Source organism: Sorex fumeus, unplaced genomic scaffold, assembly GCF_029834395.1.
Source record: "Sorex fumeus unplaced genomic scaffold, SorFum_2.1 ptg000075l, whole genome shotgun sequence".
Lineage (NCBI taxonomy): Eukaryota > Metazoa > Chordata > Mammalia > Eulipotyphla > Soricidae > Sorex > Sorex fumeus.
In genome coordinates this window covers 25195041-25464503 of record NW_026606132.1, presented here as the reverse complement: position 1 = coordinate 25464503, position 269463 = coordinate 25195041, and the positions used below count along the sequence as shown (strand labels likewise).

At 50.7% G+C, this 269463-nt stretch overlaps 3 protein-coding genes and 1 pseudogene across 7 annotated transcripts; 1 reads left to right on the top strand and 3 right to left on the bottom strand.

Annotated features, from left to right (window-relative positions):
• Positions 1-56147: 56147 nt before the first annotated feature.
• On the top strand, positions 56148-180228 carry CD99L2 (CD99 molecule like 2). The gene is made up of 10 exons (XM_056130174.1): positions 56148-56317; positions 139943-140008; positions 150436-150504; positions 152138-152218; positions 154612-154674; positions 176280-176318; positions 177002-177121; positions 178408-178425; positions 179195-179260; positions 179588-180228. The coding sequence occupies exons 1-10, from the start codon at positions 56248-56250 to the stop codon at positions 179635-179637; spliced, it is 642 nt and encodes a 213-aa protein (XP_055986149.1). The 5' UTR covers positions 56148-56247; the 3' UTR covers positions 179638-180228.
• An 83-nt stretch (positions 180229-180311) lies between these two features.
• On the bottom strand, positions 180312-252865 carry MTMR1 (myotubularin related protein 1). 5 transcript variants are annotated; one of them, XM_056130173.1, is made up of 17 exons: positions 252598-252714; positions 247116-247221; positions 230562-230585; positions 229976-230002; positions 224442-224517; positions 221139-221233; positions 220327-220434; positions 214658-214759; positions 214079-214162; positions 212693-212842; positions 211263-211451; positions 202311-202496; positions 201361-201567; positions 195773-195865; positions 187127-187240; positions 183147-183323; positions 180312-181752 (listed from the first exon to the last, which is right to left on the bottom strand). In XM_056130173.1, exons 5-17 carry the CDS (start codon positions 224485-224487, stop codon positions 181594-181596), a joined length of 1710 nt encoding a protein of 569 aa, XP_055986148.1. In that variant the 5' UTR covers positions 224488-224517; positions 229976-230002; positions 230562-230585; positions 247116-247221; positions 252598-252714; the 3' UTR covers positions 180312-181593. The 5 variants fall into 5 exon arrangements, with proteins under 5 accessions (XP_055986148.1, XP_055986144.1, XP_055986145.1 ...); XM_056130169.1 differs by lacking the exons at positions 229976-230002; positions 230562-230585 and adding an exon at positions 228332-228382 and having other exon boundaries at positions 252598-252865; XM_056130170.1 differs by lacking the exon at positions 229976-230002 and having other exon boundaries at positions 252598-252864.
• Positions 240770-242481, bottom strand: LOC130038327 (40S ribosomal protein S12-like; annotated as a pseudogene).
• A 13304-nt stretch (positions 252866-266169) lies between the features above and the next one.
• LOC130038385 (melanoma-associated antigen 4-like) lies at positions 266170-267642 on the bottom strand. Its single transcript, XM_056130264.1, has one exon. It carries the CDS (start codon positions 267640-267642, stop codon positions 266170-266172), a length of 1473 nt encoding a protein of 490 aa, XP_055986239.1.
• Positions 267643-269463: the final 1821 nt, after the last annotated feature.

Sequence of the window (269463 nt, the reverse complement as noted above, 5' to 3'; positions counted from 1 at the left end):
CTCTTCCTCCTGCGCAGCTCGGGTGCCAGGTCATTTGTCATTGCACATGTACCAGCTGGTGGCAAAGCCAGAAGCCCCAAGCACGCCCTGGACCCCACCTATTGTCTGGAGGCATCAGCAGTGTCTAAACAGGGTAGTCTCTGGAGACTAAGAGCACAGCTTCCCCGGGGCAGTGACAGCGGCTGGGACAAGCCCTCTGGCATGAAGAGCAGGTTCCAGAATTTGGTCAAGGTGCTGCTTCTCCAACTCTGCGCCTACATTCAACGCCACGGTGTTCGACATGTGAGCATGGTGGCATGGAGCCTCCAGCCACCCCACCTTGCCCCTGGGCCCTTGTCTTTTAAAAAAAATGTAAAAAAATTATTTTCCTAAAGTTGTTCACAATAATTGATGACAGTCAATATTTCAACCCCAACCCCACCACCATTACACCTTCCCACCTCCATTATTTTGTATTTTCCCACCACCACTCAAGGCTGCCCCACAGGCCGATGCTAGATCATTTATTTTATATTGCTTGTTATGAATAGCATGAGAGGGCTGGAGTGGTGGCACAGCAGGTTTTGCCTTGCACGCGGCCGACCCGGGTTCAATTCCCAGCATCCTCTATGGTCCCCTGAGCACCGCCAGGAGTAATTCCTGAGTGTATGAGCCAGGAGTAACCCCTGCGCATCACCGGGTGTGACCCAAAAAGAAAAAAAAAAGAAGATGAAGAATAGTATGAGATGACTGTAACGGTCTATCTCACAGTGATTCAACAAAAAAAGCAAAAAAAAAATGTATGCGATGTTGCATGACTGCGAAATTGGCCGGGTGCTACCGGAATTCTAAAATTTTAAATAATTGGGGTCCGGAGACATCTCTGCTGTGAGTTGCTGATTCCGAGATTCATTTATGAGTCTCTGGATCATGTTTGCTAATGCGCTTAGATGGCACCCGGATGGGCCCTTTCTTACTCCGCAATTCACACCCTGTCCGCAGCCCAAGGTCTTTCACAGGAAACGCAGTTGCGAACTGAGCACCCGAAGCTGTAGGCTGACCCTTCCTTCCGGCTCGGACAGTGCCAAGGAGGGCGAGCGAGGGATGTGGTCTGGCCCAGGCTGGAAAGTGGCAGGGCGATGGCAGGAAAGCCCAGCTGCCGTCCCCTCGTGAGTACTTTTGCCATCCCAGTGACCCATTCTTTCCCACTTCCCGTCGGGGACAACCCCTGGGAATCACTGGGAGTTCTGGTGGCTCAGAAGTGCAGAGGTTGGGTCTCCCTCTCCACATGCTCCTCAGCCCTGACTACTGATCACACCAGACTCCCCAAAGGTCCCAGGCCGGGCCCAAGCCGATGCCCATGACTCTCAGACTGTCCCCATGCCGTGAGCACAGCAGCACCGGCTCCCTCGGCCTGCAGTTCCCAGAAGCAGAAGAAAAGGGCAGCACCGAGTCGCACTCCGGGCCCCTCGTTCCCTGGTCCCTGCGTGTGTGATGGGGGGGTCAGGGGCAGCGTCGAGGGGCCCTAGTGGAAGCATCCTGGCCACTGTAACAGCTGCTCGAGGCCAGAGTCCCTCGAACAAGTGCAAGTTCGCAACTGCGCTTCCTGTGAAAGACCTTGGGCTGCGGACAGGGTGTGGATGGCCCTAACCACCAGCATCCTTAGAAAAGGGTATTTGGGTCTGGAGCAATAGCACGGTGGGTAGGGCGTTTGCCGTGCACGCGGCCGACCCGGGTTCGATTCCCAGCATCCCATATGGTCCCCTGAGCACCGCCAGGGGTAATTCCTGAGTGCAGAGCCAGGAGGACATCACCCTAAACATCACCGGGTGTGACCCAAAAAGCAAAATAAATAAATACATAAATGGGTATTTATGACAGAGACATAGCCGAGGAAGGTGGTGGAAGACGCGGCCGAGGCCACAGGCAAGGAGCCGATAACCCCCACCGCAGCCAGAGGGACCGTGGTCCTGTCCCGACCCGATTTCTGCTCAGTGAAACCCACTCGGGGCTGTTAGACTCACGAGGCAGGAGGGAAGACGTTTCCAGGACTGTGGGCATCCAAGTTTGGGGGGGAATTTCATAAGGCAGCAACCCGGAAAGGCCCCGGGCTCGAGAGCAGGCCCACCCCCAGGACTGCCCCCAGTGGGACGCTCAGTGGAGTCACCTCTCCACTACCCAGAAGGCAGTCCTGGCCCAGCCATCTCCAGATGCCAGAGACCCCTGTGTGCTCGGACTGTGTGAGGAACCCCAGGCTAACCACTTCCCCATATGGGGCTCCCCCTCCCGCACCCGAATCACTGCAACAACTTCCTGCTGCCTTTGCAACTTCCCACTTTGGTTTCAAGATCTAAACGGGGCAGAAAGGATGTGAGATTTCGGGGGGAGGGGTGCAAACTTCGCAGGGAACGTTGCTTACTAGGTTTCCCTGTGTAGGCCCGTGAGGGTGGGGGGGGGGGTCACAGGGCATAACCGTGGGAGGCGCCTGGTGTGTGAAGACATGTAGGCCATGAGCCCACGAACATGTTGGTGTTGTGGTACTTGTCAGGGGCGGGGGTATGGGCCCCTAGGCCCGGGGGTTTGTGGGATGGTGAGGGCTGGTGTGTGCAGGACATGAGGAGGGTGTGCATGAGTGTATGTGGGGCTGGACACATGACAGCAGGGGGGGCGGTCTCTCATGCAGGAGGGAGCAGCGCGACCTTGTCATCCAGGCTCCAGCCGCGGGGCCCTTTCCTGCCTCTGCAGCCCTGCCAGCTCCGTGACGTGGGACTTGGCACGGCAGCTGACACACCTGGTGACAGCCGGGGGAGGGGGGGAACCCAGGCATGCCTGCTCGCAGGATGTCACCAGCCTGGTGGCCCTGACTCCAGGGTGTGCTTCCTGCTCTGGGCAGCCCACCAGGGCCAGACCGGCCTGTGACCTGCAAGCTAAGGAAGAGGAAGTGGAGGGCTCCCAGCTCCAGACACGCAGGGAATGGGTGGGCGCCACGACTGCCCTCCTCAGAGGCCCTGCTGACACTCTTCCAGGCCAGGCGCGGCCCCACGGGAAGTCCCTGGTCAGCTCTGGTGCCTCCGTGGCAGCGTTTTCCCCGCATTTTCCCTGCGGGGAAGCGGTACAGAGGCTCCAGCAACACGGCCAGGGTGTGTGCGAGCACCACACGAAGGAGGGAGCCGGAAACTGTGCAAGCGGGGAGCAAGGCGCCAGGGAGATCGGCACCCCACCCTTTGGGTCCTCTGAACCCTCAAATTATGGTCCCCTAGAGGAGCAGGTGGGGAGGGCGTGCAAGTCCTCCAGCCTGGACCTTCTGGGGGGCGGGCTCTGTTCACGGCTTAGCTCCTGTGCCTCTTCTGAGTGCCAGCCTCTCCCTGCCCTGTTCTCTCCCTTCCCTCCCTATGCCAGTCCCCACAGAGACCTCACTATTTCCCGGGTTGCAGAAAGAAGAGGGAGGCCGCCGTCATCCCTGAGCTGTGCTCCTTCCTCTGCCCGCCCCCCGCCCCCCAGTGGCGCCTCCCTGCTGGCCTGGGCGTCTGTCCCTCTTCCCACCTGAGTCCAGGGACAGAGCTTCTAGTGTCAACGGAACCCGTGGGGGCTGGGGCGCTGGGACACGGGGAATCCCACGGGCGCTGTTGGCTATGGCCCCAAAGAAAAGAGGCAGGAAGGGAGGACGGGAAGAAGGAAGGAAATCATTGCAGCTCAGTCACTAAGTGCCTTCACAGCGGGAGAGTGCTCTCGTCTTCTGAAGAAGCTGAACTCCCTTATGAAAAGTTCGGGTCGAGGAACATCCCTTAACTGCATCTGCAGAAGACTCAGGCCTGGGCCTTGTGAGCGTAAAGGTAGAGGAAGGAGGGCGGGAAAGGGAAGGAGAGAACTAAAGAGGGAGGAAAGAGAGGAAAGAAGGAAAGGGAGGGAGGGAGGCTGGGAGGGAGGGAGGGAGAGAGGGATGAAGGAAAGTAGAAAGGAAGGGAGGGAGAAACAGAGGGACGGAGGCTGGGAGGGAGGGAGGGTTGGAACGGAGGAAGAGAGGAAGGGAAGGAGGGAGGGATGAAGGGAGGGAGGGAAGGAGGGAGGGAGGGAGGAGGGAGGGAGGGAGGAGGGAACAGAGGAAGGGAAGGAGGGAGAGAGGAAGGAAAGAAAGAAAGGAGGGAGGGAAGGAGGGAGGGAGAGAGGATGGAAGGGAGGGTGGGAGGGAACAGAGGAAGGAAGGGAGGGAGGGAGGGTGGGAAGAAATGGAGAAAGAGAGGAAGGGAAGGAGGGAGGGATGAAGGGAGGGAGGGAAGGAGGGAGGGAGGGAGGAGGGAGGGAGGGAGGAGGGAACAGAGGAAGGGAAGGAGGGAGAGAGGAAGGAAAGAAAGAAAGGAGGGAGGGAAGGAGGGAGGGAGAGAGGATGGAAGGGAGGGTGGGAGGGAACAGAGGAAGGAAGGGAGGGAGGGAGGGTGGGAAGAAATGGAGAAAGAGAGGAAGGGAAGGAGGGAGGGTGGGAGGGAGGAAAAGAGGAAGGAAGGCAGTAAACCCTGAGTTTTGCCAGGTATGTCTCCAAAGCAAAAGGATAATGCGGTGTGATACCATGGCCAGTCGTGTGCCTCCCCCCGAGAAAGCACAAACACTAATGCAAAGTGTCCTGGCACACACACACACACACACACACACACACACACACACACACACACAGAGCACAGCACCAAAGCTAAGAGTAAGAGTCCAGACCCTGCAGCCTTGAGTGTAGTGAGTGCAGTCACCAAAGCAACAGCACGCACACAAAGGGAGAGTGATGGGGGGCAGGGCCCCAGAAGCCAACGTGAAGGCAGGCCGCTGATCAAGTCTGGGGCGACAGGACCCTGGAGCATAAAAGGGTCGCAAGGTCTAGGAAGTCCCGCGGGGAGTAAGCCGGAAGCAGGAGCCCACGGCGGCCCTATCGAACACGGAGGTGGAGGGGCTAGACTGGCTGTCGGGAAGGGCAGAAGAGACGACGGCGTTAAAAGCGTTAAAATTCTACATTTGACAACCGGAGCTGGCATGGTAGACTGAGGCAGGTAACGGGACGGGAGGCAGACATGGGTGGGTGGGGGCCAGGCGTGGGCTCAGTGACAGCACGTGCCTCACGCGTGACGCCCCGAAACCATAAAACCGATTTTAAGGGGGAGCAATTACACCGCTAAAAACACCTCCGGTTCTTATTACTTATAAACCCACAAATACAAAGGCTTGCCAACTCCGCCGCGAGTGGAAAAACTGGGCAAACCACCCCGGAATGAAATAATCAAGTCAACCCCCCCAGGAGCTGGGTTGCCAACTAGCGGGCCGGGCTCCACCCAAGCGTGGGCTCGGAGCAGACGGGGGTGGGGGGGGGCAGAAACGCTCACAAAGCAGACACCGAACTGCTCAATTCAACGGGTGGTCCGAGAACCACTCGGGGAGCAGCGCAGAAAGAAGGGGTTGTGTGGGGGCTGTTGCTGATGGCAAAGGGGGGTCTATAGGTTGCTTCTGAAACCAAGGACGTTAGTGATTTAGATGTACTGCAGAATGACATGGAATCGTGGCATAAATGTAGGTGTCCGTGGGCAGAGTCAGAGCAGCGCATAGGGTGCCCATTGCCATTCACTCCCCAGCCACGCAAGACTTCCCTGAGCAATGCCAGGGGCGAACCTTGAACCCAGAGCCTGCAGTCTGCCCTGAACCGCTTGGAGAGGGTCCCCCAAACACACAAAAATATGTAAGCGGCCAGCCTGTGGCGGCGTGTGCACTGGCTAGGCACAAGGGAACATAGAAAATGCTCAATGAAGGATTTATTTTTATTTATTTATTTATTTGCTTTTTGGGTCACACCCGGCGATGCTCAGGGGTTACTCCTGGCTCATGCACTCAGGAATTGCTCCTGGCAGTGCTCAGGGGACCATATGGGATGCTGGGAATCGAACCTGTGTCGACCATGTTGGCTGCGTGCAAGGCAAACACCCTACCCGCTGTGCTATGGCTCCAGCCCCTCAATGAAGGATTTAGAGGTAACAAGTATCACAGCAGCAAGGAACCCGGGAATGGTTTTGCAAAAATAACAATGCTGTGTGTGTGTGTGTGTGTGTGTGTGTGTGTGTGTGCGCGTGCGTGTGTGCATGTGTGCGTGGGGGTGTAAGTGTGCATGTGCAGAGAGAAAAGGCAGAGACCCATGAGGCCAATATGGTGAAACACTGGTGATGGGGAAATCCGTGGCAACGGTCTCCGGTCTCCGGGAGTTCTTTGCGCTATTTTTGCAACTTGTCTGTGAGGGCTCGCTGACTGGAAATCATTTCAAAAGGAAAAGTTTGGTTTGGCGAAAAGAAATGATCTCAGGTCGGCCCTGGGTGCAGAAGTAGACTGCAGTGCTCCAGTAAGACTCACTGTGGTACGCACGGCTGCCCACCCGTTAGTGGGTTTTTGCTCGGAGCTATGCTGGGCCCCAAACAAACAAGGCCGGGTTTGGTGACTCACCGTCAGCCTTAATTTTCTTTCCCACTTGGCATTTTCTCATCGGTCCTGATCCTTATTCTTCAACCTCAGGCTTTCGAGCAATGAAACCCGTGTTCAATGCCACATTGCTGTTTCGGTTGAGAGAGTCACCAGACCTCGTCTTTGGGACGAAGCCTTCGCACTTGGCCTACTTGGGTGCCACCCCGAGGCCTCCCTGGAGGAGGGGACAGGCAGGGCAAATGGCTCCTTGTCCTAATTCCGGGAACCCCTGGATCTCTCCTTTCACAGGTCAAAAGAAATTTAGCTATGAGTTGGGTTGATGAGCTGGAACTAGGGTCCTGGATGGGGGGGAAGGGGGAGGTGGCCAGAGAGGAGTAGCTACTGGCAGGAAAGGTGGGAAATCTCCAGAAGCCGGTAAAGGCAAGGCAAAGGATTCGCCCCTGCAGAAGGGACCAGTCCTGATGACACCTTAACTTCAGCCTGGTGAGACCCGGTTCAGACTTGTGACTCCAGACACGGGAAAGGAACGTACGTTCTTTTAAGCCAGAAAATTGGCGTCAGTCGGTTCCAGTGGCATGACTGTCCAGTGTGAAGAAGGACCCACCCTTTCTCCAAGGGGCTCCCTTGGGGGGCTCTGACCTCAGAAGACACCGTGAAATGTTTGAATTCCCTCAGACAGGAGATGGTGAGGGTCCAAGGAACCCCGTGCAAGGCCTCGTGGGCAGACTCTGGGGGACTAGCATGGGCCCGGTGGAAATATAAGCGAGCGTTCCCACGACGGGTGGGGGCGACGAGGGGCGTGGAACGTGGTCGTTCAAGGCCTGGAAAGGGAAGGACGGGGACACTTGGCACCTCGGGGCCTGTCAGAGTACACGTGTGTTGAGCATGCAGGGTAGGGCTCAGCTGTAGAACATGCACTGCGGCCCTGTTTGGGGGGGGGGGCTGCGGAAAGGAGGAGCAACAGCCTAAGGTGGTAGGACACCTGCCGTGCAGGCTTTCGTGAGGTCACAAGTTCGATGCTGGTGCCAGCCCATCTCACTGGGTGGGAGCCTGGCTCTGTGACTACAATCCCTGGAGCACGTAGTAGGTGATTTCTGACGCTCCATGGAGGAGGGGGAGTCCAGGCAGAAGGCGTACGCAGGGATGGAAACATTCCAGATGGTGACCCTTGCGTTACACACACCCCTGGCCACGCCGCCGAGCCCCTTCAGGTCACCGGCTGGCACCTCTACAGTGCCGGACTGCCTTTGGGTTAAGATCTCCGACAGGCTCGGAGCACACACCGGGCTTGGAAAACCTCCTGGAAACTCATCTGGAAGCCTCCATGGGTTTTTTTTCCCCCACTAGCTCAAACTACAGAAGAGGCTGATAGGAATGTTTTGGTCCACAGACGGGTGGGTCTCCCCAGGGGGGAGCCCCCCCGAACACAGATCTGTCGCCCTACCCCAGCCGCCGTGCAAACAGAAATAGCATCCGCGAGAGGCAGGGATCAGTCACCAGGTAGCGGACGTCAGAGCAGGGTGTGGGGGCGCAGAGCGAGGGGGCCTGGGGGAGCTTGTCACCGCATCAGCCCCTCCTGCGCGGTCGGCTCCCTCCCCTCCGTCGCTCCTTCAACTCAATCCATTACCTTCTGTTTGCAGCCTCTTCAGACAGTTTTCCTTGGCTTGATGCCAAGCCAATTTGAATGAATTTTCCAAGCATGACCCTGTGAGTCACTATATTAAATGCCTTCCAGATAGTTCTCCTTGCTGCATACGCGACCGACCATCTGCAATCACAATGAGGTGCCCAGCACAGCGGGGCAGAGCCCGGGAGGGATGCTGATGCAGGCGGGGAGGGGGGGGCGCCCTGCACGGCATCCTTTATATATCTACCTGGGGGCCACACCTGGGGGCCACATCAGGGCTCAGTCCTGGCTCTGGGCGCAGGGTTCAGGGCCCATAGGTAGTGCAGGAGCTTGAACCCGGCTCGGCCACTTGCAAGCCCAGTGTGCCTCCACCTCCACCATCTCTCCATCCCCCACCCCCCGGGAGGGGCCGTGGCAATCTTTCCGAAAAGAGCATTTTTTTTTTTCGCTTTTTGGGTCACACCCGGCGATGCACAGGGTTTACTCCTGGCTCATGCACTCAGGAATCCCTCCTGGCAGTGCTCGGGGGGACCCTATGGGATGCTGGGAATCGAACCTGGGTCGTCTGTGTGCAAGACAAACGCCCTATACGCTGTGCTATCGCCCCAGTACCCCGGAAAACAGCTTTCTTGATCCGACTGGCACATTCGGTTGTTGGGTCTGTGGCAGCACCCTTGTGGCCACCTCAGAATGCTTCCACATTCCCGGAGAAACCCTGTTCTCCTTAGCTGCCCGCCCCCAGCTGACTCCCTCCCCTCCCCAGTCGCTGGCCCTGCAGATGAAAGGAATCTGCCTTCCAGATGACAATGGGTAAGGGGCACAGAGCCGGGCTGAGATGGAGGGGCTGACCAGATCCTCGACCTCGGAGCATTCGAGGTGGGGAGTTACCAGCCTTTCCCCCTCCCCCACACCTCTAGATAACTAGTCTTTCTTGTGCTTGCAGCCACCCTCTGGGCCAGCCGGGCAGGCGCGCTCCCCCCAAAAAAGGAGAGGAAAAGCGCTCCTTGGTCCATTCTGCAAAGGAGGCTGGAGGGAGATGCATGATGCACATATGTTGACATAGGCTGTGCCTGTATGCTGACCCCCATGCACACTGGCAAAAGCACATACCGCCCACGTGTGCACGCAGATCCTCTCGTGTGTGCCCACGGGCGCACCCACGCCCACATCCGCTCACACATGCATGCATGTCCACGCATGTGCATACTGACACAGACATGCTCCGGCACTTAGAAGCAGCAGAACTGCTTAAGGGCACGGTGGTTTCCGGAAGTGGCCCCTTCGCTCTCCACGGTTCTCCTTGGTCTTTCGCCAGCACCATGGCGAGGTTCTTAAAACCCCAGCTTGAGCGGGCAGCGGGGGTGGAGGGGGGCTCCCACACCGCCCCCCCCCCACAGGAGCTCGGCTCTACTCGGCTCCTCTCAGTGCCCAGTTCAGCCCGCCCCACTGTGAGATTCACTGCTCAGGCCCCGGCTTCTCTGCTCACTCTGAAGAGACCTGAAGACACGGAGCATAGGGTGCACACCAGTGGTGCTGGGGGAGGGGTTCTGGGGGTCCCCTCGGGGCTCTCACGTGCTAGGTGTTTGTTCTACCTGGTGGGAGGAAGCCCCGCCCCTGCTCCCGAAAAGCTGAGTGTTTGCATCTCACATTTGTATACAAAATATCCGAACAGTTACCTATCAGAACAGATGGCAGATGCCTTAGAAGGTAATTGGGTTCCTTCCCAGGCCAAAGGCTCCCTCTGAACCCTCTCGCCAGGGGCCTGCAAAGTCTTCACCTTCTTGGTAGACAGTTACTAGAGCCGCGGGAAAGGTCCTGTGTCCTGTCTGATTGAGTCTAATGTGTCTATTCTGCCTTTGGCCACTTGTCCGTTGGGTGGTTCTAAGAGCCCATGCCCTGGCCCATGCTGCCAGATCCCATCTGTTTTTCTCTAAGAACTGTCCCAGGTTACCCCTTCTGTCTGGGTCTGCTCTGTTTAACTCAGTAGGGGGCCGACACCACTCTTGGGCAGAGAAATCCCTAGTTTGCTCAGCACTGCTTGGAGAAAGGAGACGATTCTCCCCTGGAGTTGAGGCTTCACTATGGAGAAGCACGACCACAGCGCTGAGACTCACTCGAGGCTGTCACTGTGTTTGTGTGGCCATTCTGGGGCAGACACAATCACTGTTTGTGTGGCCATTCTGGGGCAGACACAATCACTTCTTCAGGGTCCCCGAAGTGCTCTGGGGGGCCAGGAAGTGGAGGAAGCACCGGCGGGGACACATGCTTACAGATGCATCCTTGGAAGCAAGTGAATTTCTCAATAAACACCGTTGTATTCCCTACGCTTAAATAATGTTGCATGTTACATAGGGTTTCAAAAACATTGCTGCGATGTGATTTTAACTCGGATGAAGCCCTGCCTATTTTTCCTGTGGATTTAGGATTGTTTGTGGATTTAGAATTGTAGCATTCCACAGGCCCTGGCAATTTCTGTTTTTATTGTTCTGTTATTTGTGCGGGGAGGTACACCTGGCAGGTGCTCAAGTCTTAATCCTGGCTCTGCCTTAAGGGATCACTCCTGGCAGCCTCGAGGGACCAGGTGGGGTGCAGGGACTGAACCTGGGTGGGCAGATTGCAAGGTGAACTTTTCCTGCCCCTTCTGTTTCATTTCCAAACCATAACCTATAGTTGTCCCTTCCTATTTAAAGCTCAAGTGTATGGGCTTGTTTGTTTGACCTCCTGGGCTCAGAGCCTCACTAAGGTGATTATTTCCTTTTGAGTAGCTGAGGAAGGAAAGAAAGGCTCACTCTTTGGTTACAATTTGACTAAGAGTCTTGCAAATCAAAACAAGGTTCCAGCCTCAGGGCCTGAGCCTTTGCTGCCTTCAGTTCCTAATAGAGAGGCTGAGAACCTGGGCTTTGGGGTGAAGAGGTGGGGAGTGGTCCTACCCCACAATACCTGGGGGCTATTTCTGTTTCTGTGTTCTGGGGTGACACCTGATATGTCAGCCACCAGGGGATGTACCAGATGCTGTGTTCAGGGGAAGCACCATATGCAGTGTTGGGGAGTTTGCAATTCAGGGGTCCTGAAGAAGTAACTGTGTCTGCACCAGAATAGCCACACAAACACAGTGACCGCCTCGAATGAGCCTCAGCGCTGTGGTCATGCTTCTCTGTAGTGAAGCCTCGACTCCAGGGCGGAATCTTCTCCTTTCCCCAAGGGGTGCTTAGCGAACCCCCCAACCCCTGCCCCCCTCACAGTTCCAGCCCCCTGTTCACATCAGAGGGGAAGAGGCCTCCTGAGCGGACAAAGCCACAGCTGAACTCCAGTTCCCGTTTCCTAGCTCAGAATCCCACATCTTTGCTCTTCTGCTCTGATAATCACATAGAGTGAAATCAACCTTGGACCCAGGCCACTGGGGCCAGATAAAAGGAAGGTGAAAGTGCAGCCGACTTCAGTGAGTGTCTGCTAGCAATGAGCGACTGCACATAGGAGAAGCTGCTGTGTCTCTTCGGAAAACTGCAGTCGGATGCAGTGCCGGTAATTCCTAAGAAAGCAAGCCCTGCAGAGAAAGTGGAAAAGAATTGAAATGAGTTCGCGTGCTCCAAAGGCCCAAGGAAATGAATGGTGTTTTTGCCACCGTCTGGATGTTATGTTCCAGAACTATTGTGTACTTGCCCTGAGGACCAAATCAGAGCAAATGCAATGAACTTCCATCACAGAGGGAGAGAATGAAATGAACTCCAAAGAGGAACTTAAAGGAGTAGCGCTGTCGACTAAGGCCATTCCTCAGTGATGGCCCTGACAAGGTCATCAATTGCTCTCCCTCCTCTCTTGGGACAGGGACCAAGTCAGTCTTGAGCCACTGGAATCTGAAATGCTGTGCAAGGAGGTGACTCCGGGATTGAAGGCACCCATGCCTCTTGACACCTCGTGGGGGAGGGTCCAGACACCGGAAGTGGACCTACTCCCATAGCATTTCCGACGGGTCAAGCCATGTACTGGAGACAGAGCCACTCTGGTGGCTGTCCTCCTGGAGGCCACAGCAACTGCTCTACCAAAGAAGCAAGTGAATGGTAGTTGGCTTAATGGCCAGTGTCATGAGCAAGGTGTCCCTACAGCTCAGGACCTGGGATTCTCTGACCTGAGATGATAGAGTGGGATGCTGCAGATGTCATTAAGTCAGGGATCTTCGGGCTGTTTTGGTCTATCCTGAGGGGCCAAATGCAACCACTGGCCTTAGAAGAAGGATGTGAGGGTCAGAGTCAGAGAGAGAACAAGAGCGAGAGAGAGCAGAGAATGCTGTCCATCACTTTGTTGTTTGGAGGAAGGGGCCATGAACCAAGGAATGCAGGTAGCTCCTAAAAACCCCACTTGTCTCTTGTCATCCCGTTGATCATCGATTTGCTCAAGCGGGTGCCAGAATTGTCTCCATTCATCCCTGTAGCATGCTGGCATAGCCCAGTGGTGTATTGGAGGCTCTTTCAGGGTCAGGGGAATGAGGCCCATTATTGTTACTGTTTTTGGCATATCGAACACGCCACGGGGAGCTTGCCATGCTCTGCCGTGCGGGCAGGATACACCAGCTTGCCGGGCTCTCTAAGAGGGACGGAGGCTTTATAAGCCTCTAAAAGCCCCAAAAGGCAAAAAGAGTTGGGGATTTTGAGGAACTCCTTCTTCTAGAACACCTATGGTTGTGTGTAGGGCTTCTGGGGAGGGAGCCCCGATTGTGTGTGCTGTCAGAGAAGGGCTAAGCCATAAGGATAGGGGTTCCTGAAATCATCAGCGAAAGGCATTTTTTTCCCATTTTTTTTAAGCTCTAGCACAGCGGGTAGAGAGTTTGCCTTGCATGCGGCCAACCCGGGTTCGATTCCTCTGTCCCTCTTGGAGAGCCTGGCAAGTTACCGAGAGTATCCTGCCCACATGGCACAGCCTGGCAAGCTCCCTGTGGCGTTTTCAGTATGCCAAAAACAGTAACAAGTCTCACAATGGAGACGTTACTGGTGCCCGCTCAAGCAACTCGATGAACAACGGGAGGACAGTGCTATGTTGCTTTTGAACCTTTGTTTCTCCCTTGCCGTGCATCTTTAAGTCCTACATATGAGAGAGATCATTCTGTATCTATTCATTTCCTTCTGACTGACTCCGCTCAGCATCGTTTCCTCCAATTTTATCCTGTCAGAACAAATTATGTGGTTCCGTTCTTTCTTAGAGCCCAGCAGACATTTTATCTTATTTTATTTATTTATTTTTTATTAGTGAGACGCCATGAGGTACATTTGTAGATGTACAAATTTTTGTGCTTGGGTTTCAATTATACAATGATCAACTACCCATACCTCCACCAGTGCCCATTTCCCACCACCACGGATCCCAGCATCCCTCCCACCCCCCATCCCCTCACCATCCCACCCTGCCTCTGTGTCAGGGCATACCCTTTTGTTCTCTCTCTTATTGGGTGTTGTGGTTTGCAAAAGAGGCATTGAGTGGCAATCATGTTTGGTGCATAGTCTACTTTCAGCATGCTTCTCCCATCCTGGGAGGATCCTCCCAACACCTTTATTTGGTGTTCCCTTCTCTATCTGAGCTCCCTTTTCCCCTAGCACGTGTGGTTGGCCTCCAAGCCATGGAGTAAAATTCCTGGTACTAATCTCGGCCATTCTTGGGTGTTAGTCTCCTATTTTGTTACTTTATGTTCCCCAGAAGAATGCAATCTTTCTATGTCTATCCCTTTCTTTCTGAGTCATTTCGCTTAACATGATACTTTCCATGTAGTACCACTTGTATGTAAATTCCGTGACTTCGCCAGCAGACATTTTAGAGCATTTCCTTGATCCCTCCAATATGAAAACAAAGTCCTGGGTTAGAATGTACATCAGTAATAGAAGACTTGCCTTGCATGTGCGATCCTGGTTTAGATACTTCCCCAGAACCACAAAATAATAATAATTAATAATAATAATAATAATAATAAAGGGGCTGGAGAGATAGTGCAGAGGGTAAGGTGCTTGCTTGTCTTTCACACACATCAACCTGGGTTTTAATCCCCTGCTTCCCACATGACCTACTAGGAGTGATTCCGAGCAAAGAGCCAGGACTAAGCCCTGAACACTACCGGGTGTGGCCCCCGAAACAAAATCAAATCAAATACAAAACCAACCTTGTCCCCTTACATGTTGCTTTTGCTTTCATCACCCTTGACCTCCAGCTCATTTAGCCTTTTTAAAAATTTTTTAATTAATTTATTTATGTTTGCTTTTTGGGTCACACCCGGCGATGCTCAGGGGTTACTCCTGGCTTTGCACTCAGGAATCATTCCTGGCGGTGCTCGGGGGACCATATGGGATTGCTGGGAATCGAACCCAGGTCGGTCACGTGCAAGGCAAATGCCCTACCCGCTCTGCTATTGCTCCAGCCCCATCATTTAGCCGTTTAAATGATGATTTTATCTGTTTTTATATAGTCATCATGATTTGCAGTATTTTTAATATCAGAGTTTCAGGCAAGCAATGTTCCTACTCCACACTCACGACCAATATCAATGCCCCGTCACCAGTGTTTCAAGGCCCACTCTCCCCCCCTCCCCCATCTGCCTGGTAAGCTTTTCAAAAACCTATTATAGCTCAGGTGACATGTTTATAACAATGCGAATGCTCATTGTCTTGGAATTTAAACACCTTGATTTACAGCGTTGTTTATAACACAGTTGTTTCAGGCATCGGTTTCTTCTTTTCAGAAACATAGATACTTCATAGCTACCCCTACCCCACAAGACTCATATGAAAGCAAAACCTGGAGAACAGAAAAAGTCAGATGCAAGAAAAACTGGTTCATGGCATTTGATCTGCTTCCGGACTTTCTGGGTTTTGAGGGTCTGGCTGCCTCCTTTGTCTGTGCATCAAAGATTCAGCGTTGCTGTCGTCGTCGTCGTCGTCGTCTTCGTCGTCGTCGTCGTCTTCGTCGTCGTCGCTGTTCTTCCTGTTCATTCTCAAGCAACATCAGCAATTTGGTCTCTTCCCAGGCTGGGAAGAGCCTTTGTTATGGTTTTTGCTTTCAAACCTCCATTCCCCACAATACTGAGGTCCAGTTTTCCATCATCCTTACTTCTTATAACTTTTAGTCCTTGCAAAAGCATATCTCATAGACTTTGATAAAGAGGTTTTTCAACACAGTCCAGTAATTTCACTCTTTCAAGTATTTCACAATTTCACCTGATTTGTTTTTCTCAGGAAAACATGTAAAGTCCCTCAAACTTGTAATATTTTCTATCTAGTTTTGGAATCTCTGACATACTTGGGGTCTTTCAAATTATCTTCCCAAGAATGGTGGCTGTTTCAAAATCTGGAAACAACCCAAGTGCCCTAGAACAGATGAGTGGTTAAAGAAACTTTAGTACATCTCTACAATGGAATACTATGCAGCTTTTCGGAGAGGTGAAGTCATGAAATTTGCTTATAAGTGGATAGATATGGAGAGAATCATGCTAAGTGAAATGAGTCAGAAAGAGAGGAACAGACATAGGACTGCACTCATTTGTGGAGTATAGAATAACATAACATGAGGCTGACACCCAAGGACAGTAGATACAAGGGCCAGGAGGATTGCCCCATAGCTGGAAGCCTGCCTCATGAGCAGAGGGGAGAAGGCAGATGGAATAGAGAAGGGATCACAAAGAAAAAGATGGCTGGAGGAATCGGTCGGGATGGGAGATGTGTGCAGAAAGTAGATAAAGGACCAAAAACGATAACCTCTCAGTGTCTGTATTGCAAACCATAATGCCCAAAAGTAGAGAGATACCATGGGGAATATTGTCTGCCATGGAGGCGGGGGGAAGATGGGGAGATTGGTGGTGGGGAATGTGCACTGGTGGAGGGATGGGTGTTTGATCATTGTGTGATTGTAACCCAAACATGAAAGCTTGTAACTTTCTCACGGTGATTCAATAAAATTTTTCAAAAAAAAAAAAAGAATGGTGGCTGTTTAAGTCACTGGATTATGCAATAACCAAGTATTTCCAAATCACCACGTCTTGACAGGGCCATGCCATTGTGTGTGTCCATGCTGGTGAACTCCAAAGTGCCATCGTGACATGTCTTCGGGTCTTCATTGTACTCTTTGTGATTCCCTTCTGGGCAGTAGCAATGAGCCGGACCATAATAGACCAAGGACACCTGGTCAGGGGTTTTGATGCTCAGAAGAGAATTTGAGGCCTTGATATCTCCATGTGTGGACTCATGCTCATTCCATGCTCATGCTATATTCTATTCCATCTAGACAATAAGTTACATCAACTCATCCTCAGAAAAGTGCTAATGACCCCCCAACTGTGTGGACTCATGCTCATGGTTATATTCCAGAATATCCATCCAGACAATAAGTTACATCAACTCATCCCCAGAAAAGTGCTAATGACCCCCCCAACTTAGTTCAATCCAGTCTACCTTATCATTCACTGCCACCCACTCTCCCCCTCCTTACTCGGCATTTCCAGTTCTATAACCAGGGTTGAGAGTTTGTCCTCATTTTAAACCTTCCATTCCCTTGTCTTATTTCTCTGTATTCCACATGAGTGAGATCATCCAGTAATTTTCCTCCTACCTCTGATTTACTTCATTGAATATGATACCCTCTGGTTCCATCCAAGTTGTAGCAAACTGCATGAGTTATTTATTTATTTATTGCTTTTTGGGTCACACCCGGCGATGCACAGGAGTTACTCCTGGTTCATGCACTCAGGAATTACTCCTGGCGGTGCTCAGGGGACCATATGGGATGCTGGGAATCGAACCTAGGTCGGCTGCGTGCAAGGCAAACGCCGTATCTGCTGTGCTATTGCTCCAGCCCCGCATGAGTTAATCTTAAGGCTGCATAGTATTCTATTCTCTATATAAAGCACCACTTTTTTATCTATTCATCTATTGTTGGACATTTAGGGTGCTTCCATGCCCTCGTTACTGTACCTACTAGAGGCTGCAACGAACACAGATATGTACCTATCTTCTCAAATTAATGCTTTTGTCTTTAGGAGGAAGAAATCGATAAATGGAATCACCGGGTGATATGGAAGCTGTATTTTTTTTGAGAAAATCTGTATAATATTTTCCATAGAGCATGACCAGACAACATTCTCGCCAACAATGAGTTCATTGGTTGTTTCTAGTCCCCATATGCGTATTTGGGCCAAAGTTAGTGATGCACAGGGCTTACTCCTGGCTCTATGCTCAGGAATCACTCCCGATGGTGCTATGGGGACCACATGCAGTACCAGGCACCAAATCCTTGATGACTGAGTACAAGACAAGCATCCTGCTACCTGTCTTATCTCTCAGATCCCGTTTCTGGCCTTTTGATATCTATCCATCTCACTGGAATCTCACTGTCATTTTGCTTTTCAATGAGCTCTTTATCTGATGTTTTATGTGAAAATGTTTTATAGGTAAAGCGTCTTCCTATTTTAATCCAAGTACTTTTGTCATATAGAAACATTTCCATGGTAGGGGGCCCACCAGGCAGTGTTCAAGGACAACTCCTGGTTCTGCACTCAGGGGTTATTCCTGGTAGTACTCAGGGGACCTTATGGGGTACCAGGAATTGGACTGTGTTGGCCACATGCTGGAGCGCTAGCACAGTGGCTAGGGTGTTTGCCTTGCTCGTGGCCAGCCCGGGTTTGATTCCTCCACCCCTCTCGGAGAGCCCGGCAAGCTAGTGAGAGTATCTCGCCTGCACAGCAAAGCCTGGCAAGCTACCTGTGACGTATTCGATATGCCAAACACAGTAACAGTTGTCACAATGGAGACGTTACTGGGCCCGCTCGAGCAAATCAATGAACAATGGGAGGACAGTGACAGTGACAGTGGCCACATGCAAAAGCTTTAATTGTTGTACTATCTCTGCAGCTTCAATTTGATGTAGTTCCACTTGTTTTTTATTTTATTTTATTTTGCTTTTGCCTCTGAAGTCAAATCACTGAAGACACCTCTGAGGTTCAGATCCTGGAGTTTGCCTGTGTTTTTCTCACTGTACTTAATGGATTCTGGTCTGAGCTCTAGGTCTTTAATCCACTTTAAATTGAATTTTGTGTATGGTATGAGATATGGATTGAGTTTCTTTTTTTTTGCATGTGACCATTCCGTTTTCCCAACACTGTTGGTTGCAGAGACTTTCCTTGCTTCAGCTCCTTTGTCATAGATCAGCTGTTCATAAATCTGAGTTTGTTTTTGAACTCTCAATTCTATTCCATTGTTCTGAGAGCCTATCTTTATTCCAGTTCCAAATCCAGCCAACCGGCCTTAAGTACTTAAGTAACTGTTTACCTCCTTTCTGTTGCTATAGATTTTCTTGCTCTGGACTTTCATAGCAATAGAATCTGCGGTTATGCGTGGTCTTTTGTGTATGATTTCTTTCATATAGCAAGTATCTGGGTTTTTTGAGGGGGAGTTGGGTCACACCCGGTGATGCTCAGGGCTCTGTGCTCAGAAGTCACTCCTGGTGGACTCAGGGGACCATGTGGGGTGCGCCCAGAATTGAACCAGGTCAGCTGTGTGTAAACACTATACCCACTGTGCTATAGCTCCAGGCCCCTTTCTTTCTCTTTCTTTCTTTCTTTCTTTCTTTCTTTCTTTCTTTCTTTCTTTCTTCCTTCCTTCATTCCTTCCCTTCTTTCTTTCTTTCTTTCTTTCCTTCTTTCTTTCTCTTTTTCTTTCTTTTACTTTCTTTTTTCTTTTTCTTTCTTTCCTTCCTTTTTTCTTTCTTTTACTTTCTTTTTTCTTTTTCTTTCTTTCCTTCCTTTCTTTTTTCTTTCTTTTACTTTCTTTTTTCTTTCTTTTACTTTCTTTTTTCTTTTTCTTTCTTTCCTTCCTTTCTTCTTTCTTTCTCTTTTTCTTTCTTTTACTTTCTTTTATCTTCTTCTCTTCCTTTTTCTTTTTTTTCTCTTACTCTATTTTTCTTTTCTTTCTTTCTCCTTTTTTCTTCCTTTCACTTTCCTTTTTCTCTCTTTCACTTTCTTTCTCATTCCTTCCATTCTTCCTTCGTTCCTTCCTTCGTTCCTTTGTTCCCTCCCTCCCTCCCTCCTTCCCTCCCACCCTTCTTTCCTTCCCTCCCTCCCTCCCTCCCTTCCTTCCCTCCTTCTCTCTTTCAATCTTTCAGGTCTCCTAGCTTGAGGGTGATGCTTAAGGGACTAGGGTGTGGTAGGGATCAAAGCCATGCCTTTATCATGCAAAATCTGCTCTCTAGTCCTTTGAGCTACTATCTAGGTCCTAGTCCTTTAATCTAGCATCTTGGCCCTTAGCTTGTGTTTTCAAAGTTCATCTATGTCATAGAGTGGATCTGTACTTCAGTCCTTAGAATGACAAAAAAAAATTTCACTGAATGGATAGAGCAGTTTATCCATTTATCTGTTGACTGGGATTTGGTTGTTTCGGCCTTTTGCCTAGTATTTAATACTGCTCTAAACATTTATGTACAGTCTATATCCTAGCTCAGTCTGCTTGATGGAGACCAGCTAGGAGATTTGCTGTTCTGTGGTGTCTGCAGCTGTATACATTTCTTTATCTATTATCAGTTTGGCTGGACAATAAAGCCTGCTGGGCTGTTGGCCAGGCTCGAATATAAAGGTCCCAGAAGGAACTGCTTCTTAAAGTTCTAGGAAGCAGACAAAAGGACCACACAGTTGGTGCTGGATGCGAGGAACCAGCAATTTGGTCCCTACCAGAAAGATATTGCCAAGACTGCTTGGAAGGCAGCATTGTGAGTTGAATTGTGTTTTCTCCAAAGATATGCTGAAGTCCTAACCCTAGCTCTGTATGAATGCGAGTTTTAAAACTCCAGTGATTGGGAAATCGGGTTCCTTACAGATGTGATCAAGTTGAGTTCATCCTCGGTTAAAGTAGAGCCTGGCGCCAGTGACTGGTGTTCTCACCAATGACACAGTGAAGGGCCGGCATGCAGAAACCAACGAGAAGGAGGGCATGTGAAGACAAAGGCAGATACTGGAGTGCTGCTTCTAGAAACCAAGGGAAACCAAAGCTTTCTGGCAGCCACCAGAAACAGGAGACAGGCCTGCCTCACATTCTATCCTAGCACCTTCAGAAGTGGCACGGCCTTTGGTCACTGCTGGGTGAATGAATAAGCAAATACAGCTCACGTTTGAAGCGCAGGAGATGCGAGGACACAGAGTTGAAGCTCACGAAGGCCTGAGGGTTGCTCGAACAGCTGGGCAACTGCCACCAGACCCATTTCTGGAGTATAGAACCTGCAGAGTAGGTTCGTTAAGGAATCAAGGAATACTCATTTGGGGGGACAGGCCACAGCCAGGGATATTCAGGGTCTATTCCTAACTGTGCTCAGGAGTGTCCTCTGTGGCACTCAGGGGATCATATGTGGTGGCAGGGATTTGACTTGCGAGAGGCGAGGAAAACGCCTTACTCCCTGCAGTAATGCTCCAACCTAAAAGGACACTCCTTTGGGCCACACGCCACCTGCATAGGGCAGGTGGCACCTGGGCAGAATAGGGCAGAAAAGACTCCGCCATAGTCCCAAGCTAAGGGAACAGAATCCTATACCTTGGCAAGCTGGTCCGTCAGGACGGAAGTTACAGCTCTTTACCACGTCTCCCATCATTCCGTGGAATATTCCAAATGTTCCAAATCAGTTGGGGCACTACACATAAAGGAATGCCGTCAGGTACGTGTAAACTTGCCTCAGCAAGGAGCCAATTGACACGGAGTGATCTTCTCCTGAGCCGTGTTCTGTGGCAAGAGTGCCTTCTTGAAGCATGTCACTGCAGGGGAGTTACTTTCATTTCCTTTGCCTGCTGCTTATAAATTACCACTGACTTGGTGACTTCAAATAACGCAGACTTAGTCTCTTAAGTGTCCCTACGTCAGAAGCTAAGATCCGTCTCCCTCAGCCATGGTGTCGGTTGGTCTGCCCTCCCCCGGGAGGATTTAGGGAAGAATCTGTTGGCTTGTCTTTCCCAGAGTCTAGAAATTCCCCATGCTCCTTGACTCACGGCTCTCGCCAGGCTCCAAAGCCAGGAGCCAAGCACCTTGCGTCAACGGTCCCATCGCCTCCGTGTATCCCGTCTGCTGCCTCGGTCCACCTGGACGCTCTTGAACTCGGTCTCGCCGGAAATGTCTCAGACATTCACCAATTCTCAATTAGGCTTCCCAGATCAGTGTGAACCTTCTAGCAAAACAAACAGAGGTGAATACATGTGCCTGTGGAAGTGAGGGACTCCAGGATCGCCTTTTCTGCTGCTCTGAGTTACGATGACACCACTTAGAGCTGCTCAGGCAAGGGGCAGATGGCCACCACTGCTCATAGGCCTTGGGGGACCCCTGAGCAGCAAGTCAACCCCAAATTCCTGGAGTCCTGCCTGCAGATCCTTTGCCTTTCTTTTGTTTTAATTTTATTTATTTATTTATTTATTTAGGTCTTGGGGTCAGCCCTGAGCATTGCAGGATGTGACTCCCCCCCCCCCAAAAAAGAATACTTTCCTTAGAGGAAAGAGTGTGAAGATTATTGTATTTCACCCAGGGGCCATTAAGCCCTTCTATAAGAGATCACGAACATGTTGTGAAAGGTTGAGCCTTGTGTGCTTTTAGCCATAGCACAGCGGGTAAGGCGTTTGCCTTGCATGCGGCCACCCTGGCTGACCCAGGTTCGATTCCTCCACCCCTCTAGGAGAGCCCGGCAAGCTACTGAGACTGTCTCGCCCGCATGCCAAAGCCTGGCAAGCTACCCATGACGTATTGGATATGCCAGACACAGTAACAACAAGTCTCAAGATGGAGATGTTACTGGGCCCCCTCGAGCAAATCAATGAACAACGGGAGGACAGTGCAGTGCTTCAGTGATCTGGGGACCACAGCCGGTGGTATTCAGGGCTTATGCCAGGCTCTACGCTTGATCACTTGACATCCTGTTACTCATCAATTTGCTCCAGCGGGTGCCAGTAACGTCTCCATTCATCCCTGTCGCATGCTAGTGTAGCCCAATGGCTCTACACTGAGGCATCAAAACTTCTTTCAGGGGCATGAGGGCAGCCAGCCTGCCGGAGCAGGATCATCCTGTGTCCTGCCTGACTGCCCAGCGCAAGCCCCTCATGCCCAGGCTGCCTCCATCCCATCGAGGAGATCCCTCGGTGACCCCACACTGCCAGGCCTTAGCTGGCTTCCAGCTTTCTATGATCAAGGCCCGCAGACGGGTCTGCCCCGTCTCCACCCTGCCCACCAGCAGCCATTTTATCTGCATCCGACGCTTTTCCCTGCTTCGAGACAAACCGGCCCGGGCCACCTTTGTGCCTCTGCTCATGCCATTCCCTCCGCCTGGACCATCCGTGCAGGGGCTCTGATGCTGCGCATGCGCTCTGCTTTCAGCGCATGTTGGTTTGAGAGCAGGGAGGAGGCGGTGCATGTCTCGGTTGGCACAGGAACCCCGCCAAGGAAGGAAACGCCAGTCCCCATTTCGTTGCCAATATTCAAACCAAAGTTCCGAGATAACAACAAAGTGCTCAAGGTTGCCAAGCTCGTGGAGGACGGAGCCTAAGAGGGCTGCATCGGGCCCCCAAAGATACTCATATCCCAACCCCCAGAGCCGGTGGCTTTCATTGTGTGTGTCTGTTTGATTGGGGCCACATTCAGCAGTGCTCAGGGCTTACTCCTGACTCTGTGCTCACGGATCACTCCAGGGGGGCTCAGGGGACTGTACGGGGTACCGGGGATCAAACCTGGGTCTGCCCAGGCAAGGTGAGCGCCTTCCCGTGTACAAACCAAGGTGTCGAAATAGAGGATCCTGATCTGATCCTAGGTGAAGCCACACGTCCTTCTGAAAGGGAGACAGGTTCGACCCTGAAGAGAAGGACATACATATCACCATGGAAGCCAGGGCTCAGGGAGATGCAAGGAAGGAACGGGGACCCAGGAATATGAGTGGCCTCGAGCAGCTGGCCAGGGCAAGGAACCACTCTCCCTAGAGCCTCTAGAAAGAACACAGCCCTACCCACCAGGCCCTGATTTGATAGTCACGGTCCTCCCGTTATTCATCAATTTGCTCGAACGGGCCCAGTAACGTCTCCATCGTGAGACTTGTTGTTACTGTGTTTGGCATATCGAATACGTCAGGGGTAGCTTGCCAGGCTTTGCCATGCGGGCGAGATACTCTCAGTAGCTTGCCGGGCTCTCTGAGAGGGGCGGAGGAATCGAACCCCACTCAGCCGGGCCCTACCGCTGTGCTATCTTTTGTATTTCATCACCTTGAGTTACAAAGTTCCTCGTGACTGGGTTTTGGACCTACGCTGTTTCAATATCCATCTCTTCACCAGTGTCCCCTTCCCTGCACCAGTGCCCACCCCACTCGTCTGTCTCCCACCCACCAGCCTGCCTCCATGAGGGGCACTTTTCCATAAGTGTGGCTTGCAGGACTGTTGCCAAGAAAGATTTTTTTTTTTTGCTTTTTGGATCACAGTTGTCAATGCTCAGGGGTTACTCCTGGCTCTGCACTCAGAAATTACACCCGGCGGTGCTCAGGGGACCATAGGGGATGCTGGGAATCGAACCCGGGTCGGCCACATGCAAGGCAAACGCCCTACCTGCTGTGCTATCGCTCTGGCCCCAGCCAAGAGGGTTCCATGCAGAACCCTTTACCACCTTTCAGACGCCCCCGTCAAACGCTTCCCTCCCCTGCAGATGTAGTGCCCCCTTCCCTGGCCAGCATGCCTTTATTTTTACCCAGCGAGATCCATTGTCAACTTGTGATTTTCGAAACGGGAAGGGAAGAGTTGCCCGTTGCCTTTGGCCAACGCTCCCCGTTTGATTGGCTGCAGTGATTGCAAGAACCTCACATTAACTGAGTCGGAATGGAACCAGCAGGCCAGGCGCACACTTAAGCTTCTCCCCACAGAGCTTCCCCAGGTCACAGCCCTGGGACCGTCCCATCACCATTCCTTCCAAAAGAAAATCTGTCTTCCTTAGTGTCCAGGAGTAGAGACGGGGGGAGGGGGGGAGAGGGAGAGAAGGCAAGCATCTGCCATAGAGCCATAGAGGCAGGCTGGGGTGGTGGGGTGGGGTGGTGGGAGGGAAACCAGGGACATTGGTGGTGGGGGATGGACACTGGCTGGGTCTTGGAACACTGTATGACTGACACCCGACCATGAACAGCTTTCTAACTCTGTATCTCATGGTGACTGGATTCGCTTAATCACTTAACTTCCCGTTAGTCATCGAGTTGCTCGAGGGGGCGCCAGTAACGTCTCCATTTGTCCCTGTCGCGTGCTAGTGTAGCCCAATGGCATCTGTTCCAGGTGACTGGATTAAAAAATTTAAAAAAAAAATCCGTCTTACCTCCGTTATTTTTATTTATTTATTTATTTATTTTGCTTTTTGGGTCACACCCACCAATGCACAGAGGTTACTTTACTCCTGGCTCTGCACTCAGGAATCATCCCTGGCGGTGCTCAGGGGACCATAGGGGATGCTGGGAATCGAACCCGGGTCGGCCGCGTGCAAATCAAACGCCCTACCCGCTGTGCTATTGCTCCAACCCCACCTCCGCTATTTTTGCCCCTCTCTGTGCATCTGAGGTTTTGTTCCTTTTGTTGCGTCTGGGGGCTACACCTCGTGGTGCTGAGCTCTGTGCTGGGGGATGACTCCTGGCAGAGTCTGGGGAGCGTTTATGGTACCAGGGATCAAAGCCACGGAGCCAAGAAAGAACACAGAAAGAACAGAAAGAACTCCAGAAAGAACACAGTTCTTTCTTCCTCTCTGCTCCAACTCCATCCTCCACGTCTCTGTTAGGCTTCCTTGTTTGCTTTCGAGTTTCTTTTTCTAAAAAAAAAAATATTTCTTTCTTGGCTTGCTTTATTTCGGAGCCACACCCAGCTGTGCTCAGGGGCCACTCCTAGCTCTGAGCTCAGGTGTGTCCTCTGGTGAGCCTTGCAGGACCCTATGCGGTGCCAGGGATCAAATCGCAGTTGGCTGAAGGGCTCAGGCAAGGCAAGTCTCGTGCTGCCTCTCAGCCTCCTGCTATTGATTGCAAAGGCCTGTGGCACTGCGACACTAGAAACTCCTTCAGGAGGGGACTGAGTTGTATCCTTAGCAACTGCCAGCGGCTCTCAAACTCAGGAACGGCTAGATCCAGCTTAGTGGGCTGGTGGGCAGTGGGCGGCCGCCTTGCCCGACACTACGGCTATATAAGTGCTGATGACGCTCAGAATATTTCTCCCATCCCCAATTCGCCTGTGAAACCCTCTCCCCATAAATGTGATGACGTTCTATTAGGAGATGGGGGCCCCCACGGCCCTGGGTGGGGGGAGGACAGCGGGGAGGGCTCCAGCCTCGCAGGCAGCCAACTTGGATTCAATTCCTGACACCTCATAGGGTCCCCTGCGCCCCAGCAGGAGTGACCCCTGAAGGCAAAGTAAAAAGTAAGCCCTGAGCACTCCTGGGTGTGGCCAACAGCAAAAACTGAGCAAAACCACAGAAAAGAAGTCAGAGATGCAGCCATTCCACATCTGTCCCTTTCCATAGCCAGGGAAAACAGGGATCAGGAGGACTGCACAATGGTTGGAACCAACCACACGTGTGTGTGCGGCTGAGGGTAGGTAAGATAGATAAGGGACCAGTATGACAATGATAGCTGGCAATAATCACGCTGGACAAGAGCTGAGGGTTAAAAGTAGGTAAGGGATATCGGTGAAGGGATACTGGTGAAGGTATGGATGTTTCATTGTATGACCGAGACTTCGAACCAAAAGTTTTGTAACTGCTCTCACGGTGATTCAATTTTTTTTTTTTTTGCCCTCCCGTTGTTCATCGATTTGCTCGAGCGGGCCCAGTAACGTCTCCATTGGAGACTTTGTTGTTACTGTGTCTGGCATATCGAATACGTCACGGGGAGCTTGCCAGGCTCTGCCGTGCGGGCGAGATACTCTCGGTGGCTTGCCGGGCTCTCCGAGAGGGGCGGAGGAATCGAACTCGGGTCGGCCATGTTGGCTGCGTGCAAGGCAAACGCCCTACCGCTGTGCTATCGCTCCAGCCTGGTGATTCAATAAATAAAATTATAAAAAATGAAAAGAAAGAAAAGATTAAGTCATGAAATTTACATACAAGTGGTACTACATGGAAAGTACCATGTTAAGCGAAATGAGTCAGAAAGAGAGGGATAGACACAGAAAGATTGCATTCATCTGGGGAACATAAAGTAACAAAATAGGAGACTAACACCCAAGAATGGCCGAGATTAGTACCAGAAATTTTGCTCCATGGCTTGGAGGCCAGCCACACATGCTAGGCGAAAAAACAGCTCAGCTAGAGAAGGGAACACCAAATAAAGGGTGTTGGGAGGATTCTCCCAGGATGGGAGATGCGTGCTGAGAATAGACTTTAGACAGAACATGATTGCCACTCAATGCCTCTTTTGCAAACCACAACACCCAAAAGGAGAGAGAGAACAAAGGGGAATGCCCTGCCACAGAGGCAGGGTGGGATGGGGGGATGGGGGGTGGGAAGGATACTGGGATCCGTGGTGGTGGGAAATGGGCACTGGTGGAGGGATGGGTATTTGATCATTGTATAATTGAAACCCAAGCACAAAATTTGTAAGTCTACAACTGTACCTCATGGTGTCTCACTAATAAAAATTTTTTAAAAAAATAGGTAAGAAATATTGTTGATAACCTTTCAGTATCAATATTGCAAACCACAATGTACAAAAGGAGAGAGAGAGAGAGAGAGAGAGAGAGAACACCTGGTAGGGGTTGGGGTGGGGGTGATGGGAGGGAACCTGGGGACACTGGTGCTGGGAAACTCACACTGGTGGAGGGATGGGGGTTGGAGCACTGTAGGACTGAAACCCAATCATGAGCAGCTTTGGAAGGGTCTATCTCACAATGATTCAATAAAAAAGTGTTTTTTTTACATTTTTATTAGTGAGACACCATGAGGTACAGTTGCAGACTTACAAATTTTTGTGCTTGGGTTTCAATTATACAACGATCAAATACCCATCCCTCCACCAGTGCCCATTTCCCACCACCAAGGATCCCAGTAATAAGTTTTTTTTTAAAAAAAAGAAAGTCATGGGAGGGATACTGGGATCCGTGGTGTTGGGAAATGGGCACTGGTGGAGGGATGGGTATTTGATCATTGTATAATTAAAACCCAAGCACAAAAATTTGTAAGTCAGCAGCTGTACCTCATGATGTCTAACTAATAAATAAAAATTAAAAAAAAATAAGAAAGGAAGTCAGAGGGGCTAGAGCGATAGCACAGTGGGTAGGGTGTTTGCCTTGCACGCGGTCGACCCAGGTTTGATTCCCAACATCCCATATGGTCCCCCGAGCACCGTTAGGAGTAATTCCTGAGCGCATGAGCCAGGAGTAACCCCTGTGTATCGCTGGGTGTGACCCAAAAAGAAAAAAAAGAATTCAGCGATGGAGAGATGGCCCAGGTGTCAGGGTCTCGCCTTCAACCACCCCCAGCATCAGTTATGGTTCCCTGAGCCCCGCCACAACTGATGGCGCAGAGTTAGGAGGGAACCCTCAGCATCACGAGATATGGCCCCAAAATCAAAAGAAAAAGAAAAGAAAATGGGCCTTTGGGAGGTGACTAGGCCATAAGTCACACAGCTGGGTATGACACTGGATTGGTGGTCTCATCTAAGCAGTCTGTAGTCCCTTCCCTCTGCCATGGAAGGACAGAGAGGGACAGTGCCAGCCATGTCCCAGGACTCACCCATGCCCACTCCCTGAGCTTCAACTTCCCGCCTACAGAACTGTGAACAGCATGTGCATTTCTCTCATCTGTAAGCTGTTTATTGAATCACTGTGTAGACTGTTACAAAGCTGTTCATGATCAGGTTTCAGTCATACAGTGCTCCAACACCCATCCCTCCACCACTGTACACTTCCCGGCACCAGTGTCCCCAGGTTCCCTCCCATCCCCCACCCCCACCCCCTGCCTGCCTCTTTGCTTCTATTTTAGCAACCCAGGTCTTTATTTTTTTTACTTTAGAAAATTTTGCTTTTATTGCTCTTACTATTGGAGTCATATCCATATATGTCATGGAAGCCAGTAACTATGAAGTGTTTTCTTTCAATGTATTTAATTGATTTGTATCAACTAAATTTGGGGGATTATCATTTGCCAATGGTATATGATTCCAATTTTATTGTTTTCCTTGTTGCTAACCATTTTTTTAAATTTTTATTAGTGAAAAACTATGAGGTACAGTTGTAGACTTATAATTTCAATTATACAATGATCGAGTACCCAACCCTCCACCAGTGCCAATTTTCCACCACCACTGATCCCAGTATCCCTCCCACCCCCCATCCCACCATCCCACCCTGCCTCTGTGGCAGGGCATTCCCTTGTGTTCTCTCTCTCTTTTTGGGTGCTGTGGTTTGCAAAAGAGGCATTGAGTGGCAATCATTTTCGGTCTATAGTCTACTTTCAGCATGCATCTCCCATCCTGGGAGAATCCTCCCAGCACCCTTTATTTGGTGCTCCCTTCTCTGTCTGAGCTGCCTTTACCCCTAGAGTGTGCGGCTGGCCTCCAAGCCATGGAGTAACCCTCCTGGTATTTATCTCGGCTATTCTTGAGCAGCCCAAGCCTTACTCTTTCTCCCCCCACAACCCACTTTATCTAGACACCGTGGTTTACAAAGTCGGTCCTGATGATTTGTTCCAGGCATTCACTATTCCCACACGAATCCCACCATCACTGTCACCTCCCCTCCACCACTGTCCCCATTTTCCCAACCACCTCTCAAGCCTGCCCCCATAGCTGGCCCATAATGCTTAATCACTTGATCACTTGACTTCCCATTAATCATCGATTTGCTTGAGCGGGCACCAGTAACGTCTCTATTTGTCTCTGTTGCGTGCTAGTGTAGCCCAATGGCGTCTGTTCGCTCTAGGAACACGAAGAGCCTCAAACCGATCATTCAAGGATCTTGATGAAGAAGTCTGACCATCTGGTAGGTGGGCGGCCATGTGGTCTTTTGACATCCCGTGGAATCCAGTCAGTAACGGCTCTAGTCCAGCGGTTGTCTCCAAATCTCATTACGAGTCCAGTCCATCTGATTTTTGACGCCTTGGCAAACGAGACAGCGTCCCTGATTCTTGACTGTCGATGGAGGCCGGAACTCCGGATTCTTTCTCTCATTTGAGTGAAACGTGATACTCCACGCATAGCTCTTTCGATTCCTCTTTGGGAGACCCGAAGCCCATGCATTTCTACGAAAACAGAATCAGGCCCATAATAATTTATTTTATATTGCTTGTGACCCCAAAGGGCTAACGAATTGATCAAAAATATTGCCGTAGAAGATTTGTGAAAATTGTTGTATCTCACCATGGGGAGACACACATTCTTCCTTTAGCACAGTGAAACTTCCCCTGGGTGGGTGATATCAGCAGGGGACCTTGGGCTGCCCCCCAGATCGCTCCCAGTGGTGCTCAGGAAATTCCGCAGTGCTGGGCTTTCAACTGGGGTCTGCCACAGGCATGGTAAGCATGCAAGCATCCTTCTCTGCCCTATCTCTCTGACCCCTTGCCAAGGAGCAGGCAATATATTTTTTTAATTTCTATTTTTTAAATGAATCACCGTGGGATACAGTTACAGACCTACAAACTTTCATGCTGATGTTTCAGTCATACAATGATCTAGTACCCATCCCTTCAGCAGTGCCCATTCTCCACCACCAATGATCCCAGTATCCCTCCCACCACCCCCAAATATTTTTTTCAATTGAGATTAAATTCACACAAAATGTAAGAAATTGTAATACATACTAAAATGAATCTTCCAAACATGATGCTCAGTGAAAAAAAAACAAGACAGATATAGACAAATATTATCATATTTATCGAGGGAGTACTAAGCAGTGAAGCTGGTAGAGATAGAAAGTACAGTCAGGGTACCGGAACGATAGTACAGCAGGTAGAGCATTTGTCTTGCACGCAGCCAACCCAGGTTCGATCCCCGGCTTCCCATATGGTCTCCCAATCACCGCCAGGAGTAATTCCTAAGTGCATGAGCCAGGAGTAACCTCTGAGCATCGCTGGGTGTGACTTTGCAAATTTTTTTTAGGAAAAAAAAAAGAAAGTACAATAAGGTTTTTCCTAGGAGAGAGGGGGGTCCTGCAGAGGTCCTACTTTATAGGGTGGGAAAGCTCTGGCAATTAATGGGGGTAACAGTTATAGGAGAATGTCAATGTGCTTAAAGCCACTAAATGCATTAAAAATGGTTCAAAGGGCCCTGGCCAGGGCTCCATCGGTAGCCCCACTGAATTCAGTGCCCAGCCACTGCCCACACCCTGGCTACCAGCTTCAGGCACAGCCACTGGGATCTGAAAGCCCCTGGCCAGCCCCATAACCAAGTGTGCAGTTCCCGGTGACCCCAACAACAAAGGAGAGAGGAGCACGCAGAAACAGGCTTAAAGGTGAATTGTATGTTATGAATATTCTCCACCATAAACGATTTTTAAAAGAATACCAAACTTGCCACATTCGCCTTTCCCGAATGTACTTTCCGGTGGCTTCCAATGCATTCACAGGGTTGTGAAATGACCACCATAATCATCTTTAAAGCATTTTCATGGCTCCAAAAAGAAACTGCACATTCATTAAGCAGTCATTCCTCATGACCTCTCCCTCCCAGCTCCTGGCAACCACTAATCTACTTTCTGTTGCTATGAGTTCCCCAATCTCTGTTTCACAGAAGCAGAGCCATCTGATACGCGGTCGCTTGCGTCTGACTTCTCCTGCTTAGCGGAGAGCTTTTCAAGGTCTAACCGTGCTGTCGCCTAGCTCAGTTTTCCATTCTTTTTGAAGACTAGAGAATATTGCATTCTACCAGGGGCCAGATCTTGATAATCTCTCTGTGACTTAATAGACACTTGGGTGGTTCCATATGGGCTGTTCTGAATAATGTTGCATTGAACGTCCATGTGTGTGGCCACCTTGTATGTGGAATATTTTCACTTCTCTGGGGTAGATGCCTAGCAATGGTCCTGCTGGCTCACTGACCCGTTTAAAATTTGTAAAGATGCACCATGAGGCAGAAGCCAGTGCAAGCCTAGATGTTTACAATAGATAATTGGGAACCAAAAAGCCAACAGCAATACAAATCATCACCTTTTGCTCTTTTGTTGGTTTGGGGGCTGACAGCAGCTGTTTTACTCATGGCTCTGTGCTCAGGGATCACTTCTGACACACTTGAGGAACCCTATGGGGTGCTGGGAATTGAACTCAGGTTGGCCCCGTGCAAGACAAGTGCCTTACTGGCTGGAGTATAGGTCTGGCCAGAAACACTCCTCTTTTTAGTGTCTATTTCCCTTACCTGCCCTCCCCAACTGCTCTGAGGTTGCTGCCATCATGAAATGTACTAGTGTGAGTTTTACAAGTGACCACCCCCCAACACCCAAGCAGAGTTCCAGTGGAGGGGTTTATTGATCCGGAGGTGATTTTTGCTGTGATGTCTCTAGTCTCTGTCAGAGTCTCCAGCCCCTGGGCCTGGCTGTCCTCACCAGGGCCCCCTGGAGGGGGGAGGGTTGAGTTTCTCTCCCCCCTCCCCGCCCCGAGCAGAGACCCAGCAGCTGAGGATCTCTGGAGCCAGCCACGGCCATGCTGGGACCACTCTCCACATGTCTGGACGGGCCTCATGCATGAAAGAACCGGCAGAGGAACCCAGGCATGCGGGTCCCGGGGCTGAGGTCTCCAAGCCTACTCGGATTGGGACTGGGCTTTCTCCACCCAGACCCCCCATCTTCCAGTAGGTAGGCGTCACACCCACCAGCTGCCGCCAGCGCCAGGTTGGTCCCATCAATGGCCAAGACGCAGAGACTATAAAACCCAGCTCCTGGAAGCGTGCGGCCGCATTGACAGCCGCACGACAACTTATTATCTTATTTTTCCTTTGGAGAATCTGGCAGGCTACCAAAAGTATCCTGTCCGCACAGCAGAGTCTGGCAAACTTCCCGTGTCGTACTCAATATGCCAAATACCAGTAACAATAATGGGTCTCATTCTCCTGATCCTGAAAGAGCATTGAAATGGCTCTTTTAAAATCTCAGGGCTAGGAAGAAGGAGACGTTACTGGTGCCTGCTCGAGGCAATCGACGAACAACAGGATGATCGTCCGTGATCCTCTCTAGTCATCCCTTTAGGCTGGAAAATCTTTGCCTCAGACCTGTTGAATGAAAACTAAAGCCACCTGTGGTAAAGTTGTTCCCACAAATCCTGATGAGAATTTGTCCACTCTTAACACGCACCTAACTAGTCTGTTATTGACTCTTCCTCAGCCTAGAGCCATTCCAGTGAATCTTTTTGAAGACATCGCACTTAAATTTCAGGGTGATTCAACAGCAGCTGAATACTTCCAAGAGCAACCTGTAACGATTTCTCCATTTTAACAGTCGTTGCCCTGAAACATAGACCTGAAACTTGTGAGTTTCAGGGGACTCCCTAGTTGGAGATTATAAGGAAGCAAAAATGCTTTGTGTTGTTGGTTTATTCTGTTCTCTCTCTCTCTCTCTCTCTCTCTCTCTCTCTCTCTCTCTCTCTCTCTCTCTCTCTCCAAGTGAGGCAAGCCAAGCCTAAATAAGACCTACTCCTCTGATCAAGAATTAGCATCTGTACTTCCAATCAACCCACAGGAATTAGCATCTGTACTTCCAATCAACCAACAGGAAGAGGCCATAAAAGAAGAAAATTTCACTTTGCAAATTATTATCAGTTGTTCCCCTGTCCCTGTCCCTGTCCTCCTATTGTTCATCGATTTGCTTGAGCGGACCCAGTAACGTCTCCATTGTGAGACTTGTTGTTACTGTGTTTGGCATATCGAATACGTCACGGGGAGCTTGCCAGGCTCTGCCGTGCGGGCGAGATACTCTCGGTAGCTTGCCGGGCTCTCCAAGAGGGTGCGGAAGAATTGAACCCAGGTTGGTCGGGTCGGCCGTGTGCAAGGCAAACATCCTACTGCTATGCTATCGCTCCAGCCCCAAATTTTAATTCAGAAACCAACACCCTTTCTAGTGCTTCCGCCAGAGAAAATCCAGTCATCCCTGTTGGCTAAGTGACTAGTCTTTCCTGTCATTTAGTTACAAGCAAGACCCTTGATGCTAGCTACCAACGATTCTGCTGGATACAAATTTGGCAAAAGAAATGGCTACCATGGGGAATGCCAACTGGTCCAGGCTTTTGGGAAAACAATATGGATAGTGCTTCAAAAACTGGAAATCAAACTTCCATATGACCCCCCAATATCACTTCTGGGAATATATCCCGAGGGTGCAAAAAAGCACAGTAGAAATGACATCTGTACCTATATGTTCATTGCAGCACTGTTCACAATAGCCAAAACCTGGGAACAACCCAAGTGCCTGAGAACAGACGATGGGTTAAAGAAATCTTGGTACATCTACACAGTGGAATACTATGCAGCTGTTAGGAGAGATGAAGTCATGGAATTTGTTAGTAAGCGGATAGACATGGAGAGTATCATGCTAAGTGAAATGAGTCAGAAAGGAAGGGACAGATATAGAAGGACTGCACTCATCTGTGGAGTATAAAATAACACAACACGAGACTGACACCCATGGACAGTAGATAGAAGGGCCAGGAAGACTGCTCCATAGTTGGAAGCCTGCCTCATGAGCGGGGGTGGGGGGGAAGCAGCTGGAATAGAGAAGGGATCACTAAGAAAATGAGGATTGAAGGAATCAGTCGGGATGAGAGACGTGTGTTGAAAGTAGATGAAGGAGCAAACCTGATAACCTCTCATTATCTGCATTGCAAACCATAATGCCCCAAAGCAGAGAGTATGAGGAATACTGTTTGCCATGGAGGCAGTGGGAAGGTGGGAAAGGGGGGGGGGTATACCGGGGATATTGGTGGTGGGGAATGTGCACTGGTGGGGGGATGGGTGTTTGATTATTGTGTGATTGTACTTCAAACATGGAGAAGCTTGTAACTATATCTCACGGTGATTCAATAAAATAAACAAATAAAAGGAAAAAAATAAATGGCTACCATGAGAAGCCCTTAGAGTTGGAAGGAGCAGTTTCAGGAGTGGCCCCAGAGGGCCACTGAAGGCAAGAGGCCTCTTTTAAGGGGTGTGTGGTATGTATGTGTGTGTATGTGTGTGCGTGTGTGTGTGTGTGTACGCACGCGCACTTGTAAGTACCACAAAGAGGTATGATGCCCAACAAATACCTGAACTGAAAGCTATGAGCCCAACCCAGCTGGAGTGCAACTCCCAGCAAGCGCATATGCAGACTCTAGAGAGGAGGTCCCCATAGCAACAGCATCAGCAGCAGCAACCAGGGGATGATTCTGTTCATGAGTTTGTGGACTGTTTGTTTTTCCCCCACTTTTTGCTTTTGCTTGTTTTGTTGCAAGGCCACACCTGGCAGTGCACAGGACCTAATTCCTCTGAGTTCAGGGATCACTCCTGGCAGAGCTTGGGGGACCGTATGGAGTGCCAGGGATCCAACACAGGTTGGCCACATGCAAGCACCGTGTCACAAGCACCGTGTCCAGGGGAGTGCTTGTGAAAGCGGTAAGTGAAGAACTGAGTAACAGTGAAAGGTTTCTGACTCTGCAGTAGGACTGCAGTGAATTCCAAACCATGTCATGAATTTCTCCTGTTGGATTTCTTACTTTGCATTTCTTCAGCAAAAGGACACAAAGGGTTGCAACCGGACAAAGCTCAAGGCATCTTGGGGGCTGGAGAGAAAGTGCAGTGAAGTAGGTACTCTGCCCCGCTTTGATGGACACAGAGCCAGCAGTAAAACCTGAACATCCCCGGATGTGGACCCGAAAAGAACAAAAACCTGGAAAAAACAAAACAAAACAAAACAAAAGAACAGAAACCTGGAAAAAAAACAAACAAAAAACCAAACCAAACAAACAAAAAAAGAACAAACCTGGAAAGATCTAGATGGCCTTGATAAAGCACGCCTCCTGAGTGGGTTCCTTCTGGCGCCTGGTCTCCCAGGTTTGAAGAGTGCAAGGTCAACTAAGGGATGAGAACAGTGGATAGGACATTTGTCTTTCGTGCAGCTCATCTGGGTTTGATCCCTGGCATCCTATATGCACCCCCCCCCCCCCCGCCGAGACCATCAGAGTAATCCCTGAGCACAGAATCAAGAGTCGTCCCTGAACACTGCCGGCTGTAGCCCACAAACCAAAAAAGAAAACCAAATAGGTCAACGAGAAGCTGCTGGTTTCGAAGCCTGGGGTCCCAGGGGCCGAGGGCAAAGGCTGAGGGTGTTCAGCGTGGCCACAGGGCAGTCGCAGCCCTGACTGATGAATAACATAGCAAACTCGCTCGGCTTTGCTCGAACAATCCTGAAAGGTGCTGCCCTGGCCCACAGCTGCTCTGGGGTTCCGAGGGGCCATCAAAGGGGTCTGGACAGTCAGGTCTCAGCACCCGGCAGAGACCAGCTCACTCTGCCCCGGTCAGGCTTTTCGATCTGTTCTACAAAAGGCAATTACTGCACGCGACAGGGACAAATGGAGACGTTACTGGCACCCGCTCGAGCAACTCGACACTTGATCTACAAACGGCTCAGAAGCTGCTGCTCAGAGCTGGCCCTGTCAGCCTGTGTGGCCCACAGTGGAGCTTCACGGCCTCACGAGGCTCTGAGGACCCGTGTTGTTCCTCTTTTTTCTGTTGATTCTGGTTTCTTTGACTCTGTTTGCCAGTCCCGACATAGGTTGTGTGCCAAGGTGACTGGGCGGCAAGGCCACGCGATCTTTGAGTCAGGGTCACAGCCGGGAGCCGCTGTCACCACCTGCCCTCAGCGACACCCAGCACGAGCCCATGTGAGAGCCCAGCATTGGCTTTGGGGAGCCCCTTAGCGTCTCGGGGAGCCAGGGAAGGTGAGGCGATGCCCCCTTTGCTCCTCTCCAGACCCACTCCTGGGGGCTGGGCCTAGTCCTTGAGCTCAAATTTCAAGGCTGATCCTTCCAGGGCTCTGGCCCTCTGGCGACGAAGCCCTGCTTCCCCTGACAGGGCCTTTGTAAACAGGATCAGGAGGGATTATGCTTTAGAACACCCTGAGAAAAACAAGCGCGTATGTTGGAGTCCCCTGGAGGCCTTCTTCTGGATTACTCATGAGGACCCAGTTCTGTCTCTTCTAACCTGTGGTACACATCCCTCTGCCCAGGGACACAGCCCAGGGCAGGGGGCCTCTCCAGGGAGCTGACAGAATGAGTGGCCCTGGGCAAGCTGCTTTGCAGTGCCTCAGTTTCTTCAGCTGTAACATGGACCAAAACAGGTACTTCTTCGTACAGAGTCACTAATCCCAGCTGAGTGGCAAAAGCTCCTGCCATTGCAAATGGAGGCCCCAAGTCCGATGCCCAACACCGCCTCACATGCCAAAGGCCAGCACGGTGGCACAGCATCGCTCTTTGGGATGCCCAGTGCTCCCACACAGTGTGTGGTGTCTGGTCCAATGTAGGCAAATATTTAGTAGGACCCAAAAGGTCATTCCTATTTTGGACAAACTTGCAGGCTATCGAATGTAGCCTGCTCACAGGGCAGAGTCTGGCAAACTCCCCGTGGCGTACCAAATATGCCAAATACCAGTAACAATGATGGGTCTCATTCTCCTAAATAGCCTTGAATATAATTTCACGGCTGGGATGAAAGAGACGTTACTGGGGCCTGCTCGAGGCAATCGACGAATAACAGGATGATGAAATGAAATGAAAAAAGGAGGAGTGTGAACCAGTCATGACAGTCACATGCACAACAATGGGAGGGGACTGAGAAGGGCACTGATCCTATTATAGGGGACCCCACTTATGGCCTCATCGAACCCTCATCATATCGGGTGTTAGGGTGTCAACACGAGCCCTGCCAAGATACAGACACTCATGGCACAGCACTAGGTCACCGAGTTTTGAGGACGTTTTGGAACTGAATTCTGGTAAACATTACTTTTCTCTTTGTTTCTAGGCCAAATCCTGGGACACTCAGGGGCTACTCGGCTCATTGCTTGGGGTTTACTTCCGGTGGTACTCAGGGGACCACAAAGCACCAGGAGTCCAACCCAGGATTTCTATGTGCAAAACATGAGCTCTTCCTGATGAGTTTGCTCTCCTATCTCAATTCTGGGAAAATACTTCCTGAGATTTGGGTATATAGGATCACGATCACGACCATCCTGTTGTTTGTCGATTGCCTCGAGCAGGCCCCAGTAACGTCTCCTTCGTCCTAGCCCTGATATTTTTTTTAAAGTGCTATATTCAAGGCTCTTTCAGGGTTAGGAGAATGAGACCCATCCTTGTTACTGGTATTTAGCATACTGGGTACGCCACGGGGAGTTTGCCAGACTCTGCCATGTGGGCAGGCTACATTCAGTAGCCTGCCAGTTTGTCATATAGGTTATATAGGATAATGGAGCAATATGCACTTCTCATTTGGTTTTTCTTTACAGCTTTCTTGAGATGAAATTCATGTCCTTTATAATTCACCTTTTAACATTCACCTTCTTTCTGTCTGAAGAGATAAGTCATGTGTCTTGCATGCAGACAACCCCAGTTTGAATCCCTGGCCCCACTTATGGTTTCCCTGAGCACCACCTGTGCTCACTCCTGAGCAAAGAGCCGGAAGTAGTCCCTGAGACCTGCAGGGGGACACCCACCTCCCCTCCCCTTACCAAATTATATTTATTTTATATGTTTATTTTTTTTCTTTTTGTTACACTTGGGTACCACAAATGACAGTGCTGGGAGGCCATGCTGTGTCAGGATTAAACTCAAAGTGTTGAAATCAGATCTCCTGCCCTTATAAAATTCATTTTCTCCAAGTGTACAATTCAGTGAGCTTTAGTATATTCATAAGCTGTGCAATTGTTGCTGCTATCAAACTCCAGGGCACATCCGGCTGTGCTCAGGGTTTATTCCTAGCTCAGGAGTCACTCCTGGAAGTGCTTAGGGGGCCCTGAGGGATGCAGGGTCCTATGGTCACTGTTTCATACTTGATGAGGAACTCCCAAATGATTGGTCACAGGGGTGATAAAAGACTTTGGCTATAGACTGAATATCCATGTCTCCCCAAATTCCTGGCTGAAATCCTAACTTCTGAAGGGATGGCTTGCTCTCCCAAATGAGACCGATGTCCTTAACAAAGAGATCCCGAAGAGCCCCTTGTTCCGTGCACCGTGTAAGGACACAGGGGTCACCTAGGAACCGGAGAGAGGTCTTTAGCAGACACTCGCCTTGGACTTCTCAGCACACAGGTTGGAGTGAAAACTTCTGCAGTCCATAAGCTGGCCTGTCTGTGTGTCTGTGCTGTTCGGCCATCGCAGCCGAACGTCACTGAGCCCGCGATCCTGCGTGAGGGACATCTTCACGCCCCCACCGACTCTCACCATTATGTCCCTTTTGGACGGCAGCCTCCCGAGTGAGTTGGCAGGGCCGTCACAGTGCTCTCTTTAGAGAGGATTTACTGGTTCCAGCGGGCAAGGCCCCAAGCTGGGAGGAGCCTGAGGAGAAAGGCTTAGAGGGCAGGTGAATCATTCAGAACTTGTGGCAGGTGGTCAGATGTGTCAGGAAGCGAAATGGCCTCAAATGAACCTATCTCATCTTGGCAAAAAACAATTTTCCCCTAAGTGCAGTCTTCACATCATCGGCAGTTACCAGATGGCGGGGTTGCCGTGACCTCACGCTCCTCAGCCTCAGCCTCTCAGGGGGCGGGGAGCAGGGTCACAAATGCAGATGCTCAGGAGTTACTCCTGGCCTGGGGCTCGAGGGTGACCCCTGGTGGTGTTCAGGGGTTCAAATGTGGTTCCGGGGATTCCAATCAGTGTTGGCCACATGTCAGGCAAGTGGTTTCCCCTCTGCAGTATATCTCTCTAGTCTTAAGAGATTTCATCTTAAAAACAGGCTATGGGGGCTGGAGTGACAGCACAGCGGATAGGGCGTTTGCCTTGCACGCAGCCGACCTGGGTTCGATTCCTGGCATTCCATATGGTCCCCTGAGCACCGCCAGGGGTGATTTCTGAGTGCAGAACCAGAGTAACCCCTGTGCATCGTCAGGTGTGACCCAAAAAGCAAGAACAAAACAAAACAAAACAAAAAACAGGCTATGGGGGCTGGAGTGATAGCACAGCGGGTAGGGCGTTTGCCTTGCAGGCGGCTGACCAGGGTTCGATTCCCAGCATCCCCTATGGTCCCCTGAGCACTGCCAGGAGTAATTCCTGAGTGCAGAGCCAGGAGTAACCCCTGTGCATTGCCGGGTGTGACCCAAAAAGAAAAAATTAAATTAAAAAAAACACAACAGGCTGGGGGCGGGGGGCTGGAGCAATAGCACAGCGGTTGAGGCGTTGCCTTGCATGTGGCTGACCCAGGTTCGATTCCCAGCATCCCATATGGTCCCCTGAGCACCGCCAGGGGTAATTCCTAAGCGCAGAGCCAGGAGTTACCCCTGTGCATCACCGGGTATGACCCAAAAAGAAAAAAAAAACCCAGGCTGTGGGCCATACCGATAGTAGGGAGTTTGCCTTGCATACAGCCGACCTGGGTTCAATCCTATCTATGGTCGCCCGATCCCTCCAGGAGTGATTCCCTAGATGAAAAGCCAGGAGTAAAGCCTGAGCACTGCCGGGTATGGCCCCCAAGTGAAAAAAAAAAAAAGCAAAATCGCACTGCATGTCCGAGTTGGGAGAATAAAAGAAAGAACTGCTTTAGGGCAGCCTTTCTGATGCCAAGAGGAGCAGGAGTGGGACTAGAGGCTGTGGAACCAGAGACCAGCTGGCCCAGTGACGCTGAGGCGAGGTGGTGACCACTGGAACCAGATCAGAGGCAGTGGTGGCACTGAGGAGTCCCCAAGACACCAGACAGCGAACATCTCCAAGCGGAGCATTTCACCATCATTTCTCACAAAAAGATAGTCTGGGAGAAAATTCAAAGGTCAGAGATTCCAAAGGAAAATCCCCAGAGGGAGGTTCCATTCCTGTGCTCTTCTCCCTGCCCCCTAGAGACCTGCAGGGACTTGAGTGTCACAAGCAGTTCAACCAATCGTGTCATTTCAGAGTGGAGAGAAATACCAAGCACGACATGGCTGTGCTTCCAGACACTTTGGCTCCAGCCAAATCGAACACCAAGAAACAAGGAAGGCATGGGAAGGGCTCCACCATCCCACCGGATGTGACGTGATTTGGCACAGGACTCAGGTCCTACTGGGTCTCCCAGGGCCTGCAGGAAGGGATCCATGCGTGTACCTTGGTCTCTGGGGACATCAGCATTTGGAAGTCATGCCAGAGAGGTGAAGGGAAGGCACAGTAGGCAGCTGAAACCCCAAAAGAAGAGGCGAGGAAGATAGGAGGGCGTGAGCTTCCAGAGACAGCTGGGTCATCTGTTGGCCTGGTCCCGCTGGTAGTGGCCAGGCAGTGGCCAAGGGTACCAGATGCTTTCCACCCGCAGGGGGAACCAGCAATCAGGACGGAGCCATCACAAGGCTGGAAGAAGCGCAGGAGGGTTCCTCCGTAGGGCTCTGGGGTGCATCCGGGTCCTACTGACCCCCAGCATTCTGAGCTGCTTCTGCGTGAACCCTCTAAATAGAGAGTTCTGCAATGCGCCCAGGGAATCCATTAGCATTTCTCAGTCAGTAAACTTCCCAGTTTTTCACAGGAAGCTCCCTGCTGAGTCCTGAAATGATTAAGCGGGATCTGATGCAAGGGCAGGTGATGGTGTCAGGCCCCTCACAGCTGTGGGCCGGTGCCACAGAACCCAGAGCCAGCTACCAGCTGCCCTTGTTCTCCTCAGCCACCTGAGGTCTTGGCTGAACCAGCAGGCACTTGGCCTGTCCCTCTTCAGAGAAGGAACGAGCTTGACAGGATGCGTCTATGAAGCCTGGGCGACTCACTGGCTTGCAGCGCGATGAGGCAAAAGTCATTTTTTTCCCCTCTCTCTGAAGATTCGTTGTGCTAGCTGTGAAAGCGTGACACTAACAAACACCTCAGTGGGTGACACAGGTGACTGTGATTGGCATTCCGATAGCCAGACAGCTCTGAACAGCTAGGGACCTTACTCAGTCTTGCCCCATGAACCCATTTTATAGAGAGGAAAAACAAGGCCCCAAGAAGAATGACCTGCTCAAAGTCTCCGTGTGGTCTCCCAACACCTCCTGCTCCTTCTAAAACCCGCTCGAAGGCTGGCGGCCTGGACACACCACGGCCGGGCACCACACACCTGCCCCAAACAAAATGCACCAAGCCCCAGTGCCCGGGCACGTGTGCTTCCGGGGCAAGAGTCTGTCAGTGGATGGAGAACAGCAAGCAGGATCAGGAACAAGAGACCTTTAAATGGGGGTGCATGGGGCCAGCATGGCTTTTATGAATTCCTTCACAAATACTTTCTCTGGGGCCATACCTAGTGGTGCTCAGGGACCACTCCTGGCTCTGCTTGCAGGGATCACACCCAGCAGTGCTCAGTCAGGGCCCATTCTTGGCTCTGTGCTCGAGAGTGAAAATTGGTGGTGCTCAGGAGGTCCAATGTGGTGCAAGGGATTCAAAGGGGTTGACCACATGCAAGGCAAGCGCCCCTCCCCTTGGACCCCCTCTCCAACACCCATGGGGCTTTTTAAAATGATATATGTTAAATTTTTAAATATATATAATATATATTAAAAATGCACGGCAGAGCCTGGCAAGTTCCCCGTGGCGTATTCGATATGCCAAAAACAGTAACAATAACGGGTCTCATTCCCCTGACCCTGAAAGAACCTCCAATATGGCAGCGTTGGGAAAGACGAGGAAGGAGAGGCTGCTAAAATCTCAAGGCCGGGATGAATGGAGACGTTACTGGCACCTGCTTAGGTAAATTGATGAATAACGAGATGACAGTGATACAGTGATATTAAAAATATATATAATACATATAAGTAAGTAAGTAAAGGCCCTCCCGTTGATCATCGATTTGCTCGAGCGGGTCCAGTAACGTCTCCATTGGAGACTTTGTTGTTACTGTGTTTGGCATATCAAATACGTCACGGGGAGCTTGCCAGGCTATAATACATATAACTGTATATAATTATTTAAATTTAAAATCATATCTCTACATACAGATAAAACCCTGGCCTTTATGGGAATAACTGGGTAACAATTCCTCAATGGTATAGCCCGTTTGACATTCCTTCTAGCTATGGACTTGATTTAGAAATGCAAGATGTGGACATCAACCCTTGAAACTGTCAACATGTTCAGCTTTAAAGAAGCAAACTCTTCCATACAGAAATTCAAAAAAGAGGGCGGGGGGTTGGGTGGGTGAAAGGGGCCAAAGTGAGCGAGATGGCTGGAAATTGGACTTTCTGTGAGTACACGGAAGTGGAATCCCGCTGTGCGCCTGCACCTACAAAATGCAATGAACCAAACTTACTTCAATAGTTATTTTTTTAAAATCGGAACTAAAAGGTCAGTAATTTACATATGAATAAATAATTTCACAAGGAGGTCAATAAAGATCTAAAAATATCATCTCTGATTTACAGTGAAAATAAAAGTAAAACATTCAGCTTTGTGGGACCTCTAGTCCCTGGTAACACAAAAGCAACCCTGGCCACCGGGGTAATGCATGAATGGCATGGCTGTGTGCCAGGGAGACTTGGTCTACGGACACTGACGTTTGAAAGCTGCTTCCTTCTCTGCAGGACATCATTTTTTCTTCCTTTTCCTTGTTCTGAAGCAATTTGAGATTCCCAGTTAGTGCCTCGCTCCCAGTCCAATGTACCAAAAAAGCCTCCAGGAACAGGGCTAGTAGGAGTCATTTTAAACTGTGCCCTAAGGGGCCAGGAGTAGGGCTCAGAGTTAGGGCATAGAGCTCACATGTGAGGTCCTGGGTTTAATCCCTGGCGCCACACACCAAAACGTGCAACATCTGTATTGCAAACCATAGTGCCGAAAATGAGAGAGAGAGAGAGAGAGAGAGAGAGAGAGAGAGAGAGAGAGAGAGAAGTGCCTGCCATAGAGGCAAGTGGGGTGAGGGGTGTGGGGGTGGGAGGGGAAACTGAGGACATTGGTGCTGGGATATTACACTGGTGTTGGATGAAACATTGTCATGACTGAAACCCGATCATGAAAAGCTTTGCAATGCTCTCACGTTGATTCAATAAAATAAACAAAATTAATATGACCCAAAAAAGTGTAACCAAAGCTCTCCCATATATTCCCAGCGATTCAGGGAGAGCCATACAAGAAATAAAAACATCATCCACGCAAAAACTTTCAAGAGCGTGTTTGTGAACTGAAATCACGCTAGGCGCAAACTGGAAACATTTGCTCAGGTCCTACGGACCAAAGACACGAATCCAGCCACTCAGCGGCTCCAGGCTCTAACCGAAGAGCTGGACCACATTTTCCCAAGCACAAACGGGCCATCCCGCAGCCACAGATCAAATAATTTCTCTGTGGAAAATGTTCACAGTCACAAATCTACAAGAGAGAAAAATCTCCATGGAGGTCCAAGGGGAACACGATGCATTGGGGGGTCAATTTCCTTAGGAGGAGTTCCAGAATTCAATAGAGGGTAAACAGGATGGGTCAATTTCCTGGGTGTGAATTTCACATCCATTTCAAAGAAAAACAAAAACAGCTAACTTCTTGAAGTTACCTAGTGTCCTGGGCCAGGACACAAGATACAATCACAAGATACAATTTGCAGTTGGAAAACAAGTTCGGAAATAGCCTTTCTGATGCGATCTGGTCAACAAGATGCAGAACCAGGAGATCTGTGGAAAGAGACAGAAAAGGTGATAACAACATCCAGCCACCTGTGAGGGGGATGCCCCCAGGGGGAAGGATGTGCCCCCCCCATCCCTCCTGGGCCAGGAGGCCTCAGTAGGTTATCTAGCAAGGCAGGAAGTGTAGCCCCGAGCCAGCCAGGTCAGAGGGAGGTCACTGGGGACCCTGGGAATGACAGGCAAGCGGGGAGCACAACCTGCAGAGGCCAATCCAGATCATGCGGACTGGTGTGGGCCCCACACAGGAAGTCGGATGCCCCGGGAGCTCCATGACTTGGGCTGACGTGTAACCCTGTTACATGACTTGGGCTGACTCGAAGGTAGCGAGTAACTTGCTGCTAGTTGAGTTTGTAGCTGTCCTCGCTGGTTCCGGGGGGGCCACAGGCAGAGCTGGGGCTGGGTACAAGGTTGCCCTGAAGGTAGCATTAACCGGACTTGGGGAGTGAATGCGTGAGACCCAGAGAGGGGGCCCAATAACGGGCCTTCAGCCAGATGGGGCTGTTCGGAAGAGTAGCAGTGTGATCCGGGGGACAATGACGGACCCTTCAGACAAAGTCATCAGGCGGCGCAGAATGGGACTTGCACTTCCTTACCGGGGTGAGGGAGAGAAGCGAGGCTGGAGTGGCTAGGAAAGGTGTTGTGGGGATGAATGACCCAGGAGAGGGCCAAGCAGAAGGAACAGAGTGAGCGGAAGCACAGAGGCAAGAAGGAGCACTGAGGATACTACATGGAAAGTATCATGCTAAGCGAAACGAGTCAGAAAGAGAGGGACAGACATAGAAAGATTGCATTCATCTGGGGAACATAAGGTAAAATAGGAGACTAACACCCAAGAATGGACGAGACTAGTACCAGGAATTTTGCTCCATGGCTTGGAGGCCAGCTGCACATGCTAGGGAAAAAGGCAGCTCGAATAGAGAAGGGAGCACCAAATAAAGGGTGTTGGGAAGATTCACCCAGAATGGAAGATGCATGCTGAAAGTAGACTATAGACCGAACATGATTGCCACTCAATGCCTCTTTTGCAAACCACAGCACCCAAAAGGAAAGAGAGAACAAAAGGGAATGCCCTGCCACAGAGTCAGGGTGGGATGGGGGTGGGTGGGAGGGATACTGGGATCATTGGTGGTGGAGAATGGGTACTGGTGGAGGGATGGGTACTTGATCATTGTATAACTGAAACCTGTTAGGTCATGGCTCTGGATCTCTGACTGCAGACAAGCAGCACACAGGAATGCAATCAGCAAGCAGGCAGTTTATTAAGCTGGCTAGCCAGGGCTGTGCACCGCACAGAGCGACACCCAGGTCCCGTGTGAGAGGCCAGACCCCGACCCAAGGTACAGGGGTTACTTATATAGGCCCAAGTCGGCCGTTACAGCAGAAGCCCGCGCACTCCTCAGCCAATAAGTTCATAATTCGACACACTTCTTCCTCCAATCCCACTAGACTCATGTGCTTGTCCAGCCTATAGATTTGAAGGTCACAATTTACGTAAGTGCCCGCTTTGGGCTTCACGCGATACCCGGGTTCGAGGGCTGAGCCCGGACCCCTGACAGCCATCCGGGTCCGACTGCTGAGCCCGGACCCATGACAACCATCTGTTTCATATCTCAGGGGCCCATATATTCCTCCTGGAACAAGCAGATAGTAGAGGCCTGAGTGGGAACTGTACTCTCTTCTTTGTCCTTGGCCCAGTCCGAGGCTGTCCTGGCCTAACAACATGAATCACCCAAGCGAGCGTTCAACCTCTCCAAGATACCATAAAAGCATGGCCTTGGCTCCATTGACATCAACGGCTCCCCACAGAAGCCACGACCAGGGGGACGGGGAAGAGAGAAGAGAGACTCTGAGCTGGTGTCCCTCCTTGCCCGGCCCTGCTCTCCTGGCCTCTCTTCACACCACACAACAAGGGATCTTCCCCAAGTGCCAGGCAGGCTCCCAGCCACCCCCTGCTGAGCCCCCACTGGTTCTTCACATCTGGGATAAACAAACAAACACTGTCTTCCCGTTGTTCATCGATTTGCTCGAGCGGGCCCAGTAACATCTCCATTTTAAGACCTGTTGTTACTGTGTTTGGCATATCGAATACATCACGGGGAGCTTGCCAGGCTCTGCCATGCGGGCGAGATACTCTCAGTAGCTTGCCGGGCTCCCCGAGAGGGGTAGAGGAATCGAACCCGGTTCGGCTGGGCTGGCTGCGTGCAAGGCAAACGCCCTACCGCTGTGCTATCCTTCCGGAAAAAGCGTAGTTGACTCAGGGCTATGCGCCTCCAACGTCTTCAGTGCTCCTTTTTTTTTTTTTTTAATTTTTATTTAGTGAAACACCATGAGGTATAGTTGTAGACTTACAAATTTTTGTGCTTAGGTTTTGTTAGGACAGGACAGTCTCGGACTGGGCCAAGGACAAAGAACAAAGTACAGTTCCCACTCAGGCCTCTACTATCTGCTTGTTCCAGGAGGAATATACGGGCCCCTGAGATATGAAACAGATGGTTGTCATGGGTCCGGGCTCAGCAGTCGGACCCGGATGGCTGTCAGGGGTCCGGACTCAGCCCTCGAACCCGGGTATCGCGTGAAGCCCAAAGCGGGCACTTAACGTAAATTGTGACCTTCAAATCTATAGGCTGGACAAGCATATGAGTCTAGTGGGATTGGAGGAAGAAGCATGTTGAATTATGAACTTACTGGCTGAGGAGTGCGCGGGCTTCTGCTGTAATGGCCGACTTGGGCCTATATAAGTAACCCCTGTACCTTGGGTCGGGGTCTGGCCTCTCACACGGGACCTGGGTGTTGCTGTCTGCGTGTGCACGACCCTGGCTAGCCAGCTTAATAAACTGCCTGCTTGCTGATTGCATTCCTGTGTGGTCCTTGTCTGCGGTCGGAGATCCAGAGCCGTGCCCTAACAATGTTAGTCAATTTCCGTTCAGACTCACATAACCAGTGAGTGGCACATCCATGCAGCTCCCCCTGTTCTCTGACTCAGTTTACCCATAGCAGGTGATAATAAGCGTGTGGTCAGACAGGCTGGATGCTTGCATAGACATCAATGGGGATGTCCTAACAGTGGCGTGGAATGGGTGAGTGTGTGGGGAGGGGATGAGAAGGATTGGTTCCTGAAAGGGGAAGCAATGGAAGTGCCCGTGGAAGACCACGACCAACACAAGCTATTGGGGCGCAGAGCGTGCCACTTTCTTTCTTTCTTCTTTTTTTTTTTTTTTGCTTTTTGGGGGTCACACCTGGCAACGCACAGGGGTTACTTCTGGCTCTGCACTCAGGAGTTACTCCTGGCGGAGCTCAGGGGACCATATGGGATGCTGGGAATTGAACTCGGGTCGACTGAGTGCAAGGCACACGCCGTACCTGCTGTGCTATCTCTCCAGCCCTGAGCGTGCAACTTTGAACCCATGCCGTTTTCCGCGCTGCTCTTCTGTGGCTCTCCTTGGGAGGGTGAGTGGGCTCTGATGACCTGAGGCGCTGTCTCCAGGCCCAGTGCTGGTTTCTTCAGCTGGAGTCTCCAAAAGGCTTCATTCAGGGAGACTTCGCTGCTGGGTGAGTGAGGGAAGGTGTCCCCACCCCCACCCCCCAAATGGCGTGTTCAGAGGTGATGGTGAGCTTCTCTTCCTGCCGAGGCCAGAGCTACCTTGGCAACAGCACAAAGACGTAAACTATGTCTTGCCAAGTGTTTATGCAAATTCCACATTAGCTTGCCTGAGCACTGGAAAGAAATGTCCAGAACGGCGTTGCATTAGAAAAACACGCAGGTAAAAGGTTTTGCCCTGCTTGACTTGGCACGCCGGCTCCCGGTAGCCGGCTGGGTGTTCTGCATTCGCGTCACCCGGGAGGCGGGCTCCTTCCCATGCTAATGAGTCTGGAAGCTAAGCGCTGGCTGACCACCGGCACTGGGCACCTTCCGCCTTTGTCACCGCGGCCCCTGCTCTCCTTATCGTGACTGCTGTGTGCCTCCTGGGGGGAGGGGGAGTGCGAGGAGTGCACCTCAAACCCCGAATGGCAATTCCAGTAAGAGGGATGAAGGAGAGGGGGACTCGTGATGGCCTGGTGATGGGTGGCATTCCGCGACAGGACAGGCTCTGCAGAACCAGCCCGCTCACCATGGAGTCCTGTTCCAGGCAGGCCCCCTGGGTTTTCTGTGGCCACCTCTGGACCAAGGAGACTCTGCCTACGTGCCCAGCCCGATCTCTCCCCGTCTCCCTAGCTCTGCTTACTGCCTCGGCTCCCAGCTCCTCAGGCAGCATTTCTGGGGCCCGCCACGGGGTGCACACAGCAAGCCTGAGGCTCCCTGGAGACAGGCAGCAAGGCCAAGCTTCTGTGCTCTCTGCCTAGTGTGTCCCCCTGAATGGGACTGTGTGTCTGCGGCCTCTCCTGGGGGCTGTGGTCTGTTTCTCTCCTCTCCTCCTCCGCCACCCGATTGAGGATTTTTTTTTGTGGGGGGGGAAGGCAGGGGAGGGTCCCAAGTGGTGCTCAGGAAGCCCGAGATGCAGTGTTCCTGGGTCCCTGTGGTGTGTGGGGTGACGTGGGCTACCCCAGTAGGGCTTGGGGACTTCCTGGGATACATTGGCGAAGCTCAGGGAGCCAAGTGGTGACAGGGATCAAAGGCACAAGGCGCAGAGGTTAACACCTGGACTGCTCCTCCGGGGGGCCCTAGCACCCTAGCATGAAGCCAGGGGGGGTCTGAGAGCTGGAAGAAGGGGAACAGAGGAACAGAGAGTGCAGAGGGCGCAGGAAGTCGGGCCGGAGGAGAAGGAAACTGTTCCCTTATTTTATTTGATCATTTTTGGGCCACACCCAGCGATCTCAGGAGTGACTCTTGGCTCTGTTCCGGGGACCCTGTAGGATGCCGGGGATCAAACCTGGGTCAGGCTGCGTGCAAGGCAAGCTCGGCCCCTGCTGTGCTGTCTCTTTGTCCCCAAGGAACACTCATTCTCTTCTTTTCCTCCCATTCCCTTTATTGTCATCCTTGTGACGGTGGGGACGACACGCACCTGGCTGTGGTGGTCACCCGAATTGCCCATCAGACTGTGGTGCTCACACACATGCTCGCTGGCCACCAGGTTTACTTCCAGAGCTTGCTAGGGCCCTTGAAGCTTGCACGCTCTGAGCTGTGGCACTCGTCCGTTTTTATCGTTGGGGTGCTTCCGCGGGTTGTACCCCTTTTGTGGTGGCGCTCCCACAGTAAGCCTGAAGCTTCTCCGGACTTACTCCTGGCTCTGTGCTCAGGGATTACTCAGGGATCTAAGCTCAGGGACCGTAGGCGGGGGGGCTGGGATTTGAACGTGGGCAGGCCAAGGGCAGAAAATCGTTGGCAGTGCGTTCTACCTAGGTTTGGGATTTTCCCGTTCACAGACCAGTTCCACAAGGGAGGATGCAAAAGCCAAGTGACAAACGCTGGGGACACAGACAGCAGAGATGGGCTGAGGTGTGGGCCGCCAAGGCACTGCAGATCTCTAGGTAGCCAATCAGAGTAGATGATGGGATGGCTGGGATTTGGCCCCAGCAGATAAAAGGCAGCCCCCAGCCCCTTATCTTTCCCCTCCCCCTCCCCCCGCGCTCCCAGACACTACTCGGGGGCAGGCACACAGGGGCAAGTACAGGCAGGGTACAGGGCTCGAATACCCAGGTTGCGACAAGGCGCTGAGCACAGGACTCTCATCCCCACGCATGTGGCCCTGTGGAGACAAGGAAAGCGAATGCGGGATAGAGAGAGAGGAGAGAAGTTGTTCCCAAGACAGGGCAGCGTGGGACAGGACCGGTGACTTAGTTCCCGGAGGCGAGTAGACTGCAAGGGACAGCACTGGGAAGTCGATCATAGGACTGGGCAGTATCAGCGACAGGACTGGTGACATCATTCCTGGGTAAAAGAGAGACCTGGACATCTGGGGAGGGCCCTGGACCCTCCTACCTTTATCTGTACAATAGCACTGTCCTCCCGTTGTTCAGCGATTTGCTCAAGCGGGCCCAGTAACGTCTCTATTTTTGGGACTTGTTACTGTGTTTGGTATATTGAATACATCACGGGTAGCTTGCCAGGCTTGGCCGTGCGGGCAAGATACTCTCAGTAGCTCGCCCGGCTCTCTGAGAGGGGCAGAGGAATCGAACCCGGCTCGGCCGGACCAGCTGTGTGCAAGGCAAACGCCCTACTGCTGTGCTATCACTCCAGCCCCTCTGTACAATAAACTCTAATTTTCACATACCGCCTTTTGTATGCAAATCTTTCATACAATTCTCAAGAACCCACCAGCTGAGGAAAATCGGCTTTCCTGCTAACAAAAGGACAAGAGTCGAAGCACTTGCCTTGCATGTAGCTGATCCTGGTTCCATCCCTAGCACCTCCTAGGGTACCCTGAGGACTGCAGATGTCTCACCTGAGCGCAGAGCCAGGAACAGCCCGAGCACTGTGGAGCGTGGAGCCCAAACAGAAGAAGATGCGTGCGGAGAGAGCTGAGTTCCTCCCCCGGTGAGCACATGTGGGGTCCCCAGGCACTTGACCTCAGGGTCTGCCCATTTGCAAGGCCGGAGCTCTCAGCCCCCACGCTATTCCCTCGGGCCAGGAAACATTGATTAGAATTCACTTTCGGGGGTTCCTTTTATCCCTAGAGTGTTTTCCCAGACTCCCGAGAGCGCAGGCAGCGTTGCTGCTATGCAGAGTGGTTCCCAGACTAGTGAATTTTTCTGGCAAGGAGATTGCTTTCTTTCTCTCGCTCTTGTTCCTAATGGGCGATCTGTAGGGTAGCGCCCGACTTTTTATTTTGCAAAGTAAGCACATTAAACAAAACACTAGAATCTTCTCAGGAAAGAAAGAACTGTTGTATGCCTGAAGCAGCCCGGGACTTGAGGAGAAAGGTCGCGGCACTCAAAGTTCTGGGAGGAGGAGGGGGGACTCCCTACTTGCCACAACAACTTCATTTTTCTCTTTTGACCTGGGACTGGTGAGGACTTGCTTCAGCAGGGCTCTGGGGTTGGAGCCATCCCGGGGAGCTCCCGCTGAGCTGCGGGGAGCCTTTGTCTGCAAAGGGGCCACCAGGGGAGCGAGCAAGAGGGAGTGCATGGGGGGGGACCCTCCCCTACAGGACTGGGGCCCTCACAGGAGTTCGGAAGGAGGCTACAGTCCAAGACCAGGAACCCACACTGAGGCCCGGCCACTTGGAGCCCATCTCCTGGTGGGAAAGTGTGTTCTTACAAAAGCCTGGAGCAGGGGCTGGAGCAATAGCACAGCGGATAGGGCGTTTGCACGTGGCCGACCCGGGTTCGATTCCCAGCATCCCCTGAGTACTGCCAGGAGTGACCCAACCCCGGTGCATCACCGGGTGTGTCCCAAAAAGAAAAAAGTAAAGAGCCTGGAGCAGACCACTATCCTTGCCACCTTCTCCGCTGGCTCAGGGCTGAGGAACGGTGGGAAGGAGTTGCTCAGAGCAAATGGTTTTCCTGAGAGGTTCTGGAAGGGCGGAGATGGGGAGTGGCAGAGGGTGGGGGGGAGGCTGAGCCAGGAGCGGCTTCCTAGAACTGCATGCGGCAGTGGCAGTCAGGCGAGGACGGAGGCGCGCTTGGCCATGCTGTAGAACTTCCTCGGTGGATTTCGACTCCACGTTCTGCCAGTTCCAGGCTTCCCCGGTCTAGCGGGCCCGGGGCCTGGATGGCATCCGCCCTCTTACACATGCGCAAACTTATCTTAAAAGAGCTTAATCTAGGCCAGACCCCAGCTGGGGCGTTCCGCAGGGCCACTCTTATCTGGGAGGATGACTGATCCGACTTGAGCGATCCTGGGATGGCCTTGAAGTTGCTTGAGGCCCACAGCCAGAGGTTCTCAGGGCTTCCTCCCGGCTCGGTGCTCACACTTCAATCCTGACTGTGCTCGCAGGGGGGCGTATATGGTGCTAGCAAGCGCCCTGCCCCGTCCTATCGCTCCAGTCCTGCCTATATATTTTTTGTTTTTGCTTTTTGGGTCACACCCGGTGATGCTCAGGGTTTACTCCTGGCTCTGCACTCAGGAATCACCCCTGGTGGTGCTCAGGAGACCATATGGGATGTTGGGAATCGAACCCGGCTTGGCCGTGTGCAAGGCAAAAGCCCTACCCACTGGGCTATTGCTCCAGCCCCCCATAGTCCTGCCTAATTTTTATGAGGAGGTTTCTTCTTTTGGAACCTGGTCCCTTACTGTGGATTCTTCCTGGCTGTCGCCTCCTGTGTCCAGGCCGCCCATCTGGAAAGGTGCGTCTTCTAGTTCCACCAGTTTAAGTTTTGTCCTTACGCAAACTGCCGTCGGGGAGGTCTGTCAACTTTTGCTGTTGAAGGCCAGGGAGAAAATAGACTTTGACCATGGCAAGTCTCCCACTTCCACTTCAGGGCCGTAAAACGCTCCAGCGGACCACCCGGAAGAGAGTGGGGAGGTTGGGTTTCCACAAACGTCGCAGAGGTTGACACCTGTATTTTGTGTAGCTTTCCCAGGATGCGAAAGTCTTTTGAATTTTCTCCTTATTGAAAAGGGTAAAAAAAGCAATCTTGGCTTGTTTTTGAGAGGAACAGCAGGCATGTGGGATTTGGCTGTTGGGCTGATCTGTGCCAACACCCCTGGGCCAGGGGCTGGTCGGAAGATTAAAGCTTCTCCACTAGGTGGGATTTAGGCGTCTCCACTGCATGGGCACCAGTGAGAGCTCTGGCTGGCTGTTCCTGGGGTCCCCCAGCACAGATGGTCTTGATTTATTTCATTTTAGTTGATTTGGGCCACACCTGGCAGTGTCTGGGGCTCATTGCTTAAGTATCACTTCTGAGAGGCTTGGGGGATCCTCGGAGAGATAGGGATTGGACCTGGGCCGCTGCGTTCAAGGCCAACACCCCTACTTTGTGCCCCTGAAGATGGGGTCAATTTTTTTCCTTGAATGTAGGAGTCAAAAATCAGATGGGTTGGACACGTAATGAGAATTGGAGACAACCACTGGACTAGAGCCATTACCGATTGGATTTCATGGGATGTCAAAAGGCCGTGTGGCTGCCCACCTACGAGATGGTCAGACTTCTTCATCAAGACCCTGAACGATCGGTTTGAGGCTCTTCGTGTTCCTAGAACGAGCAGATGCCAATGGCTACATTAGCACGCGACAGGGATGAATGGAGACGTTACTGGCGCCCGCTCGAGCAAATCGATGAGTAATGGGATGTCAAGTGATTAAGTGAATGTAGGAGTATTGCTATTTATTCAGCCATTGATTACGATGATTGAACTGGGCATGAACACCACATTACTTTTTAAAATCTTTTAAATTGGGTATCATTGAGATACACCATTACAAAGCTGTTCATAATTGGGTTTCAGTCATACAATGACCCAACATCCATCCCACCACCAGTGTACATTTCCCACCACCAATGTCCCCCGTTTCTCCACCACCATTCCCCAACCCCCACTACCCACACCCCCAGCCTCCCTCTATGGGAGGCGCTTTCCTTCTTGCTCTCTCTCTCTCTCTCTCTCTCTCTCTCTCTCTCTCTCTCTCTCCTTTAACTTTTATGTATTATGGATTACAACACAGGTGCTAAGAGGTCATGGTGTTTGTTCTGGGCATTCGGTATTTTTATCGGGGCGGTAAGGCTGGAGTAGCTTTTCAATTGGGTGGCAGCTTTGGGGTGTGGATGTGAGTGCCAAGGCTTCCAGAAGTACAGGGAGATGAAGGGAGGTAGTCCGTCCTGAACCCGAGAAAGCCTGGAGATTTCAATCACAAAACCCACACACCCAAATTATCAGCAGATTATATCTTGGTGAGGTCCGTCCTGAGATGGAGGAGTCAGGCCTGGAGTATGGCGGTGATTTTGGATTGTGAACGTAAGTGGCTACCGCGGGCTCTGCTTGGGCAGGCACAGGCCACCCCCCCCTTCCGATTTATTCCAGTCTATTCATCCATGCACGGTCCGAGCTTAACTGCGGCTTTTGATCTTTTTCAAGATTTATTTATGGGTCTCTGAAGCAAAGTCGGGAATAGAGTTTACAGGGCGGCACTGGAGTTGGTTCATGGGGGTCACAGCCAATGCTTTGATAAAGGTAAAGGTAAAGGCCTTCCCGTTGTTCAACGATTTGCTCAAGCGGGCCCAGTAACGTCTCCATTGGAGACTTTGTTGTTACTGTGTCTGGCATATCGAATACGTCACGGGGAGCTTGCCAGGCTCTGCCGTGCGGGCGAGATACTCTCGGTAGCTTGCCGGGCTCTCCGAGAGGGGTGGAGGAATCGAGCTTGGGTCGGCTATGTTGGCTGCGTGCAAGGCAAACGCCCTACCGCTGTGCTATCGCTCCAGCCCTAGTGCTTTGATGGGGTCAGTTTTTTTTTTTCCTTTTTGTGTCACACCCGGCGATTCTCAGGGGTTATTCCTGGCTTTGCACTCAGGAATCGCTCCTAGTGTTGCTCGGGGGACCATATGGGATGCTGGGAATCGAACCAGGGTCGGCTGCGTGCAAGGCAAACGCCTTACCTGCTGGTGCTATTGCTCCAGCCCCTGATGGGGACAATTTTAAGGCTGCATTTTCCTCCCTCATCATGCCTCTTCTGCAGAAGTAAATATGCCAGCATGTGCATGTGTGTCTTGGTTCAGTGCCTAAGTGCTCCTCTGGCGCAGGGCAAGTGAATGGCCTAAGAAACCTGGGGTCTGCAGAATAGCGGGGCCACAGCTGCGAGCTGCAAGAGTTGCCTCTCCCTGTGTCCCTCATCTCACTCCCTTCCTCCTCCCTTTCCCCCTCCTTCATTCTTTCTTCCCTTAATTATTTCTCCCTACTTCATTATTTCCTTCCTTCATTCTCCCTCCCTCCCTTTTCTTCCTTTCCTTCCTTCTTTCTCCCTCCCTTCCATCCTTTTCCATTCATTACTTCCTTTCTCCCTTCCTTATCCTCCCTCCCTCCCTCCCTCCCTTCCTCCCTCCATCCCCTCCTTCTTTCTGACCCTTTCTTCATTACTTCCGTCTTTCCTGTGACCAATGAATGACTAGAGCTGTCCCCCGACTGACATGCAGGCCTCTCAACCCTGTCATTTTCTTCTTGGCACCATGTTCAGTGGGTCCAGCTAGGAGGCGTGGCTCTCAAGTCCACGTTCCCCGGCGGTCACCTGCCAGCGGTCTTAGTGACCGCCACTCTGCCACTATGGGGCCACACTCCCCTCAGGTCTCAGGGCCTCTGCTTTCCTCCCTTTCCCTTGTTAATTACTGACGCAGCTGTGAAGTTGCGGTGGCATAAAAAGGGACAAATGTCCCGGATGTCTCACGTCCCTGAATGTGCATTCCACCGGCACTAAGGGTTTCTGGAATTCTCCAGCCAGCAAGCAGCCACTGCTCTGGGCCCCGGGGAGCCCCAGGGGGGCTGGGGAGCTCCTGGGAGTCTGGGGCAACCCAAGGCTGACCCCCGGCCTCCACTATTGCTCAGGGAGGTGGTACACACAGGGGGGTCTCTGGGGAAGGGGTAGGCTCAGTGGGGGGGCGACCTTCCGTGGGGCTGTGGCTGGGGCAGAGATGGGCTCCTGGAGAGGCGCTTTCTCTTTGTCCTCGAAAGCGGGCTGCAGTGCAGTGTTGGGGAGGCCTTGCACGTCCAATGCGTGGGCGAGAGAGGGGGCGTTCACGCGAAGGGGGCTGCAGCTGCTGGCGATCGGCCAGCACCTTCACGGAGGGGCTCTGCAGACGTGAACTGGCGCTTCCTGTGCATCGATCACAGCCTTGGGATAACGCCCCCGTCCACCCCCCCCCCCCCAGCTGGGCCCGTCCCCGCCTTCTCGGCATGTTTCCTCCGGACGTGCCGCAGTTCACCAAGCGGCCCGTCACGGAAAGGCACCCCCTCCTTCTCTTTCCCCCAGGAACCCCTGGACGGGGTTGCGCTCTGGCTCCCAGGAGGGACGCGCAGGCGCCCGCAGAGGCGGAGCGCGGCTGGCCCGACCCGGAGGTGCGGCGGGATGAACGCCCGGGAACAGCCTTGGCAGGACACCCTGGCCAGAAGCGGGCAGAGCTGTGTGCAAGGTCACCCAGCTGGCCGCGCACAGCTGGCGTGGGGGCTGCCCTTCCCCGGGTCCTTCTGGGGGCTTCCGGAAGGCGTCAGGGGGGGGGAGTCCGGGTGGAAATCGGCGCCCGTGGCCGACGCCTCCCGCGCTCCGGCCCCTGACAGCCCACTGCTGGGGGGGCCCAGCCCAGGCACTTCGGTGGCCGCGACCCGGTGGGAAAGGCCGGGAGGGCGGTGAGCCGGCTCTGGCCCCGCCCCGCCCCGCCCCCTGGACTAGTGGCCCCGCCCCCAGCTGCAGGCGCTTCCCGTGGCCCGGAGAAGGCGCCCAGCAATGGGGACGGGGCGGGGGCGGGGCCAGCGCTGGGGGCGTGGCCCTTGCGGCGGGCCTGGCTCCTCCCCCGGCCCCGCCCCCGCCGCGCCCGCCCCGAGCGCCCCCTCCGGCGCGCTGGTGCTCACTGTGGCCTCTGGGCCCCTCCGCCCCGTCGCCACCATGCGGGCCTGGCGCGTGGCCTTCGTCGCCGTCTGTCTGTCCGTGTCCTTGGCCGCGGTGGTCCCGAGAGGTAAGGTGGCGGCGGGGCGCGCGGGGACCCCGCCCTGTGGGCCCGCGGGGCGGGGGGCGCGGCGCCGTGGTGCGCATGAGCGGCCTGTCCCCCGCCTCCACGGGCCTGCGGTGGACGCTGCGGGCGGCCGGGCGGGGCCGTGCGGGGCCGTGCGGGGCGCGGGGGTGGGCGCGCGACCCCGGAGCCGCGGGGTCCCGCGGATCGCCAGCGGGGTGGCCCCTGAGTGGGACGCCCGGGCCGGCCGGGGGGCACCGCCCGGGCCCGACAGCTGTGCCCGCACGTTGCCTTTGGGAGAACCTTGAAGGCAGCGGCCAGGCCATCTGGGGCACCTGCGGCGGCCGCGCCCGCGGGGTTGCGGGTGATGGGGACGTGCAGGATGGGCTGGCTGGGCCTTAGGTGCCGGCTGGCGTCCCCCCCGACTCCCCTCGCTGTCCAGCCTTTGGGGCTAGGTGGCCAAGGATGGGAGAGAGACATCCTGGCCAGTCACTCCTCCTGGTGTGGTCCAGGGCGCGGCAGCCTCTCAGGCCCGTCCCTGACCTACTAAGTGAGATGCTGCGTTTTCTCCATGATCGCCATCCCTCCCCCCCCCAACATTCGTGTTTGAGAAGCATCTTTTAGAACATACGCAGCTCGGAGTTAAAAATAGGGTCTTCAAAGTGTAGCAGCGGAATCTTCTTACACTTATTTATATCGACGCCCAGAAAGGGGTTGAAGAAAACGCTAATTATACCCGGAATCGTGCACGGCGCTTCCTGACAAGGAAGGCGGATTCACCAGCGAGAAACACATGAGCTCAGCAAAACTGTCGTAGCACCCAGTTTGGGTGCGATTTGTGCTACATCTCCCGGCACGCTGAGAAGTGCTTCTCCCCAGGGCATGTTGGGAAAGGATGAGGAGAGGGGGTCCTGCTGGGCAAGTCTCGGCTTGGTCTCCAGACTGGGGGAGGGGGGGATGGCAGATGACCTGTTTGACATTCTCCTAAGGGCCCAGGTGCAGTTCTAGACACTGATGATGTAGCTGTAACAGAACTAGGACTCTGCCCTGAGGGAGCACTCCTGGCTGGCGTCCTGGAGGTGGTGGTAAATGAACTCAAACATTGCAGCCTGCACCATATTCACGCCGTGACGGAAAATGAGAGCAAGTTACAGCTGTTGAATTTTTCTGTTTCATGTTCCTCTTTGCACTGAAAAAGGTTTCGACTCGGATGCCTTTGTGGACAAGTGGAGAGTCATTTGGTTGGCTGGTGTGCACTGAGAGGGAACATTTGGCAGGGGAAGAAAAAGCCCTTAGAAAAGGGATAGTGCTGAGGGCCTGCATCTGGTCCCCAGCATGGAGCCCCCTGTCCCCACATCTCATCCCCGGGCCTGAGCACGGAGGCACTGGCGGACTGACAGTGGCCCTGTGCACCCCACATCCCCTGTGCCTTGCTTGGAAGGCCCCCACCCCTCAAAGCCCTTCTCCTGAAAGGCTTCAGGCTGGTACGGACACTGCAAGTGAGGAGGAGGGGCCAGCTCACAGTGCTGCCTTGAACGCGTTAGGTCGTGGGTTCAAATCCCTGGTGTAGCACATGCACAGCACGGAATCCTGGCCGCTCTGCTCTCTGCTCTCCCTGGAACCTTAAATAGTTTCTGGCCACACCGCAGCCCGGTGCGTTTAAGCCCCCCACAAAGGGCCATGAGTCCCAGAAGACCCTGCCTGGGAAATGTAACCCCTGGCCAAGTGAGTGAACCCCACAGAGACCCCAACACTGTAGCCGCTCTTGGGGGTCTCATTCAGCTGGGACCCCAGTACACATAGCCGAGAGCACAGAGGCCCACTTTCCTGCCTGCGTGTGCCCACAGAACCATGAGCTGCTCTTTGAGGCCATAACAGTCACAGTCACGGTCACGGTCCTCCCGTTGTTCATCGATTTGCTTGAGCGGGCCCAGTAACGTCTCTATCGTGAGACTTGTTACTGTGTTTGGCATATCGAACATGTCACGGGGAGCTTGCCAGGCTCTGCCGTGTGGGTGAGATACACTCGGTAGCTTGCTGGGCTCTCCAAGAGGGGTGGAGGAATCGAACTCGGGTCGACCCTGTTGGCCGCTTGTAAGGCAAACGCCCTACCACTGTGGTATCGCTCCAGCCCTCATAACAGGGCTCCATTTTCCCAGTGCCAGCCCTGTGCTCAACCTGTCTCTTCTCTCGGCTCCCTCCCTCCATTATTATCTTGGTCCCCCCACCCTCCGTTATTGACACCCTTGTCCTGATGTCCCTAATGGCCTTGAAGACTAATGGGCAGAGACGCATTTCTCTGCTACAAAGCGTGCAGTCCAGAGAGCTTTGGGGTGCCGAGATTGCTCTCACTCACCAAAGCCTGTGTGTCGAGGCAGGTGCCTCCTGGGACTGGCAGGGGAGAGCAGTGAGGAGTGTGGCAGGCTGGTGACAATTAGCTGCTTCTCCTTGCCAGCCTGTCACCACCACAGGCAAGTCCCACGCATGCCCAGTGCCTCCATTTCCTCATCTATAACACCGGAATCTCGATGCCCTTCACCCCGCGGGGTGCTCGGTAGGGTTAGATGAGTGAGTGGAGGCAGTTGTGGGCCTGGACTAAGATGGAAGAGTCACGCTAGAGAACAGGCAAATGGTGGAAGGCTGGGGAGGGCTCAGAGGCCCGCAGCCAGGCCTGGATTGCAGTTCTGAGGCCCCCATTGATTCCCCGCCCAACACAGTTCCTGAGCTAATGGGGGAAGACCTGCACAGACTGAGTGAGGTCTGAAGCCTTTTGGGCGGAACCCGCCCCCCCCAATAGACAACACAAGCTGACCTTGAATGCATGCCGGGTGAGAGAGGCCAGCGGCAGAAAGCCACCTTTTGTGTGATTCTGCTTATCGGAAACATCCGAGTGGCACATCCGGAGAGAGAAAGTGCTTTGTGATTACCAGGGCGCGGGGGTTGGGGGGGGCGGAATGATAGCTGATGGGGGTGATGGGAATGTTCTGGAGCTAGAGAGGTCAGAGCAGCCCAGCTTGGCGACTGTTCTGAGCAGTGCCGAGTTGCCTGCTTTTTAGGAGGGTGAGTTGTAGTTAGGGTGCTGGCTTTGTGTGCACTGGAAAGCATGAATTTTGTTACCGAACCGTGGTTGCCAGTTACTGATCGTTGAGTCTGAGCCACAAGATCCCACCATCAGTGTCAGCTTCTCTGTCCCCCCCCCCCCCGTGCCCCCATGCGCCCTCCCCCACGCCACCTGCCACCTTGCCCGTCACGTTGCAAAGTTCAGTGGTTGTGGATCTCATTGCTTCAAGGGATGCCGAGTCCGGGCTTTGGATGGACAGCTCTGCCACTCTCCCGTGTCACTTTTGGGGATCTTCCCCCCAAACCTAATGACATTCATTCCGCAGGACACGTGTGCGTTTTGGTTTGTGTAAGGCCACGCCTGACTGTGCTCAGGGGTTCCTCCTGGCTTTGTGCTCAGGGATCCCTCCGGGCGGGCTCGGGCACCGTGTGGGGGTACCTGGGGTGGAACCTGGGTGGGCCGTGTTCGTGGCAAGTGTCCTGTCACTCTGGCCCTTGGCACTGTGCTTTCAGCAGCGCTGCGTTTAGGGGACCTCTTGGAAGGGGGGGGGTGTGCGGCCCCTGATGCCAACCCATGCACCACACAAAACCCAAACCCAGACCAGCAGGGTGTGATGTCAGTCGAACCAAGGGAACAAGTGGCTGCGGTGGGCTTCGGGCGGGGGGCACCAGGCTGCTCTCCAGGCTGCCTTAGGTTCCTGGGTCTGCAGAGGGTCCCAACGGGGTTGACTGAGCCGAATTGCTGCAGCTCACCCACCTGAGGTCTGGAAAGTTCTGGGGGGGGGGGGGCTTGACTTCCATTTTCTGGCTCCTCTGTGGACTGTGCCTCAGAGACAGTACACTAGAGTGACTGGCCCCCTGCACTCCCGGGCTTGGAGTGTCACCCCATGGGGTTGGCTCTGTGGCCCTTTCTCCCCACTCCCCCAACCCCTGGCATCATTGCCAACACCAGTGAGCTCTACTTTAGGTGGTTGATGATTTACCCGGGAGATTAGCTGGCAGGTAGGTCACGTGCTGTGCATGTGACTGGGTTCAATGCCAAGCACCCCATAGAGTTGCCAGAGCACTGCCAGGAATGAACCCTGAGCATCAGCAAGAGTAATCTCTGAGCACTGCAGAGTGTGCCCACAAAAAAAAAACCTCCCCCATAAAAAGAACAAGAAAGGAGGGAGCTGCTGGAGAGGGAGCACAGAGTGGGAGGCGTGTGCCGACCTGGGGAGGATCTCGGTAGGCCTTAAGGCTCCCCAAGCCTTCCAGAGTGATCCCCGAGTATAGAGACAGGAGTAAGCCCTGACCAAGCCGGGTGGAGCCCCAAAAACAAAATAAAAAAATATTCACTCGACTTGATCACTTGACATCCCGTTACTCATCGATTGGCTCGAGCAGGTGCCAGTAATGTCTCCATTCATCCCTGTCGCGTGCTAGTGTAGCCTAACAGCATCTGCTCGATCTAGGAGCACAAAGAGCCTCACACTGATCGTTCAGGGTCTTGACGAAGAAGCCTGACCATCTTGTGGGTGGGCGGCCACACAATCTTTTGACATCCCGTGGAATCCAGTCGGTAATGGCTCTAGTTCAGCGGTCGTCTCCAAATCGCATTACGTGTCCAGCCCATCTGATTTTCGATGCTTTGGCAAACGAGACAATGTCCCCGATTCTTGACTGTTGACGGAGGTTGGAGATCGGAACTCCGAATTCTTTTTCTCACTTGAGTGAAGCGAGATACTCCAAGCATAGGAATCTTTCGATTCCTCTTTGGGAGACCCGAAGAGCGGGAAAAAAAAAATTTAATTATTTTTTCTGTGGTGCCATCATGGAACTTGGGATCTCTCATATGTGCCAGGACAGTGATCTACCCATACCCAAGAGTCAACCTCAGTGCTCCTCAGAGCAGGTGGCACCTCTGAGGACAAAGAGGCCTTTCACCCTCTCTGGTGGCGGCGAGGAAGTGGTGTGGGGCCTGGTGGTTTTGTCGCGGGTGTGTGTGTCCACTGTCTGGCCATCCCAGCTGTTTTGCGTGTCCGGCTGTGTGGCCACTCTCACCTGTGGTTCTCGAACATCTTCCCCTGTGGCGCTTGCGGTGCGTGGGGGTGTCGGGTTCGTGGTCACTGTGCTGTCCCAGGTGGAGCTCAGCCAGGTGTGCTGGAAGGCCCCTCCTGTTTGGCATGTGACAGTGGACAACCCCCCAGAAGCACAGTGGGCAGGAGACTCTGACAGGAGCCAGGGCCAGCAGGGTCTCCCGAAGGTGTCCTCGTGGCCAGCTCCGAAGCCTGGTACTGTTAGGCTCCGGGTGGAGGGGAGAGTCTTCTGGGCCGCCTTCATCAGTGATGGATGGCCGAGAGGGTGAGGGTGCTCGGGGAGATGGCCTGTGGCCCCCGCGGAAGACACAGCTTCCCGCTCCCCGAGAAGTTAGCCATCCAGTCCCGATGGCCAGGCAGGGCATGTCGGGGTCTCCTGCCACCCTTGCCGGCCCTTGGCCCCGTGGATGGGGCTATGCTGAACCTCCCCTTCAGCGCCGGCCGGGCCACTTTTGAGCTCCCTGGGTTTTCTCGGCGTCTCCGAAGTCCGAGTCCTGCGACTTTTGCTGCATGAAGTCCGAGTCCTGCGACTTTTGCTGCATGCCTCTGTTTAAGGAGCTGACTCAGTGGACCGAAGGCGCCTTTTGCATGGGGGAGGCCAGGATGTGAGCCCGCAACGCTGCCTGGCCCCCACCCCCAGACTCTGCCAGGTGTGGCCCCTAAATTTCAAACAAGAGAAAACTCAGCATAGGGCTCAGCCAACTCTGGTTGGCGTTGTGAGGCCAGGGGCGAGGTTCCATCAAAGGCACAGGTGGCTCCGTGGGTCTCGTGGCTGCTTCCGGTAACCGGGGGTGGGAGGGGGAGTGGCGGCGTGAGCAAGGGCCTGTCTTCCCCGCGCCCTGCCCTGCACTGTTAGGGCCAGGCCCGTTGCCGTGTGAGGCGTCAGCCCCGTGGACTTGACCGAACTGGCGCCGCCAGTGCACAGGTGGGGCGCAGTCAGCTGTTAGCAACCTCGGCTCCGGCCTGGCCGGCCTGGGTTCACGGTCTTGACCATTCGGCTGCATCCCTCCAGCCCAAACCAACAAGCAAACTCTTTCACTGCATCTTTTCACTCCTTGGGATTTGGGGCTTCCCTTCTTTTCCGCCCAGGCCTCGATTCCCACCGGCAACTTTCAGCCTCTTGCCCAGGGTCACTGGTGGCCTTTGTCTTTGGCAGCTTTGCTCATCCCGGGAGTCATCTGACACTGCGGGGCCGCTCCCTCCCTCAGAAGCCCTCTCTCCCCTTCCCTGATCCCAGGGCTCTTGGAACTGTGTCCAACTGGATTCTTGCTGGACAGCCACCCCGCCTTGCTCCCTGTTTCCCATACCAGCCTCAGGGCGACTCTGCCTGCACCGACACCTCTCTCCCCGCCCCCTCCCCGCCCCCTCGCCTGGCATCCTGGCTCCTGATTTCTTTCCCTCCTTACAGCTGCAGGTGGTAACCCCCCCCCCCCTCCCTTGACAAACCTGATGTCACCAGGGCCGGCACCTGGCCAGTGGAGACAAAGCCGGGAAGGGAGGGGACAGAGTGACAGGGCGGGAAATGAAAGGCCTGTTGACAGAATAGGGGCAGGGCTAAGGGAGGTCAGCAGGAGGAGGGGCTCCCTGTCCCCGCAGAGCACAGCAGCCAGGAGGCAAGAGCCCTGCAGGCCACGGAAGAGGGGAGGAGAGCGTCAACATCCCGTCGCCAGGAGACACCCACCTTCCAAGATGATGCTTCTGCCTCTGGTGGCTAAGCTCGGGCCTCAGACTCTGCTCGCAGGGCATGGCCCCGAGCGCTGGGTGGCTGTGCGGGTTGGGCCTTTGGAATCTCCGAGAAAAAAATGAGGCCTTTGGAATCTCCGAGAAAAAAATGAGGCGCTGGCGTAGGTCACGGTGCCACCGATGCTTCTAAAATGGCCCAGGCTTGGCTCACGAGCCAGGCTGCCAGGTGTCCCCGCTGGCCGAGGATGCTGGGACTCTAGCGGGGCCCCTGGCCGGGACTCAGGAGGAAGTCAGCAGGCACAGGACGCCCTGCCCATGGCGTGTGTCTGAGTGGCAGGGGCCGGCAGCTGGCAGGGAGCAGGCTTAGATGCAGCTGCTCAGGGCTGCCTGAGTGCAGGCTGCCGTGGATACAAGGGCGGGGGCCGCTCCGGGGCTCACGGTGCTTCCAGCCCAGGGCTGAGGCTCCGTGGAAAGTGCTCCGTGGAAGGTGTCTGCCTGGAAGGTGCTTTCCTCTTGAAAGCTGCTTTGTCGCCTGTTCCTGTGTGTCATCAACTCCTGTGCTAACTTAAGGGGTTAAACATTAGCCCCTTAAGGCCAGGGAGATAGCACAGGGAGACAGGTATTCGCTTTGAATGCAGTTCACTCTGGTTGCTTCCATCCTGCCGCCACTTTCGCCACCCCTTACCCCCAACACTGCTGGGTGTGGGCTTGGAGACCCCCACCTAGGACCAGGCAGGCCCTGCTTGGTCCCTGACATTGAACGTCTAGCCTGATTGGTTCAGAATCTCGGGGCGGGGTCATGCTATGGGTCCCCTGAGCACTGCCGGGGAACACCCCGTCTAAGAAAATCAAATCCCCCGAGCATTCATTGTGACACACGCTGATGATCAGAACACCGGGGAGTGCTGTGCTGTGCTCCCCCGAAGTCCAGGAATGCAGCTAGGGAGTTCCACGGTTGGAATCATCTGGAAGCGTCTCCACGCACATGTTTGAAAGGCTGGGCTCAGCCTGGGGCTTGTATTGCCCTTCGTGGTCCCGAGGACTCTGCTCATTTTGTTTGGGAGGGCCACCGCCTCTGATGCCTAGGGGTCACTCCTGGCAGTGCTAGAGGACCATATGGAATGTCCCTGCAGTGGGGCGGGCTCTGCCTGCCGTACTATCCAGCCCCTGGGCCACTGTGCTTAAGTGTTCCAGTGCGCAGTTAGAGGTGGCCATCACCTTTATTTTGGAAACTTGGTTATTGGGGCACACCCAGCAGTGCCCAGGGGTGACTCCTGACTCTGCACTCTGGGATTTCAGACTTGGGGGGACCCTATGGGATGTGGGGAGTGGTACCTGGATTGGCCACAGGTGAGGCAAACGCCCTGCTTGTTGTACTATGGCTCGGGCCCTGGGGCAAACACGCACAGAACCTGTCACAGGACTAGTTTCAAGTGTCCAATTGGTGGCATAAGTATGTTCACTATGTTGTGAGGCCATCAGAACGATGGTGTACCAGGAGCTGGAGAGATAGCACAGTGGGTAGGGCGTTTGCCTTGCATGCAGCCGACCCAGGTTCGATTCCCAGCATCCCATATGGTCCCCTGAGCACCGCCAGGAGTAACCCCTGAGCATCGCCAGGTGTGACCCAAAAAGCAAAAAAAAAAAAAAAAAAAAAAAAAAGAACGATGGTGTTCCGAACTGTCCATCATTCCAACAGAGGCCTGTCCCTGTGGGGCACTCACTTCCCTGACCTCTGCTCCCTGCACTGCGTCTGCTTCCGGGCACTCTGCTTGGCCTGTACTGCCTAGAGGCTCGGACTTGGTCAGATCTTTGTGACTGGCTTCTCTTAATTTAGTGGGACGATTTTGGGATTCGTCTGGTTGTAGTGTGGATCACTGCTTTATTGCTCTTTAAGGCTGAGTGTTCGGCTCACCGTATGCAGAGACCACCCTTGACTCGTCGGTCCTTTGGTCCTTCGGTGGATGGACATTGGGGTTTTTAGCCCTTTGTGTGTGTGGCGAGAGCGCGGCTGAAAGCATCTGTGTCCATCCAGGCTTTGGCGGGATGCTTGATCTTAATTCTCTGGGGGAGATGGCAAAAGCCCACACAGCATCACTTTTGTGGCCTAGGAACCATTGAGAGATTGTCCAGATTCAAGGCAGTACCTGATGCCTCCCTTGGTGGGAGAGCGTGCAGGGTCTGCCAACACAATTTCTCACTGCCGCCCGCCTCGGCTGCAGTTCCGGGTGCCCAGTGAGATGCGGCATCTTCTGTTCTCCTGGCCGGTGCTGGCTGCTTCTTGTGGTTAGAGCACACTCTTCTGTGTTCGCAAGTTCTCCGTGAGGTAAGACTAGGCTTGGATGTTGTCCTGGTTAATGTCTTTGCTCCAGGCCTGTGCCTTCCCAGGATGTCACTGTTGTCAGCAGCAGGATTCGGGCTACTTGGCTCCGAAGATCAGCACTGAGGTCGTAGGAGCTGGAGCGACTTTCTTTGCGTAGGTTTCCTGCTTGGAGCATTGCAGGCGGCTTCTCTGCCTCCCCTCCCCCTCCTGTCATGCCAACTCCAAATGGCTCCAGGCATTGCCCAATGTGCCCTGGGTACACTGTGGCCAAAGGCCAAGGCCATTGCTATAGAGAGACCTTGACTCACTGAAGTTTTCAGTCACTGTCACATGGTCACAAGACAGGTGTGTCACAGCTCACAGCCAGTCTTGGTGGATTCATTTCTACTCCAGCCCCCTTAGGAATGCATCCTTAGGGCTGGAGCGATAGCACAGCAGGCAGGGCGTTTGCCTTGCACGCGGTCGACCCAGGTTCAATTCCCAGCATCCGATATGGTCCCCTGAGCACCGCCAGGAGTAATTCCTGAGTGCATGAGCCAGGCGTAACCCCTGTGCAATGCCAGGTGTGATCCAAAAAGGAAAAAAGGAATGCATCCTTGGGGGGCCAGAGCGATAGTATCGTGGGGAGGACATTTGCCTTGCTTGTGGCCAATCCGGGTTTTAGCTCTAGGATCCCATATGGTCCTCCAAGCCACCGCCGGGAGAGATTCCCCTGAGCTTCGCTGGGTGTGATCCAAGAAGGGGGAAAAAAAAGAATGCATCCTTGGCCTTCTGAGCCTTGAGCGCCTCCTAATTTGCTCCAGGCTTATTGTCTGCACAGATTCTTAGATGACTCGTCTTACCCATCTTGTCTTGGTCATTATAAACTTCAAATTTAGATGGTGACCTTATGTTTATTTTCAGTGCCTCTTACTGATTTTCTGAGAACCAGTGGGGGGAAAAAATGAATTTACACAGAAGAATGAGGGCAAGCGTTGGCCAGCTAAGGCAATTTGTCAAAGAAGAAATAAAACCCAGCATCACTTTTATGTTAGTTGTCCAGTGTCATTAGTAATTGGGGATGCAGATTCGAGGGCAATAAGAGAAAATTATCTTCCCTCCAGTAGGCCAGAATATATAATAAAGTCTGACACTTCCAGGTGTTTACCATGTGTGTCATAGAAAATTTTGGAATTAGAAAACAGGAAAGGCCAACCCTATAATTCAGGATTAGCCACGGCAAACATATCCGATTACAGTCTTTGAATATTTTCATCGGTATAAATACGTATTTCACATTATTGGCGTCAAGCGATCGAGCTGACTTTCCCCCTTTGTTGTGAAATAAGACATCAATCCCGCGAAGCCTGCAAGGCTTTGAATGAAAAGGGAGAAAAAGCGCAAATCTGTCATTGCCGTCAGGTAGGAAAATAGGAGGTTGGCAGCGTGAGGGTGACCTCCACTGCGCCTCCCGATCGCACCCTCCCTTCGCCGGGCCACCCCTCACCTGATTTTTTTGTATGGTTTTATTTGGGGAGGGGGCGCGCACACACTCAGCAGGGGCTTGGGAAAACATATGGGGTGCTGGGGATGGAACCCGGGTCAGCCCCCTCCTGCTTCCCGGCCCTCGCTTGAGGTTGACGCTGTCTCCTTGCTCTGCGTGATTATCCTGCCTGCCCTTCTAGGCTGGATTTCTATTAATTATGCATGTGCCCCAAATAACATCGCCTCAAAACTGGTGGAAATGGAATGGCACCATATTATGGTCTTCTGTGACTTGCCTATCCCAGCTCTGCTAATGATGTTGTTTGTATTTCATTTTCATTCATTTGTATCAATATACCGCAAGCTTTTTTTTTTTCAATTTAATGCGCTCTCCTCTTGATGCGCATTTGGGTTGGTTCCAGTATCCGACCGCAGGGCTGCCCTAATTTTGGGGGTTCCTTTCACTCTGCTTCCCACATCCCCCCACCCCCGACTCCTGCCACCCCTCCCCGCCTTATTTCAGGTTCTGTCAATCAGGTCTCAGGGATTGTCTGCATTGGGGATTTTTGAATCCCGTTCCCAGTTTCTTTATGCGCTGGGTATAAGCAAGAACATCTGGTGTTCATCTTTTCTGACTCGTTTCGCTTAATGTGGCACCTTGTCTTGGACGTGCTCATGGGGACCCCAGGAAGGCTTCTAAGCCTTTTCCCGCAAGTTTTTTTTTTTTTTGCTTTTTGGGTCACACCCGGCGATGCACAGGGGTCACTCCTGGCTCTGCGCTCAGGAATTACCTCTGGCGGTGCTCAGGGGACCATATGGGATGCTGGGACTCGAACCCCGGTCAGCCGCGTGCAAGGCAAACGCCCTCCCCACTGTGCTATCGCTCCAGCCCCATTCCCGCAAGGTTTAGCTCTTTGCACGGTAATATTATGATCTTGTCTTTTCTCACGAGGGTACAGTGGCGTTAGCCAGAGGTGAGACCTATCGTATGTCATTGCTGCGGAGGTGAAAGGACTGTGTTTTTGAAATCTATATTGTGCTTTTAAATTTTTTCTTTAGACACAAACATTGATAAAGTTGTTTAAAATAGGGTTTCAGGCATACAGTGTTCCCATGTCCAGGCCCACCACCCCGTGACCCCATCTCCCCGACAATCACCCCAAGTTCTCTGTGTTTTTAAAAAATTCATGGGGGCCACAACTAGTGGTGGTAGGGCCCCTGGAGCAGTGCTCAGGCTGTTGGGGCTACAGCTGACATGCTAGAAGCTGTGCTCCATTGCGTGGCCTCGTTCTCTGCCCCCCTGGTTGGTGAGTTTTAATATCATTTTAGAGGCTGATGTAAATGGCAAGGGATTTAACCTCCCTAGACAAAATCTCTGGGATTCTAAATATTTGTATCTGCAGAGAAAGGCCAGGAAGCATGAGGATACTGGTATAGGATACACTTAGGACTCAAATTTCTGGCCTTTGTGGTGTCCGTCCCTTTAGCTAGTAGGAGTTGCCGCGCCGTCTTCCACGTTGCTTGGACACTTTCTGGGCTTGTGTGTTTTGTTTCAGTCTTTCTCACACCGGCTGTTGATGTCTAAGGTTACCGTAAACTGCTGGGTTTTGCAGATTTATAGTATTACGGTTTCGTTTGTTATCTGTCCATTTTCTAATGAGTTTGAGGAGCTTGCCATATGTTACTATCGAATCTAATTCTTTAATGGGAATGGCGTGGCCAACTTCGGTTCATCTTTTGGATTTTGTTTTCTGTTTCTTTTGTTTGGAGATTCATCTAGCGAGTGTCTGGGGGCTCCTCCCAGCTCTGTGCTTGGGGGTCACTCACGGCAGTACCAGATGGACCGTGTGGTGTCGAGATTTCAACCCAGGTCTCCTAGCTGCAGACATACACTCCAGCACTCTGAGCTGTCTCTCTGACCCTGCCATTCTTTCTTGACGGATCTCCCGGATCCTGCTTTCTTTCCGCCTGTAATTGGTTATTATTTTGTTGGTTTTCTTTTGGGGGCCACTTCCTGGTGGTGCTCAGGGTTTCCTGCTGACTCTGCGCGCCGAGATCACTCCTGGTGGCCGCAGGGGACCACCATATGAGGTGCCAGGGGTCGAACCCAGGTTGGCTAATCATAAGACAAGCACCTTACTCTCTGCACTAGTTCCACGGCCCCTGGACTTGGGTATTTTTCACTCGGTACTGCTCATTGTTCTCGACATATACATATGCGGGACTCCGAAGTTTAGTTTCTTGCTGAGAAACAGATGTTTGATATTAAAATCCTTGGAATAGGGCTGGAGAGATAGCACAGCGGGTAGGGCGTTTGCCTTGCATGCGGCCGACCCGGGTTCGATTCCCAGCATCCCATATGGTCCCCTGAGCACCGCCAGGAGTAACTCCTGAGTGCAGAGCCAGGAGTAACCCCTGAGCATCACCAGGTGTGACCCAAAAAGCAAAAAAAAAAAATCCTTGGAACGTTCCTAACCAGGAAGCACCTAAAATTGTGTGTGTGTTTGTGTGTGTGTGTGTGTGTGTGTGTGTGGACAATATCTGGTAGTGCTCAGGGGTGATTCTGGCAGGCTTGGGGGGCCATATGGGTGCCAGGGATAGAAACTGGGTTAGCCACTTGCAAGGCAAGTGCCCTAGCTGATGTCCTCTCTCATCAGCCCGGGGTCTAACGTGGCCCCTTTGCTTCTGCGAGTACCAAGTCAGTGTGTCTCGTAGCCCTCCGGAAGTTGAAGTGGAGCTGCAACTTTGTCCCATTACCCCCAATAGCGATGGGGCCAGAGTCTTTCGGCTCAGAGTCTTCAATTTAGGTGGCCAGAGGCATGGACTCAGGGCCCCTTTTCCTGCTTTGAGAGGTTGATAAGATGCTGGCAGAGGCCTGTCCAGGTTAGCACGTGCTCTCGTGGCAGCGTGCCGGCCGTGCTGTGCGCTGCTTTTGCATTTATTTCCCGGGGTGGGAAATTGCTGGGGCCTTGTTCTAGTTCTTGTTACCATCTTGTTGGTTCTTTGGTGTTTTCAAGAGGGTTTTTTTATTTTTTAATTTTTTAATTTTTTTGCTTTTTGGGTCTCCCATCCAAGTACTAACCAGGCCCGACCCTGCTTAGCTTCCGAGATCAGACGAGATCAGGCGCGTTCAGGGTGGTATGGAGGGATAGCACAGCGGTAGGGCGTTTGCCTTGCACGCAACCAGTCCTGCCAAGCCGGGTTCGATTCCTCCGCCCTTCTCGGAGAGCCCGGCAAGCAAGCTTCCGAGAGTATCTCGCCCGCACGGCAAAGCCTGGCAAGCTCCCCGTGATGTATTCAATATGCCAAGCACAGTAACAAGTCTCAAAACGGAGACATTACTGGGCCTGCTCGAGCAAATCGATGAACAACGAGAGGACAGTGACAGTGACAGAGCTTTTTGGGTCACACCTGGCGATGCTCAGGGGTTCCTCCTGGCTCTGCACTCAGGAGTTACTCCTGGCGGTGCTCAGGGGACCATACGGGATGCTGGGAGTCGAACCCAGGTCGGCTGCGTGCAAGGCAAACACCCTACCTGCTGTGCTATTTCTCCAGCCCCTGTTTTTTTTTAAATACATTTTAAAACTTTTATTGAATCACTGTGAAATAGGCCCCTATAAAGCTGCTCATGATTGGGTTTCAGTCCTACAGTGCTCCAACCCCCGTCCCTCTGCCAGCGTGCATTTCCCAGGACCAGTGTCCCCAGGTTCCCTCCCATCACCCCCCCCGCCCCCCCCCCCCCCCCCGCCTGCCTGTATGGCCGGTGCTTTTCTTCTCTCTCAAGAGGGTGTTTGATTTCTGCCTCTCCCTGCCCTTTGTTGCTGCTCTGGTTGTGACGACCAGGGTCACACGTCTGATTGTGGTACTTGCACACTTGACCACAGTTACCGCCCCCCAGGGGGCTACACACTTTCACTGTGGAGCTTGCACGCGAGCTCGGTGGGGGCTCTCTCGGCTGTGTTGGCTTGTTTGCATTCTGGCTTGTCGGTCCCAGAGTTGCTGGGGTGTTCACAGCCGCGCTTGCCTCACAGCGGCGGGGCCTCCCTCTTGGTCACAGGGCTTGCACCCCATGTTTTGGGATGGGGCCCTCCCAGGTGGAGTCTAGGAGGGCTGGGCCTTCTGCTCTGGCAATTCTCAGCCCACCACGCTGATGGGTTCCTGACAGGATGGGCCTGAGGATGCGGCACCTGTCAGATTCTGTGGTACCAGGGATGACCCAGGCCGCCTTGGCAGTGTGGAAGGGCTTCCAGGGCTATACCTGGTGGTGCTCGGGGGCATCAGAGCTGCACCTAGTGGTACTCAGAGGACCCTGTGGTGCCCGGGATTGACTCAGAGTCGGCCACATGCCACCCATGTGCCTCAGCTCTTGCGTGATCTCTCCAGCCCTGCAGATCTTTTCATTTGTACTTACGGGAAGTTGCGCACCCCTGGCTTTGCGCCTGAGACCTCACGCTCCGTTGTGACGCTGGGGGTCACAGACAGTGGAGTCACCAGAATGACCCCTGGTGCTCGTGAGCATCCCCGGGAAGGGGACTTACTCCCTCACTCTTGCAAGGCTGGTGCTTTTAGCCACAGCTATTTCCCTGCTTCCTAACGGGGAGGTTTTTCAACTCAGCTGTGTTCCCGGCAGTGGCCCTTGGACCAGGGGGCTGCCTGTTGCTTCTGGGCCTGCACCCACCCTGCTGCTAGTGGGGCCGATGCTGCCAGGCGTTGAATCCTGCCCATGACCCCGTGAGCTTGGAAGCGGGGGATACCAAACACAGTGAGTCTGGGCCTCGTCCACACGGAGCACTTCCGTTGTCACTCCAGGGATTAAACAACACTCTGGCGTCTGGTTGTCATCTGGATGGCAGCTTAGGAGAACCCGAACTCTTGCTTGGCCTCCTGCCCATGGCCGTGCACTCCTGTGTGCTCATGTGTGTGAGGTGTATGTTCGGAAGCCCCCGAAGGGCCTGCTCCGTTGGCCACTGGCTAATGGCCTTATCTCTCACCTGCTCACCCTCTCAGGCCTCTGCCCACTGGGCCCGGTCACTGTTCCTGAGGCTCTGCTCATCAGTGGCCTCCAGGGTCACAGCCACAGTGCCCTGCTTGGCCGAGTCCACTTGCGTAGGATGGGCCCGTGGCTGTCCACCAGCTCAGCACAGCACACGCAAGTCTGGGACAAGCCACAGCCCCCGCCGCTGGAGAGCTCTGCTGAGTTTGCAGTGGCAGTGAGGATCATGGGCCAGGGACCCCAGGAGAGGCGGTGAACCCAGGCAGGCAGGAGGTGGGCTCCATCTGCCGCCTGCTCCTGCACGGCCTCTGGAAGTTGTCCTTCTCCCTCTGGCTTTTTATTTTATGCTTTTTGGGTCACACCCGGCGATGCACAGGGCCCACAGCTCCTGGCTCATGCAATCAGGAATTTCTCCTGACAGTGCTCGGGGGACCATATGGGATGTTGGGAATTGAACCTGGGTCGTCTGTGTACAAGGCAAAACCATACCCGCTGTACTATCGCTCCAGCCCCTCTTCCTTTGGCTTTTGAATGCGCCCCCGGAGGACTGATGTCGCACTTGGCACCCGCGTCAGTCTCCTGCTTCATGGTCCTTGGCTTTGCTGCCACAACGAAGCATCTCTTCAACAACTGGCATGAAGCAAACTGGACAGTCACCTATGGGAGAATGAAGCTAGGGTACCCCCTAACCCCATGTACAAAACTCGGCAAGATGACTTAAATGCCGGGGATGTAACCCAGCAACATAACACTTGTCTCGTGTGTGTTTGAGGCCCTAGGTTTGATCCCTGGCACCTCCAGGCAGAAAATGGATGGAAGGCTGACATAAAACTCGAAGCCATACAGAGAGCAGAGGGGAAGCTTGCTGTGATATTAGCATTAGTGATGTAGTGGGGACCTCAAGCCCCATAGTAAGGAGAGTGAAAGTCAAGATAGATCATTGGCACGTTACACTGGAAAGCCTTAATACAGCAAAAGTCAAGACAAATAGGAATAGAAGAGGTAGTGTAGGAGTTTAGGCCAATCTAGTTCAGTTGCTGGCATGGCATACAGTCCTCTGACCACTGCCAGGAGTGATCTCTGGGCACAGAGGCAGGAACAAGCCTGGAGTACTCCTGGGTGTGACCCCCCCAAAACTGGTAGAAAAGGAAATAGAAATAGAATGAAGAGACAGCCTATTAGAAGTATGGACCAAGTGCTCAACTTATTTTATGAACAAATTTTATTTCAATAAATTCTCTTAAGCAAATGGCAAAGAGAAGAAAAAGCAAAGGCAAAGAAAGGCCAGGAAGCCTCTCAGGGTAGGAGAGCAGGGCCTCTAAGCAGGATTCCTACAAAAGTGCTCCTGATCGCTGATCATAAGGGAAATGGAAATGAATGCTATAGTGACATACCACCACACAACTGTGAGATGACTCACATCAGCTGCCGCATAAGAGGAAGCGTAGGAGAGGTTGTTGAGGAAAGCCAGGAATTGCGCACTACTGGTAGGAATGGAACTTGGTGCAACCAGTTTGAAACATGCTTTGAATGAAGAGTCTTTATGAGGCTGCATATAGGCCAGATAGTGGTAAGGCGCATGCTTGCGTGTGGATGACTCAGGTTCGATCCCTGGCATCCCATTTGGTCCTGATTCCAGTAGGAGTGATCCTTAACATGTGTGTGTGTGTGTGTGTGTATAATATTATAATACTAGCCGGCAAGCTACCGAGAGTATTCGATATGCCAAACACAGTAACAACAAAGTCTCCAATGGAGACGTTACTGGGCCCGCTCGAGCAAATCGACGATCAACGGGAGGGCCTTTACCTTTACCTTTATAATATAAAGTATATAATTAAGTTATAAATTATTTATAATTTAAATTCGGAGAGCCCGGCAAGCTACCGAGAGTATTCGATATGCCAAACACAGTAACAACAAAGTCTCCAATGGAGACGTTACTGGGCCCGCTCGAGCAAATCGATGATCAACGGGAGGGCCTTTACCTTTACCTTTACCTTTAGTTGGAAATGATCACTCTGGACAAGAACTAAGTGTTGAAAGTAGGTAAAGGGATATACATGATAAGCTTTCAGCATCTGTATCGAAAACCTTAATGCCTAAAATGAGAGAGAAAGAGAAAGAGAGAGAGAGGAGAGGTGCCTGCCATATAGGCAGGCTGGGGTGGGGGGGTGGCTTGAGGGGTGAGAGGGAAACTGAGGACACTGGTGCTAGGAAATGACACTGGTGAAGGAATGGGTCTTGGAACATTGTATTACTGAAATGCAATCACGAACAATTTTGTAATGTGCTATCTCACGGTGATTCAATAAAAAATTTAAAAAATGTATATTATATATATATTAGGGATATATTATATGTATCAGGGAGATATCTTGTATACAAGGGATATATATTATATATTAGGGATATCTCATATACTATGTAAGATGTATATTATATGTGTCTTATATATTTATATGGGCTGGAGTGATAGTACAGCGGAGTGGGCATTTGCCTTGCACACGGCCAACTAGGGGTTGATCCCTGTCACCCCATATAGTCCCCTGAACACTGCCTGGAGTGATTCTTGAGTTCAGAGTCAGAGTAACCCCTGAGCATTGTCAAGTATGACCTTCCACCCCCCCACCCCCCACACACTAGGAGCTAAAGATAGAGCTACTGTGTGATTCCACAGCCCCACATTCTATGCAGAGCATACACAAATATGTTCTAGACCCCAGAGTTCACTGCATTGTTATTTATGGTGGTTCTCATGTGGAAGCAACTGAAGTCCCTGTCCATGGATGATTGGATAAACAAGGCATGGGACCTGGAGTATATTCAATAAAAAGGAGAGACATGCACAAACGGAGCGCTTGGCATGGTCCCAGAAGGGCACATTCCAGAATCTACAGCTCCAGACTGCAGAAGGTCTTTGTGTAGCAGCTCCACTCTCTTGCCTTCCTATTCGGCAAAGCCCTTTCATTGCACACAACATTGGACCCACTGTTTAAAGCAGAAAGAACAGTATTTCTTTATAGGTTTGTTGTGCTGAACTACCATCTACTCCTGAGTTACTCATTATTACTGTTAGAATATTTTTTTGGTTTTTGGGTCATACCTGGCAATACTCAGGTACTCCCTGTTTTTTAAAATATAACCCCCCCCAACAGGACCTTTTGGGGGGATTAGAATGTACCATACTCAGGGCTTACTACTGGATCTGTGCTCAGGGTTCAATCCTGATGATACTCAGGAGGACCATATGAGGGGCTGGGGATTTAACATGCATGCAAGAAAAGTTCTCTACCCACTGTCTTATCTCTCCTAGCTTTATGTTTGATAATATTATGTGTGCTGCTTAATTATATGCAGTAAGAAATAAAATATTGTTAATAAAAATCCCTATGGATGTTAAGAAAAACACCTGATCTGACATAGACCTTTCAATATAAACAAAATGTTTATTCATTGTTTGTTGGATAACATTAGTTTGTCCTTGCTCCTCCTGCTGGGCTGGGCTGGAGCGATAGCACAGTGGGAAGGGTGTTTGCCTTGCACGTGGCCGACCCGGGTTCGGTTCCTCTGCCCCCTTGGAGAGCCCGACTAGCTACCGAGAGTATCCCGCCTGCACGGCAGAGCCTGGCAAGTTCTCCGTGAGGTATTCGATATGCCAAAACCAGTAACAACAAGTCTCATGATGGAGACGTTACTGGTGCCCACTCAAGCAAATCGATGAACAATGGGAGGACAGTGCTACAGTGCTCCTCCTGGAGGGGGCTTAGGTTTACTGAGTTGCACCCATCATGGTGCTCTCTGCTGCCGAGGCACACCCAATCCCATCAGGCACTAATAATCCTATATAGCTTTTTCTCCTTCCTTATGTCCTTTGCATGGTTTAGCAATGTCCTTTTTGTATAGACACAGGAAGACAGTTGATGCTATGCTTTATAACATGGGAGTTCATTGACTCCAAATAATATTCACTCCTGGCACCTATATTTACTTGACTTAAGCCTCAGTTGCCCTTACTTCCTAACACGCCCAGAAGGAGGGTCCCAGTGAGGGACTTGGATGGAGCCAGGGCAAACTGTAAGCTACCCCGGCATCGAAAAGGGACAAGCTAAGCGTCATAAGAAATATAATATTATAAGAGCATGATCGTGGACAAACTCTGTCATGACCCCAAAAGAAGTAACTGAGTAAGGACCCTGCTGGGGTTAGGAAAGACTAATCTGGCCTGAGGACTGTGGTCTGGGATGTGTAGTGAGATGCTCCCAGGACGAGGCTCCTTTAAGCTTAATATCTCTTGCTCTCTCTCATACAAAACGACTAGAAATAAATGAATTACAAGCTCAGGAAAGGAGAAAGCAGTACGCCCTAGATGGAATCCCTCCCTTGAGAGGATCTCCTAGTAATCTAGAGTGCTGAACCCTCAGATGAGATTTTGTCCTTGAGTAAATCTCCTAGAACTTTCCCTGAAGGAGGGACTTGACATCTGTTTATTGTTATGGTAATGTTCCACCCTACCTATGTGTACCCCACCCTTCAGGACTTCTATATAACAACTAACGCTGTGATAGGAGAGAATAAATGGCCATTGGTTACCAACCAGCTTGTGGCCCTGTTCCTTTGTTCCCTGTCACTGTGGGCCAGCTGAGGTAGAGACGGCTCTTCACCACCAAACACATGTGTCGTGCACCTACAGTTTGCATGCACAGTTGTTGAAAATTTATAAAATCTCTTAGTTAGCTAGTAATAAACTTTTTTTTTGCTCTTTGGGTCACACCTAGCGATGCTCAGTGTGTTTATTCCTGGCTCTGCACTCAGGAATTATTCCTGGCAGTGCTTGGGGGACCATATGGGAGGCTGGGGATCGAACCCAGGTCGGCCGAGTGCAAGGGAAACGCCCTACCTGCTGTGCTATCGCTCTGGCCCCTAGTAATAAACTTTTGTATCTAGGAGAGGGGGTGGAGCGATAGCACAGCGGGTAGGGCATTTGCCTTGTACACAGCCGGCCCGAGTTCGATTCCTCCCTCCCCTCAGAGAGCCGGGCAAGCTACCGAGAGTATCCCGCCCACACGGTAGAGCCAGGCAAGCTCCCAGTGGTGTATTCGATATGCCAATCACAGTAACAACAAGTCTCACAATGGAGATGTTACTGGTGCCCGCGGGAGCAAATTGATGAACAATGGGAGGACAGTGCTACATCTAGGAGAGAGCAGCCGTACTCACTGCCAAGTCTGAGAAGTTTGTGTTGTCCATTAAGGAAGCTCCTTTAATGCTTCTTGTCCTCAAGGCTCTGAATTCCCGCAGCCATCGCCTGTCCCTGAAGCTCTGTCTCATCCCCTCAAATCTGAATGATAATCAACTGGGTAGAGTGTTCTTGGTGATGTGCTCATTTCATTGAGCTTCCTGCTTTTCCCTTCATTCTCTTCTGGCTTGGAGAATCTCACTTGAGAGATCTGCTGTGAACCTTCCGGCCTTTCCTTTGCGTGTGAGGTCTCTATATATTGCGCTTTCAATATCCCGTCTTTGGCTTTTGTCGTTCTGAGCTTAACGTGTCTTGGGGTTTTTCTGCTTGAGTCTGTTTTTGATGGAGTCCTTCAGGTAGCTTGGATCTGGGTGCCTGTATTCTTCAACTCCGGGAAATTTTGATCTATGGTTTCGCGAACTAGTGATGCTACATGCGTTTGCCTTCCTGTACTTCTGAGACGCCGGTGATTCTTGGATTGTTCCTCTTGAATGAATCCCATAGTTCTCTGGACTGCTGTTCATTTCTTTTCGGATTTTTTTTCTCCATCTTTGGTTGTTTGTAGAGGTTTCTTGCATCTCATCTTGGCAGCATTCGATCTGTTTCTCAGCTGCTGTTATTCTGCTCAGTTTCTATGGAGATTTTTTTTTTTAATTTCATCTCCCATCCTCTTCATTTCTGTCACTGCTGTGTGTAGTTTTCTCATCTCCATTCTCAGGCTTTCTTGTGCTTTGCGGAATACCTGAGCCATCACTTCTTTGGGCTCATTAAACATCTTCATTATGGTCTCACTAAAGTCATTCTCTGAGGATTTACGGTGCTGGTTGGTGCTGCTTGAGCCTTCTGTACTGTTGTCTGTGCTCTTTGAATTTGGTGGCTTTACACGCGTCTTCCCCGTTGGATTTGCCGTGTTCTTGGCGTGCTGAGGGTGAATCTTTGCAGTTAACCCCATTGGGACTCTCTGAAGCATTAGGCTGGACGTTACTCTTCCCCTACCCTTCCTGGACTCACCAGAGCTGTAATGGAACAGTGTGAAATTTGCTAAGTTGAGCCGTCCCGGAAGGGGACGGGTGTAAGCAGAGGCTCAGAAGTCAAGCCAGGACTGTTGATAGGGTGATGGAGGCTGCCTGGACCTAACCAGATTGGAGGGACATCTGTCTGCCTCTGGTTCCGACAAGGCCCTGGGGATTAATCTCACCTGGAAGGGGGCGGGAGCGACAGAGGTTCAAAAGATGTGGCACTGAGGGCTGGAGCGATAGCACAGCAGGTAGGGCGTTTGCCTTGCACGCGGCCTGACCTGGGTTCGATTCCCATATGGTTCCCTGAGCACCGCCAGGAGTAATTCCTGAGTGCAGAGCCAGGAGTAACCCTTGTGCATTGCTGGGTGTGATCCAAAGAGCAAAAAAAAAAAAAAAAGACGTGGCTCTGGGCACATTGATCTGGTGCTGGTTTTGGAGGGAAAACACCTGAATTATAGAGAAAATGGCACTTCCTTGGGGGTTTCCTTTGACTCTACCTGGTGACTTTGGAGTGGGAGGATGCTTCTGGGCATACGCTCATTGGATCATGCTCTTGAGAGAAAGTCTGCCCGTGCAGTGATTGCTCAACTGGGAACTACCCGGGGGGGAGGGGGCTTCTTCATATTCCTTCCCAGACCTCTTTTTACGATAAGGCACCCTCCTCCTCCAGATCTCTGCCCCACTCCTTCCTCTTTGGAAGTCCCTTATTGTCTCTGTCAAACTGACATTTGCCTCCACTGGCCTGCTGCTGAAATGTTTCACTCAGGTCAGCAGGGTAACTGTGTTTTCTTAAGTCGAAAGTTAGAGGGTCAAATTGTTAAGGCCAGTTGCCTCTTTGCGGTGTGGGATTAGAAGGAAGGGGTGCGTCTCCCACTTCGTGGAGAGTTCCTGGGAAGACACATGCAGGCAGCCTCCTGAATTAGTTTAGGGCCGGGCAATGGAAATAGCGGGCAGAGAGCCAGTAACTCAGAATTGGCGGTGGGAAATGCTTAAACTCATGGCATGCAAACCATGGGCCCCAGTGTCCTTTCTCGTGGCCTGTCTGTAAACACAGTGATGTCACCGCGAAGTTCAGGCTCTGCATAAAAGACACGTATTTAGCTGTTGCTCTGATTTTTCAATTGCAGAAAGCTTAGGCTTGGGTCGGGAGGGCTTTTCTTCAGTTCTGCTTTTGGCACTTCCATCCGCCCCCTTGGATTTTTAGCCATAATGATTTTAGGACCATATTTTAAAGTTAACAAAAGTGCACTGGAATTGTGATTTAGAATTTAGAATCTTTTTTAGATTTTTATTAGTGAAACACCATGAGGTACAGTTGTAGATTTACAAATTTTTGTGCTTGGGTTTCGATTATACAATGATCAAGTACCCATCCCTCCACCAGTGCCCATTTTCCACCAGCACGGGTCCCAGTATCCCTCCCACACCCATCCCCCCCACCATCCCACCCTGCCTCTGTGGCAGGGTATTTCCTTTTGTTCTCTTTCTCCTTGGGGGTGTTGTGGTCTGCAAAAGAGGCATTGAGTGGCAATCATGTTCAGTCCATAGTCTGCTTTCAAAAGAATTGCATTGTCTTGATGGGTTAACTTTTACTTTTTAATTTAATTTAGTTAAAAAAAATTTTTTTTTGCTTTTTTGGGTCACACCCAGCGATGCAAAGGAGTTACTCCTGGTTCATACACTCAGGAATCACTCCTGGCAGTGCTCGGGGGACCATATGGGATGCTGGGAATCGAACCTGGGTCATCCAGGTGCAAGGCAAAGGCAAATGCCCTACCCGCTGTGCTATTGCTCCAGCCCCTAGTTTTTTAAAAAATTTTTAATTGCTATACAGTTGCACAGTTGTTGTGATTGGGTTTCAGTCACCTGTCCCTTCACCAGTGTACATTTCCCAGCACCAGTGTCCCCAGCTTCCCTCCCATCACTCCCCACCTACCCCCTAAATTGTCTCTATGGGAGGCACTTTCCTTCTCTCTCAGCAGTACAGATACTTAAAGGTTATCAGGTATATCCCTTTATCTACTTGACCCTGCGCTGGGATGAGTTGACTTTTGAAGAGTTTTTTTTTCTCCTTAGTCCATCAGCTTGACCATACGGCCGCAGCTACAGCCTGAAGAGCTTCTAAAAACTACTTTAAATTTTATCACCCAAAAAGTGGTGTCCTGGGTTATTTTGCATTCTGTAACTTTCTTTGCTTTTATATTTCACGTTGAGTTGACTTATTCACAAGTGTTTTTATAATATTTGTGTGTATGTATATCTCAAATGGAATTTCCCCCATTAAGTTTTCTAAGTCATGGCTGTTGGTATCTGAGAACGCCACTGAATTTTGTCCAGTCCGTCCCCATGTAACGTCATGAAATGAATCTTAGAAATTGCAACTTAAAGCAAAAGGATGTTGAATGAAAGCAGATCCTCGAGTAACGACTGCCAGATCAATATTATCACAAAGTCACATTATTCAAGGGACAACCATATCTTTTTAATTATCAAGTACTTCAGTACTTATTTCTACCAGTCTTTCCCTTGGCGGTTGTGATTGTATCACCTGCCAAGAGTGAGTATTCAGGCTTGCTCTTCGCAGCGTTTCTCTGCGTTGCGATCTCTTGGATTCTCCTGGCTGGCATACCCAGGGTAATGCTAGGTCCCTGCTTATTGGTGACTTTGGTTTATAGTACAGAGTTTTGGCAGGTTAAGATAAATCCTCACTTTGTTTTATAGAGGATTTGGATTTTTTGAAAAGTAGTCATGTTTAGGAGTCGAGGAGAAAACTCAAAGAGTTGGGAGTGCCTGCTTTGTGTCCAGGAACCCTGGTATTGATCCCCATAATCATGTGGTCCTCTGAGCCTTGTGATGGATATGCCCCCACATAAAAACTTAATAAAGGGGCCAGAGCAATAGAACAGCAGGTACCGCTCTTGCCTTGCATGCAGCTGACTCGGGTTCAAATCCTGGCATCCTACAGGTCCCCAGAACCCTCCAGGAGTGATTCCTGATTGAAGAGCCAGGTGTGACCCCAAAACAAAACAACCCCCCACACAAACAATAACAAAAATCAGACTCAACGATTGAACTTTAAGAAGGGGGTTTTGGCCTCCACGACATTGAAGCTAACGGTATCTTCAGAGATGATATGCCACTGGTCAAGCAAGTGAAAACAGAGATAGACAAATAGAACTATGTTAAACTAAGAAGCTTCTGCACCTCAAAAGAAACAGTGACCAAAATACGAAGACAGTCTATAGAATGGGAAAGGATATTCGCCCAATCCCCATCCAATAAGGGGTTGATATTAAGGATATACAAAGCACTGCTTGAACTCCACAAGAAGAAAACATCCAACCCCATCAAAAAATGGGGCAAGGAAACGAACAGAAACTTTCTCAAAGAAGAAATCTGAATAGCAAAAAGGCACATGAGAAAATGCTCTACATCATTAATCATCAGGGAGATGCAGATCAAAACAACAATGAGATATCATCTCATACCACAGAGACTGGCCCATCCAAAAGAACAAAAGCAACCGGTGCTGGCACAGATGTGGTGAGAAAGGGACCCTCCTTCACTGCTGGTGGGAATGCCGACTGGTTCAGCCCTTTTGGAAAACAGTATGGACGATTCTCAAAAAATTAGAAATTGGGCTCCCATTTGACCCAGCAATACTACTCCTGGGAATAGATCCTAGAGAGGCAAAAAAGTACACTCGAAATGACATTTCTATGTCATTGCTGCACTTCTGTGTTCATTGTTGCACTGTTCACAATAGCCAAAATTTGGAAAAAACCTGAGTGCCCAAGAACAGATGACTGGTTAAAGAAACTTTGGTACATCTACACAATGGAATACTATGCAGCTGTTAGAAAAGATGAAGTCATGGAATTTACATACAAGTGGTTCTACATGGAAAGTATCATGCTAAGTGAAATGAGCCAGAAAGAGAGGGACAGATATAGAAACACTGCACTCATCTGGGGAATATAAAGTAACAGAATGGGAGTTGAACACCCAAGAATAGTTGAGATAAGTACCAAGAGGTCTTCTCTGGGGCGTGGAAGCCGGCAGCACATGCGGGGGAGGGGGGGAAGGCAGCTCAGATAGAGAAGGGAACAGCAAGTAAAGGATGTTTGGAGGATTCCCTCGGGATGCGAGATGTGTGCTGAAAGTAAACTATAGACCAAACACGATGGCCACTCAATACCTCTATTGCAAACCACAGGACCCAAAAGGAGAGAGAGAACATAAGGGAATGCCCTGCCACAGAGGCAGGGTGGGATGGGGGGACGGGGGGGGTGGGAGGGATGCTGGGACCCATGGAGGTGGAGGATGGGCGCTGGTGGAGGGATGGGTATTTGATCATTGTATAACTGAAACCCAAGCACGAAAGTGTAAGTCTACAACTGTACCTCATGGTGTTTCACTAATAAAAAAAAGAAGGGGTTTTGGTACTCTCTTCCCAGGCTGCCTGCCTCTTCTTGGCCTGTGAATCATAGAAAGTGCTGTCCCTCCTGGAGCCCCCAGCTCACTGTGGCGTGGATGCGTTCCGGAAGGCGTGGTGGTTCTGTCTGTGCATCCCGATGCCTTTTAGTTTCCATAGTGTTTTTGTGTTGGTTGGTTTTTAGGTCAAATCCGGCAGTGCTCAAGGCTTACTCCTGCCTCTGCTCCCAGGGATCACTCCTGGCAGGTTTGGGGGACCGTGGAGGGTGCCGGGGATTGAACCCAGATCGACCGAGTGCAATGCCGATGCCCTCGCCCCTGGACTATTGTTCTGGCCGCCACTTGACTCCTGAAGCAGTGTTGAGAAGCGAGGCGGCCGGGTTGGGGCTCAGCGTGAGAGTGCTCACTTTGCCTGTGTGATGCCCCGAGTTCGGGCCATGCTGTGCCGCCTTTCACGGGGGCTTCCAGAGAGCCGGGTGTGCTCCACGTCGCCCCACTCCCGGCCAGTGCTGACCCTGGAGCAGGCCTCAGTCTCCAGGGGCTGCAGTTGGGTTTCTGCGGCTTGAGCCTGGCTGAGATTTCGCAGCGGTGGGTGGCCAGAGAAACGATAGCACAGTGGCGAAGGCGCTTGCCCGGGTTCGGTCCCCGCTACCACGTAGGGTTCCCAGAGCGACCCCGGGAATGATCCCCGAGCAGAGAGCCAGGTTGAGCATAACCAGCTCTGACCTCCCCCTCCCTCCCCCTCCCCAAATAAAACCACCCCAGACTGACAGATACGGAAGGATCCGCACTTGATCTAGTGCTGTGTGAAAGCGGGAATATTTTCCAGATCCCTGACTCACTGCCAAGTCCCCTGAATTAGAGCAGGTAGAGCACATGCTGGGCACCCATCCAGTTTTCCAGAGGAGTGAAAGGAGGAGGAAGGGATGAAGTCAGAGGCCAGAGTAGGGGAAACTCGTGTCATTCTTTCCCTTTGTGTTCGTCTTCCCTTCTTTCTCATCCCCCGTGGGTGTTGGGGATGTGGGGCACAGACCCCCTCACTCCTAATCCAGTCTTTTGCTTCTCTGCTTCCTTGAGAGCGCAAAGAGGGGTTTGTCTCCTGGGGATCCCTCCTGCCGACCCTAAGGCTCAAGGAGCCGGCTGCAGTGTGCGAAGGTTCACTTCCTCCTTCTTCCCGGCAGGAGGTGGGGTGACATCTCGACAGAGCTTTCTTTATTTTTTAAAAAATTTTATTGAATCACCATGAGATAGTTACAATCTTTCATGTTTGGATTATAATCACACAATGATCAAACACCCATCCCTCCTCCAGTGCACATTCCCCACCACCAATATCCCCAGTATAGCCCCCCTTTCCCACCCTCTCCCTGCCTCCATAGCAGACATGATTCCCCATACTCTCTCTCTACTTTTGGGCATCATGGTTTGCAATACAGACACTGAGAGGTTATCGTGTTTGGTCCTTTATCTACTTTCTGCACACATCTCCCATCCCGACCCATCCCTCCAGCCATCTTTCTCTTAGTGATCCCTTCTCTATTCCAGCTGCCTTCTCCCTTTGCTCATGAGGCAGGCTTCCAGCTATGCAGCAATCTGTCCCATGTACCAACTGTCCTTAGGAGTCAGCTTCATGTTATGTTATTTTATACTCCACAAAAGAGTGCAGTCCTTCTATGTCTGTCCCTCTCTTTCTGACTCATTTCACTTAGCATGGTACTCTCCATGTCTATCATTTTAGAAGCAAAATTCATGACTTCATCTCTTCAGACAGCTGCATAGTATTCCACTGTGTAGATGTACTAAAGTTTCTTTAACCAGCCATCTGTTCCCGGGCACTTGGGTTTTTTTTTTCCCCAAATTTTGGCTATTGTGAACAGTGCAGCAATGAACATAGAGGTGCAGATGTCATTTCGAGTGTACTTTTTTGCCTCTCCAGGATATGTTCCCAGGAGTGGCATTGCACCAGCTATGTTCTTGTAGTAAAATCTACTGGGGGGGTTTGGTAAGAAAAATCATCAGAGACAGCACGTTGACGTATTGAGCTGTCTATATCAATACAGTAAGCTTGGAGCATCTGTTTAGAAGAAAATCTTGATTTTAAGGGGACTCAGGGTTCAGACTCTGATGACTATGGTCCAGCTATAGTTGATTCCAGTTAGATGATATATCTAGCATGACGTCCTTGTGAGTGTTGTGGGGTTAGGCGCAGCTGGGGGGAGCGGAAGGTGGGACAGTGGTGGGCATGGCTGGAACAGGGCAGCTCTGGGATCCTTCTGCCAGTGGAGCTTGTGACTGTGGTGGTGGGGAGCTTTCACTTGCTTGCATTTAAAATATTACTAGAGAGAAAAAGTCAATAAGACATCTTTTATTGAAGAGTATTTAGTATACTCTTTAGGACACGTAATGAGATTTTTGGAGAGGACTGCTGGACTAGAGCCATTGCCAACTGGATTCCACGGGACGTCAAAAGACCCGTGTGGCCGCCCACCTACCAGATGGTCAGACTTCTTCGTCAAGACCCTGAATGATCAGTTTGAGGCTCTTCGTGTTCCTAGAACAAACAGACACCATTGTGCTACACTAGCACACGACAGGGACAAATGGAGACGTTACTGGCACCCACTCGAGCAAATCGGTGATTAATGGGAAATCAAGTGATCAAGTGATTTAGCATGTATTTATAAAGCATAGATTGTATCCTGGGTTGGAGCGATAGTACAGCAGGTAGGGCGTTTGCCTTGCATGTGGCCGACCTGGGTTCGATTCCTCCGTCCCTCTTGGAGAGCCTGGCAAATGAGTGTACAGGTGAAAAAAATCCCGTCATACTTACTGCACACACTGGGGAGATAGGAATCACATGCGTGGCGTGTATTGATGTCAGTATCCTGCTTGTCCCAACATACTGCAGTTCTGTGTAATACGACTCTTGGGGCCATAGCAGAAACCGTGACGGAGATCTACCTATGCTTAATCCTTGAGGCTGGGGCTGGATTCTGACACTGAGGCCACTCCCGGTGATTCTGTCAAGTGGACAGTGCGGTGCTTGGGTCTGGTGATAGGGTGTTGCTGGGGGACCAGGGGCGACGAGGGCTGTATCTGCTGGCATTTAAGGGACCGCGTGGCACTGGAGATGGAATCAGGGCCTCGTTCATGCAAGGCATGTGCTCCAGCCTAGAGGACCGCCCCCCCCCCCCCCCCCCCCGTCTCCTATTTCTCCCAGCTGTAGAGAAATCTCCAAGTTCAGCTTCAGTATCAGTTGAAACCAGCAACGCCTCAGCAGCAGCAAGCCGCCTGGAAAGAGCCCTGTAGGCATCTCTTTTAATAAGCCAACACAGTCACGAGATGACGCGAAATGGTGTCTCAGGGAAGGAGAAGCCTGGGAAGGAAGAGTTGGCCGCGGAGCACGGTCACTCGACAGAGCGCGGCCCCCGACCAGGTGGAGGGTGGGGATGGGAGCCCCGGGTCCCAGCACTCTGAGACTGGCTGTTTGGACTGTGGGCGAAAGGGCAGGAGGAGAAACCCAGGGACAGTCGTGGTGCCCTGCAGGCAAACCTCTGGGGAACCCCAGAAGCGAAGGGCTGGACAGAGGCAAGAGAGGGAAGAGGCGGAGAAGGAACGTGTGGACCGCAGGGCCAAGTGTTTCTGGGAAGGGGAGTCACTGTGTCCCCTCCGCCGGGGGCCAGGGAGGCCGAGTCCTGTGGCGGCCGTGTGCTGGGCCGCGTGCATTGCTCCCCAGTGCCTACTCTGTCGGTGGGCGGGTCACCGCGCTACCCAGCTGCCAAGGATCCCATGTAGGTCATCCCCGGGCCTGCCACTGCTGCGACTCCTCTGAGCTGTCCCCCTTGGCCTGTCCCGGTCTGGCCTTCCTCTTCCTCTCTAGCCACTCTGTCACCCTCTCTATCATGGCCCTTCCATTTTCTCGAAACTTCCTCAGGGGGGGTCTCCCCGCTCCCAGAAAAGTGGCCTCTCTCAGGCGATGTCTTCTGTTCCTGGGCAGAAGCTTCTGGAACCTTCGTCCTTGAAATGTCCGGGCTCTCCTGAGCATGGGCTCTCGAGTTCTTTCTCTCATCTCTCTCCCCCCAGCGGCTGGCATCTGAGAACTCTTGCGAGTTTGTGACGAGGCCGCCCCGTGCTCACTTTCTGCTTCCAGTTCTCCGTGACAAACTGTCCCTACAGCATCTCCTGTGATGCCTGCACCTTGGAGCATTGGGGATCGGATGGGCCCTGGAGAAAGTGGCGTTGAGGCTAAGCGTGATGGGCCCTGGAAGGGTGCTAGCAGCCGGGTGCAGACGCCCGGGCTGGTGGGACGCCCGGGCTAGGGACATGCCACCTACCTGCCAGCACTCGCCCTCCGCCCTGCCCTATGCTCAGTGTCCTTTCAGACTCAGGTTCCCTGAGAACCTGTGCTCTTGGAGGTCACTGGCCTCTCCTTTCAGGGTAACCCGCACACCCCGCAGCCAGCCGCTTCACTGGCTTGCAGGGCTGTGGCATCAGCTAAATCCTAGTGTCTAGTGTCAGGATGCTCTAGTGTTTTTCTCCCAGCCAGGACGTCTTTCCTGCTTGCGAAGCTTCCCAGACACCTCTCACGCAGCCTGTGACTTTACCCCAGGCTCCCTCTGGTCAGGGATCAGCCCGTCATTCCCTCTCCTGGCGCGACCACGTCGCCCACCCCCCCTCCCAGAAGTCCGTTCGCTTGGGGCACCCTTTCGTGCGCGGTTATCCGCAGGAGTGATGTCAGAACTTGTCCCACTGGCCATTGCGGGGGGAGAACTGAGGGGTTCCAGGAATCCCTCTGGCCAGCTGGTAGGGTTCAGAGCCGGGTGGGGGGGCAGCCCCTCCTCCCTTCCGCTATCCGTTCCTCCTCATCCCTGGAGGAGGCAGAGTGGCTCCTTGCAGCGGCCCTGCCTTCTTCCGGACGGGATGTGCTCCGGAGCCCATCTTAGTGTTTCTTCGTGTTCCCGTCTCAATGGGTAGAGAACGACCCTCCTAAACAACCCATGCCCGCGCTCACGGACGGACAGCTTCTCCTGGGCCCGAGCACTCCTGTCCCCCCAGGCCCTGCCATGCGTTTGAGCCACTCTGCGCAGACTTCCCGGGGATGCGTTCTCATTAGCGTACAGCCGGCGTGCAAGGCGACGCTCCCTTCCCCAAACCCGCGATACTGTTGCTGGCACTTCTTGGGAGATGCTTAAACATTTGTTCACGGACGTCGAATTTACATACCGTGAAATGCGAAGAGTTTAAGGTCCTTACATTCAACCTGTTCTGATGATTAGCAAGACAGAACATTTGTAAGGGCCCAGAATGTTCCCCTTCTGTCACTGCCAGCCTCCTTCCCTCCACCTTCGCAGCTCCGGCTAGTCGGCAACTCCCGACACTTCTTACTGCCGAGGCCTTGGCCCCGGGTGGGCCGCGCGCTATGCCTCCCTGTTCTATTCCTGCACCCCCAGGCTCTTGCTTTGCAGGCTCACGGGTCAGGCTGCCACCGGGAGCAGTTGCACCCCAGACGCCTGCGAGCTCACGGGACAGGGATGCATTCAGGACAGGGCTGGGACACTCGCCTTGCATGCATGCCCTCCTCCGCCACCCCGAGCAGTGCTAGGAGCAACTTCTGCAGCTTCTGCCCGGACCCCCCGCACCAACACCACCCAGACAGACTTTCAAAGAACAAAAGCTCGCATGTTCCCCCAGCGGCCGCCCTGTCCCCGTGTTCTGTGTCCTTCAGGAAGTCGAGCTGCGTGTAGCTCACCCCTCCTACCCCTTGTCTGCTGCCACTGCCTTTTGCCCGGGTACCCCCGGTGCGCTCCTGGGGGGCCATTTCGGGAGACGGGCTGTTGGCCAGCGTGTGCCTGCTCTGGCCTCCCCTGGGCCGTTGCAGAGACCCGCTGCAAGAGTGCGCCCCACTCTTCCTCGTTTCTGCCATTGTCTCGAAAGCAGCGACGAATAACAACCCTGATTTCTGTTTCCGCCGGAGCCTTCGAACAAAGGGAAATTAACCTTTCAGCCCACACTCCACCACACGTCCAAGAATAACTTATTTAAGAGGAAATGGGACTGGTGACATTTTACACAATTTTAAATGTTAAAGACCTTTTCTTGGGTGGGATCAGATAGAAAAACTCAGTTCGAGCCCGAGGGTGGCGGGCGGGTGAGGAAATCGTTCCACTCGGGCTGGGACCCCCTCCCCCCCACCCCATGCCGGGGCTCCAGGCTGTCAGGAGAGCTGTGATGTGTCGCTGCTGCCGTCGTGGGCCTTCCCTGCTCTCTCCTCAGGCTTTGTGACTCCAGGGATGGCAGGGGGGAACGGTGGCCGGGTGGGCGGGGCCCTAGTGGATCCAGGTGATGCTCCTGGCTGGCACGACCTCTGGGCAGTCCCTGACGTAGGGCCTTCTGGGTCTGCACTGGGGGTCAGGGAATGCGACAGGGACACCTGTGGGGACCAGGCCTTCACTCGTGGCCCCTGACTTGCAGCTGTTCTTGGGGCAGGGCTTTGCCCAGAGCAGGATGGCTAGACACGGAGGTACCAGCGTCGCTGTGCGTGGAAGGAGGAAGAGGCTTTCTGAGAGAAGCCCACTGCCTGGCAGGGCAGCCCAGAGCCAGGCCTTTCACAACTAACTGCTCCTCGCCCAGAAGCTGCCGTGGGGGTGGGGAGAGTGGGGAAGAAACCTAATTATGCAAATTTTGATCTTAAAGCTTTATTCGTATGTTTCCTGGCAGGCTGTTCTTTAATCTCAAGTGCAAGATTGCTCAGAATTACCATATATTCTAGTTAATTGCATTAAAATTATAGCAAAGGTTGTTTTTGCTATAATCAAGAGTGATTTTGATTAATACTTATGAAATCAAACGCCTTGCCAGTGGTGGGGAGGACAATCTCCTCCGTCAGCCTGCCCTGCGCTCCCCTTCCCTTTCCAGAGGCCAGAGATGCAGGCGCGCTGGGAACGGTTTTCTGCTTTAAATCCGCGGTACAGCCATAGCCATTTGTCCAGAGAATTTTTCTAAGAAGAGAGGCTGTTTTCCTCTCTCTCTCCTTAGTGCAAAGGTTATTGCATAATTATTTCTTTTCACCACTCTGTTGAAAAAAAAAAAAAGGAAAAGAAGCCTCTTTTGTGAGGAAGGCAGGGAGGGCCCGCACACAGCACACAGCTGGTGACCGTGACAGGAGCACACACCATCTCCTGATTGGCGGCGAGGCCGGGGTGGGGTGGGGGCTCCAAGGGGCGCCGTCTTGCTGGCTCACGAGAGCACCTGGGTCCCATCCAGAAGCAGCCTGGCACCCCCAGGATGGAGATGTTGGACTTCCCAACCGACCAGAGATGAAGACGAGGTGGAGTCGCAGCCGGAACATGCTACAGGCGTGGGGGTGAGGGCTGGCCGCAGGACACGTGGTGGGTTCTCAGCCACAGCTGACGGCTCTGGCCTGAGTGGGGGGTGGGGGAGCAGAAGTTCAGGTCAACGTGGCGACCACCTTCCTAGTCTGCGTCGAAGTGTCTGCAGGGCCCACCAACGCAGCTGGCCCAGAGTTGGGGAAACGGATTTGCTGGCTTGGCGAAGCGGCCAGCGGGCCCTGTGTGGACTTGGATGAGCCCCCCTGGGCAGAGGTCGGCGCAGGTGCAGTCTGGGCCTTGCAGGTTGAGGTCGCACAGTACCTGGTGAACGTGAAGGCCTGTGTGAGCCGGCCAGGCTCATCCAGAGCCGGCCTGACGCTGTCTGAACGGGAACATGCCTTTGCCTGGACATCGGCTGAGCGCCTCGGAGTTGGACTTGGCAAGGAGGCACAGACCGCCAGAGGCCCGTGGGTGAGCTGTCCCTTCACGGGATAACGTGGGGGGCTCCTAATGTTTCCGAGCTTTTCAGCACCTTTTGGCCTTGAGGCTCCCGGCTGTGTACTGAGCTGGGCCTGTGGCACAGGGCAGCTCTCCTGACTCAAGCCGGAGGCGCAGGGCGATGAAGGGGTTAAGGACCGCAGAGACTTGTAGCGCCTCCTATATGGGGGCCCTGGAGCCAAAGCATTCGGACTGAGGAAACTCAGCCTCTTCTCAGGCTGGAGGGGGTGGCGGGGGAAATGGGGGACCTTGACGGTAGGAGATGGACACTGGTGGGCGGATGGTGTTGGAACACTCTATGGCCGAAACCGGATCATGAATAGCCTTGTAACTCTGTATCTCAGTGACTCTTGACCACTTGATCACTCGACTTCCCGTTAATCATCGATTTGCTCGAACGGGCGCCAGTAACGTCTCCATTTGTCCCTGTCCCATGCCAGTGTAGCCCAAAGGCATCAGTTCGCTCTGGGAACATGAAGAGCCTCAAATCGATCGTTCATGATCTTGATGAAGAAGTCTGACCATCTGGTAGGTGGGCGGCCACGCAGTCTTTTGACATCCCGTGGAATCCAGTTGGTAACAGCTCTAGTCCAGCGGTCGTCTTTAAATCTCATTACGTGACCAGCCCATCTGATTTTCGACACCTTGGCAAACGAGACAGCGTCCCTGATTCTTGATCGTCGATGGAGGTCGGAACTCCGGATTCTTTCTCTCATTTGAGTGAAACGTGATATTCCAAGCGTAGCTCTTTCAATTTCTCTTTGGGAGACCCGAATAGTGACTCAGTGACTCAATTAAAAAAAAATCAATAAAGGGGCTGGAGCGATAGCACAGCGGGTAGGGCATTTGCCTTGCACACGGCTGACCCAGGTTCGATTTCCAGCATCCCATATGGTCCCCCGAGCACCGCCAGGAGTAATTCCTGAGTGCAGAGCTTAGAGTAACCCCTGTGCAATGCCGGGTGCGACCCAAAAAGCAAAAAAAAAAAAATCAATAAACATTGTTAGAAAAACTTACCAAGCACCTTCTGCGTGCCAGATAAGGAAAACTTGGTGCAGGCCCTTCCATTCTGACCACGGGGAGGCTGAGGCTCATGAGTGACGGGACACACAGAAGTGCTGGCGGCCTGGGCCCGACACATAAACTGGGAGGTTGCAGCGTGATGTGGAAACCCAGACGGCGGTCAGGGCACGGCGGCTGGGTTAGAGCTCGGAAGGCGCTGCCCGTCTCCAGGATTGACGTGAGGTCAGGCTTGGTGGGAAGGCAGCGTGCAGCCGTGGAGATGCGCCCCTGAACCCCTCCACCAGCTGCTTGAGGGGCTGGGGAGGGCAGAATCTGGGAGCAGCCCTGGAGACTTGAGCAGGAAGAGGGTGGGGAGGAGTACAGGAAGACGCCATCACTCTGGAGTGCTCCCTGCACACCAGGTTGATATGGCCCAGCCCACCTTCCTCCTGGGGGCAGGATGGGAGGTTCATGGGGAGGTGAGGGAGCTGTCCAGGGTCACAGCTGGGGACAGTAGAGCTTCCGATGCACTTGGCGCTGCCTTCCCCACGGGGCCAGCTTGCAGTAGGTCCTTTCATCTTGGAGCGTCCTTCTTACTCTTTGCAGATGGGAAGTGTAATATTTAAATGACTCCCCCTTCTCCTTGGCTTGACTGCCTCTTTTCCAAGCTCATGGCTGTGCAGCCGTGGGCAGAGCCAGTCAACTGCAGAGGAGAGAAGGGGTGGGGCTGGAGAGATAGCACAACGGGTAAGCCGTTTGCCAACCCAGGTTTGATTCCCAGCATCCCATATGGTCCTCTGAGCACCGCCAGGAGTAACTCCTGAGCACAGAGCCAGGAGTAACCCCCCTGTACATTGCCGGGTGTGACCCCCCAAAAAGCAAAAAAAAAAAAAAAGAGGAGAGAAGGGGCACCAGGGCTATATACAGTGGGTGAGATGCTTGCCTTGCATGGGGGCGACCCGGGTTCACTTCCCTGAACCCCAGAGCCTGGCAGGAGTGATCCCTGAGTGCAGAACCAGGAGTATGCCCTGAGCACTGCTGTGTGTGGACCCAAAACCAATCCTCCTGGAAAAAATGGAAGGGGGCAGAGAGACAGTACAGTGGTTAGGGTGCTTGCCTTGCACTTGGCCAACCAGGGTGTGATCCCCGCTATCCTAAATGGTCCTCTAAGCCCGCCAGGAATCAGTGCTGGAGCAATAGTACAGCAGTTAAGGCATTTGCTTTACACACAGCCGACCCGGGTTCGATTCCCAGCATCCCATAGGGTCCCCTGAGCACCGCCAGGAGTGATTCCTGAGTGCAGAGCCAGGAGTAACCCCTGAGCATCGCCGGGTGTGACCCAAAAAGCAAAAACAAACAAACAAAAACCCAAAACAAAAAAAGCCCACCAGGAGTGATCCAGCAGAAGTGATCCCTGAGTGCAGAAATAGCTGTATGGCCTGAACACTGCGGGGTGTGTCCCCAAACCAATGCCCCTGAAACAAAAAAGGAGAGAAGAGGCCGGAGAGATAGTGCAGTGGTTAGGGTGCTTGCCTTGCACGTGACTGACCACAGTGTGATTCCTGGTTACCCAAATGGTGTCCTGAGCCCACCAGAAGTGGTCCCTGATCACAGTTGGATATGCACCCCTCAAACAAACAGAAGGATGAGGGAACTGTGGGGCTGCACTCCGCCATAATTGGAGGTGTGGTTGGGGCCTCCCTGGCTGCTTTATGGAACCTCAGCGACGCACACAGTTGATGCTCTTGACCAACAGATCACTAGGCCTGCCAGCCCCATGAATCCGGTGAGCTGATGGGCACAGGCTGCCCTGCTCACTACACCTAGGGAAACGTGTGCCCAGCCCCAGCGCGGGAGCCTGGGACTTCACACCCTCTTACATCACCTTGCCTGGCCATTCTTTCCTTCTATCAAATCACGTTTATCACCATGTCCCGTTGCTTGAAGCCCAGGAATCTGCCCTGTCTGTGCTCTCTTCTATTGATCATGTTTACCCATGCTGTTCTATTCTGTAGATCAACTTTGAGCCTAAATTCACCAACCATGCAAGTGGTCCCGTATTTTAAATTCTGTTTTCAACATAATCTCTTTTTCTTGGTGTGTGTGTGTGTGTGTGTGTGTTCTGTTTCATTTGGGGGCCACACTTAGCTGTGCTCAGGGCTTACCCCTGGTTCTAGGCTCGGGATTATTCCGGCAGTACTCAGAGAACCGTATAGGATGTCGGGGGTCAGACCTGGGTCCACTGTGTGCCCTCTGTGTGCTCTTTCACTCCTGATTCCCCCTTTTCCATTGTGATGCCATGATTTCTAATACTGTCAATGACAGTTTTATGCACACCTTGTGCCAACACCACACCTCCTACCAGAGTGCCCGTTTCTCTGCACCCGCGTCCCAGTTCCCTCTCAGTCACTGTGTCCTCCCAGGGAAGCTCAGCTCTGGGAACTAATTCTTCAGTTCTGTTGCCTTTGGCCAATTGTTGCTCCCTGACTATGCATCTGTCTGTCTCCTCTTTTATATAGCCATAAACATAGTGGGGGGTTGACGCAGAAGTTTCTTATTTATTTGTTTATGTTTAATTTCCAAGTGTTTGACTCCACCCGTTTTCTGCTTGTGCTTTATTTCCAATTTGAAAACATGGTGGTCTGAGAGGAGGAGGGTTGAGAGGATTTCTGGCTCTTGATTGTATGGAGAAATGCTCTGTGAGTCAGCATGCGTCTCTCTTGGAGAAGCCCGTGTGCCCTGGAGAAGAGTGTATTCCACGTGTGGTAGGCAGAGGATGCCCTGTATATCTGCTGGGCCATCTCTCCCAGGTGGAAGTGGTCGTTAAAGCAGATAGCTCGGGGTTGTCATGATCCCACTGACACCATCGTGTGATAGTCACTGCTGTCCAATCCCAAAACCTGGATGGAAACGTGTGCCCACGAATGGTCACTATCTCCAGGGTCCTCACTCGGTTCTATTTTGTTGAAACTTGCCTCTTTTGAATGTTTCTGAGAAAGGGGCCTGTGTCTACTGTTGGATAACATTGGTTTGTCCTTGTTTCTCCTGCAGGGAGCTTAGGTTTGTTGAGTTACTCCCATCACAGTGCTCCAGAGGCACACCCAATTCCATCAGGCACTGATAGTCCTATAGAGCTTTTTACTTCCTTTATGTCCTTTGGAGGTTTTTTTTTTTTTAGCAATGTCCTTTTGATATAGACATAGGGAGACAGTTGATAATATGCTTTTATAATAAGGGAGTTAATTGACTCTGAATAGTATTTAGTGGGAATCCATCATATTTACTTATCTTAAGCCTCCGTTGCCCTTACTTCCTAACTGTCCCAAAAGGAGGGTCCCCTGGCGAGGGACTTGGATGGACCCAGGGCAAGTCCTAAGCTACCCTGACATCGAAAAGGGACAAGCCCAGTGCCCTAAGAAGTAAAAATTAAGAGCACAGTCATGAAACAAACTCTATCATGACCCAAAAAGAAGTAACTGAGTAAGGACCCTGCTGGGGTTAGGAAAGACTAACCTGGCCTGAGGACTGTAGTCTGGGATATGTAGCGAGATGTCCCCAGGAAGAACCACCTTGTAAGCTTAATATTGTATCTTACTGTGTTCATACAAAATGACTAGAAATAAATGGATTACTAGCTGAGGAAAGGGGAAAGCAGTATACTCTGGATGGAATCCCACCCTCGAGTGGATCTCTTAGTAATCTAGAGTGCTGAACCCCCAGGTGATGTTTTGTCATTGAGTTAATCTCCTGGAAGATCTTCCCCTGAAGGAGGGACTTGACATCTGTGTTACGATCGTCTTCAACCCCACCTATGTGTACCTGCCACTCTCCAGAGTCTCTGTGTAACTTTGTTGAGAGGAATGGGAATGAATGAACGGTCACTGATCACCAGCCAGCCTGTGGCCCTGTTCCTTCATGTCTTGTTCCTTCTTTCACCCGTCGCCATTGACTGGCCCAAACAGGTGGCTCGTGGCCACGTGTCGTGCACCACGCTTTGAACTTCCACTCTACACTCGTGGATTTGGCCTCTGTGACTGAGCACAGTGTAGTGTTTCCAAGTGCCACCCAGGATGCTGGAGGCGCCAGCCCACTGAGGGGACAGCCCCTATTCGTCACTGCTTTCCGTCCACGGGTGCAATGTTGGTCCGAATGCCTTTGAACGCTCCTCCTCACTGTGGGTTCACTCGATGTGTCTGAGCGTGGATGTCTAGACCTCGACGAGCGCTTTCTCCTGGTGGTTTCTCCTTTTGGGCTTCAGTTCCCAAGGGTAGTGAAGGGCGGGCATGCCATCTCTGAGTGCAAGCAGAGCTGCTTCCCCACAAACTGGCCGTGAGGCGAGGGGTCCAAGGTCTTGTTCTGTGTGTGGGAGCAAAATCTGAAGGTACGCAAGAATCTTTACCTGCTTTAGGTGAGAGAAAGACCTTTTTTAAACTTTACTGAATCACCGTGAGATACTTAAAAGCTTTCATGTTTGGGTTTCAGTCACACAGTGATCAAACACCCACCCCTCCACCAGTGCACATTCCCCACCACCAATGTCCCGGTTATATCCCCCCCCTTTCCCACCCTCCCCCTCCTCCATGGCAGACATGATTCCCCATAATCTCTCTCTACTTTTGGGCATTATGGTTTGCAATACAGACCCTGAGAGGTCATCATGTTTGGTCCTTTATCCACTTTCTGCACACATCTCCCATCCCGACCGATTCCTCCAGCCATCTTTTTCTTAGTGATCCCTTCTCTATTCCAGCTGCCTTCTCCCTTTGCTCATGAGGCAGGCTTCCAGCTATGGAACAATCTATCTGTCCCGTGTATCTACTATCCTTAGGTGTCAGCCTCATATTATGTTGTTTTATACTCCACAAATGAGTGCAGTCCTTCTATGTCTGTCCCCATCTTTCTGACTCATTTCTCTTATCATCATACTCTCCATGTCTGTCCATTTAGAAGCAAAGTTCATGACTTCATCTCTCCTGACAGCTGCATAGTATTCCATTGTGTAGATGTACCAAAGTTTCTTTAACAAGGAAAGACCTTTTCTTTTTTTTTTTAATTTTTTTTTCTTTTTTTATTAGTGAAAAACCATGAGGTGCAGTTATAGGCTTACAAATTTTGTGCTTGGGTTTCAGTTATACAATGATCAAGTGCCCATCCCTCCACCAGTGCCCGTCATCCATCCCCAGAAGAAAGACCTTTTCTACATGCTTACTTGCATAGTTCTTGGGCTGGACACAGAATCCAACTCCCCTCCCCACTGCCAGAACACCAGGCTCAGCTCATGAACCTCCGCCGGGACTGCACAGAGACATTTACTACTTGCCACGGGAAACCTTGAGCTCATCACTTAGGAAAGTCTTACGTATTGGAGCTGATGGCGTAGGGGAGCCAAAGAAGAGCCACGGATTTGGCAAATGGCAGAGGGAAATCCTAGGAGTTCACTTGCTTGTTGATTCTGCTGTGTGTCGCCAGTTTAATTCTCGGCCAAGAGCCCTGCCCAGTGCTCCAGGCAGAGGAGGAGTTTCCTCTCACAGCTTCTAGCCTGGACACCCAGGCACAGAAGAGGGTCTAGGGACCGAGCGAAATTTGTCGAAACGATGCCTTGAGTAGTTTCAGAGTTACTGTCGCGGGTTCCCATGTGTCTCGCATCCGCTTTCCTCCCAGGGACATATTCTATCAGTGTGGCACATTTGTCACCACAATTCATGTCTCATTAGTAACTAGAGTCTGTGCTTTATTTTCCTTTCTGTATTTCCCCTAATATCCACCCTGCCCCCCGCCAGCAGCCTGCCTCTATGGCAGGCACTGTCCTCTCTCTCTCTCTCTCTCTCTCTCTCTCTCTCTCTCTCTCTCTCTCTCTCTCTCTCTCTCTTTCTCCTGTGTCTGTCTGTCTGTCTCTCTCTGTTTCTGCCTCTGTCTCTGTCTCTCTCTCATAGACAGGCACGCACACCCCTTAGCTGGCATTTCCCATCTCAGCATTCTGGATCTGCCTGGTCAGGCTGTCTTACACCAGGCAATTGGAGAAGAGTCAGTGGCTAAGGAACATGCCCACTCAGGGGGAGACCTTGAATCCTTGAATGCGATCCCTGTGCCACTGGCACGTGCCAAAAAGCGCCATCCTGGCGGCCCTGGCAGCTCTGCCACCTGTGATTACCCCTCGCAGTGATTTTCTTTCTTTCTTTCTTTCTTTCTTTCTTTCTTTCTTTCTTTCTTTCTTTCTTCTTTTTGCGTCACACATGGCAATGCACAGGGGTTCCTCCTGAATTACTCCTGGCAGTGCTCAGGGGACCCTATGGGATGCCAGGGATCGAACCAAGGTCAGCTGCGTGCAAGACAAACGCCCTCCCCGCGGTGCTATTGCTCCAGACCGCCTTGCAGTGATTTCTAGGCACACAGCAGCCAGGTGTGTGTGAGTACCCCGACTTCAGGGTGCAACTGCATGGTGGGGGATGTGTGAACCCCTCCCCCCCCACACCACCAGCAGATGTTCGAGAACCACAGCAACATCAGCTGAGGGAAGGGAAGAGGAAGAAATCATAGTCCTCCGAGAGTACGGGCTTTAAACCAGAATTCTAACCCCACAGCTCCCCTCAGGAACGTGAGCGGGTGGTGGCTGACTGAAGTGCAGTTTTGAAAGTGCTGTTCCCCAGTGCCAGTGCAGGCGCGTCTCTCTCCTAGAGTGGGAGACATGATGCTCTTGGCAAGGCCCGGCCGCCCGGGACTGGAGACACGAGCTGGGCCAGTTCACCTTTCTCACCGCACTGGCCGTTGCTGTATGTGCCCGCCATTTCCAATGCCTGTCTTTTCTTGATGCCAAGTGCCCATGTGCACTGTTGATTGGCAAGTAGAGAGCACAGTGGAGCCAGTTCACACGCGTTTCTGGTTTCTCATCACAGGATCCGCGCACTGCTTCATCACCTGCTTCTGTTCAGTTCCTTGCTCTTCCTGACCTGCTCGCTCCTCTCAGGATTGCTCGAGAAGCACTCTTCATCTCTGTTTCATGGGAAACTCCTCATCTCTGGACTGGTCAGTTCCTGCCGTAGCTTCTTCCTGAGCTTGCTTCAGCTGTGTCACTTGTCCCTTTTGGACTCCGTTTGGCTTGTCTTTGGCCCTTTTTCAGCCTGAAGGAGCTGGTGGATCCCTTAAGACTGGCTGGCTATGGGGCTGGAGTGATTGCACAGTGGGTAGGGCGCTTGTCTTACACGCGGCCGACCCGGGTTCGATTCCCAGCATCCCATATCCCCGAGCACCACCAGGAGTAATTCCTGAGTGCAGAGCCAGGATCCTGTGCATCGCCAGGTGTGACCCAAAAGGAAAAAAGAAAAAAAACACAGGCTGGCTGTGTCTCCGTCAGGTTGCTTCTGCAAACCCTCGTTTCGTCTACCTTTGCAACATGTCTTCGCTCCTAAGCTCTGTACCCAGAGCTCAAGCCTGGACACCTCTTTCCAGGCTGTGGTCTTTTAAATTCTAGAAACTTCTCTCGAAGGCCTCCAGGAAGCCTTGTTGGCTTAGCTCTGTACATAGGTGCTCGATCCTGGCATTTCTTTTCCTAGGGCTACTATAACTCAGTTCCATAAACTGGGAGATTTCAAGAGCAAACACAAATTTTTCTCCCATCCTAGTGGCCGGACATCTGATACCAAGGTGTTGGCTTGGCCACGCTGCATCACTGCTGCTTGGAGCCTGGGTGGAACCTTCTAGCTGCTGGTGGCAGCCTCAGCCATGGTACCTGAAGTCTGCAGCAGTCTTTCGAGGCCTTCTGCCCTTGGACATGGGCTGGCTGTGTCTCACACAACCCAGACCGAGGCTTGCTCTAACCCAGCGCCAGGGGCCCAGAGCGATAATACAGCAGGTTGGCCTTTCCTCTTGCATGCAGCCGACCCGGGTTCGATCCCCAGCATCCTGTCCCCCGAGCACTGCCAGGAGTTCTTTCCTGAGGGCAGAGCCAGGAGTCACCCCTGAGCATTACTGAGTGTGACTAAAAACAAAAAGAAAGGTCTGATCCAGCACGAGAGCATCTCACACTTGGAACTGCGGAAGCCCACTTGCAGCTAAAGTTACAAGTTCACGGTTCTGGGTGAACACAGATACGGGAAGCCCACACTTGAGGCCAGTGGAGCGCTAGTGGCAAAGTTCACACAGCAGAGGTCTTGTCCCAACGAGGAGGCAGGCGGTAATGGCTAAGCTCTTGAGGCAGTGCCACAGGTGGCTTCGGCCAAGTGACAGTCCCCCGTGGACACTGCGGCCTTGGAGGCTTCGGTGTTGGTCGGGGGTTCCAGCCCGAATGCAGTTGAGTGTGAAGTCGCCAGATGGATAGTTGTTGCTTCTGCACCTCGAGCTGATCCCCGCTGGAAGCCCTCTGCCACGTTTTAGGGTAGAGTCACCGAGAGGGTTTTCTCTCGGGTAAATAAAAGACTCCGGTTGGCCCACCAGCGTTTGTCACCTCGGCCTGCATTAATGCCCTCCAAGTACAATAATTGGAAGCCGCACAAATGACAGAACAGTGGTGTAACGCTCCCAAATGCCAGTTGGAGCAAGGCTCTAATAATATACTAGGCGTGCATTATGGACCATAATTAAGGCCTTTGTCAGTCATTTTATCCAATTAGAATATACCTAATTGTAAGTCTGATTTTTTTTTAAAGAATAATTGCGTGCTGAAAGTGTGACATTCTGGGGTGAGCAGAATCAGGTCTGGAGAGATCGGCGAGTGAAAACTGCAAGCCTTTTCCCAGAAGGCCTGGGCACTGGGCCACTCTCAAACATGCCAGCTGCTTTGGCCTCTGCTCAGGGAACTGGGAACACAGCCCCTGGCTGTTGTCTGCAGAAACAGCCAGCAGAAAGTTTGTTGACAGAACAGATGAATTGGGCCAGAAGAGAAAGGAAGGGAGAATGCGAGTCTCGCTGCAGAAACACAGACCCACCAACTTACGGGCTTAAAGTGACACAGATTCTGTCTGAATGTCAGTGCCGCGGCGTCCAGCTTACCCGTGACAGTTTCAGGCGTCCAGTATTTCAACACACTCCCCTCAGCAGTGTCAGCTTGCCTTTCCTGCCCTCCAGCTCCTTCCTCGGCCCCAGCCTGCCTCCTCACAGGCGCATTTGAGACTTTGATTCTTGTGTTTTGGGGCCATGGTTAATGCTCCTGGTTCTCTGGGTTAGAGAGGTACCTGCACCGCCCTTCCATGCCAACACGGTGTCCAAGGCTGCTGCCACTTGCCCCTGTTACTTCCCGCCCCCTCTTCTTGCTCCCTGCTCTTTCTCTCCTACTCTGGCCGTTTCATTTCTCTTGCATAGCCCCTAGCCCAGTGGTTTTATATACCACTGATACGTGAGCACCTCCAGGATTTGTTCTGCTTCACGTCACTTATCATACCTTCCAGTTCCATCCAAGTTGCAGTGAAGCATGGCTTCATTCTTCCTTCCTTAGTAGGAACTGCATGAGTGTGGATGTGTGTGTGTGTGTGTGTGCGCGCGCGCACGCATATGCACACACCACACCTTCCTGGTCCGCTTCTTTGTTCTCAGACACCTGCATTGTTTCTGCATATCCTGGCTATTATACTAAGTGTGTTAGAACAGCCAGCGGGGTGCAGGTCAAAAGTGGAAAAGTGACTCAGTACAATCTAGAGATCGGAAGGCCCTCAGGGGTCTCAGAGAGTAAGTCAGCACCTCTGGACGGATCTTTCCTGGGTTCTAAGGGCATCGCTCCACATCTTAAGATCCTCAGTAACATTGATGACGTCTCCTTTACCCCCATGAGGTGACATTATCCAGGAACTGGGATTTGGATTCCTGTGAGGGATTCTGCCCATTGTGTGTGTGTGTGTGGCGGGGGTGTGGGGGAGGTTGTGGTGAGTGTGATAGGGTCGCTTTTTCATCACACCTTTACTTTGGGGAGGGGGTTTTGAAACCACACCCATCAAAGCTCAGGGTTTGCTCCTGCCTCTGTGCTCAGGTTTCACTCTTGGCAGTACCCCGGCGATCATGTGCAATGCTGGGGATCGAACCGGGGTCTTTGGCATGCAAGGCGAGAGCCTTAACCCCTATACTGTCCCTCTGGCCCCACGTAACTCTATTTTAATAGAAGTGGTGGGGGTGGTTAGCATGGCAAGTTAGATTCTCTGAAAATTGGCTTTGCCTGTGGACAGTTGCCACTCGTATATTTCACTGTCAGAAAGAAAGGAAAGGGCAGGGCTGGAGCAATAGCACAGCGGGCAGGGCGCTTGCCTTGCACGCGGCCAACCTGGGTTCGATTCCCAGCATCCTATCTGGTCCCCCGAGCACCGCCAGGAGTAATTCCTGAGTGCATGAGCCAGGAGGAACCCCTGTGCAATGCCGGGTGTGACCCAAAAAGAAAAAAAAAGAAAGGAAAGGGCCCAGAAGAGGATGCTGGGAGTCAAGGGAGATCTCGCAGCCCGCAGAGGCAGCTGCTAGGTTTAAGCGTTTGCCTTCCTCGCCTCCCTAGCGGCGTGCAGGTTCTCATCGGGTTTGTTTTTATCTGGAGTTGAGGTTGCATGATTACGACAGTCCTACTCTTAATGTTTTGGTTGTCTACAGTGCCTGCTCCTTCGCCACATGCTTGAGACCCTTCCCCGCTGCCCCGATACCCCTTCTGTCCCGCCCCTTCCTCGCCACCCCCGGCTTAGTGCCCTCAGTCAGTTCCGTGCTCAGTCTATGAATTGAGAGGCAGCAGGCCTAGAAGATGCAGTCCAAGTTGTAAGTGGACCGTTACAGGCAGTTCTGGCATTGACACGGACCTCCAAAGCCATCACCGCTCACGGCGAAGACCACCATCAGCCGCTGACGTTTCCTTGTGCCACTGCTAATGCTTCTTTCCCCTCCGCCTTGTCCCCAGGGAGCCACTGATCTGCTTCCTGTCACTAATGATTAGTTTATGCTTTCTAGCACTTTCTAGAAATGGAATCCTACCGCCTGATCTCTTGCTTTTCAGTCTGGCTACTGTCACTCAGCATAATTATCCCGAGATTTGACCATATTTTGCAGGTCCATTACTGATTCCCTTTCCTCCCTCAAATGAGGAAAGCCTCCTTTTAGAAGGTGTTAGTATTACTAAAAATACTGTACCAGGAGGCTGGGGAGATGGTGTGGCAGTTAAGCACCTGCCTTGCACACCGCTGACTCTGGTGTGGCCCCGTCATCGCACATGGTCCTGCGAACTCTACCAGGAGTGCCCCCAGGGTGCAGAGCCGGCAGTAAGCCCTGAGAACAGCCATGTGTGGCCCGTCAACCCCTCAAAAGCTTGACTAGGGATGTTCTTTTGAAAAATGTAGCTCACGTGGCTAAACACAGTTTGATCCCCAGAGCGCTCTGTGGTCCCCCGAGCTCACCAGGAGTGAACCCTGAGTGCCGAGCCAGGAGGAATCCCCCAGCCGGACTGGGTGTGACCCAAAAAGAAGAATATGCACCGGGAATTGTGCAGGTATACCCGGCCTGGTGGCCCTCCGTTGGCAGGGAGAAGAGGCACAGACCCGACCTGAGAACTTCCAGATCTTTCTTCTTGAGTGAGGGCAAAAACCAGGCGTAGCAGTTAGCAGCCAGTGCTGGGTTTGTTCATCAGCTTGACAACTCTGGGCAGGGAATTCAAGAGTGAGAGTTTGGCACAACCGCAATGTTTGGTTGCGTGTATGAGTTCACTGTGTGAACTCAAGCAGATCGGTGGCTCCCTGGGGACAAGGAGGAGGGGAAAGAAGCATTAGCAGTGGCACAAGGAAACTTCAGCGGCTGATGGTTGTCTTCACAGTTTTGGACAAACTGGCAGGCTACCGAATGTAACCTGCCCACACGGCAGAGTCTGGCAAATTCCCCGTGGCGTACCCAATGTGCCAAATACTAGTAACAATGATGGGTCTCATTCTCCTAACCCTGAAAGAGCCTTGAATATGCACTTTTTAAAAAATCTCAGGGCTAGGACGAAGGAGATGTTACTGGGGCCTGCTGGAGGCAATCGATGAATAACAGGATGGTCCTCGTGATGATGAGTTCACTGTGTGCCTGCATACAACAGGTGAATGTCCGAACAAAATGTTTCTCGTAGGGACCACCAAGTAAATGATGCTCGGAGTGCCCGCCCAGGATGGGAGATACGTGCTAAAAGTAGACTATGGACTGAACACGATGGCCACTTAGTACCTGTATTGCAAACCATAACACCCAAAAAGAGAGACAGAGAGTAAAAGGGAGGGAATGTGCCTGCCACAGAGGCGGGGGTGGGGGGAGGTTGGGGGTGGTGGGAGGGATACTGGGAACATTGGTGGTGGAGAATGGGCATTGGTAGAGGGATTGGTACTCAATCATTGTATGTAGCACTGTAGCACTGTCCTCCCATTGTTCATCGATTTGCTCGAGCGGGCCCAGTAATGTCTCCATCGTGAGACTTGTTGTTACTGTGTTTGGCATATCGAATACGTCACGGGGAGCTTGCCAGGCTCTGCCGTGCGGGCGAGATACTCTCGGTAGCTTGCCGGGCTCTCCGAGAGGGGCGGAGGAATCGAACCCGGCTCAGTCGGGCCGACCGCGTGCAAGGCAAACGCCCTATCACTGTGCTATCACTCTGAAACGTAATCATGAAAGTTTGTAAATCTGAAACTGTATCTCACGGTGATTCATTAAAAATTTTTTTTTAAAAGTTTCTCGTCATGGGGTCCATTGTCAGGTCGAACGGGAGGAGGAAAGAGGGTTGCAGAAGTTGCCGTGGTTCTTTCTGGCGTGTCCACCGTTGAGCAAGGGTTTGGTTCCTGTGGATGAGACGAATCTGGATGGAAAGATTCCGAGAAATAGGCAGGTAGGGTTGTGGCTCCAACACAGCCAGCAAAAGCTTTCTTTGAGGTCCTCATCCCTTCCTCTCCACACCAAACGTCACCGCTCACCAGTGGCGATTGCTTGGATGCTTGTCATTTCTGGAGGATGTAAAAAGATGCTTTGTATCTTTAAAACCTTTCCATCCTTACCACGCTCTCCCTGCCCCCGCCCCCCTGTATTTGTGTACAGAGACACAAGTACATTGTGGTGGTACAAAAGGGAAAAGGTCAGCCGAAGAGCGTGATTTGATTTTGCATAGCACTAAATAGCTCCTTTGATTTACATTTCCCCAAAGAACTAGCTGATTAGGCCAAATCAAGCAGACAGAGGCCTGGATATTTCCCTTGAAATTGCTAGTTAGCCTCCGACACCAATATTCCCTTTTCTATACACGCAGAACCCAGGAAGTTCTTGCTCCCCTGGAGGATTCGTGTAATAGGACGAGCCAGACGGGTTGTCGGCCCAGTGATAGGCCGGCCCAGCAGGAAGTTAGGGAACAGGATCGATTTAGACTCATAGACCGGCCCCTTCTGACTCTGCCCTGCACCCCAGATGGCGTCATGTTCCTCTAGGGCCACCCAAGTGCCCAGGGATGTTGGGGATGCACCCCTCCCATCATGTGCCCAGGTGCTGCATTTGTGTGTGATTTTCACAGAAGCAGCAGTTGCCACGAGAAAGGGAATTTGAGCACGCTGTGTCCTGCCAATAGGACACGCATGGGCAGGATCCTGGAGGGAGACTGCGCAAGTCAAAGGGAGGGAGAGGCGGAGGGAGTGAAGGGGTGACAGGGAGACAGGATGGAATGAAATGCTGACTGAAGGGTGTCAGAGGCAACTGATGCTGAATCACGTGTCTGAGGGACTGTCGTGGGCAAGGATTAGACTTATTCTTTGTGATGCCAAAGGATCAGGCAACTTGGAGGTCAAATGCCGAAATGGTTTCCCAAAATCTCACCCTTCCAAGTGAACGACTTTCCAAAGCACCTGCCCGGTGCCTAACCCAGGCGACAAAGAGGGAAGCGGTTCCTTAATTTGGTCAGCCCGTGATTCAGGGTGGAGCTTATAGGTGGATGGACTCGGCAGGTGGTTCTTGGGTTGTTCAGGTGAGAGATGGTGAGTGCCTAAGCGTGAGGAGTATCGATGTCCTGGTGCTGTAGAAGAGGAGCTGACAGCTTATAGAGGTGGCGGGTTATGGTGCATGGCAGGGAAACTCTTTGTGATGGCTAGATTGCTGACTGGGACAGCAGAATGAGTGGCTGTGTCACTCAGTGAAGCCAACTGGAGACCAGTGAAAGACTCTAGTTTGGATGTGAAGTCACAGGCATTTGGGGCTGGGCATGTGGAGGCGTGGTGAGGGCACTGAGGAGCGTTGGTAGAGGGCGGAGCGGAGGCCGTGAGGGCATATGGTCATTTGATGTTTGGTTGTGAAAAAGAGAAAAAAGATAGCTGGGATGGAGATGTACAGATAAAAGAGAATTTTCTAGTTTAAAATAGGAGCCATTGCACCGCACTGCACTGTCCTCCCGTTGTTCATTGATTTGCTCGAGCAGGCCCAGTAACGTCTCTACTGTGAGACTTGTTGTTACTGTGTTTGGCATATTGAATACGCCATGGGGAGCTTGCCAGGCTTTGGAGACATTGAGCATATTTAAAATCTGTTGCCTGGTTCTATCCCCAAATTGGCCCATACACTGAAGATAATCCTTATCAAAGCTATCCTTTTCCCAGGAATTGATAGGGTGATCATAAGGTCCCCATGGAAATTCAAGGGACCCACAATAGTCAGGCAGTCTTGAAAAACAAGACAAAATGGTGGGTGCACACTTCCACTTTCATACTTACGGCAGCGTCGTTATTAAGACCAGGCTAGGCTTCATCATACGGCTCATAGTAGACTAGAAATGAGAGTCTAAAAGAAGTCCTCAAATTGCCAGTCAAATTTTAACCAAAATTTGAAAGTTTCATGTGAAAAACAATGGTCTTTTTCAGTAAACAGTTTGACAGCTAGACTTGTACATGCATAAAGAAGAAAAATGAAGTTGAACTCTTAGTTCACACAGCGCATACATGCAAGTCAAAATGGCTTGTAAGACCCAAATGTAAGAACGAAATCTATATTATTCTTCAAATAAAGTATAGAAGTAGGGGGCTCGGGTGGGGTGGGGGGTAGTACAGTGGGTCCAACACTCCAGTCGGCCCAGGGCTGCCTCCAGGTGTGGTGCCTGAGCCAGGAACAAGATCTGAGTACAGCTGGGTATAGCCCAAAAAAGACCAAAGGAAAAAAACCCATAGAAGTAAGTTTTATTTTTCTGTTTTGTGGCCACAGTTAACAAATCCTTCAGCCCCTTTCTGGAATCTCAAACCAGGGCAGGGCCTTCATTCTTCACTCCTCATGCACGCCACCCCCTCAACCAAATCTTCATCTGCCTACTCATCTACTTTTTATGTCCGTCACAACCGAACATAAAATGACCATCGTCGCTACCATCCACCCTCACTGTCGCCACTCCTCGGTCTGCCAAAACACTTCCGTGTTTTCTCCACGCTTCCACATGCCCAAACCAAAAGTCCTGTAATTTCTCATCCAATCTAGAGTCTGTCACAGGTTCCCAATCTGCTTCACCCTGTTGGTGCTCAGGGCTCAGGGCTCATTTCTGGCAGGGTTCAGGGGACTGATCACATTCAGTGCCAGGGATGGAACCTGGGCCGGCTACATGCAAGGCAGGTGCCCTACCTGCTGTACTTTTGAGATGTGAAACCAAAAGCACAAGTGATCAGAGGAAAAGAGAACTTGAACTTCATCTGAATATAAAACTTAGGCTTCACCACAAACCATCCAGAAAGTGCCAAGATAAAAGACACGATGTGTATGTGTCGGAGGGGACTTTATAAATCGCGTACCTGAAAAGAGACTTGTTTCCAGGTAATATAAAGATGTCTTGGGGAGGCTGGAGTGATAGCACAGTGGGTAGGGCGTTTGCCTTGCATGCGGCTGACCCGGGGTTCGATTCCCAGCATCCCATATGGTCCCCCGAGCACCGCCAGGAATAATTCCTGAGTGCAAAAGCCAGGAGTAACCCTTGAGCATCACCGGTTGAGCAAAAAAAGAAAAAAAATACGTCTTATAATTCAAAACCAAAGTGACCGATTACCCAACTTAAAATGGACTCAAGATCAGAACATACATTGAATTAATGTTATCTACAGATCTGTATTTTGGGACTGTAGTGATAGCACAGCGGGTAGGGCGTTTGCCTTGCACGCAGCCGACCTGGATTCAATTCCCAGCATCCCATATGGTCCCCCAAGCACCACCAGAGGTAATTCCTGAGTGCAAAGCCAGGAGTAACCCCGGTGCATCGCTGGGTGTGACCCAAAAATAAATTAATTAATTAATAAAAAATAAAGATCTGTATTTCTTGAAACATTGCTTAGTGGAAAACCATGTGGATTCTTCTGGGCAAAGGATCCTGACGGTTTATTCATTTTTAAAAATCAGTCTTACACGTTGGTTCTCTGGACACCGCTGGCTTCCAACCTGCGAACCTCCCGGAAGAGCAGAAAGGATCTGCCGTCAGCTCCTGCGTTCAGATTTTCCGAGTGAGCCGTGAGGACTACACGGCAGGATGTGAGGTGGTCAGATGGAAAGAAGAATATTCTGGAATGCTGTTCAAGGAGGTTAGACTTGATTCTCCAGGCCGTGGACAGCTTTTAGTTTCTGAGTCACTGGAGCAACCCAGGTAGATCTGTCAAGTCTCACTTTTCCTGAGCGTCAGAAGAAACATACCAAGGGGGGCATTCTGCCCGCTGCTCTGATCACTGAGAAGAGAGAATGTGAGGGTTGCCACCATCGAGATGGACATGAGAAGTAGATGGGTAGGCAGATGAAGGTTTGGTTAGCCACAGGGCGTGTGTGGACTGAAGGCCCCGGCCTGGTTGGAGGCTCCAGAAAAAAGGGCATAGGAGTTGCTTGACCTCTGCTGTGCACGAGGAGAAGCCAGAGACTGACTTGGGGTGTTGCATAGGAGAACTTGTGAACTTGTGCTCCCCGGCGTAGCAAGACTGACTGGATTCCCTTTCAGCAGAAAGGTCTGGGTGGGTGTCGGGGACATCATGGGAGTCACCTTGGGCTGGAAGGTGCCCTTTGCACCAGCCTGGTGAGGTGGCGAAGCTGGAGTCTGGGTGGGCCCGTCCAGTGCAACGTCAGCCCACCTCTGTGTCTGCGCGGGCACATGGCTGGGGAGGGCCCGCTTTGCTTTGCCTTGGAGCGGATCAGGTCCCTGTCCAGGTCAGCTGCGATGCATGATCCAGATGCATCTGGACTACATAGTGAACTGTCATTAATTTAATGAGCGTCTCCGGTTTCAGACAAACTTGAATCACCCCCCTCCCTCCTGCTTCCCCCAAAGTCAGCCTTTTAATGGATTCTGTGTATCTCTGCAGTGCTTGGGTTGGTTGATCTTGGTTCAGCTCTGCCTGGCTCTGATTTGGAAATTTCCCGGTGTGCTGCATCAAGCAGAGAAAGTGGCCTTGCAGCCCACTTAGAAAAGGACTCTGATATCTGATGCCAGCTGGAGGGGAAGGAAATGCCATGTGCCTTGTTAATAAGAGCCCGTGGTTTGGGAAGTATTGGGAGATGGTCTTGTGATATTCTTGTGTCTCGCTGTCACAGGTTTATGTCGCATCATTAGTGTCTAAAGGTTCTTCGGACGCTTGGTGCATTTGGATTGGTCTGTTCTCAGCATCCAGTTGGCTTTGCGGGTAGGGTGTCCGCCTTACAAGCGGCCAACATGGCCGACCCGAGTTCGATTCCTCCGCTCCTCTCGGAGAGCCCGGCAAGCTACCGAGAGTATTCGATATGCCAGACACAGTAACAACAAAGTCTCCAATGGAGACGTTACTGGGCCCGCTCGAGCAAATCGACGATCAACGGGAGGGCCTTTACCTTTACCTTTACTCTGTTTGCTCATACATGTGTCACGGGCTTTCCACAAAATTGGGAGATCCACTAGTACGTTCTGCTTGACATATTAGTGAGGAAGAGCAGTGGCTAACAGTCGAGTTTCCTATGAGTTAGATACTGTGCTTGGCACTTCTAAAATCACGACCAGGACGGTAGCGTCTGCTGTTCATCTCCATTTCATAGCTGAGGAAACTGAGGCACAGACCTATGTCTTGTGCCTTGTCCATGATGTCTCTGCTAAGTGGCAGAGATGAGACCTGCACCTCAACTCTTTGGCTCCGAAGCTGGCCCCTCCCAGGTTGTTCTGGAGCAGCCTTGGGCCTAATCGGAAAGCCTTGGGATCCAGTTCTTCATTTGGGGCTTATGGGCCAAACCTCACAGTGCTCATGGGAGACTCCTGGCAGTGCTCAGGCAGCCATTTGTGGTGCCAGGGATTGGGTGCATGTAGGCTGTGTGCGAGGCAAGGCCTTACCCACCTTATGCTTTGGCTCAGGCTTGAGTTCTTTTTTTTTTTTTTTTTTTTTGCTTTTCGGGTCGCACCCAGCAATGCTCAGGGGTTACATCTGGCTCTGCACTCAGGATTTACTCCTGGCGGTGCTCGGGCGACCATATGGGATGCTGGGAATCGAACCCGGGTCGGCTGCGTGCAAGGCAAACACCCTACCCGCTGTGCTATCACTCCAGCCCCCAGGCTCGAGTTCTTTAGGGGACACCAACAGTGCCACGTTCGGCAGAACCGTTAGTGTCCTGCACTGCTTCTTAGTAACGTACCCCCAAGAGCAGTGCGGCCTTTGTCTCAGGTGTTGTGAGCACGTCTGCCTGCTCTCTGCCATGCGGAGCTTTGTCCTTGGTGTTTGGGGATGGTTTCCATCGCGTCATCCACCCTGTTCCGGAAGTGTATGTAAGCACGAGCAAGCAGGGATGATCCCTTCAGTTTGGGTGGGAAATAGGTCAGTTCAGTGAGGTCAGTGTTCCAGAATCGCCAGCCAGTGAGTGGACACATGGCATCTTCTGGCTCCAGGGCTATGTGTCATTCTAGGTTCACCAGGTATGTGACCCTGAGGTTGCAAGGTTCCCCCTCACAGAGAGGAATGCCAGGGGCCAGTATTTGGGGACAGGTGCTATGACCTTTCTATCGAAATATAATCCACACGACATAAAAATCACCATTTGAAAGCCTTGGGATACTCACTTAGATTGGGCCACCGCTATCAAATTCTAGAATCTTTCCATAACCCCCTACGAAACCTCATACTCGGGGCTGGAGAGGTCGTACAGTGAGGCGCTTGCCTTGCATGCAGCCGACCTGGGTTCAATCCCTGGCACCACATATGATGCCCCAAGACCATCAGGAGTGATCCTGGAGCCCAGCGCCAGGAGTAAGTACCTGAGCACTGCCATGGGTGACTCCAAAAACCCAAGAAACAACAAAAACAGAACCCCCAGGACCAGGCAGATAGTACAGCGGGGAGGGCACTTGCCTTACACGCACCGACCCAGGTTCTATCCCCAGCACTCCATCTGGACCCCTGAGCCTGCCAGGAATGATCCCTGAGCACAGAGCCAGGAGCCCGGGACACTGCCGGGTGTGGCCCCCAAAGAAACAAACAAAACAAAATGAATAAAGAAACCACAGTGATTTCCTCACCCCTGCCCAACACTTAGCAGTCGACTGCGGGGTTCCCTGGCTCTTGGCTCTGATGGGTTTGGCAAAGGGAGACCTAGGCAAGCGGGTGCGTTGGCGTTCCTCTGGCAGGGCCAGTCGTCATAGACCCTCACCTTTCCCTGTGGACAGCAAGCATGCAGCTGTCTATATTTGAGAGGCCGGCGGGGGGTGTGTGGGGGGGGGAATTACTGGGTACTGAACCCAGGCCCTCCTAAAGACAGGACCTATCCTGTGCCCCTTGGGCCACGGGTCCGACCCGTTTGCGACCGCCCTTTCAAGCAGCAAAATGACTTCCGTACTGTGTAAAAATCACCCCCCCCACCCCCCACCTTTCAAATCCAGCTCCTCGCCAGGTATATTCGGAGGCTTCCTGGAAGTAAACAAGAAAGATCTTTGGCCTTGGCACCTGCATCGAAAGCCCTTGTCGTTTACAGAGTACCCCAGTTCGGTGGGGGTGCCCAGGCCAGGGCTGCCCTGGGGGCGAGCTGAGTCGCCCGCCCGCGCTAGGCTCCGTGGCACCCACACATGCGTAAGTGGTGGTGGGTGTGTGGGTCTGAGCTGCTGATCTCTGCCTTCATGTCATTACTGTCCTCTCTGGGAGTGCTTGAAATTTATTCATGGAACTAGTTGGAGCTCAGGTGGCAAGAGCTAAATCCATTTAGTAATCAGAAGAAGAGGAAGGCCATTTTCATGCTCCCTGGCGGTGCCGCAGTGCTCAGCGCACCCAGTGGATAGTAATTACTCAGCAGGCTTGGAGGTGTAAAAGCAGAAATTTATCAAGACAAATGTGTTCGAATTGAGATTGAGTGAGCAACAAGAGTGAAAACGGTACAAAAATTCAGAGAAATCAGGGGCGAGCAGAACTTGGAGAGAATGTGTGTGTGTGTGTGTGTGTGTGTATGTGTCCGCGCGCGTCTGTGTGCGCGCACGCATGTGTGCACATGCATGCGTGTGTGGATGCTTCCACTCTCCACAACAGAAGACATGGACTTGTCAGTGTCCAAGAAACTCTCGTCACACTGACCACTCAGGTCTACAGCTCAGATCGCCACGCGCAGCTTCGGGGGCTGTTCCCAGGGCAGCTGGGAGCGAGGTGGTTTTTGCAGTCTGCAGGGTGCCCTGTTTTCAGTTGCAGCCCCACCTCACCCCTGCCAGAGGGCTTGGGCTCACCCAGCTGAGACGTGACGGGATTGGGGTGGCGCCTTCTTACTTGTATCAAGTCATTTCAGGCGCCCTGCCTCCATCACTGGCTTTATCTCTTGGGGCGTTGTGTGGGGGAGCACCCCGAGCAGTGATCTGGAGGCCTGGGGGATGCTCAGGCCGGCCACGAGTTCAGTGCTAGGGTCTGAGGTTGCCTTGAGTGGGGGCTCTGGGTGCTGAGGGTGCTTGAGGGCTCCCAGGGACGCACCTGGCTGCTCTTGGGGGATCTTGTGCCGCCAGGACTCGGCCGAGGGACAGTCGCAAGCAAGGGAGGAGCCTCCCCGCCCCCGAGTTAGTGTTACTCCCCAAACCCAGCTAGGCACTGCAGTCAGGTGTGCTGGGCCAGGATGATTGACTCTCGGTCTGAATGGGAGTTCTGCCCTTCTCTGCAGTTGTTCCCTTGGAGTGGAGGGAGACGCAGGTGTTAGCCAGATGCCGGGCCTCTGGGAAGTGTGGTCTGGCTTTCGGGACAGATAGTGCACTTGACCCTGCCTCAACCTGGGTGTCAAGTGCTCCTGTCCATGTGGACAATATATTCTGCAGTCAGTACAGTTAGTTGGTCCTTGTGTTTGCAAATGCGGCTCAGCTACAAGGGAATTCAGAGATTTGGCTATTCAGAGAGGGGGTGTCCTTCACCCCCTCCTCCCGAGATGCAAAGGGTGCCTAACATTAGACACTTTGCAACGGCTCAGGGCTCAGCCGCCCTCCCCTCTCCCAAGTCCCTACCTTGTTCGAGAAGCAACTGTACAGCGCGGGTATTTATGGAACCTCTATCAAGACAGACGGGTGTGGGGCTGGAGTGATAGCGCAGCGGGTAGGGCACTTGCCTTGCATGCGACTGACCCGGGTTCGATCCCTGACATCCCATAGAGAACCCCCAAGCCCCACCAGGAGTGATCCCTGAGTGCAGAGCCAGGAGTGAGCCCTATAGCTCCACCAGGCTACTCCCCTTCTCCACCCCAAAACACAAATGCATGGCAAATACCAAGACCGTGCATCTGTGACGTCATGCCCTCTGATGCTACTTGTGTTCTTCATGCCCAGAGGAGGGCCAGGGAGGAGGCCGCGGTGTGGCTGGTTACTGGACTGGTGCCCAGCTCTTGGGTTTGAGTGGAGACTTGGCCTCTGAAATCCTGGTGCCAGGGGTCTGGGATGTTCCTGCAGTTTTCACCTTGTGAATAAGGAGGTGCCTTGTACCTCTACAGAGATGCCTTTGCCCCTGGCACGAAACCAAACTGGAGTTGGCACCAAGAACCATTAGAGACTTTCTGTGGGCAATTCTGTGGGAACTGAGCGAGACTGAGTGTGGCGATTGCAGTGAACACACCCTAAGGGAGTGTCTCCTTGCTGTCAGGCCATTGGCCTGGAGATGACCAGGTCCAGCCGTGTCCAGGGGACTTTTCCACGGTGTGCGAATGGGCCCGGCCAGTGTTGTCCAGCATACCTGTTCCCAGCCGCGCGTGGCAGTGGAACTCTCAGAATGTGGCTGGCATGATAAGGACCTACGTTCAACAAACGGTGCCGAATGTTCATGTCTTTTTTTCTCTTTTGGTTTCCGAGCCAGACCTGGATGTTGTCCCGGGGCTATTCCTGGGTCTGTGCTCAGGAGTCACCCTGGGTGGGGCTCACACGGGACGCAGGGATGGAACTGGGCTCCACCACGTGTAAGATGAGCACCACCCACTGAACTCTCTCTCTCTGCAGCTGTCCAGATGTGGTTTGAAAACGTCACACGTGACTGCCATATCCTGCGTAGCAGGTCTCGGTGTGGAGAATGGCACAGACACCGGAGCGGGTGGACAAACTGCAGGAGGGAGTTGCAAGGATGGGAGGAGGGAATGACGAATGGATCACACCCGCCCCATCCGCCAGGCCCTCCCGGGCATCAGACATTTCAATCAAGGCCTTGTCAGGTGCTGGAGTGCAGCCAGTTCAAGACGAAATTCTCCACCCCGAGTCAGCTGTGCCTTGTTTTACAGGCCGCAGGAGACTATGCCCTTCGCTCCAGATACCCATCACCCCGTCACTGTAGGTCAGCTAGTACTGAAGTAAAGTTCATGTGCCAGCCCACAGGGACAGAATCTACTCTCAGACGGACACAGGCCTCCTCTGAGGTCTGTGGGCAGCGGCAGCATTTTCCTTATTATTATTATTATTATTATTATTATTGCACTGCATGCCACTGTACTGTCCTCCCATTGTTCATCAATTTTCTTGAGTGGGCACCAGTAACATCTCCATTGTGAGACTTGTTACTGTTTCTGGCATATCGAATACGTCACGGGTACCTTGCCAGGCTTTGCCGTGCGGGTGGGATACTCTTGGTAGCTTGCCAGGCTCTCTGAGAGGGGCGGAGGAATCGAACCCAGGTCGGCCGTGTGCAAGGCAAACGCCCTACCCACTATACTATCGCTGTGACCCATTATTATTATTACTATTATCATCATTATTATTTTGCTTCTTGGGTCACACCTGGCGATGCTCACTGGTTCCTCCTGGCTCTGCACTCAGGAATCACTCCTGGTGGTGCTCGGGGGAACATATGGGATGCTGGGAATCGAACCTGGGTTGGCCGCACCCAGGGCAAATGCCCTACCCGTTGTGCTATCGCTCCAGCCCCGCGTTTTCCTTATTGAATGAAGGCTTTCACTTCCGAGTGCCGGCTGCTGCTCCGTGTGAAGGGACATCGCACACAGGCATTACCAGCCCACAGGCTTGTCCACCATGAGGAGGCATTCTCCCTGACCCTCTGCAAGTGGACGGGGGCAACGCTGCTGCCGAAGCCTTGCAGCCCGCTCCCAGACAGTGCTCGGGGGCTTCTGAGTGGAGCATGGAGCGAGGGCCTCTGCTTCTCAGCTGCACCTGCACCCGGGGGGCAGTTGAGTGTCGGCACAGGGAGGGCTCCTGTCTGCCAGGACCCACACAGCACTGTGGAACAGTGAAATCAGTCAGAAAAACACATACCTGATGATTTCACTTATATATTGACTATGACAAAATAAAGGATCTGAATAAAATTAAAACCCCTAGATACAAAAGGTGGGTTATAATTGCTAGAAGGGAGGGGGATTTTTGTGGATATATGATATGGTCAAAAGGGGGGAAAAGGTTGGAAGCAAAACTTTGATAGTGACCATGTTGTAGAAAGATCAAATCATAATGCTGTTACATTTTGAATTTATATTACCTCAACACATTATTTAATGATAGAGGTCTTGGGGCAAGAGAGATAGTATAGTGGGTACAGGGCTTGCCTTGCATACGGCTGACCCAGTTTTGATCCCTGGCACCCTATGTGATCCCCCGAGGTCTTCCTGGAGTGATTCCTGAGCACAGAGCCAGGAGTAATCCTTGAACATATCTAGTGTAGCCAACCCCAAATAAATATATAGCTCCAACAAGTATTACTAGGAAAAAAATGTAACAATCTGTTACATTATTCTTAAACTTGACGTCATAAAGCAGATGAAACCAACAAATGATGATAGGGGAAAGGGTGAGACTGAAAACATTTCTTCGGGTCCAGAGTGATAGTACAGGATATAGGGCATTTGCCTTGCACATGGCTGACCAGGTTCAATCCCCGGCATCCCATATGGTCCTCTCAGTACCACCAGCAGTGATCCCTGAGTGCAGAGCCAGGAGGAAGCCTTGTGCATTGCCAGATGTGACTCCAAAGCCCGCCTCCTCAAATAAAAAAAATAAAAACATTACTTTTTTCCCTAAAACCAAAACTATATCTTTATTGATTCTTAATAGACTTTTAAAAATTTTTTATTAGTGAGACATCATGAGGTACAGTTGTAGACTTATAAATTTTCGTGCTTGGGTTTCAATTATACAATGATCAAATACCCCTGGCCCATATCCACAAGAACAAAAACAACCGGTGCTGGCGCGGATGTGACGAGAAAGGGACCCTCCTTCACTGCTGGTGGGAATGCCGACTGGTTCAGCCCTTTTGGAAAACAATATGGACGATTCTCAAAAAATTAGAAATTGAGCTCCCATTTGACCCAGCAATACCACTCCTGGGAATATATCCCAGAGAGGCAAAAAAGTATAGTCGAAGTGACATCTGCAAAAACATTACTTTTGCAAGATACTATTTTGTTTCTGTTTGGGGGCCACTTCCAGAGGTGTTCAGGGTTGTTACTCCTGGCTCTGCACTAGAGTGGCCTGGTGAGGTACCAGGGACTGAACTTGGATTGGCCGCATGCGAGGCAAGCATGTGCTATCTCTCCTGCCCCTGCAAGATGTCATTTGAAAGAATCTACTCGTGAGTTCTTGTGTGAGTGAGTGACATAGGGTTTTAAAGGAAGATTCGAAAAGATAATTGACTTATAATTGTGAAGAAATTGATGCAGAACTTTCTACATTATTATTATGAGAGGAACACATGAACATGATTAAAAACCATCAAACATAAACTGAGACGCTAATTGAGAAGGGTTTAAGCTAATAGTAATTCTCTTCCACCCAAAAGGAGAGAGAGAACAAAAGAGACTGCCCTGCCACAGAGGCAGGGTGGGTTGGGGGGACGGGGGTGGGTGGGAGGGATACTGGGATCCGTGGTGGTGGGAAATGAGCACTGGTGGAGGGATGGGTACTGGATCATTGTATAACTGAAACCCAAGCCCAAAAATTTGTAAGTCTACAACTGTACCTCATGGTGTTTCACTAATAAAAATTAAAATTCAAAAAAATAGTAATTCTCTTCTCTGACCCTACTCTCTTTTCCAAAACCTCATCTCGGTTACCTGTTTCCATCTGTAGGCTTCCAGTGAAAAATATTCTTTATTGAACACTGTGACATACACAGTTGTTCTTGATTGAGTTTTAGTCACACCATGTTCCAACCACTTGCCCTTCACCAGGGCTCATTTCCTTGGACCCGTGTCCCCACTTTCCCTCCCACCTGCCCCCCACCCCTGTCTCTGTAGCTTGCCTCTATGGCAGACACTTTTCTTCTCGTCATACATTTTTCTCCTCTCTCTCTCATTCCTCTCTTTCCCTCCTCTTCCTCTCTGCCCCCTCTCTTTCTCTTCTCTCTCTCCCCCTTCTCTGATTTTCTTTAGGCAACCCCATTTTTTTAAATTGTTATTAGTGAGACATCATGAGGTACAGTTGTAGACTTACAAATTTTTGTGCTTGGGTTTCAGTTATACAATGATCAAATACCCTTCCCTCCACCAGTGCCCATTCTCCACCACCGCCAGTCCCAGTATCCCTCCCACCCCCCATCCCCCCATCCCACCCTACCTCTGTGGCAGGGCATTCCCTTTTGTTCTCTCTCTCCTTTTGGGTGTTGTGGTTTGCAAAAGAGGCATTGAGTGGCAATCATGTTTGGTCTATAGTCTACTTTCAGCATGCATCGCTCATCCTGGGCGGATCCTCCCAACACGCTTTATTTGGTGCTCCCTTCTCTATCTGAGCTGCCTTTTCCCCTAGCATGTGTGGTTGGCCTCCAAGCCAAGTAAGTAAGTAAAGGCCCTCCCGTTGATCATCGATTTGCTTGAGCGGGCCAAGTAACGTCTCCATTGGAGACTTTGTTGTTACTGTGTCTGGCATATCGAATACGTCACGGGGAGCTTGCCAGGAGCGATAGCACAGCGGTAGGGTGTTTGCCTTGCACACAGCCAACATGGCCGACCCGAGTTCGATTCCTCTGCCCCTCTCGAAGAGCCTGGCAAGCTACTGAGAGTATCTTGCCTGCATGGCAGAGCCTGGCAAGCTCCCCGTGACGTATTCGATATGCCAGACACAGTAACAACAAAGTCTCATGATGGAGACATTACTGGGCCCGCTTGAGCAAATTGGTGATCAACGGGAGGGCCTTTACTGCCTTTTACTGCCTCCAAGTCATGGAGTAAAATTCCTGGTACTAATCTCGGCCATTCTTGGGTGTTAGTCTCCTATTTTGTTACTTTATGTTCCCCAGATGAATGCAATCTTTCTATGTCTATCCCTTTCTTTCTGACTCATTTCGCTTAACATGATACTTTCCATGTAGTACCACTTGTATGTGAATTTCATGACTTCATCTTTTCTAACAGCTACATAGTACTCCATTGTGTAGATGTACCAAAGTTTCTTTAACCAGTCATCTGTTCTCGGGCACTCGGGTTTTTTCCAGATTCTGGCTATTGTAAAGAGTGCTGCAATGAACAAACAATTGCAGATGTCACTTCAACTATACTTTTTTGCCTCTCTGGGATATATTCCCAGGAGTGGCAACCCTAAATTCTTATGGGTACATACATATATGCAAATGGTAAAATATTTACGTTCCCTTGCTTTATAATTTAATACAATATCTTGGAATCTTGCCCCAAATACTTTGTTTCTGTAGTACTGGGGTATGAATCTAGCAGCCCAAGAGAGTAAATGTAGGACATTGTCCACCTCATACATACCAGGAATGTTCTGGACCATGGAGCCACATCCTGGCCCCTAGTCTTTATTTGTTTATCACAGTTTTAGGTTCCCAGCCATATCGAGCAGTTTTCTCATGTACCTCCTACTCCCTCCCCACCCCCATGGAAATCTACTCCATCATCAGTACCTGCCACCTGTGCGGTGGTTTTCTGATGAAAAACTACATCGACATTTTTATCACCCTAAATCCATAAGTGACAGTAGAGTTCACTCTCGGCTGATGTTCAGCCTATTGATTTGGACAGGTGACATCTACTGTTGTTATTACACACGTGTCTCACTGTCCTAAAAATTCTTATATTCCACATTTTTCTCTCACCCGCACTACCCCAAACCCTAGAAGCTACTGATTTGTTTTTACCTGTGTCCGTAGTTTTGCCTTTTTCTGAATCTCATAGAGTAGAAATCATACAACATGCAACCTTTTCATAGCAGTTTTTTTACTTAGGGATATGTTTTCAAGTTTCCTTCATGTCTTTCCATAGCTGGATAGCACATTGCTTTTAGCTCTGAAAAAGAATTCATTAGCTAGGCCACAGTTTAGTGATATAACTTTGGTGGACGTCTTGCGGTTAATTCCAAATTTTGGAAAATTATGAATGAATCGACCATAAATTTCAACATGACGGTTTCTTTGTGTATATAAAATGTTTAACTCTTTCAGGTACATCACAAGGAGCATGACCACTGGATGTAATGGCAGAGAGTATTTAACTGTGTGAGAAATCTCTCAGCTGCCCAACAGATTGGCACCATGTTCCAACAACTTTCCCTTCACCAGGGCTCATTTCCTTGGACCAAGAAAGGAACTTTAGCATTTAGCAATCCTTTTAGCATTCCCAGCATTGACAAGTGTGAGTTTCCGTTGCTTCATATCATCTCAGCATTCAGTGCTGCTGATTCTCCAGATCTGGGCTTTGCTATTAGACTTATAGTGGAAACTCTTTGTTGCAATTTGCAGTTCCTCCATCACAAATGATGTGGGATATCTTTTTCATTTCTTATATTCCCTCTGTATGTCTTCTTTAGTATAGTATCTGTTAAAATATTTATTTGGTCTGTCTGTGGCAGTGTGTGGGAGTGCTCCCAAGCAGAGTTCAGGGGCCCTGAAGGCCAATTCCTAAGATACGTGGTCAGCTGGGATGAATCATTCGAAACTGGGACTCAACAGTTCAACATCATTTGGGCCCATCATTGGGGCCACCCCACCAACAGGGTTCAGACGCCTCTAAGGGGCTGGAGGCTGTACCGTGCCAGGGACTGAGCTGGGTCCTTGCATAACCAAAGCATTTGCCCCTGATCCCAAAATTAGTCCCCGTACTTTGGTCCATTTTTCTCCCTTGATCAGCTGTTTATGTGTGTAGATTTAGAAATATTTTGATTAAACCATAAGGCATGAGCGAACATGGCTTCTTTTTTCCCTCACTTTTCTTCTAGTGTATTGAGATGTAATTGAGAAAGAACATTGGTGTATGACACTATGATTTGACATATATATAGCACTGTCCTCCCGTTGTTCATCGATTTGCTCGAGCGGGCACTAGTAACGTCTCACAACAAATTGTGAGACTTGTTGTTGCTGTTTTTGGCATATCAGATACATCATGGGTAGCTTGCCAGGCTTTGCCATGCAGGCGAGATACTCTCGGTAGCTTGCCGGGCTCTCCAAGAGGGGCGGAGGAATCGAACCCAGCTCGGCCGTGTGCAAGACAAATGCCGTACCTGCTGTGCTATCGCTCCAGCCCAAGAGATAAATATGTATAATACAAATTGATGGAGAAATGTAACACCTCCATCATCTCACATAATTACTTTTATTTGGTGTGTTGAGAGCGTCTAAGTTTTATCCCCTTAGAAAATGTCAGCTTTATAACACGGTATTGCACCTATAGTTACCGTGGTGTACAGTGTACAGAGCTTGCTCACTGTGTGCCTGGAGGTTTGTAGATTTTGATCAGCATGCCCATATCTACCTCATACTCCGGTTTCAGGCTGGTAAGTACCATCCTTCTCCCTATTTCTATGAGTTCAACTTTTTGTGAATGTGCATGTGTTGGGAGTTGAACCAAGGGCTTCGTACATGCAAGGCAAATGCTTCACTGCTGAGCCACATCACTGGCCCCTGTGAGTTCAGCTTTTTTAGGGTTCACATTGAAGTGAGAGTGTGCAATATTTGTACACTCACTCTTTTTTTTTTGACATGTTTCACTTGGCATGGTGTCCTCTGAGTTAGTCCCTGTGGTTCCAAATGGCAGAATTTCCTTTGGTGGCTGAATAATATTTCTGTGCACATCACATCTTTTTGCCCTAGATACTTGTTATATAGCACCACATAACATCATGTACATGTAAGGTATAGAATGCAATGTATAATACATGTGTATTGTAAAATGAGAACCTTTCTAAGATGTCTTAACACAATCATAATCACAGCTTACTATGAGTGTGATTAGAACATTGAAAATTTAACGGACCCCCTCCAGTACTGCCATGTAAGCTCATCTACCAGCCTTGCTCCAGAGACTCATAAATAAATCTTGAATTAGCCACAAAAGGTTTATGGACACCCATTCATGGCTTAGACATCTGTGGCACCCCAGAAGGAGGTGGGTCAGTCCAGTCCCTACCCAAACAGAGCCCTGGCAGCCACTTGCTCCCGCACTCCAAAATTGCCACCGTGACTCCAGATTAACTTCATCATCTCGGGATGAACCTCACTGAGAAATTAAACTGGCCAAAAATTGAGGTATGCAGGTCTTTGTGACTGAAATCTCCAGGCTTTTAGGATTTGGGATGGTCTACTCCCCAGCACCCTACACTTCTGAAAATGTGGCGGTCACACCATACTCCGAAGCTACTGCCCAGTTAAAAATTTAACTTCAACTGTATCACTCACTTAAAAATTATGGATTTCCTTGGATATCTCAAAACTACAACACTGATAATCCAGTAGTAGCACACCAGATTGGATGTGATGTGATGTAGAAGTCAACCAATCTCAACTACCCGAACAGTAACGCAGAAGGCTTAACCTGTAACAACAGCTTAGTAATCCCTCATACAAGAACTTAATGACTCCATGGTGAAATACAAAAATTTATACTTTTTTTCTTAAAGAAATATTTTTGATCATCCTGTTAGCAAACTATTGATAAAAGGCAATATAAAATAAATGATTGTGGGCCTCCTATGGGTGTAGCTTGCCAGGCTCTGCCATGCAGTTGGGAAACTCTTGTAGCTTGCCGGGCTTTTTGAGAGCGACAGAGGAATTGAACCCAGTTCGGCCACATGCAAGGCAAATGCCCTACCTGCTGTGCTGTCGCTCTACATATAAAATAAAATTTAATGCAATGTACTTTAGATTCCAGAGTTGTAAATGTGAGTAGGCATTTTATTATGTTGTAGTAAATGGTTTTACTTTCCCTATTTGTTTAGGCTAAAATTTTGTAGCAATCACAAATTGACTCTTACTGATTTGTTTTCTGATCATTCTGTTTGCCATTTCTTTTTAAATTTTTTAAATTTTATAAAGTGGTTCACAGTATTTGATTACATTTAATACTCATACATCAATCCCACCACCATTAAACCTTCCCACCACCATATTTCAGGTGTTTCCATTGTGAACCCCAATTCCTGACCCAAAGCAGAACAGAAATAATATAATATTGACCTCTAAGCTTGGTTGCCTCCTTCTTTGAATCCCATCAAGTGTGGTGCGGTACTCTTGGAGTATGGGTAGGGTGTGTCCTATGAAGTGTCGTGCCGTGAGGTCCAAGAATAGGTTCACTCGTGGGTGAGGCTTAGCCCGAGTATGTGGAGAGCGGCCGTGAGCAAGACAGCAGTTGAGTTCTAGAGGTTTTAGGCTGATGGGGCTGGGTCCCTTGGGGCGGGGCAGAGTCTCACCCGCCCCCTTCTCGGGTGCCCTGAGTGAAACAGCCTGGCACAGGGTTCGGCAGCATGGTTATGGTGAGTGTCATGTTATGCTCTCTTCCAGGAGAGAAGGACGTCTGGATGGTGGCCTATGATGGGATTATCTGGCGCCAGCCGGAGGTGACTTATGGGTGTGACTGCTGAGTTGTTGGAGACAGGGGGATATGGGCAGAGGATCTCTGTTCCAGGTCCCATTGAACTCAGAGTTCTCAGTCACAAAGGCTCGCACACCTGGGTTTTCTGGGGGTTCACTCGTGAGTGAGGCTTGGCCTGGGCATGTGGAGAATGGCCGTGAGCATGTCGGTAGTTGGGTTCTGGAGCTTTTTGGCTGCCGGAGCTGGGATTCTATTTGCCATTTCTTAAAGTTTTGTTGGAACAAGTAATATAAAGTATATTTGGAATGTGCTAATGGAGCAATTGGAGTTGAGAGGGAAACTGGGGGCAGTGGTGGAGCGAAGGTCACACTGGTGGTGTTGGAACACTAAGTAAGTAAAAGTAAAGGCCCTCCCGTTGATCATCGATTTGCTCGAGCGGGCCCAGTAACGTCTCCATTGGAGACTTTGTTGTTACTGTGTCTGGCATATCGAATACTCTCGGTAGCTTGCCGGGCTAAATGCATGAAAAAGTGTATAATGAACAACTTTGTAAATCAGGGTGTTTTCAGTAAAAATTTATGCTCACCAGTGGTCAAGTATGAGATACAATATCATTAAACCCAGTCACCATGCTGAACATAAAATTTCTGTACATTATTTATCTTTTAACTAGAAGTTTTTCTCCTTGACAGCATGACAAATTTTACACTGCTCCACCCAACCCTTTGCAATGACTTATCTGGTCTGTTTCTATGAATTTGACTTGATGTGAGAGAAATTGTCTTCCTTGGTCAAACTTCACTTAGCATAATGTCCCCAGCCCATCTGTGTTGTCAAAATGACACGATTTCCTTTTTTGAATAATATTTTCCATCATATATATAACATATATCTACATACACACATATATGTCATATATATGTGTGAGCACCATAGTATATATACTGTATATATATGTACAGTATACACATATACATGTATATATATATAAATATAATAAAAATATATTTATATAATATGCACATCATTATATATAATACATAATATATAATATATGCATCATGTAATAGCACCACATTTTAAAATCCATTTATCTACCTCAACTGTTGGGTTTAAAGCTGAAATGAACTGTGTTTTTGGAATGGTGACTGCATTTCTTTTGTACATATAAAAATGGGAATGCTACTTTTAACTTAGTCCTATATCAAGTTCCTCCTGACCTGGGGAGTTTTTTTCTCTCCCTTCAACTTTCCAATAAGCCTTTCTGCTTTCCAAAAAATGGGGTTGCTGGGTTGCTTGATAGTTCCCTTCATTGGTAGTGGGTGTGCTCAGTGGTCCTCAGGAACCTTTTGTGACCCTGTGCCAGAACTGAGCCCCGTCAGTGCTGTATGTGGTGCCAGGGATTTGTCCTGGGGTTGTCAGATGCCAAGCAGTCTCTCGGGCCTTACTCTTCATTTTGTGATGCAGTTCCGTTCTGTTTTCTGTAGTGTCCCAGTTTATGCGAGTCCCTGAGTCATGTATGCGAGTTCCTTTTCCTCCATGTTCTCATCAAAGACTGTTTTCAGCTCCAGGGTGTAATCATTTCAGAATGACACTCCCCGGCCTGTCTCTCTGATCTTTCCCTCTCAGCCCTCTGGATGGTAGCCATTCTCACCTGTAGCCATTCTCACCTGCCCGGGGTGATTGCTGATGCTGGATTTGATTTGCTTTCCCTCACTAGCGAGCCATGATGAGCATCTTTCCCTGTGTCTGTTAGTCATCTTTGTATCTTGTGGCCAAGTTGCCAAGTCCTGTGTGTGTGTCTCCCCCTTCTCTTTCCTCTGCTGATGTGGTAGCAGTGACTGGGAAACACACACACAGACACACAGAGACACACACAGACACACACACGGCTGTGCTTCAGCTCTGTCCATTTGGGGTCACACACAGGCTTGGCGGATAAGGGTCGCACTCCTGACCGTGATCCTCACACATCGTCTATAGTGCTGGCCAGGGGCTGTCTTGTTAGTGACAGTCCTATACTCCTGACTTCGGTGTGGTTGGAAGTTGCTGGGGACGACAGACAGCAAGGTGCTAGGATCGTAGTTAGGGCATATAGCAGCATCGGGGATTGAACTCATGGCTTCGTGCTTGCAAGGCAGTTCTATCCAGTGAGCTATTTTCTGGTCCCCACTACTGTCCATTTTTGAAGTCAGATTTTTGGGGCAGCTTTTAAATTTGTTGTTTGCTCGTGAATTGTAGGAGTTCAGTATGTATTCCTGATATTAGTCTATTATGCACCATACAGTTTACAAATACTTTCTCTCATTCCGTCGATTTCCTTTTTTTTTTTTTTTGCTGATTTTTAAAATGAACATTAGTAAGGTACTGTGACTCGCAATTTGTTCCTAGTAGAATCTCAGGCATATAAGTGTTCCCACCGCCAGTCTCAGTCCTTTCCCCAGCATGCCCAACCTCCCTAATAGGAACATATTTAACATATTTAAAGTTGGCTTATTACAGGTTCTACATTTTTTAAAAATTTAATTAACAGCGATTTACAAAGTTACATGGTTGAATTTTAGGCATAAACTATTCTAGCAGCAGTTCAGTGCTTGGAGTTTGCACCTCACGGTTTTGTTGGTGTTCTGTGCCTTGGATCGAGGGTGTCCCCTCGCCCACAGCACACTTGGGCCCTGTTCCCCCATTACTTCCTTTCTCATGTTGTACGATTTTTCTTTCTTTTTGAGTCACACGCAGCGATGCTCAGTGATTACTCCTGGCTCTGCACTCAGGAATTACCCCTGGCAATACTCGGGGGATCATATGGGATGCTGGGAATTGAATCCCATTCTTCCGTGTGCAAAGCAAAAGCCCTACCCGCTGTGCTATCACTCCAGCCCCTGTTGTAGGATTTTTTCTGTTTGTTTATATTCAAAGGTTTTATGTAGTCCTACTTATTTTTATTTTTGTAGCTGGAGCTTTCAGTGTCATAAAAAATTGGCAGGTGAGAGACACAGTTAAGTGTTAAGTACAGGTGTTAAGGCACTTGCCTTAGATCCTACCAACCCTCGTTTGAATTCCCAGCACTGACGGGTTATTCCTGAGTTCCAAGCCAGGAATAGCACTGCAAAGTGATTCCAACTCCCCGAAAGCTGCCCCACCCCCCAGTTTTTCTAAAATGCAGTTCAAGAAACTTTTCCGTATTTTTCTTGTGGGAGTTTTACCCTTTCAGTTCTTTTATTTGGTGTGTGGGGATCACACCTGGCAGTCCTCAGGGCTTACACTTGGATCTCCACTCAGGAATTTACTCCTGGCGGTTCTCAGAGGACCGTAGGGGACGCCAGGCAAACACCCTGCCTGCTGTACCATATCTTCAACCCTTTACTCTTTCCGATTTTACACCTACGTCTAATTCATTCTGAGTTAATTTTGTTTGTTTGTTTGTTTGTTTGATTTGGGGGCCAGGCCACACCTGGCTTTATTCAGGCTTTCTCTTGGCTGGCTCTGTGTTCCTGCTGATGCTCAGGGCACTGTATGCAGTGCTGAGGATCAAGCCTGGGACATGGTGTGCAAGGCAAGGAACTACCGTTTGAGCTCCATCTAAGTGAATTTTTGCTAGTGGGTTCCAGCTCTCTCTATGGAAGTTGTGAGGGTGATGAATTCCCTTAACGTTTGTTGTCTGGGCAGGTCTTTTCCATTCCATTTCTGAGAGCCCTTTGTTGCAGTTAAAGTGTCTGTGCTTGGCAGGTTCCGTTCTTTAAAATTTGTCTTTTATTTTCTATCACTATCACTATCATCCCATTGGTCGTTGAAGTACTTGAGTGGGCGCCAGTAACATCTCTATTCCTCCTAGCCCTGAGATTTTCGCAGCCTCTTCTTACTCGTCTTTTCCCAACAACGATTGAAGGCTCTTTCAGGGTCAGGTGAATGGGACCTATTGTCGTTACTGTATTTGGCATATTGAATACACTGCGGGGAGCTTGCCAAGCTCTGCCCGTGTGGGCGGGATACTCTCAGTAGCTTGCTGGGCTCTCCAAGAGGCATAAATGGGTAGGAAGGGTCTATAATGTGCCTCGCGGTCCGGAAAGCGGCTTGGAGTGTGGTGGTGGTTGGGCAGTGGAGGTCGGCTGCTGGGGCTGGGCCCCTTGGGGTGGGGAGGGCTCACACCTGCCCCACAGCCTGGTGTGGAGACCAGTGGCATGGTTCTGGGAGCCTCCTTTTATTCTCCCATCTGGGAGGAGCATCCGTGAGTTCTGGAGGTGGCCGATGAGGAGGATTATCTGGTGCCAGCAGGGTGTGGCTTATGGGTGTGATCCCTGAGTCACTGGAGACTGGGGGAAGCAGGCAGAGGATCTCTGTTCTGGGTCTCGTTGAGTCCAGAGCCCAAGGTTACAAAGTTTCTAATTATCTTTTATTTTATTTAAAAAATTTAATGTCCCTTTAAACATGTAGTATTTCTTTTACTTAGGCATCGAATTTACAAAGCTTTTATTTTCTTGATTCTGAATGGTGCTCACCTGACGGTGCTCAGGACTTATTCCTGGTGCTAATCTCAGGAATCATTCCTGGCCATGCCCAAGGAACGACGTATGGTGCCAGAGAGCCAGCCCAGGTTGAACGTGTGGAAATTGATTGTGTACTGTCTCTGTGGCTCACATGTAAAGCTGTTAATAGCAGAATTTGGGGCATTTAGTATTCCAGTATTCCAACTCTAAATCCACCACCAGTGTCAGCATACGTCCACGAGTGTCTTTAATTTTCGACACTTTAGGGGCCAGAGAGATAATACAGTGAGCAGGTGGGATGCTTGCTTTGTACACAGCAGACCTAGGTTTGAGCTCCAGCATCCTAAATAGTCCCCTGAGCGCAGTAGGTGTGAGCCCTAAGTGCAGAGCCAGGAGTAAACCCTGTGCACGGCTGGCTGTGGACCAAAAACTAAAAAACAAAGTAGACGAGTGAGAGAAAGAGAGAGAAGGGGGGGGAGGGAGGGAGGGAGGGCACCTCAGGATTAGCCGCCTTTTCCTGGGCCTGCTACTTAAGTTATTTCCATCTTTTCCCCTTCTGGCCCCCCTACTGTAGGTGGGCCCTAACAGCAGGAGGGAAACTGGGGACATTGGCGGTGGGAAATAGACACTGGTGGAGGGATGGGTGTTGGAACATTGGATGACTGAAACCCGACCATGATCAGCTTTGTAACTATATTTCACAGTGATTCAATTAAAAATATAGTAAAGGAAATGATCTAAGGTCTCTGGCAAAAAAAATTTAGACAATTTCTTACAAATCTGATTTGGAGACCTTCATTTGGGTGAGAATTTAGGGGACTCTAAACTTCATGGACTAGGATGCCTAAGTCTCTCCCTACATTTGGGAAGTTCTCAGTCGGTATTTCTTTCTTTTTTTCTTTTTAAAGTTTTTAAACGGGCTGGAGCGATAGCACAGCGAGTAGGGCGTTTGCCTTGCATGCGGACGACCTGGGTTTGATTCCTCCGCCCTTCTCGGAGAGCCCGGCAAGCTACCGAGAGTATCCCGCCCACACGGCAGAGCCTGGCAAGCTCCCCGTGAAGTATTTGATATGCCAAAAAACAACAACAACAACAACAACAAAACAGTAACAAGTCTCACAATGGAGATGTTACTGGTGCCCACTCGAGCAAATGGATGAGCAATGGGAGGACAGTGCTGCAGTGCTAAAGTTTTTAAATATGAAGGCACCATGATTTCCATGGTCGCCCAGAGTTGAGTTTCAGCCCGCTAATAGCATGATTTTATGCTTCCTTCCGGCTGCATAGGATTCCACTGTGCCTGTATCCAGCGCACTTCCACAACGAACTCAGCTGCGCTTGGCCACCTACGTTGAGTCCACGTTTTAGCTCTTGGCTGAGCGCTGCACTCAGTACTGGTTTGCAGATGACCTGGTGAATGGGTGTTTTTTTGTGTCCTGAGGGTGTATACCCAGGAGTGAAATTGCTGGCTGGTGTGACAGCGCTATTCTTACTTAACTGAGAACTCTCCATACGGGTTTCCACCAGGGTTGAACCAGCCAACATTCCCAACGTTCCCGCTCCTTTTGCCACCTCTTTCCTACCAGCACAGATTGTTTTCCTTTTTTTCCCATATTATTTAATTTTATTTTTATCACTTGATCACTTGACTTCCCGTAACTCATCGAGTTGCTCGAGCGGGCGCCAGTAACGTCTCCATTCATCCCTGTCGCGAATTTTTTTAAATGATTTTTATATATGTTTTTAATTGAATCACTGTGAGATGCAGGTCCATGGTCAGGTTTAAGTCATACAGTGTTCCAGCACCCGTCCCTCCACCGGTGTCCATCTCCCACTGCCAGTGTCCCCAGTTTCCCTCCCACCACCCCACATACCCAGCCAGCCTGTCTCTAAGGCAGACACTTTCCTTTCTCTCGGTCTCTCTGTCTCTGTCTCCCTCTCTGTTTCTGTCTCTCTCTCTCTCTCTCTCTCTCTCTCTCTCTCTCTCTCTCTCTCTCTCTCCCTCACGTTCGGGGCATTATGGTTTGCAATACAGATACTCAGAGGTTATCATGTTTGTTCCTTTATGCGTTTTCATCACGCAGTTCTTATCCAGAGTGATCATTTGCAGGTTTTGTGTGTGTTTTTTTTTTTTGGTTAAACTTAGTCGCTGTGAAGTTACAAAGTTCTTTACGATTGGGCTTCAGGTATACAGTGTTTGAACCCTGATCTCTTGCCCGGCGTCCACTTCCCTCCTCTACCAGTTTCCCCCCACCCCTACTGGCCTCCCGCCCACCGTCCGTTTCTAGGAGAGATGCCCTATCTGTCCATCTTAGCTGGGTTTTGCACTGTGGATTATGGTACGGTAATATTCTATATAATGGATGTGTATGTGTTTTACGCTGTGGTTTACAGCGCCATTTCTGACAGGGTTTCACACATAACATCTTACTACCCTTCAGCACCGTCTCCTCCTGCCATTTGAATGCTTCCTTTCACCGTACCCGGCCCCCATCCTATCCCCAACCCCCTCAGTGCCCCGTGTCCTACTGGCTACCAGTTCTCAGGTTCTTCGTTTCCATTGCCTTTGGACTTTATTATTCCCTCATTATGTTTCCTTCTGCCCCGCAGATGAGAGAGAGCATTTAATGTTGGTCTCTCCCTCTGACTAACTTCACGCAGCATGATACTCTCCCAAGTCCCTCCAAGTAGCAGCAAACTGCATGACTTGATTTTTTCCTGGGGCCAAATAATCTTCCATTGTATACATGGGCTGGAGCGATAGCACAGCGGTAGGGCATTCACCTTACAAGCGGCCAACATGGCCGACCCAAGTTTGATTCCTCCGCCCCTCTCGGAGAGCCCGGCAAGCTACCGAGAGTATTCGATATGCCAGACACAGTAACAACAAAATCTCCAATGGAGACGTTACTGGGCCCGCTCGAGCAAATCGACGATCAACGGGAGGGCCTTTACCTTTACCTTTACCTGTATACATGTGCCATAGTTTCTTTATTCAGTCATCAATTCTTGGACACTTGGGTTGTTTCCAGATCTTGGCTATTGTGCGTAGTGCTGCAAGGAACATAGGGGTGCAAATGTCTTTCTCTATTTTGTTTCTGGGTCTTTTGGGGGCATATTCCAAGATGTGGAGTTGTTGGGTCAAATGGAAGCTCAATTCCTAGCTTTTTGAGAAATATGCATATTGTTTTCCAGAAAGGCTGGACCAATTGGTATTTACCTCAGCAGTAAATGCGAGTTCTCTTCTCCCCACATCAATGTCAGCACTGGTTGTTCTTGTTTTTTTTTGTTTTTTTTGGATGTGTGCCAGTCTCATGGTGTGAAATAGTATCTCATGATTGTTTTGACTTGCATCTGCTTGATGATTAAGTGATGCAGAGCATTTTATGTGCCTTTTGGCCACTTGAGAGCAGAATGTTTTAATTAAATAAGATTCCCTCCTCCCTTTCATGCTGATGTTGTTTCTTCAATTTCGGGGCCTGGGGGTTACATATACTTGACTGGGGCGTCACACACATTTGATTGTGGCATTCACACGCTTGACTGTGATGCTCCCATAGCTGGTTGTGGTGCTTGCTGGTGGATTGCACACCTGAGGATTGCATCAGAGATTACACCCTTTGTTGTGTTTCCAGGGATCTTGTGGGATCACATTCAGGCATGTGCAAGGTTCTAGGGACCCAGCTCCGGGCCTCACTGGAGTCACACTCACAAGCAGCACTCCATACCTGAGACATCACTCAGCCTTCCAAAATTCTCATTTGAATTAAGTCCTGCTTATTAGTTCTTTCTTGGACTGTTGGTGTTTGGTGTTACAGCTAGCAAGCCATCACCAAAACCACGTCATGCTGCTTTTTTCCTGTTATTTTTTAGAAGTTTTATCATTTTTATGTTTCAAATTTTAGTCTCTAATCTACTCTGGGTTAATGTTTCTGAAGCATGTTAGGTCTATGCCAAGATTCTTTTTCAAACATGCATGTGAGGTTGTCCAGCACGATTTCTTGAAAAGACTCTTCTCTATTGTACTGCCTCTGCTTCATTGTCAAAGATCAGTTGACTGTACTTATATGGGTCTATTTCTAGACTCTATTATATTCCATTGATCTGTCTCTTTTTCGCCAATAACATACTCTCTTGGTAATTGTAATATTGCACTGTCTAAAAGTTGGGTAGTGTCAGGTCTCCAACTTCCCTTCATTTCTTCAATATTGTGTTGGCTATTCCGGGCCTTTCGAGTCTCCACGGAAACTTTAGAATCAGATTGTCGCAATGCACAAGATAACTTGCTGACATTTTGATTGAGATTGCATTGGGTTTGTAGATGAAATTGGAAGACCTGACTACTTGACAATATTGGATTTTTCTCTCTCCAGGAACCTCTAGTATGAGATTATTTCTTTCATTCTTTGATCTCTTTCATTAGTTTAAAAGTTCTTTTCATATAGATATGGTACATACTTTCTTACATTGTACAAGATGCTTCCTATTTTTTTTAGGGTTTTGTTTCATTTTTCAAATTTTATTAATTTTTTAATTGAATCACCGTGAGATACAGTTACAAAGCTGTTCACGATTGGGTTTCAGTCATACATTGTTCCGACACCTGTCCCTTTACCAGTGCACATTTCCCACCATCAGTGTCCCCAGCTTCTCTCCCAATGTCCCTCATCCTCAGCCTGTCTTTAAGGCAGGCATGCTTCTGCTTCTGCTTCTGCTTCTGCTTCTGCTTCTGCTTCTGCTTCTGCTTCTGCTTCTGCTTCTGCTTCTGCTTCTCCTTCTCCTTCTGCTTCTGCTTCTGCTTCTGTTGCTGTTTCTGTTGCTGCTGCTTCTGCTGCTTCTGCTGCTTCTGCTTCTGCTGCTTCTTCTTCTGCTTCTGCTTCTGCTTCTGCTTCTGCTTCTGCTGCTGCTGCTGCTGCTGCTTCTGCTGCTGCTGCTGCTGCTGCTTCTGCTTCTTCTGCTTCTGCTTCTTCTGCTTCTGCTTCTGCTTCTGCTTCTGTTGCTGCTGCTGCTGCTTCTGCTTCTGCTTCTTCTGCTTCTTCTGCTTCTTCTTCTTCTTCTGCTTCTGCTTCTGCTTCTGCTTCTGCTTCTGTTTCTTCTGCTTCTTCTGCTTCTTCTGCTTCTGCTGCTGCTGCTGCTTCTGCTGCTGCTGTTCTGCTGCTACTGCTTCTGTTTCTGCTGCTGCTGCTTCTGTTTCTGCTGCTGCTTCTGCTTCTGCTGCTGCTTCTGCTTCTGCTGCTTCTTCTGCTGCTGTTCTGCTGCTGCTGCTTCTGCTTCTGCTGCTTCTTCTGCTGCTGTTCTGCTGCTACTGCTTCTGTTTCTGCTGCTGCTTCTGCTTCTGCTGCTTCTTCTTCTGCTGCTGTTCTGCTGCTGCTTCTGCTGCTGCTGCTTCTGTTTCTGCTACTGCTGCTGCTTCTTCTGCTTCTGCTTCTGCTTCTGCTTCTGCCTCTGCTGCTGCTTCTGCTTCTGCTGCTTCTTCTGCTTCTGCTTCTTCTTCTGCTTGTTTTTCTGCTTGTTCTGCTTCTGCTTCTGCTCCTTCTGCTGCTTCTGCTTCTGCCTCTGCTGCTGCTTCTGCCTCTGCTGCTGCTTCTGCTTCTGCTGCTTCTTCTGCTTCTGCTTCTTCTTCTGCTTGTTTTTCTGCTTGTTCTGCTTCTGCTTCTGCTCCTTCTGCTGCTTCTGCTTCTGCTTCTGTTGCTGTGTCTGCTGTTTCTTCTGCTTCTTCCGTGTCTGCTTCTTCTGCTTCTGCTTCTCCTGCTGCTGCTTTTGCTGCTGGTGCTTCTGCTTCTTCTTTTTCCTCCTCCTCCTCCTCCTCCTCCTCCTCCTCCTCCTCCTCCTCCTCCTCCTCCTCCTCCTCCTTCTCTTTTTCTCTTTCTCCTGTTCTTCCTCCTCCTCTTCTCCTACTTCTCCTTCTCTTTTTCTCGCTCCCCCTCCCTCTCATTCCCCTTCTCTCCCTCCCTTCCTCCTGCTCCTCCTCCTACTTCTCCCTCTTCTGCTCCTACCCCCTTTCTCCCTCCTTCCTTGTTGTCCTTGCCCTTACTGTCTTCCTCCTCTTCCTCCGTGTCCTCCCCCCCCCCACCTTGGGCATTATGGTTTGCAATACAGATACTGAGAGGTTATCACGAAGGAAGGATGTTTCCTTTTTAATGATACTACTGTCAATGGTACTGGGTATTAAATTTAAGTTTCACTTGTTCATAAACTTGTTAAGTTCACTTGTTCATAAACACAGAAGCTGTTTACTTCTTCACATTCACTCTGTAACCTGCAGCCTTACCATAGTCACTTTTTCCCAGAGGGATTTTAATTCTGTATTATGGATTATTTTGGATTATCTATATCACAATAATGTCCCGTATGAACAAAATAATTTATTTCTTCCTTCTCATGATCTTTTCTCTTTTTTTCCTACTGACTTGGCCAGGACTTTGATTATGATGTTGAAAGCAGAGGTGAGAGAGAGAGTACCCTTGCGGAGTTCCTGATTGTAGCGAGTATTTGTATTTCTCAGCACTGTGAGATGTTGGTTGTATTTTTTTGTAGCTACTCATTATCAAATTGAGGTAAACCCCTATATTTCTCAATATAGTGAGAGCATCCAATTGTTTAAAATAGCCACAGAGCATTTCCTTATATTGAAGTGCCGTATTCTATTGAACTGTTCATCTTCAATAAACACTTGATCTATTTTCATTTATTTTTGCCTCACGAGCAGGAGTGCTGTAGAAATCTTATACATACCTCTTTGGACATGTGCACAAGTATTTTTATGTAACAGGTGCCTGGAAAAGGATTGAGGAGATGTGCATTTTTAATTATTTTAACTTTACTTAAATTTTAAAATTTAATTTGTGTTATTGGGAGAGTGGGCTGGAGTGATAGCACAGCAGTAGGGCATTTGCCTTGCACGCAGCCAGCCCGGCTGAGCCGGGTTTGATTCCTCCGCCCCTCTCAGAGAGCCCGGCAAGCTACCAAGAGTATCTCACCCGCACGGCAGAGCCTGGCAAGCTCCCCGTGACGTATTCAATATGCCAGACACAGTAACAACAAAATCTCCAATGGAGACGTTACTGGGCCCGCTCGAGCAAATCGATGAAAAACGGGAGGGCCTTTACCTTTTACCTTTAGGACTGGAGCGATAGCACAGCGGATAGGGCATTTGCCTTGCACGCAGCCGACCCAAGTTCGATTCTTCCGCCCCTCTCGGAGAGCCCAGCAAACTACCAAGACTATCCCGCCCGCACGGGAGAGCCTGGCAAACCCCCCCCCCCCCCCCGTGACGTATTCGATATGCCAAACACAGTAACAAGTCTCACAAGGGAGACATTACTGGGCCCGCTCGAGCAAAACAATGAACAACAGGAGGACAGTGCTACAGTGCTAACAGTGCAGATGCTAGGTAAATTAAGTGCTGTGAGTTATAAGTAAAAGTAAAGTAAAGGCCCTCCCGTTGATCATTGATTTGCTCGAGCGGGCCCAGTAACGTCTCCATTGGAGACTTTGTTGTTACTGTGTCTGGCATATCGAATACTCTCGGTAGCTTGCCGGGCTCTCCGAGAGGGGCGGAGGAATCGAACTCGGGTCGGCCATGTTGGCTGCGTGCAAGGCAAACGCCCTACCGCTGTGCTATATATATACCCGCTGTGAGTTATAGTTTTTAAAAACTTGGGGGATGGGTTTGAGCGGCACCTGGTGGTATTCAGGGCCCAGCCCTGCATCTGTACTCTGCAATAACTCCTCTCCAGGGTGGGGGCCTACATGTGCTACTGGGCATCAAACCCCGGTGAGCCACGTGCAAGGCATGAGCCTTTCCTGCTCTATCATGTCTCTGGCCCACAAGGGCTCTGAGCTTTGTTTTCTTGCTGGATTATGCGTTCTTAACATAAACTGTGGCACATTTTCCTACTTTGAGTTTGGGGGTCTTGAGTTTAATCTTCCTGTTTTCCTTGTATTGGATTAGTGTTCTTTTCTGTTAGCATTCGCCTCCCGGATACTGTTGTGATAGACTGCCTTTTCCTTTGCCATTTTGTTTTCGGTTTTAATTCGGTCACCAGCAGAGTCTATTGCTTATATGTCTTTTTTTTTCCTTTTTGGGTCACACCCGGCAATGCACAGGGGTTACTCCTGGCTCCGCGCTCAGGAATTACTCCTGGCGGTGCTCAGGGGACCCTATGGGATGCTGGGAATTGAACCCGGGTCGGCCGCGTGCAAGGCAAACGCCCTACCCGCTGTGCTATCGCTCCAGCCCCTTAGATGTCTGTTTAGCGCAACAAATGCAATAGGATGTTAAGCCCCTTGATACTTAATTTTTGGTGGTCCTCGGTATCAAATTGGGCCTCATACAGGCAAGGTCAGTGCTCCACTCCTGGGCCACATCTCCAGCCCCTTTCCTCGTTTCTTTGTTTTATTTGGGGGCCGCACTCTGGTGCTCGGAAGCTCTGTGGGGGGAACCCTGCGCTCAGGGGTGGCTGTCTGTGCTGGGGACCCATCACTGCATCCCGCCTGCGTTGCCTGCCGTCAACCCAGCGAGCTCTCTCTGACCCCCTTAGAGTCATTTTAAACATACACAATCAAAGCATCCTAAGTTAAAATTTGTCTTTTTTACTTAAATTGTTTCTTTTTTTTCTATTTGAGGACTTTCCTCAGATTGATATTTGCTTGTTGATATTACTCATTTTTAGTGAATAGTCTATATGCTAAAATATCTTTTTTTTTAATTTTTAAATTTTTATTAGTGAGACATCATGAGGTACAGTTGCAGACTTGCACATTTTTGTGCTTGGGTTTCAATTATACAATGATCAAATACCCATCCCTCCACCAGTGCCCATTTCCCACCACCACGGATCCCGGTATCCCTCCCACCCCCCATCCCCCCATCCCACCCTGCCTCATATGTATTTATTTGGTGGTTGCTCTTAATTTTTAGTATAGCAAATATATTGCAAAAACCTTATTTCTTAGAAATTTTAGATGTTGCTTATGTGATAAAAAAAATGAATATAGTTTCCGTATGCTGCACATCCAGTTTCCCTTATTAGGATTCTGCATTAGCAGTAATGAACCAGTATTAACGCATCGTTATTAACTGCAGTTCCTACTGTAATGGGATTTCTTAGTGTATTTTTAGGTTTTATCCAAATTTCTTTTCCTGTTCCAACGTCAATACAGTGTGCTATATGACTTTTCATAATTAATTTTCTAAGTATCTTCTTGGCTGTGCTCACGTCACACTTCCTTTGTTTCTGAGGGCCGTTAACAGTTGTGAGGAGTACTGGTCTGAGATTCTGTAGTATGCTCTTTAATTGTATTTGTTGGATTTTTTTCATAACTCTCATTATGTGTGCTACTTCTCCTCACATCATATCAGGGGTGCAAACTGCCAGCCTGACTCAGCCCCACTGATGTGGTCCTTGACGATCTGCCTGATGTCCTGTTCACCAGCTTTCTCCATTATAACATCACTTTTGCTCCTCTTTCATATTTTTTTTTATCTCTTTCTCTGAGATAATGTTTTCTACGTAGTATATATTTCAGGGTATACTTTTGCACTTCTCTTCAAAAGCAGTTTTTCAAAGGAGGGGGAGGAGGGAAGGGAGCATGAGATAATGACTGGGGGAACTGGAATCAAGGTACCATGCTCTGAACAATAAGAGCATCATATAAGCTATGGTGCGTCAATAGAACATACTTATAAAAGGAGTTTGTCATATGATGGTCCCTACCAAAGTGCTAGTGTGTCTTCAGCTTTCCTCTCCGTTGTGCCCTGGATCCTTCCCTCTCTGTCAGGGACGGTTCTGGGAGAATCAGATTCCAAGAGTTAGCTCTGGATGAACTTTGCCTTTCTTTGGTTTCTTTTTACCTCACCTCTGAGTGAGATCACCTGAGGTTGGTCTTTTCTCTTCTGATTCGACTCGCCCTAGACCCATCTGTGTTGTAGCAAGACGCAGCTCAGTCTTTTCTCATAGCTGAGTAGTATTCCACTGTGAAAAGATGCCTCTGTTTTTCAGCCATTCATCTGTCACTGAACACTTGTGTTGTTTTCGGGTCTTGGCTGTTGCACGCGGTGCAGCAGTGAAGACGGGAGTACTCGCATTCTTTTGAATTAGAACTTTATGTTGTTTAGACAGATGTCTAGGGAAGACAGCCCTGGACCATAGAGTAATACTATTTATTAGTATTTTAAGAAAGCTTGGGATGTTTTCTATAGGAGCTGGACTGGTTTACCCCTCTGCCAGCATGTATGAGGGAGGTCTTCAATGGTGATGGGTCATTGTCATTTTGATTTACATCTCCTGAACAGTAAGTGAGGCTGGGGAATATTTTTTCTCATGTGCCTGTTGGACATCTGTGTTCTTTGAAGGAGTGTTTGTCTCTACTGCTTATTTCTTTGTGAGCTTGATTTTTGTTGTTGTTGATTTCTATGAGTTATTCATATACCTTGAATAGTGGCCTCCTGTTGGATTGCTGTTACCTTTGGAAGGAAGTCATTATGCATGGCCAGCGCTGATGTAGTAGGGAGACACACTTCACCTCCTTGAGGAAGAAATGTCTCCGTAAGTTAACTTGAATCCTTCTGTACACGCTGATGTTTGTTCTTTTTTTTAATCAACATGATTTTGTGTCTCTTTGGTACTTTGGGTGAGAATCAAGTACTACTTACCGTTCAAATTGCCCCAGTGTTAGCCACTGTGCACTTTTCAGTTAACCCGTGGTCCCTTTCATGGATCCCTGCCAGTGTGTGGGGTCTGTTGCTAAATTTTTTTATTATTTATTTTTTTAATTAATTATTTATTTTTAATAACGTAGGAGTGTGTGGGGCTGGAGCTATAGCACAGTGGATAGAGCGTTCTCCTTGCATGTGACCGACCTGGTCGACCCGAGTTCGATTCCTCCGCCCCTCTCGGAGAGCCCGGCAAGCTACCGAGACTATCTCTCCCACACAGCAAAGCCTGGCAAGCTACCCGTGACGTATTTGCTATGCCAAACACAGTAACAACAAATCTCACAATTGAGACGTTACTGGGCCCACTCCAGCAAATCGATGAACAATGGGAGGACAGTGCTACTAGAGGAGTGTGTGGGGTTTGTTCAGTGCACCGTGAGATGCTGCAAGCTCATCTCAGATATTTCCTGCCCATTGTGGAATTAGTTTTTACCTCCAAGAAACTTCCTTTTATTGGAGAATGATATTTAGAATGATCCAGATACTAGGTATGCTCATTGATCCTGGGGCATTATTTCTTCTGGGTCGTCTTAGGTGACAGAACGAAAGTGTCTGTATCTATATCTGTATAGTAGCCCCCGTATGTACATGGATCTGTAAGCATTTTTTTTTTGCTTTTTTGGGTCACACCCGGCGATGCACAGGGGTTACTTCTGGCTCTGCACTCAGGAATTACCCCTGGCGGAGCTCAGGGGACCATATGGGATGCTGGGAATTGAACCCGGGTCGGCCGTGTGCAAGGCAAACGCCCTACCCGCTGTGCTATTGCTCCAGCCCCTGGATCTGTAAGCATTTTTTGTAATCATCTGTGTCTGCGACTCTTACAAGGATCTTCAACTCTGCTCAGTTAACCACATGGATAATTCCTATCTTCCCCTCTTCTCCAGAAGCAAGAAACTTGGCTTTTATAATCAACCATCCCGTTGCTTAATTTGTTCAATTCCAGTATATGCACCTAATGGTTTGCTTGAGAATTCATAATGGCTTCACCCCCCAGAGGGAATGAGAGCTGTCGAGGTTAAAGGCAAACAGTGTTGGACACATAGGCCTCCTTCTGAAGGTAGCTGCTTTCGTGAGAACGTTTACCACAAGCCCTTCAGCTATGTGTGACTGATCACAGCTACTCATCACGGTGCAAGGACTGGGGTAGAGGCAAGTTAGGGACAAGTACCCTTGATTGACAAGAGGCAGAGCAGCCTGTGTGCTACCTGTATGGGTGAGAGAACTCCTCTCCGAATCAGCTACGCTTAGAAACCAATCTGCCCTCTTATAGACGTCGCACTCTGAAGACTTTCATGGTAAGATTATACTTCATGCACCGTGCAGTTCTTTGAACCTTCTAGGCATTGGAGACTGTTTCATTTTTCAGTTTCGGTGGGAGTAAGTTGTTTGTGGAAGGGTTCAACTCAGTAAATATGTGGGTGCTTCAGCTGATATCCTTGGCATTTCCTTCATGATGCGAAAGCGATAGAGGGTCGTTACTAGAATGCTGCTTTTTCTGGGGAACATAAAGTAACAAAATGGGAGACTAACACCCAGGAGTGGCCGAGATTAGTACCAGGAATTTTGCTCCATGACTTGGAGGCCAGCCACACGTGCTAGGGGAAAAGGAAGCTCAGAGAAGGGAGCACCAAATAAAGGGTGTTGGGAGGATCCTCCCAGGGTGGGAGAAGCATGCTGAAAGTAGACTATAGATCAAACATGATTGCCACTCAGTGCCACTCTTGCAAACCACAGGACCCAAAAGGAGAGAAGAGAATAAAAGGGAATGCCCTGCCACAGAGGCAGGGTGGGATGGGAGGGATGGGGGGTGGGAGGGATGCTGGGATCCGTGGTGGTGGAGGATGGGCGCTGGTGGAGGGATGGGTACTTGATCATTGTATAACTGAAACCCAAGCACAAAAATTTGTAAGACTATAACTGTACCTCATGGTGTTTCACTAATAAAAAAATAAATAAATATAAAATAAATAAAGGAAGATACAGAAAAAAAAAGAAAGAATGCTGCTTTCATGCAGATAGCCAAGTACTTCATTTGATTCCAAATCTGATAGCGGGAAGGGCACGGAAACTTTGGGGCTTATACACATAGAGGGGTGTGAAGTTGCACCCCCTGACTTCAGATAGTACTGGAAACCAAAGACACAGCAGCATTTTCTTTAAAGAACTGTTTTCTTTTTGGATTTTTAGCATCTGCGGACTCCAGTGATGACTTCAGGTCCAGGAATGCAGTGAAGGGCCCCTCTTCCGTGAGGCGTGAGTAGTAAATGAAATACAGCCCTCTAAAGCCAGCAGCAGGACCGTGTGCTCCCTCCTCAGAAGACGCACTCCAGGAAAGTGATGTGCAGTGCACTCGGACCGCTGAAACATGGTTTTCATAAATTCCATTATTTCCATGGAAATCTGAATATTTACAACACTTTGCCTCCTTTGTGGAGAATACCCAACAAAATACAATCGCTAATACAGCCTTTTCTCTGGCTCCGATGATAATTCTTCTGGCTGGAGTCTGCACGCCCCAGCCTCTTAATATCTCCCTTAAAATATTTTCCTGCATCGTCCTGTCTGTTTTTGTTTTGGGTATTTGGGGGAGGGGTTCCCCAAGCAGTTCGTAGGAGACTCTGGGCCAGCGGTTGGGTGTGAAGGCGCGAGGGGGCAGTCCTGTTCAGCCCCCGAGATGCTCGCCACTCCCTGTGCCACCGCGGCTGCCAGGGCCTCCTAGGAAGTGCTCAGGGACCCATGTGCTGCTGGGGATCTAATCAGGATTCACTGTGTGCAGGACAAGAAGCTTCACCCTGTACTCTTTCTCTGTACGGCCTTTCCTTAAAACGGTATCTGCATGGAATCTCCCCAGTGCCAAGAGGGAGCGTCATTTTCTATTCTTATTTTTCTTTTTTGCTTTTTGGGTCCATCTGGCGATGCTCAGGGCTTACTCCTGACCCATGCACTCAGGAATTCCTCTTGGCAGTGCTCGGGGGACCCTATGGGATGCTGGGAATCAAACTTGGATTGGCCGCCTGAAAGGCAAATTCCCTCCCCGCTGTGCTGTCGCTCCAACCCCCTCTATTCTAATTTTTAAAATAGGTAAACTGCAGTTCTTCTTGTCAGACACCCGAGTGCTTATAAAGTCAAGTTCTCCCTTCATTCCCCCATGTCCTACAGTGCCCCTCTCCCGTGCCGGGAGGAACTGGCTGCGCCTGATTTCAGCGCCTGAGCCTTTCCACACATGAGGCGGGTGATGTTGTGTTTTACAAAGCAGGGGTGGCATCTGAGTCGGGTCCTACACGAATTATGCCTGCACTGGAATTTGTCACTGAATCTGTATTGGTGGGCTGACGGAATGTGTCTCTTGTGATGTGCTGTGAGGCTGCCACTGGAACACAGCACCTCCGGGCTTGGCTTCAACCCCCGGAAGTCAGTCCCCGGACCAAGGTGCAAGCAGGCCCATGGCTCTCCCCTGGAGACTCCCAGGGAGACTGCTGCATCCGTTACACTTTGGTGTCCTTGCAACAGCTGCTTCTGGCCTCAGTTGGCCTGTGTGTCTTCTCTTCTGTCACTGCTAAGGGCATCTTGACCCATTGAGGTCTCACCTGGGTCAGCCGTACAGCTTTCATCTCGAGATCCTTAACTCTTTCCAAATAAGGCCACTTTCACTGGTGCTAGCGATGAGGACTTGGCTAGCTCTTTGGGGGAAGGGGGTACCCTAGTGCATTATTGATGGATCTGTGTATCAGTGTACATGTCCGGATATTTGTGTTTGGGAAGAAGTCCATATCTCATGCTGCAGACATCACAGTGACATGGCTTTGGCCCTGGGTAATGATGCCATTTCCATACTGGAAGCCATGAGCTTGTTTTACAGTTACAAATAGGGTGTCGGTGAACATCATTTGTTTCATTCTGTGGCCACACACTGCTGTGCTTAGGGCTTGCTCCAAGATCTGTGCTCAGGGATTCCTCCCGACAGTGCTCGGGGAACTGTATGTAGCGTGGGAGATCGAACCCAGGTCCATTGCATCCAGGCAAGCTCCTTAACCTGCTGCAGTATCTCTCTGGCTCTTGGGGACCATTATTGTCCATGTCCTTTGTGCACAGCTACAAAATGGAGCTGCCAGGCCAAAAGGTGTGCGTTGTATTTAAGCAGCGTCTGCCACATTCTTTCCAAAATGAGTGTGTCATTATATACGTCTAGCAATGCTGCTAGAAAATAGCATTTTTCCCAGCCTCAGTCGCTTACTGTACACTTACCTGATTATGGCGGAGCATTGTTTCACACAGACAGCTTTCTCTTTTTTTAATTTTTATTAGTGAGATATTATGAGGTACAGTTGTAGACTTACAAATTTTCGTGCTTGAGTTTCAGTTATGCAATGATCAAATACCCATCCCTCCACCAGTGCCCATTTCCCACCACCACGGATCCCAGTATCCCTCCCAACCCCCCCATCCCCCCCTGCCTCTGTGGCAGGACATTCCCTTTTGTTCTCTCTCTCCTTTTGGGTGCTGTGGTTTGCAAAAGAGGCATTGAGTGGCAATCATGTTTGGTCTATAGTCTACTTTCAGCATGCTTCTCCCATCCTGGGAGGATCCTCCCAACACCCTTTATTTGGTGCTCCCTTCTCTACATGAGCTCCCTTTTCCCCTAGCACGTGTGGCTGGCCTCCAAGTCACGGTCACGGTCTTCCCATTGTTTATTGATTTGCTCGAGTGGTCCCAGTAACGTCTCCTTCGTGAGACTTGTTGTTACTGTGTTTGGCATATCGAATACATCGCGGGTAGCTTGCCAGGCTCTGCCGTGTGGGCGAGATGCTCTCAGTAGCTTGCCGGGCTCTCCAAGTCATGGAGCAAAATTCCTGATACTTATCTCGGCCATTCTTGGGTGTTAGTCTCCTATTTTGTTACTTTATGTTCCCCAGATGACTGCAATCTTTCTATGTCTATCCCTCTCTTTCTGACTCATTTCGCTTAACATGATACTTTCCATGTAATACCACTTGTATGTAAATTTCATGACTTCGTCTTTTCTAACAGCTACACAGGACTCCATTGTGTAAATGTACCAAAGTTTCTTTAACCAGACAGACATCTTTCTTAACAAATAATAGAGTTGCGTTCAAATAAGCCCATCATAGGTTGAAACTATCACAAGTCAAAAAATGTCCTTAAGGGGCTGGAGTATAGTGGGATAGGCCCCAGCTTTGTGCACAGCTGATCCAGGTTCAATCCCCGGTTCCTCACACCTTGCCAGGACTTATCCCTGAGCACAGAGCCAAGAGTAAACCCTGAGCACTGCTGGATATGCCCCTCCCAATGCACTTAATACAGGTAACCGACCGACCATCAGAGCTCAGCCTAGCCCACTTTCAGTGTACTCCTGCTACTAATTCGACTGCAACTGAACACAGCCCCTTAAGACAAAGCCTGCTTTGTAACCAAGTGTCAAATCTCTTGTGTAATTTATTGACTATGGTGGAGTATCGATTGCCCTCGCTCTCCCTCGCAGGGCTGCCTGGGACTGCGGCTTGCTGCTGTGGCCCAGCCTCACTGCATAGTGCTAGCCTGGGCGAAGCAGCTCACAGTTCACAATTGGAAGTACAGTTCCTACTGAATGTGTCTCGCCTTTACACCATCGTAAAGTCAGAATCATAAGTCAAAGCACCGTAAGTTAGGAACCATCTGTATCCGTTGGCCATTTGCATTTTGCTCCTCTGGTAAATCATTTTTATCCTTTCCAGTTTCCAGCTGGGTTGATTGTCTTTTTTTTATGGATTCCTAAGATCTCTGTCTATTCTGCATTGAGAAAGGCAAAGACTCCCTCCATGAGCCCTGCCACTGTCACTTAACTAAATGTCATCTGGCGAGACTTACCTGGCTTTAGTACTTGGCTCAAGTTGAGTCAGAAAACATCAGTCATTGTAGTTGGCCACTTTGACTGTAGCTGGTCTCTGGTGTGCGTGTCAGCTGAGAGGCTGGAGCCATAGCACAGCGGGTAGGGCGATTGCCTCGCACGTGGCCGACCCAGGTTCGATTCCCAGCATCCCATATGGTCCCCCAAGCACCACCAGGAGTAATTCCTGAGTGCAGAGCCAGGAGTAACCCCTGTGCATCGCCGGGTGTGACCCAAAAGGCAAAAAAAAAAAGTCAGCCAAACACTGGAAATGTACACCTGCTTCACTCGATGAACAGACTTAATAAAATTCCTACTTAAAATTTACCAAGAATTATTGTAGAAATGGACAGAATGATCCTCAGATTCATACTCACAGTATCAGGAATAACTGAGACATGAATACTTCCCAGTTCCACAACTTACTTACAAATGGTCAAGAATCAGGATAGTCTATGACTACATAATTTTTAGACTTCAGACTTCAGAGGCTAGAATTGAGAATTTAGAAATAAACTCATTATATCTGTGGTTAGTTGACTTATAAAAAGGCACTAAACCATTCAGAGTGGGGGGAAGGATAGTTTTATTTTTTAACTAAATACTTCTGAGAAAACTGGCTATGTACTTGCGAAAGAAGAAAGTTGGATCTCTGTCTCACATCAAATACCAATGATCACGATCACGATCATCCTGTTGTTCGTTGATTGCCTCGAGCAGGCCTCAGTAACGTCTCCTTCGTCCTAGCCTTGAGATTCTAAAAAGTGCCACATTCAAGGTTCTTTCAGGGTTAGGAGAATGAGACCCATCATTGTTACTGGTATTTGGCACATTGGCTACACCAAACTTCACTTCACTGTCCTCCCGTTGTTCGTCGATTTGCTCGAGCGGGCCAGTAACATCTCCATTGGAGACTTTGTTGTTACTGTGTCTGGCATATCCAATACGTCACGGGGAGCTTGCCAGGCTCTGCAGTGCGGGCGAGATACTCTCGGTAGCTTGCCGGGCTCTCCGAGAGGGGCGGAGGAATTGAACTCGGGTCGGCCATGTTGGCTGCGTGCAAGGCAACCGCCCTACCGCTGTGCTATCGCTCCAGCCCTGGGTACACCAAAATTAAGTCAAATGAACCTGTACCTAAAACTAAAAGTCTCTTAGAATCCTGGTGTGTGTGTGTGTGTGTGTGTGTGTGTGTGTGTGTATAAGGTGAAAAGTGACAGCTTAAGCTATTTTCATGAGCAGCTACATAGCTCTGTGCACTGACTGTAGGGAGCCTTTTTGATTCCTAGGAACATTAATGCATTTTATTAGCCATGGCATTTTTTTTCCAGGACGAGAGTGCTAAGCAGTGCTCAGGGACCCAGAGGGCCACAGTTCACAAATAAGCCTAAGGTCATGGTGCTGCTCGGACCCTGCAGTGCCACCGACCAGCAGGGCTGTACTGGCAGTGTTCAGGTACTCCTGGGCTCCACCTGGCACTGCCCAGAGTGGCGTCATGTGCTCCTGGGAATGGCTCTGACCCCTGTGCTGTCTTTTCTGCCCCTGTCATGATGGTTTTAATGACATTGTTCATCTCAAAACATAAATAAGACCCACAAACCCAACCCCTGGCCAGTATAAACAGACACAGACACCCCTGTTACTTTTACTTCCGGTGCGAGCTTAGTAACATTGGTCACGGTCCCATCTACTCCCCCTCAGTACGCATCAGTCTGTGTGTCCAAGACCCAAAGGAGCGCTGGCATACAGTGTCTTTAAACACCACAGTCACTCGACCGCCCGATTTTCCTTCTTTTGTTTCAGGCTCCTGAGATTTCAGTTAGCTAGGCCTGTCTGCCTCTCCCCGGGCCTGCTCCATTTGGGTGGAGAAAGTTTAACCCTGTACATCATACAAGTCTTTATTTTATTTTAGCTTTGCTTTTTTGGTCACTCCTGGCGATGCTCAGGGGTTCTGCCTGGCTCTGCACTCAGGAATCACTCCTAGTGGTGCTAAGGGGACCCTATGGGATGCCGGGGATCAAACCCAGGTCGGCCGGGTGCAAGGCAGACACCCTCCCCGCTGTACTATTGCTTTGACCCCATCATAGAACGCTCGGTTAAAGAATTGCCAAGGTACTTAGAAGGACCCACAAGTAGTAAATGACCTTTTATTCACCTTTTCAATAGTATTATTGGGTGCCAGGCACTTTCTAGGTGATAGGCGTGGACTTGGTCATTGGCTCTCTGATGGGCGCATAGGCTCAAAGTAAGATAATGTATCAGGGTGTCCAGGCAGAGATACCCTAGAAGGCAGTATGGAGTGCCTACAGGAAACAGCTGAAGAGGCAGCAGAAGGGCTCCATAGACAGCCCTGGGTACCATGTGCATGCCCTGAGGCCTGGATTCCGGCCCCAGCACCTCTGGGTATCTCAGCATCTCTGAGAGTCGGTTGCTGTCAAGGACCGAACCACCAAGCCCGGAGGAGAATATAGCCCATGGGCACAGTCTGGTATGCCTCAAAAGGACACGGAGCAGGAGCGCCTTTGAGACCGAGGCATCAGGTTTGCTGTCCCTGCTCCAGAAAAGGGCTGGGCTTGCCCCATAGGGTGATCTGTGAGGCGAGAATGTGAAGACGGGGAGAAAAAGCAGAAGTCAGAAGGGCTTGAATCAGACAGGGGCTGAGAGAGCCAGTGAGACTCCTCTGGCATTTCGTTTTTAGAGGAAAAAGTCTCTAAGGTGTAATTCCTAGCCCCACAAAATTCTGTCTTTGAAAGTGTTGGGAGGATCCGCTCTGGATGGGAGATGCATGCTGAAAGTAGACTAGAGACCGAAGATGATGGCCACTCAGTGTCTCTTTTGCAAACCACAGCACCCAAAAGGAGAGAGAGAGAGCAAAAGGGGATGCCCTGCCACAGAGGAAGGGTGGGATGGGGGGACGGGGGATGGGAGGGATGCCGGGGCCCATGGTGGTGGAGGATGGGCACTGGTGGAGGGATGGGTACTCGATCATTGTATAACTGAAACCCAAGCACACAAATTTGTAAGTCTACAACTGTACTTCATGGTGTTTCACTAATAAATTTTTTTTTTAAGTGTGTGATTGGGGCTGGAGTGATAGCACAGCGGGTAGGGCATTTGCCTTGCACACGACCGACCCGGGTTCAATTCCCAGCATCCATATGGTCCCCCGAGCACCGCCAGGAGTAGTTCCCGAGTGCAGAGCCAGGAGGAACCCCTGTGCATTGCCGGGTGTGACCCAAAAAGAAAGAAAAAAAAAGTCTATACAATTCAAGGGGCATAGAGATAAAGCATGAGTTTAGACCTTGTTTAAAGCCAACTGCAGCCTGATTCCTGGCACTGCATATGGTCCCTGAGCACTGCCAGCTGTCACCCTGAGCACAGAGCTGGGAGTAGGTGCAAAGCTCAGGTAGGTGTGCCCCAAGACACAAAAATCAATGCAGTGAGGGGCACGCATTAGGTGCCGCTAATCTAGGTTGGAGTTCTGGCGCCCCATGGTCTCCTGAGCACGCCAGGAGTGATCTCTGAGCTCAGCTGGGAGTGGCACTGAGCACTACTGGGTGTGGCCAAAACCCCAAAAAAATGTATACAGTGAAATACAGTCACATACACAAATCCGGGTTCAAGTTCTGCATCCCTGTAGGCTCGGGTATTTCGCCTTTTTTTTACTGTTCGGATCACTGTAGGTCTGTAGTAGTCTTAGAGTTGAGAAGTGTGACTCTAATTTTTTAATATTCAATCAAGATTAGTGTAGCTATTTAGTTTCTCATGCAATTTCACTGCATGTTACTACCATCAGCTTACCTACCTCTCAAAATAAGAAAGTGGGAATCGAGTAGGTTTTACATAGATTCCATGGCTTAATTTGGGGTCTGTTGCAACCTTAAAAGTACTGCATCTAGCCAGAGAGATAGTACCTTGCAGGCAGCTGACCCAGGCTCGACTCCTGCTCCCCATAAGGTCCCCAATCCCCTCCAGGAGTGATCTCTGAGCAAAGAACCAGGAATAATCCCTGAACACTGCTGGGCGGACCCAAATCATAAAAAAAATGTTGCATCTGCAGTCTACAAACACAGGATGTTTTATTAATTTGGCTCTCCTTTAATTTCTTTTAGCAGTGCTTGTTAGCTTGTATTGTACAGGTCTTATACTCCTTTGATTACATTCTATTGTAATGCAGTAATTTTCTTTCATATTTCAGTGTTAGCATATCATAATTGTTACTATAAAGAAACATTACTGATTTTTGGTGGAAAATGCGGGCAGGGACATACAATTGATTTTATATGTCTATCAGTTATCCTAAGACTTTGCTGCTGATGGCTTTTGTTTTTCATAGTTTTTTTAATATGAAAAGGTTTTTCTCTGTATAAAATCATGGTATTATGTTCTTCTCCTTTCTGAAGACCCCTGACAGTGGGATGGTCCAGATCACCTCGTCATATATGTGACACAGGAGATTATGAACCTTAGGGTCTTGAGCTGGTCCTGGTTGTTTCCTAAGCTGTGAAGCCCTCTTCTGGGCCCTTTTTTGCTTGGAATCACTAATGGTAGAGCCATCAGGATAACCGCAGCATACGTAGGCAGCTCTGGGGTTTGAACTCACAGCCTTGCACTTGCCAAGCAAGTGCTTTAGGCCATTGATCCATCTTCCAGTTTCTTCATCTTTTTAGAGATTTACGCCCCTTCCCCCAAACTATATGTGTGTGTACACATACACACATATGTGTGTGTGTGTGTGTATATATATACATATATATGTGTATATATATATATATACACACACACATATAGGTGTGTGTTGACCGCATGCAAGGAAAATGCCCTACCTGCTGTGCTATGGGTTGGGGCAATAGCACAGCGGTAGGGCATCTGCCTTGCATGCAGCCGGCTCAGCTAAGCTGGGTTCGATCCCTCCGCCCCACTCGGAGGGTCCGGCAAGCTACCGAGAGTATCTTGCTCACACGGCAAAGCCTGGTAAGCTACCCATGACATATTCAATATGCCAAACATAGGAACAGTAAGTGTCACGATGGAGATGTTACTGGGCCCGCTCGAGCAAATCGATGAACAACGGGAGCACAGTGCTACAGTGCTGTATGTGTGTGTATATATAAAACACACACATATAGAAAGGCGCATATATATATATATATTTCTTATTAACTTCTCTGCCTGGATTCACTAGACAATTGACTAGGAGTGATGGAATGCACATCCTTATCATTGCTGGCCTTCAGAGAAAAGCTTCCAGTGGCTTTCCATAAATAAAAATATATGCTTAGAGCTTAGAATATCATGTTAGCTATGAACTTTTCATAGATACTCTTGATTAGGTTAAAGAAATTTCCTTCTCTTCCTAGTTTCTTGAGTGATTTTTTTAATATTTTGCTTTTATTTGGGGACCTTGCAGTGCCCAGAAGCTATTCCTACCTCTGTGCTCAGGAGTGATCCCTGGTAGTGCCAAGGATCAAACTGGGATCAGTGGAATGTGAGGCAAGCACCTTACCCCTGAACTACCTTTCCAGTCTTTCAGTAGTTGTTTTAGAATCAGAAATATTGTTGGGCTTTGTCACAGGCTATGTCTCACGTACCGAGACGATAGTTGGTTTCTTTTCCTTCAGCCCACTAATATAGGGTCTAATCGGCTTTACCTATCTTGATGTATTCTTGCATTCATATATTAAATCCAGCTTGCTTTTGGTGTCTAACCCTAATATCCTGCTAGGTTTTAGTGACTGGTATTTTGCTGAGAAGTTTTCCATGTAAGTTATAAAGGTAAGGGGTCTGTAAGTACCTCGCAGGTTTGTCTGGTAGTAGGATACCAGTTGTGTCAAAGAATGAGAACCATGGAGAATGTATGATTGAAGGATAGTATTGAAATCTCAAACTGCGTTGAATTCTTTCTCATTTCCCTCAGCTTCGTCATTTATCTTCGTTGAATGCGATTGTGTATCCGCTGATCTTTCGTTGACCTGAAGTCCCTCTTTCACCCTCGCTGCAGCCTTTGCCTCTGTCTCTGATTCACTGTTACCGCTCCTACCATCCATGACTGCTGTTTGCATAACGTACTTGTATCCGTGCTTGGGCTCTGAACCCATATTTTTTGCCATTTGTTTTCTGATTCTTGGCCATTGCTCAGTGGTCGCTGTATATAATAAAGCAAAACCTGTTTCCTTGCTGCCTTTCTATTGTGTTTTCTTTCTTTAGAAAATGGTATTTGCATTTGCAAGGGAAGAAGCTCTTGGAAAGACTAGGCATGCCGCCCCATGCCATCACTGTGAAAGATGCGCATCTTTCTAGAGGCATCAGGTTGAACCAAAAGACTTTTAATGCACAAGCATGGCCACAAAATAGCGTGCATTTTGTGTGGCAGTCACTTTCAGTTTGTAAGAAGCTGCCGTCCTGTGGGGTCCATCCTGTGGGGTCCATCATCACACACATCTCTTGGCACCATTATCTCTGGTTATCGCTACAGGGATACAGTGACAGGAACTGACACTTGGTATAAGTCAAGGCCTGATACTCCCTGCACCATGTGATCATCTCCCAGAGGTCTGAGCTCGAGTCCTGCTCCCTGGAACCCCCAGGTCCCCTGCAGTACCACAGCTCTCTCATCATCACCGTTGTCTAAGGAAAACCAAGTAGGACCCATTTCATTCAAACTTAAATCTCTTTGTCAGCCACCAAGAGACACTGGGAAGCTTAACAGGTCGCCTAAGGCAAGGCCTGAGCCAGGAAGTGGCCGCTGATTTCGTGACTGAATATGCCTCCCTCACTGTCTGCCCTTTTCCTCTTTCAGAAAGACGAGACCTTTTTGGAACCACAACTCGGAGACCAGCCGCAACCAGAGCTCCGGCAAAGCCTGCGGGTAATGGAGGGTGACAGGGGACTCGCTCTGGACAGTGTCTTCCTGAGAAACACCCAGAATTCCAAGCCCGCGACCTTCATCTAAACGCTGGCTTTGCTTAATGGATTTGAGAGGCTTGATCGTTATACTTTCTGTAGTTTTATGGGGGGGGTCCCTTGAGCACTCCCAAGAAGTGCTCAAGGGACCCCAGGGGTTACTCTGGTGATTCTCAGTCAACTAGAGCAGATGACTCAATGCTCAGTCCCTGAAGTGGCAGGGACCACCAAGACCATAGCCACTGGGAATGAGGACCCCCCCGGACTAGAACTTCCATGTTTTGGGGTGTATGCAGTGCCGGCAGTTGAATTGGGGCTGGAATCATGCAAACCATATGTCCTTAACTCCTGAGCTAGCAATCTCCCTGGCCTATCCTCTTGTGGATTTTTTTGTGTGTGCTATAGTTGTGGGGGTGACGCCTGGCAGTGCTTGGTGGGGGGGGGGGAGGTCCACACAGTGCCAGGTATTGAACCCAGAGCCTTGCACATTAAAAGCGGTTATGCTACTACCACTGCCATAGCTTTAGCCCTTATGACTTCTGTGTGTGTGTTTTTTTTAAGTTCTGCTTGGGAAAAATTGAAAAACATACCTTAATGAGACCCCCTCCCCTCTTCAACCCTTTTACATTTTAAATTCAGGAAGACGTAGATGTTGTAAGTTATTTTTTTGCTATTTTTTTGCTTATTGGGTCAGCCCTGGCGATCCTTAGGGGTTACTCCTGGCTCTGCACTTAGGAATTACTCCTGGCGGTGCTCAGGATACCATATGGGATGCTGGGAATCGAACCTGGGTCAGCCATGTGCAAGGCAGACTCCCTACCCACTGTGCTATCGTTCCAGCACTAGATGTTTAAGTTTTCTGGAGCCCAGCAAACCTTTCCTTTGGGGAGCTCTGAAGAAGAGCGTTTAGCTTCCTGTGGCGTCTTTGAGCAAAGAGTTTTGGAACTTTTTGTTTCTTTGTGACGCTTCTTACAGTCCTTTTAACCTCTCTACAGCAGCACCCATCATCATTCAGGCATTTTCAATGATGTAAAGAAATGGCCAGCGGCTGGAGCGATAGTACAGTGGGTAGGGCATTTACCTTGCACGTGGCCAACCTGGGTTCTGTCCCCAGCATCCCATCCCATATGGTCCCCTGAGCACCGCCAGGAGTAATTCCTGAATGCATGAGCCAGGAGTAACTCCTGTGTATTGCCAGGTGTGACCCTAAAAGCAAAAAAAAAAAAAAAAGGAAAGAAAGAAATGGCCAGCCTTTGGGTGGTAGACCCCCTGACTGGACAGGATGTGCTCCCTGTGTTTGCTGGGTTTGGGTCTTGGGATAGTATCTCAAGTCACGAGCATAGTATTGAAATGGTCTGATTGCCCGCCCAAGTAAAGGAGACCTAGGAATCTAAGTAAGTTGAAAACCCAGTGACATGCCGCGAAGGCAGAAGACAGCGACTCCTCCATTATCTTGGTTTCAAGAAGTCGGGGCCCAGTTTGTGTCTTTGTCTTAAAAGAGATACTGTGTGCATTTGTGAGTGTGGGCTTTGGTGGGGGAATCTTCTCTCAGCTGTTCACCGGTTGGTGGTTTTCCTTATGTTTCGGGCTCCTTGCAGGTTTAGATTTCGATTTGGCTGATGCCTTGGATGATACCAGTGATAACCAGAAGAAGCCAAGCATGGGGGCAGGAGGAGGAGGTAAGTCCCTGCTGCTTGGAGGCGTTGGAACTCCCTGCTTTTTTGTGTCACATCCACTTCTAAAAAGCATCCACACTTCTAAAAAGCATCCCCATCCACCCGTCCACTTCTAAAAAGCACGGGAGAAACCCCAGAGTCGTGGTTCTCCAGCTTTTTGATCTCAAGACTCCCCGGATCGAGCATCTCAAAGCTTTTGTTTTCGGTGGGTGGGTCATACCTGTCAATATTTGTCATCTTTGTACCAAAACTGAAGAACATCTTAGCCATTTATTAATTTAAAATAGGATAGTAATAAACCCATAGATGTGAACCTCTTTAGGATCTTTAGGAGAAAAAACATTTGTCAAGATTAAAACCAATATTAAGTGAGAAGATTTTTGCGGTGCGTGTTTTCAAATTTCTGTAGCGGCTATCTTGATGGACAGGCCTGACAGCCTGATTCACATGTCCTGAGGTTCTTATTTTTTGGGGGAGTCACACCCAGTAATTCACGGGGGTTCCTCCTGGCTCTGCACTCAGGAATTACTCCTGGCGGAGCTCAGGAGACCATATGGGATGCTGGGAATCGAACCCGGGTCAACCGCGTGCAAGGCAAGTGCCCTATCCGCTGTGCTATTGCTCCAGCCCTGTGAAGTTCTTTTCTTGTGGTATGTTGAAGGACATCTGTCCTCACGCAGGTGTGTAGTTGGAAAATGTGGGGGTGTCGTATAGACTATTGAGAGCTTTCTTTGATAACACACCGGGAAACGACTACTCGCTGTTTCTTCCGGCTTATGCTCCGAGAAGATCGGAAAAGCCCGTGTGCCCATGCTTAGCACTGCTGAAGCCTCTTTGGGCCCTCTTGCCCTTTAAGGGACCTTTTACCCATTCGAGGGTTGGTACCGACACACGTTGGTCACATAGGAAACATTGCATCCCTGCGGTCCTGTCCTCTTCCGAATAACGCCGTGCTTCATCAGGCAGTTCCCACTCCCTTGAACGTGTCTAGAGATCCATAATGCCGCGGCTCCTGATCTTGCTGAGAGAAGCGCTAAGGTGGGAGGGAAACAGGAGGCAGAGCATCCGGACGGTCGCTGTGAACCTGGCAATGCAGTTGATTTCTTTTGCAATAAGATTCAGAGCTGAGGCAAATATGCGGGAAAGGGGATTGGAGGCTTGAGATGATTCCCTGTCAGGTGAGGTTCCTCGGCCTTCCTCCCGTGGCCCCAGGCTCTAGAAATGATGTAAATAAAAGGAGCTGCTGGGGGGTCCGTGAGATAATGGGGAAGGGTGTGGTGCAGTAGCTACAGAAATACAAAACAGTGTCAGTAACATTGCAAACTGCTCCAGCCCCGATGCAGTTAAATAATACCACACAAGGACTGCCTGCAAGAGAGTCAGATTCCCGCCCTGGGGATCCCCACGGGCAGGGAGGGGGGCGGCAGGCAGGGTGATTTTGGTTTCTGAGAATGTGTTCAGTGGTGCCAAGCTAGGGGGGCTCACAGTAGTGGGTATGAGTTTTCAAAATTCTCATTTCAGCCTCCCAGCTTATCACTGGCCAAGCCGCTGGCCGGTGGTCGTTTATGAAGTGGTAGTCCCGTTTCGTTCTGTCTGGGGGTACAGTTGTTAAGTGGGCTACACCCCGTTGGTGGTAGCCTTTAAGTCAGAGCCCCCAGCCCTGGATTTTTCCTGTTGCTAGTGGCCTTTCTGCGGCCAGCAGGAAGAGCAGCTGGACCATTTCCACGCTAGCCTCTCAGCACTAGCCCCGTGAGCATGCGCACGAGGAAAGGAGGGGCTGGAGGCGAGTTGTCATAGTTGCACCCTTGCCCTGCTTCCTGGCCTCATTTCCACCGCTGCAGAGCCGCTGAGCACCCAGGCAGGGAGTGGAGGCCGTTTCCTTTCCTTCGCTCCCCTCTCTCTGGGTGACAAGGTCTGGGAGCGTTCAGGTCTTGGGGGCGCCTGAGATCAGGTCTTCCTCTCTCCAGCTGTGGGGTGTTGGGGGACTGCCCGTCCCTGCAGCTGCAGGGCTGCAGGGCTGCTTCAAGACCAAGAGCCAAGAGCCCCGAGGGCAGGGCACGGAGCCTCCAGCATGTGGGCTGCAGGCAGGCCTCAACTGTTCAAAGGTCTGCCCCGACCCAACCGGGCCTGCCACGACGAGCTTGATTTTGGTTCGTGCAAAGTCGAAGTCCGTTGCTCGATTCCAGTGTCTCACTGGGGTGATGCCTCCTCTGCATGGCGCCCCTGCTGTTGAATGACTGCTGTCTCACAGGTCCTGGGAGGGCCTTGAGGGGGCTGTTTGGCTCATTCTCATCGGGCCAGCTTATTTTGTGGGGGTGGAGTCGGGCAGCATTCACACCAGTTTATTGCCGTGGGAAAGGGTTTGGGCACTGACGGACACGTTTGGTTTCCTGCAGGATTTTCAGACAAGGATCTTGAGGACATTCTGGGCGATAACTACAAGCCGGACAAGGGTAAAGGTAAGAGCACTGTGGGGGGGGGCGAGGAGCCTGGCTGGCAGCGCCCCTCAGACATGGCCTCTTCCCCGGCCACCCTATATGCATGTTGGGGTTCCCTCTAGAATGAAAGCAGCCGCGTCACCCAAGGCAGTGTTCAGAAGGTCATTTGGAAATACCGCTGCCCTTTCCCTGGTGTCCCTTGTCCTGCTTGGGGTCTCGGGGCCCAGCCTAGCAGAAGCTGGGACAGCGACTGCGACACAGGATCCGTTGGAAACTGCTTCCCCCTCCCCCCAGGCAACGCGCTGTGCCGAGCTGTGGGAGAGATTCGGAGCAGAGCCAGGCTGCCGTTTCCTTGGGATCCTTTGCAGTAGTCTAAGACTTCCAAGTTGTAAAAGTAGTTCAGAACAATCCGCGTGTGCGCGGTCACCTGCCATCCCGGGTGATGGGACCTTACCTTGCACGGCAACGGAAGTCCGCGAGACAAACCCGTGCGTGCGTGTGCGCCGGGCTGTTTGCATCTGGGAAACGCGAGGCAGGCATCTAAGCAGGCAGACGCAGTGGGGACACAGGCGGCACCTCGGGAAGGGAACACCTTCAGATCACACCTCCATGCCTGCACCCCCTCGTCACCAAGGCCGGGTCATTGCCCTTCCCCCTGCACTTCCAGAGACGGAAAGCTATTGTGACAATAGGTGTGTCGGTAACTGATGCTGTGTGGAGACGGTCCTAGCCAGGCGTGCTGTAACTTGTAGTTTGCGCTCAGGATCGCTGTTGGGGGTTGTAATCCGGCCGCTGGCAGTGTGTTTCCACGGCAGATCACAGGCCGGCGTGGTTCTGAGCAGAGCGAGTGCTGCGCGTTTCCCGGTGTAACCCCGACACTTTCCCGGACTCGCAGCCGTGGCATTTGCGCCTTCCTCGCCGTAACTGTGCGCCCCTCAGGTGGGACCAGTGTTCTCTCCTGCTTAAAGGATACTGTAGTCCAACCTGTCCTTCAGAACACCTTTCTAGACAGTATCATCCCGAGGAAAAAAAACTCTAAAAGCCTCTAAATGAAACTCACAGGTGTCAGGAGAACATGGAACATTTAAAGGGCAAACCCAGCAAATGAGCCAATTACTCCTGGGTGACAAATGGTATTTCCAGATGGTGAGATGAGGCAGAAGTAGCGCATAAGCACGCAAATGAAAATCTGAATGACATGTCCGGGGAGGGGGAGGGGGGCGCTTCCTTATTAAAAGTCCGTGTTTTTGCAAGGAGGAAGTGTTAGGAAATTCTTTAATTAGGCTCATATTTGAACTTCTCTTGTAAAGGATAATCAATTGTTAGCTTTGGTTATATCCGCCGTCATTAAAGGTGTCAGTGGAGGAAGATAAAGGAAATCCAGCGGAACCAGTGCAAGCGCTAAGCGGACGCCGCTTCTGAGAGGCGCACAGTGGGATTCTCAGAGGCTCTGCGTGCGTCACACAGGCTCACCCCACTCGCAGAGGTAACAGCCACTTCACTAAGTGATGGTCCTCAGCACAGAACCGCTCCTAATGACGGCGTTCTGCAGCCGGGTTCGTACACCCAGGGACTCATTTCCGAACTCTGCTATCTGCGTTACGTGTTTATTTCTTCTCCAGAAAACGTCTCTGCTGGCTAGGAGCTGTAGATGATGGTGACACGTCTCTGGCGAAGAGAGCCCCTTCCTGCCACCAGGCCCTCTGCCCTCTTCCCTTCCCTGTCTCTTTCTTTTTTTTTTTCTTTTTGGGTCACACCCGGCGATGCTCAGGGTTTCCTTCCGGCTCTGCACTCTGGAATCACTCCCGGTGGTGCTCGGGGGACCATATGGGATGCTGGGAATCGAACCCGGGTTCGCCGCATGCCAGGCAAACACCCTCCTTGCTGTGCTGTCGCTCCAGCCCCTTCCCTGACTCTTGAATTCAGTGAGATCTTCGGGCCAGTGAGGGTGTCTGCTCTGTCGTCTGTACCCACGGCTGCTTCCCCTCCCGGCTGCCCTGGACTTGCTCTTTGGTCCTCTGTGACTCCCCTGCTCAGCCTCTTCCAGGGCTTTCCAGACACTCCCCCTCGCGCTACAGTCTTACTCACTGCAGGCTGGATGCTAGGAAGGTACTCACCTTGCATGCAGCTGACCCAGGGCTGATCTCTGGCACCGCCTACCCTCTTCTGAGCCCCCTCTGGAGTGATCCCTGAGCACAGAGCCAGGAGTCAGCCCTGAGGACACTTTGGTGTGGCCCGTCCTTCCCCAACACACAAATCAGCCTTTTCCGGATGTGCCCCGGAACACAGAAGTGACCTCTTAGCCCTTGTGACTTCCGAACACGGAGGGAAATCCTCGACTCCCGTCCTTGCTTCTGGGGGAAGAAAGGCTCAGGAGGGAAAGGGCAGGGACAGAGAGGCCCTGCGTGTCTTAGGGGGACACTTCAAGCCTCCGGAGATCCCAGCACCTCACTCCCAGCCCTGCAGACTTCCCGTTGGAAATGCAAAGGGGAAGGTGATTTCCTGGTTTCCATTGACATTCAGCAGCTAAGGCCCGCTGCGGGGTGAAAAGCCTGAAGCGTTTTCCAGCTGCCACCGCAGGGCACGCCAGCTTTCCCTGCTTGTTTGGTCTTGACATTAGCTAGCGACCTGGTTCGTCTCCCCAGCCCACCCAGCCTTTAGAATGAAGCATTGGAGGAGCTCAAGGATGATCAACGGGAAACGGGGCAGGGCCGGAGAGCGAGCACAGGGGTTAGCGCTCTTGCCCTGCACACAGCCCACCAGGCCAGGGCATAGCGGGCCCCTGAGCAATTCAGGAGTAAGCCCTGAGCACCTCCTGGTGTGCCCAACCCGGCCCTCAGTCCGACTCCTTTTCCCCCCAGTGCTGTTGCTTGCTGGTCTGATTTCTTGGGTGTGGGATTCAATATGTCCTTCTCCTCACAATGGAAGAAAAGAGTGTCAGACATCAAGAAGGGTCCAGAGGGGCTGGAGAGATAGCACAGCGGGTAGGGCGTTTGCCTTGCACGCGACCGACCCGGGTTCGATTCCCAGCATCCCATATGGTCCGCTGAGCCCCGCCAGGAGTAACTCCTGAGTGCAGAGCCAGGAGTAACCCCTGAGCATTGCCGGGTGTGACCCAAAAAGCAAAAAAAAAAAAAAGGGTCCGGAGTTCAGGAGAGCTAAACACAGCACTTTAAAACTGCTTTTATATAACTTAGGTAATATGGTTACAGGAGTATTCTAATCAGTAGTACGAAGTGACGCTCCCCACGGCCACCACAGTGCCCAAGGCCCCTCATCACCCTCCTCTGGTCTGATCTTTGTCCCCCCCCCCGTTTGTTAATTGATTTTCTAATACGAGGCCAGCGGGGTGCCATTACCCACTGTACTGTGCTCCTGTGTGTTGTCTCTCTGTGTTCCACAGTCCACGCATTTGTTCTTCTCCACCTGACATTTCTCTTAACACGACACCCTCCGTTTGCAGCCACATTGCAGTGAACCGCAGGATTCCATCATTCCTTATAGCTGCGTACTATTCCATTCTACTATACCACGGCTTCTTGATCATCTACTGTCGGACCTTGGGGTTGTTTTCCAATCCTGCCTCTCTTGCCAAGTGCTGAAATGAACATAAGGTGCGCGTAAGTGGTCTTGAACGACTGTTTGGAGGGTCGAGCCCAAGAAGTGGAATCACTGTGTCGGATGAATGCTCTCCTCTTAGTCTCTTGAAAAGTCTCCCTAGTGTTTTCCGTAGAGGCTGAACCAGAGGACTTTCCTGACACAGTTCCTTGTGTTTACCACATCCCTGCCAATACTGGTTATTTGCAGCTGTTCGGCATACCCATTCCCACAGGTGTGAGACGATCGCTCATTGTTGTGTTGATCTTGCATTTCTCGGGTAATATGTGATACTGAGCACCTTTCCATCTGCTTTCTGGCTATCTCTGTATCTTCTGCCGGGGGTGTTTGCTCATATCCTTCCTCTGTGTTTGGATTGGATTGTTTTGTTGCTGAGGTTTTTCGTTTATGTCTCCGATTCCTTCTTTGTTTCTTTTTGGGGGGCCGCATCTGACTGTGCTCAGGCTGACTCCCGACTCTGCACTCAGGGATCACTCCGGGTAGTGCTTGTGGGACCATACGGCATGCTGGGGATTGAACCGGGGTCAGCTGCGTGCAAGACAACCCCCCTACCCACTGCATCATTCTGTGCTGGTTTAATTCTTTCTAACTAAATCTTAACACGTGTTCATACGTATGTCTTTAGTTCTAATCCAGTGCCAAATGGTCTGTTTTTTCTGGCTTAGGGAGCGCACATGGCAGTGCTCAGGGCTTACTTCTTGCTCTGTACTTAGGAATTACTCCTACCAGTGCTCAGGGGGCCATATGGGGTACCAGGGATCGAAACCAGACTGGCCACATGCAAGGCAAGTGCCCTCTCCACTGCTTTTGCTTCAGCCCCTAAACGGGCTGTTGGACTCTTCTTTCTTGCTTCTGTCACTTCCCTCCCTGCAGGAAGAAACCAACCCTCCATCAGTCACTGACTTGCTCAGTCCACATGCGCTGGCTGAATTGTGACCCCTTATCCCCACAAGACACCCTGACTAGAGTCCAGCGGCCTTGGAGACCTTCTTGTGGGTTTGCCTTGAAGTTTGCAGTTCCAACACCATTTGCAAACTTGCTTGATTGAGCTTCCTTCTCTTGCCTCCTCCGTCCTGGGGAGATCCATGTGATCCGAACATGGTGGCATTGGTTGGTCCCCATCTTCACTTCCGCCCTGGGACCACCTGGTCGGTCTTTGATTCTTTGCTTGTCTACGCTGCTTTTTCCCTTCGGTGAGACACTGTGAGGCTTCCTGAAGCAGATCACGTGGTCGCCCTCCGGGAGCAGTCCAGGGATGGAACAGTGCTGGCCACCAGAAGGTCATGTATGCAGTTCCCGGGTGCTCAGTCCCTCCCTCCTTCTCACTCCTGCTTTTCAGTGCTGCAGCCCTTGCTCATCTGTTGACTTCCTCTACCTTGACTTTTTCTGAAAGGCTTTGGATTAGACTCCTACCGGAGGTAACCTCATCCCCGTGACTTCTTTCACTTCTAGTTGTAGCCATTCGCCTCTTGGAGCTCTCTGGCTTGCTTGTTTGTGAATAAAGTTGCTGGAAACATTCCCGTGGCAGTTTCGGTCAACACCCGGCACCTGATGGCTGCTGAGACTGAGTTTGATCCTGACAATCAGGTAGCTGCTGTATGCTACAGTGACTGGAATCTCTCGCTTTCCCACAAGCCAGGAACAACGTTCCGTTTGCTTGACAACATTTGATCATGTCAGTTTGGGGGGAATTTTAGACTTCAAACAGATTCACAGCTCTCACTCATTGTTTTCCTTTGCAGTTCCTAAAAGAGAAGCGATACTGAGTATCGCTTTCATATTCTTTGGCGTTCAGATATTTCGTTCATGTTTAGAGTTGGGTTTGCTTTTATGAGTTCTTTGCATCTCTGGATACATGGCTTTTTTTTTTTTTGCCTTTTGGGTCACACCCCCCCGCGATGCACAGGGGTTATTCCTGGCTCATGCACTCAGGAATTACTCCTGATGGTGCTCAGGGGACCATATGGGATGCTGGGAATCAAACCCGAGTCGGCTGCGTGCAAGGCAAACACCCTACCCGCTGTGCTATCACTCCAGCCCCAGTACATGGTTTTTTAAATTGTTTTTTAAACTTTGGGTGCCATACCTATTGGTGCTCAAGGGCTTCTTCTGGCTAAGTGCTTGGGGGAATCATCATAGCCAGTGGTCAAACTTAGGCCTCTTCTGCATGGAAAGCGCATGCTCAGCCCATTGACCCATCCCCTCTGCCTTGCACAGGACTGTTTTATATTTGGGCAGTTTTGAGCCATGCAGGGCAGTGCCCAGGGCTCTTCTTAGCTCTTTACTCAGGAGTGACCCCTAGGGGTGCTTGAGGCAACATAGATCCCAATGATTGAACTCGGGCCCGTTGCATGCAAGGCAAGTGACTTAACCCCTATTCTTTCTCTTTAGCCTTTCGGTATATGATTTTTTTTTTGTTTTAGGGGCATACCTGGTGATGCTCAGTAATCACTCCTTTTGGGATTCCGCTGATCATATACAGTGCCCAGTATCAAACCCTAGTCCATCATGTGCAAGACCTACTACTTACCTTACTACTACTTACTGCTATTAACTACTTACTTTACCTACGACTATCTCTCTGGTCCTCTGGTATATTATTGTTCAAACATTTTCTCCTAGCTTGTGACTTTTCCTTCTCTTAGTATTATTGCTTGCCTAGTAGATTTTTTTTTACTTTGAGGAGTTCAGATTTATTCATCTACATGTGAATAGGTGTCACCTCATCTGCAGTAAATTAAACATAAGGATCTCTGTCAATTGTAGGATGTAAGAAATCATTGTAGGCGAACAATAAATGGACAGAGGCATTAGAACTGGAGACTTCATGAACTAAACTTCCGTGGGAGAGGGGTTAGCTTGAGGGACCTTTGGTCCATGGGTGATAGGATGGGATGGGTGTGATGTTGGAACAACGTATGCATGAAAAGCGTAATTAACAGTAGCGCTGTCCTCCCATTGTTCATCAGTTTGCTCGAGCAGGCACTATTAACGTCTCCATTGTGAGACTTGTTGTTATTGTTTTTGGCATATTGAATATGTCACAGGGAGCTTGCCAGGCTCTGCTGTGTGGGCAGAATACTCTCGGTAGCTTGCTGGGCTCTCTGAAAGGGGCGGAGGAATTGAACCCAGGTCGGCCGTGTGCAAGGCAAACACCCTACCTACTATGCTATCGTTCCGGCCCTCATTAACAGTGTTTCATCTTATTTATTTATTTTTACTTTATTTAAACACTCCCGCTCCAGGCTGGAGACATAGCACAGTGGTAGGGTGTTTGCCTTGCACGCAGTCAGCCCGGCCAAGCCGGGTTCAATTCCTCCACCCCTCTTGGGGAGCCTGGCAAGCTACTGAGAATATCTCGACCACACAGCAAAGCCTGGCAAGCTCCCTGTGACGTATTCGATATGCCAAACACAGTAACAAGAAGTCTCACAATGGAGATGTTACTGGGCCCGCTCGAGCAAAATCGATGAACAATGGGAGGACAGTGTTTGCTTTAAACACTGTGGTTTACAAAGTTGTTCATAAAACAGTTGTGATGAGCATTCAGTGTTCCAACACCAGTCCCACCACCAGAGTGACCTTCTGTCCACTGTGCCCTCCGTTTCCCAAACACTGCCCAAGCCTGCCCTCTTGAAAAAAAAAAGGCCCTTCCATTGTTCGTCGATTTGCTCGAGCAGGCCCAGTAACGTCTCCATGGGAGACTTTTTTTGTTACTGTGTCTGGCATATCGAATACTCTCGGTAGCTTGCCGGGCTCTCCGAGAGGGGCGGAGGAATCGAACTCGGGTCGGCCATGTTGGCTGCGTGCAAGGCAAACGCCCTACTGCTGTGCTATCGCTCCAGCCCTCTTAGCAGGCACAAAATTATTTATGTTATATTGCTTGCTACAAGTCAGTAGCTAATGGAATTTTAAACAAATACTACAGTGAAAGAGAATCTGTGAAAATGATTTCTATCACCATGGGGTCATTAAGTTCTGGTCTGAGGGTTTACGGAGCTGTTGGTTCCTCGTTGAGCCGCCTGTGTTACTGTTTTTGTTTGTAGATCTTCGTTGGCGTCTGTTACTTTCCTATCTCTTCGGTGCGCTCCTACTAGGCTGTCCGTATTGTGGAGTTTGGAGGCGCCACTCCAGGAATTCCAGGATCTGTAGAGCCGGGCCGATCAGTTTACATGGCGGAGGCTGTAGGTTGTGGGTGTGGCTGCCAGGGCTTCAGGAACTAGGCATGGGGAAGGCTACCCACCCCCACATTGAGAAGACCCTGGAGTTCTCAGCCCGAAAACCTGTGTACCTGTGTATCAGTTTGGAGTCTCTCCAGAGATTAGTGGGGAAAGGTTGGAGTTGGCCTGTTGGCCTGCCTGCTGGGGATGCTGCCCGCCCCACCTCCTGAGGGCGCCCGAGAGTTTTCAGCTGGGAGACCGGTGTACCTATGAGTTTTAACAGCTTGTCTTGCTACTCTTCGGAGATTTAGTGGTACATCTGTAAAGCTGGGCGGATGGCTGAGTTTCTATGACAGTGGCTGTGGGGTATGGGCGTGGCTGCCGGACTTTTGGAAGTACATGGGATTGGGGGGTGAATATTTTTATTTTTAATTTTAAAATTATTCAATAGAGGCTGGAGCAATAGCACAGCGGGTAGGGCGTTTGCCTTGCATGCGGCCAACCCAGGTTCGATTCCCAGCATCCCATATGGTCCCCTGAGCACCACCAGGGGTGATTCCTGAGTGCAGAGCCAGGAGTAACCCCTGAGCATCGCCAGGTGTGACCCCAAAAGCAAAAAAAAAATTAAAAAAGTGAAAATAAAATTATTGAATATACATAAAGTGCAGCTTAGCAACTTTTTCTTGATGGTTCATGTTTTGATATTTCAGAACACTTCAGGTCCTAAAGACTTTTTGCCTAGGTCAGCTAAGAGTTTGTAGTTCTAGCTTTCGCATTTGGGTGTTTGCTCCATTTTCAGTTTGCTCCATTTCCTGAGCGAGGTGTCCAAGTTCAGATTCGCAATCGTCCTGGCACCACTTTTTGATGAAATGATCCTTTCCCCCACTGAATTGTTTTGGATCCTTTGTGGAAAACCCATTGGCCATAGATATAAGGGTTTACTTGGGGCCCACTTGACTTGACTCTGGTTGTCTCAGTGTCTAGTACCAGACTGTCTCTGCTGGGCATGCATGCACCTAGCTTCGGGTCACTGCAGTGACACTGAGAGTTTTGCCAGCTCCCTGGGGTTGTCCCCTGTTCTGGTGGAATGGCAGATGAGTGGCTTGGGCTTAAAGGAGCTGCCGGATCTGCCTCTTCACTTGCTGCGCTAACTGGCAATGCCCGTTGGGTCCCCTGGGTAGCCAGACCCTAAGTCTTCCGGCCTGTCCCCCGGCCTCTCCATTGAACTGATGACTGAGAAGTGGCAGGAGCGGGGCCATGAGCACCTACTGCCGCTCTTCTCACTGGAATCAAATCCTTGTCCTTGGCCATGGCCCTCTTCATTATCTCATGCAAGATGTCTGCTCTGGTAGCTTGTAAACCTGGAATCTTCTTTTTCTACACCTCTCTTCATACCCATCATCACAGTAACCCCCCGCCCTTGGGTCATTGCCTTTACCTCGGTGAAACCCAGGGCCTCACATGTGCAAGGTAAGTGCTGTGCTACTGAGCCTCACCCCAGCCCTGTGCCAGCCTCTTCCACCATCTCCTGCCTTCACTTGGTTCCCCTGCAGCTGCCGGAGGGAGCCGTGGGCACCCCGGCATTCATCTGGCTGGTCCTTGGTTTCAAACTACGAAGCGATGGAAAAGTAGAAAATCAAAAATAAGTCTAAGGCCGCGGCCGGAGCGATAGCATAGCGGGTAGGGCGTTTGCCTTGCACGCAACCGACCTGGGTTCGATCGCCGGCATCCCATATGGTCCCCCAAGCACCGCCAGGATTAATTCCTGAGTGCAGAGCCAGGAATAACCCCTGAGCATCGCTGGGTGTGACCCAAAAAGCAAAAAAAAAAAAAATAAGCCTAAGATCTGGACAGACACTTCACACAGGAGAAGTTCTGTTATGGGGTCCGGAAGCGTTATTCATTGGAGAAATGCAGTTAAACCCCAGTGGCATAGCAGCGCCCCCCGAATGACTTCATTTCAAGACTACCAACGGTGTGGACTGGTGATGCGTCCATGGGTGTTGAGAATAGAGCTTTTTCCGAACCCTGAGAGCAGAGGGCCCAGCACGAACCCGGCAAGGTCGCTGCTCTTCAAGGGAAAGAAGACATCTGTTTTCCAAAGACAGCCTGAGGATGGAAGCTGGCTCCCAGGCCTAGCGTGTGTGCTCTGCACGCAGGAGCCTTGGTTCCCTGAGCACTGCCTGGAGTAAGCCTCAGTCACTGCTGGGTGTAGCCCGCAAACCAAACCCAAAGAAAGCCAAACATATTTTTATCTCCTCCTTCCCCTCCCCCTTCCCCTCCCCCTTCCCCTTCCCTTTCTTCTCCTCCCTGTCCCGCTCCCGCTCCCTCTCTCTCCGTGAGACACAGTTACAAGCTTTTATGTTTGAGTTTCAGTCATACAAGGCTCAAACACCCATCCCTCCACCAGTGCACATTTTCCCCACAGTGTCCCCAGTATCCCCCCCTTTCCAACCCTCCCCCTGCCTCCGTGGCAGGCAATTTCCCCCACACTCTCTCTCTACTTTGGGGCATTAGAAAACCGAACAGATTTCTTATTTTTTAGCTACCGAGAGTATGCAATATGCCAAACACAGTAACAAGAAGTCTCACAATGGAGACGTTACTGGGCCCGCTTGAGCAGATCGATGGGCAACGGGAGGAGAGTGCTAAAATAGTGCTAAAACATATAAAAGGGTTTATTGCTCTCTGTCGGACTACTGCTTGTATTCCTTTTATTTACTTACATTGAGGCAATTAAAATGTTAGCACAGTGGTAGGGCGTTTGCCTTGCACGCAGCCAGCCTGGCCGAGCCAAAATGTTTGGCATAATCAGGAAAATGCAGATGAATTTAGAAAAATATCATTTAATAAAGTTTTTCAAACTAGAATACTATGGAATGATATACAGACTCAATTTAAAGAAAGAAAGATCTGTTCTTCTTGAACAGATTTTTTAAAAGAAAGCACATAGTAGCTTTATTGACAGTTATAACAGCTACACAAACAACAGTCAGCTGCCCAAGCGGCAATAGAACAGTGGATAGAGAAACTGTGATGTATTGATATATTTATACTGTGGAATGGGTTGTTGGCATGTGAAGCAACCTGGTGAGATATCAAAAACATTACACCAAAGGAAGCTGTTTATTGACAAATGCATACATTCTGGTCGCACGATGTTCTGTTCCCCACAGGTAAATGTGTACCACTCGGGTCTGTGGCTGGCAGCATTGAGGTATGGGCAGGGATTCACTGGATAGGGCACAGGGGAACTTTCTGGACTGACGGTAATGTTCCTGATGTGGATGGCTTTAAAATCTTATCATGCCGAAGGTTATGTGTTCACGGGCTCACTGGATGGCACTGTCTCACCACCCGCGTTCGGTGCTCTTGAGCCGCTGTATGTGGCCTGGATCGGAACGGCTGTTGGCCAAGGGCAGACCGAAGAAGAAACGAGGGCCAGGCCGGTCTATATCAATAGTAGTTTATTCCAATCCTCTTCACTCCTGTCTTTCTCTGCCTCCTTCTCTCCTGGGCCCCAATCTGGAACCTCTCTCCTTCTGGCTCTGACTCTGGATCTCTGGAGCCCGAGCTCTCTCGCTTCTGACTCTCTTCTTCCCGAGCTTACAGTCTTAGTTTATATAGCAGTCACATAAGGCGGTGACATAAAGGTGGGTTGAATACTGACAAATCAACAAAGAGAGGTAAGACCACTCCTCCAGGAGATTAACTCAAGGATAAAATCTCATCTACAGAGATTACTCCAGATTACTAGGAGATCCGCTCAAGGGTGGGATCCCAACAAGGGTGTGTTCTTCCCTCAGTTAGTAATCTACTTAAATAGTTGTAATAAATCTACTTTAATATTTCTAGCAATGTCATTCTGTATGAGCACAGTAAGAGATATAAACTTAGTTTGGTTCTTCCTGAGAACATCTCACTGTACATTCCGCAGTCCTCAGGCCAGGTAAATCTTCCTAGCTCCAGCAGGGTCCTAGTCTCGTCATTACTTACTTTTGGATCATTACAGCATTTGTCCATGATCATACCTTCAACTTACAGTTGAGTATTGTGGCTCTTTGGCCTGGCCCATTTCGATGCCAGGGTAGCTCACCGCTTGCTCTGGGTCCATTCAGTCCCTCGTCGGGACCCTGCTTCTGGGGTGCTAGGAACTAAGGGCAACTGAGTCAAGAAATAGATGCCCAGGAGTAAATATTATTTGGAGTCAATCAACTCCCAAGTCACAAAGCATAATATCAACTGTCTTCCTGTGTCCACACAGAAAGGACATTGCTTACAATACAAGTTCAGTGTCCTTAGATGGGTGTGACCTGACAAACCTAAGCTACCCGAGGAAGGACAAAAGAGTGTTATCCTACAGATGGCATTGGGGTATGGACAGGAATTCACTGGATAGGGCACAGGGGAACTTTCTGGACTGACGGTAGTGTTCCTGATGTGGATGGGGTGAGGGATTTCACGGTGGGTGGGTCTGCCGAAGCTTCCCGGATGCTCCACGTTAAGAGTCGTGCCTTTCAGTGGATGGCAGTTCTCCCTAAAGAAAGGGAATCCCATGGCAGCATGCAGTGGTAGGCAGCGTCCTGGGGTGATCTCATGGCTGCGCCTTTCTTAGAGAGTCAGGAGCGCACGAAAGCCGGCCGGGTGGATGGACATATGAGAGTGCGAGCCTGGCAATATGTTCGTTAGAATCCAGATGGCGGCTGTTCAGTCTCCAGCCTCAGCTATGTCTGGGGATATTGGGAAATGTCTTCAGTAAATTTGGGGTAGAATTTTTCAAATAGCTCCAGGATCAGTTCAAGCCCGTTGCCAGCTGTGAAGCACCTCTCTGCGCCGGGGCTCCCCAAGGCCCTTGGCCTCTGTGCCTGCCCACGCGGCGCTGGGCTTGCAGCCCTCCTTGGATGGCAGGTCTGTGTTTGGGGGCACAGAGAGCTGTGCTCAGGGCTCACTCCGCCTGGCTTCGAGCGCAGGGCTCACTCGTGGTGCCGGCGAGCCATGGAATTTGCTTCAATGTGGATGGCCATGGAGAGGATCATGCTGAGTGAAATGAGTCAGAAGGAGAGGGACAGACCTAGAAGGACTGCACTCATTCGTGGGATATAAAATAGCATAAGGTGAGACAGACACCCAAGGACAGTAGAGACAAGGACCAGGAAGATTGCTCCATAGTTGGCAGCCTGTCTCATGAGCTGGGGGAGAGGGCAGCTGGGAGAGAGAAGGGATCACTAAGTCAAGGATGGTTGGAGGGACCGTTCGGGATGGGAGATGTGTGCTGAAAGTAGATAAAGGACCAAACGTGATGGCCTCTCAGTATCTATATTGCAAACCATAATGCCCAAAGTAGAGAGAGAGCATGGGGGAAATTGTCTGCCATGGAGGCAGGGAGAGGGTTCGGAATGGTGGGGATACTGAGGACATTGGTGGTGGAAAATGCGCACTGGTGGACGGATGGGTGTTTGATCACTGTGTGACTGATACTCAAACATGAAAGCTTTGTAACTGTAGCTCACGCTCATTCAATTAAAAAATGTAAAAAACAGAAGAAAAATCAAAGACTACTTTTATATATATGGCCTGGAGCAATAGCATAGCAGGTAGGGTGTTCGCCTTGCACGCGGCCCACCCGGGTTCGATTCCTCCGCCCTCGGAGAGCCCGGCTAGCTACCGAGAGTATCCCTCCCGCACAGCAGAGCCTGGCAAGCTCCCCGTGGCGTATTCGATATGCCAAAATCAGTAACAGCAAGTCTCACAATGGAGACGTTACTGGTGCCCGCTTGAGAAAAATCGATGAACAACGGGAGGACAGTGACAGTGACTTTTGTATATAACAAAATAAAAACATAAAGCTTATGATTATCTCAATAAACATAAACTTTTGGTAATTTCCATAAAAAACACAGCCTCCAAGCTCTGGCGGTGTGTGTGGGGGGGTGCTGCGGGGCTCCCCCCGCCCCAGGCCCTCCCTCTCTGTGCTGGCAGTGCTGCTGCAGAGTCCAGAGCGCCACCTGGTGGTGTTTCTGGGCCATGCCACGCTGGGGATTTAATTTGGGTCCTTGCACTTTCTCTTACCTCTCTGTCAGGGTCACCACATGTCGCCTTGTGGTCTCAGAATGGAGTGAGCTGTTCTCAGGCGGGTCTTTCCGAGGACCGTGAGCGGAAGGGCCAGCTCACAGCAGTCCCACGGGTGCCAGGACACAGCAGAGTCGGCCTTGACTTTCCCAGTCTCACCGTCGGTCTCACTCACAGTTCCTTACATGGGGCTCTGCGTTCTCTCCCCGCAGGGACCTCTGATCAATTGCAGGAATCTTCCAGGCTTCTTCATCTGCTTTCTTTGGAAGCTTTTGTGTGGTCGTAAGATCGACACGGCCAAACATTGAGTGATGGAGCCGGTGCCAGTGCATAGTTGGGTGGCACTGGACTCGTACACTTTCAGAGCAAGAGTACACCTAAGGACACTTGCCTTGCACACAGCCAACCAGGGTTCGATCTCCGGGCCCCTTATGGTCCCCTGAGCCCCGCCAGGAGTGATTTCTGACCGCAGAGTCAGGAGTAAGCCCTGAGCATTGCCGGGTGTGACCCCCAAACAAATAAAAATGTACACTTTTTGTACGTTGTATTTTGTAGCTTGTGCTGACATGCATTTCCAGAACTTTCCACAGATGACACTCTGGCCACCTTCATACCTGTGTCTGGGGCTCAGGATTCCCTAGGTCATGCTAGATGAGGCTGCCTTAGTGCCCCTGTGTGTGTGTTGGGGGGAGGGGGTCTGACTGCTGAGGAAGCTTCTGGAGAGATGTGTTTGGTTTACCCGGTGTCCCTGATCAGGGCTGAAATGGCCATCACTGTCCCAGGCCTGGGTGTTCTTGTGACCCTTTCCCAGCCAGTCCTTGACACGGGTGAGGAAAGGCGCGGCCGAGAGTCGGAGTGGAAGGGCACCTGTTGGCGGTGTCGACCAGAACTCAGCAGCCGCCACCCTGGTTTCCTGAGCGCTCTGGTCTCCATAGCTTCATGCTCCTGAGGACTCAACTGCCGGTGCTGTCAGTGGGGTGACCTCCCCGTCCCTCAGCGCTTCCTGACGCCGGCTTCGGGGTCCGTGTGGCACTTGAGGGTTCTGAGGCCACTTTGGTATGGGTCCCGCTGTGTGGCACCTCGCCCCGGCGGCCTCCCTAGCTCGGTGGTGAATGGACTCTGGGGCCCCCACAACCCTGGCAGTCTCCACTGTTCGACAGGCCCCTAGCGCTGTGGTGGTTCCTAGGGCTGGCGGGGGATGGGGGGCTATAGCTCTGTGGGTCTCTACTTTTGGGGTTCCTGTGACAGTTGCTGGAGCCCCCCTGAGCCCCTGGAACTGTCGCAGTCTTGCTACCGTGGTCCCCCGCCCCCGGTCCCCAGTGGCCCATCTATTCTATGGTTTGTTTTCTGTCCTTTCAGCAAACTGCACTGTGGACAGTGCTGCCCGGGGCATTTCTGGTTCTGTCAGGTGCCCTTGGTCCCTTTGGGGACTCAGCAGACAGGTGGAGAGACACCAGCTGTGTGGTACATCCCCAGCCCCTGCCCATGCCCATGGCTCCCCTCGGGGCTGTTTGTCCGGTTCAGGGGCAGTGAAGGAGCAGGGCTTACATGGTTCAACACTCAGAACACCATGTGCAACATACTTGTTTTTTATATCTATAAGTTCTTTTTCTTTTTTAAAAATTTTTATTAGTGAAACACCATGAGGTGTTGGAGTACACGGAGCTTAGGTTTATCAGATTGTGCCCATCACAGTGCTCCCGAGTCACTCCCATTACTTTGTCTGTCTGTAACCTCTTCTATGCTCTCTTCCCCAACCAATTTGTAAGGTCTCATCCTTCTTAGACACTGAAGCTGTACTGTAAGTCAATATTGCCTTTCTCCTCTCCTTATGTCTTTGAGCAGTTTACTTTAATGCAATATCCTTTTTGTATAGATACAGAAAGAACGTTAACATTATGCTTTGTAACTTAGGATTTGATTGGCCTTGAATATTATTCACTCCCGGGCATCATCTTTCTCGACTTAAGCCTCAGTTGCCCATAGTTCCTAACACCCCAAAAGCAGGGTCCCGACGAGGGACTGAATGGACCCAGGGCAAGCGGTGAGCTACCCTGGCAGCGAAATGGGCCAGGCCAAAGTGCCACGATTCTTAACTATAAGTTAAGAGTTTGATCATGGACAAATGCTGTCATGATCCAAGGTAACGACAAGACTAGGATCCTGCTAGGGGTGGGAAAGACTATCTGGCCTGAGCACCGTAGTCTGAGATCGAGATGGCCCTAGGAGAGCAATTCTATAAGTTTAAGATATTTCTTACTGTATCCATACAAAATGATTTATATTATATTCTTGTATGCTTGTCGGTCAAAGAGAGGAGAGGCACGCCCATGGAATTCTGCTCTAGGGTGGGTCCTCCTGCTAAGGAAGGATCTGTCCTAGGAGCGGTCTTCCCTGAGGCTAAGATTTCTACCCCTGTTGATCTCCACCCCTATTGATTGTGACCGCACCTATGTAATTGTTCCCCCAATTCCTCAGGAGAGAGGATTTAACTGTACTGTAGGAGTGAGACAGGGGCAGGAGAAGGAAGAAGAGAGTTCAGAGAGGATGAAGGGGAATGGAGAAGGAGAATGAAGTAGCTGGGGGAGGAAGAATGGGGGAGAGATAGAGAGACAGAGGAGAAGAGGAAAGAATCAGAATAAACTACGACTAATACGAACCAGCCTGGCCCTCGTTCCTTCCTCCGCCTGACCATCGCCATCGACCTCTCCGGGGTGGTAGAAGGGTGAGACTACCGAACGCGGGTGGTGGGAGAGATAGAGCCGCCGCCGTGTGGGTGCCGCGCCCCCAAGTTGTGTGAGATTACACAATGAGGTACAGTTGTAGACTTAAAAGTTTTTGTGCTTGTGTTTCAGTTATACAAGGATCGAGTACCCATCCTCCACCAGTGCCCATCCTCCACCACCACTGATCCCAGTAGCCCTCCCATGGCTTGGAGGCCAGCCACACATGCTAGGGGAAAAGGGAGCTCAGATAGAGAAGGGAGCACCAAATAAAGGGTGTTGGGAGGATCCTCCCAGGATGGGAGAAGCATACTGAAAGTAGACTATAGACTGAACATGTCACGAATCACGAATCACGACCATCCTGTTATTCGTCGATTGCCTCGAGCAGGCCCCAGTAACGTCTCTTTCATCCTAGCCCTGAGATTATATTCAAGGCTCTTTAGGAGAATGAGACCCATCATTGGTACTGGTATTTGGCATATTGGGTACGCCACGGGGAGTTTGCCAGACTCTGCCGTGTGGGCAGGCTACATTCGGTAACCTGCCAGTTTGTCAAAGTAGGAATGAGATGTCATAATAAGATGTCTGAGTTAAGGCTCTTTCAGAGTTAGGAGAATGAGACCCATCATTGTTACTGGTGTTTGGCATATTGGGTACGCCACGGGGAGTTTGCCAGACTCTGCCGTGTGGGCAGGCTACATTCGGTAGCCTGCCAGTTTGTCCAAAGTAGGAATGAGATAATAAGATGTCATAATAAGATGTCCCGGTTCTGGGAGCTGCTTTTTATAGTCTCTGATTCTTGGTCGTTGATGGGATTACACGGTGCTAGGGGGCCAGTTGGTGGGTGTGACCCCCGCCTACTGGAATTTGGAGGATCTGGGTGGATGCTCAGCTCCGATCCGAGTAGGCTTGGAGATCTCAGCCCCCGGGTCCCGCTGGCCTTTGTTCCTCTGCCGGTACCTTCAGGTGTGCGGGGAGTTGTCTCAGCATGGTGGTGGCTGGTTCTGGAGGTCTTCGGCTGCCGGAGCCCTGGTCGGGGCAGGGAGGAAAGCTCAACCTGCTCCCCTCCAAGGGGCCCCGGCGAGGACAGCCAGGCGCGGGGGCAGGAGACTGCACTGTTCTCGTCCGGGAGCTGGATTTTATAGTCTCTGAGTCTTGGCCGTTGATGGGATTACATGGCACCAGGGGGCCAGTTGGTGGGTGTGACCCCCGCCTACTGGAATTTGGAGGATCTGGGTGGAGGATGCTCAGCCCCGATCCAAGTAGGCTTGGAGATCTCAGCCCTGGGACCCGCATGCCTTTGTTCCTCTGCTGGTTCCGTCATGTGTGCGGAGAATGGTCTCAGCATGGTGGTGGTTGGTCCTGGAGGTCTTCGGCTGCCGGAGCCCTGGTCGGGGCAGGGAGGAAAGCTCAACCTGCTCCCCTCCAAGGGGCCCCGGCGAGGACAGCCAGGCGCGGGGGCAGGAGACTGCACTGTTCTCTTCCGGGAGCTGGTTTTTATAGTCTCAGTCTCTGACTGAACATGATTGCCACTCAATTCCTCTTTGGCAAACATACTTGTTTTATTGACGAAACTTGTAGGGGCCAAAGAGATAGTACAGTGGGTAGGGCATTTTGCCTTGCACACATCCATCCCTGGTTCAATCACCAGCACCACGTAGGCTTCCCTGAGCACCAGCAGGAGTGATCCCTGAGCACCACTTAGTGGTGAGCTCCCTCACCCTCCAATAAAACAAAGTCTGTAAGAAGAAACCCCGGAAAGTGCCCACAGGGTGTGTCTCTACGCTTAAGCGAGGATGAGGTTTGCACGTTCGTGCTGCTTGCTTTCTCTCAGACTCGGATATCGCCCTCCTTTAAGAACTAGCGTTGTCTTCAGGAGTTCCCCGCCTGTCCGCCTTTGCCTTCAGAACCTGTTCCAAAATGGCTGGTAGCAGCGCCCCCCGTGACAGCCAAGGAGGCTCCCCAGCCTCGGGCATCCGTTGGGGCAACTGACTCCCTGTCCAGGTGCTGAGTCTGCTGCTACCAGCAGGTACCTCCCGCCGTTGCCCCAAGCTCCCCACCACGGGCAAGGACAGTTTCTTAGCCATCGCAGGTGTGATCGGTGCCAGGTGGTGCCCAGAGGAAGGCTGGGTTTCTTGGCAGCGGGGAGTAGGGGGTGACACTCGGTCCCTGTGGCTTTTTTTCTGGGAAGGTCTGGTGACTTACCCGTGCCCAGCCTGGAGCCGGTTTGCCGCTGCTGCAGCCGCACTTACTGTGTCCCAGGGCCCTTGGACCCTAGGGATTGCCCAACCCCTATTCTATACTCCAGCAGCTTTGGTCTGTGACTGTCGCGGCGCAGGGCTGTGTCCACACTTTGGGCATCTTCCCGCCCCCGTGTCCCCAGCACAGTGAGGAGCAGCCGCGCGCACTCAGCGCACACACTGGTTTGAGGGTGCTGGTTTGAGGGGGCCTCCCTTTCGCGCCTGGCAGAGGGAATGCTGCTTCCCACATGTCTGTGTGTCCCCCACAGCCCAGCGAGGACACGGGCTCAGCCCCTGCAGGAGAACGCGGCCCGAGCGGGCTGGAATTTTGGGCCTCGGCAGCTGCTGCTGCGTCTGTGCAGCGTGGCAGGTCAGGCAGTTGGGGAGGGTCGTGGAGCGCTGTCCCCCGGGTGACTAAGCAAAGCGGGGATCCCGCCCAGGATGCACCCGCTTTGGCAGGGGGAGGATATTGCCTGGGGGCACAGAGGGGTGCAAAGGGCTGAGGCTTTGTGCCTTGACAACCAGGGATGAGGCCGGCCGTGGCCTTGTCCCGCTGATGAGACATAACACGGCCACCCTGGTGACCTTGTGCGACGCCCTCGGAGCTCCAGGGCCGTGAAGATTGGCAAGTTCAAGTCCCCTCAAATGCTCTGGAGCAAGGCTTAACACGGAGGGAGAAGGAGTCCTTGGCCTTTTCCGCCCCGCCGCTGAGTCACAAAAAAGTACACAGAGTCCTGGGGCGCAAGCCCGGGGCAGAGGATGCCCGAGAGCGAAGCACAGGGGTAAGGGCAGAGCCCGGCCCCCATTCACGCCGGGCCCCCTACTGGTTGCTCCGTGCCCACTGCTTCTAATTTGCTGAAGGCCTGTTCCCAGCCACCCCGGAAGTGAAGGCAAGGGGTGCACGAGGGTGGGCACACCTGTCTCCCCCATTTTTAGGGGTTCTCCTTGGCACTTGCTCAGCATCCCGGGAACACCCCCAGGATTCTCTGCCAGCCGGGCCAGTGGTTCGGTGCTAGAGCTGGAGGATGTGGTGGCGGGGGCGGCGTGCGTGTCCCGAAATGCTCAGGAGGTCACGTGCAGCTGCAGGTCCAAGGCGGCTGGGTGCCTGTGAGGCAGATGCCCGAAGCCTGTACTGTCTCCCAGCCCTCCAGTGCCTGAGACTTACTCCTGGCCCAGCGGTCACTCCAGGTAGGCATGATGGACCATATGGGGTGCTGGGTATCAAACCCAGGTCAGCCATGAGCTGGGCCCTCCCCACTGTACTATAGCTCAGACCCCTCCAAGACTTTTTGTTTTTTGCTTTTTGGGTCACACCCGGCTATGCTTAGGGGTCTCTCCTGGCGGTGCTCGGGGGACCATATGGGATGCTGGGAATCGAACCCAGGTGGGCCGCGTGCAAGACAAATGAACTACCAGTGCAGCTATCCTTCCAAATCCCCCTCCAGGACTTTAGAGGGGCTGGAGTTGATAGCACAGCGGGTAGGGCGTCTGCCTTGCATGCAGCTGACCCAGGTTCGATTCTCAGCATCCCATATGGTCCCCTGAGCACCACCAGGAGTGATTCCTGAGTGCATGAGCCAGGAGTAACCCCGTTCATCGCCGGATGTGACCCAAAAAGCAAAAAAAAAAAAAGACTTTTGAGAATTGGTTTTGGGGTGCTCAGGGGAGCCAGGATTCCTACCGGCAGTATCTCCTCCTGGGGCCCAGCAGTTGGGCTATATTTGAGGGCTCAGCAATGCCAAAGATGTGTACGTGGGAAGCCTATGGACACTCCGAGCTCCTTCCTTGACCCCAGATGATTTATTTTGGTTTGGGGGCCACACCCAGCGGCTCTCAGGGCTTACTCCCAGGTTGGCACTCAGGGATCACTTCCGGTGGACTTAGAGGACCCTTTGTGTCAGCTGTGTACACTTATCTATCGCCACCTCCCGTCATTTTGTTTTTAAAAAACAGAGATGAAGAGTTCGAGTTCCTCATTTATCTTTAGAATGGGATAAATAATTTGTGATTTGGGAACAGATTGTTAAAGCACCATGATTTCTCAAGTCATTGATAATCGAGTGTCAAGACGTACAACGTTTCAGCACCAGTTCCAACACTACGGTCACCTTCCCTCCCCCACGCCTGCAGCCTGCCATGGGCTTGTCTCAACCCCTGTGTGAAACCGTATGGCGAGTGTAGACTCAGACTCGCGCTGCCGTAAGACCCTGCAGTTCCCCTTTGGGGCATCTCCCTACAGGCTACAGAACTCTTCATCCCCAAGGATGCGACACGCCAGTATCGGTCACCGCGGCCTGCTCAGTAGCCCAGGCGTGGGCTCGGTGGAGGTGGCCAGTGCCAGGCGTGGGTGAGCAGGACTTGGAGCAGTGAGCTGGTGCAGGGACCCCCCATCGTGCTCGGCGGACCCACCTGCTCCGTCACTTTGATTGCCGAGGGAAATGTCACAGCTCCTTGGCTCCCACACTCCAAGGCGGTGGCCCCCCGAGAAGCCCAGCTCTGAGGACAGCGTCTGCTGCACTAATGAGGAGCGGGTAGCAGCAAAGCACAGCAGAGGACTAATTAGGGGCCTGAAATGGCACCAGTTCTTGTCACCGAGCGGCTGGCAGGAGGCTGGCGTGCGTGTGTGTGTGTGCCTCCGGCACATCGGAGCGAAGCGTTGGTCCCAGTGACCGTGTCTGCCCTGTGGTCAGCGAGCCCTGCCCTGCCCCCCGTGCCATGAATGTCAGACCAGCAGAGGCTGGAAGGCCAGCTGGCCCCGAAGTGCGTGCTCGCGGACTCACTGCAGACACTAAGTGTGTTTGTCCCTTTTCCAGGCGACGGCCGCTCCAGCAGTGAAGACAGCCCCGAATCCGGTGCGTTTCTGAGGCCTGAATCTTCTGGTACAAAGCGAACTGAGGGTTTGCACAGGGCGCGTACGCCCCCGGCAGCTTCCCACGGCCTGGCATGTGTGTGGGAGGGAGATTTCCGTGTCACCGGGCCATGATCATGCCCTCAACTTATAGTTGAGTATCGTGGCTCTTTGGCCTGGCCCATTTCGATGCCAGGGTAGCTCACCGCTTGCCCTGGGTCCATTCAGTCCCTCGTCGGGACCCTGCTTCTGGGGTGCTAGGAACTAAGGGCAACTGAGTCAAGAAATCAGATGCCCAGGAGTAAATATGATTCGGAGTCAATCAACTCCCAAGTTACAAAGCATAATATCAACTGTCTTCCTGTGTCCACACAGAAAGGACATTGCTTACAATACAAGTTCAGTGTCCTTAGATGGGTGTGACCTGACAAACCTAAGCTACCCGAGGAAGGACAAAAGAGTGTTATCCTACAGCCGGGGACGCTGTGAGGAGCTGGGCTTCAGGAACTCGGGGCGGTAGCGGCACCCCGTGCAAATTCCTCACAGGCAATGCCAGGCACTTTGGCCAATCCCAGGAGCCGCTGGGCCCTTGAGCACTGGCTGGAGGCCTGGCCCAGGGCGCGTGTCACCCAGCTAAGCTCCCTCAGCTCCACCCCAACACCGTCTCCTGCCTTCTGCTCTGTGCAGGAATGCCAGCCGAGACGGGCACCATCGCGGGGGTGGCCAGCGCACTGGCCATGGCGTTGGTGGGCGCCATCTCCAGCTACATCTCCTACCAGCAGAAGAAGTTCTGCTTCAGTATCCAGCGTAAGTGCTTGTGCCCCACGCAGAACCCAAGAAACGGGCTTTCTTGTGCTTCCAGAGGTGACGGGCTGAGTTGGGGGCTGGGTTCTGCTGGAGGGGCCGGAAGTTCTGCCTGCTGCTAGCGTTGCAGCCCGCTGCGAGTCGCGGGTCTCTTAAAAGGACACTCGTCATTGGATTTGCTGCCTCCCCACCAGTCCTTACATTTCACCTTGAGGTCCTTAGATATTTTTTTCTTGCTTGGGGGGGGGGGCAGTGGCTTCAGCAGTGCCCAGGCCTTCCTCCTGGCTCTGTGGTCACTCCTTCCTGCCAGGGCTCAGGGGACCAAATGCGGCGTGTCGTGTGCAGAGGCGAGCGCCTCACCCCTGCCCACTGTCCCTCCCCTTCAGGATCCTTAGCTGCACACGCCAAGGCCTGTTTCTGCCTAAGGTCTCCCGGTTCCAGAGCTGGCGGGGAGGGGACCATGCCATCCACCACGCACAGAGTCTGCAAACGCTTCAGCACCCGTAGCTGACCTTTGGGGAAACAGGAAGTGACACCCTGCACACCCCCCCCTCCGGCTGAGTTCAGGAAGTAGGGCTCCCCAGCACTGACGTGCTGCACAAGTCCCCCTCATCTTCCAGACGAGGGTCTGGCGAATGGAAAGGACCCGAGACCAGGAAGAGGTGGATTTGCAGCTGTCCCCGTGGTGTGGAGCTGGGGGACGCAGAGATGTGGACAAAGGCGGATGTGGCGGAGTCTCTGACTTCGCTGACTACAGCCATACCCCACACGTCAGCACACCCCTCCCCCCATGTGCCCGGCATCCAGGCAGTGGGGGACAGGGGCCTCTGGGACCCGGCCCTTGGCCAGCAGTGGGGGGCCCTGCAGTTTGGAAGGCCGCCTTGCTTCCGTCTCACCCAGGCGGCTGATGTGCTGGGAGGAACCCCGCTCACCCTCCACCCTCCCCCACTCCCCCTAGCCCTGTGGTCGCTTTCACCCCCAACCACAGGCCGCCTGCTTTGACGAGGCCAGGCCGGTCTCTGTGTGGGCCCACAGCGCCCTCTGCTGGTGCATCGGGCAGCCCGCAGGCATAGTGGGGTGAAGCGCGCGGGGCTGAAGGGCATCCCTGTCAACGGGGAGGGGGGGTGCTGTGGGTGTCAGCGAGCGTCCAGAGCAGCTCTGCAGTGGGTTGGCCCATTCCTGCAGGCCAGGGGCCGGTTCCCATAGGCCCCTGTGCCCCCAGCCCCCGGGTCGGTGGGGCTCGGGCCGGGCTCAGCTCGCAGGGTCTCAGCCTTGTGTCTTGCCTTCAGATGCAGCCGAAGGTTCAGGTAAACGCCCTCTGCCCGTTTCCTTCCGTGCCCACCCCTCGCCTGCCCTCCGCATGCTCCGTGGCTTCCTCCCCCCAGTGCTCACTGCCGCAGCCGCACCTTCTGCTCCTGGTCGCGGAGCAGGAATGGGACCCAGACACGTGCAGATGTTCCCTGTCCAGGCTCTGTCCCTGTCTGGGACCCTGATGCACGCTGGTGCTCCTCGTCCACGCTCTGCCCCAGCCTGGGACTCAGATGCGTGCTGGTGCTCCCGGTCCACGCTCTGCCCCAGCCTGGGACTCAGATGCGCGCTGGTGCTCCCCGTCCACGCTCTGTCCCCAGCCTGGGACTCAGATGTGCGCTGGTGCTCCCCGTCCACGCTCTGCCCCAGCCTGGGACTCAGATGCGTGCTGGTGCTCCCGGTCCACGCTCTGCCCCAGCCTGGGACTCAGATGCGCGCTAGTGCTCCTCGTCCATGCTCTGTCCCAGCCTGGGACTCAGATGCGCGCTGGTGTCCTCCTTCCCCCCAGAACAAAGTGATGCCTCCGGGGACTGGTTTATCCACTGCCTCAGCTTCCCCCAGCTGCCAATACCCCCACCTCCTTATGCTGGCTCCCCGCCCCCTCACCGAGCCTGGGATTAGGTGTGCCTCATCTGGGCCCTCCCACCCCAAAGCCCAGGCCAGATGAGAGCCCCGGTCCCCGGGGTCTGGGAAGAAACTGTGGGCTAGAGCAGCTGGGAGCCCCCGTCCCTCTGGCCCTCTCTGACCCCTGACCCCTCTTGTCCACAGAGGGTGTCAATGCTGACTATGTGAAGGGCGAGCACCTGGAAGCCGTGGTGTGTGAGGAGCCCCAAGGTGAGCACTTCCGGGTCACCGGCTGCGCAGGCCTGCTGGGGATACCAGGAAGCAGGCTGCTGTCTTTCTAGAACTTCTGCCCTCAGCAGAGACCCCCCTGAAGCCAGAGCCCACATTCCAGACACATGGACACTGGGGCTCCAGGTGGGCGGTGCCCCCAGTGACCCAACCCGGCCTGAGGGGATGAATGCGACACGGCCCCCTTCCTGCTGCGCTTTCTTGCCATCGGAGGTGGTGGGTGGTCTGCAGTGCCTAGAGGGCGGGCAGCGTCCGGGAGCGCCCCCGGGGTGCGAGGGGACAGGAGCTCATCATGCACTCTCTCTGCAGTGAAATTCAGCGAGGTGCAGGCCTCCGCGCCACCCCAGCCCCGGATCTGAGCCCTGTCGCCGTGTCCCCTGCTCCTGTGATGGCTTCGGCTTTTCCTGCCCCCACGCGTGACCGAAGAGCGGGCTGCCCGCACCAGCCTGGCCCACGGATTCCCGCTGCCCTCCGTCACTTTCTCCCTGCCCTTAGCAAGCACGAATGTGAATCCAAGTCGCTGTGAGCCCCCCACTATGACCGCCTCCTGCCCCTGGGTGCCCCCAGTAGTGACTGCACAGAGGCCAGGGGGTGGGGGTGCGGGTTCGTTCAGAGTAGTCACCAGTTCCTGCTCGGTGCCAGAGCCAGACCCCGGGCCCCCCGGTTGGGTGTCAGCATCTCTGCAGCCAATGACCGTGTTCCTGCTGGCGTGATGGGTGTGCCCGCATGCTCTCGGATCACAGGCCCCTAGGCACTCGGCCCTGCCCAGCGGGTGGCATGACCAGGCACTTCTGGAGGCAGAACCTGGACGAGCAGGGTCCCAACTGCAAGGCTCATGGGACTGCGCGTTAGGGGCGGCCCTGGAGCACACGGGCTGCCACGGCTGAAGTCAGATCACTCACGACATCGAACGTGCCGCGTGTCCCATTAAATGAAGTGTGTTAACGTGTCACCATTCGGCTCGGTTTTGTCACTGCGATCTTCCCTCCGATTCCAAACCCACGCGCTGATGTAAAGAGCAGCGGAGCCGGCGCACGGGGCAAACACAGTTTTAATTATAGGGGTACAGTGCATCGGCTGAGGCAAATACAGTATCATGGCAGCTTTAAAACCCTGACCCAGAAAGGTTTGACATTCTCGTACACGTCATTAAAGTGGAAGACTAGAAGTGCTCGGATTCCAGAGCTCGAGCTCGGGGGTAGAATGTCCGCCTGTCTGTCTCAGGCCGGAAGGGGCCCCGCGCTATGCTGCTGTGGGGCGAGTGGCGGGTTCGGGGCCCTGGTGCCCCACCTGAGGTGCGCCGACCCCGGCCGGGCTAAGGCCACTTTCTCCTCTGGTTCTGTCAAGAGCCTTGTGCCAACCACACCAAGTTTATGATTCCTAGTGCAGCTGGGCGATGTTTGGGGGGGAGGGGACGGGAAAGAACCAGCGTCACTTTGAGAAATGCCATTCCAAAAACGCTGTCGGACATGGCAGGGGCAAAAAATGACCTTCAACTGTGTATGACTTAGAAACAAACCCCCCAGATGATAAAAATGGAGAATCTTAGGGTATCAAATGACCTTGAGTAAATACGTAATTATACCAGAAAACAAAAATTTCTGTAAGAACCAGAAGATTGCAAGTTGAAAAGACATCTCAGTTTTTGTAAAAAAAAAACTTTGAAGAATCCCTTTGCAAATGATGGTCACGGTGAGGTTGGCCCGGGCACCCAGGGGTCCGGGGGGCCTGGGGCGCTGTCACAGCGCCAGAAGGGAGGGAAAGGGGGAAGAGGAAACTGAGGGCTGTGCATGCTGGGACTTCCCAACGGTGACATGCAGTGTCCCGAACCAGCACTGCACGCGGGTGTGGCCCCGAACGCCAGCCTCTGACACCTTCGGCTCCTGCCATGCAGTGCCTTGGGGGCTGCATCGCTCAGGGAGGGGCGGCCTGCCGGGCCATCCCAAGGCCCAGACGCAAACCGCTTTGTCACCGTACCGCCTAGAGCAGGGCCCGGGGCTTCGCTCCAGCTGCCCTGTGGGCTGCGTCCCTCCTGTGGGCATGGGAAGGACAGGCGGACACACAGCCACACCCGCCGCCGCTTCCTCTGGTGCCCCCCACGCTGCCCAGCACAGTAGGAGCTCGGGTCACGGGGCACGGTGACAGCCGGCCAGGGGGACACAGAGTGTTCACAACACAGAAAGCACGTGACGACATGGGGCGCTGTCACCTGGCCACACAGGCCGTCACCGCTTGGCGGTGCCAGCCAGGCGTGGAGGGCACAGGGCCTCGCGCCGTGAGACGGGATCCCAGGCTCCTGCGGGGCCCGGCGGGTGTCACACCGACGTGTGCACGGGGGTCACAGGCTGCGACGGCGATGAGCGCTCGGGCGAGGACGAGGCGTGTGCTGCCACCTCCCGACGCAGCTCGTCCACCCGCTTCTGCAGCTCCGCGCGTACGGCCAGCAGTTCCTTGGTGTGCTGGTGAATCGGCATCTGCAACAGACACAGTGGGGCACTCTCTGGGGCCGGCAAGGAGGGTGGGCTGGTGGGAGCACGGCCCTGGGGGTCGGGGTTGGGTCTCTGCTCACTGCTCCCGTCCAACGTCCCGGAACCTTCTAGGCTGGCCTTTGGACCCGGACAGTTGCGAGGCAGGCTGAGAACAGATGCTCCCTCCAGCCAGGGACTGGGACCCGCGGACACGCCACCCCGCCCTGGTCTGTGACAGACTTGCTGGTGGCCCCTCATGGGCACAGCGGTAGGCTCCGCACAGACTGATGCCCCAGCCCTTCGCGCCAAGGAACCCAGCCGTGCTCGCTCCTGCAACGCTCAGGGGGCACCCTGCCGCATACACCCATCAGTGACAGGCCCGAGGCCATCTGTGGGGCTGGGGACCCCCGGAGCCCCTCCACATTCCCCGCTGGGCCTTGCTTCAGCCGGGTCCCACTGACCGTGAGTTGGGGGGATACATCGGGCAACAGAGGCGGCCACCTGCAGCTGCCTTCCGGGGCCTTCGCTGGCCACGTCCCACCTACCTTTCCCACTCTCACTGGGACGCAGGCTTGAACACAACACGTGGCATTTGGGATAACTAGTGGGGGTCCATGCACTGCTCTTGCACATGTGTGGCCGCCTACCCCCTCCCTGCCCTTCCAGTTCATACCCCAGCCCGCGACTGGCCTGGCCTCTTGCAAGCACTGGGTCCCGACTCCCACCCTCTGGCACTGGCCCTTCCCCCAGGGTGGGCTGACACCTGCGAGCCTGCCTTTGCCCACAGCGGCTGCATGGTGCGCATGTTGCCAGCAGAGGGCGCCTTTGCAGCAAGGATGCGGAGCCCCAGGAAGGGGCCTGAGCGCTGGGATGTCTGCAGGCTGCCCTGCTGCTCTGGACAGTGGTAGGCGACAGAAATGACGCCCTGCCACACGCAGTTGAGCCATGCCCAGAAAGAGCAAGCACACAGGCAAGCTGCTGCAAGGGTGCAAGCTACTGCGAGGCAGGTGCTGGCTCTGGTTCGGGGTGGGGGGATCCCCCAGGCCCTGAGCTTCTTCGGCCTGCAGCCAGCACTATGACCCAGTCGTACGGGGTGCTTTGCAGGGAGGGCACCGTCACTCCAGGGACAGGAAGCGACCATGCCAGGGAGAGGCGTGGCCCGGCAGGCTGGGATAGGGCAGTGGAGGAGCCGGGCAGGAGCCAGGCCAGGGACGGCTTTGGGGTCGTTTAGTCAGTCCCACACCTCATGCAGCAGCTCCAGGCTCCCGGGACGGGACCGGGCAGGACACAGGTGTGGGCAGGCCCAGGGCGCAGGAGGGCAGGGCAGTGTGTGCAGCACCCCCTTTCCTGGGGAGACGAGACACGCTCTTTAAACCGAAGGCAAGCAAAGCGAGAAATACCTGAGGCCGCATGCGTGGGTTCCATCGCACGTAGTAGTTTACCCATAGCTCCAAGTGAGTCACACCGGCCACCGGGTAGAGGACGTGGTGCTCGTAATTCACATAGAAGGGGTTAGAAAATTCATCGAGCTGACTATTGATGTAAGACCACAGAGACACAGTCTTCGTCTGTATGTCCTGAGAGAGAAAAGAAGGGGCAGACTGGAGTAAAGGCAGCGCATGCTCGGAGCCTCGGGCACAGGCCTGTGGGAGGTGGGGGGGGAGGGGATTAGGATGCTGGGAAAGTTCAGCACTGTTTACCCAGCCACACTCGGCCCTGAGCTCGGGGTGACACGAAAACACCCGCTGTGGCCCAGTCCCGTGGTTTCTGGCAGCTGTGTCCGAGTGGCAGAACTTGGGGCTTCCCGAGAATCAGGATGATGCGGCCCGTCGGTAACAAAACTCACTCTCAAGTTTGCTTTTGTAGCTCAAGCCTGGGGACCGTGGGCGGAACCGATCGATCGGGTTCCTTTTGCTGTGGACGCGGGTGGCATGTTGGAGAAGCTTTCTGCAGACAAGAGGACGGCCACACTCGGCCTCTGTCACTGAGGGAAATGCTGGGACCATGTGCACTGCTCCCTCGGGGCCACCGCCAAATGCATAGGCACGGGGCGGGGGGGACGCAGGGAAATATTCAACATGGCTCAAACAGAAGGACAAAGTCATAATTAAAAACGGGAATGCCGGGGCTGGAGCGATAGCACAGCGGGTAGGGCATTTGCCTTGCACGCGGCCGATCCAGGTTCGATTCCCAGCACCCCATCCCATATGGTCCCCTGAGCACCGCCAGGAGTGATTCCTGAGTGCATGAGCCAGGAGGAACCCCCGCGCATCGCCGGGTGTGACCCAAAAAGAAAAAAAAAGGGCATGCCAGGGTGGGATGGGGAGTGGGAGAGATACTGGGATCCGTGGGGGTGGGAAATGGGCACTGGTGGAGGAATGGGTATTTGATCATTGTATAACTGAAACCCAAGCACAAAAATTTGTTAAGTCTGCAACTGTACCTCATGGTGTCTCACTAATAAAAATTTAAAAAAGGAAAAAAGAAAACGGGCATGCCACAAATGCTCTCTGCCATTTGGTCACCCCCAAGCCAGAAAACCTCTTTTTCCTTGCAAGCTACTGAGACCCAGAAATTTCAACTAGTGTATTTTCATAGTTTACAGTTTGTATTTATATTAAAAAGTCAAAAGGCAAGGGACCCAAAATGCCAAAAGAGTCTTGAAAGAGAAAAAAAATGGAAATCTCATACTTCCCAGATTGAAAACTTCCACAATGCTATAGTAATCAACACAGGTCATATTGACACAGGGTGGCTAGACACAGGTGAACGGAATGAGGAGCACAGAAATGAACCTGCACATTTACAGCCACGGTGCAGGAGACTTGGCACTGGGGCAACCGGAGATTCGCCTATGAAAGAACGAAGCTGGACCCTTACATCACACCATACTTGCCACACCAACCCAAATGCAAAATGAATCAATCCTCGTCTGAAATAGATTTGTGGCAACTACAAAACTCTTGGAAGAAAACACAGGATCAAATTTTCACGGCCGGGGGTCAAGCAGTGGTCTGGGAGTCATGACACCAGAGTCATGTGCAACCGAAGTGAAGAGCTAAACTGGACGTATTCCAACTTAAACACGTCATTCAAATATCGTAAGATTAAAAGGTAAAGGTAAAGGCCCTCCCGTTGATCGTCGATTTGCTCGAGCGGGCCCAGTAACGTCTCCATTGGAGACTTTGTTGTTACTGTGTCTGGCATATCGAATACTCTCGGTAGCTTGCCGGGAAGATTAAAAACACTAAAATATGGGAAAAAATGTTAAAAAGCATATCTGATATTTGAATATGTGGGGAAAAAAAGTTCCCGAGGAAGTCTTCCAACTCAGGACTAAAAAGACAGCCCCATTTAAAATGGGCAAAGACGCAAGAGACTGCCTGGTGTGCTGAGAGCATGCTTCGCTTTCAGGAGGCCCAGGTTTTATTCCCAGTTCCACAGGGTCCCTTGGGCCCAGAGCCAGGAGTAGTCCCCATGCACCGGTGGTGAGCCACCAAACCAAAAATAGATGCATTAATTAAAATGAAATTAAAATATGCAACAGCTCTGAATATACACTGTGCTGTGTACTGCAGGTCGCATTTGCGAGGATGCGGTGCTCCACACTGTCACTGATCTGGGGATGCACATCCAAACGATGACGTGCCACGCCATACCCTGCATGAGTAGAATCAGGAAAGGACACAAAGCACATCTGCTAAGATGCAGAGAGAAAAACGAACTCTCAGACACTGCTACCAGGGATGCAGCTTGTAGTAACACCTGTAAAACACCCTGGCAGTTCCTCAACAGGTTCAGTAGAATTTTCATACACATCAACAATCCCTCTCCTAGGTGCATACTCAGGAGACTCTACAGCTAACTTCACACAAAGACCTGTACATGGAATAGTAGTCGCAGCTTGATTCCTTAGAGCCTCAACCATATTTACTGAGGCCAAAAGTGTGAACCAGCCCTGTAGTGGAATATTATTCAGCTGTGAAAAAGGAACAGAGTACTGAAACACCCTTTAATTTGGCTTGACTTCAAAAACATTATGCTTATTGACATAATCCATAAGAGGACAAATATCAGATTCTATCTATATGAGGTTTCCAAATGAGGCAAATTTACAGAGATATAAAACAGATTCTGCTCACCAGGGCCTGGGGGAGGGGAGAATAGGGCAGGAGTGCTTTGTTTGCAGAAAGAGGACTCCACAACATTATGTGCCATGTTGGTGACACATTCACAATCGCTGTGAATGCAGCGTGGGTCCCCACAGAACTGGATGCTTTACAGAGGTGAGCTGCATGTGAAGTAAAATAGCTAACTTTTAGAAAAGGTCCTATTTTAGACCTAAATATAGAAAACTCAGAGTTTCGATTTTTCAAGGTAAACCTGCAGCCTCCCTACCGAGTGGCACATGGCAGATTCTGGACTTTTTCCTTCATTCAGCGTTTCTCAAGAGTCACGCGGTGCCTCCAGGCCCGCTGCCTTCCTTTCTCCCGATGGCCGCGGGGAGGCTGCTGGAGTAGCCGTGCTGAGTGCGTGGCTGCGAGTTGGGAAGGAGGTGGCCAAGGCTAGTCCTGGCGTGCTAAGCCCTATCCCTGCTGTGAAACAACGGGGGCTAGACCTGGGCTTAAAGAATGGCTTAAAGAATCCATCTGTGGGGCCAGAGTGACAGTCCAGCAGGGAGGGTGTTTGCCTTGCACGTGGCTGCCCTGGGTTCAATCTCCAGGCCCCCATAAGGTCTCCTGAGCCTTGCCTGAGTGCCGAGCCAGGAGTAAGCCCTGAGCATTGCTGGGTGTGGCCTCAAAACAAAAACAAATCCATTGGGGTGGGGGGAAAGGGTTAGGGGGTGGCAGTGGTTCAAGGAGCTTGCCTTGGACACAGGCAACCCTGGTCGAGTCCCTAATGCTGCATACGGTCCCTCAAGCTGTCAGAGTAAGGAGTTAGCTCTGATCACCTCTGGGTGTGACCCCCAGCACTCCCCCAAATTCATTAAAGGGACAGGACTACCAGCACCTGCTGTAAGAGCGAGACAGCTAGAGGCTGTAAGGGAGAGGCTGGGGGTGCCACCAGGGCCTGGGCCTCAGCCTTGCCCTCTACTAAGCTGGAGGAGAACAGGGAGGGACAGGGGGCATAGGAGGGCACGTTGCAATGACCCAGGGGTGGTCGTAGTATCGGACCATAAGTGCACTTGGGGGCACTTGTGTGCTACAAGACGGTAGATTTCCAGGGGATGTTGAGTGATTAATTTTTATGAAAAGGGAGAAGTAGGCCACGTGACTTTTGGCACCCCAGGTCTGGCGAACGGGCAGCGACACGACCTGTCCCCTCTCCAAGTAACACCCACCAGAGAAGCTAGGCACCCACAGCCACAGGAAGCACTTACCTCTTTGAATCGCTGCTTTTCACAGTTGCACAAGAAAGTCCCAAAGAGACAGCTATAAAGGTGATCCAAAATTGTAATCAACAGCAGTTCGTTAAACTCGAAGGCCGATGGAAACTTAATGAAGAAAATACAAAAATAATAACAATAAAAAAAACCAGCTTTAGCTTCTTAAGCGCATCTGATGAAACAGCGAGGCAGTGACTTGTGAGGACAGTGAAACTATGACGGGGAACAGCATCCAGGTTACGGGGACACTCGGCCCACACAGTAGGAAAGGAGAACTGAGTGTCTGCGGCCTGCCTGCGAGCACGGCATCTGCTACAGAGAAGCGGAACGAGGCAGAATACTGCAAGTGGCAATTCTTACACCCTGCCAAGGGCCTCATACCCTGAGAGAGAAAACAAACTTTGGGGAAGAATCTGGGGCTCAGGGCAGTGACCAAAAGTGATACAAACCGAAGCCAGAGTGACAGTACAACAGGTAAGGTGTTTGCCTGGCACGCGGCCAACCTGAATTCAATCTCCAGCATGCCAGGAGTGACCCCTGAACACAGAGCCAGGAGTCATTCCTGAGCACCGCTGGGTGTGGCCCCCAAACCAAAAAAAAAAAAGGTGACACAAACAGAACGCCTGTATTTAAGAGACAACTGTGAGTGGAAAACTCCCAGGGAAACAATTGTGAACACACATCCCTAAAGCCTTACCTACAGAAGCAAGCACAGCCCTCAGTGTGGAGAACCTCTGCAGGGGGTGGTCACGAGGGACCCGAAGACTTATCATTGACAGGATGAGTGTTGCTAACTGTTGTTTTAGGAACTTTAGGGGAGTGGAAGGTTCCAGGCAGGAGCTTCCACTGAGAGGCTGCAGGAGATGTGGAAGTGATAGTCCCACTCACAGGGGACCTACTGTGTGCACGGATCTTACACAGGAACATAGTCAGGGCTTCACGCCATGAAAGACAGGCAGAGCTGACCCGGAGGCCTACCCAGCGTGCTAAGTGTCCAGTACATCTTCTTTTCTGGTTCTTGATTTGTTTCATTGAACTGTAGTGTAGATGGCCTGGTTGCAGCAGCGCTAACATTCAAGGCATTGACGGACGATGTGCCCCAAGTACTCTACTAGTGCCCTGCACCTGTTTTCAGACACCTGTTATGCGGCGACACTGTGCCCACCAGCAGCAGGCTTTCAAGTGATATTCAAGTACTGTCTTCCTGTTCATCGATTTTGCTTGAGCGGGCCCAGTAACATGTCCATTTTGAGACTTCTTGTTACTGTGTTTGGCACATTGACTACGTCACGGGTAGCTTGCCAGGCTTTGCCGTGCAGGCAAGATACTCTCGGTAGCTTGCCAGGCTCTCCGAGAGGGGTGGAGGAATCGAACCCGGCTTGGCCGGGCTGGCTGTGTGCAAGGCAAATGCCCTACCGCTATGCTATCGCTCCAGCCCCAGCAGCAGGCTAGGAGGCTTTATCTTTCCCCCTGTCCATTTCCTCTCGTCCCTCCATGCCCACTGACCATATCTCGGGACTGTTCCCACTGGGGATTGTCTAATCCCTTGCTTTCCCCTTTACTCTCCACACGAGATCCTCTAGGTTTTGTCTTTCTTCACTTTCTGACTCAGTTGCAGCCAACTAGGCCCAGTACTTTGTGTGTGTGTGTTTTATTTTTTATTTTTAAGTCCGAGCTTGCAAAGCAGTGCAGAGATGCGATCAAGGAAGACCTCAAAGAGAGAAGAGCAGAAGTACTGGTAGATGCGGCAGAAGCCGGGAAAAGTATTCGTAACGCCCGCCTGTCCTTCGCCAACTATAAGACCAAGATGACTGCCCTCCGACGTCCTGATGGATCCATCACATCCTCCAGAACGGCAATGGAGAAGATTATCCATGACTTCTACTCAAATCTCTTCGATAGCCATGTCCACTTGCCGACATACCAAATTCCACAGGATGGGTATGTCGTTCCCAACGTTCTCCCTTCCGAAATCCGACACGCCATTTCGTCAGTAAAGAAGCAAACAGCACCCGGCCCAGACAAGGTCAGACCTGAACACCTGAAGAACCTGCCGTCAGTACTCATCAATACACTGGCTCGGCTCTTCACTCGCTACCTGTCTGAATGCAAGGTTCCATCTCAATGGAAAACCAGCAGGACCGTACTACTGTTCAAGAAGGGAGACATCCATGACATTGGCAACTATCGCCCGATCTGCCTATTGTCTGTCATCTACAAGTTGTTCACTCGAGTCATCCTGAATAGGATTGGCAGAACACTAGATGAAGGACAACCATGTGAGCAAGCAGGGTTCCGCAAAGGATTCAGCACCATCGACCATATCCACATGATAACCAAACTCATTGAGGTTTCTCGGGAGTTCAAGATGCCGCTCTGCTTAACGTTCATTGATTTAAAGAAGGCCTTTGATTCTGTTGAGACGGAAGCGGTCATTGAAGCCCTAGCCAATCAGGGCATTCAAGCCCAATACATCAGGATCCTCCGTGAGCTGTATTGCGGATTCACTACCAGGATCTCACCATTCTACAAAGAAGTGATCATTGATGTCAAGAGAGGGGTGCGGCAGGGTGATACCATTTCACCGAAACTCTTCAGTGCCACCCTCGAGAACATCATGCGACGACTGGAATGGGAAGGAATGGGAGTGAAGATAGATGGTCGGCAACTACACCACCTCCGCTTTGCTGATGACATTGTTTTAATAACACCAAACATCAGCCAAGCGGCACAAATGCTGGCCGACTTTGACCGTGAGTGTGGAAAGGTAGGACTACAGCTGAATCTTACGAAGACAATGTTTATGAGAAACAGCCTTGTTCCTGACGCCCCATTCGCTCTCAATGGAACGACCATCTCCGAATGCAACAGCTATGTGTACCTAGGTCGAGAGGTCAACATGACAAATGACCTGGCACCCGAGCTGCGCAGGAGGAAGAGAGCGGCTTGGAACGCCTTCAAGAACGTCGAAGAAATAGCTAAGAGGACGAAGAACCTCCGGCTCCGGGCACATCTCTTTGATTCCACTGTTCTTCCTGCATTAACATATGCCTCAGAGACCTGGGCCCTACGCAAACAAGATGAGAACGCCATTCAGGTCTCCCAAAGAAGAATAGAAAAAGCTATGCTTGGAATATCACGTTTCACTCAAATGAGAGAACGAATCCGGAGTTCTGACATCCGTCGACGATCAAAGATCAGGGACGCTGTCTCATATGCCAAGGTATCGAAAATCAGATGGGCTGGCCACGTAATGAGATTTAAAGACGACCGTTGGACTAGAGCTGTTACTGATTGGATTCCACGGGATGTCAAGAGACCGCGTGGCCGCCCACCTACCAGATGGTCAGACTTCTTTGTCAAGGTCATGAACGATTGGTTTGAGGCCCTCCATGTTCCCGGAGCGAAGAGATGCCATTGGGCTACACTAGCACGCGACAGGGACAAATGGAGACGTTACTGGCGCCCGCTCGAGCAAATAGACGACTAACGGGAAGTTAAGTGATAATAAGTGATAATTTTTTAAAAATTTTTGGAGTCACCGTGAGATACAGTTACAAAGCTGTTCATGATCGGGTTTCAGTCATACAATGATCCAACAGCCATTCCTCCACCAAGTTCAAGTGTCTCTCTCTCTCTCTCTCTCTCCCCCCCCCCCCCCCATTACTTTGAAGGCACTGCCATGGCTGCTCTGGTCCTCTCCAGAGTGCCTGTCATGTGTCAGTGACAGAAAATGCAATATTTTTGCTTCTGCCTGATACTTTACTAGATCAAGGCCAAGCTGCTCAACCGGAAGCCATATTCAATTCAAGGCTGTTAGCAAACTCTACCTAAAATCGTTTTCTTCACCAGGCTATTGTTTGCCCACTTAAAGAATTCTGCTCAGCTGTGTTGGATTAAAATTTGCCCTCATCACCAGCTTAAGCTTGCTCTCATAGAAAGACATGCAAGTGGCTTCTAAGGAGCCCTATCAGAATACCATTTCTTTAGCAATCTCTGGAAACTCACAGTGGTGGCTCTTCTTACCAGAACTCTCGATATTTAAATCAATGCAATCTGGCTACGGTGCTCAAGAGAGCCGTGACTTAATCCTCTCTCGCGGCCTATAAATCTGTCTCTTTGCAACTCTGACAAACGCCTCACATCCAGACTGGCTCTTTGTAAGAGGTCAAGTGTGTTCTGTCCACCTTTCCCAGTATTGCTCCATGCAGCTTAGTTATGTCCTTTAAGTTATCGGCACGATGGGGCTTATGAATTCTAAGCAAATGTATAAATAATATTTATACGTACTAAAAGCCTGATTAAATCAAGGACAGAAACGGAAGCTGTGTTCATGTTCAAGCATTTAGAAATATGCCCTTAATAAGAGGGTGGCAAAACTTCTACTGACATAATCTTGAAGTTGTAACGATCTCCATCCTAACCCCAGGCCTGTTTTCTGCATCTGGGAGTTTGGCTGACTGTGTTCTAGGACTTTACTCTGGCCAGGGAACACCACGCCAGGGAGGCCAGGGTTAGTGTGGCTTGGTCCAAGCTCAGCAGCGCCCATGAAACCACAGCACCAGGGCACCATTAACTCATATCGAACTTATTCGATCTGCTGATCGAATTCCAAGGAAGCTATGGGACTAAATTCACACCTGCAAACATTTCACCTGGAAAGCAGCAAGAGCGGGGTTAGTGCAGACTGGCTGTGATTCCAAGTGAGTTTGTTTGGGCCTTTGCTTTTGGAAACGACACTGTTTACCTAAAAGAGTACTGGTATCAGAAACTCACAAAAATCCAGCATGGAATTCAGTACCTCTTAAGGCACCAAAATCCGGCTCACTGGGCAACCTACCAAAGTGGAAAGGCCACTGCCGCTCTGGTGGACGTCTCCTGGACTCTCCTCTAATGGGCTCCCAATTACTTTTCCTCTTAGTTTCTTTCATGGCAATTTATATGCGCACACCAGCTCATCTTGTTCTGAGATTCTGGAGACCACAGATTTAATGCCACCTCAAATTAAGTTCATTTTGTTGCATTAATGAATCTTTTCTAATAAGCTACGTGCCACTCATTTGTGAATTAACTCACAGACTACTCACTCATGCTTCTGCTTCTAATGCACTGCTCTATTCTAGTGCCAAACCCTTACTTTCTTTCTTAAAATCCAATAAGCAGTACAAAAAATTGACAAGAGAATTGACATAAAAATAGGTCCTCGGCAATATGAAGAATGACAGTCCATTTGAAAGCAGTAAGACCCATACGCATTTAACTAGGCATTTGGGGAAGAATAAGCTATTCCCATCTGGAAAACTGGTTCTTAACCCTTCCAAGGCACCTGAATTATTATTTGTGTTTATGTGTGAGGTACCAGTGATCAAACCCATGGTCTCACACATGCGAGACACATTGCTGGGCCAGAATCACTGTTGCCTTCCACCTTTCAATGTGAATTTTCTAAAATGCAATTCGTCCAGTATGAACTTGAATATGTCACTTAATTCCACAGCTTCCTGGCATCAGCACAGATGGAGGCATGTGGCTCCGTTGAAGCAGGTGCCTCTGGGTGGCACCTGGGACTGAGACCACCCCAGTGCTGTGGCCTGTCACCAGGAGAACAGGAGGATCCTTGGAACTGGCGGAGGCTGCTCAGGAGATCACGGCCTTGGGCTCTACAGACTTTTGTTTGGATGTTCACAACACCCCACTTTTCTCTTCTATCTGAAGGAACTCGGAGTGCTGCTGAGAAACACAGACTTGCCAATGAGAACCTGCATTTTCCCCAGGTGCTCAGGGGTGGGGGTGTGCTCATGCACGTCTGGCCAGGCTGGCTGGCTGGTGAAAGAGTGCTGGGCCCCATCCTGAGTCAGCAGGTCCAGACCGTGGCCTGGGAGTCTGCCTCTGAAGCACTCGCTTGCTAGCACCTAGCTTCTGGAAACATGGGGGCGGGAGGTGACTTTGAATTATGCTTTAGCAAGTGGAAACAAACATAAACAAATGGGACTATGTTAAACTAAGAAGCTTCTGCACCTCAAAAGAAACAGTGACCAAAATACAGAGAGCCCATAGAATGGGAAAGAAAATTTACCCAATACCCATCAGATAAGGGGTTAATATCCAGGATATATAGACACTAGTAGATTGTACAAGAAAAAAAATCTCCAGCCCCATCAAAAATGGGTGGAAGAAATGAACAGAAACTTCCTCAAAAAAGAAATGCAAATGGCCAAAAGGCACATGAAAAATGTTCTACATCGCTAAGCATCAGGGAGATGCAAATCAAAACAACAAACAGCTATCATCTCATACCACACAGACTGGCACACATCGAAAAGAACAAGAACAACCAGTGCTGGTGCAGATGTGGGGAGAAGGTTGTTGGTGGGAATGCTGACTGGTCAAGCTTTTTTGGAAAAAAGTATGGGCATGCCTTGAAAAACTAAAAATTGAGCTTCGTATGACCCTCACAATACCACTTCTGGGAACATATTCCGAGGCTGCAAAAAAGCACAGTAGAAATGGCATCTGCACCTGTATGTTCACTGCAGCACTGCTCACAATAGCCAGAATCTGGAAACAACCTGAGTACCCGAGAAAAGATGACTGCTTAAAGAAACTTTGGTACATCTACTCAATGGAATACTATGCAGCTGTCAGGAGAGATGAAGTCATGAACTTTGCTTATAAATGGATAAGACATGGAGAGTATCATGCTAAGTGAAATGAGTCAGAAAGAGAGGGACAGACATAGAAGGACTGCACTCATTTGTGGAGTATAAAACAACATAACATGAGGCTGACACCTAAGGACAGTAGATACACAGGACAGATAGATTGCTCCATAGCTGGAAGCCTGCCTCATGGGCAAAGGGGACAAGGCAGCTGGAGTAGAGAAGGGATCGCTAAGAAAAAGATGGCTGGAGGAATCGGTCGGGATGGGAGATGTGTGCAGAAAGTAGATAAAGGACCAAACACGATAACCTCTCAGTGTCTGTATTGCAAACCATAATGCCCCAAAGTAGAGAGAGATTGTGGGGAAATCATGTCTGCCATGGAGGAGGGGGAGGGTGGGAAAGGGGGGTGGATATAACCGGGACATTGGTGGTGGGGAATGTGCACTAGTTGAGGGATGGTTGTTTGATCATTGAATGACTGATACTCAAACATGAAAGCTTTGTAACTGTATCTCACGGTGATTCAATAAAAAAAATTTAAAAGAAATATTATGATTTAGAATGCATTTGTTAAACAGATGGGGGTCACTTTAAAAACAAATATTTGCTTTAGGATAAAGTATGCAAATGTTGACTTTGTACCCCTATATGCCCAGGGCATGTGGGCAGTTGAAGAAGCCCAGCTATGCCCTGAAAAGTCCCCAGATATGCATACTTATCACCCCCGTTCCCTGGTAGGCTGACTCAGTGGACAGGAGAGCCGCCCCCATGCACTGGGGATGTTGGCCGGTACTGCAGACCACCTGCGGTCATCTGGATCAGTCCCGCATTGGGCGTTGGGTTCCGGTGCATGCCCTGCTGTCAGCCAGCTGGGCCGAGAGTGTTCCCTGCACCACTCCTGCTGGCCCGGCCCGTGCCTCCACCGTCCGCTGGCTCTTTCCCCTCTGTCTGACTCGCTCTCTGGCTGGCCCTAGCAAGGCCTGCTGGCCCTCTCTTAGCACAAGGGTCACCTCTGGCTGTCGAACACGGGGAGATTCAGGCGCTCCTCTGGCCAGCCTCAGGCCCTCTGGGGACTGAAGCCGTAGGAGGCTGAGCAGGAGATTAAGGGAGCGAGCGTGACCCCCCACAGGTCCCCTGCTGACCAGGGCCACCACGGGACTTGGCCTTCAGAAAGCAAGTAACAGGTAAGGCTGAGGCACCCTGCAGATTCCTCTCTGCCACTGTCCTCAGGCACTTTTCCCCTCAGTGATCTGGGGGTTGGGTGGGGGTTCCTGCAGCCCCGGGTCTAATCCCCTCAGCAGGCCTCATGGTCACACCCCTTCAGAACACCTGACTGAATCCTGATTGCCCGGCAGAGCTCTGTGTCCCAGAGAGGGGGCATTGAAAGCAGAAGGTGGGCCTCAGAGATAGTCCAATAGTGAGGGTGCTTGCCCTGCACGCAGCTGACGACCCGGGTTCGATCCCCGGCACCCCGTTGTGGTCCCTTGAGCACCTCCAGGAGTAATTCCTGAGTGCACAGCCAAGAGTATGCCCTGAGCAATGACAGGTGTAGCCCCCCAAAACAAACCAAATCGAAGTAGAAGGACTAAGAAGCAAAGCGGGTGACAGGAATGAGAGCTCTGGCACAGGGAAGCACCTTGGGGGCGGGGGGGGGGGGAACCTGGCTGTTTCCACTTGTTTGCTTCTATATGTAAGTGGATTAGCATCATTTTGAATTAGGTAATAGTAAAGGACACACACACACACACACACACACACACACACACACACACACCTGCTCACATGCACCTTGTTTGCAATGAACTGGAGGAGCAGCAACGTGATGCCCAGGGCACGCGTTGCCCACAGGAGACCTGGGTTTGATCCCCGGCACTGCCAAAATACATAAATGAACATGGAATCCACGTTTCTACCATCCTTAACTCCCCAGGGCTTTGAATGAGTTAAAAAGGTCACTGACACGATGGCCGTCTCTCACCTGTCTCGTCATCTGCCAGACGCAGTCAATAAACTGGAGGAAGATCGGGGAACGGTCAGCGTCGGCGTGGTTGTCATTGCCGTGGCCCACTCGCTGCAAAGAACAAGAGGTGACAATGTTGGCAGATGCCAGTATTCGGGGCGAGCACCTTTGAGTGCTTGTGCAGGCCAAGGCCTAACCGAGTCCTGGTGCGTGTTGGCTACCGAGACACTCACAGAAGTGAATTCATTCCCAGTACTCTTGGGAAAGCGAACTTCAGGGTGTTGTTTCTACACAGTGATCAATTTCATTTCTCTCTGGAATAGCCGCGAGTTTTAAGCAAACTGTCAGTCGCTTCTCAGTTCAAATGATGGGGTCAGGCGTTGTCACCAAACACAGCGCAATGCTGGTCACCACAAGACTGCTCGCTAGCAGTTCAAAGCGTGTCCCAAAGGTCACCTCCACCAGAAGTTAGGAATTATTTTGGCCACTGTTCAGAAATGTCACCGGAAGTCTGAGTCTCAAGTGAAAGGCTCTATCTTGGAGAATGGCCCACATCTCAACCTGGGATGTGTACCCCAGACTCCCATATCTGGAGAAGCCCATGTTCTCCCTTGAATATGTCATGCTCTAACTCCTTCATTTTCATACTTCTCTAAATAAATCTATTTTACTAGATGACAAAAAATGAAATACAATTAAGTCTGCATGACTCCAAGAAGTTGAGTTTCCCTCCCCGCCCTGAGCAGAGCCCCAGCAGCTGAGGACCTTCAGAACCAGTCACAGCCATGCTGAGACCACTCTTCACACGTCTGGATAAGCCTCATGCATGAAGGAGCCGGCAGAGGAATCCAGGCATGCGAGTCCCGGGGCTGAGATCTCCAAGCCTGCTCGGAACGGGACTGGGCCTTCTCCACACAGATCCCCCATCTTCCAGTAGGTAGGCGTTACACCCACCAGCTGCTGCCGGCGCCAGGTGGTCCCATCAATGGCCAAGACCCAGAGACTATAAAACCCAGCTCCCAAAAGCACATGGCCGCAACATCTTATTATATTGTTTTTACTTTGGAGAACCCGACAGGCTACCGAAAGTATCCTGTCTGGATGGCAGAGTCTGGCAAACTTCCCGTGTCGTACTCAATATGCCAAATACCAGTAACAATGATAGGTCTCATTCTCCTAGCCCTGAAAGAGCATTGAATATGGCTCTTTTAAAATCTCAGGGCTAGGAAGAAGGAGACGTTACTGGTGCCTGCTCGAGGCAATCGACGAACAACAGGATGATCATGATCATGATCGTGACTCCGAGAATCCCCATCTCACTCCTGTGATGGTAAAGAGAGACCACGATCGAGACAGCCTACTCTCATATCTTTGCCAGTTTTACTGATCGAATCCACAGTTGGTATTGCATTTTATACCTTTTGATAGTTTAGATGGTATCAAGCGATTACTGCTAGAAGTTAAGAAGATCATCTCAAATGACAGAACTGACCAAACTGAAAATATCAGCTTAAAGAGCAGCTCAAGACAAGCATATGGAGAGTTCTAATACTCTGCGGACTAAGCAAAAGGATGCAAAAGCGAACATGATGAAGCTGCAAACTCGGCACAAGAGTGAGAAATACTTGGCCTGTGAAGTTCTGCCGTTGGAACAGAGAGCTCGAAACAAGATAACCATGTCAACCACACACCTCAGACAACAGTGCATTGCCTCATCCATTTGAGAGTCTTAACTGTGGTGAAATACGGCGAAGTGACTGTCTGCACCACTTCAAGTGTGAAATGCAGTGGGATTAGGTGCTCAGGTCACCGTTCCTACTACGTGTCCCTCGGTGAAACTGATGTCTGCCCTCATTGAACAACAGTTCCCCATTCTCACCACCTCGACCCCCACCACCCCCACTTTTCTACTCCGAGTCTGCTCGGGATGCGACTGCATGATCCCATGTGTGAGGTGTTTGTCTTTTCCCGACTGCTTTATTTCCCTTTGCACAATGTCTCCAAGTTTCCCCACGCTCTAGCCCATGTTGGTTCCCTTCCTTTGGGAAGCTGAAGTCTCAGTTATTCGCTCACACAGACAGATCACGTGTGTCATGTGACGGTGGACACTTGGGACTGGCCCCTCTGGGCCAGCACGGCTCGTCCTGCCGTGATTACAGGTGTGCCACTGAACCTCTGCTCTTACTTCTGAGAAGTGCAGGTGCTGGAACACAGTCTCTTTTTTTCTTTTTGGGTCACACCCGGCGATCCTCAGGGGTTACTCCTGGCTTTGCACTCAGAAATCACTCCTGGCGGTGCTCGGGGGACCATATGGGATGCTGGGAATCGAACTTGGGTCGGCCGCATGCAAGGCAAACACCCTACCCGCTGTGCTATCCCTCCAGCCCCTGGAACACAGTAATTCTTATTTTTAATTTCTGAGGAACTGCTGCACTGTGTTTCCCCAGAGCTGCATGCAGTGGCTTATCTCTGCCCTCCCCCTTTATAAACTGTATAGAAGTTGCTCTTCAGGAATAATGGCACCCAGGGAACCACTGTGCATGGATGGACAGGTAACAATTCAGGATCAATTCTCTGAACAGACACTCCTCAAACTCCATCAGTGCATGGAAGTCATCCTGTCTGGACCTTAGTACTTCGAGCATTTTTCAGGTGTCTAGCAGAGACCAGGCCCTTGGAGTACCAAGACAAGTAAGACAGTACTCACACCTAGGAATAATTCATTCGTGCTCCAGCTGAGAAAGAAAACCACGCAATGAGGCTTCCACAACGGAGGCAGGTGTGGTGGGACATGTAGGAACAGGTGCGCCTCCAAGGATGGGACAGCAGAGAGGAGGTGGGGAGAAAGTTCCACAGGTCACGGTCAGGGCGGAGATAAACTGGAGGGACAGAGAGGTGCCTGCTTCCTGGGTAGCTGGGACAGAGTCTATGTGCAGGGGGACTGCGGTGGGGACAGCGTGGGGGGCGGTGCTATTCGCAGCTGGGTACACTGAGGCTCAGGGCATAAAGCAAGGGGAGGGAGGTGAGACAAGGCCAGCGAGGGTCAGATCCTGCAGGCCCTCAAAGGCTGTGCTGAAGTGTGCCCACGAGCCTGGGGCCACAGGGAAGCTTACAGTCACACTGGCATATGAGAAGAGGCAACAAAGAAGCCTGCTGGGAGACTGCTGTGACACTTCTCAAGGAGGACACTGCCAGGCCTGAACTTAGGGTGAGACAACACATCTGACACACATGTGTGGGATCGGCTGAGATCACTCTGGGGCTACATTCTGCTCTTGGGAACAAGATCCCAGCACTCAGCCCCTGTGATAGTGCAGTGTGCAGGGGAGGGGTTGTGGCTTGCGGATGACCATCACCAGTTTGATCCTTGGTACTGCATTGCATCTGCAGCACTCCTGGGCGTGGCCCCCCAAACAAACCAAACCAAAACAAACCAATATCCCAGTACTGAACTTGGGAGTCCCCTCAGAGTAAGATGCTGGCTAGAGAGGGAGGGTCCAAAGAAGATAGGCAGAAATTCTAAAGGCTACAGAGGCCCAGGAGCCAAGGGAGGGACTTGCTTCCAGAAGAGAAGACAGACAGCATTAAATGCTCAGGCCCAGTTAGAGAACTGAGCAAGATGGCAGTCCCTGGTAACTGATGAGGGCACTGTCAGGGGAGGGGACTCCAGTGGCCTTCAGTCAGATGAAAAGGGAAACAGCGATAGTGAGTTCCAGGGAGGAACTGCGGCTGCAGAGAGACCGTGGAGAGGGTAGGTACGGCTTTAGGGCTACAGGAACAATGGCGTGTCTCCAAGCAAGGGGAAGGAGCTCTGGGTGGGGAGAGTGAGGCAGGAAGGGTGAGAAAGGGCCTGTGGGGTGACTGATGGAGTGCGGGGCGGGGGAGGGGGGCAAGGACAGGAATTTGCCTGTTTCCGCCCTCGGCTCCCGTGGTCACTGCTGAACTGCTGAGGCCCGGCTGGAGGTACAGTCCATGGCTGAGGTGCCTGCCGTGCGTGTGGCTGGGCCTGCTTGGATTCCTGGCCCTGCACAGGGTTCCCCGGCACTGCCGGGAATGAATCCTGAGCACAGAGCCAGGATTAAGTCCTGAGCACTGCTAGGTGTGGATCCTCCTCCAGCCCCTTCCCCTCCAGAAAGAAATGCTGGTTTAATCCTAACTAGGGGGTGGCCTTGGGCTCACAGCCTTCAAGCCTCAGTTTTCCCATGGTGAGGGGCTGTTTTTGCCTCTCTGGCCCATGGCAGGTGAAATCAGGAGCTACCGCACTCATGCTTCTCCACTGAACCCGACCTTCATGGATAGCGAAGTCACCAAACAGCTCCCGGTCACAGTTAAACCAGCAGGAGCTGAAATGGCCCCTGTACTTCACACAGGCAAGGTCTGCCCTGAGCATGTGACACAGAAACTCGGTGTCCCCCGTCAGGAAGCCAAGGCCACCGTCTGCGGCTCCGGCGACAGTCTGCACAGGGCATGTGGTATCTCCTCCCAGCAGCGGGGGCACCATGGCATATGCAGTGTCCCCTTCTTGCCTTCCTCCTTTCTCCAGATGAATGCCAAGGGGGTTAGGGCACGCCAGGATATGACTTAGATGCATCCCCAAGGGCTCAGTGATGCAGATTTCGAATCAAACACACACAGCATCCGACACTTTTGGACCCATCAATCAGTTCCACCCCCCGGGTGTAGACTGAAAGTAGGCTGCAATGGGGTGAAATGTGTCCCCCTACCCCCATTGGTGTGGAAGCCTAGTGCGCATCTCTGAATGGACTTCAAAGGATGACTGGTGAGAATGAAACTGTCAGCAGGGCCTGTGCATAGACATGGGGGCAGAGATACCAGGGATGCTCTCCAGAGGAGTCACAGTAAACAAGCAAAGATGCATTGTGCCAGTCTGGACCGCAGACTTCCAGCCCCCGGACCCCTGACGCCAACTACTTGGGATGCTTCTCCGCTCACCCGTTGTTGGTACTCTGCTCCAAAAAATTTGCAGAGCAGTGAGGGATCAGAGCAGCATTAGTCACAGACTCTGCAGACAGAACAGTCCACTCGCCCACTGATGGCCAAGGGACTGACAAAACGTGGCATTGACATCCAGCGACATTCTGTTCGGCCATGAAAAGGGCGGAAATGTTGATGGATGCCCCAACGTGGATGAACCGTGAGGATGTTAGGTGGGGGGCAACAGAGAGTTGGAGGAACACAGATGCTCTGGGTTCTATTGCCTGCAGCTCCCCAAAAGCACAGCCTGACGGTGGGTGGAGGCCAGGAGCTTGGGAGACAGGGCTAGGGAGGAGCTGTGATGGACTATGGGGTGTCTGCTCTGGATGATGACGTGTGTTCAAACTAGAAAGAGGGCCGTCTGCACAGTACTGCCAGTGGACTTACATGCCATGGGCTGCACACCTTCCAATCATTCACTTGGTGCTCCTGAAGCTCACCACGCTATTTTAAAGCATATCCACATAGCCACGAAGGGATACACTGCACCAGTGATGTTCAATCGTGACCACTTGGGTCTGCTAGAGAGCTGGGGTCTGCTAGAGAGTGTTGGGGATGATCCCATGCCTCCAGTCACACAGGCAAATATGCACCCTATCACCTCAACTTACCAATGCAAAGCTATGTCCGAAGCTTATCCACTCCTTCTCTATAAGAGTCTCGAACCCTTTGATGGTGCGGTAATAACTGTCCAACATCAGCATCGCCAGTGACGTCAGCTGGGCTGTGCGGTCCCAACCATCGCTGCAGTGGACCACCACGGAGGTTTTCCCAGATTCAATTTTGTCCGCAATTCTTACTGCTCCTGCAAGAAGCATCTTCAGAAAATAACACACGTTAGACCAGGCTTCATTTGCTTTCTTTTACAATGAAAAGAAGTCTGAGGGGTGCTGTTAGAAGTTCGCATCAACGAGCCAAAAAAGAATACATTCAATTGGGAGAAATGTCAGCATCATGAGGGGGGGTAAAAAAACAAACATACAACAAAAAAAAACTTCAAAGGCACACACAAAAAAACTTCAAAGAAAAAGGGCCACCAATGAAAACACTGACACGAGACCAGCCTGGACCCTCTTTATTAGTTTTAAGTTATAGAAGTGCGTGGCCGTATTTGCGGCCGCGCGACATCTTATCATCTCATTCCTACTTTGGACAAACTGGCAGACTACCGAATGTAGCCTGCCCACACGGCAGAGTCTGGCAAACTCCCCGTGGTGTCCCCAATATGCCAAATACCAGTAACAATGAAGGGTCTCATTCTCCTAACTCTGAAAGAGCCTTGAATATGGCACTTAAAAAAAAAATCTCAGGGCTAGGACGAAGGAGACGTTACTGGGGCCTGCTCGAGGCAATCGACGAATAACAGGATGGTTGTGACTGATTGATTGTGAAGTTATAGAAGCTGCCCCCTTCCCGCCGGGCTCTGGATGCTGGTTGCAAGAACTAGCACAGGTGGGCTAGGCAACAAGTGTACAGTGACTGGCGATGCTGAGAAGCCACGGGGGACACACAGGGGATTTGCGAGTCTGGCGCAGGGAGACAAGCAGGAAGCGCTCCTTACCCGTATGTACTCCAGCCAGTGTGTCCCATCCACACTGGACAGCCACCGGGTCTCATCGATGGACGGGTACACAATCTCCTTAAGCTTGCGCAGTGACTCTCGCATCACGTGGATGTTGTGGATCTCCAGGAACACGAGCTCGGCGTTGGGGTAGGCACTTTCACTTTCGTAGCCCCCGCCCTTTGCCTGTGGGAGACAAGACAGGCCCCGCTCAGCAGTGGCAACTTGGCTTCTTCCCGCTGGTGCCGGATGGAGGCTGTCCAAGCAGCAACCAAAGCATCTCCTCCATCTCTGTCAGTCTCTGGTGGCTGGAGGACAAGCGTCACATGCCAAGTGGCTTCACAGGACAGCGTGTCTTCTCTCCAGCTCCAGAAGATGAGTAGGAGGGAAGTGAGGGTTTTGGCAGGGCTGCGTTCCCTCAGAGCCTCCTTAGGGCAGCCAACTGGGTCTCTTCCAGGTTCCGCGGCCCCAGGTAGTCTTGGTTCACAGGCATCAGACTGGCTCTCATTGTTGCGGCCTGCTGTGTCTGCGGACCTTCTTTAGAGCTCTTGTTTTGGTTTGGGGGCCATACACGCAGTGCTCAGGAGTTATTCCTGGCTCTGTGTTCAGGGATCACTCCCAGACGGCTCAGGGACCAGAAAGGATGCCAGAGATTGAACCAGGGTTGGCCGTGTGCAAGGCAAATGCCCTCCCCACTGTCCTATTGCTCCGGCCTCTGTCCCTCCTCTTCTTAGGACACTAGCCTAAGAGCCCATGCTAGCTTAGCTTGACCTCAACTTGATTCCATTTGCAAACATGCCATTTTTAAAAAGGCCACGTGGACAGATGCCAAGATGGAGGACTTTGATATTTTTCCTTGAGGACACAATTCAACCCCTAAGAATCTGGCCATTGTCCTTTTTTTTTTTTTCCTGTTCTGTTTTTTGAACCACACCCAGATGTGCCCAGGGCTTACTCCTGGCTCTGTGCATTTAGGACGAGTATCAGTTTTTCACGTCATTGACAACTGCATCTTACTCAAGCTGAATGAGATCTAAAAGTTCTGCTAATACCATCTGAGCTGGAGCGATAGCACAACGGTAGGGTGTTTGCCTTGCACGCGGTCGGCCTGTACGAGCCATGTTCGATTCCTCTGCCCCTCTTGGAGAGCCTGGCAAGCTGCCGAGAGTATCTTGCCCTCACAGCAAAGCCTGGCAAGCTATCCATGATGTATTCAATATGCCAAACACAGTAACAACAAGTCTCACAATGGAGACGTTACTGGGCCCGCTCGAGCAAATTAATGAACAACTGGATGACAGTGCTAATACCACCTATCTGGATGGAGATAGCTGTGCTTCCATGAAAGTTCTGTACAATAAGAAATTGCAGGTCCTAGATGATAAGTTTTATGCAATTTAAGTGAAATAAAACGCAAAGGCAGGGGCCAGGGAGTTGGATCAAGGGCGAGTACTTATGCTTTGTTTGTGGGAGGCGTGGGTTTGATACCTGGTACCCCATGACTGTCTGAACACAACCAGGAGCAACCCCCATGCAACTGACTGGGCAACAGCCCCTGAGTCTCACCGGACGTGGCCTTAAAAGCTCAAAGCAAAACCAACCAACCAACCAACCAGCAAACACCAAAGGAGGAAGAGAAAGAAAATGTAGGGCTGAGGAGGTAGAGTTAAAGCACTTGATTCTGATGCCCAGCATGGAAAATGGTCCCTGAGCCCCAGGGCAGTGATGCCTGAGCACAGAGTCAGGAATAGGCCCTAAGTAGTGTAGTGTTGGTCACAACCCAGTCAAGGAGTGTTTGTAATAAAGGGACAGAGATCCACTCTTGGTGACAAAACCTGGCAGCTAATTAGCTTTCAGTCTGGAGAGAGCAACCCTTAGCTCACACCCATGTTGAGGATGTAAAGAAAGTGGCACCCCAAGACATTGCTGGCAGGAAGTTAGCAACTACGGAGTCTGTGGGGAGAAAGTTTGGTGGTTCCTCACAAAGAGGAACGGAGTATTACTATGCAAATCAGCAACTCACTCCCACAGAACTGCAAGAGGTATTCACCCATGCACCTGCACATGAAGGAGTGGAGCATCATGGCCACAAGGGGCAAGAAAGTTCAACAGCCATGGACCAATGTTGATAAATGTGGCCATGTGCCGGAATCATTGGGAGCTAAGATTGAGACTCTGAATGAGGGTCTGCTGGCCCCGGAGATAGTCTAGAGGTTAAGGAACAGGCCCTGGCTTGCTCCCCAGAACCACACGATCCCCTGACCCAGAGGCCCCGGGTCCTTCACACTGAATCTCCTACCCAGGTGGCCAGGAAGGTTCCCTCCCCACAACCTTCTTTTTCAATGAGATCCTGGTGGACAAGGCTTACCAACCCTTGCTGAAAGAGGCCAGAGCAGACAGACGGCACGTATCGGGCACGTCCAGATCAGGCCAAGCCATTCAAGGTCAGAGATGAGAGGCAACTGGGGTGGCAGGTGGGAGGAACGAGCAAGACACATAGGAACAGGAAGCCACAGAGCCTTCTGGAATGAGACGGTGGCAGCCGCTGCCACCTTGGAAGCCACAGGACAGTACAGTTGGGGAAGGTGGCTGAGTTTCAGGTTGTGTGACTGCTACCTCGCTCAAAAGAAACATTCTGTGAAATAGAGGAAGTGTTCGGTCCCCAGTGGCTTTGAATGCTCAGCCCAGAGCAAATGGCTGAGATATGTCAAGGAAGGGAGAAGAACAGCTCTCAAGGCACGTGACCAGTGGCGTGGGGGAGGGCCCGCGGGGCTACATGAGCAGGCCTGGAGCTGGGAGGGCACGTCAGGAAGGACCGGCAGTGGGAGGAAGGCCATGTGCATGGGTGCTTGAGATGGGTGCCAACGGCACTTCCCAAGACGTGGGTAAGCAGGGGGCAGAGCACACATGGGCAGCAGTGATGGTGATGGCTGAGGCAAAGAGCGGAAGGTGCAGTGCAGGGGTGCTCCCAGCACAGGAGAATGGGGAGGAGCTCCTAGTGGCCGCATGGGCAGAAGGAGGTGGGTGGAACCTTCTGCAGTAGGCACAGGTCACACTCACGGAGCATTGGGCTGAAGGAAGTACAAGGCAGTAGAGTGACACATCTGACCACAGACACAAGCCCAGGACGAACACGGTGGCAGATGTGGCACAGGAAACAGGTGGCACAAAGGGGCCAGTGACACCCATGGGTCTGGGCTAGGTGACCCAAGAGATGGTGGCATGTTACCAGGACTCGGTCTGGGGCGTAGTGAGCACCAGGAAGGAGGCATTCAAGTGGAGAGTGCAGCGGTGGGCACGGGGGTCTCACTGTGACCTCCAGAGTGAAGCTTCAGAGGGAAGGCTCAGTTGGCCTCGTGGGTGTTAGGCCCCAAGTCTGACGCCCCATCACAGCCCCGGAAGCGAGTGACACTAGAGCTTGTCCAAGCAGGCAGCCAGGGCACGAGGCTGGCCACCACGCCAGGATGGGAGAAAATTACGGAGTAGAGGGGCCAAGTCTCAAAGAGGAAGTGAACAGAGGCTGGGGACCCTGAGCAGGAGGGCTTCGCCTGCAAAGCCAGGGCAGCAGACCTCGGCGCCACGTCCGCGGCCTGCAGGAATACTCTAGAAAGTTGAAGATGCGAGAGCAGCTGCCCCCGGAGCCAGGTATGGGTGACCTACGCAGAACTGCTGGGCCAGCCGGAAATGGGATCCAGTGAACAGGGCTGCATCCCCAAGAGCTAGCCCCTCCAGGTTGGAAAGCACCAAAGCTCGCACCAGGAGAGGACCCCCACCTGTCCGGAAGCGGGACAGTGAACAAAAGAGAAGACACTCAGGGCGGGTGGGCTGAGAGAAAGCAGCAGGGTGGCGAGGCCGGCTGGACCATTCTCCATACAAAGGCGGCTAGGCCACTGCAGTCAGGAAACAGTCGCCTGAGCCGGGTGGAGACGGTGTCCATGGATGAAGGGAGGAACCCAGCCTGGAGTGGGGCTTGAAGAGTGCTGAAGGGATGAGGGTGGCAGAGGATGTTGGCCCACACAGGAGAGGCTTTGGGAAGGGGAGCCCCCTGGGCAGTGCTCCGCCATATCTGTTGGCAATCAGTCACTCCCCGGGAAGACGGGAGATACTTCCGCACCCCACAAGGCCCTTCTGAAGGCCGGGCACAGGTGCACAGGGGGCCCCCAGCTCAGCCACTCCCCTTGGCTCCTCCTCCCAAGGCTCCTGGAGAGGGAGAGGCAGCATCGAGGGTGCGAGGGTGCATATGAGAGGACGGCGCACATCTTGGGGCGCGGCCGCAGGCTCATGACGCCACCTCTGTTCCCAAGTCGCTGTGGAACCAGCACCCTCTCTCTGCCTTGTACCTTCAGAGGGGCACTGTGGGGGATGAAACGGCAACAGAATCGGTTACGTAAGTCTCCCTCGCCTTAGCTAATCCGCAGCAAGCCCACAAAGATGCTGGCCCCGCCACGGCCTCCCAGAGTGTCTGCCAGGTACACGGCACAGGGGCTGAGGATGGTCGCCCGGGGAGTCTGTAGGCCGAGGGGAGGCGGCTTGGAGTACAGCCAGGCCTCCAGTTTATCAAGCACTTGAGCACCGAGCAAGTGTGTGTGGCACTGACAGGCACCAGGAGAAGATGGCTAAGGGCAGCTGGTTGCCTGGAAACGGATTACTAAAGATACAAACGAGACAACGAGCAATCAGAAGATGGGGGTCACGGAAGCAGGTACCTGCCAGGGCTCCGAATGTGGATGCAGAGACTAGGCACCTGCACAGATGGAGAAAGAACGAGGCAAGGGGTGCCAAGGAGCCTCAGTACAAGCCAGCCAAGCCAGCTTCAGAAAGTTTTGGGGAGAAAAAAAAACCTTGCTGGCCAGACCCTTGGGAGATCAACTGGTAGTGGAACACTGTTTTCCACTTGCCCCGCCCAGGGCCCAAGAATAATCAGCCAGCCAAGGAGACAGGCCCCTCCACAGCCGAGGGAACCCCGAGGAAGCCCAGCAAGCCGAGCCAGGCCATGCAAGAGGGAACGCAGGGTCCGGGGTTCAGACCAGCATCTGCACCCAGTCCAAGCAGCAGGAAGTGCTCCTGAGAAGCTGAGCGCCGGAAGCCAGAAGCGACAGGCCAAGACCCTCCCCCACAAGCCCCAGAGCCACTCCCCAGCCCTCAGAAGCCTGGCGAGGTTCATCAGTGGGAGCATGAGGGCATTAGGCAATGGGCTGTGGGCAGGTGACAGGGGTTCAAAGTCCCGAGGCAGGGGGTTCCCGCTGGGCTGCAGGCCCTAGGAGACGTGTGACAACGGCTGTCGACAAACCAAGAGGCGGGTCCTCAGCAGACAGTAGACCTTGGTCTTAGACTGCACAGCTTCCGGGGCGGTGGGAGGGTGCGAGGCTGCTGTTCAGAAGCCCCATCGATGGTCCTTCGCCAGAGTAGTGGCTCAATCAGACACCTCACCCTGAGGAATGCCCCGGCATGTAGGACACCGCCCCTCTCTTTGGGGTACCCCCCACTGGAGGGCACTTTCCAGGCTTTGGCACGGAACTCTGATCTCCAGCTCTGCACGGCTGCTCAGGTGGGAGGGACTGTCTCCACTCCCCAGGGGCACTGTGAGGACTTTCATGCGCGCCTCTGGGGCGGGGCTTGGCCTCTCCCATCTGATGCCACTCACGCTCGGCTCTGCTAAGCCCCCACTTCTGCAGCTGTGCGCCTTGGCCCCACATTTAATGCAGAATCAACCGCCACATGGCCTGGGCCGGTTGCTGCCAGTCTGCCCGGGTGCCACTCCTCCCGCGGGAACAGCTGGAGAAGCCCCATGGGGGCCTTCGGGCCCACAGCTGCGGCTGCAGTGCGGCAGATGGCCAGCAGAGGGCAGGCTCGGCACACTGCCACCGGCTGAACCTCCTCCCTGGGGAAGTGCCACCGCTTAGGGTCTGGGCTGAAGAGAAGGGGCGGGACACAGACCGAGCGGCTACGAAATACCAGCACGCTGTCCCCAGCAGCTTATTAGGCTGGAGTCCAGGAGCTCACAATGACACACGCTGTCTGTCCCCAGCGTTGGAGGCCAGTGGTCCCACCTAAGGTGCAGGCAGGCCCGGGTGCCATTGAGGCACCAGGCCCTTGTCTGGGCTTCCGGTGAGGACCCGCCACCTCGGCACTAGCTGGACTGTCACCGCTTCATCCTCTCGGCCTCAGCCCGGGCAGCTGCTGGGCTTCACAGCTCTATTCTGGCGCAGCCACGTGAGCTACAAGCACCTGCAAAACCACTTCCAAAGGGCCAGACAGGCAGGAACATGGGGGGACCCAGTCCAAGCCCACCACAGTTGGCCAAGGTCCAACTGTATACAGTGTACCGCACCATGTCAACAGAGCAGGCGGGGCGGGGTGGGGGAGGGTCCTCTCGCTGATGCAGGGAAGGTCTTTGAATGCCTAACGCCCCTTTTACGGTGGAAGGACTCAACAGAGTTGGAAGCCCTTCATCTGATCAGGAAGCCAGAGGGAACGAGCCCGGCGGGGAGGGGCTGCTCTCTCTGAGGGGCAACTGTCTCACCAGCTCTACTGGCCACCCGGCCCAAGAAGCTCTCGGCAGGGAAGCAGGAAGGAACACTGCATGGCAACAGGCTGGAAAGTGAAGAGCAAAGTCTCTCTCCTTTCAGATGCTGTATATTCACAAAAGCTAACAGGGCCACGGGCAGCCGGCCAGCCCTGGCTGTTTCTTCCACACAGACCCTGCCGTGGCTGAAGTCCCTTGAGACCTGCAGCTTGGGGACCGGGCTGTGTCACAAGCACAGGAATGACTGCATGCAGTACACCAAGCCTGGGGCTCGGCTGCTCTCCTGACATGCTGCAGTACTTGGGCGAATGGTAGGGCAGGGGTGGGCGCCAGGGGAGCGAGAGGACAATGCCCCCTCCCCAAAAGGCAGTCACATCAAGTTGCCAACACCTGTGAATGTGACCCTTCCTGGCAAAAGGGTCTCTGCAGCTATGGTTCCGTTGGACTAGCTGGAGGGGTTGGGGCACTAGTGCCGTCAGAGTGAGACACAGAGAAGGCTGAGTCGAGACGGAGGTGGTGGCTGGGCTGCGGTGGCCACAGCGGCCGAGGCAAGCAGCAGGCCTTGCTGGGGTTCTAGGTCCCAGGCCATGTACTGAACTAGCACAGCAGCATCTGCGCCCGGTCCAGAAACTCGGACACTGCCTGCCAGCCCTCGGCCTGCTCGCCCCCCATCGCCCCAACCTCCCTGGCATGCCAAGCCAGGCAGCAGGCAAGCCACCCGCTGAGGCAACTGTCTGCTGTGGTCATGCAGCCTGCAGGAGGGGACATCAACACGGGGGGGGGGGGGGCGGGAAACACAGAGACTTGCTCAGTTCCTCCAGAGCAGACAGCCTGTCAGAGGAGGCTGGGGACATGGCGGGAGGGCGTTTCTGGGTGCTGTGTCAAGCGGAGATGCTGTTCTACTGCACGGCGCACTGGGGCTCTCATCCTAGGCTGGGAACAGCAAGAGTTCCTACCGGGCCAGGCCGGGGAGCCAAGAGGAGCGAAGTGAACGGAGAATATCCTGTTAATGCAGTGCGGTAAACCCGGTGCTGAAAAGGGAAACCATAAAAAAGGGGGGGGGGGCAAGAAGAAAGGATCTGCCGGGCTGAGAGGGAACCTGGGGACCCTGGTGGAGGGAAGTGACCCTGGTGTAGGGGCTGGTGTGGGGACACTGCGCGCCTGAAACACGATCATGGAGCACTCCGTAACTCTAATTCACGGGGATGCAACCAAAGAAATTTTGAAATACGCATGCCTTTAATTGACTTCATTTACATTTGTTCGAATGCGTCAGAGGAATAAATACATAAGCCTTGATTTTTCTAAAAGAAAAGAAAAGTCAGCAAGTGCCAGCTGCTGAAGCCAGGGCAGGGGACGCGGCGGAGGAGCAAAGCCAGCCCAGCCCGAGCCTGAGAGGCACAGCCACTCGGGGGGGGAGCAGCTGGGAGGGGGTGAAATGGCCTGGAAAGTGACAGAGAGTTGGGACCAGAGCGACAGCCCCGCAAGGAGGGCATTTGCATTGCACGTGGCGGACCCGGGTTCAATCCCTGGCATCCCACAGGGTCCCCTGGGCCTTACTAGGAGTAATTCCTGAGTGCAAGCAGAGCCAGGAATAAGCCTTGAGCATCGCCGGGTGTGACCCCCCCCCAAAAAAAAAGTAAAAAAAAAATGTGAGAGAGCCAAGTGGCTTCCGCTGAGGTTAGCAAGGAGGTCAGCAGGAAACGGGGAGGGCTCGGCCAGGCCTCACATCCGCTGCAGGGACAGGGACACTGGCACTGGGAGGGATGGAGGGAGGGAGGGAAGGAAGGGGCAGCCCGGCGCCCACAAGGGCAGGTCCCATCTGGCTCTTCCCGGGGCCCGCTCCCAGCGGGGGCCCTCTGCTCGCTCCCCCAGCACCCGGGGGACACCTTTGTTCTGCCGTTTCCCCCACGGGGGCTCCTTGCCCATCATTTACACAGGGCCAAGAGGCGCGGCTAGCCCCAGCTCCCTGCCACAGCAGGCCCAAGGCCGGCGTGTGAGGAGGCCCATTAAGGGAAGCGAGATGGTGCAGCCCTTCCCCAGGGGATGGCGGGGCCGGTGGCTGCAAGGTTGCCCTAACCTGGCGCCCTCTCTGGGGATCCAACAGGCGCCCATGTCATGACTGACCGGAGCTCGGCCTTCTGGCCTCCTGTCAGGAAGGGGGCCCCGTTCTAACAAACCTGAGGCGACAGAGGAACTAATCGGGCCGTCGGCATCTTCCCAGGCTCTTCCGGCCTCTCACAACGCTCCATTCAATACTCACTTTGTTCTCTAGGCGACGAGGCCCGCTCAGGGTCTTTGCTTTGACAAGACCGTGAAGCAGCCTCAAGAGGGCAGGGAGAGGAGCTCCGGGGGCGACCCAACTACACAGCAATTGACACACACGGTAGGACAGACCCCCGCTGCACAGTGGGTGGGGAATGTACCTTGTTAGTATCAGCGACACTGTTCTGCCGGGCATCAAAGATGACTAGTTTGTGGGACTGTGCGTTAGCGTCCATTATGGTTTGCAAGTATTTTTCATCTTCTTTGCAGCGTTTATCGTTGGGACCCACAAGTGGCTGGCTGCAACGGGTAATCGTTGCCTGACTTTCTGGATGAATCCAGGACAGCACCTAGCATTTATAAGCGACCCACATTAGTTCAGGTCCCCGAGATAATAAGCGCTCCGACGACCAGGTTGTGAAAACAAGCTCTCGGTCCCGGCACACTTTTGCATGCTTTCTTGCAAGGGAAGAGGGTCAGGCCCGTCCCAACATGAGAATGGCCGTGGGATGACACGTTCACCAGCCTGACTAGATGCGCTCTAGACCCAGGTACCTCCCCGGTACGCCTACGATTCCCAGGAACGTGGAAGTGAAGTTCAGCTTTTGCTGCTGTTGAGTCTTTCAACTCAACAGATGGACCAGTAACAAGTCTCACAATGGAGCCGTTACTGGTGTTTGCTCGTGCCAACTGATGGACAACGGGAGGACAGTGCTACAGTGCTACTGATTTAAAATATCTCTGTGTCGACAACCGACAGAGGAGCACCAGGCGGCCCAAATGAATGCACGGTCCCGAATCCAGTCTGAGTCTATGCCCCCGAATACTCCTATTTTTCTTCCTGGGACCAGGAGACTTAGGATTAAAGCAGACTGTGAACTCTGGGCACAAAGATGCTCACAGTTGCCAAGACTATGGTCATAGGATCACAGGTGGGTGCATCTGTCCAAACGGAAACTGTACATATTAAATATACACAGCAGTTTCCTACCAATTAAATCTCAATAAAGCTGTTAAAAGCTTCACCCACGGGCTGGAGGGGTAGTATAGGGATTAAAGCACTTACCCTGCAACCCACCCACCCCGATTCAAATCCCAGACACCACACCCCAAGGCCTAGTAGGAGTCATTCCTGAATCCACAGCCAGGAACAGCCCCGAGAATAGCCGGATATGGCCCCGAAATGAACAAAACTCTTCAGCCATGTTGGCTGTCCATCCTATTGTGATAAAGGTATGGTTCCACTCAGCACCTAACAAGACATGCACTTCTACTAGGCCTGCCTGGCGAGCCCAGCACGGTCATCTGCTAAGGCCAAGGTGATGCTCTCTCCCCCTCACCCCTCCCTGCCGCCTTCTACTCCAATCCCTTGCACTCAGGAGGGTGAGGAGACTGAGTGGTACATGGGGGTCAGGACACACAGGACATTTATATAACATGGCAGTTCTTGAGAGTCAAAGCTCTGTGTCGGGTTTTAGGCTCTCTTTTCTCTTTTCCATTTAAGTCCCTAGAGTGTTCTCTGTCTCGCTTCTTTCCATTTAAGAGCTGATCAGTGCAAGCGCATAACTAAACAGCAGTGTTTGATGCTTACGGGGACTCTGCCTTTCGCCCGAAAGGCTGCCACTTTTGTAAGGTCATCGTCTTTCACACTGGTTGGCACAACAATGATGGCTGGGTAGGTGTCACATAGTTCATAGTTGCTGTTTACTTTGGATATTTTCCAACTCTCATTTGGCAAACCCTGTTGATGAGAAAAGAAGGAAAGAAGCACATTTGTACACTTTCCAAATGTACAATCACAAACCACACAAAATCCCTATCTTCTGGGATGGAGCGATAGCACAGCGGATAGGGTGTTTGCCTTGCATGCAGCCGACCCGGTTCAATCCCCAGCATCCCATATGGTCCCCCAAGCACCGCCAGGAGTAATTCCTGAGTGCATGAGCAAGGAGTAAACCCTGTGCATCACCGGGTGTGACCCAAAAAGCAAAAAACAAAACGAAACAAAATTCTTATCTTCCAATAAATTCCATAAAAAACAAACAAACAAAAAACTCCATTTAGGATTATAAGGTTCACCTTCTTAAAAGGTTCACCTTTTTACATATTATATTTAGATATTTATCTAACATAATCTATTTCTTGGCATATCAAATACTCTCGGTAGCTTGCCGGGCTCTCCGAGAGGGGCGGAGGAATCGAACTTGGGTCGGCCATGTTGATCGCTTGTAAGGCAAACGCCCTACCGCTGTGCTATCGCTCCAGCCAAACACAGTAACAACAAAATCTCCAATGGAGACGTTACTGGGCCCGCTCGAGCAAATCGAGCAAATCTATTTCTTACCCACTTTTTAAAAATTGAGGAAGCACAAAACTTCCCAAACATACTTAACGACACAAATTAAATACCAGAACCCTATTCTATACATTTATGTCATTTTTAAATTAAAGAATAAGCATGGTATTCCAAGACTCTGGTCTTGGAATATACCCACTATCAATTGAAAATGTTGAAAATACCCACTATCAATCCTTCGGCGAAAGAAACTTCTGACCAATGTTGAAATAAGTCATCTATACCCCCGCGGCAACGTGAGGTGGGGACGAAATGAAAATAATGACAATGCTATTGGGCTATCTCAAAACCCTCGGCAAAGAGCTCCGAGGTGGATGCAGAGCAACTGGGTTATGCACCACCCTGGAAATCTCATTGCAGTCATGGGTTTGGGTCCTCGCTCATCACTTCGCCACCGGCACACCTAATCAGAACCAGCTGGCTGCTTTGCCTTTTAGCAGAGCTCCTTGACGGTGGAGCACAGTCACAGGGCTTCGGGAGCTGAAGAATGTTCAGGTTAGGGAGCGCAATCCTCCGTGCCACTGCACTGCAAACATTTCTTCTCCATTACATTTCTAACCTTTTCGGGAGGAACGAGATGTCACGTCGCAGAAGTTCAGCTTGATAAACAACATACTTTACCTGTCTCTTGTATTCGGATACTGGATCATACACTTTCCATCCGTTCGTTGGAAATTTTTCTTTATAGTTGAATGCAAATAGCGTCTGGATTTGAAACACAAAGGCCTCCTGTTACTAGTTCTTTCCTGCATCATGGGCCCAATCCTAAAGCACATCGTTCAGTGGGATGCTGGTGGATTTCAAGTCCTATTTCAATCTGTAAATATTGAAGCAGCCAAGTGGCAGCTTTGCCTAAGCAATGATTATGCACAGATTGACAAATATTCTATGAGTTACCCACAGAAAGGGGAAAAAGGAGGAAGAAAACCTCTGAAAAGGGAACAGTTCAACAGGAGAAGTGAGAGGAGTGCTCACGTGCTTGTGATGGGATGGAGTGGATTAGATCCCCCGGCACCAAATCATCCCCAGCACTGGGGGAAGCCAACTCCGAGCACTGAATTGGGAGTAGCCACTGAGCACCACTGGGGATGGACCAGAAACTAAAAAGACCATGAAATATTTGGACTCCCACAAAGGCATGCAAAAATGTTGGGGTTGTATTTGGGTTTGTTTGGGTTTTTTGTTTTTTGGCATACTTACCTGCCCATTGGAAAGAGGGAAGGCGTGTTTGTTGAGGTTTTCAAATATCCCCAATTTGCTCTGTTCTTCCTGTTTATAAGCAAGCCGTAGGTTCCTCATATCCTATTAAGTAATTAGCAAAATTCATCTCGTCAATGCGCATCGAGTGCCTACTCACCAGACACTGTGCTATACCACGGTCCACGGTCCTCCCGTTGTTCATCGATTTGCTCGAGCAGGCCCAGTAACGTCTCCATCATGAGACTTCTTGTTACTGTGTTTGGCATATCGAATACATCACGGGGAGCTTGCCAGGCTTTGCCGTGTGGGCGAGATACTCTCGGTAGCTTGCCGGGCTCTCGAGAGGGGCGGAGGAATCGAACTCGGGTCGGCCATGTTGGCTGCGTGCAAGGCAAACGCCCTACCGCTGTGCTATCGCTCCAGCCCACCATGCTATACAGAGATGAGTAAAATCCTTCCATTCCTTTCTCCTGCTGCCTTGTGCCAGCCAACCCATGGTGATTGGGGCTGGTGCAATAGCACAGCGTATAGGGAGTTTGCCTTGCATGCGGCCAAACCTGGTTCGATTCCCAGCATCCCATATGGTCCCTGAGCACCGCCAGGAGTAATTCCTGAGTGCATGAGCCAGGAGTAACCCCTGTACATCACCGGGTGTGACCAAAAAAGCAAAAACAAAAAAAAAAACACGGTGATTAACGCCTCCCACCAGGTTTAACTTGAGGAAATTGGAACCAAGTGGACATGTTCGGGGGGAAATCTCATCTACAAACACTCAGGTCGGGGTATTCAAACTGGGCTGTGGGGTCCTCGTTGATCTGAAGATGCCCCCACCATGATGACATGGTAGCATCTGTAGCACACCTTAAGCAGAAGAAAGGTTTCTCCTGTTCTCATGGCCATGCGCCAGCATCACAGGGCGACCTGAACAACTTCCTGCCACAAATGACACTGCTGCTTCTCCAGCTCACAGATGCAGACAGTGCCACCAGCCTGGCACTCCCAGGATGGTACGAGAGAAAAGCCGCTGTGGTGGTGAGGCCAGTTCTGGGGGTGCACTTCTCTCCCAGGGCTGCTTTGACTCATTCTCCCCTTGACTGTTTTCGTGACCACCTCCAGCAGAGCTTAGGCCAGTGGGGCAGGGATGAGATAAACTTCTTGTGCTGGGGCTGGAGTGATAGCACGGCAGGTGGGGCATTTGCCTTGCATGCGGCCGACCCGGGTTCGATTCCCAGCATCCCATATGGTTCCCCGAGCACCGCCAGGAGTAATTCCTGAGTGCATGAGCCAGGAGGAACCCCTGTGCATCGCTGGGTGTGACCCAAAAAGAGAAAAAAAAACCTGCTTGTGCCTGGCAGTGCCCGGGGACTGGCAGGGTCACACTGGCTGTGGGGGATCAAACGTATGCACTGCTCCGACATCTTTCTGGGCTCCTTTTCATTTGGGTCACGCAAGACAGGCACTTGACCACTGAGCCACACCTTCCAGCCCTGGAGTCCTACGGAAATCTGTGCCGTTAGCCACACACACGCAAATCTCCTCTAGGCCTAGGAAGACAATTACAGGAGCCGGGCCGCAAATTGCATGCGCCTAACCCCAGTGATTCCTGCACCACACCTTCCCGAGCGCTACCAGAGCAGCTGGGCACCATTAGCCCTGGCACTGCAGAGTCGTCCCCGCCCTCACACTCAATGCCCAGCCCACAGAGAGGAGGAACACTGCGAGGGGGCCCCAGCCTCCATGATCGGAAGCCACGCCGCAAAAAAAAAAAAAAATCCCTTTCTTGAGGGCAGTGATACAGCCAATGTCAGGCGTGTGTGTCGCCCTGGGCTCCATCCCCGGCAACGTGTGGGCTCAAGTGCCGCCAGGTGTGCCCCTCCCCAGCGAAAAACCCAGAAAGAACCACAAACAAATGAGAGTGAGAGCAACCCGGAAATGAGGGAATGATTGTGAGGTTGTAATTATTACAGAGAAAGAAAGGAGGCAATTACATAAATTAAATGGCCATCAATAGGGGCTGACTAAATAAACAGCCTCGCAACTACTCTAACTGGACTGCGACAAAGACCCGGCAGCTCTGCCTGGACTGCTAGAGAACGGGGGTCCCACAAGGCCACTCCGGAGAGAGGGAGAAAGGCCGGACCGTCTATACACCCCTGCTTGTGTTGCCCAGTTTTACCTACGTGCGAGTGTACAGTGATTCTGTGGCAACCCAAACAGGGTGCTGGGCATTAGGTGGAGGGACAGTCCCTTTCCGTACACCCTCCCTTTGTGTCTCTGAAGATGGGGGGCCCCTGCTTAGAAAAACAAACCCCACACCTTGCCAGCTCTGAGGACATTGCTGGGAGGGCCTGGCCACTCTGGGCTGCAAAATGTTTGTAAGTGGGTGTCAGCGAATGCTCATCCCTGCCGGACAAAAGCTCTTAGGCAAACAGCCCCTGAGCCAAGTGCCAAGCGTGCCTGCCTCCCAGCGACACAGACTACCCAACCCTGTACCCTTTGGTGGCTGGTGGAGCTGATCTGTTCCTAAAGGCGGCAGAATCCAGGGAGAGAGGGTGTGCAGTGCCATGTGAGTGCAGAGGCAACTGAGGGAGAGGAAGCAACTTAGAGGACAGGAGGGCGGGGTGGGGGCAGGGTCAGAGTGGGGCGGGGAGGGCCTGGCTCAGCCTGTGCCCACAGGCCTGGGGGGCTTTTCCCCCTTACCTGTGCACAGCAGGGCTCTCCACAGCTCAGCAGGCCCGTGGCCCGGGCCCGCACTGCACTGCCTGCCGTGTCCACCCTCTACGCTAAGTTCTGCTACCACTTCGACTGTTATCTGGGGAGCGGACGCTGGCCCCAGCAAGACCCTCAGTTTACCAAGGGAGAGCAGCAGCACAGAGCACTTCCTGTCCCTGAAAAAGGAGGCACCTGTGATCGAGGCCACCTGGGGGAGCGAGCGGACAAGATCAAAGGCAGCAGATGAGTAGGGATGTGAGGACTGGACTTGGAAGTTTCAGCAGGACTTCAAGTGGGGGTGCTGTTAAACTGTCCAGGGCAGGAGAAGCCACCCCTGCTGCAGCGTTTCTGCAAGGACTAGTTACCCCACTCACTTCTACCTAACCCACTGCGTGGCGGGCACAGAACGGAAACTGAGCACAGCGTGCGCTAAAGATGTTACCACTCGATGCCTCTTTTGCAGGCCACAGCACCCAAAAGGAGAGAGAGAGAACTAAAGGGAGTGCCCTGCCACAGAGGCAGGGTGAGATGGGGGGATAAGGGGGGTGGGAGGGGTACTGGGATCAGTGGTGGTGGAAAATGGGCACTGGTGGAGAGATGGGTACTCGATCATTGTACAACGGAAACCCAAGCACAAAGATCTGTAAGTCTACAACTGTACCTCATGGTGTTTCACTGATAAAAAAATTTGAGAAAAAAAATAATGGGTGAAGCTAGAGAGATAGCACAGTGGGTAGGGCACTTGCCTTGCATGTGGTTGGTATGGGCTTAATCCCCAGCACTGCATATGGTTCCCCAAGCACTACCACTGAATGCAGAATCAGGAGTAAGCCCTGAGCACCTCTGAGCATGCTCCCAGTTGAAGAAGGAAAGAAAGAACAATAGGTAAAAGGAAAGAAAGAAAGAAAGAAAGAAAGAAAGAAAGAAAGAAAGAAAGAAAGAGAGCAAACAGTACCAGCTAATTTTAATATCTATGCTCTTTGATGTAAAGCTGTATTTTATGGGAGAAGCATGCTGAAAGTAGACTATAGATCAAACATGATTGCCACTCGATGCCTCTTTTGCAAACCACAACACCCAAAAGGAGAGAGAGAACAAAAGGGAATGCCCTGCCACAGAGGCAGGGTGGGATGGGGGGATGGGGGTGGGAGGGATACTGGGATGGTGGTGGAAAATGGGCACTGGTGGAGGGATGGGTATTTGATCATTGTATAATCGAAACCCAAGCACAAAAATCTGTAAGTCTACAACTGTACCTCACGGTGTTTCACTAATAAAAAAAAAATTTTTTTTAAAAGAGAGAGAGCCAGTGCGTGAGGCAACCTGCCCTGCACACAGCTGACCCGAGTTCCACACACGAGCCCCAGCACCACAAATGGTGCCCTGAATACCACCAGATGGGATTCCCTGAGCACCACCAGGTGTGCCCCCCAAAACAAAGCAAAGCAAAACAAATCAGAAAAAAAATCACAGCTCATGTGAAAAATTCCAATCTGGCCCAGAACCGTAATCACATTTTTAATCACAGAAGCTATGAATATTGCGGTCCCTTGATGAAACCCCGGGTCATGCACTGCACTGCTCTGCAAATTCTGCTTTCGGCTGGCTTTTTCTTCTCTGTGTGTCGCAGCCCCAGCACCGGGTGACTGAGAGGACCCCTGCGCAGTCCACATTCGTGGGCGCCGCTTCAACAGCAGGTGCTTTCTATGTCAGTGGCCTCCAGAGTGGGGTGCAATTGCTCACACGCTGAAAACTATAATCTTCAGGTGGCTAGGGAGAGCCCCAGGGGCTCTGCCTCTCCCCGCCGCTCCCCAACCCGGGGAGGGGCCGAGGGCCAGGCTGGTTGCTGATCAGCTGCCGTTTAGACCATTCTCCCCACGCGCCTGCCCCAGTCTCTCCGAGCCCCTCATTCGAGTCTCACGCTGCCCCTCATCCCCGTCTCCTCCTGTCTCTCCCACTCATCTCTCCACATCGCAGCCTGAATTCTCGTCTTTCCACACGCCTGCTCCTCCATTCTTCCCCTCCATTCTTCTCCCTCTGTCCCCCTTGCTAGTCTCTCCATGCTCCACCTTGCTGCCCTGGTCTCTCTCCCCGTCTCTCCCCAACTCCCAGCACTGGGGGTAGTCACCCCACCCCATCATCCAGTAGCACAATCAACATATGAAAGTCCTTCTTCCGCTCAAGGGCAAAATACCTTGTAGGGGTGTTTCTCCTCTCAGTAGTCCAATAACTTAATTAACACCTTAATTCTACTTCCTAATATTATTTTGTATGGACACAGTAAGAGATCCATTGAGCTTGTATGGTGGCTCTCCTGGGGACATCTCCCTACAGATCTCAGACTACAGTGCTCAGGCCTGATTAATCATTCCTAACCCTAGGAGAGTCTGAATCTAGTTGTTGCTTTTTGGATCATGACAGAATTTGTCCATGACCATGCTGTTAACTTATAGTTAAGTATTATGGTGCTTTGGCCAGGCCCATTTCCATGCCAGGGTAACTCACCACTTGCTCTGAGTCCATCCAGTCCCTCGTTGGGACCCTGCTTTGGGGGTGCTAGGAAGTAAGGGCAACTGAGGTTTAAGTCGAGAGAACAGATGACCTGGAGTGAATATTATTCGGAGTCAATGAACTCCCAAGTTACAAAAGCATAGCTTTAACTGTCTTCCTGTGTCCATACAAAAAGGATATTGTTCTGAATTAACTATACAAAGGACTTAAGGAGAAGAGAAAAGCAATATTTACAAGTTAACAGAGCACAAAGAAAGAGGTTATAAATAAACACAGAGGAATGGGAGCACTGTGATGGGAGTAACCCAATAAGCTTCCTGTGGCAAGGCGGAAAGGACAAACCAATCTTATCCTACAGAAAACAGCTCCTGGCGGCACACGGCCACTCTCCTATGCCAGGAAAGACTGGGCACACCCTGAAATTTGCCCTTGACTTCATACCTTACCTTGCACACAATCTCAATGCCACAAGAGTTGTCTCCTTGGCTCTGGGCGCCAATCTTCTCGACTCTACTGATCACTCCAAGGGGAACATCCAGGATGAAATGTGGATCCTGGGATGAGAATGAAGATGAAAAATAGTTAAAGTCTGTCAAAGACCACGTGCATTGTTTATTTTGCGAGGGGTTCACACCCAGCGGTTCTTGGGGCGTACTGTTGGCTCTCTGCTCAGAGATCATTCCTGACAGTGCTCAGGGCACATGTGGGGAGCCAGGGAAGAAACCCAGGTTGGCTGTATGCAGGGCAAATGTCCTAACTGCTGTACTATCACTCCGGCCCCCAGAACTTGTTCATTTTAAGATGGCTAGGCACGGACAGTTCTGTCCTTGCTAAGGAATCAGGGCCATGATGGAAAACAAACTTTGCAGAGTATATCCCCAGAACACCACCATCAAGACTTCCCTCTGGATTTCAGCACTATGTAAGCTGCCTTCTTTACAAGAGACCAAGTACTTTCTGGTTTTTTGTTTGCTTGTTTTTGGTTTTGGGCCACACTCAACAGTTTACTCCTGGCTCTGTGTTCAGGAATTCTGCTAAACAGGGCTTGGAGACCATAAGGGGTGCTGGGGATTGAACTTGGGTCAGATGACTGCAAGGCAACTGCCTCACTTGCTGAACTATCTCTCCAACCCCGAGACCAGCTATGTTTGCAAACGTGTAAAACCCAGCCTCTAGTGCTTTCACAGCAGTGTGATTGCCAGGGATCTCTACTTTGTTCAGAAGAGTTTTAAAAGATAGGGCAGGCTTGGAAACTCACCCTCTCGACATTTTTGAAGTACATCTTGAAGTCGGTCACAGTCAGGGTCCCGCTCACAGCTCCCATGAATGGGCAGATGTACATGACATCTTTCACTGGAAGAAAAAGTCTCAAGTAGCAGCTATTGCTATGATCTTGCACATCATTAAACCTTAGCATGAGATTGCAAAGATTTCTATTTCTAATTCTGGTTTCTAAGAATGTTACACTGGTTATTATTTGAAGTAAAGGCATAAATGAATAAGGACAGAAGGACATAATTAAATTTCACTTTAAAACAAAAATTTTGATTTGCTACTTAATGAGGTTTTCGGTTGGGGGGTCTCTTGGTAGGTGTTTTTTTCCAGGTGGCTAACATTCTTCCTGAGTAATAAACTAATCATACCCCAAAACACATTCCTCAAACTCCCCAAACCCTAGGCTACCATTTCATACATTACTGCTACTGAAAACCAATTAAAGCTAAGCACTGTCCCCTGATAAATTCATTAGACATGACAAAAACTAGGACCTTAGCATTTAAGTTGGAGAAGACTTCTTTGCTCAAACTCCTTATCAGCCCCCATACTAATTTTCATTTCTTATTATCCCTGTCAATGCAGCTGGGAACATTTAGGAGTTGATTCCTATGAGCGTTCACACCATTCCTCTGGAATGATAAGAATTACTACAGATAAGCTAGAGTAGAAAAAATTATTCAAATTATATTACACTAAAATTCTCCAAACATTTCCACTAAACTTTTATAGAACTCATTAGGCCGCTGATTAGAGGGGTTCTGGATAAAACTGCACAAAAGCAGCTTGTGACCCATGAGAGGTGCTACTGCTATACTACAGTGTAATAAACGCTATCATCACAAGTCACACAGTAGAGATCCAAGAAAAAGATTCACACAACTCAGCAGGGAAGCAGAGGGGAAGGAGGGCAGACGAAAGGGAGGAAGAAGCGAGGCCAACAGAGGTCAGGGTGGCCGGATGGAAGGGTGCATGAGGGTGCTGGGCCCTGGGAAATGAGGAGACTTGTTAGGCTATGAACATTCACAAACAGCACGGACAACCTCAAGATCCACCAACTGATGGATGGGGATGCCACACGTGGGATCCTGTTGAACAGTATCAAGGAGAGACTGTTGTGCTGTGAATGACAATCAAAGCAATTCTGCTGGGTGGAAGAAACTAGACAAAAGTGAGATTACGTCCAATCAGTATATTCACAGAAATTCTAGAAAAGGAGCCTCGAGAGCACGGGGCCAGGCAGGCAGGCACGGGAGGGCAGGGCTAGTAACAGGCTATGGGGAAGGCTCTGGGAGTGAGGGACACAGCCCTCATCCTGACTGTGCCATCTTCCCTGGTGTGCTGGACACACGAAACCCGTGTGGCTGGCTAACTGGAGCAGCAGCAAAGGCGTGGCAGGATTTGTTCTGCATTTTAAACAGGTCATTCTCAAAGCAGCATGGAGGTCATTCCGAGCAATGCTCGGTCAGGAATGAACGAAGCTGCCAAAGCCAAAGAGCAGAACCACAGCTGAGGACACCCAGTGACAGCAGCACGGGGAAGCCCTGCTAGGAGCGTCCAGCTACACACAAGTCCTGACCAGATGATCTTACCCTGAGCGCCGAGTCCAGGCACAAGCTTTTGTGAGGAAGCCATGAAAGCGGAAGCTAGCGGAAGTGCAGTCCAATGGCCCTGCATCCCCCCACACAGTGCACCACTGCAGAAAGGCCTGGCACTCAGTACCCAGGGTGTGGGCCCTCGGGCTATCACCCTTCTAGAACAGAGAGGCGACATGTGCCCTCTGGTGGAACTAAAATGGAATTCATAAGAAGCTTATGAGTTACTAAGAGTTTTTTTTTTACCAACTTCTAGAAAACATTATTAAAATAGGAGGGGACCAGAGTAATACAGTACAGTGGGTAAAGCATTCTGCCTTGCATGCAGCGGGCCCAGGTTCAATCCCTGGCAACCAATATGTTTCCCTGAGCCCACCAAGAGTAATTCCTGAGCACACGGAGCCAGGAATAACCCCTGAGCACCGCTGGGTGTGGCCCCCAAAACAAAACCAAAAAGACAACTGTCTGGCTGACTCACAAGAGAAAAATAATGTGATGGTTGTTTACAAAATCAATCAATCAATCAATAAAATAGGATATGGCCTTTCCATTTTCCTTGTAGTGAAAAATTGCAACAAAGTGACTTGATGTCATGGGTAGTGTCTCATCAGCCTCCATTAATGAGGAAGAGCAAAGGCTGGGCCCCTCAGTCGGGGCTTAGTTTTCCTGGGTTTCCATGATATTAATAAGAATGAAGAGACAGACTAATCTTGGAGGAGACGTCAAGCCGATGAAACGCTTAGGTTCCGTCTGCCTTCAGGCTGAAAACTCTGGGGCCTCTCAGAGCGGGGTAGGGCAGCCTCCTCTAGGACCCCTCCTGCCAGAAGACCCAGCAGCCACGCCCTCATGCCTGCCTCAGCCAGAGAATTGGCCCAGCTTTACAACTACTGGCAGAGGCAGACGCCATGCAAACGAATCACAGGTCTTCGGTCCTCCTCGGGAGGGGGTGGGTAAGTTCCTGCCCTGCTACAATGCGCATAGCTGCACCACTCCCCACAGCCTCTACTTAGAAACAGCCCAGCTTCTCCACTAGTTTCTGAAGAGGTGCCAATCCGACAAAAATCCAAGGTACACTGGTCTTCGGGCTGAAAACCCTGGGACTCCTTAGGAGGGGGTGGGCCGAGAATCGTCCCAGCTCTACAGATCCTGGAGCTCAGAGCACGTGCTATACCTCCAAATTCCACAACGCTGACGGCACAGCAAAAGAGATGGGAAAGTAGCATAAAAACCCACTAAGCTCAGATAGCAAAATCAGTAACATAGAGGCCCAGCTAGTAGCAAAATAGCACAGTAAATTCTCTGATAAGACTTCAGTAACACCATTGTGAGATATGACAATTTCCACAGTTTTCTTTTACAGAACTATTTTCTGATAATTCCACTTATCCTTTCAATGTAACAAGCAACACAAAATAAATTATTTTGTACCTGCTAAGGCTTGGCAGCGTGGGAAACTGGGCTCAGTGATGGTCGTGGGATTGGTGCTAGAATACCGAGTGCCCCAAACAACTATATTACGGACAGCTTTGTACACCACGGTGTTGAAACGCAGTTAAGGGGGAAAGAGTGAAGAGACCAGCCCTTCTGCGTTCCGATTATGTTGGCCAGGCTTATCTCCTGCATATACACAGCCCGTGCTAACACGTCAGTGCCATTTTGTTTCCTAGATCTCTCCAAGCAAGGGGACTTACCAATGGCTTTAATTGATTCTCCTGGAAAGAGTGGTGCTTCTTCCATCTGGGCCAGCTTATTTCCATCCCGGAGAGCCTGGCAAAGGAAGCCAAACAGAAATCAATTTCAACTTCCCTCTCTCGACCAGGGAAGGATTGTGGTGCTCTGCGCTCTTGCGACAAGGCGACTGAAGCGTGCAAAACGTATGCGCCCCCCCCCCCCGCCCCTCCATGACAGTCTCCAAGCTCAGCATCACAGGACACCATGCTGCATAGTCTAGCAACTTGTTATACAGAGTTCAAGTTCACAGTTAGAAAGCATTAATACAGAAATGGCTGGACATGACAGATACTGTAATCACTACACAGACAGCTATTATAAGGTGCCTCCAGAATTTGAAAGCAAGGGCGGAAAAAAAGTTACCTTCTGAGCATGAAACTAAGACAAATAAAATCAACAGAAGATGTTGGTGCTTAGGCAGCTGTAGAAATGGCCGTCCCTGGGAGAGAGGGTGGGAAACCGGAAGGCTAATTAAAATAGCTAGGGAAGCTCTCGGGGCAGTACCACAGACGTGGAAAGCCCTGAACTGTTGTCTGGCTGCCCAGCTACCTGTGCTGGACTGTGCCCATGCGCAGAGCCGAGGAGCTGGGGACTGGCACCCAGACCAGAACACAAGATTGTGTGCCCTCATGGGGCAGCCGGCAGCATGCCACCCACTGCCATGAAGCAAGTTCTGGCTTCTTGCAAATCAACTTCCAGCCTCACTTGGAAGACTGGAAAGTCAGGTGCCCACATTTCTAAATGTCCAGATTGGCACTGCAGCCCAAGTGACCGGTCTCCAATGAGCTGGGAGGGATGGCACCGATAACCCAGGCTGAAAAAATGGAGCTGGGGAACAGAGTGAGCTCAGGGCCTGCTTCCAAGGTACTGCCACCCCAGGAGATGCGGCCAAGGAAACTGGTGCCTTTCTCCTTGGCATCTCCGACATCATGTGCCATGAATAAGAATAAGGTGTCCAGAGGCCTAGCCATTCCCAAGCTGTGTTTCACAGAGCACTCAATTCCCAAGAGATGCAAATAGGTCTTTTTTGTTTGCAAAGGTTTGGGGAATGCTGGGTTAAAGAATACATGTTTAACTGTTGTGTTTCAGTGAGGCGTCTCTAGTGTTATGGCATGCAGAATCAGCAAGAGGGCGCTAGAGTACACTGAGCCTGCCCACATTGATTTGCTCAGCGGCGGCCACTTTCTCAAAAACAGAACCCAAACCCTCCTAATGGGGGAGGTCAACAGTTCTCTGAGTAAAACAGATGGAATGATGCTAAGTTTTCAGCATAATTATGCGAAGCAAAAGATTAATAATGCATGTCGTTTATCATTCTAATTTGATTTCTAAAAATTCCAAATGATTTTATAGTCATAAGAATGTTTCAATCTGCATTATTAAAGCACTTAATGGTTCACTTAAAAACACCATTAACAGCAGTTTAATCCAATTGTAGAAAACAGAGGAATAACACTCGGAAGATAGAGCAAATTCCAATGTTAAACAGTGGCCGCAGTCTGGATGTTCTCCAGGGAGGGCACAAAATATCCTACTCCGCCCCCTTTCTCCACAAACACAGTAAGACTGGAGATGAGGGTTCACTGGAATGCTGAGAAATCTTATTTGGCTTGAATTTTGTTAAAAATTGGTTTTAAAAATATTTTTGAGCCAAAATTTTTGTGGAGGGGGTAGAAAACATTTTGTTTTGGGGTTTTTGGACCATACCTGCCGGTACTCAGGACCATGCAGCGCCAGGGTATTTAAATAAATATTTCAGGATTTATTTTTATTGTCATATCTAATTTGAAAAGATGTTTTACATAATAAACAAGTATTTAGACTTTTGAATTCTAGTTTTATAAACATTCAAAACCTCATCGTTTATTGTCTAAACATGTTGCTAATTTTATACCATAGTTAAAAATGAAAAGGTTCTTTTAATCAATATCCAAGTTTTAAGTTATTTCCAACATTACATGTTAAAACTTATTTTAATTGACCAATATTATAATACATAGACTTCAATTCCTTAATGTATTTCAAAATCAATGCGAATTGGGCCGGGTGCTTGCCTTGCACATGACCAACCCGGATTCAATCCCCGGCACTCTGTATGGTCCCCAAGCCCGCCAGGAGTGATTTCAGAGTGCAGAGCCAGGAGTAAGCCCTGAGTACTGCAGTGTGTGGCCCTCTAAAACCCCAAAAATGTTAATGAAAAGGGGTTGCTTTGAAATCTACTTACTTAATCAAGCTATTCTAATCGACAAAATATGGAAGGGCAGGGAGAAATGTGGCTCTCTTTGGGCTTTTAGCAAACCACACCAAACGCTTAAATTTTTTTTTTTACTTTCTAAAAATAAATTAAGGTTTCTGTGAATGTATTATAAGGCATGTATGAGAGGCATGTGATTTTTGGATCAATTCTATAGAAACTTTTTCATAAAAAATATTTCCTCAAAAAAATTACTTCAAAGTCGTCAAATTAGAAAAGATTATGGAGGGGCTAGTGAGGAGAGTGGGGATAGTTTGAGAATGTTCAAGGCTCGCAAGATGCAGGTGGAAGATCAAATGTTTCTCTCTTCTCTTGTGGTAGTCATGCTCAACTTGACCTGCAGGAGCTGTGCATCTATAAGAGGCGTGATCAGTGGATGAGCCAACCCTCTCGACCAATAACAAACCCAGAGCTTGCTGGTTAAGGGCTGGAAAAGCAACCATCAGAATAAAATGGATGATTCCCACTGCACAGGATTTCCCCACAAAAAGGTTTCTTTTATATTGCAAACACATTTTGCTTCGGCATAGGAATTGAAGAGGAGAACAGCTTGTAAAGGCTCATGGTCTTGTGAGTACAGTAGATCCCCTTGAGAAAGCTGGGTTAGAAGATAGGACTTAGACTTGTGCTATATTAAGCTTTGACTGCAACTACCAAGTTGCACAGGACATGATTTGACCCTTGATTTATCCAACCCATGTACAGCATAATCCAAGAATGGAATGAAATTTGACCTCACCAACACAGCCTTGGTGCTTTTGCTCCAGGGGTACCCAGTTTAGGAATTCCCTCTATTGATTTCATCGAATCCTGTTTTGGAGACCCTGAAGGCATCGCTAAGGCCCACCTGCTCCAGGAATTTGTCTGCAAGGTCCCTTGGCCTTCCCCACCAATGGTCCTGTTGTCTCTCCTAGCCTCCCCACCCCTAATCCAGGATGCTGGGTGATGGTCTTTCTCTCAGCTGCACATTTTCTATTGGGTGCTTCAAGGTAATCTCAGGATCACCAAAGGAGGGGGACACAGGGCAAAGGCACTGGAGGCCACACTTCCCTGGCACCGTGCTCCCAGCAGTTTCCCACAGAGAACTCCTCCGTAAGCTCCTCGGCAAGACTCCAGAGGGTCCAGAGGTATGGGGCAAGGAACAGGCACTCAATAAAAAAAAACTAGCTATTTTTCCTTCTGATTAACAAGTATGGGATATATAGCCTCATCCACACATACCTACAAAGTGCCAGGTACCAGGCTGGGCACAGACCACCATATTGGATAAAGCAAAGAATGCGCCCTCAAGGAGCACCACATCTGTTCTGGAAGTCTCTGGAAGCACTCCAGAACCTTGTGGAGACTAAGCCTAGTTAACCCCATCTGGGGAAGCTGAGGAGCAAAGGTAAACAGATTTCAGGTTGGCAGAAATGTTGGATAAACCAATTCTTGCAAATAATGTCTCAATGAAATCTACCAGAGTTGAACAGGAAGGCACTACAAAAGTCGGAAAAGCATGGGAAACCTCTGCTTTTCGTCGAGAAATCTAGTATGAAATGGCTTCTAAATACACGGTCTGTAGCTACAAACAGATGAACATGTACAACTTGCCACCTGATCAGCTTCCGCTTCAGAGGGGTAGCCATTGTGTTCTTCCTGAAACTCCTGCACGGCAACAGGTGCATGAACAAGAAAAGGCAGAGGAGAAAGAAACACGTGCAAACACACAGGTGAAAGGACAGAAGTTCTTTTTTAAAAGAGACAGTAAGCATGTAAAAGTCGACACACCTTTTCATGGTTTTGCAAATTCACCTTTTCCCCCTTGGAGTAAAGGAAATAACCTCTACAGCTTCTTCAGCCTAAAATGCAGTATCTAGAGGGTCCATTGCACGTGTGTTGGCACAGAAAAATGAAGAGCAGACAGGTATCATGGACTTCTACGAAAGCAATGCCTCTTCAAAATCAAGCAACAACACAGCATACAGCAATCGACCCAAAATAACAAACACAACATATGCTCAGAGAAAATAAATTAAACTGCAGAAAGAACATACCCACTAAAGGGAAAAGTCAAGCCAAAATATGGAGGCCATTTTCAGACAGGTATTAAAAACACAGCAAGTATTCCTCTACTCTAAAGCAGAAGTTTTCAACCTTTTCACACTGGCACTGATCCAGGGATCGGAGGTTGAAAACCACTGCTCTAAAGGCCTATTCTATCGCTCATATTATATTAGGAGTCAACCTGCTATTAACACTGCTCTTAACCAAATATCCACACACATGCACATGCACATTTCACATGCTAGAAAAACATATGCATGTATAATAGATACAAAAATATATAACCTATTAAGTAAGTATTGTGACTTAAGCACCAATATCATACTGAACAACTCTAACTACAGTTATCAGTGTGCTCCAAACAGCTAAAAGGTCACTGAGCTTTAAATTTTTCTCAATTCCTTTCAAGGTATACTGTCCTTAACTGCTTTAAGGAATCAATTGGTTTTTGAAACTTGAAAATTGGACATTTGGTTCAGTCAGTAATCTAAAGCACATAAGTACTAAAGATGATAAGAAAATAACCCCTTTAAAATTGTGTCAAATATCCCAGGCAGAACATATTAAACTTTGGCATATATATATTTTTTTCCTTCACAATACTCTAGGAAATCAGTGAAGTAGCAAGAAAGCTCTGCGAATTCTTACTTTGCATCTTTCTTGTTCAGAACATGGTAAAAGAGCTAAGTAGCTATCTACATGTTTGTACTTCATCATCTGATTAAATTTCATATGCAGTTGGTACTGCTATCCTTCAAAGTAATGTAACTCTTTTCATGCAGTATTTTAAAAATTCCATTCTTTTTGATTTCAAAGAAAAGGAATTGTTCTTGAACCGAAACACTTTGAAGCAGGAAGGATGAATGAGTAAACAAGAAAACAACACACATCATTTTTAAAGTCCATGCACAAGTAGAAAACCAAAAAATGAGATTTAACAATGTGAATCAGCGAAAGTGATTCCCAGGAGCAAAAGAAAATATGGTGAAAAGAAAATTAAACAAAAATTAATCTACTAGAACAAGAATTAGACTAGACCTACTTATTTGTATACTACTTCATTGTCTTCAATGTGACTAAAAACTTAAAATTGAAAGCATTAAGTTGTTCTGTCAAAATCCACATTGTTTTCATTTCATGGAAATTAGTCAATTGTCAACACCCGATACTCAGGATTAAACGCATGCACGTTACCAATCTTTGTCTTGCTTTATGGGTATTCTGAAATAAAGGGAAGCAGTCATGAGGAAAATACTTGATGCGATCCGCTGGTTGTAACAGCTATGCAGGTGTTTTAAGAACTAGTAAATGGAACTGATTTTGCTACCTTCCTCTTTCAGATTAACATTTTTGCCTTTTGGCCTGCGCATGCAAACACAAAAGTGACTTGAAACCCTAAAAGAATGAACAGTAACTGACTGCCGGTTTGCTGCTCTTACTAAATTCTTTAGCATGAATTACATAATGAAAAGGGGTTACAAGAGAACTCTAGGCACTGCCATGAACATTCACTTGGTCAGAATAAGTAATATATGGCAATTCGGTACTGCACACTGGTAGCAAATTTTAGCATCTTGACCTCACACACATTGGCTTTCTTGCACATAAAAATGCTAACAGATAAAGCATTTCTAGTGAACACTTAAAGCTATGACACAGCAGAGCAAATTGATCCAAGTGATTCATAAAAACCAGGGAGAAGGTAAAGAGACTAAGTGTTCAATAAAGCACAGACACACACAAGTAGGAGGCCCATCTGCCAAAAGCCAAATATCCTTACCCTTAGATCAGGCCTCCTGAAAACCTGTTAGTTAAAACACAGAACATCATCATCATCATGGACCCGGGACTATTGACCCCGCACGAGACACTGTTAAGCTCACCAGCCCATTGCCCGAGAAACATCATCTCCTCTAAGCAAAACCAACCAGATCAATTCTAACACATTTGCCCTCTAAGTTTTATCTGATGTCAAATCAATCCTAATATATTCATCCTAGGATCTGCAGGCAAGTCTGCGATTTGCAGAAATTTATCGCCCTTAGGCTAAGACAAACAACATTATTTTAAACACAAACCTCTCTGTCAAGTGCTATTACGAGCCACTGTGAACAGGCTAGGTTGGAAAAGTTCATTTGTGTGTCTGTTTGGAATACTGAGTGCCTTTGCCCCATGGAAACAATGATATAAAAAGGCAGTTCTGCACCCAGCCCAGCCCACAGAAACAAAACAAAGTGCACCCCAAACCCACAAAAGCCTCTACATTTAACCCAGAGCACAGCTCAGCAGCGTGTTAATGGGATAATGAAACCCAGTAAAACACAAATCTTAACCCGAATTCCGTGGAAATTATATTTCCAAGGGGCAACTTGGGATTCAAAGTCCCTAAAGGCCATAGGCTGCCTCCAGAGAGCCCAGGGGCGGCTCTGGTGGGAAGACGGGGCTGATGGGTACTGGAAGGGAGGGGTGGAACACCCCCACTGCCAACCCGTGTCAGGAAAAGCCAATTTTGTAAGTGGAACAGAGTGCAGGGACCCTATTTCTACTCCCATAGGCTGGAAGTCCTGACTGAACAGGAAGTAGATGTGGCCATTTGGGGTGGGCAGGCAGCGGTCACTGCTGAGAGAGTAGCTGAAAATCACACAGCAGTAACTGTCTTCCACTTCTGCGTGGGAAAGTCCATAGCCTGTGGACTAATCACCAGATCAGGCCAGGTTCTTAGCAGCTACATGGGTGTGACTTGGGCCAGGGGATCACATGAATGTAAAACTACAGATTAAAAAACAACAACAACAACAACATCATTTGATCACCATGGAAACTCCTGGAAGAAAAAATACTCTGAAGTAAGAGACGCTGCAACGGAAGAGATCTGAAGTCCATCTGTTCCTGAATAGAGACTACTCAGGCTAAGAAACAGAAATCTGGCTTAGTTTTTTGGAGGGGGAATGAGTCACAGACATGTTTAGCACCTTCATTGTGGTGGTAGATTCACAAGTATGTACCTGTGTCAGAAACAATCAAATTGTATGCTCTGACTCTGTGGCGTTTAGCATTCATTAATTACACCTCAAGGAAGAACAAAATCAATACAAGGAATGCTTATGTTGGAGAACTCAAAACAGGACGTGTACAGCAAGAAAAAGTCAGCGCAGAAGGTCTCCCTGCTCTGAGTTTCCGTCCTCGGGGATAGCCATGTGTCTTTAATTGATGAACTGAAGGTCTGTCTTCACTCAGCTGTCAACGCAGCACGCCTCTTCCTCTGGCGATTTTCAACAGCATTTTTTGCCCTCCCATTTGAAAAGATGAGGAAATTCATTCTCACCCTCTACGACCTCCCTCTCTCCGCTCTTCTGGTTGAAATATCTCCTTTCCAGTTCTGGCTCCCTTTGGCTGCTGCTCTATCACATAAACTACTCACGAAGCAACGTTTAGGTGCCAGACAGTCTTCGAACCACTTTATATAAAGTCACTGTATTCGCAGAATCCTCCTGTAGCATAAAAACAGTCTCTGGTTCCATTTTCTGATGTGAAAACCAAGATCCCGGAGAGGGACATGGCACAGTTCTGGGAGCCTGGGCAGTGGCGATACTGCCTTTATGTTGTCGCTTTGCCACATGGAAAAGATCAGAGCCCCACTTGACACTTCAGAGCCTGTCTCTGCCACCTTTAGGCTCCCTAGGAGAATCCGTGCCACCTCCTCTCCAAAACCCTGCTTCAGCTTGTCACCACCACAGGTATTTGCCCCCGGTCTCTTAACTTGAGAGCGACAGCTGAAAGCTAAAGCATGCAGCGCCCGGTGTGCGGGCAGCAGCTACACGCTGCCAACAAGCCTGTACCGCTGGACGGAGATGCTAACTGGGAGGTTTGCTCATAATTTGCTTTTATGATCACAGAGTCTCAGCGTCTTGGGGTGAGGCTGGGAGGGTCAATCAAAGTGGCCCTCCAAGTCTGCATGTTGAGACCTGAGTGCCTCGCTCTGCTTCAGCTGCCACCTCTGCTGAAATACAGCATTGCAGGCCCAGTACTGTTCATCATCTTCCTCAATTACACTCCGACGGGGCCAGAAAAGAGAGCAGAGAGGCGTCTTCGTGTCTGCACGTGATCTCAGCTTTCCTTCGAAGGAGGGGAGTGTGGTGCCCTGGTCAAGTTTAAAACCCTAGGGGACTTCAGAAAACACGTTCCCCATGGAGGCAGAGGGAGGCCACTGACAGCTCCTAGACAGCATGAACTTGTGGTCAGGACCAGGGCCCGCTGCTTATCCCGACACCAAGGAAATGCCTCTGCCCCCGCGCCCCCTCCCAGTTTGAGCTCTTCTCTCAACTGGTAACGGGGTGCACAGCAAGTTCTCAATCAGCAGACGTAGCTGGAGTGGAGTGGCTGAGAAGCTGAGATGCGGGAGTAGTTGGTCTCAGTACTCTAGGTCACCTTTCACAATTGATGGGCCTCGGCCTCCCAAGCTGCACCCCAACTCTCAGGACCTGCCTTGGCCTCCCAGGCTGTACCCCAACTCTCTGGACCTGCCCTCCTTAACTCCTACACATGCCAAGAGCCTATCACAAGGTGCGAAACAAGTTAGTATGGATCTTCTCTTACTAAAGCAAGCCGAGCGGCCAAGAGTTGACACACACAAATGGCTTTCACAAAATTGAGATAAAAACAGTCTATTCCTAATATGGAGCTCCTGGAACCGTACCACCTGGGCTGTTAGGAGTACCTGTTCTACTATACGACTTCTCATACTGAGTCCCTAAAACCTTAGACTCTCGGATATGATCGGAACATCTTCTGTTCTAAAGAAGCTGTGTAGGCAGCTTGATAGGGCTGCTTCCCGGGACAGCCCAATCAGAAGCCTGGAATTTTCTGATTTGGTTCCCATCCTCCAGAGGGTGGCGGGAAATGAAGTTAAGAACCGAACTTGACTATGTGATGGGTCCATTCATAAAAATTCCCAAAGCATAGGTTGAAAGTTGCCCATGCCGGGAAGGGAACACACCCCAACCCATGTGGACAGGTGCTCCTAGGCCCGCATCCTTCCGAAACTCACCACTCAGGCCTCTGGGCCTCCTCACTGGGCTGCTTCTGTGTCTTTGGCATAGCCTTTATTATAGAATAAACAGTTAAGTATAAGAACGAGTTTTCCCGAAGTCCCAGCAAATAAATGAATACAAGGAGGAAGTCCGAGGAACCTCCCCATTCGTAGCCAAACTGGGAGAGGCTGTGTAGCATGTTACAAAATGTGACTAGGACCCTGGAACAGGAGTTGACACTGATCCAGTAAACATGCAGAACGCTTTTATCACCCACCACAAGGACCCCTAAAGTCCTTTAACAACCATGCCCGTTTCCTTCCCCACCCCTCCCTTTATTCGACCCTGGCAACTACTCATCTGTTCCTTCTGTGCCTTTGTTACTTAAAGGCCATTCTATAAATGGGATGCTACAATATGATCCTTTGGAAGTGCTTGTTTTTCTTGGGGGGGGGGGGAGCACACCCAACTATGGTCTGGGCTACTTATGCCAGAGTCAGTGGCATGAAAGCAAATGCCTTAATTACTGTACTAGTTCCTTGTTTCCTGGGAGTAGAATTTTTCAGTCAGTGTGATTTCCTGAAGATTCACAAGATATTTTCCTCTCTCCTCTGCATCCTGATGCTGAAATAATACATGGAGGCATTGTAAATTCTATTGTGCTGTCAGTTTTTAACTTTTCATACTTTATCTCTTGTATTCTTTGCTAAAACTGTTCATTCTCTTTTCTGCCACTCTGTTTTCACTGTTTAAGGATACTTAAAATCATTCACTGAGATGATTTTATGAATTTCCTTAAAATCTTTTTCTTTGTGTAGATCCTTTTTATACTGAAATTGGGTGACACAGTCCAATGGCACAGACAATCTTCGTATACTACTTTTGGGGTTGTCAGAGGCCTCGCCCAGCTGCTCTCAGGAGTCACCTCTGGTTCTGCACTCAGGTATGATTCCTGGCAGCACTCAGGGGACCATATGGGATGCTGGGAATTGAACCTGCAAGGCAGATGCCCTCCCGACTGTACCATCACTCTGGCCCCTGCATGCTACTTCTTAAAACCACATGTGAGGGGCTGGAGCGATAGCATAGTGGGTAAGGTGTTTGCCTTGCACGCAGCCGACCCAGGTTCAATTCCCAGCATCCCATATGGTCCCCCGAGCACCGCCAGGAGTAGTTCCTGAGTGCATGAGCCAGGAGTAACCCCTGTGTATCGCTGGGTGTGACTCAGAAAGCAAAAAAAAAAAAATTAAAACCACATGTGAATCAACAATTATCTCAAAATTTTCATTTCTCTTTTATTTGGGGGAGCCACATCAGCAGTGTTCAGGGTTTAGTCCTGGCTCTGCACTGAGAAATCACTCCTGGCAGGTTCATGGGATTATTTGAGGTGCAGGAATTTGTATGATAACATTGGTTTGTGCTTTCTCCTCTGCCACAAAGAGTTTAGTTTTATCGGGTAGTACCCATCACAGTGCTCCTGAAGCACTGCCATTCCACTGTGTTTATTGGAATGTAGCTCTAAACATTTTAGGATAACATTAGTATGTCTTGTTTCCCTTGCCACAGGGGGCTTAAGTTTAGCACAGTGCTCCTGAGACACTTCCATTCCACTTTGTTTATCTGTAAACTCTTTTCTGTGCTCTCTTCCCCAACGGTCTATATCACCTTTTCCCCCTAATCAGACTCTGTTAACTTGTAAGGTCAGTCTCCTCAGAAATCTATTGATTTTATATTTGTGAATGAAATATTGCTTTTCTCCTTCTCTTATGTCTTTTGCATAGTTTACTTTAAAGCTCTGTCCTTTTTGTATAGACACAGAAAGACAGTTAATATTATGCATTTGGGAGTTAACTGACTCCGAACAATATTCCATCCCGGGCATCTGCCTTCTTGACTTAAGCCTCAGTTGCCCTTAGTTTCTAGCACCCCAAAAGCAGGGTCCCGATGAGGGACTGAATGGACCCAGGGAAAGCTGTGAGCTACCTTGTCACTGAAATGGGCCAGGCCAAAGCACCACTATAAGAGCATGGTCATGGACAAAAAGTAACTGGATCATGCTGTCATGATCCAAAAAGTAAAGACGAGATTAGGACCCTGCTAGGGCTAGGAAAGACTACTCTGGCCTGAGCACCGTAGTCTGAGATCTTCTAGCAAGATGGCTCCAGGAGAGCAATTCTGCAAGTTTAATGTATCTCTTACTGTGTCCATACAAAATGACTAATATTCTGAATGTATGTTTGTTGGACTAAGGAGAGAGGAAACACACCCATATCTGGCCCTTAGGCCAGTCCTCTTGCTGGATGAGAATCTGTCCTAGAAGAAGCTTCCCGAGGGTAGGACCTTACTTTGCTGATTGCATGATGACACCTATGTGTAATTGTTACCCCTATCCCTCATGCTTTGGGATTTAACTGGGCTGTAAGAGTGGGTTGGAGAGCCGGAAGGAGAATGGAAGGGGATCCAGAAAGAGAATAAGGTAGCATTGGGGAGGAAGAAGCTATAGGAGAATCAGAAGAGAATGGAGATGGGAATGGAATAAAAGGCAACTGACACCAATCAGCCCGGCCCTCATTCCTTCCTTCGTCCGCCCTTCGCCACTGACCTCCCTCGGGTGGGGGAAGCGGCACGAGACTACCAAATGCAGGTGGAGAGAGAGAGCCGCCACACTGAGGTCCTTTGGTCCTTTGTAATTTACATTTAGTAAATACACAAGGATTGAAGCAGGTTCAGCAGCATGCAAGGCAAGGGTCCTCCTACCCACTGCACTAACTCTCTGGCCCCTAAAGTTTCATTTCCATAATGTCAAGGTTTACATAAAGTGGGCAAGGGATGTGGTTCAAGTGGCAGAGTACGTACCTTGCATGTGTGACACAAGAGTTTAGATTCCTGGTACCACAAGGTTCCCCCAAGCATTGTCAGATTTGGCACCTCTTGAAATATAATAGCAAAGTATAAAAAGATTTTACATGTTGTTGAATACTTTTATATTGCATGTAAAAAGACATCTTTGTACCTTGGTTTGGGCATCTATTGATTCTTCTCGCATTTCTCTTTTGCTGTTTCACTTATTGATTCTTCTTTTGCCATTTCAGATGAGTTTCTTAGTATGCTAAGTGATTTTCAATGGAAATCTGGACCTTTACAAGACTGTATTGAGACTGTGGGTGTGATTTCAACCTTCTGTTTTTGCTGCTTTCTCTGATGCTGCTCCCACAGGTGGGGACAACTGCCTCATTCCAGCCAGTTCGGGGTGGAAGTGCAGTTTCCCCCTCAGCCCTCACTGATGCCAGACAATGGGAAGCTCCTTGTCACTGGAGATTGCGGTAGCTCCTTGTCACTGCAGATCGGGGTTCCCAGCAAGGCTTCTGATACCTCAGTGTCGGAGAGTTGCAGGGATACCTCAATGCTCCCATCTCCCTGAAGACCTACCCTGGCACCACAGTCTCCCTACAGGTGGGCATGGCAGAGTCCTGCTCCTGCACTACAGACCTCTTCCAGGGCTGCTGCAGGGCTTGAGTCTGGAAAGGATGGAATCAGGCTACCCACCCGGGCTCCCCGATGGAGTGAGTGTGCGATCAGCTTCCTCTATATCGCTTAGCTCGTCAGCGTCCAAAGGCTTTGATTTTTGCTAAGCTTCCCCCTCCAAGTCCTCTGGCTAGAGAAAGGCATGTCTTGGCCACTCAACGGCATTTCTGGCTCACTGGCCTCTTCAGCAACAAGTCTGGGGTATGGGTAGCAAAAATGAAATCAAAACGCCTTGACCCAATGTTTCCTGGGTCCTACAGTCCCTACAAGTCTGCCTCCTTTCAGGTCATATCATTTTTTTCTTGCCAGGATAGGGAGGGTCTGAAGCAGTGTTCGTGGAGTCCAGGGGCCTCTCTGGGCAATACTAGGCCAAGCAGCTGAGTGGCACAATGTGATGGCTCCAGTTTGTGATTCATTAAGGCACCAGAATTTAGTCCCTGTACCAACCTGTTAAAACTATTAAACTTTGTACAGAACCCTCTTCATTCTTTCTCTTCACGGTGTTTAAAGAAATCTAACTTCTGTGCATGGCCACAAGAGGAAAAAGTGGAGTGCCAGAGAAAAGTGATGATGATAGGAATGATGACGAGGCCCTAGGAATGAGGATAATTACATTACACTCTCCTATTTTCCTAACGGCTAGCCCGAATCAGATCAATCCTGCAGGTGAAAACAGAGTCGAAGAATGTTCTAGGGGCAGCACAGCAGGTAGGGTGTTTGCTGTGCACGCAGTCAACCCAGGTTTGATCCCAGGCAGGCACTCTATATGGTTTCTTGAGCCCATCAGGAGTGATCCTTGAGTGCAGAGAGAGCTAGGAGTGAGCCCTGAGCACCGCCACATGTGCCCCCCCCAAAACAAAAACAAACATTTAAGAATTGGCTCTGGAGCAACAATACAGCTGATAGGGTGCTTGGCTTGCATGGGGCTGAACCAGGTTCAATCTCCGTCATCCAATATGGTCCCCTGAGCACTGTCATGAGTAATACCTGAGTGCAGAGCCGAGAGTAATCCCTGAGCATCACCGGGTGTAGACCAAAAATGAGAGAGAGAGAGAGAGAGAGAGAGAGAGAGAGAGAGAGAGAATATTCTAGAAAGAAATTTAAAGACGTATCTAATCCAAGCCCTCTACTCCTTACATCAAGGAAGCTGACGCCTGGGGACAATACAGAGTCACACAGTGAACCAGAACTGTTCATACTACTCCACCACGGTTCCTCCTCTTCCTATCTGCCTAGTTCTACTTTCCAAACAATGGGAACTGATCAACTGGGTCATTTTCTGCCAAGAGTTCCTAAACAGTTTCACTACAATGTATGATGATATTATTGAACTCAATGCATGTGACACTATATTCAGATCTTATTCCTTTTTCTCCCAAACTTTATGAATTACACAGTTACTCACAGTTAGGTTTTTGACATACAATGTTCCATCACTAAGTCTCAACTTCCCTCCACCAGTGTTCCCAGTTTACTACCCACCCAGCCCACCCCGGTCCTGCTCTCTTCACAGGCACCTTCTACATTTGGTTATTAAAGTCTGGGTCATGCATCTTCAGTGTTGTTGACTCTGTGCTTTGGATATTTAACTCTATCATTCCTCGGGGCTGGAGCAAAGCACAGTGGGTAGGGCATTTGCCTTGCATGCGGCCGACCTGGGTTCGATTCCCAGCATCCCATATGGTTCCCGGAGCACCGCCAGGAGTAATTCCTGAGTGCAGAGCCAGTAGTAACCCCTGTGCATTGCCAGGTGTGACCCAAAAAGGAAAAAAATTAACTCTATCAATCCTCAACACCACCAAGGTACTTGGGTCCCCTTGACCCCTACCCCAATTGCTTTGTATCTATCTCTTCTCCCCTTCCTCTTCACTCTTTCCTTTCCTTCTCCTTCCTAAATTCTGGACCCAAAGATGATCTAGGCATACCCCCACCACCTTAAACCATTGCATTTCCTCATCCGATATTTTTTTCCCTTTGAGTTTTGGGTCACACCCCATGATGTAGCCAGGTTTACTCCTGGCTCTGTGTTTAGGGATAATTTCTGGCAGTTCTTGGAGGGCCGTATGGGATGCTGGGGGATTAAACCATGTGCAAAGCAAGAGCCTTACCTACTGTGCTATCTCTCAGGACCCTTAAAAGATTTTGAAAACCTTAAGATTTGGCGGGAGAGGGGAGGGGTTGGGTCATACCTGGGGACTCTCAGGTGTTACCCCTGGCATGGCACTCAGAAATCACTCCTGACATTGCGTGGGGAACCATACTGGATGCTAAGGACCAAACCCAGGTCTGCCACGTGCAATGCAAACATCCTACTTGCCATACTTTCACTCCGACCCCAGGATTTTTTTTTTGGTAGCTCAGGAAAGGTAAAAGTAATTGAGTTGGTAGGAAGAAAGGAACAGGAATTCATTTTAGTGTGCCTGTCAAGTTGGCAGGCTACAGGGGGTGGGAGGGATCTTGAGAACATTGGTGGAGGAAAGTTGACTCTGGTGGTAGGATTAGTATTAGAGCATTCATTATATGTCTAAAATTCAACTAGCAACAGCTTTGTAAGTGGCTGTTCTTTAACAAAATTAAAAAGTGCAAAATTCATTTTACTATATTTCTTCCAGTAATTGTACTTATGTAAATCTAAAACATGCATCGATTGAGTTGGTACAGAATTTAACATAATAGCTATGACACTCTTTCAACTGGGACATTTCCTCCAACTTCTGTCACTTCGTCTATCACCTCTACCACCTTGGTTTGCTGCTTCTGCAGACTGCACATGCTCTTAGAAGTATTGCTCTTTAAGACTGAAGTCTGTTCATTTTTCTTCTTCTGCCAGGCTCTGAGCAGTAACTCATTAAATCACAAGTTGGATGTGCTGTTTTTTTCTAATTACATTAAATAATTATGTAACTGTCGCAACTTGTCTAGAGACACACCTCAAAGCCAGTGGTTTTCCACCTTTCCCACCTGCAGACTAGCAGTGGTTTGTGGACCAGTGTTTGAAACCACTGATCTGAACTCATTTTCTGCAATACCAATGACAGTTTCACCCCATATCTAACCCTGAGCTGTCACATTCTTATTGAGTGAATAATAAAAAAAAAACAATCATTCTTCAAAATACAAATAGAGTTGCTAATGATACGGATTTGTAGGAATATAGCAGGACCCTACCTGATAACCTAGGAAGCCAATCAGATGTGATTAGCATAATTATTGCCCCCGAGGCATTATGGATACCAGAGGCATTTGTTTTCCTACCTACAAGGATTTAGATTCACTAAGTCGTATGGGGCATGGATGCTACATCTTTGCAGGCACATCAAGGACTATTGATGTGGGAAGACCAAAAGACCACATTCTGAAAAAACAGGGGGTGCTGGGAACAACTTTTTAAGAGCCAAAATTAAAAATTTTAAGAGCCAAAACTCTTATTTATTCATTTCTTGCATTTGAAGTATTCCTTGACGACAACCTTGGCCTATGACAATTTGTCATCATCCTTAACCACAATTGAACTACAGCCAACCGCTTTACGGGGTTTTCCTTGTCTGTCAGTTTTACAAAGACCGACCCATTCCCCTAGTTTCTTGTCATCAGCCTTAATTAGGTTGATCTAGTGTTTAACACAGGAGGTCTCCACCAATTCGACATACACAGACTCATCACAGAGGATGCAAGCACACAAAGTTGGGATCGGTGCTTGTCGAAGGCTTTGGCAGCTTCAAGGTCTCCACATGCGAGGCCATCCTGAAGGAGGGCAGTTGTCAGCACCTTGTATCTATGTCCATTACACATCCAGCGGCAATGCCTTCCTAGGCCGTGCTGGTGAATTATAGGTGGAGCTGAATTTTGAACTCACCCACGCCTCCGCCTCCACACAACTCTGTGGTGGCAGAGAAAATGAGCACGAACACATTTAGAAACTTGCCACAATTGTGTGTGGGGTGAAGGACAGTTGGGATAGAAAAGGGACAAGTATGACAATAACAGTTTGAAATGATCACTCTGGACAAGAGCTGAGTGCTGGAAGTGGATAAAGGAATATACATAATAACCTTTGAGTATCTGTATTACAAACCATAATGCCCAAAATAGGGGTGACTCAGGAGGCTGAAGAGAGAGAGAGAGAGAGAGAGAGAGAGAGAGAGAGAGAGAAACTGGAGACAATGGTAGTGGGTAATCTACACTGGTGAAGGGACAGATGTTGGAACATTATATGACTGAAAATAATGAACAATTTAATAACTGTATATCACTGTGATTCAATTTTGAAAAAACTCACTCAAGGGACCATACAACAAGTAACACTCGCCTTGAATGTCGCTGACCTGATTTTGATCCCTGGCAACCTATATAAATGAATAATTTATTCATTTATATAAAAGTCTTGTCAGGAATGAGCCCTGAGCACTGCAAAGTATGCCCCACCCCGTAATAATAATTGTTTTTAAACTTACTTAATTCTTCAATAGGACTTTCAATATGTCTAGAATTCAAATCCCTAGTCTCTGTGATACTAAGCAAGTCACTTAACCTCTTAGGACATGGGTTTCCTCATCTGTGAGATGACAATTATAAAAGCTATCTCATGGGTTGTTTATAAGGTTGAAATCAATGATATGTCAAAAAATATTACATGGGCTGGAGTACAGCAGGGAAAGTGCTTGCACTGAGGTGACCCGAGTTTGATCCCCACCACTGCATATGGTTCCCCAAGTCCAGTCCCACCTGGGGTGATGCGTGAGCAAACAGTCAGGAGTAAGTGAGCACAGCCAGGTGCACCCACCCTCCAAAAAAGAGGATGACAAACCTAGACATGCTCGGGGGTGAAGATGATGTGGAACCACTCTCAGCAACATATAACTCTGAAGACAATCTGCGTTTCCAATCAAGATGCAGGCTGTTCATGGAAACCGAGGATCACAGGTGTTTCTATGCAACATAGACACATCTGCTCCCACCAGTTAATTGCTGACATTGGGTTTAACCAATAATAAATCAGCCCCAGAACTGAGTGCATATTTCAAATAAAATATTAGCACAGTATAGGGATCCATGACTACCAATTAAATCCTCGAGGAATTCTGCCTGGACCCTCAGGAACAACCTCCTACAAGGGCTCCCGTGCCAGTGGGTCTCTATAGCCATTCTGCGGTATCTTGATTTTACGAACTGTTTTACAAGCAATATACAAAGTTATCATTGCAACTTGGAAACATAGGATTTTATTATTTAAAATTTGTTTGAGAGGCTGGAGTGATAGCACAGCGGGTAAGGCATTTGCCTTGCATGCAGCCAACATGGCCGACCCGGGTTCGATTCTCAGCATCCCATATAGTCCCCCGAGCACCGCCAGGAGTAATTCCTGAGTGCATGAGCCAGGAGTAACCCCTGAGCATCACCAGGTATGACCCAAAAAGCAAAAAAAAAAAAAAAACCTGTTTGATATTTTGTCCAATAAATGGTTTTGGGAAAACTAGATATCCACATGTGATAAAATGAAATTGTAAATGTATCTCATACCATCCACACAATTAAGTTCCATGTGGATTAAAGCCCTCAAGATTAGAACAGATTTGATAGATTAGACCCGATTCTATCAAATCCTTGAAGAAAGCTTTGGCAGAACTCTCCAGGAAATGAATCTCAGAGGTTGTCTCTTCAACGAGAGAACCACAGAGGCAAAGATGACAACAACAAAAAGTAAATAAATGGGATTACATCAAGTTAATTAGCTTCTGCATAGCAAAAGAATCTCAAGCTAAAATAAAAAGATACCCTAACACGTGGGAGAAAATATTTGCACGTAATACATCAGATAAAAGGCTAATATCCAGGCTACGTGGATGGATCTGAAGAGTATCGTGTTGAGTGAAGTTAGTCAGAGGGAGAGGAACAGCACACGGACACAGGAGATCTCTCATAGGAGGCATATAAAGAAACTTCGTAAGGGAATAACAAACCCAAAAGGCAATATCAACGAAGAGGGGAAATGTTCTTCAGTAGGAAGCTTGCCACTGGATTGGAGGTGGATGGGATAAATTAGGAAACGGAACACTAGGACAACGGGGGAGGGGAGAAGTGCCTGCCACAGAGGCCGGCTGGGAGTGGGGAGAGAAACTGAGGACAGTGGTGGAGGGAAGTGGACGCTACTGAAGGGACTGCTGTTGGAACACTGTATGCCTGAAAGTTAATCATGACTAACTTGGTAGCTCTGTAATTCACGGTGATTAAAAATTTGGAAACTGTAAATAAAAAGGCTAATATCCAAGAGCACTCTCAAAGCTGAACAATAAAAAATCTAACACTCCCATCCCAGAGTAAGAGGAGATAAACAGATACTTCCTCAAAGAAGGAATTCAGTTGGCAAATAGGCATATGAAGTTGCATCAAAAGCATGCTGAAAGTAGACTATAGACCAAACATGATTGCCACTCAACGCCTCTTCTGCAAACCACAACACCCAAAAGGAGAGAGAACAAAAGGGAATGCCCTGCCACAGAGGCAGGGTGGGATGAGGGGGGTGGGGGGTGGGAGGGATACTGGGACCCATGGTGGTGGAGAATGGGCACTGGTGGAGGGATGGGTACTCCATCATTGTATAACTGAAACCCAAGCACAAAAATCTGTTAAGTCTACAACTGTGCCTCATGGTGTTTCACTAATAAAAATTTAAAAAATTAAAAAATAATAAAAAAAAAATGAGCTATCATCTACCACCACTGAGAATAAAATATATTTTAAAAAGTCTGGAAACAGCCTGTGTTGGCGGGTGGTGGTGAGGAAGGAACCCTCATTCACTGTTGGTGGTAAGCTGCCTGGAAGTAAATATGGAGGTCTCTCACTGGGTCTCTTAAAAAGGTAGGAATAGAACTCCCATCCAACCTAGTGATACCATTCCTTGGCTTCTCCCCCTGCCACACAAAAAATTAATTTGAAAGGATATGTTCACACCTGTGTTCACTGCAACACTCACTATAATAGCCAAGATATGGAAATAAACCAAAATGCCTAACTACCCATAAGTGGATCAATGGTAGCATGTGCACACCATGGAATACTATGCAGCTGTAAAACAAGGACAAAATCATGCAATCTGTGCCACGACATGATGAACTAGAGGGTATGGTGCTGAGTGAAGTCAGTCAGAAATGAAGCGATAGATACAGAATTATCTCTCTCGTTTAAAGCTTCACAGTGGTAGAACAACCAATGGTCAAGGGCAGAACTGCTGGCTCACAGAACTGAGTTGAGCAGAGCCTTCTGGGACCTAGTGGGAGGAAGTGGACATTCTGGTGGTAGGTATGCTGCTGCAATGATGTATGCAGGGTGCCACCATTAACAGTACTGTAAATTACAGTGCCTCATTATTTCTCTTTCCAGGGGCAAAAGATCAATCTTTAATCTATCTTAATCAGCTCATTTGTGCTACAGTAGTATCATCAGCTCCATGGATTTGACTCTCCTTAGTGTCTTTACCTCAACTACCCCACATTTCATGCCTCTCTCTCCATCAAGACTTTCCACTGGGATTTCTGGTATGATAAATGCATTTCTCTCTTATTTCTTTGCTAAATGATCCCTCCAACTTCTTACAGAAACGTGTTTCTCTGAAGTCAATATGACCTCCAATCCAAAGTGAAATATCAATGCTGTGGACTTGGCTGTAGGGCAAATATAACAATTAAAAGGCATGCTCTTGCAATAATTCATCACAGTTAGCTATGATCTGATGTAAATACTTAAAATCCCATTTCCCTTATTTTCATTTGAAGACCATCAGTATATCACCTGAACCTAAGTTCACGCTGCTACACGAATTTGTCAATAGACTATAATATGACGTTGCATTTATTTTTCTCCCACGTGATTTCATTCTACTTGTCCTTCACTTGGATTAGACAGCAATTTTAATCTTTTTTCTGAATTGAATCACAGTAAGAGCTGTTCGTATAAGGCAGATACATCCTGACCTACTAGTGCATAGGTTAGAAAGCTACACTCACAGACAACTTTCAGTCTGCTACAGAATACATGTGTTGCTATGAAATCAGAAAGAAACCATTATAGTTAACTCCTAAGTATCCATAAGAAAAATCACCCTAACGTCAGAGAGCAGTGCTCTGCTATTATGATTCCTGGCTTTCTCTGCTCGGCAAAAAAGCAGGTTCTGGCTAAGAAAGGGGGAGCCGGGGCTGGCAGGGCCTGCACCACTGTAGCACTGTCCTCCCATTGTTCATCGATTTGCTCGAGCGGGCACCAGTAACATCTCCATTGTGAGACTTGTTACTGTTTTTGGCATATCCAATATGTCACAGGGAGCTTGCCAGGCTCTGCCATGCGGGTGGGATACACTCGGTAGCTTGCCGGGCTCTCCGAGAGGGACGGAGGAATCGAACCCGGGTCGGCCACGTGCAAGGCAAACGCCCCACCTGCTGTGCTATGGCTCCAGCCCTGCACCAGCTTAGTAAACAGCCATCAGGCATGGATGGTACAGCAAACACTTTCCAAGCTAGGGCTGTGGAGCCGGAGCCTCAACTCCTAGTTGGGCAAACATGAAAACTAGCTAGCAGAGGAAGAAACCTGGTAAGAACCAGCACCGCCTGCCAGTGGTGGGCAGCAGGAGCACGCAGAGTGGCAGCCAAGTCTTACTCATATCCTGGAGTCAGCTTCTGCACTTGCTCCATTCCGCCCTAATGAGGAATAACGAATGGAAGCAAGAGCCCTTAATCAAGGAAGGCTACAGAGAATAAATTAAGATCCATATGGTAGTTCTTGAACCGTTTTAAGATTCGGTGTTTGGCAGGGACGGCAATTTGGAGAAAATGTCGACAGGGGCACTGGGGATAATAAAGATGACTTGCACTTACTTGTGAAAACCAATTATCTATTGTTATTAGCAGGCGAACACGATCATAATAAACTGAAACAGTAATCCAAGTAAACACTGCGACTGAAATGTAAACATGAGCTCAGTTCATGCACCTGTTAACAGTTGACTGCTATTAAAACACAGTTCCTCTGCAGCCTACCAAAGATGGAGCAGGCAAATGATTCGTTTGTTCTGAGTCAATGTGTATGCATTGGGTACCCGTTATGTTCCAGGACCTTACTGCAGAACCAGTGGGGAATAAAAGAACCCCAATCTCTGCTGACAAAGAGCTTGTTACTATTAATGTTGGAAAAGGTGAGAATCCAACTGCAAAAATAAACAAGAGGCCCACGGTGTAACTCATTGGTAAAGTGCATGCCTTGCATGATACACACACACACACACACACACACACACACACATACACACACAAAAATTCTTACTTTGGTAAACTCTGGAAATAGGAGTGCCCATATAAAATTCCTTGGATATTTTCAAGTTTTTTGCATTCTAGTATCACCTGTTAATGCTGAATACTCACAGGTAGTACCTAAATATGGAAACAAACTGGAAAGTAGGGAAATACTATACATTGGACGTTTTCTGAAATTCAGAACACTAACAAAGAAAACATACGCATCTATTATGAAAACAGAACTGGACTTTTAAAAGAATGATCGTAAGCTCAAAACAGCTTTTCCTCGCGACTACAAAACCAGAGCCACATTAACTAACGACTGGCAAAATCCCTCTTGTAAACTCCAGGGCTCAGGATAAACAGCCCTTAAGCCGAATTCCCAAGCAAACTGCTTCTGAGCAGGAGGGGGCCAAAATCTCACTCAAATACGACTGCAAAGCATCTTGCCTACTTAGTTTATTGAAAATGAATGAAGGACTCAGGATTGCTTACCTTGTAATCTCTGGATACATTTTCTGATGTCACTGAACCTGAAATCTGACTAGAAATTGTAGCAGCTATAAGCTGTTTACACCATTCAACATGTGACCCTGTAGGACTAAAAGAAATAGTGTGATTAAAAAAATTGAAGAGACAGATAGGCTCTAGGTGGGAAAAATGAGTGCTGACTTGGGACCTATGTATATTTTGGTTTTTATGAACTTTGAGTTATTTGGCTACCTTTCCACTGATTACAAGAACTGAGGTACTGACTCGGAAGTCAGGTTAGCTTCCATGTTGATTATAACTGAATCAACAAATTCTTTTCGAAGATTAAGATCCTTAGACATTCAAGCATGTTTCTATCACTTAACGGGATGGAGTTTTAGTTTATTATGATTATACAGAGTGGCTATTCCTAACAACGTATGTAGAGTAATTCCAGAGTGAAGTGCCTAATTTACAGCAGAAGCTTTTCGAACTCAATTTCATGTAGTCTGAAATTTAGGAAACAATTTCCAGTGAAACAAAAGAACTCAATGGAACAAAGGTCTGGGTTCATTTAAAAGCAGGATTCAGTTTTGTTAATAATGAAACTATGGGGCCAGAGCGACAGTACAGAGAGTAGGGCATTTGCCTTGCATGTGGCCGACCTGAGTCCAATCCCCTGCATCCCATAGGGTCCCTCATACACCGTCAGGAGTAATTCCTGAGTGCAGAGCCAGGAGTAACCACTGAGCATAGCTGGGTGTGACCCAAAAAGGAAAAAAAGAAAAAGAAAGAAAGAAACTATGTTCATGTAAACAAGTGGCTTTTTAAAAATGGGGCTACATGCTTCAGGGCCACTGGTGTTACAGCTGGCGTGCTGGGGGTTGGGGAGGGGGGTTCACAAGGTGCTCGGGAATCCAACTCAGGGCCTCTTACATGCAAAGAATGTGCTCTGCCATTTGAGTCATATCCCTGGCCCCTTAGTGGACCAATGTTAACTGCAGTTTTGAAAAAGAACAGACTAGAAAACTGATGTCCCATGTAGAGCATGAAGGCTACCTCCACATCTGAACAACGGATAAAAAGGCTCTTCCGGTCTGTTATGTTCTCAGAAGTGTGAGATATCGTAGTGTGATAAGAACAGGAACTAGCAACTTATTTCTGTGCTGAGGAAGTGGCGGCCCAGAGGTAACCTGCCTAGCGCTGTCCTTTGAGGACATGGCACAACCAACAGTGCCCAACTCATTACGCTGGAGAGAAAATCAGAGGAGGTGGCACAGATGTCCACCACTGCCTGCGCGAGAACCGCCAGGGCTGCCGGAGTGGCAGCTCCCAGTCGCAAGGTGCTTAAAGTGCTCAACACATTCCAGAGCCAGCCTGGCCCGAACCTCAGTGACCTATGTCCGTGGCCCAGCTGAGGCTCCAATGGTTGACCGAGCTTGTTTGACTGGGAAGTGACGGGGCTGTCCTCTGGGACCACAAAGCCAATTCTGGAGGGATGGAATTCAGATTGCACCCAGGGATTGGCTGGGCTCACAGCGTGTCCAAATGCTGAAGAAATCAACAAGAGGGCAGAAGGAAGGTGCTTATGGAAGTTTACCTAGCAGGTAGCTTTCTCTCTAAGCAATGTTCCTGGCCTTGAAAAATCCCGTCATTAATTCAATCCACACTCTTGTAGTCAGAGGACAGTAAAACCTGAGCGCCCTAGGCAGGACAGAAAATAACCAAGAGGACCAAACCGAACGTTTGTTTCCCACTAGTGCTCTCCCTGGCTGTCTCTCATCAAGACAGCACCACGGTGATGCGGGGGTTGAAAGTACAAGTACAGACACCCGCTGAATGGCCAGACGCGTCGACCACGTGTCAAGAACCCACCACAAGTTTTAACTAAGAGGAAGGAAGGGGGGAGAGGGATTTCGGTTTCCCTTTGAAAGGCCAAGGCACCTTCACGGCCTGCCCTCACGCTTCTCAGCATGCTGTTTCCTCACCGGCACCTCGGGCCCACGGTCAAGCAAACCTTTGGGACCCACCTGGCCAGGAGCGCTGCCCCTCCCTCGGTTGTGGGTAGCTGGTCTCCAGGCTCCCTCGGATCCCGGCAGGGAAGAGGCAGTGCCACGCTCGCCCTGCCCAAGACTGAGAGGGAGGCCATGCAGGCCTGGCTCTGAGGATCCACCCAGGAACTGCAGGAGGAACTCCACAATCCCACCCTGGGCCACCCACAGGGATGAAAACTGGGTCAAAGCAGATAAGCGTGGGACAGCCCCGAAACCACAGCTGCCACTGAGTTCCCAAAGCACCCCTGACCCGCTCTGGCCGGCACCCTGCGGTGTCGTGGGCTGAGATGCTGCCTGCTGGGCTCAATATAGACTGAGCTGGCGGGCCAGCAAGCCAGCAGCCCGGGGTTCCAGTCCCGTTTCCGTCCCTGCTCGCTCAGTGTCCTGTGAACATCGATCCTCTGCTAGGCCCGCAGCTCTGCCCTGCTGAGAGGAGCACGGGTCCGGGTTGGAGCACACGGCCCGCCTGGCCACCGCTGTGCTTTCCAGCAGTCTCGTCTCTGCAGCTGTGGCGCCCAGCTGTGCTGCTCCACCCTGGCCTTTCCTGGCCCAGCGGGCACTGGGCAGCTCTAACTGTGGGCCACCAGAGAGCTGCCCACGTGCCCTTTCTAGCCCCTCAGCCCCCTCCCCGCCAGTTCCCAGGGAAAACACACCGAGCCAGGCACCTCGGACCCAGGGCTGGGCTTTACTTCGGAACCCAACGCTCAACCAACTCATGTCACTCTCATGCGCTAAATATCGACCTCGCCCTGGGCCCCATCCAGCTCGCCCCGAGCCCCCTCTGTTGGTCAATGGCTTCCACACTGAGGTCTTCGGCACCCTCGAGAATGTACAGCTGGCCTCTCATGAACTGCTGAGTCCGGAGCCTGAGCCTGCCAGCTGCCAGCTGCCCTAGAGCTGCTCCGTCTCAGCGACACCATTTACCCACGCACCCTGCACTGGCACTCCGTGATTCTTCTCTCGGACTCAAGTACCCGTCTGTGGCCAACATTGACTGGACCCCGCAGGGATCCTTCAAATGATACCTTGGCCAGCCACCCCTACCTCCCTCCACTCTGTCACTCTGCTCTGAACCCCACTGGCTGCATGGACTTAAGGACACCTGTCTGCTATGTCCTCCAGACCCTACTCCAAACCCCCACTGGCTCCCATGAATCTCCACCACCAGCCCCGTGATCACTAACATCACGTCCACTCCCTCCTGCTCCCTCCCTAGGTCCCTCTCACCAGTGACACTGGTCAGCTCTTGCCCACTTTGCCTGTGCTCACACCCCAGAAATCTGTCCGCCTGGATCACTTCCTTAGGGGCATCACTCAAATGCCACCTTCCTCAGTCAACTTCCCTGAGCACCGGACATTGGCCAGAAATGCTGGACATTTCTATCTGTCCCCCAACCTACCACTTCTACCTCTTTTCCCACATTTTTTTTCTTTTTGGGTCACACCTGGCAATGCACAAGGGTACTCCTGGCTCTTCACTCAGGAATCACTCCCGGGGGTGCTCGGGCGAACATATGGGATGCTGGGGATCGAACCCGGGTCTGCCGCGTGTAAGGCAAACGCCCTACCCTTCCAACGCTGTGCCAACGCTCCAGTCCCCTTCCCACTTCTTTCTCCCTCCCCTAATGTCGAATACCATCTGACAGAACACTCTGAACTGGCTTCTCGTCCACCTCTTCCACTACACTGCTCCAAGAATTGTGCGCATGCTCTCCCCGATATCCTTAGGTCCAACACAGTGTCTGGCAGAGGACGGCAGCATTTGCCAAACCTACTAATCGCACCTCCCCACCCAAGAAAGCTGTCCCACTCATGCTGACCCGAGGCTTTCAAATGCCGGTCCCGCTGAGGAGCTCATTGGATGCAAATGCCTTTAGGACCCCCCTGTAGCTCTTTCCATTCAAACCACGAGTGGAAGGACAGTGATATTAATCACCACACCGGTACAACCTGTCAGCCAGCATCATGCCAGGTAAGGGAGAGCCCACGGCCACCCTCCTTGCAGCTAAGGTGCTTATTAAGAGCACAGGCACAGACTGCACACCAGCAGGGATGGGTGGACTCGATTTAGGGTGGGGCCCAGGAACCTGCATTTGAATCAAGCACTAGAGGTGATTAGGGAACCCCACCCTAGCAGCAGTGGAGCAGGCCCCAAGCAGCCGGATGTGGGCCCTGTCTGCCTCTGCTTCCGTCATCCCCCGCCCACACATCACCTGCTGCACATTCCACTCCCAGGGTCACCGCCCTCCCGGCCCGGTCCCCTTGGCCGACTTCACATTCGGCCTCACTCGCTTCTAATGCGGGCTCCTGTGGAATGTTCTCTTCTGCCCTACCTCCACGGGGGAAAAAATGGAAAAAAAATCAACTGGGAGCCCCTTCCGGGTGGCGGCGGTACAAAACCAAAAGCCAGGAGGCTGGGGGTGTGAGAGCCAGGAACAGTTAAGTGCGGTAGATCTCCAGAAACCTGCAACTCAGGCTGGAACCCGCACAAACGCTATGCAGCGGCCCCCGCGTGCCCGCCCCAGGGGGCGGACCCGCCTGCGTAGGCCACCCCCACCCCCACGCCCGTCCCCGCACCCAAACTGATGGCCACTGGACCAAAAGCCCCAAGGCCAACGCAGCCACGCCCCCGGCCAGGACGAGCGCAGAGACCCCCTGCCCGGCCCAGCGCTGTCGCGACTGCCTCGGCTTTGCAGTGAACCGCCGCAGAGGGGTGGCGGATTCGCTCCGATACCTCGCCGGGGCACCCAGTTTGACAGGAAACAGGGGGTTGCCTCTGCCTCTGGAAACTTCCCAAAGTCCATCTAAGTGCTATGACTAAGGCAGGCAGGAATGAACATCGGCGCAGGCCTCAGCGCCCGCCGCCAACGGCTCTTGCCTAACTGCATCCCCCGCGGCGGCGGCGGCGGCGCGGGTGTCAGCGACGGGCCCCAGATGTGGGGGAACTGGCTGGGCTGGGCCGGGCCGTGGGGCGCATTCCCCGGCGCGGGAGCCTCGGGGTGCCCCCGGACCTTTCGGGTCCAGCTGACGCCTGCAACTTGCCCGCTTCGGGGCGAGCGAGCGAGCGGTGGGCGTCCGCCCTCTCCCTCCCTCCGGGGCGCCCCACCGCCGGCGACCGCGCGCGGCCCTCCCGGGGACAGATGTCGCGTGGCCGTCCCGCGCCTCCACGGACGGCGGCCCGAGCACCCCGGAGTTGAGGGCGGGGGGCGTCCCCCACCCCTGGACCTCCCTCCCCACCCCCGCGACCGCCAGATCGCAGGCTTCGCCCCCGTCGCGGGACGCTGGGGTCACGGCGCCGGGGGCGGCGCGCGCGGCCGGGAAACGCTTTGACAGCTGCGAGGCGCAGGGCGGGGGGGGGGGGGGCGGGCGGAAGTGCGGTGGGGGCGGGGCGGGCCGGAGGGGCGCCGGGGGGGTCGGGGCCGGGTGGGAGGGGGCGCGGGGGTCCCGCTTACCTGTCCACAGCGTCCGCGCCGGGCTGCCGGGCGCCGGGGGTCGGGCCCGCCGTCCCCCATGGGGGCCTCCTGCCACCCGCCGCGCCCGGGCCCGCGGCCCCGCCGCCCTCGCCGCCCGCCGCGCCCCCCGCGGCCGCCGCCAGCGCCGCCGGCCGCTCCATGGCGCGCCTCGGCCGCCGCGCTGTCGCCGGGAGAGCGGCGCCCCCGGAGCGCCCCGCAGTGCCGCCGCCGCCGCCCCGGGCCGCCTCAGGCGGCCGCCGCCATTAGCTGTCACCTGGCGGCCGCCGCGCTACCCAGAAGGCCGCGCGGGGGGCGGGGCTGGGGGCGGGGTCGAGGGCGGGGCCGGGCCGGGGGCGGGGCCAGAACCTCCCCACCTGGCGCCGGCCCCGGGATCCCGCGGCCCCGGCCGCCTCGCCGCTGCATCCTCACTGCCCCCGGAGAAGTGCTCCCGGCGGCCGGGGGCCGAGACTAGGGGGGACCGACCGTGGGATGCCCCCGGAGACCAGGCGCAGGGCTGTGGGGGCGGGGCGGGGCGGTGCTGCAGGGGGCCCCCCAGGTAGGCGGGCTCACACCTGCGCCTGGCACCCCACACCTGAGACCGCGGCTTCCCCAGCCGCAGACGCTCGTGGCTTCCCCAGCGCAGCTCGGAGGTGTGTGTGGGGGGGGGGGGGGGGGAGGGACACAGACGCCGCCCCGCGGCGTTTCCCTTCCAAGCAGTTCCAGCTTCCAGACATCGCCGCGATCGCTGTGCACCCCTCTCCGCGCCCCTGCACTGCACGCCCACGTCCCGGCCATCTGCAGGGCGACCGCATGTTCGGAGGACATCCTCTGAACTTCCGTTCTGGGTGAAAGCTCAGTGCAACACTCAGCTTCTGCTAAAGCCCCACTATGAAAACCAAGACGCTAGCTCCGGATACAGGGATGGAGGCTCTCGGCTTCCTGGACCCGGCAGATGTCCCTGCCCTGTTTGCTGAGGTTTGAATAAAACAAAACAAACACTGTTCTCCAATTGTTCATCGATTTGCTGAGCGAGCCCAGTAACGTCTCCAGTTTGAGACTTCTTGTTACTGTGTTTGGCATATTGAATAGTCACGGGTAGTTTGCCAGGCTTTGCCCTGCGGGCAAGATACTCTCGGTAGCTTGCCAGGCTCTCCGAGAGGGGCGGAGGAATCGAACCCAGCTCGGCAGGGCTGGCTGCGTGCAAGGCAAACGCCCTACCGCTGTTTGAATACTCAGTGGCAAATCCCTTCCGCACTCCCCACTGATTGTGTTGGGATGGGGCTGCGAATCACGACTTAAAGACCTTCGTCTGTGATTATTCGGGGGTATAGACAGTACCCATGATCCCAATCTCGCTGGTAAATGATAAATGGAGTCGTTTCCTTACTGATGACAGGCAGCCGTTGGGACAGGGAGCTTTCGATTCCCACCCCAGGGCCAACCAGCTGAATGTCCAACACGGATAACTGGATCCCCAGCAGTCCGCTTGCATATAAGGGTGAATGAGCCGTGGGTAGAAGGACCACTGGGTGTGCAGGGTTGCGAGGAAGCAGGAAAGAGCTCACATCATCTTGGACAGCCCCTTCTTGAGGCTCTGGGTTTTCCAAAATGATTCAAATGTTAGAGCCACTGTTACACGCTGAGTGTTCCTGTCCCATCCGTCCCTCGCTGATGTGTTGAAACTGTAATGTTCAATGAAGGGCACTTAGAGAGGAACCCTTTGGAAGGTGATCAGGGCAGAAGTATGTGCCCCTGATCTAATGGGATTAGTGCCTTTCTAGAAGAGACACCAGAGACAGTGCTCTCACATTCTCCATGAACAGCACCAAGGAAAGGCCAAAAGGCCACGCACGTGAGAGGCTTTCAGCAAGCCAGGAGGATGCACCTCACTGGGAACCCCACCCTTCCAGAGATTTGATCTTGGGCTCCCAACCTCCAGAACTATGACACCATAAGTATCTCTCAGCCTCCCAGTCTCTGGTATTTTGTTATGGATCTTTCAAAACTTTTTTATTTTCGTGCCAGGGACTATAGCGATTCTTTTGTGGAAATCCCCACCAAAAGCCAGCAAAATAAATAAACCACACGCCTTGAGAAGTAGAGAACACTGGTCTATTACACTGGCAGACCCAGTAGAGCTTGTGCTCCAAAAGAACTGTGGGCAGAGCAAAGGCAAAACACTCGGTTTTCCAGCTTAACTGATGAGGATTGGGTCATTTGCAGGCAGCTAGCAGGAGAGAACAAAAGCAGAAATTCAAAGCATGTGATTTTGCAAAGCAGGGTCTGGACCCCCTCAAGGCCATGAACACACTTCGCATTTGTTCCCAGCTTACCAAGATTACAAAGCGACACCCAGACCATCTCAAGGACACCCTGAATGCACTCCCTGGTTCTGTCATCCAGACACAGCACCCCTTGGCAGCTCCTGCTCTCTGGTGCTAACCTGCTCGGAGCGAGCCTGTCTGGAGTAAGAGCAGCGCCTCTTCTCCTCATCAATAGTACAGCAGGTGGAATGGAGCAATAACACAGCGGGTAGGGTGTTTGCCTTGCACGCAGCCAACCTGGGTTTGACTCTCAGCATCCCATAGGGTCCCCTGAGCACTGCCAGGGGTAATTACTGAGTGCAGAGCCAGGAGTTAACTCCGATGGGTGTGACCCAACCCCCCAAAAAAGCAAAAAAAAAATAGTACAGCAGGTAAGGTGCTTGCCTTGCATGTGCTGGACTTGGGTTTAATCCCCGGCATCTGATATGGTCCACTGAGACCCTCTAGGAGTAATCCCTGAGCACAGAGCCAGGAGTAAGCCCAAAGCACCTCTGGGCGTGCCCTCCCCCCAAAATGAATTTTCTCATGCCATAATTAGTTATGTCCTGATGTGGCATCACATTGAGGATCGGGTTAAAGTTCCATTGCCCTTGTGAGAAAAGAGAAATATTACTGCAAATTTTGCAGCTCAAATCCTATGCATTCCTTCCTTTCTCTGCATTTTCCATTGGAAAGAAGACCAGGCTTGCTCAGTTGGGTTCTTCACTTTGGGTCTCATGGGGTATTAGCAGGACTGGACTCTTTCCCAGAGACTCTGGGAAGAAATCTTTGTCATCTCACTGTTCTGAGATTTGGCAGTAAGAAAATGGTGCCATGCGAAACATATTTGAAGTACCACATTTCTCAAGAAAAAAAAATATTCAGGAAAATATGAACTCAGTATGATACTATGAGACTTTCTATTGAGGTAAACAAATTTAGGACTTAGAGGACAGAGATGGAGTCCAGGCCAATTCATTTGTTAGCAGGTAATGATTTGTATGTCACCTTCCACCTTCCTGAGGGCATGTTGAAGGCTTCCATTAACCTGACTTCATGAAGAGTTGTTTGGGAGAAATCTTCATTTTGAACACTACCCCGCGAGAACCCCCACAGAGTGGGGAGAAAATGATGTGATATCTTTGTGGTATCAGATGCCAGTGCAGACAAACATGGGATGGTGCTGCTTTCCCTCAAGGTCTGTAGTGAAGGACTTTAACAATCTGCATGAAGTGTTGGGAAGTTTTTGAGTACTAAAGATACCCACATTCAAACTAGACATGAGGGGTTGTATAAGGATTATCCATCCATTTTTTTTCCAGCGGGGGGGGGCGCACACCTGGATTTACTCAGGGCTTATTCTTGGCTCTGCACTCAGGAGTCACTACTGACAAGCTCAGGGGCCGTGTGGTGAGCCAGGAATATCCATCTGTTTGTTTTAAAGCATTAAAGTAGCAAGGATCATTGACTTGGCATATCTAGGAGCTGAAATTCACAGACAGAAACATTGGGAAGGGATAGATATTTAGTTAGGAAGGAAGATATTCTTAAACACTTTGTCTTAACCTCATTCTGTGTTCTTTGCCGAGGTGGCAAAGAATCAAGCACCATGGACCCTGGGTAATTGAGAGCTAGTAACTTCTCAGTTTCCTCTCCTTCAAAAGAGGATCACTCGAAGGCTTGGAGGCCAGCCGCACATGCTAGGGGAAAAGGGAGCTCAGATAGAGAAGGGAACACCAAGTAAAGGGTGTTGGGAAGATCCTCCCAGGATGGGAGATGCATGCTGAAAGTAGACTATAGACCAAACATGATTGCCACTCAATGCCTCTTTTGCAAACCACAGCACTCCAAAGGAGAGAGAAAGAGAGAGAACAAAAGGGGATGCCCTGCCACAGAGGCGGGTTGGGATGGGGGTATGGGGGTGGGAGGGATACTGGGACCATTGGTGGTGGAGAATGGGCACTGGTGGAGGGATGGGTACTCAATCATTGTATATCTGAAACCCAAGTACAAAAACTTGTATGTCCACAACTGTACCTCATGGTGTTTCACTAATAAAATTTTTTTTAAAAAAAAGAATGATGTCAGCTCAGGACTACTAGGCCTCACATTAATCTTAAACTTGCCAAAATCTCAGGTACATTGTTCCCTGTGGCTAAAAGCTCCATGCCTTCTCAAAAAATAGGATGGGCTAGCTTTCCCCAATTTCGTGTGCCTCCAGAAGCTCTGGTAGTCATGCCCATGAACCATCTCTGTCATCATGTAAGCTTAGCAGTAAAAATGTAACTCCAGCTGGATGGACCAGTTAAAAACTCAGGATTTTCTGAAGCACATGGCTGGAAGCATGATGAGATATAACAGTTTTTCACTAATTTCTTCTAATAAATATTTTGGATCATTCTGTTGGCCATTTATGGGTACCAAACTATATAAAATAAATGACTGTGGGCCTGCCACAGGGGTAGGCTTAGACGGTAGATGGGAAAACAGATAATGGTGGAGGGAAGGTGACAGAAGGTGACAGTAGTGGTGGGATTGGTGTTGGAATACTGAATGCTTATAACAAATCATCATGAACAACTTGGTAAAACCACAGTGTTTAAATAAAAGGGGGGGTCGGAGTGATAGTATAGCGGGTAGGGCATTTGCCTTGCATGTGGCCAACCTGAGTTCAATCCCTGGCATCCCATATGGTGCCCCAAGCATCGCCAGAACTAATTCCTGAGTGCAGAGCTAGGCGTAACCACTGAGCAGCACTGAGTGTGACCCAAAAAGCAAAATAAATAAATAAATAAATAAATAAAGTGGGGGGTAGAGAAAAGAAACAACCTATGCAAAAGAATTCCAAATAAATAATACATACTCCATCCTTTAAAAAAGAGGATGATGATGAGGAGGAGGAGGAGGAGGATGACAACGACAATGATGATAGAGCTAATCATATGTTGTTCAAGCAATTAAATGAATTTTAGTAAATGTAGCAGAGCTTGGTACACTATGAGCATGATGTAAACACAAGCTATTACTATTACCTTCTTTCCTCTCTGCCTCCCTCCTTCCTCTTTTCTTTTTTCTCTCTTTCCACACCCAGCAGTACTCAGGGCTTACTCCTGGCAGTGCTCAGGGGACCATATGAAGACTATGCTCAGGGATCGCGTGGAAGGCAGATGCACTTCCCATTATACTTCTCTCTCCTTTTCTTTCTTTCCTTCCTTCCTGACTGCCTTCCTTCCTTTCTTCCTTCCTCCCTTATTTCTTCCCTCTTCTCTCTCTTCTTTTCTCTTCTGTTCACACCTGGCTGTGCTCAGGACTTACTCCTGTCTCTGTTCTTCAGGATCATTCATGGCAGTTTTGAGAAACCAAATGGTGTCAACAATTGACCCAACACTTGACGCATGCAAGACAAGTGTCCTTCCCACCACACTATCTCCCCAGTCCTCATCCCCTCTTTCTGACAATTCGTCCACAGAACTGCAATGTGCCCTCAGACCCCTGCATTAATCTCTTCTCCCAACGACCCCAATCCAAAATATTGACGTTAGTAGGGAGAGCACAGATTTTCAGAGCTGGAATGGCTCTTAGCAGTAAAATTGAAAGAAATCAATTCAAAGTCAATTTCTTACCATTACAGTAAAATCATTATTTTGTAAGAACTCTATCACTATATCGTTTTTGCTATAATTGTTTCTTGCAACGCCAGGGGTGACACCCAGGGCCTTACAACCTTGAAAATATAGCACTTTTATTTTTAACAGAGGTAAAGGCCCTCCCGTTGATCGTCGATTTGCTCGAGCGGGCCCAGTAACGTCTCCATTGGAGACTTTGTTGTTACTGTGTCTGGCATATCCAATACTCTCGGTAGCTTGCCGGGCTCTCCGAGAGGGGTGGAGGAATCGAACTCGGGTCGGCCATGTTGGCCACGTGCAAGGCGAACGCCCTACCCGCTGTGCTATCGCTCCAGCAATTGATAAAAAATAAATGTATGTAATTCGTTCATATGAACATTGGTGAGTGTTTTAATAGGTGCCAAGCATTGTTCTAGTTCTCTCACAAGTCTTAGATAACGAGTGAGGAATACCGGAACTTCAGGAAATTCAGAGGATTTGGTTCAAGATTTAGCAAGCCCTTAAGCAATGACAGAAAACTGCCCTGGTTTCAGCTGGTGTCAGCACAGTTGATTTCGTTTTTGTCTTAGGAACACCAAATTATGAAACCACTCATGTCATCTGTGCTCTGCTGGAAATGCTGGAGACAAATACTTGGCATACTTCTGGTGCGCTGGATCCTGAAACATGAATTAGGTAACGTTACCTCATCTACACTTGTTAATTTTTTCCCCAGTTTCCCTGATTAATTTTTTTTTCACTTCCTTTTGAAGGCCCCATCAGGTTTACTCCAAGCTGGACACTAAGGAATTACTCCTGGAGGTGATTGGGGGATCATATGGGATTCCAGGGAGCGAACCAGGGTCACCCACGAGCAAGGCAGACACCCTTCCCACTGTACTATCTCTCCAGCTCCTGCCTTGATTAACTCTTTGGTTTTCACCTTGTCTGTTTTCTTGTCAGTTGCCTGGAATTCTTTTTTTTATGTAGGAGTACTGCTATTTATTCAGCCACTGATTAGCTGATTGATTTGGGCATGAACTCCACCTTACTTTTTTTCATTTTTTTTATAATTTTATTTATTTTTCTTCTTATATTTATTTATTGAATCACTGTGGAAAAAGTTACTAAGCTTTCAGGTTTAAGTCTCGGTCATACAATGATTGAACACCTCTCCCTTCACCAGTACTCATTTTTCACCACCAAGAACCCCAATATACCCCTCTCACAACCCTCCCAATGCCTGTGAGGCAGATGATTTCCACTTAACTCTTCTCTACATTGATCACATTCATTATTTCGACATAAGAAGTTGCCTGGACTTCTTTCATCAAAAAACAATCTTGGCCCCCTCTGGAAAGAAAGATGGCAGCCGCATGGGAGCCTTGTGGAGAGCCAGGTATGAGCCGGGGGTGTTGGGGCGACTAAAACCTCATGGGAAGGGGGGCGTTCCAGCCCGTCCTTCACGCCCTACCGAGGTCACCAGTTGCCCCCCACGAGCGGCTCTCCGGCATGGCCATGACTCCAGAGCACAGAAACCAATCTCTTAATTATCTGACTTTCAGTAGAAATACTGAAAATAATGAGTAAAATAGCAGAAATCCAAAACTGCACGGCTGCAACAGCGGCTGCGTGACATCATTTAATTCTTGAACCCAGCTGTAGAAAGCAAATCATTTCACAATGCTTTTTCAGCATGGCTGATTTTGGGGGGGGCGGTAAACTCTAAGTAATAATGGTGCATCTTTTATCAAAACAATGAATCTAGTCAAAGTAGATAGAGTGTTAACTAGAATTCATCTGCCTCACAGGCATTGGGAGGGGTGGGGGGTGGGGGTTTATTGGGGTTCTTCGTGGTGAAAAACAAGTATTGGTAAAGGGAAATGTGTTTGATATTTGCATGACCGAGACCTAAACCTGAAAGCTTTGTAACTTTTCCCACAGCGATTCGATAAAATAAATAAGTTATAAAAAAAAAACAATCTTGGTTGTTTGCAACCAAGAAGCAAAACTTAAGGGGCCGGAGAGACAACACAGAGGTCAAGGCATTTACATTGCATCCTCAACTCGCTTTGAATCTCCAGCTCCACATATGGTCGCTCAAACACCACCAGAGATCACCCTGAGCACTGAGCCACGGATAACCCCTGAGCACCTCCGGATGTGGCCCCCAAATAACAACAACAACAACAACAAAAGATGTAAAACTTAAGACTACAGATTCTCTGTTACTACTTTTTTTGTGGTGGTAAATCGTTCAAGTTGCTCAAACTCAGTTCTAGATACGGGCTGCTAACCCCCTTCAAAGGTAGACTATAGAGAGACCATTCTGTTATCCACATTTCACATAATCAAATGTGGCAGAGAGATAAATCATCTAACCATGTGCCGTCCGCTTTGGAATGTTTCTAATTCAAGAGTGAGATAGGCTTCTACCGAGTTCTAAGTGACCAAGTTCAGCTGCATTTTGCTTGATATGTGGCATTCTGGATGTAGGTGCTTTGAAAGGCTCTACTGAAAATTATAAACCACTACTTGTCTATCATTTCCTGAAGAAAATAACAAGATTCTCAATCACTATGGCACCTAGTCTACGGCATCAGTCTTTAATCCAAGATCACGGATTTGTCATCATTTGAAATCTGTCATTCCCTTCTCTTGATATTCTATATACCACAGAGGAGTGAGAACATACCATATTTGTCTTTCTATCTCTGAATTACTTTGCTGAACATGATACACTCCAGGTCCACCCATGTTGTAGCAAACTGCATGATTTCATCTTTTTAATGGCTGCATAGAATTCCATTCTGCAGTATACCACAGCTTCTTCATCCATTCATTTTTTATTGGATATTTGGGTTGTTTCCATATCTTATACTAAGTGCTACAGTAAGCATAAGTGTGTATGTATATCCTTCCAAATTACATGTCTTTGTGTTTCAGGGGTAGGTCATGGGGTTATCTGGAAGCTCTTGTCTTTTTTTAATGTTATCATCATTCTTTCATTTTCCTATCTGTTTAACTTGTCTATATTTCTACATACCTCATCTTTCTTTGTTTTGAAAATTTTCTACACAGTTTTCTGTAGAGGCTAAACAAGACAACATACTCCCCTACAGTGAAAGAAAGGTCCCTTTCACCACACCTCCACAAACACTGATTATTTCCAGTATTTTTGATATAAGCCATTCTCACGGATGTGAGATATCTGATTACCATTTTGTTTGCATTTTCCTAATAATAAGCGTCAGTGAGCACTTTTTCATATGTCTATTTGTTTAAATGTGGTTAGTAGTTTTTTGATTGCTCAGCTTGATGAGTGCTGTATTTGTATGCTTTGGGTATTAGTTCTTTATCTCATTACTGTGTGCAAATATTTTCTTCCTTTCAGTAGAATGTTTTGTTATTTAAGCCCCAATTTGCTTTGCCATGCAAAAATATTGGTTTTGTTGGCCCTCCTGGCTGCGTTCAGGATTTACTCTTGGATCTGTGCTCAGGGATCACTCCTGGAAATACTTGAGGATCCATGTGGTACTGGAAATTGAACTAGGTCAACTGAAGGCCTTACTCCATACTATCTTTCTCATCTGAAAAAAATTAATTTGATAGGATGCAAATTTCCACACGCTTGGGCCGAGCCTCACATATGAGTGAACATATTTCTGGACTGCACAGCCACGACACATCATAAGACATTCCCTACCCATTTTCCATAATTACCATACCATATTTGATGGGGTTTAGACAGATCACAGATCACAGATCATCCTGTTATTCGTCGATTGCCTCGAGCAGGCCCCAGTAACGTCTCCTTCATCCTAGCCCTGAGATTATATTCAAGGCTTTTTAGGAGAATGAGACCCATCATTGTTACCTGTATTTGGCACATTGGGTACGACACAGGGAGTTTGCCAGACTCTGCCGTGTGGGCAGGTTACATTCGGTAGCCTGCCAGTTTGTCAAAGTAGGAATGAGATGTCATAATAAGATGTCCCCGGAACCCACGTGGCTTTATCCTTCTGCCGGTACCTTCAGGTGTGCGGAGAGTGGTCTCAGCATGGTGGTGTCTGGTCCTGGAGGTCTTCGGCTGCCGGAGCCCTGGTCGGGGTAGGGAGGAAAGCTCAACCTGCTCCCTCCAAGGGGCCCCGGCGAGGAGTAGCCAGGCGCGGGGGCAGGAGACTGCACTGTTCTCCCTCCGAGATCTGGTTTTTATAGTCTCTGAGTCTTGGCCGCTGATGGGATTACATGGCGCCAGGGGGCCAGTTGGTGGGTGTGACAGTAGGTTTAGACAGTAGGTAACAAATCATAGAGGGAAATCTATCTCTATCTATCTATTTATCTGTCTGTCTGTCTGTCTGTCTGTCTACCTACTTCTAGGAGAGCCCGGCAAGCTACCGAGAGTATCCCACCCACACGGCAGAGCCTGGCAAGCTACCCGTGGCATATTTGATTGCCAAAAACAGTAGCAATAACGGGTCTCATTCCCCTGACCCTGAAAGAGCCTCCAATACCACTCCAGTATCATTGGGAAAGACGAGTAAGGAGAGGATGCTAAAATCTCAGGGCTGGGACGAATGGAGACTGGTGCCCGGTAGAATTAATTGATGAACAACAGGATGACAGTGATACAGTGATAGAGTGATGGTGCAAATTATTTTTTTTATTTTTGCAAATGAAATATAGTCATCTAAACACCTCTGAGGTTGATTTCCTGGAGTGTTTTTCTTATATGTTCCTTGATGTATGTTGTATATTCTGGTCTAATCTTGACATTTTTAATACACTTTGAATTAAATCTTGTGTATGGTGTGTGAGATATTGATATAATTTACTTTTATTTTGCTATGACTCTAAAATACTAGCCTTCCCAGCATTATTTGCTGATCAGGACTTTCTGCACCTCATGCATCCAGCCACCTTATTGTAGGTTAACGCTCCATAAATTTGAAGGTTTTTCTCTGGGCTCTCTATTATTTCCAGTGATCAGGTGGAAGCAATAGTTGGAACTCTGGCACCACATGGTCCCCCTGCAGTGCCTCAAACTATGTCCCTGAAGGCCCTTGAGCACCACCATGGTGGCCCCTTGCACCCCAGGGCTCTAGCAGCTTCACATCCTTGTACCCTTGCATTGAACCACCATTTGAGTCGTGACTTCTCTCTTCCCACGAAACATCTCATGACTATTTCCTGACATCACAGAGCTCATTTGGTGTTTAGCCAAATGCCACCCACTGGAGTGGTCCCTGGAGGCCTTGAACACTTTTTAGAACTCCCCCCAACCCATCTCCCAAAGAATAACATTGCTGTTAAATATTAAAGTTAAAATTTAAAAAGAGGAAATTCTTCTTCAGGGACCCAGCCCATACTATGGGGGACTTATTGTTTCTTTTGTCTTTAAATAAAATATCTTCTCAATTTGATCATTAAGAAAAGAATGCAGGGCTGGAGCGATAGCACAGCCGGTAAGGCATTTGCCTTGCACGCGGCCAACCCGAGTTTGATTCCCAGCATCCCATATGGTCCCCCGAGCACTGCCAGGAGTAATTCCCGGGTGCAGAGCCAGAAGCAATCCCTTTGCATCACCGGGTGTGCCCCCCAAAGAAAAAGCAAACGCTGTGAAGAAAAGAATGCCTGAAATGTGGTCTAGGGAACAGCCCCATTTCCAGAGGCCACACTGGAACTTGAGAGAGTGCTCGGGAAGACTGGGCACTGCATCCCACTCTGTGCTGGAAGAACCGGGAGATGCACCATGTGCGTTGGAGCAGTTTAAATTGCAGGGTTGGGAGATGTGATTACTCTTTACGAAAGGCCACAACAGATAGGAACACAACTGCCACTGAAGCTTGCTGGATGGATCCCGAGAGCCGGGTCCATAGCTCAGCATACTGGAGACCATAGGAAGACGCTCCAGAGTTGATCACATGGCAGAAGAAGAAGGGGAACCATACGCGAGGGCCTTTTTTGTGGTTTCTGAGGAAGGGATGGGTGCGGCACCACACACAGAAAACCCTTACTATTCACTTCCGGTGGGATGGCGGGCACTCCCGTGGGTGTAACTTGAGCCCCCCAGTTCAGGATCCCACTCCTCTTCTCCTTGGCAGCTTCTTTTGCAGGTTGACTACTAATTTCATCCTTTTACCCAGGGAAAACGAATCCCTGTCTACGGTTGGCCAAAGGACACTCTAGGCCACCTGTCATTCCTCTGGAGTCCTTCTGGTTCTCCTGCGTAGAGAACGAGCCTATTCATGAGTCATTTCCCTGCTTTGTGAGGACATCCTGTCTGAAAATGGGGACAAATACACATTTTTCACTTTACAGGGGCCGTGCCCACACCTTTCCCACGAACTTGCTCTCCAGTGCCCCCATGATGCTCAGAGCTCATGCTTATTCCAGACCTTTCTCTTCCCACAGAAACATCTCATGACTGTTTCCTGACATCACAGAGCTCAGTGACCACCACCTCCTACTCAGGTTCCAGGGCCCCAAACTTACCTGACTTGGGCAGTCACCTAAGACTCCCCTCTCCTGAAGCTCCACTGCACATGCTATCTTTGTGTGTGTGAAACCCCATTTGAAGGAAGGTGGTTTAACCTCGCTGGTGCTCATGGCTGGTGCTCAGAACTCCCAGCTCTGTACACAGGGATAAATCCTGGAAGTGTTTAAGGGACCCTATGTGGTGCCAGAGATTGAACTGGTATCAGCCATGTTCCAGACAAGTGCCTTAATCCCTGTACTATCTCCCTAGCCCAGGCTACCTCCTTTTCCACTGTTTTGGTGGGTCTTAGGGAAACCTTTCACTATCTTTCTCTTTCTTTCTTTCTTTCTTTCTTTCTTTCTTTCTTTCTCTCTCTCTCTTTTTGGGTCACACCCAGCAACGCTCAGGGGTTACTCCTGGCTCTGCACTCAGGAATTACTCCTGGCGGTGCTTGGGGGACCATATGGGATGCTGGGAATCAAACCCGGGTCAGACGCGTGCAAGGCAAACGCCCTACCCGATGTGCTATTGCTCCAGCCCCTCACTATCTTCTTTAAAGGAAAGTGGCCACTTTATTCAAGTCAGGTGTGTTCTGGTTGAGTCTTCACTCAGAACACAGGGTCTTCAAAGAACAAAGGTTCAGTAACTGGGAAATAAGCTGGTGAGCTTGGAGTTAATTCACTGAGATCAAATTCCTCTTTCTTATGCAAAAAAACCATTTATTTTTTTCTAATTACAGACAAGTGATGGGAAACCAAGAATAAACTCTTACATTTGATTCTCTATTTCTCACTCCATCCTTTTGACTACAAATTTGCTTCCCATTTCCAAGAAGAGCCCCATTCCAAAGCTCCGTTATGGAATTCTGGGTTACAAAACAACAGATGGCATCATAACCATTTTTAAAAAGAAGATAGCAAAACTCTTACTCTTGACTATTTGAAATGAAGTTTGATCACTGGCACTCACAAACATCAAAGGTGATGCTAATTAAACCTTCTAAAAAGAACACTGGGAAAATTCTTAAAGGTAATAATAAATCAACATAAAAGTTATCAGAGAATAGAAACCGAATGATTCTCCACGTCTCTAACTTAATCCATGACTGCTCTCTGCAGCTCTCTTGAGCCCTGAGGGGTCAGGCTGCCTCCTCAGGCTGCTCCTAAGACAAGGCCTGGGATCTCTCTTACTCACCCCGAGCACCCTCCTCCCCATCACTCTCAGACTCATCAGAAGAGGAGTCCTCAGACTCACTCTTAGTCACCTTGAGTAAAAACTTCAGGACCTCCCACCTGCTCGTTTCAGCATAGGCCCTGGGGCCCCAGAGGAACTGATGGCGGCCAGGATTTCCCGGAGTGTGCCGGTAATCCAGATACTGCTCCCGCACCAACACATTGGTGAGGAGCTCCCGGGGATGCCCAAAAATATAATGCTCTGTGTCAGGATACACTCCCATCAAAACCAGCACATTCCAGAGATCCTCCTCCATGATACGATCGCCTGCCAGGAAGATGATCCCCAAGACCATCACTAGAAGGCCCGTCTTGGGCATGATCTGCTCAGGATTCTCCAAGCCATCATAAGTGAGACCCAGGCAGGGAACCATCATAAAGCTCCTACTGGCCACCACATCCTGCACTTCAATGCCAAAGACCAACTGCAGGTATTCACGGGAGTTGGTGAAGATGATAGGGAAGAGTGCAGGGTAATGACGGAGGAAATTGCGTACTATCTCCTTCTTGCTTACTACCTCCTTTGAGCGGTACTTGAGGAGGAGAAACTTCACCACATCGAGCATCTTCTCTTGGAGTGCCTCCTGGAGGAGTGAGGGCCCAGAGTCACCCGAGTCCTCACTCTCTGACCCTTCTCCGTCTCCTTGCCCTTCCTCCTCCGTGTCTTCTTCCTCCTCCTCTACAATTTCTCCTTCCTCCTCCTCTGTGTCTTCTTCCTCCTCGCCTGCCATTTCTCCTTCCTCCTCCTCTGACATTTCTCCATCCTCCTCATCTGCCATTTCCCATTTCTCCTCCTCTGTCTCTTCTTCCTCCTCCTCTGACATGTCTCCTTCCTCCGCCTCTGCCTCTTCTCCTTCCTCAAACTCTTCCCCCTCCTCTCTCTGGTTGCTGGAGCACTCCCCCAGCTCCAGCCAGGTGCCTGCTTCCTCCTGGCCATAGCTCTCCTCCTCTGCCATCCACTTTCCCTCCTGGATGCTGGTGCTATCTCCCTGCATCTGCCAGAGGGCCATCCACTCGTGTTCTGAGCTACTGGAGCTCTCATCATTGTGCATCTGCCAGGAGACCTGCCACTCATCCTCTGGGCTCTCCATCAGCTCCTCCCCGTCTTGGCCATCATCCCCTTGGCTGCTGGCACTATCTTCCTTTGACAGCTGTTGCCACATAGGGTCAGGCATCAGGGGAGAACTCGGGAGATCAAAAGGTGCCAAGTCAGTGGCTCCCTCTTCCTCGAAGCTCTCTAACTCGGTAGAGACAGAGGAGAAAGAAAAGTAGGTTCCACAGGGGAAAAAGCAGAATGAACAGCAAGAGTTGGTGTCCTCCTCTTCCATTGCTTCGGAATGCTGCCCACACCTCGGACCCTGGTCCTGCTCAGGTTCCTGCGAGTCTTCCTCCAGCTTGCAGGCTAAATTCTCTTTATGGGAAGACATGACGACACGGGTCACTCAGGCAGGCGTGTGCTCGGGAGTTGGCTGATGAGACCCACAGACCTGGGGAGAGAGGGGGTGTGAGTGGCCTCAGTCCAGAGCAGAACCCTTGGTGGTTCTGAACAGGGAAACTTACTGGGCTTCTCTAATGGGGTGCTTCCAGCTCCACAGGATCTGTCCCTCTGGGGAGATGTCTCTCAGAACCTGAAAAGGAAGGAAGATAGCTCCTCAGGAAACAGTTGCCTCAGCCTGGGGTTCTGGTTCTGAAAGGGCTGTGGGGTGGAGTGAGTATGTGTTGTCCCTTCTGTTCTTTGGTGGGTGGTCTCTTATGTCTTCAGTCAGAGTGCATACCTGTCCACTGTAGCCCTCATGATGGTCTAAGGTAAAATTCTAAGAACAAGACTCCCCAGACCACCTGGAAGGAAGTCAGGACATATACGTGATCTCAAGTGCCTAGAGCCCTCCAGGATCCAGGACAGGGCAATGGCTGGCTCCTCCCTGGCCCCGTACAGATCTTGGGGGCCCCTCGGACCAAGTCCCTCCCCCAGTAGCACCATTTGGATGTCAGCAGGTGGCCCAGGCTGGTGGCCTGCTTGTGGCTCCCGGGCGGAGAGCAGGAGCGGACCAGATTAAGGTGAGGTCTGTCCTTATTCTGGGGCTTGAGGTACAGTCTCCTCCCTCGGGGTGCTTACCTGCACTCCTGACAGGATCTGAGACGGAGCAGATGAAGCTTCCTTGATGTCTGATGTCCTCTCAGAAGCAGGAGTTTCTTTCCCTGAGACCATGAGAGACACATGAGAAGGGTCCACACAGTTCAGCCACGCCTGTGATCAGAGAAGTCTGGGGGGGGCACATCTTCTCCTGTCAGGCTTGCCCCTTCTCTGCCCACGGTGAGTGAGCTGCCCTCTCCTTGTAGAGCCACTCTGAGGCTCCCTACATTCCCATCCTGGGTAGATGTGAGTGTGCTGGTAGGGTTTGGGATGCCTGGATCCTGACAGGACTGAGAATGGGGAGAGAATTGGACCCATGGGCTTCTCCTTCTTGGGTATGAGGTGCTTTCATATGAGTCCTTACCTTGACTCCCAACAGGAGGGGAGTATGTACCCACAAAGCCCCTTGCTTATCCCCCCATTCCTCTGGACACTCTCAAGGCAATGCCTGGGTTCTCTGTCATGTTCCCTACTGTCATGTTCTGGGGTCTTCACTTTAATTCCAGATAAAGTTGGGCCCTTGTGCTACCAATCAAAATCTGTCCTGCCACACCAAGACCTTTGCCAATCTAGGATCCCCCTAACCTCTCCTGCCAGAATTGAGGGACTTCGCATCTGCCCTGTAATTCCGGGTCCCTGGGTTCTCTATAGGTACCAGGAGGAATTGCACTGAATTCTGTGCAACTCCTCTGTCCTCCCTCAGGGTGACATGTTTGTTTTGGGGCCACACCACACACTTCTCAGAGGTCACTCCTGGAGGGGACCTGGGGATCATACAGGGTGCCCCAGATTGGGCACCTGTGTTGGCCATGTGCAAGGCAAGAGCCCTGCCCACCTGCCGTACTATCAATCTAGTTCCTTAAGGTACTCATTTCGACTCCATGGGCTCTCCCAGGACCCTAGCAGAAGCAACCCATCATGCTAAGACCTCAGCTGACCTCAAACCCCACACAACCCCACTCCCTAACCCTTATTAGAAGGGAATTCATACCCATTCTGCACTTTTGGCATTCCTTGTCCTGACCAGAGATATGGTGAAGGATGGAAATAGGTTTTAAGCCATGCTGCCATACCAAAACCTTTGCCAATCTCAGAAATCTGATAACCCCTCTCC

What these genes read in the sequence shown, in the direction of transcription:
- MTMR1 (XM_056130169.1), bottom strand. Translation starts at nt 252,758, where the DNA reads ATGGAGCGGCCGGCGGCGCTGGCGGCGGCCGCGGGGGGCGCGGCGGGC. An exon ending in GTGTCGCTGATACTAACAAG is followed by an intron (nt 202,497 to 211,262) that starts GTACATTCCCCA and finishes TGTCTCCCACAG; the next exon opens with GCAAAGGGCGGGGGCTACGA. An exon ending in AAAAGCAGCGATTCAAAGAG is followed by an intron (nt 183,324 to 187,126) that starts GTAAGTGCTTCC and finishes TTTCTCTCTCAG; the next exon opens with GACATACAGACGAAGACTGT.
- CD99L2 (XM_056130174.1), top strand. Translation starts at nt 56,248, where the DNA reads ATGCGGGCCTGGCGCGTGGCCTTCGTCGCCGTCTGTCTGTCCGTGTCC. An exon ending in AGCTCCGGCAAAGCCTGCGG is followed by an intron (nt 150,505 to 152,137) that starts GTAATGGAGGGT and finishes GGCTCCTTGCAG; the next exon opens with GTTTAGATTTCGATTTGGCT. An exon ending in CATGGGGGCAGGAGGAGGAG is followed by an intron (nt 152,219 to 154,611) that starts GTAAGTCCCTGC and finishes GGTTTCCTGCAG; the next exon opens with GATTTTCAGACAAGGATCTT.
- LOC130038385 (XM_056130264.1), bottom strand. Translation starts at nt 267,642, where the DNA reads ATGTCTTCCCATAAAGAGAATTTAGCCTGCAAGCTGGAGGAAGACTCG.